This window comes from Canis aureus, chromosome 37 (genome assembly GCF_053574225.1).
Source record: "Canis aureus isolate CA01 chromosome 37, VMU_Caureus_v.1.0, whole genome shotgun sequence".
NCBI lineage: Eukaryota > Metazoa > Chordata > Mammalia > Carnivora > Canidae > Canis > Canis aureus.
The window spans coordinates 112,731-356,523 of record NC_135647.1 but is presented as its reverse complement, the minus strand read 5'-3'; the positions used below and the strand labels follow the sequence as shown (position 1 = coordinate 356,523).

General features: G+C 51.2%; 13 protein-coding genes, 3 long non-coding RNA genes and 1 pseudogene across 48 annotated transcripts; 9 read left to right on the top strand and 8 right to left on the bottom strand.

Moving 5' to 3' along the window:
- Positions 1–494: 494 nt before the first annotated feature.
- OR2H2 (olfactory receptor family 2 subfamily H member 2) lies at positions 495–1,435 on the top strand. Its single transcript, XM_077886126.1, is given in 5 exon segments — positions 495–596; positions 598–909; positions 911–1,031; positions 1,034–1,352; positions 1,354–1,435. Coding segments are annotated over 5 exon segments (936 nt in total).
- A 7,960-nt stretch (positions 1,436–9,395) lies between these two features.
- Positions 9,396–35,525, bottom strand: GABBR1 (gamma-aminobutyric acid type B receptor subunit 1). 4 transcript variants are annotated; one of them, XM_077886124.1, is made up of 24 exons: positions 35,279–35,521; positions 34,770–34,863; positions 33,971–34,174; positions 33,042–33,227; positions 31,518–31,538; positions 30,112–30,272; positions 27,132–27,266; positions 26,681–26,851; positions 25,751–25,852; positions 25,184–25,249; positions 23,948–24,139; positions 18,446–18,688; positions 17,806–17,869; positions 16,696–16,773; positions 14,815–14,965; positions 14,260–14,392; positions 13,110–13,226; positions 12,914–13,021; positions 12,478–12,571; positions 11,757–11,884; positions 11,112–11,240; positions 10,681–10,824; positions 10,201–10,415; positions 9,396–10,165 (listed from the first exon to the last, which is right to left on the bottom strand). In XM_077886124.1, the coding sequence occupies exons 2-23, from the start codon at positions 34,861–34,863 to the stop codon at positions 10,242–10,244; spliced, it is 2,895 nt and encodes a 964-aa protein (XP_077742250.1). In that variant the 5' UTR covers positions 35,279–35,521; the 3' UTR covers positions 9,396–10,165; positions 10,201–10,241. The 4 variants fall into 4 exon arrangements, 3 of the variants coding, with proteins under 3 accessions (XP_077742250.1, XP_077742249.1, XP_077742251.1); XM_077886123.1 differs by having other exon boundaries at positions 9,396–10,415; XM_077886125.1 differs by lacking the exon at positions 31,518–31,538 and having other exon boundaries at positions 9,396–10,415.
- A 126-nt stretch (positions 35,526–35,651) lies between these two features.
- LOC144306666 (uncharacterized) lies at positions 35,652–48,309 on the top strand. 3 transcript variants are annotated; one of them, XR_013373762.1, is made up of 4 exons: positions 35,652–35,802; positions 36,060–36,190; positions 47,594–47,704; positions 48,172–48,309. It is a non-coding gene; the product is annotated as an uncharacterized LOC144306666 (long non-coding RNA). The 3 variants fall into 3 exon arrangements; XR_013373763.1 differs by lacking the exons at positions 47,594–47,704; positions 48,172–48,309 and adding an exon at positions 36,821–44,774; XR_013373761.1 differs by lacking the exons at positions 47,594–47,704; positions 48,172–48,309 and adding an exon at positions 36,739–44,774.
- A 5,547-nt stretch (positions 48,310–53,856) lies between these two features.
- Positions 53,857–65,479, top strand: MOG (myelin oligodendrocyte glycoprotein). 2 transcript variants are annotated; one of them, XM_077886398.1, is made up of 8 exons: positions 53,872–54,206; positions 55,316–55,663; positions 60,661–60,774; positions 61,876–61,896; positions 62,218–62,238; positions 63,872–63,988; positions 64,214–64,234; positions 64,816–65,479. In XM_077886398.1, exons 1-8 carry the CDS (start codon positions 54,125–54,127, stop codon positions 64,827–64,829), a joined length of 738 nt encoding a protein of 245 aa, XP_077742524.1. In that variant the 5' UTR covers positions 53,872–54,124; the 3' UTR covers positions 64,830–65,479. The 2 variants fall into 2 exon arrangements, with proteins under 2 accessions (XP_077742525.1, XP_077742524.1); XM_077886399.1 differs by lacking the exon at positions 63,872–63,988 and having other exon boundaries at positions 53,857–54,206.
- Positions 65,480–65,512: 33 nt separating this feature from the next.
- ZFP57 (ZFP57 zinc finger protein) lies at positions 65,513–67,562 on the bottom strand. Its single transcript, XM_077885857.1, has 2 exons — positions 67,554–67,562; positions 65,513–66,943 (listed from the first exon to the last, which is right to left on the bottom strand). The coding sequence occupies exons 1-2, from the start codon at positions 67,560–67,562 to the stop codon at positions 65,624–65,626; spliced, it is 1,329 nt and encodes a 442-aa protein (XP_077741983.1). The 3' UTR covers positions 65,513–65,623.
- Positions 66,846–71,249, bottom strand: LOC144306811 (zinc finger protein 558-like). Of its 5 annotated transcripts, none has more exons than XM_077886402.1 (5): positions 71,063–71,208; positions 70,845–70,960; positions 68,841–69,274; positions 68,320–68,446; positions 67,788–67,921 (listed from the first exon to the last, which is right to left on the bottom strand). In XM_077886402.1, exons 3-5 carry the CDS (start codon positions 69,057–69,059, stop codon positions 67,803–67,805), a joined length of 465 nt encoding a protein of 154 aa, XP_077742528.1. In that variant the 5' UTR covers positions 69,060–69,274; positions 70,845–70,960; positions 71,063–71,208; the 3' UTR covers positions 67,788–67,802. The 5 variants fall into 5 exon arrangements, with proteins under 5 accessions (XP_077742530.1, XP_077742528.1, XP_077742529.1 ...); XM_077886403.1 differs by having other exon boundaries at positions 70,849–70,960; XM_077886404.1 differs by having other exon boundaries at positions 66,846–67,900; positions 70,845–71,249.
- An 8,469-nt stretch (positions 71,250–79,718) lies between these two features.
- On the bottom strand, positions 79,719–83,677 carry LOC144306375 (putative uncharacterized protein ZNRD1-AS1). 4 transcript variants are annotated; one of them, XR_013373435.1, is made up of 3 exons: positions 83,474–83,677; positions 80,997–81,072; positions 79,719–80,507 (listed from the first exon to the last, which is right to left on the bottom strand). XR_013373435.1 is itself a non-coding variant. In XM_077885812.1 (3 exons), the coding sequence occupies exons 1-3, from the start codon at positions 81,474–81,476 to the stop codon at positions 79,764–79,766; spliced, it is 1,044 nt and encodes a 347-aa protein (XP_077741938.1). In that variant the 5' UTR covers positions 81,477–81,705; the 3' UTR covers positions 79,719–79,763. The 4 variants fall into 4 exon arrangements, 1 of the variants encoding a protein (XP_077741938.1); XR_013373436.1 differs by lacking the exon at positions 83,474–83,677 and adding an exon at positions 82,646–83,467; XR_013373437.1 differs by lacking the exon at positions 83,474–83,677 and adding an exon at positions 82,346–82,407.
- Positions 83,316–86,692, top strand: POLR1H (RNA polymerase I subunit H). Of its 2 annotated transcripts, XM_077885814.1 has the most exons (5): positions 83,563–84,070; positions 84,155–84,255; positions 84,553–84,662; positions 85,704–85,772; positions 86,341–86,692. In XM_077885814.1, exons 1-4 carry the CDS (start codon positions 83,680–83,682, stop codon positions 85,726–85,728), a joined length of 627 nt encoding a protein of 208 aa, XP_077741940.1. In that variant the 5' UTR covers positions 83,563–83,679; the 3' UTR covers positions 85,729–85,772; positions 86,341–86,692. The 2 variants fall into 2 exon arrangements, with proteins under 2 accessions (XP_077741939.1, XP_077741940.1); XM_077885813.1 differs by lacking the exon at positions 86,341–86,692 and having other exon boundaries at positions 83,316–84,070; positions 84,990–85,774.
- An 869-nt stretch (positions 86,693–87,561) lies between these two features.
- On the top strand, positions 87,562–90,395 carry PPP1R11 (protein phosphatase 1 regulatory inhibitor subunit 11). Of its 2 annotated transcripts, XM_077885817.1 has the most exons (4): positions 87,562–87,860; positions 88,038–88,167; positions 88,678–88,786; positions 89,159–90,395. In XM_077885817.1, the coding sequence occupies exons 2-4, from the start codon at positions 88,147–88,149 to the stop codon at positions 89,359–89,361; spliced, it is 333 nt and encodes a 110-aa protein (XP_077741943.1). In that variant the 5' UTR covers positions 87,562–87,860; positions 88,038–88,146; the 3' UTR covers positions 89,362–90,395. The 2 variants fall into 2 exon arrangements, with proteins under 2 accessions (XP_077741943.1, XP_077741941.1); XM_077885815.1 differs by lacking the exon at positions 88,038–88,167 and having other exon boundaries at positions 87,564–87,860.
- RNF39 (ring finger protein 39) lies at positions 90,332–95,083 on the bottom strand. 6 transcript variants are annotated; one of them, XM_077885806.1, is made up of 4 exons: positions 94,178–94,769; positions 92,741–92,763; positions 92,444–92,639; positions 90,332–91,457 (listed from the first exon to the last, which is right to left on the bottom strand). In XM_077885806.1, exons 1-4 carry the CDS (start codon positions 94,725–94,727, stop codon positions 90,871–90,873), a joined length of 1,356 nt encoding a protein of 451 aa, XP_077741932.1. In that variant the 5' UTR covers positions 94,728–94,769; the 3' UTR covers positions 90,332–90,870. The 6 variants fall into 6 exon arrangements, with proteins under 6 accessions (XP_077741932.1, XP_077741931.1, XP_077741935.1 ...); XM_077885805.1 differs by having other exon boundaries at positions 90,332–91,460; positions 94,178–94,767; XM_077885809.1 differs by having other exon boundaries at positions 92,444–92,535; positions 94,178–94,655.
- On the top strand, positions 93,625–145,757 carry LOC144306378 (uncharacterized). Of its 3 annotated transcripts, XR_013373440.1 has the most exons (7): positions 93,625–94,761; positions 115,728–115,877; positions 117,253–121,337; positions 121,447–121,556; positions 121,936–122,349; positions 144,235–144,321; positions 145,323–145,757. It is a non-coding gene; the product is annotated as an uncharacterized LOC144306378 (long non-coding RNA). The 3 variants fall into 3 exon arrangements; XR_013373439.1 differs by having other exon boundaries at positions 117,253–121,556; positions 144,235–144,330; XR_013373438.1 differs by having other exon boundaries at positions 115,728–121,556.
- A 1,599-nt stretch (positions 145,758–147,356) lies between these two features.
- LOC144306371 (tripartite motif-containing protein 10-like) lies at positions 147,357–154,126 on the bottom strand. Of its 4 annotated transcripts, none has more exons than XM_077885801.1 (8): positions 153,870–154,126; positions 153,301–153,780; positions 152,217–152,312; positions 151,477–151,707; positions 150,916–151,034; positions 150,471–150,586; positions 149,129–149,161; positions 147,357–148,222 (listed from the first exon to the last, which is right to left on the bottom strand). In XM_077885801.1, exons 2-8 carry the CDS (start codon positions 153,718–153,720, stop codon positions 147,705–147,707), a joined length of 1,533 nt encoding a protein of 510 aa, XP_077741927.1. In that variant the 5' UTR covers positions 153,721–153,780; positions 153,870–154,126; the 3' UTR covers positions 147,357–147,704. The 4 variants fall into 4 exon arrangements, with proteins under 4 accessions (XP_077741927.1, XP_077741930.1, XP_077741928.1 ...); XM_077885804.1 differs by having other exon boundaries at positions 150,916–151,031; XM_077885802.1 differs by having other exon boundaries at positions 153,876–154,126.
- On the top strand, positions 149,686–151,417 carry LOC144306373 (uncharacterized). The gene is made up of 3 exons (XR_013373434.1): positions 149,686–149,787; positions 150,591–150,822; positions 151,166–151,417. It is a non-coding gene; the product is annotated as an uncharacterized LOC144306373 (long non-coding RNA).
- Positions 154,127–157,301: 3,175 nt separating the features above from the next.
- Positions 157,302–161,214, top strand: LOC144306444 (uncharacterized; annotated as a pseudogene). Its single transcript, XR_013373557.1, has 6 exons — positions 157,302–157,376; positions 157,536–157,765; positions 158,503–158,525; positions 159,773–159,888; positions 160,179–160,211; positions 160,714–161,214. The product of XR_013373557.1 is annotated as an uncharacterized LOC144306444 (transcript).
- Positions 161,215–183,986: 22,772 nt separating this feature from the next.
- On the bottom strand, positions 183,987–204,990 carry LOC144306711 (tripartite motif-containing protein 26). Of its 4 annotated transcripts, none has more exons than XM_077886221.1 (8): positions 204,762–204,990; positions 192,339–192,803; positions 191,587–191,682; positions 190,146–190,376; positions 186,942–186,964; positions 186,432–186,547; positions 186,199–186,231; positions 183,987–185,869 (listed from the first exon to the last, which is right to left on the bottom strand). In XM_077886221.1, the coding sequence occupies exons 2-8, from the start codon at positions 192,774–192,776 to the stop codon at positions 185,181–185,183; spliced, it is 1,626 nt and encodes a 541-aa protein (XP_077742347.1). In that variant the 5' UTR covers positions 192,777–192,803; positions 204,762–204,990; the 3' UTR covers positions 183,987–185,180. The 4 variants fall into 4 exon arrangements, with proteins under 4 accessions (XP_077742347.1, XP_077742346.1, XP_077742344.1 ...); XM_077886220.1 differs by lacking the exon at positions 204,762–204,990 and adding an exon at positions 204,453–204,637 and having other exon boundaries at positions 192,339–192,806; XM_077886218.1 differs by lacking the exon at positions 204,762–204,990 and adding an exon at positions 204,453–204,636.
- Positions 204,991–219,220: 14,230 nt separating this feature from the next.
- LOC144306339 (olfactory receptor 2H1-like) lies at positions 219,221–223,575 on the bottom strand. Of its 4 annotated transcripts, none has more exons than XR_013373403.1 (4): positions 223,059–223,348; positions 220,803–221,138; positions 220,168–220,312; positions 219,221–220,053 (listed from the first exon to the last, which is right to left on the bottom strand). XR_013373403.1 is itself a non-coding variant. In XM_077885783.1 (4 exons), the coding sequence occupies exons 1-2, from the start codon at positions 223,072–223,074 to the stop codon at positions 221,657–221,659; spliced, it is 513 nt and encodes a 170-aa protein (XP_077741909.1). In that variant the 5' UTR covers positions 223,075–223,575; the 3' UTR covers positions 219,221–220,053; positions 220,168–220,312; positions 220,803–221,656. The 4 variants fall into 4 exon arrangements, 1 of the variants encoding a protein (XP_077741909.1); XR_013373405.1 differs by having other exon boundaries at positions 220,803–221,026; positions 223,059–223,347; XM_077885783.1 differs by having other exon boundaries at positions 220,803–222,153; positions 223,059–223,575.
- Positions 223,576–224,386: 811 nt separating this feature from the next.
- On the top strand, positions 224,387–231,184 carry UBD (ubiquitin like modifier D). Its single transcript, XM_077885782.1, is given in 6 exon segments — positions 224,387–225,447; positions 226,954–227,097; positions 227,614–228,924; positions 230,199–230,463; positions 230,466–230,516; positions 230,519–231,184. Coding segments are annotated over 4 exon segments (606 nt in total). The 5' UTR covers positions 224,387–225,447; positions 226,954–227,097; positions 227,614–228,897; the 3' UTR covers positions 230,782–231,184.
- Positions 231,185–243,793: the final 12,609 nt, after the last annotated feature.

Sequence of the window (243,793 nt, the reverse complement as noted above, 5' to 3'; positions counted from 1 at the left end):
TATGAATAGCTCTCCAAAATTCATCTGACAAATAGAGAAATGATCAACTCTACAGAGATAGCTACAACCTAAAAATCCATTATAAAAATACGTTACTTTGCTGGTTTTTCCAACAAATGCATAGGGACGATACAACACTTGGAACAGCACTCAGAACACAGACGCATCCACCATGTGGTCCTGAAGTAATCAGCTCAGTACTGCATGCTTTCCAGTAGCCTCCGCTGTGCTCAGCCCATCAGCCTGAGGCCCCCGTGTCCAGCACCGCCTGTCCCCCAGCAAGTCCTGCTGCCCCCAAAGCCTGCTGGACAGCACTGCCCAGGAGGAACATGAAGGGAAGGAGGTGCAGAGTGTGGAGGTGGAGTGCCTGGTAAAGGACACGGTGGAGACAGAAAAGGAGATATGTACCTGGGGTGAGCTGACCAGTACCAGGGGAGGTTTGGGACAACAGCTCAGGACACACTGCCCTCATCCTTCCAGGCTGGGGCAGGAAAATGGGCAACCAGAACTCCCCTGGGGGCTTCCTCCTTCTGGACTTCTCTGAACACCCAGGGCTAGAGAGAATCCTTTTTGTGGTTGTCCTCACTTCCTGTTGTGTTGTTCCTCACTCTGGTGAGCAACACCCTCATCATCCTGCTGTCTGTGCGGGACCCAAGGCTCCACTCCTCGATGTACTTTTTCCTCTCCAACCTGTCCTTCTTGGACCTGCGCTTCACCACAAGCTCCGTCCCCCAGCTGCTGGTCAACCTCTGCAGCCCAAAGACCACCAGCTTCCTTGGCTGCTCTGTTCAGCTCTTCATCTTTCTGTTCCTGGGGACCACAGAGTGCATCCACCTGAACATAATGGCCTTTGACCTCTACATGGCCATATGCCAGCCTCTGCACTATACCATCATCATGCCCCCGTTGCCTGTGCCGGCAGCTGGCGTCCATGGCCTGGGCCATCAGTCTGCTGGAGTCGGTGGTCCAGACACCACCCACTCTCCACCGGCCCTTGTGTCCCCACCAGCAGGGGGATGAGTTCGTGTGTGAGGTCCCAGCTTAATCAGACTGTCTGGTGGGGACACCACCTACAACCAGATCCAGATGGCTGTCACCAGCATCCTCATCCTGCTCATGCCCATCGGCCTCATCCTGGTCTCTTACTGTGCCATTGCCCAGGCAGTGCTGAGGATTAACTCAGCCAACCGGTGGAGGAAAGCATGTGGGACCTGCTTCTCCCCTCTCGTGGTGGTCACCCTCTTCTACAGATCAGCCGTCGCTGTCTACCTCCAGCCCCAGAATGCCTATGCCCAGAAAGGGGCATAGTTCTTCTGTCTGTTCTGTGCCGTGGGCACTGCAGCAATGAACCCTCATTTACACCCTGAAAACCAAGGAGGTAAAGAGGGCTGTCAGAAGGTCGCTGGGGAAAGACAGGGATACATGGGAGAGCTGAGCCCGCTCCGTGTGCTTTCCAGTCCAGAAGCGGTCGTCAGGCTCCTGTCAGAGAAGCTCCCCACACCTGTGCCCTCACCCATCCCCCCACGCCCACGGACGGTGGCTCTGTGTGTGTGTGTGTGTACGTCTGCATTTCTGTGTGTGCCCTGCCTGCGCGACGGAGCCTGGGCTGATGAGGGATGCACATCTCCATGTGAAGCAGTCTACAAATCAGATTACTTCCTCTTTGCTCTATTTTGTCTTTAATGGTCTTTGCCTCCACCATGATGTGCCTAAATCATCTGTCATAACATGGTTCCACCCCCATTTTGATCCCTGCCACATCATTTGCTTCTCTGCCCAGCTTTTCCACTTACTTATATTTTGCATTGTCCATCCATTCATCCTCACAAAGGACAGCAGGAGGGCAGCTGAGGTCAGGCCAGCTCTGAAACCAGCCCAAGAAATGCAATTTAGACCGAAGATCCAAGCCATGCCTGCTCTCTTATGGTCTTCAAGTGTCCCAGCTCCTTAGCTTGGGAACAGAGGAGCCAAGGGAGAAAGAGGCGAGGGTCACCTGGGCACCTGCATTTCTCTCCTCCTACATCAGAGGACACCTGTGTGCCACTATATCTCTGCTCTCTACCCGATCCCCATGGGTGACTTCGGGACCTGCATTTCACTGCTCCACATCACTGGTCACCTCAGATCCAGCCTTTCTCCCTGCCCCCAACTCACAGGTCATCTCGGCCTCTCCATTCCCTCCCCCCGCCGTCCAGGGATCACCTCGGCCCTTCCATTCCTTCCTCTATTGTGCACAGGGTCACCTCGGCTCCTCCATTCCTTCCAGCAGCATCCACTGGTCACCTGGGACCCTCCATTCCTTCCCTGGCGTTCATGGGGTCATCTCTGCCTATTACTTCCCCTGTCACCTCGACCCCCCCTGCCTCCCCTAGTCTCCACTGGTCTGTTTGGCCCCTCCCCCACAGAGTCCAAGGTCACCTCGTTGCTTGCACCCCCTCTGCGCACCCAGGAGCCCCAGGTCGACCTCAGAGCCAGGGGCGCCTCTAGCAGGTGGGCTCTGGCGACCTCTGCCGTCGAACGGTGGCACTGCGCCTGGCTTCGGGGCTGGGACTTAAGACCCCCTTGGAGGTCATCATCAGTCCCACTCTCCACTCAGAGAGATGGAAATGAGGACACCGCCGTCACCGAGTGTTCGTGCCTGGCATAGGACATTCCAGGGACCATGGAACGAGCTTACCACATGCGGACTCATTGGATCCCTGTCACCAGGGAGCAGATCCTCTTTCCCAGATGCACCAGGTAAGACCCAAGTTGAAGCAGCAGCTTTGGGTCAGTGATTTGTCCCCGGGAGGCTGCCTCAGGGTCTGTGCTCTCACCCTGTCTTCTGGTTCAAAGAGGCTTCTGCCGCCAGATCAGAAGTCTCAGCCTCTCAGTAAACTCTGAGGGAATCATCCCAATCTAGAAACACACATGGAATACACATGGAATCTGAGTGTCCATGTGAGGGTGTCCTTCCTGGGAATCAGACTTCATCCAAAGAATCCCACGTGATCAAGAAACAGCAACTGCTTGGAAGAAGTCTTCTTCTAGCTCCTGGCTGTGCTCCTGGCTTTGATCCTCCACTAGTTTTCAGGCTCCCAGGAGGCAAGGACCGAAATGGTGCCAAAAACTGGCACCAAATTAATTCTATGAATGAATGAATGAATGAATGAATGAATGAATGAATGAATGAACGAATCTCTCCAAAGCATGTGTAAAGCATTCCGGGGGTCCTGACCACACAGATGCTGTCTCTCGGCTTTTTCACGGCAATGACAACACCAAATTCTCTCTGATACGTGCTGATGAAATATGAAAAAGGAAAAATCCTACTTTTATTCTAGTCCCAACACAAATGGCTTTGGCTGAAGATTGTCCCTGCATCTGCTCACAACAGCACATTGACTGTGTTCACCCCAATCTTTCCAGTCATCCATGTACTGTAATGTCAGTATCTCCTCAGCCTCCTATTAGACTATGTCCTGATCTTACTGTAGATCCCCCATCTGGTGTTAATACCCTCATCTCATCCCTACACGTCATGCGAACTCTAATCCCAGCTTTCAAGTCACTTACATGATTTATCTCATGACCACCTCTGCCCTTTCTCTCATGAGTACTTGGAAACCTCCACCTGCCCCTCAGCTCCATAAACACAGAAGCCCTAGTCGGGAGATGCAGTCAGTGGAGAATTACATGAAGGAGTCTGATTTGAGGAATAAATGATTTAACACAGGCATTAGAACTAGCGTTCTGTTCTGAATTAATTCTACATGTGAAGTTATTTACCAGAAGCTTCAGGAGAAAATCTTTTTTTAATAAATTAATTTTTTATTGGTGTTCAATTTACCAACATACAGAATAACACCCAGTGCTCATCCCGTCAAGTGTCCCCCTCAGTGCCCGTCACCCACTCAACCCCACCCCCCTCCCTCCTCCCCTTCCACCACCCCCAGTTCGTTTCCCAGAGTTAGGAGTCTTTATGTTCTGTCTCCCTTTCTGATATTTCCCACACATTTCTTCTCCCTTCCCCTATATTCCCTTTCACTATTATTTATATTCCCCAAATGAATGAGAACATACACTGTTTGTCCTTCTCCGATTGACTTACTTCACTCAGCATAATACCCTCCAGTTCCATCCACATCGAAGCAAATGGTGCGTATTTCTCGTTTCTAATGGCCGAGGAATATTCCATTGTATACATAGACCACATCTTCTTTATCCATTCATCTTTCGATGGACACCGAGGCTCCTTCCACAGTTTGGCTATCGTGGACATTGCTGCTAGAAACATCGGGGTGCAGGTGTCCCGGCGTTTCATTGCATCTGAATCTTTGGGGTAAATCCCCAACAGTGCAATTGCTGGGTCGTAGGGCAGGTCTATTTTTAACTCTTTGAGGAACCTCCACACAGTTTTCCAGAGTGGCTGCACCAGTTCACATTCCCACCAACAGCGCAAGAGGGTTCCCTTTTCTCCACATCCTCTCCAACATTTGTGGTTTCCGGCCATGTTAATTTTCCTCAGCCAATTTGAATGCCTTTAATGTCTTTTTGTTGCCTGATTGCTGAGGCTAGGACTTCCAGTACTATGTTGAACAGCAGTGGTGAGAGTGGACATCCCTGTCTTGTTCCTGATCTTAGGGGAAAGGCTCCCAGTGCTTCCCCACTGAGAATGAGATTTGCTGTGGGCTTTTCGTAGCTGGCTTTTAAGATGTCGAGGAATGTTCCCTCGATCCCTACACTCTGAAGAGTTTTGACCAGGAATGGATGCTGTATTTTGTCAAATGCTTTCTCTGCATCTAATGAGAGGATCATATGGTTCTTGGTTTTTCTCTTGCTGGTATGATGAATCACACTGATTGTTTTACGAGTGTTGAACCAGCCTTGTGTCCCGGGGATAAATCCTACTTGGTCATGGTGAATAATTTTCTTAATATGTTGTTGGACCCTATTGGCTAGTATCTTGTTGAGAATTTTTGCATCCATGTTCATCAGGGATATTGATCTGTAATTCTTTCAGGAGAAAATCTATCCTAAACTTAATTATAACCCTCAAAGTGTCCAGGGAAGAGAAGGATGGTCAGAGACATCGTTCCAGCTTAAGAAACTGAGTTTGAGGCTGTTAGCCTTAAAAGTAAGAACTGTCAGTTATTTTACCAGCACAAGTAGGTTTACTCAGGAATAAAAAAAGAATTGCAATCTGGGACCCACACAGTGCAGCAAAATGGTGGTCAAGTCCAGGGAGCACAGGAGAGGCACACTTTTCTTTTTTAAGGACAAATGGGTGAGAGAAGAAGGCTGTTATGAAGTACCCATGCATCGCAGTAGACAGGGAATCAGAAGTCTGCCGGCTTCTCACTGCCGGAGCTGCTCTGGGGGTGGGGGATGAGAAAGCTCCCTCTCTCCTGCTGGAACAGGAGACTGGTATCCATCTGCTCCATCAAGTCCCCATAAGGTCCCCTCCCTCTCTTCCACCTGTTGGGGCTGCTGCCACCAGGAGTGGTGGGGCTGAATACCCCCCCTGCGGGCCTCCCAGCTCTATGGCTCCTGTTCATAAAACAATCAAGAGGTCACAAAGTGTATGAGTGCTTGGGTGTGTGGGAACCAGAGGATTCCTCCTGGAGGTTGGAGCCACCGCAGTGGGAGCAGTTAATATGAAATATTTGCCAAATTACCGTGTGTAAAGAGCTAAGCTGTCTTATGTGTGACAATAGGAAGCTCTGATTAAGGAGTAAGGCAGAGATGTTAGGGATGCAAGTCAGCTACTGAATTGGGTAACACTGGAAAAAGGGTCCCTTACAAATGCTTGAAGCCCGTGAGATTTAGGTCCCATGAGGAGGGGCACTTATCTACCCACCTAGTATAGCACTTGAGTTGGAAGCATTTAAGGGATGGCATTGGGGAACCTCAGCGTTTCAGCTGCCTATTCAGGAATGGGCATCAGTTCCCTTCTGCGGGGTTCACTGCATCAGGAGACGTGAATGCACAGGGTCCAGCTCCCATGTACCCTCCCGTCCCTGGTGGAGTCAGGCTTCCTGTTTTGTCTGTGCAGAATTACCCCTGGAGGGGACCAGAGGACGCCACCAAAATAGGCATCGTTGGCATATGGATTATTTTGAGCCAAGGCCACTGAGGTCCAGCCATGCAGGAGGAAATGCACATCTGTGAAGGTGCCATCCTCCCTGAACTCCAAGACTCCTCACACCTTCTGTCAATGGTAAAGTCATTGACTGAATTCTGCATAACCAAGCTTACTCTGCAACCCTCGTGTACCACACCTCCCCTGACCTCGCTCCTCAACTACACTGAAGCCCAAGCCCCTTTCCCTTTGTTGACCTACAATGGTAAGCCCCCCTGTAACCCACCTCTTGGGTCACTCATCCCTGGTTTCCCAAGTGTATGCATCTTTCTCTTGTGAACCTCTCTTCTGCTTGTCAGTGAGTCATTAGTGATTCTACATGGTCCTGCTGGAGAACTTGAGATGGGTAGAGGAAACTGACCATCTTTCTTCTCCTCTACCCCTCTCCACACACACGGAGGGGGCACTCTGCCTGCTGTGGGGGCTGTCACAGTGCCCAGTCCACAAAGCCTCAGCAGGTTCCACCCCAGCAGCCGCCGATGCCAGGGCTTACCTTTCCTGAGACAGCCTCTAGCGTTTCCTTCCTTGCTCCAGGGTACCATATAAGGGGATGACATATTGGCAAAGTGATTTCTTCTGAAATCACTGCTGTTTGGCAGTGCGAGGGGGAAGCCTGTGCTCTGACTTCCCTTATGCTAATGGGCCATGAAATGCAAAGGAACAAAATTCCCTGGTCCAAAAGACTGAGTGAATAAACCAAAAGACATTAGTCCAGAGTGGCCTGAAATGACAAAGGACCGTGGGAATGTCTGTGGTTGGCAGAAAAAAAAAAAAAAAAAAACAGTGTAGGGCTGCCAGCCCTGAAGTGTCCAGGAGTAGAGGCCTAATAAGAGTCTGAATGCAGCAATGAGGCAAGACTGGGTGGTCAGCTTTGGGTGTAGACAAGCGGTATGGAGAGGGGCAATAAACCTGGCTTTGGAGAAGGCAGACCAGATGCAGCAGGTGATGTGCAGAGGCAGCTGCAACAGCATATGTGTCCCATCCCACGTGGTTTTTTTATACTGTGATGCTAATCCCAAGAGGAGGGGTCTGTGTTTCTTCCCCTGGACTTGTAAGGCCTTGTGACTGCCTGGACCAATGGGATTTGGCAGAAGTGATGCCACGGGACTTCCAAGGCTTTGCCAGGAAAAAAGACACAGGGTCACCCTAGCTGAAGCTCTCCCCTCCCATCTCTCCCAGGACACACCCGGTTAGATCCCAGCCACCGAGTCACAAGGAATCCCAGCCCACGTGGAAAGGCCACGGGAGGGCTCCACCTGACAGTCCACTGAGGTCTCATCTGACAGCCATCGCCCAACTTTAGACCTTCCCAATGACTCCGGCCCCAGCCTTCAAGCCTCCCAGTGTCTCCCCACCATCCACTGTGAGTTCCTGCCCCACAGAAACCAGGAATAAAATATGACTAGTGTCTTAAAACACTGTTTAGGGTAACGGGTTCTACAGCAGTAAATCCCAACACATGCAGCTTGACGGTGGGCTCCACTCCTTGTTGGTGCTGTGACCCTGGACAAGGGCTCCCTCTTTGAGCTGCAGTCTCCTTGCCAAAGTATATGACACCTTCCTCCTTACAAGGGCTTTCCCAAGCCTCACAGCTGAGGACCACCAAGCCCAACACTGCTGGTTTCTCTCCCACCTCTTTGCTTCTGTACTCTGGACCTTCCTTCTGTTTTTCCACAATAAGAATGTGCATCTGTGAAGCCCCCTGCCCAGAGGAATGCCCAACCCAGCAGCATCCCCAATCAAAACTTGTTTGTTGAAACGATAACAAAAGCAGCATAGCCCAGAGTGCTCCCACATGCTGTGTGTGAGTGACCAGGCAGGGAGGCCAGACCCCGGTGGGCTCCAAACCCTGCCTGGGCGAATGCTGTCTGAACGGAGGCAAGGCTGTGGTCTCACCACTGTCCCCAGAGGCCTCTGCCAGCCATCATTCAGCTGTTCCCCGACTCTGCTTGCTCAGGAAGTCTGGCTTGCCCTGGGTCACTGCAGCACTTCTGATTCTGTTTGTTATTTACACCCCACCTAAAGTGCAAATAAAGTAGGAGGTGGTGGGATCCCTGGGTGGCGCAGCGGTTTGGCGCCTGCCTTTGGCCCAGGGCGCGATCCTGGAGACCCAGGATCAAATCCCACATCGGGCTCCCAGTGCATGGAGCCTGCTTCTCCCTCTGCCTGTGTCTCTGCCTCTCTCTCTATCTGTGACTATCATGAATAAATAAATAAAATCTTTAAAAAAAAAAAAAAAGTAGGAGGTGGTAATTCTGGTGTTTGAGTTCTACCATGGGCTGGTATGCAGCTCCTGCTGCCCTTCTGAAGCCAAGTGTTCATTTTCCTCGTTGCAGGCTTCCCTATTTCCCTATTCTGCAGGCTCCTTCCCATTTCCGTGAGAATGTGCCACTGCAGGCAGAGGGTGACTCACACTGAGCCCAGTTGGCCCTAGCTGAATAATCACAGTGTACTGGTTGTCAAGCCTTGGTCTGAGCTCTCATGGAACTTCAGAAAATGGCTTCTAAACAGGATGATGAAATGACAGGACCCACTCAACCCTTCACCTCTTTTGCAAAAATATGAGAACGTCTTAAGAAAAAGAAAAAAAAAACCGGGGCTGAAGGGAAAGAGAGACGTGGAGCTGCAAAGAAACTCTTCTCTAAGAGGACACGAAGAATTGTAAGAGCAATTCTCCTTGGCCTCATTGACCATTCAATACCTTCCCCCCTGGCCAGCAGCCTCCTGCCAAACTGCTCAGATCTCAGAGTGCAGAGGGAAGCACTCAGGGCTCTCTTCCACCATCCTCAGCAGTAGCCATTTTCCTGAGGTTCTTGCTTCTTAGGAGGGAGGGTTCCCCCATCTCATCAGCCAGAGGCTCCGGGCTCCCCCTCAATCGACAGCAGTGACCATGGCTGCATGGATGAGCATGCTCCATGGGCTAAGGACCACACTGGACACCGTGCAGAGGACTGCGTGGTGACGAGCAGGATGTCTGCTGAGCAGGATGTCTGCTGCCGCCGTCACAAACGAGGCCATGGAGAAGAGGGATCCAGGAACTTGTTCCCACACCACGGTGGTTGACGCTCCAGTCATCCAACACCACTTGAGCCCATACCTTGAAGCTCACATGCCATCACTCTCTTGTCTTAGCCAAACCCATCCTGCTTTGCCCTGCATGGCCCTCAGTGGAGCCACGAGACACCTCAGCGCCCTTTCACTAACATGGAGAGCCCCAAGCCTCCCTCCTTGGACAGAAGCCCAATGTGTTCACAGTGAGGGACGAGCCACTGAGTCACACTGTTCACTGGTTTATTGAGACTAGGGGAGATCCCTCCCCAAGAGACACCTCAATGCAAAGGGGATGCCACCTTCTGCCCTGGAGTTCCCTCCGTCCATGCCAGCAGTCGAGGTGGCTTCCTGTGGTTAGGATTCTCACTTCTACTGGAAGCAGCTCCCCAAGCCTGCCCTCATTTCTTCTCTCTTAACTCCCCCCAGAAAAACACAAAACCAAAGGAAGCAGTCCTGGGAAGGAATGTGAATGTGGACCTAGGATACATGAGCACAAAGTGGGGGCGGAGCTCAAGCAGAAACCAGGTGAGGGTGTGAATCCAAGGAAAGTTCATAACAAGGTGCAGAGTGGGTGCCTGCAGCTGTTTTGGGAGAATAGGACGATGTTCCAATGCAAAGGGTGGGGGCACCCAGGTCGCATGAACACACAGCAAAGATGCAGGGACGCACATGGCTTTGCACCCATGGGGAACACCTGCCTCTGCTCCAGGGACAGTGGTGCCCCCACCACCAGGGCCACATGAGGCCACAGGACAGAGGAGAAAGCATGTGTGCACATGAGCACAGGAGGAGCATGTGAGTGAGGAGGAGCAGAGGTGGGGGCATGTGAGTGCCAGGAAAAGGCAACATCCAGGGGACAGAGCAGGTGCAGGTACAGGTGCGAGGGATGGGTCTGTGTAGGAGACCTGGAAGGGGAGGGGGGCAGGAGGGGGTGGGAGGGGCCGGTGGGGAAGCAGCAGCGCCTGGTGCGCACTGGACAGTGGATCTAGAACAGTCCAGGGCACCCAGACCACTCCAGACTATCAGAGGGGGGGCGTCCTCCCAGCCAGTCCCCTCCCCGCTCACGCCCTCACTTGTACAGCAAGTGAACCCGGCTCCCGTCACAGCTGAGCCGGTCAGGGGGCTCATGGGGTCCCCTGGGCAGGCCCCCTGAGGGGTCTGGGGGCGTCGGGGGGTGACGCCGAGGGCGCAGCTGCTGCCGAGAACGAAGCTGATGGCGCAGCTCGGACACTCGCTCCTCTTTCTGCGGAAAGAGAGGATGGAGAGGTTGAAAGGAGGTCGGGAGGGGCCTCACAGAGAGGAGTGTGGAAGCAAGGGCATGAGAAGAGAAGGGAGGGGAGAGGGGAGGGGGCGGGGGGCAGGATGGACAGAAGGAATGGAAACGAGAGCCAGGAAAGATGGAAGAGAGCCAACACAGCGAAGTGGGGGTGGCAGTTGAAGAGATCAGGGAAGAGAAACGGGGGGGGGCAGGGAGAGAAACAGGTCAGTGCACACAGCCCCCCACCAACCTCAGCAATGATCTTCTCCAGCTCCCGGTTCTCCTTCTCCAACAGTCGGGACTTCTCTTCCTCATTGTTGTTGGTCGACGACCCCGTTTTCATGGTATCCTGCGCCTCCGACTGCCACTCACCCCGGGTGATCAACCTGCGCATCTGGGGGCCAAGGTTTGGGGTGTGAGATGGGAAGGCCATGGGGTCAGTGACTAACAGGTGGTGGTCAAGAAGGACAAGCTGGGCCCCCAACAAGGAGGGTGGGGTAGGTTGGAGAGCACAGTCCCCAGATGGAGGTGAGGAGGGCAGGGAAGTTGGGGAGCACAGTCCCCAGATGGAGGGGAAGAGGGCGGGGAAGGTTGGGGAGTACAATCCCTGGATGGAGGGGAGGAGGGCGGGGAAGGTTGGGGAGCACCGTCCCTAGACCGTGGTGTGCAGCAGCGCCCCACCTTCGGCACGAACAGAACGACCAGAGTGATGTAGGAGGAGAACACTATGGCAAGAGCTGCAAAGGCGAAGGCTGCATCCTGCTGGCTGGACAGGATCATGGTGACCGGGGCAGTGATGAGGCACAGGACCTATAGGGGGACCCATGTGGGACCTCTAGACTTTCCTCCCCCAGAAGAGAGCCCATGAGAACAGGTCCTGGGGGAACTTCCCATCTGAAAACGGTCCAAACTTGAGGCCACCCTCAACTCCCAAAAGGGAAGAATCCCAAACCACGTCCCGCTCTAGGCCAACCCCTCCCTCCAGGCAGAGTTCCTGCCAATGAGCCATTGATCAAATGACCCATCGATGGATCGATGGAGGCAGGAACCCTGGGAGGAAGTTGACTCAAATCCCAGCCAGGGAGCCACATACAAGCACTGTAAGGTCTGTGTTTCTGCTTCCTCACCTGTGTAGGGGGGACACTAAGGTCTGCTTCATGGGTGGTCATGGAGAGTTAAGAAGAGTGTCTGTCGTGCGCTTTACCAACTGTAAACTGCTTTACAAACCTGAGGCATTAACAAATTCTAAAGATGCCCAGCCACTGGTCCCAGCCCTGATTCCTCCCAGGCAGCCCCCGGGGTCAGTGCTGGGTGTCCGGGGCTCACCGCCACGTTGTAGATGGCCATGCCCACAGCCCGGTGGTCATTGATCTTCTCAGTAGACACGCTCTTGGTCTCATAAGCAAGAAAGATGCCTAGCAGCAGCAGCAGCCCCTTGTAACCATAGAAAATGCCTAGAATGGAGGAAGCGGTCACCTGGGCAACTAGACCTGATGTATCCACTCACTCCCAGCACCCTCTGCATCCTCCAGAGGATGCTGCTGTTCCTGCTTACAGCTCCACAATGAAGGCTCCTCCCCAGGTGGCCTCCTGACCCCGCACACCTGTCTCCCCAACTTGTCCAAACCTCACCACTTCTCCTGGGACACAGGAAGAAGACTGTTGGGAGCAGGTATCAGCCAGACAGGGGCCCTGGCTGCATGATGTCACCTCCTCACCATCCAGGGGAGGTTTCACCCTTCCTGGCTGCCCACCAGAGCAATGTTCACAAGGCCAAATGGGACCTAACCCAGGCCCCTCACAGCCCCGGTCTCACTCTAGGGAGCCAAGTGAACGGATGGTGTCAGGCTGTCCCCACTGGCCCTTCAGCCACACACAGGCACGACCTCAGCCCTGCTCTAGACGCTCAGCTCCTCACCGAAAAAGACCAACTCTCCTGCCTTCCCAGAAAGAACTAGTGACACAGAGGTGGACACTCAAACTACCCCTTCTCTGAAGACCCTCTGTCCCCAGCCTGCCAACCCGCTCACCCCCACATTGCACACACCAAGCCAGGTGTTCATTTTCTTGGAGCTGCAGTGCTCCAGCTGGGGCAGGATGGACACATCAATATCTTCCTTTGGTTCCTCCTTGGCAAAAGTCTAAGGGAGAATCAGGGCCAAAGGGAAGACAGTGGTCACCCTCCTCGCGCCCCCTCTGCTCAGCCCCTGGCCCCCAAGTCTGCCTCTTTCCCAGGAACACCTCAGAACTGCTTGTCTGCCAGCTTTCCATGATGCCCAGGAAGTCTACACATCCTTCCTGGATCCCCACCCTGCCTTTCTCCAGCAAACCCAAAGGTTCCCGCTAGGATTCCTTACAGGAAGGGGGTGGGGGCTGCCAACAGGCACAATGCTGACAGGCACCCCTCACAAGCAGGAACCACCAGCAACAATCACCAGGGAGCCCCACTCGCCCTGACCTCGGGGCCTCCTCTCAGCTGGTACCTCAATGGTCCGGTGCAAGGGGTCTACCATCTGCCAAATGGCAAGAGTGAGGACATCCATGCCCACTAGCAAGCCCACTGTGGTGTACAGCTTCCAGGGCTCCAGGGTCTAGATAAACAGAGCATGGGTGAGTCAGGGAAGCTCCCTCGGCCCCGGAGCCAGAGCCCTCCAGGCTGGGGGTTAGGAAGCCAATCACCTTCCTCCACTCCTTCTTCTCCTCCTTCTTAGTGAAGACCGTGTGGACCCACCAGATCTTCGTGAACATGGAGCCATAGCCCAGACTGAAGCCCAGACCCAGGAGCCAGAGGCGTGCCTAGGACAGGAGAGAGCAGGGCAGGACAGTGGGGGGAGAGGCAGGCCTTCGGGAGGGACAGAGGTACAGCCAGTGGGGATGGGGGCACGGAGAGGCCAGCAAGGGGGTCCCTCTGCCTCAGGCAATGTGCTCCCATCCATTTCCTCCTCTGCTGACCAGGCGACCAGGAAAAAATCTGCTGGGGTTACCAGCCCAACCCTCTGCCCTTCAGTGTGTGGTGTGTCCACAGACCCTTACCAACACAGCCCTGCCCATCTTCCCATGCTCCTTGGCCCTTTCCTCCCCCATGCCTGGCCATACCCGGCCACACTGAGGGGCTCCCCTGATCTGCTGGCTTTTCCATCCCTGCAAGCCGCCGGAGTGAATCCTGAAAGGATCCTTTCAGTATCCTTTGATACTGAAATGCCACCCTTGTGAGGTCCAGCCACCTCCCCAGCCACTTCTTCTTCACTTGCACAGCACTTTCTGTGGACATTTCTCATACTGGCCATGGCTCACTGTGTGCCCCTCCTATGGCGCTTCCATCTCACAGGGACCTACGGCCCGTGCTGGAGTATGCATGTGTGTGTGCAAACGCCATGTGCACAGCTGCAGGGAAGGAGGAGGGGGGATGGGCAGGAGGGGGGATGTAGTTCTGTCCCCACCAGAACTACACAAATGTGACTAGCTATGGAAGCCAGCCTTTCCAGCAGCCCCAGGACCAGCTGCCTGCTGTCTGGTCCAACTCCACCTCTCCTTGCAAACCACAGCAAAGGCCCCCTGGCGGCGTGTACTCCCTGCTGTCTCCACAGCACAGACAAGCTGCCATTGTCCCAGGTTCTTTGAGCAGACTCCCTCCTATACCCCCAGTCCCTCCCCTCTTCAGTGTGAGGCCGTGGCAACCTTGGAACTGCCTGGAGAGTGGCACAGTGAGGCCTGGATCACTGGAACAGAAGGGTGGTGTCAGCAGGACAGGGACAGTTGAGAAAAGGCAGAGGGGCTCCAGGGTGGGGCCAGCCCTATCGGGCCAGGCATCTGCCCACCTCCTCCTCACCTGACACACAAAAGGAAACTGGCTTCTCCCGATGTGGTACCCATCTAGCCCCAGGGGGAAGACGGCAGCCAACGCCAGGGAGCAGCCCACAGCAGTCAGATTGTTCAAGTTGGGCTGGGAGTTCTGGATGTAACTAGGGCAGAGGCAGGAGAGGAGACAGAGAGGAGCCGAATTAACCTCTTCTCTGCAGATGCCAGCTCTTCAGTGCCCAACTTCCGGCCTTGGAAGACAGACAAAGCCGCCTGGGCCAGGGGCTGGTGGTGGATGCAGGGGCTCCACGGCAGGGGACCCCCGCCAGCACACACACTTTCAACCCCCCACTGTGTTACCTGGCCCCTAACACTTTCCTCAGCCAGCTGCTGTGGAGCTGGATTGGGACCCACATTCGGGGTCCCCCTCCAGGTGTCAGTAGTCACCGGGAGAGCGTAAGTCAGAGTGCAGACCTCTGCTCCCAGACCCAGGACTCACACAGCTCTGACCTCCGTCCCATGCTCACTGTCCTGGGGTGCGGGGGCAGGCAGACAAAACAAGGAAAGTGTCAGACAGGAAACTTACCGGACATGAGAGTTGTAGATGTTAAAGGACAGACAGACCACAGCCAGGACAATGCCCAGGCTGGAGAGGACAGAGACTGAAATGAAGAGCTTCTGTGACATGAAGCGAAATGTCTTGATGACCAGGGTCTGGTCGGCCGGGGGGGCTCCTCCTGCATGACATTAAGGGTAAGGGGCGGTTCTGGTCAGCTAGGGGGCCCTCCTGCATGGCAGTGGGGGTTCTGGTCAGCTGGGGCCCCTCTTGCATGGCAGTGGGGGGTCTGGTGAGTTGGGGCCCCTCCTGCATGGTAGTGGGGGGTCTGGTCAGCTGGAGCCCTTCCTGCATGGCACTGGGGGTTCTGGTCAGCTGGGGGACCCTCCTACATGGCAGTGAGGGGGTTCTGGTCAGCTGGGGGGCCCTCCTGCATGGCACTGGGGGTTCTGGTCAGCTGGGGGACCCTCCTGTATGGCAGTAGAGGGTCTGGTCAGCTGGGGGGGGCCCTCCTGCATGTACTGGGGGTTCTGGTCAGCTGGTGGGAGCCTCCTACATGGCAGTGGGGGATCTGGTCAGCTGGGACCCCCTCCTGCATGGCAGTGAGGGGGTTCTGGTCAGCTGGGGGGCCCTCCTGCATGGCAGTGGGGGAGTCTAGTCAGCTGGGGAGCCCTACTGCATAGCACTGAGGAGGGGACAAGGAAATGAAGAGGCAGAGAAAGGGGCAAGGACACCTGCCTCCAGCCCTGAGGACATGGGGCCCTGGCTGCTCTGAATTGGGGCCAGGACAGAGGAATGCTCCCTGCAGCTTGGGATCTCAGGAAGCAGTGGAAGGAGAGGAGAAAATGGAGCTAGAGGCTAGGATATATTAGCAAAGCTGGAGTCTGTTTCTGCTAGTGTTTGTTCTGTATTTTCTGTCTTTTTCTCAGCAAAAGAAACAGGAAGGGAAGAAGGGGATGACTCAGAGGTAAAGTTCATGAAATCTCTCAGAACTCAAATCAAAAGCTGCAAAAAGACAGTCGTGGAATCATAAAGCTAAAGAGTTCAAAGCATCCAGCCCAGTCTCCTAACCTTAAGGAAAAAAATCTGATCTGTGATTTTTTAACTCTGGCAGGGTGACATTCCCAAAGGTGTTTTCTGGTTATTATTAAAAGGAAGCCAGATTTGTCGACGAGTTCACAAAAGAAAATAAAATCTAATTTCAATTTGCTTAGCTTTAAAAAGAAAACTGTAATTTAGGCCATGTGGCATTTATAGCAGTATAGAATACTGTCCTAAATTCAAATTATAAAAAACATGTCAGAACTCTGGCAGTGCTGGAAACCACTAGCTTCCAGTGGGGTGGAGCAGCTGGCAGCTATCTCCATCCTTGAGGTGCCAAGCCATGATTCTACTAGTAGGTCCTTCCTTTTGTCCACCTGGAGGATCTGTCCCATTTCTGATTATTTAGCCCACCAGGCACACAAGGAATAATTGCTTACTTTTTGTCTTTAAAAAGCACATTTTAGGGTATGGCAATTATATGAGGTTTTGCAACATCTCATAATCTAAGCAACCAATTTTGTGGCAGAGATGAAGGGGCTACACAGGCCCAAAGTAGCTGGTTCTGATATATCAAGGTACCAGAACATCTGAGAAACCCAAAGAGCATTTCCATGGCCACCCCAGGCACCCCCACCTCCAATCCTATGACCTAAGCCATGAGCTGTTTTTACTAGTGCATTGCTACCATGTGCCTGCTCCTTCTCCAAATACACAGCTCCCCTACCCAGGTCCTAACCCCAACCCTGGCCCATCTCCCTGGCACATTTCAAACCCACGGCGCCCACCACCGTACCCTCGTGCACAGGCACAACCCTTCCCCTGGTTGTTCACAGGCAGTGAAAGAAAATGCAAACAGGACCAGCTTACCAATCCATTTGTCCGTTTTAGACCAGGAAAGGTCATCCTTGGTGCTGTCATAGTAGCCGATCTTCTTGTAGCTGCCACCTGGCAGAACAGGCAGAGGGGTGAGGAGCTGTGCTGGGCGCTAGCTTCCTGAACTGGGGCTGATTCTACCTCCACCCTGAGCCCCTGACGGACCCTGGGAGGACCTGAGGGCTCTCTTAGGCAGCCATCAGACATAAAGTAGATCCCAAGGCAATGTAATACAGAACAGCTTGTAGGGTTAGAGCCCAGTGGAGAGGGTTCCACGGGTCGGGTGTGCCATCCCCCAGCCTTGCGCCTCTCTTGGTGGTCATCTCGCACTTCGATTCTGGTGTCTAAAGCTTTCAGAGTGCCTGCTTATTCTCCCTCTCATGACAGAATCACAGGGTCTATTTTCCCAGAATCTTTCATTTAAATAAAGAGTTTAACTTTAGAACTTTATTTTCGATTGGCTTGGGTTCTGATTCCTTGGAAAGTTGCATCTGCCTTTTGGAGCCACGAGGCGAAATTCAGCCACTGCTAAGATTCCCAGTGACCAGTGACCATAACTGTTCCCTCTGAAGCCACCCCACAACCTCCAGTCTGGGTTACAGAGAGACCTGTGCCCACAGCACCCTAGGAGGCCAACAGGGGTGTGTGCACAGATTGACTCTTGGAAGCTTGGCAAATACTGAAGTGTGCTGAAGTGTAAGACCATGCAGTCTAGAAAAGCCAAACTGCCCCTAAGATGCAAAAATCAGGAATGCTTGTTTACACAACAAGAAAATTCAATAAGTTTCCTCTATAAATAGCCGGTTAGCTAGATCCGGCTGCCCTAAGTCCAAGTCCACAGGTGTGCCTCTTACAGGGCATTAGCCCTTCAAGCCCAGGCCACCAAAGGGAAGCCACTGGACAGAGACATGGCAGCTTTCACGGTGTCTGCCCCTTTCTACCTCAAGCCACACACCCTCTCCAAGCTTTCTGCTGCTATTATTACATAGACGCTTGATGAAGGGAAGGAAGCAGGGAGCCCCGGACTGACTGCAGAAGCCACCTGGGGTGGGGCCCCCCAGCCCAGCTCGGCTCCCCAACTCTGGCCCACGCCTCTGCACTCACCCTGCAGCTGCTCAATCAGAGTCCAGGCCATCCGTGAGCCGCTGGCATCAAACACCACGTGGCCCTGGGAGACGGGAACATGCGGAGGCAGGCAAAGGTGATAAAAGCAGGAACCAGAAGAGAGCATCAGGGACTCTCTGGATCCTTATGTTTTTGATGTAATTGAGCCTCTGAATGAATTCTATTTATGGCATTTGCCTGCATATAGGACATACCCCAGATGCCCATACCCTAGATTCTAGAAACATTATTCTTTTGAAAAGAAGCTTCACTCATGGGATTTGAGTGGGGAAAAATCCTCAGAGAACACCAGGAGACCTGGCTTCTGGCTATGTGACCTGAGCATGTCACCAAATCCCTCTGGGCACTAATTTCCCCACTTTGAAAGGAATAGGACATGATTTCTCAGACTATTTCTACTTCAAAATCCTATGATTCTCACTGGACTCATAAATACCTAGGGGACAGGTTGGAAGAAATGGAATATCCCTTTTCCTTCTAGTCTCTTACATGCTTTTCTCTTACAGGTCCCCCAACTCCCATCTGAGCCTATAATTGCAGGCTGATGCATGCTTGCAGGGGAAGTATGGCGTGCTCTCAGCAGGAGGACGGGGAATGTGAGGGGATTGCTGTCACTCACAGAGACACCCTCAAAGGACGAGGAGTTCATTGCGCGGTAGATTTGGTCTGTGATCGTCTGGTTGTTGTAGTTGAAGTCTTCCAGGCGCACCCCCGAACGGCCGCTCCCTCCAGATGTCTTGTTCAGGGCCAATGCCAAGGCCCAGATGGCATCATAGGCCAGCGGTGCCTCCTGGAAGCCGCCTGTCTCCTCAGGGTGTCTCTTGAGTCTCTTGGTCAGTTTCTCCACAAACTCCTGGGATGTCTGCAGAGGGAAGGACAGGGAGAAACGGCTGGCGTGGGTGAGGCATGCAGGGTGTGGCTTCTGATCCGGCAGCAGCACCTCTCATGGCACAGATGGTTTGTGTTCATGTTGTCAGATTGAGACACAGGCATTCGAAATCTGTAAATATGCCCATATCTAGACTGGAGCTGGGCTGAGCAGGGTCCAGTGGTTCAGTGTGCACAGAACCACAACTCAAGTCTACGGGACAGACGCTGTATAACAAAGGGCCAAAGAAAGTAGAGGTGGAGCCAAAGGCGATGTTCTCCAGGGTCCAGATATTCTCAGTGGGCTGGACCTGAACCACTCCAATTACAGCTGCTCCAATTACAAGACAACCTAGAGGGCGCCCCCCAAGAAACCTCCTCATCCGGCACAGCCCCCTGGAGGGATTTGAAGGCTGAGGCCCCAGAGACACCCTTCCCAACATTTGACGTTCGGAAGCCACTACTCAGACTCTCCCCTCCACCCCCACCCCCATCTTTGTTCTCCAAGAAAGCAAAAGAGAATGACAGCTCCTATAACTCTGTCATGAAATGGATCAAGAGACCTGAATTTCTATACCTGGCAATGACCTCATTTGGCTAAAAACCACAGGCAAATTGCTCGGGTTTTTGGAAATGCCTACCGTGTAATGGAGAAAATTACATCCGCCCCTTCTTACCCCCTAGAAGCCACACAAGGAAATGCTCAGTGGCCACTTGTTGGCAAGGCTGCCCACAACTCTGTTTAGATCTGGAATGTACTAACAGCCTCACACTCTTAAGGAAAGAATGAGTAGATGAAGAATAAATAAAATGTTTCTCATGCCCAGCCCACTTTTCTTTCTATTCAACTTTCTGAAACCAGGGGAGGGGGAAGTGCAAGGAACAGTCCACCTGGGACCCTGGGAATAGCTTGTGGACACAGGCCAGGGCTCCACCACCTTGAGACCCAGACCTCTGTCCATCCTCAACACCCAGTACAGTGCCCAGCCCACATGGACCAATGATAAACGTCCACTGGATCAATATTCTATATGATACCATGGTGGTAGATACACGTCATTCTACCTCTATCAAACCCTCAGAATGTACAGCACCAAGAGTAAGTCTGCGCATAAAGCAAGGAACTGGGTGCTGATGGGTCAGTGCACATGCATCCAGGGTAAGCGGTCTGGTGGGGAAGGTTGGCGATGGCGGAAGCTGTGCCTCTGCGGTGGGGAGCATATTCCTCTCAACTTTGCTGTGAATTCAAATCGCTCTAGAAATATATTTTTTAAAATGTCCATTGGGGGATGCCTGAGTGGCTCAGTGGTTGAGCATCTGCCTTTGGCTCGGGGCATGATCCCAGGGTCCTGGGATCGAGTCCCAAATCGGGCTCCCTGCATGGAGCCTGCTTCTCCCTCTGCCTAGGTCTCTGCCTCTCTCTCCATGTCTCTCATGAATAAATAAATAAAACCTTTAAAAAAATAAAAAAATAAATAAAAAAAAAACCTTTAAATAAACAAAATGTCCATTGGGCAGATAAACAGATAGATGAATGAACCCCAATTCCAAACAGTTCACCTACAGGCTGTGTAACATCAAACGAGTCACTAAACTTCTGTAGTTGGTTATTCAATTTTAACATGAGGATAATCTGCCTACCTGAAGAGTTATCATAGGAAATAGAAACATAGGTAAAATGCTGCGTTATAAAATTAAGCTACAGTTTCTCTTTGCAAATTTCCCCATCTCTCAACCTCATCTTTGTCACTGGTACTCAGATCTACAATCCATCTCAGCATTTCAAGTCCTGTATCCCCAGCTGTCTCTGAGGCATTTGTAGCTAGATGATCAATGACCTTAAATTAAAAACATCTAAGACTAAGCTCAACTTTTCTTTACTCCTCAACACTTCCTGGTAGGTGAGACTGAAGCGTTAGAATCCCTTAGACTCTTTCAAATCACCAAGGCCTCTTAATTATTCTGTTGAAATGTTTCATTAATGCTGTCAGCCCCGGGATCCCTGGGTGGCGCAGCGGTTTGGCGCCTGTCTTTGGCCCAGGGCGTGATCCTGGAGACCCGGGATCAAATCCCACATTGGGCTCCCGGTGCATGGAGCCTGCTTCTCCCTCTGCCTATGTCTCTGCCTCTCTCTCTCTCTCTCTCTCTCTCTCTCTCTGTGACTATCATAAATAAATAAAAATTTTAAAAAAATAGCAATATTTAAAAAAAAAAATGCTGTCAGCCCCTACACAGAACAGTGATCATGATGATGATGATGATGATGATAGCTAACATTTATATTTCCTTACACTGTTCCAGGCATTTTTCCACTTTTCTAAGGTGTACGTGTGTGTGTGTATATATATATATATACACACACACACACGTACTTTTCTACATGTATATATATACACATATACATGTATGTACATATACATACACACACACACACATATGTATGTATAAGGAAATAGGCACAGAAAATTGTCATCCTGGATTCAAGCCCAGGCAGCCTGGCATCAAAGTCCCTACTCCTCTAACACCTCGCACTGCCTCTGCACATAGGTAGGCCTCTCCAAGAGCACCTGCTCAGTAAACAGCTGCTAGGGTGAGGCTTTCTGAGCAATCCTTCACAAGTCTATCCAATCCTCAGTTCGAAGTCCACACTGGATCAGAAAAACATCCAGATGGAAAGGATTCATCTGCCCTGCGTGGTGCTCTCTGCACCCAGATCTTCATACTCTCTGCTGCCTCCAAGTCAGTAAACCAACATGCTTTCCCAAAAAATCTTTCCCCCTTGGGCCAGCACAGATACAGCTGCAGGTTTTCAGGCGGAAATATTACTAAGCATCTCAAGGAAAAGTGAACAACAGCAAAAATCCCACAACCCACAGAAATTAGTCAAGTAATCAAATGCAACTCGATGACCCTCATTTTATAACAGCCCGCTGGTTGTCTCTATGTGAGGGACATGGATGCCCGACTGCGACCTAAACTTTGTATCTCGAGGCAGCTTTCGATTTTGTATTGTACCAAGATTTGATGGGACCTCTATCCCAACTTGTGAGAACTGCGACAGAACCTCATTCCCAGGTGAGGCCACCTCCCAGCTGTCCCTCTAGCCCAGAGCTGCCATATTTCCTCAAAACTACTCCAACCCACTCTCCCATTCCTGGCTCCTTTCTTTTTTTTTTTTTTTTTTCCTGGCTCCTTTCTAAACCAGGGTTCCTCAATCTCTGCCCTCTTGACACTTGGATCAGAGTAAATCTTTGCTGTGGGGGAACTGCCTATACATGATAGGATGTTTAGAAGCATGCCTGGCTCACCCATTAGATGCCAGTTGTGACAACCAAAACTGTCTCTAGATATTGCCACCTCTCGTTGAAAACCACAGCTGCAGCCAATTGTCCTCAAAATGTGGTCTCAAACCAGTAGCATCAACATCCCTAGGGAACGTGCTAGAAAGAACCACTCCAGACCTACTGAATTAGAACTTCCAAAGGAAGAGCCCAGTAATCTGAGTACTAACTAACCCTCCAGAAAGGTAACGTCTGAGAACTAGTGCTCTAAACTTAGCATCATCCTTATGAAGTGAAGGCAGCTCTGCTTCCTTTCTAAATCTCCATGACTCTTGCTTCTGATTTACCTCTCCTAGTCCTGTTTGATTCATCCACGGTCTATGCCCTAGTCAGTTGTGAAGGCTGCTTCTACCCTTTGGAAAATCTTGGCTTTTCCACCAGGTGTTTTAAGCTACCAAGCAGGCATGCTCTCACCAGAAGCCCTATGGCCTCAAAGGCAGGCACCACTCTTCTCTAAAGACCAAGAGCCAGAAAGGTGACCGTCTAACTCATTCTGCTCCAAAGCCCCAGATGTCCTCTGCTTCCTGCCAGAGGCTTCCCTAATTCTCTGCTGGGGGTAGAAGTCACGACTGGCACGTCCCAGGCTCACAGTGCTGATAAGCCTTTTCACTTTGGGCACCAGTTCCTCTATTTCCTCAGGTCTCAGAGATGACTCACTACTCTGGTGCTCTACAGGGATGTGATCCTTCAGAATTTTCCCATTGTATTTTCAACCAAGATACCTTAAATATAAAGTCCCTTGGAATTTCCCAGGACAGGGTCCACAATCAGAGTCCACTTGACAATGGACACTTCCAACACAATCCACTGCTAGAACAGACTGCCTGAACCATCTTCCTCCCTTGATCAAAAGCTTCCATCAGCTGAACAGTGTTAGCCAACAAAGGCAGAGACTCTTTAGTGAGATTTCATGGTTTTCCATGGAGGATGAGAGGACAAAGTGGTTTGGAGTTAGACTAAATGAGGGTCAAGTCTGGTTTCACCACTGAGCAGTTATGGGGCCTGGGCCATGTCACTTGACCTCTCTGTGTCAGTCTCCTGGTCTACAGAATGGAAATGACAACCCCATATCAGAGCATGGCTGGAGGATCACTGAAACCATGTACCTAAACTCCTGGCTTACCACACAAAAGCAATCATTAGTACATTTTTGTTTTAATGAGATATTTGGGGCTTTACAACCATTAACTCACCCCCAGCATGCTTTCCAAAACTAGTATTCCAGACCCAGAACTACATCTGGTAATAATGAGCAGACATGCAGGCTGCCTTATAAGCTTGCTGGAGATTCCTGCATTCTTTCAGGTGTAATAATGAGCAAGAAAGGAGCCCTGACCCTCACACTCACGCCCTGCAGGGCCGCCCCAGCCTTCTCAAATCACAGGACATGTCTTCCAGCCCCAAGTCTGTCACCAATCAGCTATCTGGAAAGAACTGATTGCAAAAGTCCCTTTTACATCTAAAATTCTAAAAGAGGATCATTAAAGAAATATCAGGGGCCAAGCTAATTCAGTATCAATCAGGAGTGAATATTAAGCAACTCCAAAGGGCTCTGAAGTCACCAAAATAAATCATATTTCTGTCACTTCTGTCAAGGTGTGCTTGTGAATACGGCATCTATATTATCATTAACTCCTATCCCTCATTTGACTTCTTGCCAACCACTCCTCATTGCCATGGTAACAGCCCTTCCACTCACAGGGGCCTCGTGATCATAACTCTCCCATTTCTCTCTCGCTTCTGCTCAAGAAAGTCAGAGCAGAGGTGAAAGCCACAGGAAACACGGTGCAAACAAGCTCTGCGTGCCCTCCTGGACCTGCACGTTCCACTCCTGCCCCCACTCCCACCCCTGTAAGGCACCCTCAGTTCTGTTCCCCAGCCCAGGGGGCCAGCTTCCAGGTCCCCACCCTCACCATGTTGGAGATGCTGCGGGTGTTGGCTGGGTTCAGCATGACAATCTCAGTGGTGATGTGGCCTTCCACAGCCTCGGTCATCTCATCCACTGTGCAGTTGATGGAGGGGTCGTAGGTCTTGAACCAATTGTCAGCATACCACCCAATGAGGAACCACACATACTTCTTCCCAAAGAGCCGCTCCTTGTATACCTGAATGCAGAGGAGGAGGGCTGGGGCTTTATTTCTTTTTTTATCTTATTTCCCTTGACACTATGCAGCCTCTGGGGAATCAGAGAAGAGCAGAGAATTGGAAAGAGTAATCTACAGGTCTTGGATGGAGTTGGAGACACTCAACTACTCCTCCTACTACTAAGTTTCTACTGAGCTAGTCAGGAAATATGGGATTCAAGGGTTCCTGTAGAAACCCAAAGGGGTAGGAAGGTAAAATCTGGAGAAAGTGCATTTGTGAGAAGCCAAGAGATGGAGTCAAAGCCAATGGACAGAGACTTCATCTAAATGATTACCTCAGATCATCCACTCCAAACTGAGCACATGTGCACAAAGCCCCCCAGACAACCCAGGGACCTGAACACACGTGCACAGAGCCTCCCAGACAGCCCAGGGACCTGAGCGCGCGCACACACACACACACACACACAGCCCCTCAGACAGCCGGGGACCCGAGCACACATGCAGAGAGTCCCCCAGACAACCCAGGGACCCGAGCACATGTGCAGAGAGCCCATCAGACAGTCCAAGGACCTGAGGACACATGTGGAGAGCCCACCAGACAGCTCAGGTCCCTGAGCACATGTGTACACAGCCCGCCCAGACAGCCCAGGGACCTGAGCACATGTGCACAGAGCCCACCAGACAGCCCAGGGACCTGAACACATGTGGACAGAGCTCCCCAGACGGCCTGGGTACCTGAGCACACGTGTACAGAGAGCCTCCTGGATGGCCCAGGAGACCTGAGCACACATGCACAAAGAGCCCCCCGGAAAGTGCAGGGACTCAAGCACATGTGCACAGAGCCCCCCAGATAGCCCGGGAACCCGAGCACACATTTGGAGAGCCCCCCAGAGAGCCCAAGGACCTGACCACACGTGCCCAGAGCCCCCCAGACAGCTCAGGAACCTAAGCACACGTGCCCAGAGCCCCCCAGACAGCCCAGGGACCTGAGCACATGTGCAGAGAGCCCACCAGACAGCCAGGGGATGGAGCCGACCCTCCCTCTCCAGATTCCAACTCTACCTCACAGAACACTTTCCGGGCTTCAGTCTCATAGAAAAGTCCCACGATGATTCGGGCATCCTGGCGCTACAGATCGGAGACAAATAGAGCTCATGACAAACAAAGCAAGCACTTGCACAGCTGTGATTTTTTTGCATGAGTGCATGTTGCAGGGTTCTGCTCGAGGGGTGCTGGATTAATGCCACCTGGAATGAGGAAAATAAACTTCCCAGGAGATGGTACTATCTCCCAGAATCAGATTAGGGTGCTAATCCTATTGCAACATGTCAGTATATCAAATCAACCCTAAGTTTACACATTATTCATCAATTATATGGAATATATGACTGCATATAATGTTTATTTCCATCTCATAAATACATATATATAAAAACTTAACAAATCAACTCATGGCACACATGAAGCTTATACGATGTTATATGCTAATTATATCTCGATACAAAAAAACAAAACAAAAAAAACAAACAAACAACACCCCTGCCCCTGCCTGGCTCTCCTCTCCAACCTACCATGGGTCCCCCACCCTGGTTCCTCAGCGGCCGAGCCCACCACCCCCAACCCCTGCACCTTGAGGTTCTTGACAGGCACGGCAGGATCTGAGAAGAAGCTCTGGCGGAAAGTAATCTCAATCCCAGCCTCCTTCACTCGTTCCTCTAGGTCGTCCAGAGTCTTGGGTGGGAATGAGAAACAAATGGAGAAAACATGGGGCATGCCATGGGGTAAAGACCGGAGATGTACAGCACTCCAGAACCCCTCCCCATGTGTGTCCCTGGGTGGGGAGAGCTCCAAGGAAGGTGTCTGTGGTCTCAGGATATAGATCCTACAGAGGATCTGTGTCTTGAGAAGTCACCCCATTCAGCCCGCCCCACCACACAGTAAAAGTGGGGGAAAGACAGACAGGCTCCGGTGTGGACAGGATGGGAAAACACAGCTGCATCAGAGAAGAATCCCTGCACCACGGAGACGGTCAGGGGAGGGTTAAGGGGCCACTGAACATGAGAGTGGACAGGGTCCAAGAGTAGGAGAGAGGGCCAGCTGTCTTTTTCAGGTTCAGAGCCCTGCATCTGAACCCCACTCTGCCTCGTTGTCCACCCACCTCCCTCCCCCTCCCTTCTCCATCTCTTTTCTATTCCCACTGTTCCCACTCACACTACCACCACCCCTGAGGGTCTCTGGAATGTGCCGCCTCTCTGGGTTCCTATCACATATTCCTTCTTGCATCTCATCTCAACCCTGGGGAAAAGCTACTATAATAGAATTGGGTCAGTTGGGGTCTAATTATCTGGCAAAGAGAGCATCAAAGGGAAAAAGTGCCCTAAAACCAAACAGTTGGAAAGGACCCTAAAAACCCAGATCTGTTTGTTCCTCTGGTTGCAAAAAGACACCCACTGAACCCACTCAGAACAGGTTTGCTTTTGATAAAGAAGCAGGCTCTTCTCCCCAGAAGGCATCCTGGCCACGGCACCATGCCCTGGAGTGGGACACAGGCCCCCTTACCGATGTGAACACCTCGGTGGTCTGCTGGATGGTGGCAATCTTCCTCCAGCCCCACTTCTCAAAGAGCTTCACTCGTGTAGGGTTGTGGAGCGTGGCCGAGGGATGAGTTCGGAAGAAGGTAGGAAAGCGCTGCCGGTTGGACAGAGCTGGTGAGCTGGAACCATAGGAGAGCTAGCGGGACAAAGGCAGTACAGAACAGGCTCACCTGGAGCTTGTGCACCGTCCCCCAGGCTGCCTCCCGGCCCCCCACCCACTTCTGCCTCAAGCATCATGGCCCTGCACCCCCACCTCACCCCAGCACAGGTGCACAGTCCCCGATGGGACTCCACTTCCCGCCCACAGGGAGCAGTTAGCTGCAAGGAGGCCTGGAAAGGACCACGAGCCTTCCAAGGAGGTCCCCACAGTCTCCTCACACACAAAGTGGGAGGACCTTCTTTCCAGCCCAGCCTACCACAATGAGGTTCCACATCCTGGCAGCCTCAGCCACAAGCGTGGAGACAGAGCTGCAGCCAGGCATGAGGATGATCTTGATGGGGTCGTTGTAGAGCAGTTCATACAGGTACTTGGTAGCTTGGCCTGGGTCACACTGAATGGAGAGGGGTACAATTGGTCCTCCTGGTGCTACTCCCCACTGCAGCTACCCAGGCCCCCGTCCCACCCTGGACCCCATCTGTCTGTTTCCCCTCATGCATGAAACACCCTCCCCTCCCATCCTCCTGCCTCCTCACCTGGGTTCTCTCCTCTGCCAGAACTAGTGCACAGACCCCCTGAATCCCCTTCAGCCCCTTCCCACACATCCCTGAGCCCACCATCTTCTCACCCCAGTCCTTGTCTCCAGGTCTGTAAGTGCTAAGTATCTGTGAGTAGAAAAGAGTCTGCAGGAATGTGCATCAACCCTCCCTAGTCCTGGACAGGACAGAGTCCTAAGAACCACATGATGAAATGCCTCTCTCACCCTACAAACCCCTTCTCTCCACCTTCCATTTTTCCTAGCTCATCTCTCTCCTGGGCTGATGGTAAATAAACATGAAGAGAACAGGGAGCAAGACTGCCAGGGGGTCCGGCAGGGCGCAGTGATCTGATCCTTTCCCTCCTGCTGGGCCCTGACATTTGCTGGATCCATTAGAAGGGGGGGCGGAGACAGGGGGGAGAGACAGGTGACAGAGATGGGGGAGAATAACTAGAAGGAGGCTCACCACAAACCAGATGCTTTCAGAGTACTGATGAGAGGCAGGGAGGGGGAGGGAAGGGATGTGGGGGGCTAGCTGTGTGCGCCCCCCTGCCTGCTCCCCTCCTGCTGAAGCATGACATTTCTGGAGCTATTGGAGCCCCAAAGGAGGCAGAGAAGAAATGGAAGCTAGCGGGAGCCGGGGCAGAGGAGACAGAGGGGACCGGGGCTGGGTAGGGAGGGAAGGAGGAAGGCCCCCCCAGAGCCTTCTCACCTCCTGCCAAGGCCTGACATTTGAGACATCAGGGAAGTTGGGCCAGGAGAGCCAGGTGGGGCAGGAAGACCGAGGCTCCCATCCCCCTGCTAAGAGGTGTTTCTGAAGGCTCTTCGCCCTTCCACTCAGACTCCTGCAGGCATCTCTGCCATTCTCAGGCTCACCCTCTCTCACACTTCTAGCAGAGTACCCCAGATCTCACCTCAGCTCTCCCCAGCAGCCCCACGGAAAGGCTGACAGGACCTAGGTGGACACTGACACCGACAGGGCGACCTTGGTTTTCTCATCACCACCCCCCCCCATCCCTTCTCTCTTGCACTGGTCCCTCCGTACAGATCCCTTCCTTGGGCTTCTCACCCTCCTCCCCTCTACACTTCCTCTCAGCCTCTCTTCCGCCCTCTTCACCAAGGAACCTGACACATCCCAGTTCCCTGCTCCCCTCTCCCCTGCTGCCTCTGTTACGTTCTCTTCCACATCCTTTGGTGGAGAAGAGGGAGCGTCTGCTCCCCAGCACCTCTGGTGGGTTAGTCTGAGCCTCAGACCTGACCCTCTGCTCCTCAGACCTGACCCTCCAGCCTCAGACCTGACCCTCTGCTCCCCTTCCTGCCCTAACACCTCATTCTCCTCTGTGCCCTGCTGCTCTTCCATAGGCATCTGGGGTTAAGCTACCCACGGAATCCACCAGGACAGGATCCTCAGGACTCATTCCTGACCAGGGACTTAGAATCTGTGTTTGGAACCAAGTCCTCTGGTGATCCTCGTATACACCAAAGTTTGGGGATCCCTTCAAACTGTGAGGAGGGATCTGAAATCCCCCACCAACCCCTAGCAGTACGGTGTTCTCTTCTCTCCAAGCACCCACCTTCAACCCCGCTTCTGCCCACTCTTCCCTCACAAACATATTTCTCAGCTGTTCAAAGAATGACTACACATCCTGAGTCCACTCAGGTCCTGAATCCTCTCCTCTGTACTCCTCTCTACTCTCCCCCAGATCCCTCACGATTCTGGGGTCATACGTCAGAGAAGATAAATTTGAGGCCCCAAGTCTCAGTCCTTCCCTGTGCTACGTTCCTCCTCAAACTCCCAGTTACTCAAAGGGCACAGAGTGGGAGAGGAATCTGATGGCACCATTCTCTACTCCCCTACCCAAATTCGCTTACCTAGCCCCCCCTTCCCTGCCTCCCTTACCCTACCTCCATCTCCCTTCTCACACCTCAGAGGCCACAATGCCATAAGGAAGATAAAGTGAAGACTCAAGTTCCACAGGATGCCCAACGATGATCTCTCCTCCTCATCATCATCACTCCCTCCCCCACTGCCATCCCTCCCTGCTTTCTCTCCTGCCTGTAACCAGACTCCCCTCTATCCCCATGCAATTGTGGGGGCTCCCATGTGGATCTCTAATGCAGCTCATTTCCCAGTGCCCATGCCCACCTCCTAACCATTAGCTCTCCCCGACCACAATATGCTGTCTATCCCACAGTCCAGGAATCCTCTGCAGGGCAGGGCGCCCAGCTACCCTGTTGTTTTCTGCGATAAATAAAGAGCACTCAACTTCCCCAAAATGTTTGGTGTTCAGTCTGTTTCTTCTAGTTCCAACCTGCTGCCAAGATTCACCTTATTACCACGGTAAATGGAAAGCCCCCCACCTCTGACACCTCCTCCGTCCCCAGACCCCATTCTAGGGTCAGTTTACTCCCCAGAAGATCAGGCTCGGCTTGGACCCTAAATCCATCACCAGTTCCCCCAGCATCCCCCACCCCCACTTCCCAGCGTTCTGGGGAGCAGGAGGCTCTGCCTCCCGTCTTGACCAACCTCGTGCACCCCCAGACCCTCATCTTGACCCTCCAGCCCCTGTGACTGTCCCCAGGCTCCCGCCAGTCAGACGTGGGAGGGGTCCTTGTCGCAGTCGCAGCAGTCACTGGGACCGAGGCCCCCCGCCCCCACCCCCCGCCCACCCCCACACCCCCACCCCACCCCCGGGACTACCTTGCTGTCGTGGTGGATGAGCTTGAGCTCGTAGTCCGGCAGGATGTCCCTGCGGCTATTCACGTCCTCCAGCGCCATCTCCACCGCGGGCTGGCAGGCCTGGCCCCCCGGCCAGCCCCCGCTCATGGGAAACAGCGCCCCGATGTACACCGCTCGCCGCTCTGAGGAGGGGTGCGGGGGTACCCGCGGGTGAGGCCGCGGGACGTGGGGGGCGTGGGAGGGCCCCGCCGGGCCCACCCCCGCCGCCAGCAGCAGCAGCAGCGGCAGCGGCCACCTCGCCCGCGGACACAGGACCCCCGGACCCATGGCCCGGCGGAGGGGCGGTCTGGGGGGCGGGAGGAGCTCAGGGGGGACACTTTTCCTGGGGAGGGCTGCTGAGGCGGCGTCGAGGGGGCGCCTCCATCCTGCGCTCTGTGGGGAGGGGGCGAAGGCCCCAGGGAAGCGGGGCGGGTGGGCTTCCGACGGCCCCCAGGGCTCTGGCTCCCGCCACCGCCACCGCCACCGCGGACTCTCCTCGCGGACTGACCGACCGACCGACCGACCGGGGGGAGGAGGAGCGGGAGATGGAGGGTTGGGAGGGGGCCCTGACGTCAAAGGCGCCGCGGCAGCTGCGGGCGGGGGGAGGGGCGGGAGGGCGGCGCGACCGCGTGGGAACAGCGGTGGGAGGGGAGGGAGGGGAGGGAGGGGAGGGAAGGAGGGAGGGAGGGAGGGAGGGGACTCGCCCTCAGCCCGCCAGGCGGGGACGGGGGCCGCCCCGGGGGCGCGGGGGCCTGGGATGGAGACGCGCAGGGCGGCAGCGGGACGCGCGCCTCTGGCAGCCGCTGTGCGTGGATGGGCAAAGGGAGAAGGCGGCGGGAACCGCGGGGAGCGAGCTGGTTGGGTGGGAAGGGGGTGGCGTGAAGGGAAGCGATGGGGGCGGAGGCGGGGACCCGGGGCTGCGGAGACAGGCCTGGCTCGGGTGCCTGGAGACCCGAGAAGGGCGAGGGTGGCGGTTCGGAGGGAGCGAGGCCCTGCCAGGCTGCGGTGGGCGCGCGGGGGCCCCGGGGTGGGGGTGTCGTCAGGCGCCCCCCCAAGAGGGTGGAGGGGAAGCAGCAGCGAGGGTCAGCTCGCCCCGTCGCCCCCCACGCCTCAGCCGGGCGCCGCGATCCGGCAGAAGCGGGGTCTGGCAGGAGGCGGGGCGGAGGGCAGGGCAGCCGAGCGGGGAGTGGGGAGGGACCGCGGGCCTGCAGAAAACCCCGACAGAGGCAGAAAACCGGTAGGGAAAGGAGGGCCAGCCGCGAATGGGGTCGGGGTGGGGAAGGGGGGACAGGACCCCGCAGCTGGGGGCGCGACCCGGGGGCGCAGGGCGGACTGTGAGGGGTCAGGGCATTGCGTGCGGTGCGCGACAGGAGGGTTTCTGATCTCACCTGAGTGCGGCGTTCGGTTCACTGGCAGCAGGAAAGACGGGGATCAGAGAAGAGTTACCACTGGCGCCCAGCGCCCCGGCCAGAGCCCCAGCCCCCTCCCACATCTGTCCAAGCCGGAGAGGACCGGGGACAGCAGGAGCCCGCGTTCTGAGGGGAGGGTGCCTGGGGATAAGAGCAAGGTGGGGCTGCGGGTCAGGACCTACGGGTGTTTTTATTTCTCATAGGACAACAGAATTTGAGAGGGGAGTGCCAGCCGCTAAGACAGGGGCAGATCCTGGCTTTGTGCAGCCTAAATATTAGAAAATTCAGAGGTCTCTCTTCAAGAGAAAAAATACCAATCACAAATCCAATTGATTTTAAACTACTGCTTTGAAAATCTTTCTTTTGCATTTTTGACAAAAAGCTGTGACCATGTGAGCACATTATTAGTGCACAAGAAGAGACTCTGGGCAAATGGAGCTTAAACTCCATTAGCTTCATAGCAAATCCACCCCTGGGTAGGACCCTCAATTTCCACAATGGAGTGGTAAATTACAAGCAGAATAATTACTGTGGGGGAAAGCCAAGCCCAGGACCTTGAAAGAGTCTACAAGAGTAGGGGAAGCATGGGGCAGGCCTGCATCCCACAGAGAAGATGCAAAGGGAGAATCTGGGGGCCCAGGAAGGGGGGAATTTTGCAGACCTAAATGACAAGGTGTTGGACACAAGACGGAGTCCCTTGGTGAAGGATGGAGGATGCCTGAGAGTTATGGAAAAGGACTGTCCTCTTCCCCTCCCCCATCTCTGGGTTAGTCTCAGTGCCCTGACATTTCTGCCCCCAATTCTAAGTCTTTTTTTATTTTTTTACACTGATAGTTTTCCGTCCCAGATATTCTTTCCAATCTTAACATTTTTTTCTACATATGACATATGATTTATTTCTGAGTCTTTACAATAATCCAGTTATATAACAGATGGAGAGTAATCCATTGTAGAATAGGGTTATGCAGAGAAAGTTCTAAGTTTAAAGAAAGGGACTGAGGCTAGGGGGAACTGGAGTATTTACGCTTTAAGACAGGGACACCTGGGCGGCTCAGTGGTTTAGCACCTGCCTTCCACCCAGGGCATGATCCTGGGGTCCCACATCGGGCTCCCTGCAAGGAGCCTGCTTCTCCCTCTGCCTCTGTCTCTGTCTGTCTCTCATGAATAAAATAAAATCTTTAAAAAAAAATAAAAATAGGAAAAATAAACCTTAAGACAAGCGATGGAGGGTGAGACTCATAAAGGACAAGAGAACATCTGAAGAACCATGAGCAGGGAGGAGATATAGGAAGAGGAAGGAAGCCTTGGTGCAGATAAAGTGAACACGGGGGCTACAAAAGGGGCCTGGAAACAGCTGGGAGGGGGGAAGAGTTGGGTTTTCACCTCCCTCCCCCAGACCCCCCCCATCTTGCATAGCACCCCATCCTTTCCCGCCATCCCTTCCCACCCTCTGGCACCCTCTGCAAGCATCCTCAGTTGCAAGTAGGCAGCCATTCCCCTCACCCTGGCAGTGGGGCTTGGGAGTGCTCCACTGGCCCTGACTACAGATACTCCGGGAGCTGCCCACAAGATGGAAGTCAGGGTCACACCGGAAATCCACCCGGGCTCCATCCAGAGCGGGGAGGTCCCCACCCGTCAGGAAGACCTTCCCATTTTCCAGGGCCAAATATGACTTGGAACAGATTCGGACTGTGGAGAGAGATTGAAAAGTGAAAAGGAGAAGCACGTTGGGAAAGGCTCCTTCCCCTTAAAGAGCAGGGGCTGCAGACTGGGTTTGGGGGCCGCAAGCATACTACTCTGCAGGAAATCAGGGGTGCAAAGGATTTGCTTCTGCAGCTTCCATTCCTCCCTTAACCCTCTAAGCATTCACACATTCCTAGCAGAAGAAAGGAAAAAGCATTTCCATGGTAGGAACCCAAGATGGAGCCATAAAGCACATAGGAGGGGGTCTCTTCAAAGTCCGTGGCAGTGGACCGCTCCCTGGCTTCCAGACATGCAAAGGTGTATAACTGTAGACCCACAATCAGACTGACTTTTCTTATTATAGCTGACTTACACTACTGTTCAACTGGGTTTTGCTTCAGGAGTATATGATCTCTGCATTGGAGACAGAGGCAATCACAAGTGCCATGAAATCATTTTGAGTGTTTTTGCACAATCTGGCATTAATAATCCCAAAGAGAAGAACTCACAAGATGAATAATCAAGTTATTTTATGATAAGGTCAGTGGCCTCATGCAGGGAGGATGAGATGAAAGGTGTGGGCCGCTAACTTTACTGCCTCCAAGTGCACATAGTAAAGTCTCTCTTTACCATAGTGTTAGCTCAAGAATCATATTTGTGAATTTTGTTCCAGTGGATTTAAAGTGCTGACTTGTAAGTAATGCTAAGTTTGAGGCAGAAGGAGGGATGGTCTTTGCAAGGCTACTCACCACAGCGGCTGGGTGTGTCCATATCTGTCCAGGAGCCATTGGCCAGGCACTTTCGGACCTTGGGCCCCACCACCTCTCGCTCTCCCCGGCACACATACTCAATCTCATAGTCCACCGGCAGGAAGTTGATAGCCTTCACCTGGTCACGAGTCAGGCCCCTGTACCTGATACCCCCTTCCCAAGGCGGGTGTATGATCTGGCAACCTAAGGGGTGAGTCGGCTGGGTCAGAGAGGAGTAGCGGGGGCGCAGAGGAGCCCAGGGCGTAGTCAGTGGGCAGGTGGCGAAGGATGCTAGGAGGTGGGTGTAGTGATGGGTACAGAAACACTCTCCCCGCCCCCAAAGGACAAAAAGGCCTCAGCCAAGGGTTAGGACTGGTAAGACAGCTCACTAGTGAGGAGGGAAGGGCGCTGATCCCCTAACGGGGAAAGCTAAGAATCGGTGAAAAGCTACAATGTGCCAGTGGGCCCGGTCAAACAGGCTAAAGGAGGATTTTGAGTGCATTAGGGTGAGAGTACAGCCACCCAGGCAGCGTAGTGGGCAGGGAAGGAGGGGTGCGGTTGAGGAAACAATGGAGGGTCACGGAAAGGTGGCCTATGCGGCGATGTGGGGCAGCGCAGGGGCTGCCGGGGAACAAGTAGGCCGGGGGAGAGGTCAGGGGTACCAAAGGCGGGCCGTGCAGACGGGGTTGCCAGGCCGGGATGCTGTGTCGGGCTGACGGGACAGTGATGAGGACCAGAAAGGGGGGTACAGGAGAGGGGGAGTAGGTGGGGGTGCCCGAGGTCGCCCGTGCAGATGCACCTTCCGAGGTGGCGTTGGGGGTCTGTGCCCCGCCCGCGCCCGGGGGGCGGAGGAAGAGCGGCGCCAGCGCCAGCGGCAGGAGCAGCAGCAGCATCTGAGTGACAGGCGGCCGTGAGGACCGGACCGAGCCCCGCCGGCGCGGCCAACCGCGGGGTGGGGGGAAGGGGAGCGCCCGGCCTCCCTCGCCGGGCCTCCGAGCTCCGACCCGGCCCCCGCCCGGCCCCGGCCCGGCCCCGACCCGGCCCCCGCCCGGCCCCCACCCGGCCCCGACCCGGCCCCGACCCGGCCCGGCCCCGACCCGGCTCCGCCTGCGGACTAGACGCGCGCAGGGCGGAGGAGGCGGGGGCGGAGCTGGGCGCCGGGTGGCGGGGGGAGGAGGGAGCGCCTGTCCCCACCCTCCTCCTGCCTCCCTCGGCCCCCCACCCTCCCGGGACTCCACCTCTCACCACCTCCTCTCCCCCAGGCCCCGCGCGCCCCTCTCCGAGCGCGGCTCCCGGCCCGGCCCTTACCTCGGCGCGCCTGCCCAGCTTCCCGGCCTCCCGGCCTCCAGGCCCCAGGCCCGGCCGCTCCTCCCGCGCCCCCTCCTCTCTCCTCGGCCTCCCCCTCCTCCGGCTGCTGCACGGCCGGGGTCTCGCTCCTGTCCTGCTCCCCCAGACTCCACCCCGCTCTCTCGTTCCCGGGGCGGCGGCGGCCGCGGGAGCGGGAGCCGGGAGCTCAGGAGGCGGCGCCGGGGACCGGGGGAGGCTCCGGGCGGAGGGAGGAAGGAGGGTGAGGACAAGACAGGGCGGGGGGAGGGAGGGGGAGACCTAGGAGAGGGCGCCTCCCACAAGCCGAGCCCCGGGAGCCGCCCCGGATCCCGGCCCCGCCCTGGACCGCCCACGGCGCCGGGGGCGGGGGCGGGCGGCGGGGGCCGGCACGAGAGCTAGGTGGGGCCGGGGGTGCGGGCGCCGCGCGGAGGAGCAGGTGCTGGGCCTGGGATCCGGGGCGCAGGTGGAGCCGGACGGCCGCACGGCCCGGAGTGCCCTGCGTCGGGGTGAGAGAGAGGCGGAGGCCGGGGCGCTGGGGGAGGGAAGGGGACGGCTTGGTCAGACGGGGGCGGGGATGGGGCGGGGGTGGGGGGCCGAGAGGCTCCCGGGGAGAGGGGAAGCCCAGGGCAGGAGACTCGGACAAAGGACCGGGAGCCAGAGCCGGGAAGGCGGCACCGGAAAGAAATGGGAGCAGTAGAAGAAAACATCAGGGACAAAGACCTCCAGCGGGCTGCAACCAACCTTATCCTTCCTTCTTTCCCAGGGCCTCAGACTCAGTGTTGCTGGTGACGGCCCCGGAGTCCTGGGCACTGCAGGCAGGTGCAGGTTGCAGTTGCAGGTGCGGGCCTCAGTGAGTTCCCGGCTGTGAGGCTCTAAGCGAGGCTCTGTGCGGTGGTGAGGGCTCTGTTTATGTGTGTGTGTAGGGCTGTGTGTGTGTGTAGGGGTCTGTGTTCACGGGATCAAAGGTGTATGTGTGCATTCACAGGAAGGAAGGGTGTGTGTGTGTGTGTTCACAGGAGGGGAGGCTGCGTGTGTGTGTGTGTGTGTGTTCACAGGAGGGAAGGGTGTATGTGTGTTTGCAGCAGAGAAAGTGTGTATGTTCACAGGAGGGAAGATGTGTGTGTGTGTTCACAGGAGGGAACGGTGTGTGCGTGTGTGTTCATGGGTGTGGGTTTGGGATGCTAGAGGAGACGGGGTGTGTGTGTGGGGGTGTTTCCTTACAGGGGAACAAAGCTCTTTCTGGCTGGTCCTGGTAAAGAGGAGGGAAAACGGAAATAGTGTGAGACTGATGGGAGTGGAGGTTCTCAGCTGCCAGCCCTTTCTGTAATAAACGTCTTACAATGAATCCTTTACTGTACTGAGCTGAAATCCAAAGATGATAGGTCCTACCTACAGACATAAGTATGAAAAATCAACGTGCTTCCTTATCTGTATCATCACAGGGCAATGAAAAACAATAATCTGTGATAAAATACCAGGAGCAATATTTTACTGTGTGCGTACTGAGACCCGACTACCCTGCAGGTTGTAAGGAAGGAGGCAGATGTGTGTACCTGTCCGCAGACGCACAGGCATGGAGCTGACATGGGCATGCTGACACAAGTGCTGACTTAGTGACTCAGCTACCTCCAGCATGTTGCCATCAATGAAGTCATTTGACACAATGCTGAACAACTCTTGGTAGCAAAGTCATTTAACACAGAACTGTAATTGTATTCCTAGAAAGTTCATTGTATATTAATACCATTTTTTAAACAGTATTAATTTCTAGGCTCAGATAATTAAACACAGGTTTTCATGTACATGAATCTCCTACGGGACATTTGAGATTCTGGATGAGGGACAGTTCATCGTGCAGGCTATGCTTGGAAGAACATCTCATTGCTCTGCCTTATTCATAAATGCCAACATGGCCCCCCCATCACTGTGATTACAAAAGAAAAGCCCACAGCTTTTTAAAAATGTTCCCCAGGGAGTGGTTGAGAGCCAGTGAGCTAGGAAATGGGCAGAAGAGAAGCGGAGAGTGGGGCAGGATTTCTAACCAGTCAGAGCATCAGCCACCTGTCCTCTGAGGGACTTGCTGTGCTCTCAGCTGGGAGGACCCACCAGTGTGAGTACATAGAGTACACGTGGTATGCAGTTACCGACACCAGGATGCCACGTGCACTGCTTAGAAAAGAAGCATGCCTGGCCACCCCGTGTGCACTGCGGTGTGGTCCTGGCCCAGGGCTCAGCATGCCCTCTGCAGGGTGCTCTCTGCGGAGGCACCCTCCCAGAGCCCACAGCTGGGTTCTCCAGTCCTCCTCTTGCATTCTAGCAACTGTCTTCCCTCAAGTCCCTACTTCTAGGCTGTGCTGAGTTGCGGGGGATGGGAGGACAGATCCTCCCTCCAAAAAAGAAGTCCGCGAGTCTAAGAAACGGGAAAGTATTTTGGTGATATTTGCTGCTGTGGTGGTATTAAATCAGAAAGGGAACCACCGCCATGTCCAGCTCACAGAGTATTTGCCGGGTTCCTACACGGGAATGCATCCACTCCGAGGAACAGCTACGAAAACACGCTAAATAGAGCAACTGATGACATTAACGTGGCAAAGTGTGAGAGTTTGAGGCAGAAAAGCAGAACAGGAGATTTGTACAACTTTGATGTGTCTATGTTTAAAAGCTGGAAGAAGATACTTGAGGATGGTAGCTGTAATGGTCTCTGGGGCCATGAATCTTTGGGCTCCTGTTTTGTTGCTGTTATTCAATGTTCTCTCAAATGTCTTACAGGTGTTACCTTTGTAACTACTTCGTAGTTCTTGCTAACTGTCCTCAGCACTTTGAAAGGGATCAATCTTTGGTTCATTTTATTCCCATCCTCCCACTTCCCTTCCTGTCTTCTCCTCACCTTATGCCCAACACTGAGAGTGTAGAGCCCAGAACTTAATAGCTCACATGCCCTGAAAACATATTAACCAAAGTAGCCCAGTTAAGTGCTGGTTGGCTGAGTGCCAGGTGCTTTCGGAGGGCATCCAACTGAATTCTCGCCCAGCCACACAAAGTAGATGTAATGTCCTTAGTATGCAGCCCCCTAAACGGTGATTTGGGGAAACAAACTACAAATCAGAGGTTCCTCCCTCTCCCCCGCCCCCCCCCCCCACTTTGAAATTGACAGACCCAATATTTGAACTCAAGCCTTGTAGTCTGTTTCCAAATTCTCTCCACTGTGTTCAGAGATTTAGTCTGAAGGCCTGCCTCTGACTTGGCTTCCACCCCGAGCATCTGTCAGAGGTCAGAGAGCATCGAATAACTGGTGAGGGTGGGTATGTGAGCGGTGGGTGTGTGAGGGTGGGCACGTGAGGGTGCTTGTGTGGGGATGGGTGTGTGGGGGTGTGCACAAGGGTGAGTGCATTCGGGTGCTTGTGCGTGACAGTAGGTGCGTGAGTAGTGGGTGGGTGAGGGTGTGTGTGAGCATGGGTGCGTAAGGGTGGGTGGTCACGTCCTCTTGCATCAGGGTGGACGTCCTGTCTTCAAGAACGGCCTTCTGTCCTGCACAGCTCTTCCAATTTAGGGTCCCGTGTAGGACAAAAGCCTCAAATTCAAACATGGGGTATTTACAGGTCAGGCTTCATCCTGCAGCACCACTAAGAGTCCTGTTGACCCTCCCCTCCTGCTGGCCTGCGGGATCTCCTCGTCCTGGGCTCCGGGGACAGGCTCACAGCATTGCAGAGCCAGAAGAGGGTCAGGGCTAAGGAAGCCTTTCTGCAACAAGTCCATCCTGGGCTCCCCATGCACACTTCTAGTCCAGTTGTACATTCTTGACACTGCTGGCCTTGGGGCTTGGTGCCTAGACCGTGATAGAGTATTTCTAGGAGCCTTTACAGGCATGTATAGGGAAGCCCAGGATGGACTTGAGCAACTCAGAGAAATATAACAGCCACATCCCTAGGCCTGCTCTGGAGCCACCTCCCTACCCAGAGGATGATCTGGGTCATGGGGGAGCATGTCTCACACCTGCTGGGGCCAAGTGCCAGAATACAAAATTGACACCACCTGTTGCTCCTGGAAATGATTTCTCTTCTATAATCTCTATTATAGAAGGGAGCCCTTTATAATAAATAAATGAACACAGTGTAATGAGATGCTACTTAATCTGAACAACAGAAAGGAAAATAGTTACCTAGTTTCTCCCTCCTTGTAAAGGGTATATGAGGTCAGGTTAACAGATTTAGAAAGCATTCCGTCCTCACAGACAAATGTAGTATTTCTATTCCTGGATTCCTGGAACTACAAGAGAATTGGATTTCTAAAGACGTCACAACAAACAAGTGTTATGTTGAGTTAAATATATGTAATTACGTACCTACGAGATATGAATATTCATACCAGCCCAAGAAGGCTATGTATCTTTTTTTTTTTTCAAGAAACATATGCATCATAATGCACGTATGCATTTGGGCAGTGAGATGGTAGGGGTTTTGTCTGTTCATTTTGCTGCAACAGATTTCTCTCTCATTATGTCCAGTTCAGGAATCGATAATGATTGTTCATTTATTCAGAGCTCACTAGCACACGATCCAAATAATTCTCAGAGAAAAAAAGTCACACCACCACATTTTTCTATTAGAAACTACAGAAGGCTGAGAACTCCACTATTTGATACATGTGTACAGGGCTAACATCCGAAATAAGCACAACCCTGTCTCTGCAGTAAAATACATGATTATTTTTTAAGATTTATATTTTCATTTGAGAGAGAGAAAGCTTGAGCCAAAGGGGCAGAGGGAGAGGGAGAGGGAATCTCCAGTAGACTTTGCTGAGCGCTCCCCACATGGGACCCATCTCATGTCCCTGAGATCGAGACCTGAGCTGCTCAATCAACTTAGCCACCCAGGCACCCCAAAGCACGTGATTATTAACATTAGGTGCAGTAAATAAAGACCATAAATAGCTTCACATCTGATCATCCCACCAATGAGGTAGAAACAACATTTTTATTTCTGGAGCAGTGTGGGTTTTGGAAAAGGGTGTGTGGAACTGAGTGGACAAATACGAAAATTTATTTATGAATGGATGTTTTAGGAGCCAAGTGAACAAATCTGAGACAACACACTAGAGATTCTATTCATGGAAATACTATAAAAACACTAGGAGGATCCTCATAATGGCCCTATATGGAAATGACAGGGCAAGATGGGCCCCGCCCTATCCAGGGGCCCAGATGGAGGACTCGAATCTGAGCAGAAAGGAAAGCCTCTGCTTTCAGCGATCTAGAGCAAAGAACAGCTGCCGAGTTTTCACTCTTCTCTGTCTTTCCAAGTGTCTCTGATATTCTGAAAGTCAACATGATTCATACACCCTCAGATGCTTTCAGTATTTATTTCACTTAGATCAGCACAGAAACACATTTCCTTGTCTAACTTACAAGCAACTCACTTTACCTGCCTTAATCCTCCCAACCATGTCTCCGCTGCTATCATGGTCCATTTTCAGATGAGAAAGCTGCAGCTCAGATGCTGGACCAACCTGCCCAAACTTACCTGCTCCAGCCCCGATGTCTGGTCCTCCTCCCTCTTGCTCATGGTGCTCCCACCACACTGGCCTGATTGTGTTCTTGGAACTCACCCAGATACTTTCAGCTCAGGGAGTAACAGCCTGGACATGTGCTCTTCAGCCTGCCCATCCTAGGGCACCATCACCTCAGTAACTGCTCAAGTCACCTCCCCAAGGAAGCCTTCCCAGAATTTCTCACACTTACCCAGAGCCCACAGCACAGACTTCACCTTGAATAGCACTCTGCTCAGTGGTAATTTCTTTTTGAAGTATACAACCCTTTCTTTAATGCCTGCCTTCCTAAGCAGACCCTGAGCCCCAAGGGAGCAGGGCCCCCAAGCCAGGTGCTCACAGCCTCCCCACCGCAGCATAGTGCCTTAGAAGCTTAATGAAAGATTAAGCAACAAAACATCTTCTGACTCAACAGTCTTCACTCCGCCTTTAACTCTCCTAGTCCCAAGTCTGTTGACCTCCTGCTGGCCTCATGTTTGTCACAGATCTCTCCTAGCATTGGTGAAGTGAGGTGCCTTCTTCCACAGGCCATACCAGAGACACATTGTCCACCCATCTACATCCTGCATGAGTCCTCCAGGACATTATAGATATAGTCTCTAGCGTGCAAGTTCTCGTCCACGGGGCAGCACTAACAAAGCTCATAGCCTCTGTGCACAGCACATCACCCAGAGGATGGCCTTGGTGCTCTTCAGAAAGTGCCGTACCAGAAGCAGCCTCTCTGGTCCTATCCCAAGATCCTGCTAGGAGGTAGGGGCAAAGCTGGAGAATTTCCAGCTTGTCGAGAGCAGACATGCATCCTGCTGGATAATTACAAGTAGGAGCAGGGAGGAGACAAAGGAGGGACAGACAGGTGGACCAAGAGCCCTCAGACCTCAGGAAAAGGACTGGTGGCCCCATTGTCCCTGGTTGTTGTCAGGCAGACAGCCAGTGACGGAGCTTCCTCCTCTTTCTCCTGTGCTAGATGCCCCAATCCTAGATCTGAGGCCATGCTTGCATTCTCTCCCTTAAACCCAACCCGACTGAAGCCATGGTGGGGAAATTGTCCAATGATACGGGTAACACAGGAAGCAAGTGTCCTTGACTTCTTACCAACATCTTACCAAGGGAATTGGGGTCACATGGCTTCTACTCTTGGGGCCTTAGGAGGAATAATGCAAACTACCTGGCTGTTAATGTTGGCAGCAAAGTGTTCAGAGGGGAGGACAAAACAGCTCAAAGAGCCACAACGAGAAGGGGCTGGGCTCCTACGACCATTCCCCTTGAGGTTAACTCCTGAATGACTTCCTCCCCTGGGCATTGAGGACCGGGAGAGAACAAGAACAGTAGGATAGTCATATCTGCCATCATCGTTGTAAGACAGTTCCATGGGCAATTCTTTGATATAAAGGGAGGTAGCAAACATAGGTGAAAGGGAAGAGGACTTAAAGTAAAGCCCAAAATCCTCGAGTCCCATGTGCTGAATGTGCTTGGAGGCAGTAGCTGGTGTGAGCGAGTGGCAGACGCCCCTGCCCTATTGTGGGGACAATCCTCTGTTTGCTCACTTGCTTCCATGCTTATGAGGCTCACATGCATTAAAAGTGCTCTGTCAGCTTGAAACAGACAAATATTAGTACTTAAAATTTTGTTATGGGAGAAAAGTAGATGAAAGAGGAACGATGGCCCAGTCCTCTAAGAGAAAGTCCTCCAAGAAAAGAAGTATCTGTGTGTAATATCACAAAGATAGCAGGCACTCACGGACATGTGTGCTTGACTTCAAAACAGAAACACGGAGCTTTCCCAGTCTCACAGCCCAGAGCGAGGACACTCCCACTGTCCTCTACCTTAACCATCCAGAAAGCCCAGAGCCACAAGCCTCGTCTCTGAGCACCTCCCCAGATGCTCAGATCTGGGCTTGGCTCCTGCACCCTGTCCCAAACTGATCAGGAAGTACCCCAGAAGCCACCTCCCCAAGACATACAGAACACTGCTGAGCCTCTGTGCCCCTCACCCTCCCTCACCATCCGCATTCTTTTCTTTCTTTTTCTTTTCTATTTTTTTTTTTTTTTTAAGATTACGTTTATTTCAGAGAGCCTGTGCAAGAGCAGGGGGAAGGGCAGAAGGAGAAACAGACTCTGCTGGGCAGAGAACCCACACAGGGCTTGATCCCAGGACCTGAGCCAAAGGTAGATGCTTCATCCACTGAGCCACCTAGGCGCCCCTCCTCATTCTTAAAGTGGGGATAATAAGATATCCCTCCTGCTGTTGTAGCGAAGAGCTGACATAATCACATGTGGGAACTCTGCAAGCCCACAGAGGCTCCCCAAAACAGGTAGCTCCTTTCTGCTCCTAAATTCACTGTGGGCATAGCTCAGCTCAGACCCCTTACAGGGATCCAGAAGAGATGCCCCGGGGGCCCCTGGCTGGCTCAGTCAGAGAAGCCAGTGAGTGACTCTTGATCTCAGGGTTGTGAATTCGAGTCCCACACTGGAGGTAGAGATGATTTCAATAAATAAGCTTAAAAAAAAAAAGATATGTGCTAGCCAGGCCTCATGATGGACACAATTGGTGTGTTAAGTGTTCTTCCAGAGAGATTGCAGCTGTCCAAACAAATATGTCTCCCCTTCACGACTGTAAGTACAGCAGCAGACTGTAGTTGAGGCACATCTTCCATATTAATTCACAGAGAGCTTCCCCTATTGCTTTATTATAGCTAAAGACTACTCCACTGGATGGCTATCTCATAGTTTATTCCATCAGTCCATTTGTAATAGGCTCTTTATCCTTATGATATTTTGCAATTACAAACAACGCTGCATTGAATAACTGTAAATGTGTCATTTCCCACACATGAGGTTTACCTGTAGAATCACTTCCTGGCAGTAGAATTGAGTAAGTTGTATATGCATTTTTTTTTGTGTTGATATCACCAAACTAGAATCAAAAGGGAACTCTTTCTTTGTTTCCTTGTTTTGTTTTGTTTTGTTTTTTGAAATTCAATTTGTCAACATATAGTTTAACACCCAGGGCTCATCCCATCAAGTGCCCTCCTCAGTGCCCGTCATCCAGTTACCCCATCACCCCACCCACCTCCCCTTCTGCAACCCTTTGTTTCCCAGAGTTAGGAGTCTCTCATGATTTGTCTCCCTCTAATTTTTCCCACTCAGTTCCCCTCCTTTCCCTTATCATCCCTTTCACTATTTCTTATATTCCCTGTATCAGTGAAACCATATGATGATTGTCCTTTTCTGATTGACTTACTTCACTCAGCATGATACCCTCCAGTTCCATCCACATCGAAGCAAATGGTGGGTATTCGTCCTTTCTGATGGCTGAGTAATATTCCATTGTATACATAGACCACATCTTCCTTATCCATTCAACTGTTGGAGGACATCGAGGCTCCTTCCACAGTTTGGCTATTGTGGACATTGCTGCTATGAACATTGGGGTGCAGGTGTCCCGGCTTTTCACTACATCTCTATCTTTGGGGTAAATACACAGTACAGTTGCTGGGTTGTAGGGTAGCTCTATTTTTAACTCTTTGAGGAACCTCCACACAGTTTTCCAGAGTGACTGCACCAGTTCACATTCCCACCAACAGTGCAAGAGGGTTCCCAAAAGGGGACTCTTGAGATGCCCGGCTGGCTCAGTCCAAAGAGCATGAGACTCATGATCGAACTTATGGGTCCGAGTCCCTTTTGGGGTCTAGATACTACTTAAAAATAAGTAACCTTAAATATATACGTAATGGAGGGACTCTGACCTGAAAAAGAGAATGTTATCAAAAGGTCTGCTCAGAAAAGTGAAAACAAAAGATTCAGAATGTTTTCATACCGATGTGTTGACATTGTTGGTAAGTGGCTCCTAAGAAAATATTACTGGTTGATATCTCCCATAACTATCATTGAAAGTATGACAGGTGTGTAAAGGAAATAAAGTTGGCTCAAGGTTTTTTGTGTTTTGATTTTTGTTTTTGTGAAAAGACATGATGTCAGCCTTCATAGTCTTTACAGTCTGGTAAGGCAGTTTTAAAACTGGAATGCAGAAAGATGGCAAAATAAATCTATGCTGTTTTTATTATATAAAAAACAAAACATACATATATTTCTTATGGCCAGTAATTAAAATATCAAGTTTCTTTAGTCTGGGGTGGAATTATTCACATACTTAAGCACTCTGTGGTAACTGGTATAGGAAGTTACAATTTAAAATAGGTTTGATGGGGCCCGGGTGGCTCAGTGGTTTAGTGCCGCCTTCAGCCCAGGGCCTGATCCTGGAGTTCCGGGATCGAGTCCCACATTGGGCTCCCTGCATGGAGCCTGCTTCTCCCTTTGCCTGTGTCTCTGCCTCTCTCTCTCTCTGTCTCTATGAATAAATAAATAAAATCTTAAGAAATAAAATAGGTTTGATGGAGTTGGCAAATTGAATTTAAATTTTAAAATAAATAAATAAATAAACAAACAAACAAACTAAGTAACTAACTAACTAAAAATAATATGTTTGATGGGACGCCTCGATGGCTCAGGAGGTCAAGCATCTGCCTTCAGCTCAGGTCATGATCTTGGGGTCCTGGGATTGAGTCCTGTGTTGGGCTCCCTGCTCGGCAGTTATATGCTTCTCCCTCTGCTCCTCCCCCTGCTTTTGCGCTCTCTCTCTCTCAAATAAATAAATAAAATCTTTAAAACGTTTGATTTATAATAGGAATTGGGGCACCTGGGTGGCCTGGGTGGCTCAGTGGTTGAGCAGTAGTTGCTGTGACCGTTAGATGGCGCCAGTGACCAGCGAGCCTTCCATCCCTCCCTAAATTGAGTATTTTCCCTAAGGAGCTGCTGCTGCTTCTTTTTTTTTTTTTTTTTTTTTTAAGATTTTATTTATTCGTGAAAGACACACAGAGAGAGGCAGAGACAAGGCAGAGGGAGAAGCAGGCTCCCCGCAGGGAGCCCAATGTGGCACTCCATCCCGGAACTCCAGGATCACACCCTGAGCCAAAGGCAGAGGCTCAACCACTGAGCCATCCAGGCATCCCCCGAAGGAGCTTCCTCAAGTTGGTTGGTTTGGGACTTAAAATTAAAAAAAAAAAAAAAAAAAAAAAAAGATTATAAAGACCATATACTCACTGTCAAAATATTTCAAACAGCGTAAGAAACAAAAATGAGATCTCCCGTTTCTGGTAAGCCTGGTTTGAATGCATTAATGATGTGTGACCCTGATAACACTGACTGGGCAGAAAGCCCCACTGGACTGGTTGGGATAACCTGAACACAAAGTCACTGCACCCACGTGTACCCCCACCCACCCCAGACACACACATGTGCACACTCCACTCCACACTCACAGTCTGCAGCCCTGTATCCCCTCTGTCACTCACTAGCTGGTGAGGCCCTCATGATGGCCAGGCCCTCCTCCTACTCCCGGGAGTAGCATTAACAGGTTAACTGAGCAGGCTGGACTCTTGGGGTGTCAGCAGGTCAGTTACTGCATCAGCAGTTTCAAGAAGCATATTAAAAATCTTATACTTGAACATATTAATATAGTTACCCCCACTCTCACAAATACTTTTTCTGGGATAAAGCTGTAACTATGTTTACCTCCTTCATGGGGTGACTGACTTCGTAATACCAACCATTCCTCATGTTGCTGACCACCAAGGGCAGGTGGGAGCCAAATACCTGGCTGGCCAATATGGCTGTCAAACATTCACTCAACAAAAGTCTTTTTTGTTTAGTTCAAGTTGATTGGGCTCAAGTCTTTATTTTTATTTTTATTTTTTAAGATGTACTCATTTATTTGAGAGGGGATGGTGAGGGGCAGAGGGAGAGAGAGAGAGAATCTCAGGCCATTCTGTACTTAGGGTGGAGGCCAAATGGGACTGGATGTCAGGACCGTGAGACCAGGACCTCAACCAAAATCAAGAGTCAGAGGCTTAAACAACTGAATCACTCAAGTGCCCCTGATTTGGCTCAAGTTTTTAAACTCTGGGTCTGGGCTTCCTCATTTGCACTGAAGGATGGTGGAGCAGCCCCCAGGTGGGCGCTGTAGGAGTGCACACACACACAGACCCCACGTGGTGGGTCCCTTTCTGGGAGCAGGAAGGATAATGGTACACACGCAGGGCTTTCCAGGATACAGGAGTCCTGGAAACTGTGGAAGTGTGCAGTGAGGAAGAGGAAGAGAGGGGAGTAGACAGGGCTCCAGTGACCTACCTTTGTGCTGGCCCCTGGAAAGCAGCAAAGCCCACCCAACCATCAGGACAGCTCCTTACAGTCCAGCAGACCCCTGGGTTCCTCAGCAGCACCCAAAGTCCTTCGCCCAGAATTCAGAAACACGACTGTGCGAATGTGCGAGTGAAGAAACTAGTGTGATCTGGGCCCGGCCAAGGTATGAGAGCTGACCTCGAGGGGTTGGGTGCGCGAAGCCCTCCCACAGCCTGGAGCAGGTAGGATACAGGGGCTGGGGTCCCCACTGTCACTCATCCCTTCAGCAGGCTGGTTCTATTCTGCACCTGCCCCTGGGTCTCACTCCTCGCGCACAGACCCTGCACACAGCGCTCTTCTGTCCCCAATGGGCCACCCCAGGGCCCAGCACCGCATCCCTTAATTCATTCACCCCTCACGGGAGCCCACGAGCCGTTCACAGTTCAAGACACCAGGCTGAAATCTGCACCTGCCCTCTCCATACACCCTCCTCTAGTGAAGACGCAAGGTCCTCCGTGTGCTGGGACAGGATATCCCTGTGCCACAGCTCTAAGGATGCCACCCTTCCTCCAAACAGGTATTTCTGCGGGAAAAGGCTGGAAATGCCGGGCAGCGACAGGACAGTACACCAAAAGGTTCATCAGCGCGTCTTCCCGGCGTCGGGCAGTCACGGGGTGCTGCCCAGTGGGTGCGTGAAGTCCAGGCCGGACCGACGGGGGGCGGGGGGGCGGATCATTGCGGGCGACCTGGACCTGACCCCGCACGGCTCTCACCTGCTAGCCCGCCGCCTCCTCCCCCTGGATGCCCAACAACCAATTATCCGCGGCGGCGAGTCTGTGACGTCAGCGTTGCCGGGCAGACCAGGGGTGCTTTAGGGCCTCCACTTGCGGATCAGGCCCTGGGGTAGGAGAACTGCGAAGGTGCCAGGGGCATGGAGAAGAGGCGGACAAGACCCAAAACGGGGGGCGGGGTGGGGGGAATTTATATTGTGCTAGAAAGGACCACAGGGTTACCTAGCCTAACCTCCTGCTGAGTGTCCAGCTATGGGAAGGAAGAGCGGGAAGCCCACTCTCTCTGCCCATGGGCCCTGGGTGGGCTGCTCCAATGGAGAGAAGGTGCCTTTTTTTTTTAAATATATATATTTTTTTTATTTAGGGATGTCTGGGTGGCTCAGCGGTGGAGCGTCTGCCTTCCGCTCAGGGGGTGATCCTGGAGACCCAGAATCGAGTCCCACATCCAGCTCCCTGAATGGAGCCTCTGCCTGTTTCTCTACCTCTCTCTCTGTGTCTGTCTCATGAATAAATAAATAAAATCTTTAAAAAAATAAATCTATATTTTAAAAAGATTTTATTTATTTATTTGAGAGAGAGGCAGATACATAGGCAGAGGGAGAAGCAGGTTCCGTGCAGGGAGCCCGATGTGGGACTCCATCCCAGGACCCCAGGATCATGTCCTGAGCAGAAGGCAGCCACTCAACCACTGAGCCACCCAGGCGTCCGGAGAGAAGGTTTCTCTTCATATTGAATTGAAATCTGCCTTCCCAGGGTTGCTTGCAACACCTCTCCCACACAACAACCCATTTATCCTAAGTGCCTGATTCACCCGATTTATAACAAGCTGAGTGCTTTTCTTTAATGAAAGAGGAAACTATGGGTGAATTTCAGAATAGCGACAAGGAAGAAACAAAACTGAGGGGAAATGTTGATGGATAAAATGTAAACTTTGGTAGAACATTGTTGTCCACATTCTCCTCTATGCTTCCTCCACTGTGTGTCACTTCTGTAAGCACCCCAGTCTATGGAAAGGAACACTCCCGACTTCACTACAACACACATGCTCACAGGCCACAGTGCTTGCTTGCTGGGTTAGCTGTGCCAGGTTTGCAGTGTTGCCATTCCTTCCACCTACCTGTGAAACATCTGCTTAAATGGATATGGATTAGACCCTGTTCAGCCAGTGGATAGTCACGGAGTCTCCCGGGACTATTCAGACCAACTTAAACACAGATGCTATGGAAAGAGAGCCACAAAAGTGGAAAAGGAAACATCAAATTCCTCTTAATATTCACACTCTGAGAGGCAGTCCCAGAAGAGAAGTGCGTGCAGGTGAGGGTTAACACAGCACAGAGTGCACAGTGTGTGTGGTCACATTCACAGGGAGTCACTCCTGTAATTCTCAGCAAAGCCCTCCAGAGGTGGCTGTTAGATATACCTTGGTGCAGGGCAATCTGTCCATGTGTATTAAGATGACAAAGGCACATGCTCCTTGAACTAGCAACTTCAGCATGTAGAAGGCAGTGACCTTCATGAGTACTCGGCCAGGACACCGCTCTATACCAGAAGGAGGCCGTGTCTGGCTTCTCATGCTCTGTGTCATCGCCTGGAGATTCTCAGCCATCTTATCTTTCCATTGTGTTTTGTCAGTGGAGTCCAAAGAGATCACACTGGGGCTTGGAGGCCAGGCTCAAGCTCCATCTTGCTTTCCATGCCTCCCAGCGCCTGCAGGACTGGTTTTCAGCTGCCTCCCACTCCCCTCAGGAGACACCACCACGCTCTCTCTGTTCAGTGTTTTCCCAGAAGGGGCCCAGGCAAAGGGATAAGGAAGGGACAGACACCATACCTGTCTAGGTAAGTCTGGGGTGGTGTCTTGGACACCTGTGAAGACTGCCTTTGCCTCATGTCCCTGAAGGAATGTGATGTTGAACAGCAAAAGCAAAACTGTACCACCAACACAGATCAAGAGTGAACCCACACAAGAGAAGGAAGGCTTCTTTCCTGCTGCATAGTTACAGTTTGAAACAGGCTCTGTCGGTGAAGCACCTGCCTTTGGTTCAGGTCATGATCTCAGGGTCCAGGGATTGAGCCCAGGTCCAGCTCCGTGCTCAGCAGGCAGTCTGCTTCTCCACCCTCCCACCCCACTTCTGCTCTCTCTCTCTCTCTCTCTTTCTCTCAAATAGAATCTTTTTTAAAAAAAAGAATATAGCTGTTCGGATGCGTGGGTGACTCAGCAGTTGGGCGTCTGCCTTTGGCTCAGGGTGTGATCCTGGAGTTCCAGGATCAAGTCCCACATTGGGCTCCCTGCATGGAGTCTGCTTCTCCCTCTGCCTGTGTCTCTGCCTCTCTCTCTGTGTCTCTCGAGAATAAATAAAATATTTTTTTTTAAGAAAGAATATAGCTGCAAGGTAATCGTAATATAACTTATATGAAGGCAAGAACCTGTTTGTCTTTTTTTTTTAAGATTTATTTATTTATTTATGATAGAGAGAGAGAGAGACAGGAGGAGGGAGAAGCAGGCTCCATGCAGGGAGCCCGACGTGGGACTCAATCCCGGGACTCCAGGATCGCGCCCTGGGCCAAAGCCAGGCGCCAAACCTCTGAGCCACCCAGGGATCCCCAAGAACCTGTTTGTCTTGCTGAAACTGTTATTATCAGAGCCTAATACAAAGCTTGACACATAAGATTTTCTATGAAATATTTATTATTTTAAATTAATTAACATTTTTATTTAAGTCAGTAAAATAGACACTTAACAAAATTGAAACAACCTAAATGTTATTGGAAACTAAGTTTGAGGGGATCCCTGGGTGGCTCAGCGGTTTGGCGCCTGCCTTTGGCCCAGGGCATGATCCTGGAGACCTAGAATCGAGTCTCACATCAGTCTCCCTGCATGGAGCCTGCTTTTCCCTCTGTTCGTATCTCTGCCTCTCTCTCTCTCTCTCTCTCATAAATAAAATCTTTAAAAAGAAAAAAAAGGAAACTAATTTCGATACATTCAAGCAAAAAAAAAAATACTGTGTAGCTGTATTTAAAAAGGAGTATGTTCTTTAGGTACCAATATTGAGAGGTCTCTAAGTTAAATTATTACCATTTATGGGGTGCCCGGCTGGCTGAATCGGTGGAACACGTGACCCTTGATCTGGGGGTTGTGAGTTCAAGCCCCATGTTGGGTGTAAGGCTTACTTACAAAAAATGTATCACCATTTATGTTTTTAAAAATGCAAGGTGAGGGGAGTGCTTTCTTCTGGAGCCTCCTCTAGTGGCACATGTGTGGAAGGAGTCAGAGAAAACACATTGACTCTGGATAACTGGGAGGGAGGCTTTCAGGTGCCTTATTTTATACCTTTTGGATTTTGAAACAAAACCATATGAAAGAACTAATTTTTGGAAGCCCAAGAGCTAAATTATGTGTTAATGTGGAACTATGCGTTGTTTTTTTTTTTTTTTGAACTATGCGTTGTTAAGTGAACACAGATGGAGAACAGTGTGTCTGTTGTCCTTTGTGTAACATACATCATCTGGAGGAGCTCAGACAATGCTCTTATTGCTTAACTAGCTGCATAGCTACTACTTCCTATTACTATTTTGCAGACGGACACCAGGTCACTTAGCACACACGGTCGGTTGCTGTGCTGATGATATGCCACTCTGCCGGCCTGACCCCATGCCCTGCCTGTGACCGACATGGTGAGAGGCACAAATAAAGTGGAAATTACTGACAACCCAGGAACGCCTGGGTTCACGCCTGTGAGATCACATAGCATGATGCACAAAATCTGTTATAGGAACACTTGATCGCTGAGCAAAGTGCCCTGTCTGATGGACACAGGGCAGTGTCACCTGACCTCCATCCTTTCCATGCCCAACAGAAACCTGACACTCCTACACCCAAGTTTCTGTAAAGGGCCACAGGACTGGCTTCTTTTTTACTGGTGGCCCCTCCACTTGTTTTCATCACCTTTGCAAAGACCGGGTAGTCCTTGGGACAGCTCCCCCAGCTCCAGTGGTCCACCCCTGGAGACCTGAGGCAGGAGGAGGATGATGACAGTGGGTGCAGTAAGGGGTCCAGTGAAGATAGGAAACGTGGCTTCAAATTCCAGCCCTGCCCATCCCCCTCTGTAGTTAAGCCAGCTACTTAGGATTAAATGAATTAATGCATGTAAATCGCTTACAACAGCAACACATGGAAGCGTTCTACAAGGTGTTTTTTTTTTGCTGTTTGATTGTTGGTTTGTTTTCAGAGATGCTGTGATTCCTCCAAAGTGGCTTCAGTTGGCTAGCTCTCTCCCCTCTGCTCTCCCTACCCTGCCCCCCACCTGCCCTGACCTCCAGCTTTGACCAGTGGGCTAGTGCTGGATGATGTCAAGCATCCTTCGGCCCCAGCCTGATCAGGGAAGTGTGTGGTGCCTGACTCTACCACCTGCATGTACACGGGGGGGAAAGAGTGTCACAGGACACTTCAGGCCCACAAGGAGAGACCCCCCCATCCCGGGGAAGGCAGTCAGACAGTACAAATGCTGCCTCTCCCAACCTTGACCTGACCTTGACGTTCACCCTCACAGCCCCAGGGCAGCCTGCGCTGCAGGAAGGAATGAGCCACTCCAGGCAAGGCTGACCCATCTGTCCTCCCAGCCCCATGGGCTCATCTCAGACAAAAGCAGAAAATGTACACCTGACTCGAGTTCCTAGCCCTTGGGCGGTTCTGCCCAATGTCACAAGAAAGAATTGTTGAGATGGCTTTGGTGCAAAAAGGTGGTTTTATTAAAGCAGAGGACAAGACCTGTGGGCCGGGAGAGCCGTACCGGGGTCAGGAGGAGTGGCTCATGATATATTTTCAGGTTGGGAGAGGGTCAGGGAGAGCATAAGTCTCTAAGGAATTTTGGAAACAAGGTTTCCAGAACCCTGAGGGGACCAGCTGCTGGTTTTTTTTTTTTGTTTTTTAAGGAAGGGAAGATTTTTTTTTAAAAGATTTTATTTATTTATTCATAAGAGACACAAGCAGTCGGAGAAGCAGGCTCCCTGCAGGGAGCCCAATGCAGGACTCCATCTCAGGACCCCAGGACCACGACCCAAGCCAAAGGCAGACACTCAACTGGCCAGTACCTCTAATAAAACTTTAGTGCTGGGACCCTCCTTGTGAATAACAGAGGGCCATATGCGTGGGGGATAATCACCAACATGTGTCCGGGGGGTGGAGATAAAGGAAGTTTCTTTAAAAAAAAAAAAAAAGATTTTATTTATTATTTATTCATGATAGAGAGAGAGAGAGAAAGACGGGCAGAAGGAGAAGCAGGCTCCGTGCAGGGAGCCCAACGTGGGACTCGATCCCGGGACTCCAGGATTGCACCCTGGGCTGAAGGCAGGCGCCAAACCGCTGAGCCACCCAGGGATCCCCGATGAAGGAGTTTTCTAAAGGGATTTTGTATGTTAAAGATTCACAGGATCCTGGATATCAGGCTAATGTCAGCTAGGGTTGCCTGCTGCCCTCAGCAGAGTATTAACCTTGAGGCAGCTGAGCTCCCAGAGGAAGGTCCCTCGGCCTGTTTCGGGACTTGTCAGTGGGTTGTGGGTAGTAAGGAGAGTTTATACTTTCCCTTGGCCTTCGTTCTCCCCATCAGTGAAGGTACTGGTCTGACTGCTCAGGGATCCCTGCAGCTGAGGGCAGGACAAAGGCCTTAATTTCCAGTCTGGGTCTCCCTTTTCCCTGTGACACTGTGGAAATCAGAGCAGGACACCAAGGCTGGGAGGTGTGCCCTGTCAGTCCCCGCCTGCCCCTCAACAATCTCACCTCCGACCTCCGTGATCGTCCCTCAGATTGGTCTGAGCACTGGCAACACTCATGACTTTCCCCAGCAAATCCTCTGGGAATGGGGAGCTCACTAAGTCCCAGCCATTCAGCAGCTGGAACACAGGAGGGGAGCAAGAGGTCAGGGAGCGAGGCCTACCCCGCAGCTGGCACCAGGAAGAGAGGGGTTGGAGGAACCTCACAAGCCCAGTGAGGTGTCGTCCCAGAAGCCTCTGGAATACTGGGCAGCCCAGAGGGGGCAGGGGGCCCAGTACCAGGCAGCCTCTGCTCCATAGCTCAAGGGGGTAGGGATAGCAACTGCTGGTCACCCTCTGGGTCAGTAGCCCTTTTGTGTAAGTGCCTGGCAGTGATGACTCAGCCAGTGATGACTTCCAAGCTCAGCACAGCTGTGGCCCAGCCGAGAGGAGGCTGCCCTCCTCAACCCTCCCCTCAGGCTGTGTCAGAGGTTGGGGCCATGCACCCTGCAGGCTTCTGCCTGGCCTGACCCTGCTGCAGGGGTGCTCCTCTGTCCACAGTCACAGCTGAGATGGCAAGTCCATGGAGCTCCTCTCTGCCCAGCTGCCTTCCCCTGCTCCTCTTCCTCCTCCAGCTGTCGTGGAGTACTGCAGGTGAGATTTATCTTTACTTCTGCCTTGGGGAGACCCCAGCAACAGAAAGGCCATGTGCCTGGGCTCATGGCCTGCCACTCATCCTCCAGCTGTCTTGCCAGTGATGGGTCCAGAACACAGGTGTGCTGACAGGATTCTCCTCCTCAGAAACCTTCCTTGGCTCCCAAGGGCTTCAGAATGGGAACCAAACTCCATAATGTGGCTTTCAGTCAAGATTCCCCCTGAGCTCATTTTTTGTTTCCCGCTTTGTGGTCTCACCAACAGTGGAGATAGACTAACAACAGCTTCTGGGGGGCTGAGGTCAGGGTTGAACAGGACAGGGTATGTATGTGCTGAGCGGTGCCTGCCCCAATGGGTCCTGCCGAGTGTTGCATGGCAGCATCTCGTCGTTTGGGAGCTCTCTTCCACACGACCAAGCACTGACAAGTTTTTGTAGAGGGTCCTGCTGTCATGTGCTGGGGAGACACCGAGCGGAAAACAGGTTTCCAAGCTCAGGGAGCTGCAGCCGGGAGGCCCAGCCCTGCTCGGTCTCAGACATCCTCGCCGGTGCACAGATGTCGTGGAGCAACCAGTCTTACCTTTCCGCAGCTCTGAGTCTGGCTGACAGACATTCACCACATAGGAAAAGTTTGGGCTGAAAGCACAGAGGAAAAGAAGGAAGGAGAGTCAGCTCCAGGGTGGAACATTTTGGGAATAGGTTTTGAGTGAGGACTAAGGGCTGAGAGGCCAGGACAGGTGGTGGTGGAGGAGCGGCCCAAGCAGAGCCACCAGGGGAAAGTGGGGAGCAGCTTGGTTAAGTCCAAACATGGGGCCCCCATCCCAAGAATTGAACTGCGAGATGCCAGAGCGTGCCCCGTAATGGGACCTAAACGCTGGACTGAGGAGTCAGAGAGGCGACCAGCTGGCAGGAAGGTGAGCACCTGCCGGAATGGCGCTTCGTTCTGGGGCACTTGCGCCACCACCATAACGAGGATCTTTGAGGGAAATGGAGCTCCTCCTTGGCTCCTGAATTCCGTGGAAAAATCCGGTGCGGTTCTTCCTTCCTTGGACACACTTGTGCGCCCAGGCCCCTGTGACACTCTGTTTCTTTTCTTTGGTGTCTTGCACAGGACAGTTCAGAGTAATAGGACCAGGTCACCCACTCCGGGCTCTGGTGGGGGATGAGGCCGAGCTGCCATGTCGCATCTATCCCGGGAAGAACGCCACAGGCATGGAGGTGGGGTGGTACCGACCCCCCTTTTCCAGAGTGGTCCACCTCTACCGCAATGGCAGGGATCAGGACGCAGAGCAAGCACCTGAGTATCGGGGGCGGACCGAGCTGCTGAAGGAAAGTATGGGCGAGGGGAAGGTAACGCTCAGGATCAGCAATGTTCGGTTCTCTGACGAGGGCGGCTTCACCTGCTTCTTCCGGGATCATTCCTACCAGGAGGAGGCAGCCATGGAACTGAAAGTGGAAGGTGAGTAATGCAGGGCCCCTCTCTGAGACTGCAATCACTCTCCCCCTGAGATGACCCTGCAACCCCAACACCTCACTCTGAGAGCCCTGAGCATGTGCTGTTTCCTTGCGCAGTGGGGAGGAAGCTGGGTCAGAGGCAACCGAGAGCAGGGAGATGGCCGGACCAGTGGTGTTCCCACACCGGGTGGGTATGCCTGGAGCCTAGCATTTTAGGGCCGTGCCCCATGCTCTGAGGCACTGGGTGAGGATGCCAGCACGGGGCTTCATGCTCCTGGTTACAGGCGCACACAGACACAGTGCACCCATGGAGTCCACGACCGCGGTCCCATCAGCAGTGGGAACGCGGTGTGAATCAAGCAAAGCCAAGACGTAATTATCCGTAAGGTCGTGTGTATGCATTTGTGTAAATAAATTTGTAATGTGTACATGTGGATGTGCATACAGAGAAAAACTAAACAAATTTCTTAAAAGAAAGGAAAACCAAAATAAGAAAGATGAGAAAGAGGGTAACCCCCCCCCGAAAATAATCCATTTCTGATTGTTTTGTGCCACTAGAGGGAATGTGAATAACCTGAGAGCTGATCACAGCTCATCAGTGAGGTCTTTCTTCTTTCTGTGTCTGGCTTTGGATTGTATCCTGGTTTATTTGTGATAAACGAAGGCATTATTCCAAAGGAGTCAAAATGACCGAATCCCACTGTGATCAGTTCCTCAGCTGATGTGTTTGTGGTGTTTTATTAGACAAGGAACATCACTGAATGATGCATTCGTGGGGGCAGGGTCCAGGTAGGTTCACGAAGGAAGCAAATGTCCAAACATAGTTGCAGAAAGAAAGACGCCACCTTCATTATTTCCCCTTTGATGACTTTGTATGACGGGTGATCCTGGAACTTACTGTCTGGCTTTGCACACAATGGTCACTTCTGCGCATCTTCCTGCCAGAAGACACATTGTGTGCAAGATAACAAAGCCCCATTTCTGGAGAGGATGCCGGGGTGTGAAGATGGCTCTGTGCACGCAGCTGCTCGCGCTGGAGTTTGTACCTGCAGACTCTCCCTTGATTGGTCTGGGTCTGCCCTCAGCCCCCAGCACAGCTCCACCTTCAGAGAGAGAGAGGGAGAGAGAAGGAAGGGGGGGGAGGAAGGAAAGAAGGAAGAGAGGGAGGGAAGGAAGGAAGGAAGGAAGGAAAGAAGGAAGGAAGGAAGGAAGGAAGGAAGGAAGGAAGGAAGGAAGGAAGGAAGGAGGGAGGGAGGGAGGGAGGGAGGGAGGGAGGGAAGGAAGGAAAGAAAAGCCAACTGCCTCAGGGCACGAAGTCCTTCCCTGGGCTAACGCCCACATTCCAACCCTCTCCTCCCTCCTGGGCGTCCGCAAACCAGAGTCTAAAGCAAGAGTGTTTTACAAGCAAACAAGGCACTGCCCACTTTGCCTGGGGAGCCAGGAGTCCAGCCGAGTCGGAGGCTAGAATGTGGGGACTATTGCTGCTGCTGCTAATTACCTCCCCTCCTTCTCTAGAGTCTTTTATCTTTCTTTCCAACTTTATTTTTTTCTTGTTTTCGTGATTTTACTACTTGCTGCCTCTAATCCTTTCTTTAAACTGTTCACGATGAAGCTTAGCAGGTCACAGACGTAGAGAGACTTGCAAGGAGCCTCCAGGTCCCGCCGCCTTTCGGCCACTGTCACCTGACCTGCTCCTGTCAGCCTCTCCCCCTTCCCTGCTGAGGCAGATGCTGGGCCATGTTAGCATTTCCTCACTAAATGCACAAGAATGTGTCATGCACGGGCACCAGGGCAGGCAGAGTGCTTACCCCTGATCTCAGGTCGTGAGTTCCAGCCCCACACTGGGGGGGGGTCAAGGTAACTTGGAAAACAAACAAACAAACAAGAATGTATCACTCAAATGTAAGAAGTCTTTTAAAAAATCACAACCAGAATACTGTGATCATGTCTTTTACAATTAACAAAAGTTCCTTCAAAAAAAAAAAAAGTTCCTTCATATCATCAGTGCCCACTTTGTGTCGAAATTCCCGATTGTTTCACAAATATATACTTTTTACATTTGTTTTGTTTAGTTTGAGTGAAATCTAGACAAGAGTCATGTTGGGGTTTGCCATGGCCTGGAATCTGCTGATTCTGTTCCCATTCTGTTCCACATGGTGCCCAGACCTGTTTTTTCTTTTTTAAATTTTTATTTATTCATGATAGGCACACAGTGAGAGAGAGAGAGGCAGAGACACAGGCAGAGGGAGAAGCAGGCTCCATGCACCGGGAGCCCGACGTGGGATTCGATCCCGGATCTCCAGGATCGCGCCCTGGGCCAAAGGCAGGCGCCAAACCGCTGCGCCACCCAGGGATCCCTGTTTTTTCTTGTAAAGTAATAGAAAATTGCAACCAGGCGATCCCTGGATGGCTCAGCGGTTTAGCGCTGCCTTCGGACTGAGTCCCACATCGGGCTTCCTGCGTGGAGCCTGCTTCTTCCTCTGCCTGTGTCTTGGTCTCTCTCCCTGTGTCTCTCATGAATAAATAAATAAAATCTTAAAAAAGAAAGAAAGAAAGAAAGAAAGAAAGAAAGAAAGAAAGAAAGAAAGAAAGAAAGAAAGAAGGAAAAAGAAAATTGCAACCAGACCCAGGTTTAATTGATTTTCTCAAGCATTAATAGGTGATGCCGTAGATTCTGTGTTGCTTTCATCAGCTGGCCCCAATGGCTCCTTGTTTTCTCTTTCTGTGATCCTAGTACTTAGTGAAGGTATGCAGGTGTGTGAAGCACTGAACTATGCACCCACATTGTGGGTCACTTCTGAGAAGATGTCCGAGATTAGAATTGCCTGCATTTTCTTCTGGGGAACAAAACTCTAGGCAAGAGCCTTAATCTGGGGATCCCTGGGTGGCGCAGCGGTTTGGCGCTTGCCTTTGGCCCAGGGCGCGATCCTGGAGACCCGGGATCGAATCCCACATCGGGCTCCCGGTGCATGGAGCCTGCTTCTCCCTCTGCCTATGTCTCTGCTTCTCTCTCTCTCACTGTGTGACTATCATAAATAAATAAATAAAATTAAAAAAAAAAAAATTTCTTAAGAGCCTTAATCTGCAGCTGGAAAGGCTTTATTCCCACCTAAGAACCCTGTAGACCACTTGCTTGCTGACACCTACACCCCACCCTTGATGGCAGTATCATGACGTGGCCTTGTTACAGGACACAGGGGGAAAGTATATGAGCCCAGCCAGGCACCCAGGGATGACCCAGGTGGAGCTCACAGGCACTGGAGAGCTGGACTTTACCATGGAGGGGCAGAGCTGACAGGAGCCCTGTCAGGGGTCCCACTCCCACCCCTCAAGCATCAAACCCTGCATGTCCGACTGTCTCAACAGCCCCGCACAATGGGGTCTCAGCATTTTTGTGTGCCGCCCCTTTGGTGGACTGCTGGTTAGTGAATGCCTTCTGTCTCTCTTTTTTTTTTTTTAATTTTTTTAAACATTTTTATTTATTTATGACAGTCACAGAGAGAGAGAGAGGCAGGGACATAGGCAGAGGGAGAAGCAGGCTCCACGCACCGAGAGCCCGATGTGGGATTCGATCCCGGGTCTCCAGGATCGCGCCCTGGACCAAAGGCAGGTGCCAAACCGCTGCGCCACCCAGGGATCCCGCCTTCTGTCTCTTTTTAAGTAAACTCTGTGCTGAGTGCAGGACTTAAACTCACAACCCCAAGAGCAAGAGTGCTCTCCTGACAGAGCCAGCAGGTACCTCCTCCCCCCACAACCTGTTTTTTCATCCCTTCTCAGAAGGATGCTTTAAATAAAACATATTTGCACTGAAACACAGCTATCAAAATGTGGCAATAACAAGATAGGGAGTGTCCTTGATAATTGGTGTAATTTCAAAAAAGTGGTGAACTCACTGAGGAGGGCACTTGATGAGCACTGGGTATTATATGTTGGCAAATTGAATTTAAATTTTAAAAAATGTGATGAAAACATGTGATTGGGACACGTGGGTGGCTCAGTGGTTGAGCATCTGCCTTTGGCTCAGGTTGTGATCCCGGGGTCCTGGAATCGATTCCCACATCGGGCTCCTCACAGGGAGCCTGCCTCTCCCTCTGCCTGTGTCTCTGCCTCTCTCTCTGTCTCTCACGAATGCGTAAATAAAATATTTTTTCAAATGTGATCACCCTGAAAAAAAATAGTGATGAACTAAGTGATATTTTGAGGATTCTGTGGCAACTCTAATTAAAGATATGAAAATATCTGTGGGTTTTATTGATGACGGGGTCACAGGTTCTGTTCATGGCCTGTGCTACTAGAAATGCTAAGTGTCAGGTTAAAGATTACTGAAGATCAGCATGTATGCTTTTCCTAATTCCACACATGCTGACTTTGGTGGATGTGGAGGTGCTTGCTGACACCTTGGTGCGTCCTGGTTCAGCTTAGGGCATTGTTTTCACCATTACCCTGGCCTCTGAACGGGCCACCCTCCTCCCTCCTGCAGGGGGCAGTCAGGGGTCGGGCCGTCCTCCCCCGGACCCCTCCAGTGAGCCCATGACCTAGGGTGCCAGGTCTAAGTCTCTCAGCTGGTTCTCAGAACTCTGTCAGATGGGCCTAGTACACAGCGTTGCAAAGAACTAACCCTTCCTGGAAACAAACCTACTTTTCCTGCAAGGCTATGCTCAGTTCTGTGTCCTCCTTGTTTTTTTTTTGTTTTTTGTTTTTGTTTTTTTTAAGATTTTTATTTATTTATTTGAGAGACAGAAAGAGCAAGAGAGATCACAAGCAGGGTGAGGGGCAGAGGGAGAAGCAGACTCCCTGGCTTAGCAGGTAGCCCAAAACGGGGCTCAACCCCAGGACTCCGAGATCATGACCTGAGCCACGGTCAGATGCTTCCCCAACAGAGCCCCCCAGGCCCTGTGTCCTCTTCCCTGAATCCTGCTGATCTTGACTGGTGTGTTGAGCCCCTGGGATGGTGCTAGGCGGTGCCGGCCACTGGGGACCAGCACTGCTTCTCCCTTTCAGATCCCTTCTACTGGATCAACCCTGGAGTGCTGGTTGTGATCGCTGTCCTCCCTGTGCTCCTCCTGCAGATCGCAGTGGGCCTGGTCTACTTCTGCCTGCAGCACAGACTCAGAGGTATGGGCTGCTCAGGACCTTGCCTCTTGGAACTTGAGGGACTCATATTTAGCTTTGGGTGACTTTGGGTTCACATATCCACAATGACCAGTTTCATGTCTTCCCAAATGCTCTCATTTCTAAGACAGGAATTTCCCTGTGAGGTAGGGCTGACCAGTGAGCCTAAGGCCACTGTGGTTCAACATTCTTGTAAGCGTTTGCACCTTGAACATGGCAGAGCCCGGGCCTGAAGTCCCCATCTCTGGTCCCTGAGCTGCCCCAGCAGCTTCACAGCCTGGGATGGTGAACCTGAAGGCCAGACATGTTGGTGCCTAACGGAGGTTTCCACGAGGACACGGAGTGAATGTCCCTGCCATATGGGGGGTGTTCTCAGCTTGTTTCCTGCTTCTCTTCCATGCAACACGGAGGACTGTCCATGAAGCTCCTCTACTGCACCTGAAGATATATTCTGAGCTATGCCCTTGTATTGTCCTCCCCTGTCCCAGTCCAAGGGCATAGAGCCGCGGGGAGGGATGGGGATGCAAGGGTGTGTGGTGGGGTCTCCTCTCTCCCCTTGAATTCATCCTGGTGCCCAGTGTGGTTGTCAGTTCCCACAGCTGAGCACAAGGGCCTGTGGTGTCTGTGGCCTGGCTTGAATCCAGCTGGGGCAGGGCCTGGCATCCTCCCAGACATCCCATGGAGGGAACAGCCTCCCTCCCATACCGGAGGGGATGTTGTTCTGGGGTGACTCCCTGGGTGCAAGTAGTAGGTAGGGCAAGGCTGAGCTCCTCCCTTCCTCCTCCAGGTAGGAAGTGGCTTCAGATTCACAAAGCGAAAAAAAATAAAAATAAAAATATTCACAAAGTGACAGCCCCTGGGCAGGGATGGGTGTGAGTGGAGAACAAGGAGACCCAAGGCCAGGACCCGGGAGGTTGGTGTGGGGCACTGCCCTTCAAGTCCTCAACTCAAATACTGAGTCCACACTGTAGCAGCAGGGCTAGGGCACTCCCGAGGATGCTCCTGGGCTCCTGAGAAACTGCCTATACAAATCACAGGGCATTGGGTGCAGGAGCCCCATCAAATGCCAGCGGAAACTCTAAATGTTGCCTTTTTCTATTTTAGGAAAACTTCGAGCTGAGATAGGTGAGTGTTAGTGGCTCTCTCTCCGCCATCTGTCCCTCTGGTGTTTGGGCATCACCAATGTGGTCATTTTCTAGGACTACCTCTGCATCTACCCCCAGACCCTGTGCTTCCTCCCAAAATTCACTAGTATCTCAGACCCCTGCAGCCAGCCCTGAACTGCGGTAGGTCTCCTTCCTCTGCCTGCTGGGGCACAGAGTCCAGCAGCTCCCTTTCTGCCATGGTCACTCACAACTAGACACAGTTTAAAGTAACTTAATAACAAAGGCTCTGGGGAGGAGAGGGATCTGCCACCGAGTCCCTTTTCTGTGTGTTTTCTTTCAGAGAACCTCCACCGGACTTTTGGTAAGTGCCAGAAACCAGGTCTTCCCAGGTCAGCTGGAAATAAGAACCCTGGTTCCTCGTTCCTTTCCACTGCCTTTTTCTTTGAAAGTCAGCATCCACTGCCTCCAGGATGGGGGAGATGGCAGCAAATACTTGGGGGACAACTTCTCTGTGTCAGGCCCTATGCCAGCGGTTCCCTCTACGGGGTCTTTGTGCACGTGTCTCTTTCCAAACTTTTTTTTTAAAGATTTTATTTATTTATTCAAGAGAGAATGAGAGGCAGAGACACGGGCAGCGGGAGAAGCAGGCTCCCTGCAGGGAGCCCAGTATGGGACTAGATCCCAGATCTCCAGGATCACACCCTGGACCAAAGGCGGCGCTAAACCGCTGAGCCAAACTTTACAGACAGGAGATAAACACCCCTCCAGGCGGGCTTGATGTCTAGTTGTGGGGGTGGGGGTGGGGGTGCTTATGCATCACCGACTAAACCCACATGATAGAAGTGAGTTGTCATGAGCACTGACAGGGAACCTCACAGGGCTGACTAGGGAAGAACTGCTTGGGAGAGAGAGAGAAGACACCTCACCCCTTTAGACTGTTGCCCCTTCCAGACAGGTCCCCATCCTGCTCATTCACTGCACGGTGCCCAGTGCGTAAGGATGATGCCTGCAACACGAGGGCACCATGACCTTGTTGCATGGATGCAGCAGGAATTCTAGGATGCCACAAGGCAGGGCAGAGGTCGCTGCTCTGAGCAGCCTTCCTGGACGGGCAGTGCTCCATCCGCACATTAGGACATCTCATCAGGGTGCAGACAAGCACAGTCTTTGCAACCTACAAAGGGAGGAACCAGAGCTTTGTTTTGTAGGATTCTAATAGCAAAGGTCTTATGTCTTTCTGCATCGTGAATCTCCTGGGCGTCCTGCTGTAGCTCTAATGGAACCTTTCCCAGATTAAAATTTTTAAACCATCACATAAAACTTAACACATGGGATCCCTGGGTGGCGCAGCGGTTTAGCGCCTGCCTTTGGCCCAGGGCGCGATCCTGGAGACCCGGGATCGAATCCCACATCGGGCTTCCGGTGCATGGAGCCTGCTTCTCCCTCTGCCTGTGTCTCTGCCTCTCTCTCTTTCTCTCTCTGTGACTATCATAAATAAATAAAAAAATTAAAAAAAAAAAAAACTTAACACATAAACTTGCAAAGAAAACCATTAAATTGAAACACAGGTATCAGAATATAAACCCATCTGTAACAGAGTAACAAATGTTTCTTTAAATAATAAAAATGCACTAAATAACAATGTAGCAGCAGGTCCAATAACTTTGTCAAAATACTGACAAACATTTTGAGATTTCAGCAACAGCTCCAATGGCAATGAAAGTATCTGTGATTTCTGTTGGTGATAAAGTAACAGGTACTGCTGATGACTGTGGTTGCTTACATTTATGATAGAAGAAATGCTAAATTCAGTCAAAGCTTGGTGAAAATAAAGATGCATGTTTTTCTCATTGAGTTCATGAGCTCCCTGAACTCTGTCCACAGACCGCTGTGGTGTCCTTGGACCCCAGGTTAAGAAAACCAAGAATAACAGAGAAGGGTGGGTGGGGCTCCAGGGGGTACATGCTAATTCTGTTCTGTGGCCACCAACCCAGACCCCCACTTCCTGAGGGTGCCCTGCTGGAAGATAACGCTGTTTGTCCTGGTGCCGGTTCTTGGGCCCCTGCTTGCCTTGATCATCTGCTACAACTGGCTTCATCGAAGACTAGCAGGTGCTGTGGGGTGGGGGGCAGGACCTCCGAGTGGGGGGACCAGGTTCTGACAGGTATTTCTGTCCTCCTGTCCCCAAGGCCAGCCAACATCAGGCTCTTCAGAGTCCATGATAAGAGCTACTTGCTGAGATGGGGGGGCCCTCAGCAGAGGGGAAGGGTGGGTACGCAGGGAGGAACCTAGTCATCTTCCACCAGCCACTTATTCCCTTCTTTTTCTCTTTCCAGGGCAGTTTCTTGAGGAGCTAAGTAAGTTTTCTCTTTTTATAAGCTGAGAACAAAACAAGAAGGCAGAAGGGGGGCAGGTAGTGGAGGGACCAGAAGCTCTGAGGGGCAGGGAGCTGGAGAGTCTGGGGGTGGAGGAGCTGAAGAGCTTGTGGGGCAGGGGTGCTAGAGTCTGGGGGGAGGGAAGCTGAAGAGTCTGTGGCGGGGGGGCAGCTAGAGAGTCTTAGGTGGGGGGGAGCTGGAGAGTCTGGGGGTGGAGGAGCTGAAGCTTGTGGGGCGGGGGTGCTAGAGTTTGGGGGGAGGGAGGCTGAAGAGTCTGTGGGGGGGGCAGCTAGAGAGTCTTAGGTGCGGGGGAGCTGGAGAGCCTGGCTGGCAGAGGCTCCTCCTGTAAGGCAGAAGGGGAGGGCACTCCAATGCCCAGCCTAACCCCCACTTTGGCTGCTTCCCTTCCCACCCATCCAGCAGCTGTGTTGGGCCTCAGCTGTGAGACCAGCCCCTGAGGTGGGTGCAGAGGCAACAACACTCTCCCTGCCCAGGGCTGTTCCTCTCCAAGGATTAATGTCTTGGCAGTGACAGATGTTTCAAGTTACTTTTTCCTCCTTTAGGAAACCCCTTCTGAGTGATGCTATCTTGGCAAGGGTGGAGGACAGCCTGCTCGGTCCAAGGACTGACCTCAGGGCCTGGCACCCACCAAGTCCTACACTCACAGACCTCCTCACTACGGGGCATCCAATCTGCATTTCCAGGAATGCTCTGAATTCCAAATGGGACTGAGTTCTCTTCCCCTTTTTCACAGCCCACACCTCTCTACTCTCTTACTCTTCCACCTGGAAGCCCTCCATGGCCATGGCCAGGCAGGCACCCCTCTCTCTGATGGATACCTGTGCTGGACAGTGACACAGGCAGGAAGGTCGAGCACCTCCCCACCCCCCATTGCAAATTCCAGCATGCCAACTTCAGAGATGGTGGTTGTTTACTCTAAGATGTCAGTCCTGAGAGGTGTGAGGGCTGCAGGAGCAGGAATGGGAAGCACGGGAGCTCAGTGAGGATGGTGCTGGAGCACTGTGTGGCCCCGTGGGGAGCATCAGAACACAGGCCTGACCCCCATGTCCTGCATAGCTGGGTCCCCCAGGCTCCACCCCCTCTGGTCCTTGCTGGCCCATCTCATACCTGTCCAAGCATCCACTGTTTCCTCCAGCGATTACTACTTGATGTCTATCAGGCAAAGAAACAAGTCAGGTGATAATTATAGTAATACGAATTTCTGTGTGCACGTCTCATCCCCTTGTGTTCCTGTGTCTCCCTGGTGACCCCTACCTCTCTGCCCACCCCGTCTCCTGAGCCTGGAGGCCAGTGCGTTGGAGAAGCAAACATGAACACCTCCATTGGGTGTGCACTGAGCCCCTCATGGCCTCATTTGCTCTCTCTCCTCTGGTGCCTCCTCCCCACCCTCCCCACCCTCTCCTGGGAGCCTGGATCCGGGGGCAGATCCATCTCCTTCCCAGCCCAACTGGCAGCACCATGAAAAAAGCCGAGCCATTGACCCAGGATGGCCCAGCAGGCCTGGAGATTGCCCAGGCACGGGTCCATGGTTTTGGAGCCCCCCCAGTGGCCCATGAGGCCATCTCTATCCCTGAAGCAGACGTCGCAGACAGGGCAACGGTAGACCTTCTGCCTCCAGTGTGTCTGCTGGTGCCTGACCAGCCCTGACAATGAGCTGAAGGACTTGCCACAGCGGAAGCAGCAGCTCGGCTGCTCAGGGATGTGGGCTTTCTGGTGGCTAAAGAGATAGGCTTTCTTGCTAAAAGTCAGAGGGCAGTGAGGGCAAGAGAAGACCTTGATTCTTGAAGGCTTTGGTGGGAGGCAGTTGGACCTGGTATCCAGGCAGAGGGCTCTCATGCCGGGTGTCTGTGTCCTGGTGCCGGGCCCCAGGGTTGCACCAGCTGGTGCCCGCCATCCCACAGGGATCACCTGCTTCCTATCTATGCCTGGCTGGGTCTGAGCCATAGGACCCTTGTCTGCAATGATGGGTTCTTGGGTCTTGGTCAGCAGGGCATGGTCCACGGCCACAAGCTCCTGGCTGGCCCCCTGGCTCCAGCCAGCATGTGTCTGAGATCCAGCTCGAGGGTCTGGGGCCCTCACAATGCACTTCTGGTCTCTGGCCCCCAGCTCCTGGTCTGGGTGTATCTTCTGGTGGCGTTTCAGCTCTGACCGGTCCCGGAAGCCCTTCCCACAGAAGGGGCACGAGTGGGGCCGGTAGCCCAAGTGGACACGGCGGTGGCGGCTCAGCCCAGATGCATCACAATAGGTCTTGTCACAGAGCGGGCAGCAGAAGGGCCTCTCCCCAAGATGTATGCGCCTGTGATAGCCGAGCTCCTTGGGGTTCCGGAAGGACTTCCCGCAATGGCTGCAGCTGTTGGTCTTGTTGGGAATGTGAACAAACTGGTGGCTATGCAGGTTGGAGTGCTTGCTGAAAGTCCTGCCACAGATGTGGCAGAGAAAGGGCCTGCCAGCGCGGGATGCTGGGATCACAGGGGCCCTGTGTGGGGTCCCTGCTGGAGCAGAGGCTGCACCTGCCCCCCATCCATCAAGGGAGGCCTGAGCTCTACCAGCCCGGTCATCTCCCAGTGCCTGAGTCTCTTCCTGACATGCCTCCTGCCTGCCGCCTGCAATAGAGGAGGAAAAACCAAGGGTCAGCAGGAGAAGCCCCTGCCAGCTCTCCTTCCATCCAGGCTACGCAACCCCAACTTTCTCACGCGCCCAACCAACACCGGCTCTCTCACACTCAGACCTCTCAGGCTTGAGACAGGAATGGATTTTTGGGTTTTCAAATTAAAAGTGAATAAAAGGGGATCCCTGGGTGGCTCAGCGGTTTGGCACCTGCCTTTGGCCCAGGGAGTGATCCTGGAGTCCCGGGATCGAGTCCCACATCGGGCTCCCTGCATGGAGCCTGCTTCTCCCTCTGCCTGTGTCTCTGTCTCTCTCTCTCTCTCTGTGTCTTTCATGAAGAAATAAATAAAATCTTTTAAAAAAATACAAAATAAAATAAAAGTGAATAAAAATTTAAACTGGAATCTTTCAACAAGATCAGAGAAGAGAACTTTAGCCTATACCCACATTTCTTGAAATCCATATCTTCTCACTTCCAATATTTCACGCTCACACAGACAGCCCCAGGTGACCTCATGTGTCATACAAATGGGGACACCTCAGTGAAGGGCGGTGCCATTCATAATCTGGCTGGACTGGGAAGTACAACCTAGGGCAGGTGCTCAGCGCAGCCTGATAGCCCTCCCCTTCTGTTCTGTCACAGGACCAAGTCTCCTTTCCTTGAAGTCAGCACCAAGCTCATGTCCCTACCATTCCTGTCCTCTTGGAAGGGATGTGAGCACCCTATGTGCATGCTGACCCCTTGTCACTTGTCCTAGAGAATGCAGGTATCTATCTGGAGCCAAGGCATGCAAGTAAGCAGGTGGCCTCAAGCCCTCTTGCAGCTTCAGGTGGGACCAGGTGAGGATGTGCGGAGCCCTGGTACCAGGACAGCCTCCTCTCCCCCAGGGCGTACCTGGGCCCTTACCTGCCCCCCCGCCTTTCAATGCTCACCTGAAGGGAGGCCTTCTCCATTCAGGAGACAGAGCTGGAATTCTGCTCTCTGCTGGCTTTCTTCTTGTCCAAGTTTGATGATCAGATCTGGGTTAGATAGATTCTGAGCTGGGGGTGGATAGGACCGGAAGAGTCAAGGTCGCAGGCTTGGGCCCCTCATACCCAGTGGGGACAACAGACTACCTTCATCGGTGTCTGTGGTTTAAGAACCACAATCTGGGACATGCAGGGGCAGGGAGGAAACCCTCCTAACGAAGTTCCTGGCAACTCAGTAAATACTGGCTTGGTGAACAGGAACATTTATGAATCATTGTCATGTTATACGTGTCATCTTTGCCCTCATGATTTCATCTCTTCTCCTGTTACCCTGAGCTGACAGACCTAGATCTCTCCTAGCTGGAGGGTGCAGGAGGTATAGAGTCTGTACATGTGAGCTGATGCACCTGCCCAGGGAAGCTAGCGGTCTCAGGCCTGGGAGAGGCGCTGAGGAAGCCCCAGCCTCTTACCCACAGACATCAGGTTTCTGAAGGTCTCAGACATAACATCCTGGTACAGAACCCTCTGACTGGCATCTAGACACATCCACTCTTCCTGAGTGAAGTTCACGGCCACATCTTCAAAGGTGATTGGCTTCTGCAAGAGCAAGAGAGACTCGGGGAGTCTGTATACAAGACAGACACCCAAGCACAAGATTTACAAACCGGGAGAGAACTAAAACCATGGAAGGCAGGGAGGAATATGAAAACACAGGTGCAAAGTCTGCAATGTTATTCCATACAAAGGAAAGGAAGGACCGAGAGGCAGGAAGAGATGATGAGCATGGGGGCTGCCATTGCACCAACTTTGGGAAGTCCTTCCAGATGGGCTAGGGGTGGTGTTGGGGGTAGGGGGAGTGTGGAGGCTGAGAAAAGCCTGCAGCCGCTTATCCCAGGTGTTGTTCAGCTTGGAACAGTTCGGAACTCCACGTGACCACAGACTGCAGCAGACGAAAGGACTCGGGGTCAGGACTGGTGCTCCCTCTCCTCACCTGCACCCATGCCTTCCACCAGCTCTCTCCGTGTTTGGCTTCCCCCTGCCGGAGCAGCGCCTGCAGCAGTGCCACGGAATCCCGCTGTGCAAACACCTCCTCCTCCGTGGTGTCTGCCTCTAGCTTCATCCACCCTGGGCCCAGGCCCCAGTGACTACAGTCTGTCTCTCGGTCACTGCGCAGGCGCACCAGCTTTGCAGAGGCCTTGGGGTTTGGCATGGTTTCCCTGGACCAATGCCTCTGCTCCAAGGGGCTGCTGTTTTTCTGCTCTGCGGTCCAAATTTTCCTGTATGAGGAGTGCACTTTCCCTCAAAGCCGAGGCCCAGGGCTCAGGGACTTGTCCCCGTGGCTCAGCCACCCTGGCCCAGGGATGCCGCCTGGGGGCTACGAAGATCTGCCTTCCATTCCACTGGCTGCTGCCTGCCTCTAGAGACCTGAGGTCAGAGAGAAACAGAACAGCAGCTTTTGTCCTGGCTCAAAGAACAGCAAGAATTACTGACCCCCCCTCTCTGGGTCAGCAGGGCCCGGGAGGTAATCATTACCGACCCCACCTCATGAGACCTAAAGTGTGGCAACACTACGATGTGTTCGTGTCCAAAGCCTGGACTCCGTGCCACCGAGGACAGGAATCCCTGGGTCCCAAAGCACCCTCTGGGCAACAGCATTATTCTGCAAAGACAACAGTGCTCTGGACCTGTCACGGACCACGCCGGGCAAGCCTCTTCCTTCTGATCTGCTGTTGCCAGAAAATGTGGAAGGAGAACACTCCAAGACCCATCTAGTGCTGACAACTATGGGGTTCTGTGGATTTTTCGCGAGCGTTCCTCGTGATGGAGTAGTAAGGATCCACATACACAGTAAACAAGTAATGAGCTGGAGGCACATACTCCATAGGACCTTGGCCGCGGCCAACCCTGGGGATGCCTGGGCCCCTGGCAGCTCCAGCTCCAGGCAGACCTCGATCACCTCCTTTCTCCTTCCTCAGGGTGGTCCCTTGAACAAAGACTAAAACCCACGGACCCTGTTTCTTTCACAGTCTCCAGATTCCTGGTGAAACGGAAAATAGCAAGAAAAAGGGCATCTGACAATGGAGTTAATTGGCGAGGCGGGGTCCGTCCCTTTGTTTGTCCATCCTTCCCAGCAGGACTATTCAGTTTTCAAGTGGGGCAGCAGGCCAAGCTGCTCCCTGCTGTTCCGCAGGCCCGCTCTCCTGTTGCACAGGCTGGGGGCCTTGGTTGGGGATGGAGCTGCAGGCAGCTGCAGGTTGCCCCGGGGCCTCTCCAACAGCTTCCTAGCGCACTGCGGCCTGGAGTGGAGGAGGCTGGGAGCTCTACGGACTCAGGGACGTCCCGCCCTCCCAGAGCCTAAATCCCCCCAGGGAATGTGTCGCCATGTTCCCTCCCCAGAGAGCACCCACCTCCTCTCCAACCTGAACTACCGTCAGCAGCTTCCCACGGCAATTCTGAAAAAGGCAGAAGGCCCCCCACACCTGCAGGGCTCTGAGGACGCTGCCAGCACACCCCCTCCAGTGCCTGCACTGTGGCCTTCAGCCATGCAAAGGGCCTTAGGCTCTCGGCCCGTCAGCTGTCTGCTCGGGTCCCTTTTCAGCCCCTGCCCGGCCAGTGATCAGACCCTCTCGTCCTCAGGGTGCAGCCTCCCACAGCAGGGAGGACATGGAATAGCTCGGCGGTGCAGCGATGCAGTTCGCTCCCAGGGGATGAGCCGGAGGTGCCCCCGTCCGCCGAACAGCACCAAGGAGGCCCTGAGACCCATCTGCCCCAGAACTTCCCCTCTGCGATCTCTGCTTTCCCGGGCCCGAGTGTGGCCTGAGCGGAGGTGCCCCAAGCCACATCCCGATACCTAAGTGTTCCTCGGGGCCTGGGGGTTGGGAGCGTCCCCATGATGACGAGTGCCCTCTGCCTGCCTCAGGGTGGAGGAGACCGGGACAAACTCTCTGCATCTGCCTCCATCTGCACAAGCTCAATCCCCAGCGGCCCAACTCACCCACCGAGCAGTGAGGACGGGGCCTCCAGCCGTGGGGCGTACAGCAGGCCCGGCGCCCGCTATCCCAGCCGGCTTCTGCGCACCCTCCGCATCCCCTGTCCGTGGCCCAGAGAAGACTGCCGACCCGCCAAGGTCAAGAGGTCACCATCAAGGAAGCCAAAAAGGGAGAAACCCCGCCCCTCACCACCTACCCTCCCACCGGCAGCACCAGGTCCCACCTAGTGCCAGGATCTGGCCTTACTCCCTCTCAATTTACTCTTGAAACAAGAAGATTCAATTATTTCTGATTAAAACTCACAACTTCCAGCCACCATCCCCTAGAGCCACACTAAGCCCGCAGGCCCCAAGAGGCAGAGGCTTGTGGCATCTCTGGACAATGAGGGTAGAGGAGACAATACGCACTGTGACATCTATGCTGCAGACTGGCAGCAGAGAGGACCAGGTCAGGTGGGCTCTGCTGGCCCCAGCCACGTGCCCCACCCAGGGCAACCTCTCTCTGATTCATATACGTATAATCAGCCCAACAGATGCCACATTCATTGTTTTCCACTTAATTAGCACTTGACGTGAGAAAACAAACAAACAAACAAACAAACAAACAAAGATTTCCTTACAACCCTCGGCCCACTGACAAGTCCTGAAATAGGCAGTGACCTTTCTCTGGGAGCTCCGCTGCCTCGGTGTGGACCATGCTGAGGGCAACAGGCAACCTTAGCTGATGTTAGCCTGACATTCAGGACCTTGTGAGTCTACTTGAACATAGAGAAATTCCTTTGGAAACTTCTTTTATCTCCACCCCCAAAATATATGTTGGCAATTGTCCCCTAAAGCATAGGAGCATCTGATGTTCATCTGGAGAGTCTCATGACCGGGTTCTTACTAAACAGTAATAAGTGACCTTTCCCAACAGCAGCTGGCCCCCTCGGGGTCCTAGAAACTTTGTTTCCCAAATACCTGGGAGGTTTGTGCTCTCCCTAACCCTCTCCCAACCTGAAAGCATATAAGGAGCCACTCCTCATGACCCCAAGGCAGCTCTTCCTGCCCACGGGTCCTGTCCCCATGTAATAAAACCACCTTTTTACACCAAAGACGTCTCGGGAATTCTTTCTTGGTCCTGGGCTTTGAACCCCAACATCTCCACATCAGCACTCATCATAGTCCCTTCTGCGTTGTGATCATCTCTTTCACATGGGCACAGGGTTTCACAAGTCACAAAATACTTCTGCAAACACGGCCTCCAGTGAATCCCCACAAACATTCCTAAGGTTGGACTCGTTATTCTTTCTGTACGGGTAAGAAATAGTCCCTTGGATATGCTCTGCCTTCAGGTCTCTGCGCCAGTGTGTCAGCTGCAGGGCTGGCAGGTGCAGGGTTTGTTTGTTTGTTTATTTATTTATTTATTTATTTATTTATTTATTTATTTATTTAAAGATTTAATTTATTTATTCATGAGAAACACACAGAGAGAGAGAGAGAGAGAGAGAGAGAGGTGAGAGAGAAGCAGGCTCCATGCAGGGACCTGATGTGGGACTCAATCCCGGGACTCCAGGATCACACCCTGGGCCAACGGCAGGCGCTCAATCACTGAGCCACCCAGGGATCCCAGGTGCAGGCTTTAGACCTCAGGTTTCCCTGGGCCCCAGGCTCAGTGCTCACTGCTTCCTGCGTCATCTGTGGGCTGAGGTGGTTCCCGCAGTGTCAGAGTCAGATGCTCACTGCTGGGGAGGGGCGGGGAAAACAGTGGGCTGCAGCCTCTCCTCTTCACCAGAATAGAAGCCAGCTGGGGGATGGGCTGACATAGGTGCTTTCCATTAACCATGAGAGCTAATGAACCCGGCTCTGACCTTGCACTTGCAGGAACCTGCCTTCCTCATCCTGCTATGATCCCAGCCCTGCTTACAAATGACTTTATTTACAGAACTAGGCAGCTGGTCCTGGATTGCAGTGTGCCACTTGGATTCGACTCTCAAGTCTTGAGGATCATCAAAGAGATAGGGAATGAAAGGGCATTTGCTTGTTTACACAAGCGTTGGACCATAGGTTTGGGGAGCGGGTGGGGATGACCCAGTATTAGTCATCAACAGCACTCAGGGCAGGGCTTGGTTTGCAACAGATGCCCACCTGACTTACTAGTTTGGTAAGTTTGTCACCTGGGCCAAGAGCAGCGCCATATGCACCATGATGAGGAAAAACCAGGTGAGGCAAGTCAGGTCTGATGACATGCTGAGCAGCATTCTGAAATGTGGGGTGGGGGTGACACCAATGTGACAAGACACGAGGCAGACGTTGGGCTTTGATGGGTGTGAAGAGCTGGAGACTGGAGAGTGGTGGCAACCCTGTCCCTGGAGTCTGAGGCATCGACACAACCAAGGGCTGATGAGAAGGACAAAGGGAGAGGCCCTCCTGCTTCTGGTCGCATGACTCCAGATCTTGATGCAAACCCTCAAGCTCACCACCAGAGTGCTGAGGAGACCAAGCTCTAGAGTGCAGCAACAACCAGGGCACCATGTGGGCAGCTGTCTTTGAGGATTTAAGGGAAGCCATTTTTACAAAAGTATTTTGTAAATTGTAAAAGCCTGTGTCGGTTTCCTGGTTCTTGGTCCATAACCACTGCCCCAATTCTTCCTCATTCGTAGGCAATAAAATGGAAGACCTCTGCTCCATCATAGCAACCTACCAAGCTTGGCAAACTGCCACTGGAGGAGCCATCAAGAGGACATGCCCACCATTGACTGAGAGCAGGACCTCGGCAATCACACTCTCTCCCTGCCTCTGGGATGGACATTCTACCACCATTTCCACAGTGGGAGGTATTTCGAGGACATAATCTCCAGGGAGTAAGGACTGAATACATAACTAAAGCCAGTCAAGGCCTTTATGGAAACTTTTAAGATTCTGGCTGGCAGATGCGGACACCAGCTTGTCTCGCAAGCACCCAAGACAACTGTCCTGTGAACTTCCTTACTCATTAAACTTGCCTCGTACCTATGCGGAGTGGCACAGGCACTTTTCTTGCCTTGTCTTTTCTTGCACATTCGAGGCTAGTTTGAGATTTCACCTGAGGAAAGTCTTGAGGCTTCAAACCAACAGGCTGATGGTTTTGCCAATGGAGGTGGCCTGACCTCAGTGGCCCCTGCAGCTTTGACCCACCACCTTCCTGATGCGGTTACTGGGAGAACTCTGTTGGAAAAGCGGCTTTCGCTTGTCCCTGGGCTCCTATGAAGATGAAACACCTGACCCAAGGTGGCTTTCTGACATTCTGGCTTCATAGTGACATTTGAGGGTGGGTTAGCTGGGATTCAGCTTCTCACAACATGGGAAGGATCTGATAAGCCTTGCTTGTGACATCTAAGGATGCAACTGACCTGCCGAAATATCACATCCATAGGGCTCTCAGTTCCCTGGTCCTGGGTCACTGGTGTCTGGCCCAGCACCAGTTATTCAGAATCAATGAGGGAGGCTGTCATCATACCCACTGGGCAGAACCCAAGGCCGTTTTCATGGCTCTTACCAGCGTTCCCCTTATCACCCTTCCTATAAGTTCTGTCCCAACAGCCTAGCTATTTGGTCTGGACTTGGAAAACTAGATGACCCCAGCTGCTGACCTGACCACCTGCGTCACTCGGGGGACACTCCCAGGAGGACCCTGCTCTCTGATGAAGGGAGTCCTCCCTTCGCTGCCTGGATCCACCATCACCCTGGACCTGGCAAGACAGACTGGGCACAAAGGACGCAGGCTCTTATTGGACTCGAGACTATTGTCAATTTGACCTGTTTATCTTACAGGGTGGAGGCCCCCTAGCGAGGGGCCTTGCCCACATCTGCCCCGGGCAGACAGACATCATCGGACCTCTGACCATCCCTCAAACCTAGTGGTGGTCCTCCCCACTGCCGATGCAACTTTAGGGTAGAGCATTGTTATTCTGGTCCAATCAGCTGCTCCAAGAGTAACATGGTGGTTATGCTGCTGGCTTTCCAGGCCGTGTTCAGTTGGACAATGGTGTGCCTTTTACTGAGAAGCCCCTTGACAACGGGCTGATAGTCAAAGTAACTGTGGATCTTACGTGCTTCCTACCACTGTTCACAGGCTGAACAGCCTTCTCAAAAGTTCACTAACAGGGATTTTTAGTCTTTTCCCTCACCTCCTACTGGCCCACACACTCCCGTAAGCCAGCTTGGTCACCCCACGCTGCCACCCCTCCCCAGTATCCTCTCCTCTTGGCTACTTCCTAGTGATCAGGAGAGGAGGTATACAGATCTATTTTGGAAATCCCTGGACTTGGTGTTTCCTCCCCTCATAGCCTCATACTTGCCTCAGGCTGCTCTGTTATACCTCCTGTTGCAGCAAAATCTTGTTGCCAAAATGAGAGGGGGACAGGGCTTAGAGGTTCAAGCTTATTTCCAGCCCAGCTACTTGGAATCTCAGATTTCCTTGGTCCTAGATTATGAGGATAATGACCACATGATTGAGCACATTGCTCACAAGTCCCACGTCCCACACAGACCAGAGCAGAGTGCATAGTGGGCTTCTGTACAGTTGTAAAATGTTTTGTTCCTCCTGTTGGAACAAGGAGGGGTTTTGATTGGTGTGGTTCGGGACCACTGGCTCCGCTGGTGTTGATTACTGTGCCGAGAAGACAAGGTGCCCAGCTGGGACTCAGGGGAGCAGGTCTGTGGGAGGTGTACAGAGGGACTGTGCTCACCAGAGAGACCTTGGGCAAATGAAGAGACAGACCCCCACACTCTCAGAACAGAATGTGACATCTATAAAATATGTGTATGAATGTAAAAGAATATCTGGCTATGTTAGATGCACATCCCAGAAAGGTTGACAGATCTCTTGGCTAAATTTCTTATTCCTCTCAACAAAATTTTATGTCAATATGGGAAACTATAGATAGTTCATTCTTTATTAAGTCAGGACATATTAATTACCCTGGAATCAAGATCTGTTGATGATTAAATGAAAAAATTAATTCTACTTGATGCATGGCAGACAATACTTTTTTTTTTTTAAGATTTTATTTATTTATTCATGAGACACAGAGTGAGAGAGAGGCAGAGACACAGGCAGAAGGAGAAGCAGCCTCCATGTAGGGAGCCCGACACAGGACTCGATCCTGGGACTCCAGGATCATACCCTGGGCCTAAGGCAGGCATTAAACCACTGAGTCACCCAGGAATCCCGACAATAAGTTTTATTTTCTTCCTCTACACAACTATTCTACTCTTTGCTGTGAGGTTGCCACCAAAAATAGGATTTATGATAGATGAAGTGCAGCTTATTTACTATTTGAGTTGACAGGAGGTAACAGGTGAATTTTAGAAAGCTTTGCTATCCTGGCTTGCTGACCTGCTTGCCCTCCTCCTTGAAGGATAAATGCACTCTTGTTCACCCTTATTTTTTAAAGATTATTTATTTATTTATTTATTTATTTATTTATTTATTTATTTATGACACACACACACACACACACACAGAGACAGAGAGAGAGAGAGAGAGAGAGAGAGAGGCAGAGACACAGGCAGAGGGAGAAGCAGGCTCCATGCAGGGAGTCTCACGTGGGACTTGATTTCAGGGCTCCAGGATCACACCCTGGGCTGAAGGCGGCGCTAAACCACTGAGCCACCTGGGCTGCCCATCTTTAAAAAAAAGTTTCTCTTGGTTTATGCAACTTCAGTACGTCTGTGATGATTGTCTATCTCAATCTCTGCTACTAGACTGTAAGTTCATACAGGGCAGAGGACCTGTCTTATTCATCATTACACCCCTGTCAGCAGAGCGTGTGATCACCAAGAATCCATACATGGGCTCTGAATGTTTAGGCCTTCCACGGTCTCTATCACGTGAGCTCACCCCAGATTCACCCACCGAGATATCCTGCACCCAGAGATTTCAAACCAGCTTATAAGCATTTGGCAAAACTTGCTTTGTTATCTGCCGAAAAGTTCTACTCTTTGCTATTTTCCCTTGTCTACTAATTGACCTCTTTTCATTTGTATCTTTCTTCTGAAGTCTCAACTTGCACTGTGGGGTCCCTGCACTTCTGTTTGGGTAGGAGCTTACAGTGCCGTATGAAAGTAGGGAAAGAAAACCAGGACACTTCATGACATTATGTGGTCACTTATCCCGCTGGGATAACCGGGTGAGGGAACTCTTATCTTCAACATAGACATACTGAACCATTCCTCAAGTGGGCCAATCTGTGGCAGAGCTGGAGCCCAGAGCAAATCCCACAGCTCTGAACTCTACTGGGGGATGCCAGCGTGCCCCAGGGCTGACAAACCCGAACTCTCACTCAGCAGAGAACAGAGAAGCACTACTAACTCCTTACCCAGTGTCTCTGAGGATTTCAGCTCCCTGTCCTCCTCCTTGGGGAACCCTTTCATCCAGACTTCAGTGAAACTATTATGTGGCCAGGTGCCTTGAGAAGAAGGCATGGGGTGCCCTTGTCTGGAAGACACCAGATTAAGTTCTATTAAGGGAATAAATAAAATTATGAATTTTATTGGAGGGTGTTAAAAGAACAAATAAGTAAATAAAGATATGTTAGTATCTCAACTGAAATATAACAAAGAGAGCTTGACTATGTTTGTGCATGGACAGGATAGAAGCAGTATATTATCAGCTGTTTTTGTATTTTAGGGCAGGTTCTCTTGGACACACAGCTCTGCTTCTAGCAGGCAACAAATGTCCTCTTTCCTTCAACAAATATTTGAACGGACCCTACAGGCTTGTGGGTATGGACTACAGTGCAATGAAAATCTAAGCAGCTCCAGGACTAGGCTCATCACAGGAAGGTACCGTGCTTAGATGCCCTGGGCAAACTCTTGCACTTGTGCACCAGAAACATGTGCACCGACCAGGGGTGACTGGGGGACAGAGAATGCTGAAGTCGAGGCCATGAGGTTGATGGGCAAGTGCGCTGGCAGTCCTCCAGCTCCCAGAGCCTGGGGAGGGACGGCCAGTGAGGCTGCAGGACACCCAATGGAGCTTGCTAACCTGCAAATCAAGTGTTTCAAAGGAAAAAAAAAAAGAAAATGATCTATACGGGTTGCAGCTCAACATGGTGAATTAAAAAATACTGAGTAGAGATTAAGTTATATGCAGTCTGTTTTCATGTCCATAAATCCATAAATTGGCAGTTGCACAATTATGTCACTTAGGGATGCATACATCAATGGCAAGTGCTACAGAAAGATGATGATCCGCACATGGTCAGGACAGTGACGCCTGGAGGGATGAGGAACAGGACGGTTCGCAGGGGTGAGTACATGGCCTTTAGCTCAGCCAGGTAGCGGGACCCATACAAGTCACTATTCTTCCAACTGTACACAGACATTTTCATTTGTATGTTCATTTCACATTGAAGAGAAAAAAATAATACAGGAGCAAAGGAAAGCATTGAGTGAGTCACAATCTCAAGGCTGGGGGTGGTTACAGCATTGCTCACACTCCATGCAGGGGATGGAAGGCTAGCTGTTGGCAAGGGAGATGATGGAATCAGGTTGGACCAAACTAAGCCCTTCTTCAGACTTTTATTCTTAGCCACATGAGCTTGACACTGCCTTGCCATCACCAGTTGCGTTTATGCTAGATTTGGAGAAATGGGGCTGCTGACCTCACCAATGTGTCCAGCCTGAAAATCCTTGCAGGAAACATCGGCTTATTTTTAAGTCATCTCTATACCCAACGTGGGGCTCGAACTCAGGATCCTGAGGTCAGGAGTTGCAGGCTCCAGCATCTGAGCCGGCCAGGCTCCCCTCCAGTTATGTATGAGGCTGCTCTTTGGTCCCAGTCAACTCAAAGGGGTACCGCTACCCCATCGACCTGGGTTTCCAGGCCTCCTGCCCCTCATGCTCTGACAACACACATGGTTACAGGGCAGGGGATCCACCCCTAGGACATGGAGGTGGGAGGCCAGGGACTGCATGGGGTGAGCCTCGAGTGGGAGGCACAGCAGGTGGGGGTGAGGGCACAGGGGGAGAGCCAATAGTCTTACCCCTGAGGAAAAGCCTAGTGGATGCTGCCACCAGTGCAGTCGGGTGACCAGTAAGCTGCTGGTGCGGGGCTCCTGCATCAGGACCAGCACAGCTTGAGGAGGGGTCTCATTTCCCTTCCTGATGCTCCACTCACCGACTCTCAAGCCCACCTTCCTTGCGTGTTGGTGTCTGGAGAGACAATGTACTGAAAGTGAAACCAATACATTTCATTCTGCTTGGTGATTACAACTCTCACTCAATGCAGGAATTTGTTTCCTGAGTTATGAGTGTGGGTTGGAAAGATGTTGTTTCCATGGGCGACAGAAAGTGACACATGGAGCTGGAACCAACCTGAGCAGTCACTACTTACTGAGACAACAGCCCTTCTTGCTCAGCGGGGCCTGGTGGGGCATCCCTCCCCGCACATCACCTAGGCGGTCACTACCCTCCGGCTCAGTGGGACCTGGTAGGGCGTCACCCTTGCATAGCACCTGAGTGGCCACCACATGTATGCTACCCAAGGGCAGGGACCTCATACTGGCCACATGGCGCACACAGGACACTCTCAGGTGCAGTTGCTCACACAAACTGTGGGTTGCAGCATGTGCTGAGGGCCTGGTCAGTAGTTCCCCATAAAGCTGTGACAATAGGCGGACCTACAGAGATCTCACGTGATAGCTTCCAGGGCTGGGAGTAGGGGGAGTGGTGGAGCATCCCTTGCTCAGCATCACTGACCAGGTGGGGACCCTGGACGTCAAGACTCCGCACCAGCAAACACTAGGTAAGTAAAACCCACTCTGCCCAGCTTCACATCCAGAACTGGTGCTCCAGAATCAGATACAAACATCCATGAACTCTGGGAGAGACAAGAAGGAGTACTGCAAACAAAAGTTCACTTAAGACACGTGATTTTATTACAAACGCACTGAAACTTTACTAGTCTTTTATTTTTCCTATTTGGCTTCGCAGAAAGGGCGGCATCGTTAAGAATTTTCTTTGATGTGGTTTTATAATGGTAATGGCTTCCTCTCTATTCTTTTCCATGAGAATGTTCACTTTAATCCGACTCTGACTGCATGGTTGGAAGAGAGGGTATACGGTAACACTTTCAAACTCTTTGGTTTCTTTCTCGGCTCTTGCACACCGGTCACGTGTGGGCCTCTGGCTCCGGCCTTGTCTCAGGACTCCTTCCTGGAGCCTCTGCTCCAGGACCTCTCTTCCCTGGAGCATGCGCTGCTGGTGATCTTTGATCTGTATCTGCTCCCGCTCGCTTACCTGCTTCCTCCTCTGTGTGCCCAGGACACCACGCTCTTCTGGCAGGATCCTTGGGAACTTTGTTTCACTAGGCCGTGGTAGGTGCCGACCTGCTTTGTTCTTGAGCTCTCTGACCTGCCCCACGCGGTGTATGTGCCTCTCTATGTGCTTCAACTCCCGGTCAGGAACCAAGTAATACCGCTTCAGTTTCTCTAGGTTTTGGGTCATCCTTCCCTCCAATTTCTTTTCATGGCCTGTGTCTTGTTCTTTCATCATATCCACTATCCTCTTATTGTAATAGGACTCTGCCTTGGCAAGCCAGTAGTCGAGAGACAGAGCCTGCTCCCTGCACAGTGCTTCGTATTCCTCCTGGTACTTCTGGGTTATCAGCTGCCGTGCTGCCGTGCTATGCACACCACCTAGGTTCTGTCAAAGTGGGGCAGAGAATTTTATAATGCTTTCTTGGCATAATCACTGTGATTTTTACTCCCATCAATCCTATGTGAAACTGTGAGCTCTCAGAGCTGAATTACTGGTCACCAAAATCAACCACTAGTTTTAAAATATGTAGTGTTGGGCATTTTTCTTTTTTTTGTTGTTTAATTTTATTTATTTAACCACACACACAGAGAGGCAGAGGCACAGGCACAGGCAGAGGGAGAAGCAGGCTTCATGCAGGGAGCCTGATGTGGGACTCAATCCTGGGTCTCCAGGATCACGCCCTGGGCCCAAGGTGGTGCTAAACCGCTGAGCCACCCAGGCTGACCTAGTGTTGGGCATTTTGAACAGAATACTGTTTTGCAGGTATGGATATAGGTAAACATACCCACCAGGGAGGGGTCACCTGCACAGGGTTTTAAACCCAAGGCTACTTCTCCTAGCAGTTCCCAAGTGCACAACATGAAGATGATTTACCAGGAGTTTTTTCTCCAGTGGGGACTGTTGGTCTACGGCAATCCTAGGGTCTGGTGATGCTTTAGCCCAGGCCAAACTGTAAGATAAGAGAGCAGAGGTAGATTAGAGCGTGGGAGGCGTCAGGACATCTTCCCACACACTGACCTAACCAAACTGACTGACAAGAAGTCTGCCTCCTCCATGGGAAAGCACCGCACTACCACGGTGGAGAATCTGGGACCAGCAAGTAAACCCTTCACAGAAAGTAGAAGCGCACATCTCCCGAGGACTCAACGTGAACCAGTCTGAGTCCCGAGTCTGGGGCCGGGAAGACATAGGCGGCTCCTTGCTACTGTGCTGCCCCAGCACCTCTCCATCAGACCGCTCTGCCTCCCAGGCTCTGTCTTCGGAGAGGTTTCCTGACTCCAGGGTTCGCAGTCCATCCTCCTTCTGTAGTTTCTGGGTCCGGACCCTCTCTGCCTCTATCAGCACATATAGCATCTCTGCCTTCCAGCCTTCCGTTCTGAAATTCTCTTCTTATCTGGTCACCCTGACTCTGTGTCCCTGCCTTACACTGCCACTCATCCTTCATCCCAAATCCATGAGACCATTCCCATTGAGTCCCGTGGCTTGGCACTGGTTAGTGGTCCCTCTTCTCTTGTGGGTCAGGCTGACGGCAACACAAGTGAAGACTGCCAGCCTTTCATATGTCATCCCTAGTGTACTGTGAGTTTACCGTGAGGTCGTGTTGAAGCCCCTGGGGATGCCTGGCATTTCATCTCTGTGCCCTTCAGGCTCTTTATGGCAAGAGCGTGGGCTTTGAAGCCTGACAGGGCTGTCTGAACGCTAATCACACCACCTCTGAGGTGTGGCTCTGGGTAAGTAACAATGGGTCAGTCTCCTGGTCTATAAGATGGATGTGGGAGACAAAGGTCTGCTTCTCAATCTTATAAAAAACAAACATAAACTAGATTAAAGAGCCTGGGACAGACAGTGTAAGTCCTCAATAATTGGCAATGGTCTCTCCTCCACAGATCAAGCCCAAGTCTCTGTAAAGTCTTTCCGGACTATTCTACGTAACAGTGATTTTCCCTTCTTCTGAACACAACGTTTTTTAAACATTATTCCTAAGTCACTTGAAAACCAGCCAGGGTTTCCATGGTGATACCTGTATCATTTGTAACACTTTCATGCTGAAATTTAGACTGTAAACGGGAGGTAATCTATAATTTAGATTGACAAATACCATGTGTCTCTGTTACTGGAATGAGCCTGGTATCAGTTATTGGATCTCACTGACTTCCTGCCTATGTTCCTATCTGTCCGTGGACACCTATTCTGATATTTAACAAAGGTAACCGTCCTATTACTTTTCAGAACACAACCCAGCACGGTTTGTGTTCAGCAACAGTTTTTAGAACTCATCTTCTGGGGATCCCTGGGTGGCGCAGTGGTTTAGCGCCTGCCTTTGGCCCAGAGCGCGATCCTGGAGATCCGGGATCGAATCCCACGTCGGGCTCCCGGTGCATGGAGCCTGCTTCTCCCTCTGCCTGTGTCTCTGCCTCTCTCTCTCTCTCTCTCTGTGACTATCATAAATAAATAAAAATTAAAAAAAAAAAAAAAAAAAAAGAACTCATCTTCTGGTTCCCTTGTCGCTGGTATTCGAGCACCTTTCTCCTTTGCTCCTGAGGTGCCATGTCCACGTTTTTACTGAAACATCAGCGAGTCCTCCTGGAGGTGCAGACACCATAGTCCTAGGCCCTGTGTGGGTCTCTCGTGGCGGGTTCCACCGTGTCCTTTGTACCCCTTGAGGTCACAGCATCCTTTCCAACGGTGCCGCCCCAGCTCCACAGACACTTGGAAAGGCCCGGGCCTCACGACACCGGCCCATCGGGATCGCGCTGGACTCTGCGTGGAGCAGCGCTGCACGGTCACGGAGTCGGGAGCAGAGTCAAAGAGGTTAACAGGCTAATTTTAACGTTCGCGGTCTAAACGGCAGACCGCCCCCTTCGAGCCGGACAGAACGACGTCCTGCGGGGACAGGCGGACGGGAGCCACGGGGGCAGCGGCTCAGAAACTCCTCGTGCCCCGCAGACGGTGGTTACTGGCGAGCGGCCGCAGCTCGGCTCCCTAGCGACCGTGAGCCTTACGCTCGGGAACGGCAACCGTGCTCGTCACTCCCCGGTGACCCGCTGGGCGCGGCGGAGGGGGCCGGCCCCCAAGTCAGCCCCGGGCCTGGGCCGCCCGCCCCGCCCCGCCCCGCCCCGCCCCCGGCCCTCGCCCTCATCTCCCTGGCCCGCCTGCTCCTAGAGCATGTCCTGGGCACGTCAGGCCGGCGGGGCGGAGCTGGGCCCACTGGCTCCGGGGCGGCGCGGCGGCGTTCGGGAAGCTCAGCAACATCTCCACAAGCAACGCTCCCGAGGTTGGGTCCCAGAAAATACGTATCCCCGGACTGCGCTTCTTCCTGATGGAGTGTCCGGAGGCGCAGCGGCCATTACCCGAGCTCCTATCCCGGCGTCGGCACCTCCGTCCGTCTCCAACGGCGCTCGACCCCCGCTTTGGGGCTCTCGGGGCGCCGGGCGCCGGATTGTGACGTCACGGCCAAAGGCGCCAGCGCCGCGCACAGCAGTCGGGGCGACGTATTGTGACGTCACAACCCCACAGAAGCCGGCGAGCCGGACAGCGGTCGGGGCGCCGGATTGTGATGTTACACCCAAGGGCGCCGGCGCGGCGGACTGCGGTCTGGGCGAGGGATTGTGACGTCACGACCAATGGGCGTCTGCGCGGCGGATGCTCTAGCCCGCTCCGCTCGGCGGGTGCTCTCACCTGCCCTGGAGGACCGCACTACGCCGGCCGGTCCTCCCGCCGAGCCTCGCGCGTCCAGGGAGGAGGGCTCGGTTCGCGGCCGCCGGGGCCCCTGGACGGAACCGGAGCTGCCCACCGTCGCACCCTCTGCGCCATGGACCCCGCGCCCTCCGGCTCCAGATTCCAGTCGGACCTGGACTTCTGTCCGGACTGCGGCTCCGTCCTGCCCCTGCCCGGGGCCCAGGACGCGGTCACCTGTGTGCGCTGTGGCTTCGGCGTCCCCGTGCGGGGTGAGGAGGGGGCGGGAGCGGCCGGGTTGCGGGGGGCGGCGGGGGGTCCGGGGGTGCCCGCAGCCAGCGCTTACCGCTCCGCAGACTTCGAGGGGAAGGTGGTGAGGACCCGCATCGTGTTCAACCAGGTGGGGACGGCGGTGCCCGCGCCGGTGCAGGAGGAGCCGGAGCTCCAGGGACCCGTGGTGAGTGAGTGACCCCAGCACTGACCCACAAGGAAGGCGGGGAGACATGCAGGGTTGAGTGCTGAGGTCTGGGGTAACGGGTGTGCAGGAGGAGCCCGACCTCCAGCGACCCGTGGTGAGTGAGTGATGCCAACACTGATCCACAGGGAGAGCGGGAAGGGCTGCAGGGTTGAGTGCTGAGGTCTGGGGAAACAGAGGTCTTTGGGGCAGGGGTGCTGGGGAGAGCATGCAACGAGATTCCTGTAGGAAGCAGGGGTCATCCTGGCTTTCCCTGACCCCCCCCCCTTTGGTTGCCAGGTTGACAGGCGCTGCTCCCGATGTGGTCACGAGGGAATGGCCTACCACACCAGACAGATGCGCTCAGCTGACGAGGGGCAGACCGTCTTCTACACCTGCACCAGCTGCAGGTGTGCCCCCTCCCTGGCCCTCTGCCCTCTCCCTCTGGCCCTTAACCACACATGTCCTGTGACTTCCCTCTTGTACCCAAGAACCGGTTATTTCCTTTGGTCCTGTCCTCTTTTCAGGTAACAGGGACATTTGTGTTTTTTTTTTTTTTTTTATTTTTGAAAAAGAACATTTTTGTTAGTTTTTTTTATAGCCAGTGAAGCGAAGCTTTTAAGCTGTTTAAAGGAGTGAGAACAGAGAGAAGGCAGGTATTTCTGGGTGGTCTGCGTGTTGAATCCTGCTGCTTGTTCCAGTGCTCTTGCTTTTATGAGAATCACCTGTGATTTCAGGAACCAGAGAGACCTGAACCATTTGAGAACTCCTTGTCTTCGGTGTTCTGTACTTTCACCACGCTTATCAAGACCTAGCTTTCGGGATCCCTGGGTGGTTCAGTGGTTTAGCACCTGCCTTCGGCCCACAGCATGATGATCCTGGAGTCCTGGGATCGAGTCCCGCATCAGGCTCCCTTCATGGAGCCTGCTTATCCCTCTGCCTGTGTCTGTGCCTCTCTGTCTCTCATGAGTAAATAATTTTTTTTTTTTTTTAAGATTTTGTTTTTAAATAATCTCTATCCACTGTGGGGCTTGAACTCAACCCCAAGATAACAGTCGCAGGTTGTGCAGATTCATCCAGCCCGGTCATAGGGTAGCTCTATTTTTAACTTCTTGAGGAACCTCCACACTGTTTTCCAGAGTGGCTGCACCAGTTTGCATTCCCAGCAACAGTGCAAGAAGGTTCCCCACTTCTCCACATCCTTGCCAACATTTGTTGTTTCCTGACTTATTACTTTTAACCATTTTGATCTGTGTGAGATTTTATCTCATTGTCCTTTAGGTTTTTAGTCCAGGATTTTTAGTTGTCTTGAATTTGAAGGATTGTTTCGGGGAGCTAGTCGTCTACGATGTCATAAATAAAACTCCCTCCTTAATTTTTCACGTGAATGTTTGTCTTATACTGCTAAAACCTCTGTGCCTAAATATAATGAGTCCTTTCTTTCTCCATAGGTTCCAGGAGAAGGAAGACTCTTGATTTTCTTTCTGGGCACCTTATCAGTTCTCCCTCTTCCTTGAAAGGTGAGGGATATTGGGTTCTTAGATGCTTTGTCTATCCTGGTTGCAGTGCTTTGCTCCCATAGACAGAGATTATCATGTGGGCATTACCATTGTCCCTACAGTACACCTACTGTAGTTGAGTTTCTTTATCAAGGTTACGTTTTCCTATATAAGCCAGACATACCTGTTATTTATAATGTCTTGTTCCAAAAGGAATTTAAATGGATTTACAGAGAATATATTCTTTCAGTAAGTATATCAGCTACAAAAAATATAGTATAAATTAGTGTATGACAAGGAAAAGGGAAAAAGGAAACTACCAAAGACAAAAAATGGAGGCAGGAATGAGACTAATATAAAAAGTAATTATGGGCACCTGGGTGTCTCAGTGGATGAGTATCTGCCTTCACCTCAGGGTATGATCTCCCGGGTCTTGGGATTGAGTCCTACATCCAGCTCCCTATAGGGAGCCTGCTTCTGCCTATGTCTCTGCCTCTATTTCTGTCTCTCACATAAATAAATAAATAAATTTTTTTTTTAAGTAATTACAAGTATTCCATGACTAAATGTATTTGGTTCCTGAGTTTAGGGAAACAAAGCAGGAGCCCAGATGCTGGGAGATAAGCAGATAACGTAACCAGATGTGTCTGACGTGTGAGCTGGAACAAGGAGAAGTCTGATACTAAGGTTTACCAGTATATGCTGAACACATTGGACATTTTGAAAATTGTATTTTTTTATTGCTGTTGACATAAATGTATATTCATTGTGATAAATTCATATATGGAAAGGTAGAGTAAAAAATGACAAGGAATCCTACTTCAGAGAGATACTTTTTTTTTTTTTTTTAAATGGGCTTTACTACGAATACAAGTTGTATCTTGCTTTTTATCACATTGAACGAAATTTTGTAGTCCGGCCACAATAAACATTCAAACTTAGTTTGGAGTCAATTTTTGCCTTCCTTGGCTTGCACACTGCCCGGTCCTTTGTGTGTTCTGAGCTCTGGGACTTTCCCTGAGGTGTCTGAGCCCCGGGCGACGTAGTGGGAACTGATGGGACGGGCAGGGCGGACTTCCCTGACCACTTCTGTTAACAGGCATCGTCCAGAGTCTCCTCCCCGGTAGCTGCCGGATGCAGCCCTCACCCCTCCCGCCGCGGCTGGTGCAGGCTCCCCAAGCTTTCCCTGCAGAACCTCATGCCTGCAGCACGCACCCGGCCTCACCCGCACCTGCCAACCAGGCCCCTTTGGCCATCTCTGCCCGACAAAAAGGCAGGTGCTCCGTGGACCGCAGCTCGGCCTCTGCTGTCGGTAGCTCTTGCGGGCCACTCGGTAGGGGATTTCACCGCCACGCCCCGCAGCCTCGCTCACGTCAGCATCTCAGAGCCCGCACGTTATTCCTACACCCACGAGGCCCCCAGAGGACTGCGGGAGGCCGAGGAGGGGGAGGGGGATTCCCGGCGGCGCCTAAGGGAGCCCAGCCCTGACCTGGCGCTTGCACCTGCTGGAGCTCCGGGGCCGGTGCTCCAGTCCGGGACCAGGCGCCGCGCGGCGGGGGTCCCGGCGCCCGCACCACGCACCTGGGTAACCGCATCCCATACCCTGCGCCCAGGGGCCTGCGCCCCGCCCCCGCGGCCCTCGGGGACCGCGCTCCCGCCGGGTCTCGGGCCGCGCCTGCGCAACGTCCGCTCCCCGCAGCGTCGCCTTCTCTGCGGGCTGCGGCACCTGCTCACCGTCACGTGACGGGAGAACTAGTCCGGCGGCGCATGCGCCCGGAGACCGTCGGCGCCAGGAAGGGACGGCGACGGCGGAGTGCGTCACACCCGGAAGCGGCGAGCCGGAAGTGGAGCTGGGCAGGTTACCCCGGGGGGAAGCGGAGGCCGAGGAGGAGGGGCCGAGGCGCTGGAGGGTCCTGGCTGCTCCTCCGAATCCGATCCCGATCCCGATCCCGATCCCGATCCCGGTCGTCTTAGAGCTCGGAGGCACCGGGAAGGCCGCTTCCTGCCCCGCCGCCCTCTGCCCTCTCCGCAGCCTCAGCCATGGCCGAGGCAGGAGCCGGGCTGAGTGAGACCGTCACGGAGACCACCGTTACCGTGACAACTGAGCCCGTGAGAAAGGCGGGGGACGGTGGCGCCCGCGGCGGGGACGGGCCGGGGGCGGGGGCGGGGGCGGGGTCAGGGCTGCGGAGGGGGCGGGGGGCGGGGGGGGGCGTGCTGGGGACTCGGAGCTGGCGCGGGAGCCGAGGGGGACCCCGGGGGCAGGGGCCAGCGGTGGTTCCGTTGCAGAAGGCGCACCACAGGCTCAGAGTCGGGGCGGGGGACCCCGGGGCGCCCCCTGGGTCGGGAAGCACCTGACGGACGGCCGCCCGTGAGCGCCCCTCGAGGACACCAGGGCATGATGTGGGAGTCCGAAGAGGTGCAGCTCGGGACCGGAGTGCGCTGGGCTGCACGCCTTGTTGAGGGCCCTGGCAGGACCGGGGCGGGGGCTGGGTGCACGGGTGCGGGCGCAAGCCCGGGAGGGTCCGGGGATCCTCACAGTGAGCCGCAGGTGAAGGTTAGGTCCTGGGCGCTGAGAAAATCCTCCTCGGGCATTAGTCACACCGAGGCCGATGTGGGGAGGAGGATGGAGAGACGGAGAGGGTTGAGCTTTCCCTGGAAGATGTGCGGGGACCCTCCTAGGTTAGTTGTGTTTTCTCTGTCCACGAAGCTGGGATGGACACAGAATATGAAGCGGCAGAATTCCCCAGGGACCCGGAGGTCACACACTTGTGCGCTACCCCACCTGCGCCGGGCCCCTCTGCCACCCTGGGTGGGGCCTGATGGACTGGGGTGGGGGGTGCTGGGAGACATGACCCCCCAGGGAGGGATGAGGAAGGGACGGCCAGAGGGGACCAGATGGCTATGTCTGTCTTTCCCCACCTTCCAGGAGAACCGGAGCCTGACCATCAAACTGCGGAAACGGAAGCCAGAGAAGAAGGTAGAATGGACGAGTGACACTGTGGACAATGAGCACATGGGGCGCCGCTCATCCAAATGTGAGTGCTCACTGCCCTGCTGCCCATCCCCACCCCACTACCCAGCTCTGGGTGGGGGAGCCCAGGTGCCTCCTCTGTGCCCCCACCCCTCTTGGCCTCCCTTCTCACACCTGACCACCCTGAGGCCCCCAGCTGCTAACAGCCTTGTCACAGCCTGGGTGGTTCTCTGGCTTCGGGGACATGGATTAAGGTTATAGGGGAGACATGGAAGTGCCTGGGATTGGCAGGTTTGTGTGCCTGAGCCCCAGGGGCAGCGGGGCTAGAGAAGCTGGACCCTGGAAGGAGAAGGAGCCAGTGCTGACACCCAATAGGAGTACAACTGATTATATGTTAACTGGTGCTCCTTTCCTGGGCTCCTCCCTCCGAATCCAGGTTGCTGTATTTACGAGAAACCTCGGGCCTTTGGCGAGAGCTCCACTGAGAGTGATGAGGAGGAAGAGGAAGGCTGTGGTCATACACACTGTGTTCGGGGCCACCGCAAAGGACAGCGTCGTACAACCCCAGGACCAAGCCCCACCAGCCCTCCGCAGCCTCCTGACCCCTCCCAGCCCCCTCCAGGGCCAATGCAGCACTAAATTCCTCTCTCCCCCACCACTCCTGTGTTTGTCTGGCCCTGACTGTATTCATGTGGCTACCTGGGGACTAAACCCACATGGTTTGATCCCTCTCCAGCCCTTCTCCCTGCTCCTCTGCCTGACGGAGGGAAGATAGGAGGGTCCACAGAGATCCTGGAATTCTAACTTGCTGCTATTCCAGAGCCCAGACTTTTGGGTTCCCCCAGCCCTCGTTTCTCCTTCCAGTATTCATCCTCTGCTCTCCAGGGATTCAGGCGTCACGGTCCTCGTCTCTCCCCTTCGTTCTCACTGCCAAACTACCTGTCCTAGGATCCAATTATCGTGTGTGGCCCCTTGCATTCTTTCCTGGAGTCCCAAACGCTGAAATGGGGTTTTCAGCTGCCCCGGCTTTCACTGCCAGGGTCCCTGTCAGATTGGGGGCAGTGTTCCCCAGCTATGCCTGTTAATCCTGGCTCAGAGTTCTTCCAGTTACATATTTATATCACCCGAAGTCCTCGTCCTTACCTGTGGGATCCAAGGTCTCCCAGGAGACCTGAGGGCTCCCGGCAAGCTCCCGACCCTTCCCCTCTCCTGTCCTCCTCCCTCATGCCCTCCAGAGGAGCTGAGGGAGAGAGGTCTGTGCTTTCTCATCTTTAATGGGAGATGCAAAAGGAAACAGGTATGGCCTCTTCTCACCCTTCTCATAAGATAAAGGATTGCCAACACTTGAAGACTGGTCACTTAGAGCCAACAATCTCCTCCGTCTTCTGGCATCAGAGACCAATCCTACACAGTCCCAGGGCCCTGGGTCCCTGAGAGAGGAAAGAAAATGCAGGGAGCACAGAGAAGGGGCATGTCCCAGACAGTACCCTCATCCTCCTGCCTTCCAAAGCCCAGATGTCCAGCTCTCTGCCCTTCCCACTCCTTACTGGGATCTTGACATTTTCTAGGCCTCTGTGCCATGCACAGTTGCAGAGATGAGTCAAATCCATACCACCACTGAGATCTCATTTATTGCCACAGATGCACAAAATAAATAACCCAACATCACAAAACGTGTTTAATATGGGCCCATTTATACATATGTGGAAAGATGTGAAGCTATATACAAGGATGAGTTTGGGGGTCTGGGCCATTCCAGGTGGAGGAAAGGAGAGGTAGCACCATTTGTTCCTTACTATGAGCATGTGCAGGGGGAGCCCTAACAAGGTCCCAAAGTGGAAAAGACTATGAGCATAGGAAGCAGTCACCATGGAGTAGGGCTGGCCTATCCCCTCCTAGAGGACACAAGCCAGGCCAGAAGCCGGAGCCCTATAGCTGTGGAGGAGGACCAGGCCCATCTGGAGAGGAGGCAAGGTGGGGGCCGGGAGTAAACTGCTGCGGGTACCCATCCTGTCTACCTGGTGGCCAGGGCTGGGGTGCTGGGTAGGGATCAGGTGGGAAGGAGGGAGGGGACAGGTGGATGTGCTCCCGGGAGGAAGGGGGGCTCCCTGGCGCAGGAGGAAGCCTCCCGGTGGTGGTGGTGTGGACTCAGCCTTCGGCTGGCACAATGCGGAGTGTGGCGTGGGCGTGGCGGGTGCAGAGCAGCGGGAAAACGCGCTCCCCCAGGGGGCCCGGCCCCTGGAAGGCGAAGAGTAGGTCTAGGGAGTGGCCGTCATAGAAGGCTACGCGGCCCCGCTCCCAGTCAAGGTCTACGCGGATGCGCCGTGGCACGGGCCCTGCACCACCCAGTGGGGTGGGGTCAGGGGCGGTGAGGGCCCACAGGCGGCCGCCGCGGCCCTCCACAGCCCACACGGCCCCCGCGGGGCACAGCCCCACGCGGCCCTTGCGGCGCACTGACTCCCCGGCCGCGCCCACGGCGTAGCGGCCCTTGGCTTTATCCTCGTCCGCTTCGTCCTCCCCGGAGGAGTCTGGGCCGCAGGCGGCATCCGCGGTCTCCACCTCCCAGCAGTGCCGGCCAGCCCCAAAGCCCTGTGCGCCCAGCACGGCCGGGAGCTGATCAAAGCGCGCAGGACCATCCGGGGGCGTGGGGGTCCCCGGGGGTGCTAGTTGGACGCTGCGTCGGTCCGCGGAGACAAGTAGGCGGCGGTGTGCAGTGCCCGGGTCCAGGGTCAAATCTGCTGCACGAAGAGAGGCGGGAGAGAACAGCTTGAGGGGCTGGCCGAAGGGGTTCCTGGCAGGATGAGCCCGATAACGTGCAGCAGAGGGCCTCAGGGATGCCCCACGACAGCTCCAGAGGCGTGGAGGGCCAGAGTAGGGGAAGACAGGTGGAGGGCAGGGCCCAGTAGCGCTCAGCCAGCACTGATCAGCCACTCCAGTGGACCTGGACTGGGAGAAGGACCTCGTTGGTGGGCAGGGGGCACAGTGTGAGAGCCAAGGAGAGGTTGCCTGTGTGTGGGCTGGGAGAAGAGTGAAGCCGTCCACCTAACCGGAGGAGTAGACTGTACCCTTACTGGGTGCATCTGGGGGTGGGGGTGGGCAACTCCTCAGGAGCTGCAGGGAAGGCCCAGAGCCCTAGAAGCAGAGAGATGCAGAAGCAGCTGACCTCTACGGCTGTTTGTAAGAGTTGCGGGCCGTGGTGGACACTGTTAGAGGTGTTCCCCTCAAACAGATATGCAGCAGTCTCCCAGGGCCTCAGAATGTGAACTCAGCTGGAAAGAGGCTTTACAGAGCTCATTCAGTTAAAGTGAGGCCGTTAGGGCAGGCCCTAGTCTGATAGGACTTGTGTCTTTACAAAAAGAGGAGGTTTGGACCCCGAGACAAATGAGCATGGAGGGGAAGCAACATGAAGACGACACAGGGAGAAGGCACCCCATAGGCCCTGGAGCATCTGCAGCTCCCAGACGCCAGCAGACAGGCCCCATCAGATTTGCCCCCACAGCCCTAACGATCCAATCCCGCCAACACCTGTGTTTCCATCGTCTATGTCCAGAACTGTGGGACTGGGATCATCTGCTGTTGCAGCCCTCAGCAGGTGGTGCTCTGAGGGCTGCCCTAGGACGCCAACACGGACATGAAAGAAGTCCTGAATGTGTTAGAGGGAGAAGAGAGAGCACACCTGAACTAGACTCTCACTCAGCTGGGCCCCGCCTGCCCTCCTTACCTGCCAGTCTGTGGAGCATGTTTTTGACCACTGGATAGTCTTCGGGGAGGTCATCATCTGAGTTAGATGACTTGGGTGTTGGGACATCAAATCTGGACAGATGAGGGAGAAGGTTCAGGAAATCAGGAGACACTGTCCGCCCTGATGCCCACCCACATCTCTGGAGCAGGAAGGGGTGAGTTCCCATCCAGAAGACCTGTCCGTGAATGTGAATGTGGGCAGAGATGTGAGCCCATGGGGAGGGGATGGATGCAGTCACTGGTAGTGGAAAGGAAGGGACAGTAAAATGGAACTCACCTCCTCCACGTCTTCCTTACATCCTGGGATGGGCAGAAGAAAACATGGATGTGAGCCCTGAGCATGGTGCTGGGGGGCTCTCCCCTCTTCCCTTTCCTTGGGGAGCTGGTTCTCAGTGGCTAAGATCCCTGGCATCTCTGGCCTCTTTGTCCCCCTGTGCCTCCTTCCTCTCCATCATTGTCCACTGCCTTTGTTTCCAGCCCATTTCCCAGGGTTCTCCTTCCCCAGCCTTCTCCAGGACTTGTTTCTGCCCTCTTACCTTCCGGAGTTCTCACCTTTCCCTGCTGCCTCCCCCAGCCTCATTCTATCTTTATATACCTTCCTGAGATTGTCCCTCACCCTAGACCAAACACCTGGAGCCCCAGGGCTAAGAGTTGGTATAAAAGCCTTATAACAAAGCTGCTTCCCTTCTTGCCATAAAAGCCCAGTGGCGTTTATTGGGCCCTTTGCTTTGTGTCTGTCTACACTGGCCAAGGAGTTGGACCTGGATGTGTCCTGGGGTGCCATGGGAACAAGAATGGATGCTGCCCGCCCCCCTCCAAATAAATATCAGGCCCCCCTTCCCATCACTGTCTCTCAGGTATGACTGGAGCACACCTGCAGTGGTGAAGGGAGGAGAGGAAAGAGAATTTGCCTAATGATGCCAATTACACCTGGACTAATTAGGTCTGTGTAGACTTCAAAGTGTGGAAGCAAGACTGGAGACTGGCTAGGCTGCTGGGAAGAAGCCAGTGAGAAATCCAGGACGCCTGCGGGTCTGGCAAGGGACTGGCGCTGGTGGGTAGCTGGTGGGTGGCGGGGAGTTGGGGCGGAGAGGGGTGTGGCAAGGGGGGCCAAGGGGAGTGGAGAGGTGCAGAGATGCAGGAAGTGAGGAGTGCGGGGGCGCAGGGTGTGTGGGTCTCCCGGGCCCTGAGAGGGGGAGCCGGAGATCCAGTAACAAGTAGGGCCCAGAGCGGCTGAGGCCAGTGACCGGAGGGACCCCTGGACGCTACGGGGGAAGGAGGGTAGGGTGTGGATCTGCTTTCCCTCCATTCCATATGCACCCCCCACACCCCCCGCCGAGCCTAGGTCTGATTCTAGGCCGTCCTCCTCCTGGCCGCGGCCACCTGGGCTCCCTCCGGGTGTCCATTCCCCGCGCGTCCCCCGCATCTCCCGCGAGCCCTGGCGTTCCCAAGGTCAGCGCAGGGGCTTAGGTGCCGCCCCCTGACCTCGGGGTCAGTGGCACCTCCTTCCCCCGCTCGACCCTTCCCGGCGCCTCCCCCGGGACCTGTGGCCAGCCGCCCGCCACCCCCCCATCCTGCCTCGCCACCCCCTCTCCCCCGTCCTTTGCATTCCTCTGATCCGTTCCTTGCCTAAACTTCCAGAAGAGCCCCGCCGCCGGGAGCCCCCGCGCCTAACCCCCGCGGCGGCAGGTCACCCGCCGGGACCCCGCCTCACCTCTCCGCTCGGGTCCAGGCAGCCCATCGTGGGGATGCGGCCCCCTCGGCGCCTCGCCGCGCGCGCCCCGGGCTCCGCCAGCTTCTCGCGCAGCCCCCGGCTGATGCGCACCTCCACCGCCAGCCGCACGTTGGACCTCAGGCTGCGGCGGGGACACGGCTGGCCGCAGCAGGGGCAGGCGGGGGGTGGCGCGGGGACCCCGGCGGCGGGCGGGGCGCCCCAGCGGCGGGCCAGGCACGCGCGGCAGAAGCTGTGCTCGCACGCCAACAGCACCGGGTCCTCGAAGGGACCCCCGCACAGCGGGCACGTCGCCAGCTGCTCCAGACGCTCCACCAGCCCCGGGCCCAGCTCGGGCGCCTCCATGGGGAACGCGCGCCCGGGCGTCCGGCCTTCCGCGGCCTCCCGCGCCCTGGGCGGCCCTCGCCTGCTGCTCGCCGGCCGGACGGCCCTCGCTGCGCCCGGCGCATTCACTGCCTGACGCCCTCCGGCGCCCTCCCGAGAAAGCCTGTGTCTCCCAGCAGCTCGCTGTCCACCGCCCTCCCGGCCGCATCGGGCTTTATAGGGGGAGGAGGTCCCTGAGGCAGGTAAACATCAGGTCTTGCGCAACCCCTCACCTGCTTCTCTGGCTTCCCTGCTGAGGTTTGAAGGAGGGCGGCAGGTGGGGAATGGGGTGGAGGAGGGAGAGGACTTCTGGGGCCTGGAACCGAGGGGTAGTAGGGAGGGGAAGCTCCTGGGGCACTAGGCCTGGTGTGCGGAGGGCAGCCCCCTGTCCTCCCCTGGGCCTGCCCTGGGCCGGTGGGCAGGGTGCCCTAGCCGCTTGTGGTATGTGTGCCTGCATGGCCAGGGCGTGAGTCATCCCCAGCTGCTGGCACACCTATATCTGGAGGCTCCTGGCTCCTGTCTGCTGTTGTCGGGGTGACACTCCTGTCCATCGCCCTGCCTTACCTATTAAGGGCTGAGGAGCTCGCTCTCTGAGGCTGTGGGCAAGGGGCGGAGCAGGTGTACTCCTGCCTGGCCCAGTGGGGGCACCTCTGGCTGGCTCCCAGAGCCTCTCCTATTACTGTCTTCCCATGTCACTCTTTCTAGTCCTTTCTCTCAGTTTTTCCTGCTGTATGTTCTCATCTCTACTCTCTTTCCTTCTTCTGCCTGTTCCCAAGGGTTATCTCTTTGCAAATCTCTTGGTGAACGGCAGTGCGGAGAGCTGGCATTGCCAAGCTCACACAGCAAGGGAATAAGCAGCAGTGGAGCCCATCCCAGATCTGATCTGAGCCCTTGCTGGGACTCTACCCTACCCGTCTCATTTCAGGTCCTGGAACTCCCTTCTGCTTTCTTTCTCTCCTCATCCCCACTACCTGCACGTCCTTGACACTCAAACTGGACACCCTGATAAATCTACACAAACACGCATGTGTGTGCGTATTATCCTGGGACCAGCTTCCCAGCTTATGCTCACCAAGCAGGAGCCCGCAAACGTGACGGAAACCCAGTACATAAGACAGGCTTTCACGCTGCCATCCATACAGTAATGGTCCCCCAAAGATGTCCACAATTCATTCCTGCAACCTGGGAGTGGGTTACTAAGCTGGCAGATGGGATTCAGGTTGCTAATCAGTTGAGTTTAAAAGACAGAGATTGTTTAGGACAATCCAGATGGGTCCAGTATCAACAGAAGCATCCCTAGAACAGGAGACCAGCAGGCACAGGAGAGGCAGGATGCATCCTGAGCCTGCTGTGGGACTTAGGACTGTGGGAGGGGCAGGGCAGAGGGAAGAGGAGGTGCTGGGTTCCTGGAGGAGCCTCAGGATTGTTGCCCAGTGGTACCCACGTTGAACTCCGGAACCACGGAGGTGCTAGGTGGTGAGTGCTGGGGTTGCAACTTCCTATACAGGTTGCAGATCACCTACGCTGTAGCGGCAAATAGGAAACCACCACACGTGCTTCCCCATTTGCCCATCCCTGATCCTGTGGGACTATCTGCACTACTTTTTTCTCCCTCCTCCCGTTGCCACTGTCTCTGGACATCTGTGCCTCTCCTGGCCTTCCTGTCCATTCTCTGGAGTTCCTTTCCTGTGGATGGCTTCAGTCTCTTGTTCCATTTGAAACCTCAAGTCTGGGTCTCCTGGGATGGCTGGCACAGTCACCTATCCTCTCCAGACCCGGCATGACTGTGTCCATCTGTCATTCGAGGCTCAACCCAAACAGAACATACTTGGGGATCCCTGGATGGCTCAGCGGTTTAGTACCTGCCTTTGGCCCAGGGTGTGATCCTGGAGTCCCAGAATCGAGTCCCACATCAGGCTCCCTGCATGGAGCCTGCTTCTCCTTCTGCCTCTCTCTCTCTCTCCCTCTGTCTGTCTCTCATGAATAAATAAATAAAATCTAAAACAAAACAGAACATACTCAGGAGAGGATATCACTCAGCACCATGTCTGAGGAGTTCTCCACAAGGGCACTGACTGTCTCCTCACCCAGAGTTACTGTCCTCCTGGCAGTGTCACCACCTGAAATGATCTAGCTGTGTTTTGAGCTGCTTCTCTCCAACAAAAGGCAGTTTTACTGGAGCAGAAGGCTGGCCTTCAGGTTGCGGTCCCTGAACTTGGAATGGTGCCTGGCGCATGGCAGGTCTCGGCAAACATACATGCAGTCGTGGAATTGGCTGTCACCACGTGGGTGAAGTGAGAGGGACTTCTGACAGACTCTGCAGAGACCTTCTAGATGCTGGCCATAGTCTTACCCCTATCAGCAGATCTGCTTCCATGGCTGAGGTCAGGTTGTGCCGGGGGTGTTCATGTGGTAGGGCAGGTGGCATTTAGGGGCTCAAGAGCTCATGGTCCCATTGTCACATGCCTTCTGTCAGCAGATGCTGAGGCTTTGCTCTGCCCATGAGGTGTGGTTCCAGTGAGCTCACACCTAGCAGTTCTAGGATACATAGCACGGGGAACAGCCTTCGCAGGTGAATGCGGCCAGGATGTCTCACTTCCTAGGACTCTCTCCCTCTCACCAGAATCCTTGACAACCAGGCTAATCCCTCATTCTATCTGCAGAGAGCTGGATGGGTGGACGTGCCTGTTGGTGTGTGTTGGCTTGGCTTGGCTTGCCGGTGACGGTGACTGCACGTGCCCTTGTTTGTGCCACACTAACACCAGTGCCTCCCATGCAGTCGTGCCCACCCTTCCCAGCTGCTCCAGCCTGTTCCTGTGCACTCATGTGGAATGTGCAGTACCCACACACAAGCCAGGGAGTACTGGGAGGCTCAGCCCATCCACAGTCTGTTTCCTTCTCTTCCTGCCTCTTTCTAGTTTGTTTGTTCCTCAACCGGTCTCTGCCTCCATTTCAGTGACATCCCTGTCCTTTCTGAGAGTCCACCCATCTGCAGGAGCCTTCTAGGAGGAGAGGTCAGTACACAGCAGTGCTTGGAAGACTTTGCCTTGAGGGAGTGTGATGAGGGAGAACATCATGGAATCCACTATGACGGAATTAGGGAGCGTGATAATGCATGAAGGTGCCTCCAGCACCCTGAGACCATCATTACTGAAGGTAGAGGTGCAGTGAGCCAGGAGAGTGGGTGGAGGGTCATGTTGACAGATTGGGGGATGAGTGGGCCTGATGTCAGGAAGGCTCCCTGGAGGAGGAGACATATAAGTGAAGAGCAGGTTGGGTGGAGTGGGAAAGAAATGGAAAAGCTGAAACAAAAATTGTGAAGCCTCTTTGGGGAGAAAACCAGAATTGGGAAAAGAAAGCCCAGGCAGAAGGAAGCATGAATCAAGGAGGCCATGGTTCTTTCTCCGTTCCCACCTGCTGTGCCCCATTCCCAAGGGTTTCTTCAATCCAGGTTGGTTCTCTGAGGACTCATTTTTTCAAGAGGACTGCTGAGTATGGTATGGTTTTAACACAGCTGGCAGGCTGTGTTCGAGTGGGCAGCTTCCTGGGAGCTGCTGCGGGTGGGGACGGTGAGGATTCAGCCAGACTCTCCAAACCACCCTGACGCTCAAGGACATGAGCCTGGTTCTAGGGGCATCACACAGTCACAGCCGTCAGGGCTGAGAGCAGCACCGGGGCTGAAATTCAGATCCACGGCCTCCAGACACTGTGCACTTTCCCTGAAACGTTGGTTACTCTCTTCATTTTTTTCTTAAGATTTTATTTATTCACGAGAGACACACAGAGAGAGGTAGAGACATAGGCACAGGGAGAAGTAGGCTCCATGCAGGGAGCCCAATGTGGGACTCGATCCCAAGACCCAGGGATCATGCCCTGAGCCAAAGGCAGATGCTCAACTACTGAGTCACCCAGGCATCCTTCTTCCTCTCTTCTGAGACTTGACTTTCCATTTTCTGCCCCTCCTGGGAACATCCCTTGTCCCTGTGCCTTGAGTCCCTGCTCCTCTTCTCACTATGCCTGGATGCCTGGGTGCTGGTGGCCTCCCTCTGACTGCTGCCCCCTCAGTGTCACGGATACTTCTCGGTTCACCCTTTCAGCTGCCCTGAAGCCCTCTCTATCCATCATCCTGTCCAGCCTGCTCACTCCCCATCCCTGGCCAGTCCTGTAGGAACACAAGGAGGTGAGTGTTGTTGGCTTGTCCATTCGGCTCCTGGCTCAGCAGTGACGTACTGAGGGCCTCCTATGTGTCAGAGGACAAAGGTGGCCAAGCCAGCCACTGTCCCTTATCCCTCCAGCAAGTTAGATTCTGTTGGGAAAGACTAACCATAAGCAAGTAAACAAATAAATTAACAAGATAATTACAGACATGATAAGTGCTTTGCAGAATATCAAATGGGTGATGTAAGAGGAATTGCCTGGAGGAGGTGTGTACCACTTCTAATAGGGGGTTAGAAAACGCTTCTCGGGGGAGGTGATGTTTGAGCGGAGCCCTGGGTGCCAAGCTGGAGCCAGCAGCGGGAACAGATCTTGCTGAAGAGTACGTGCACCAAGTGTGACGCCGTTGGTGGTTCTTTTTCTTTTTTTTTTTTTTAAGATTTTATTTATTTATTCATGAGAGACACAGAGAGAAAGAGAGGCAGAGACACAGGCAGAGGGAGAAGCAGGCTCCATGCAGGGAGCTCGACATGGGACTTGATCTCGGGTCTCCAGGATCACACCTCAGGCTGCAGGCGGCGCTAAGCCGCTGCACCACCGGGGCCGCCTGCCATTGGTGGTTCTGCTCCCATAGGAGGCAAAGGTGCTAAGAGGGACAAGGCCCTGGGTTCTACTCCACGAGCAGCCATCATGTGGCCAGATCTGTGTGGTCAGAGCCCCACATAGCCCCAGCCACCCTCCTCTTCTTGCATGGTCAACAGCTCACATTCACTCTCTGTGCCTGCTTTCCCATCAGGGGACGAGCCTTCCAGAAAAGTAATTTGTTAACCTGTGCAGCACACCATGTGCAACCATTTGGTTCTGGTCCGGCTCTTACTATGGAGTGTGCAAAACCCCAGATGGGCAGGATGTCACAGGTAAAAGGGACATTTAAAAAAAATATTTTATTTATTTATTCATGAGAGACACACAGAGAGAGGCAGAGACACAGGCAGAGGGAGAAGCAGGCTCCATGCAGGGAGCCCGATGTGGGAACTGATCCCGGAATCCCGGGATCACACCCCAAGCCAAAGGCAGAAGCTCAACCGCTGAGCCACCCAGATGTCTAAAAGGGACATTAACACCAGGTAGCCCTCACACTGCAGGTTAGAAAGCAGAGGTCCCAGGTGACAGGGTATGAGCGGGGCAGCCTTTCTGGTCCTCATCCTCGAGCGCAGCAGAGCAGGTTGCCTCTGTCTCTTCCACACATATTTCCTTACACGGCTGCTCACTGACCACTTCCTGCACATCCAGAGTGAGGGCTTATCCGACAAAGAATGGAAGGAGCAAATACTGAAGTCCAGGCATGCTGATGCCGAGGTATGACACGGACAGCGAGGGAGACACTGAATGACCCCCTGCATCTCCACACTGCGCCGTGAAGCGCAGGGCGGGTGCTAGAGCCGCATCAGCTTGGCCCCGGTGGGGAGTGGACACCACGCTCATTGTCCTTGAAGTAAGGAACTGGGTGATGAGAGAGGTCACCAGGTTCTGGGTTAGTCAGAGCCGATGCTACTCTCTCCTCCTCGGACCCCGTCCTTGTCGGGCTCAGCTAGCTCATGTGCTATAGGAAGTTGGCCTCCCCTCACTTCTGCCTCTCGAATCCCACATACACACATTTAACTGGCAGAACCTGAGCCGAGAAGTTCAGTTTACTTCTCCAAACATAAGGGGAATGAAGTCAACCCGTATGTCTACAGCTGCCAGATAAAATACAGGACATCCAGTTAAACATGAATTTCAGATAAAAAATGAATAGAAATATCTCCCAAATATTGTATAGGGAATACTTGCACTAAAAATGATGCAGGGACATCTGGGTGGCTCAGCAGTTGAGCATCTGCCTTTGGCTCAGGGCCTGATCCTGGAGTCCCGGGATGGAGTCTCATATCCGGCTCCTTGCAGGGAGCCTGCTTCTCCCTCTGCCTGTGTCTCTGCCTCTCTGTGTCTCTCATGAATAAATAAATAAAATCTTTTAAAAAAATAAAAAATAAAAATGATGAGTTATTCTTCTGGGATTCAGATTTAAGTAGATGTCCTGTGTTTTTGTTTGCTGAAATCTGGCAGCCCTACAAAGATCTGGCACAGTGCTCTAGTTGAGATGGGGACACTGAGGAAGGCCTCTCGGGGAGGCAACATTGAGGAGACTTGAGAGATGAATGAAACGTCATCAGGAACAGAGAGGAAGGAAGGGTATCCAGGCCCAGGAAACAGCTTTGCAAAGATGCTGAGGACAGGAACGGTTCAGGGCAATTTAAAGAAAGCTGATGCGGGCGCCTGGGGAGCTAAGTCGGTTAAGTGCTTGCTTTCAGCTCAGGTCATCTCAGGTCAAGCCACACATGGGGCTCCCTGGTCGGCAGGGAGTCTGCCTTTGCCCCTCCTCCTGCTGGTGCTCCTGCTTGCATGTTCTCTCTCTCTCTCTCTCAAATAAATCAATTAAATCTTTTGAAAGCAAGCAAACAAGCCAAGCAAGCCAAGCAGCCAGTGTATGGTGAGCTGGAGGTCAGGGTGGTGCCAGTAGATGAAGACTCAGGCAGAGACCAGGTCATTCAGGGTCTCCAGGTAGAAGCAGTGCAATACGACGAGTTGGAATCAGGGCCCCCAGGGCTTTGAATCCAGTGGTATCCCCAGAGTTTTGTGAGTTGGTCATCCTGAAGAAAGAAACTGCTCCAGGATGACAGAGGACATTAGGTGGGAGCTGATGCAGCTAGAAAGGGGCAGGTGGGCTCAAAGCGTGTTTTGTAGATGGAAGCAATGCCATGGTCACTGGGGGTCCTGGGGGGGGGCATCAAGGATGAGTTCTAGCTCCTGGAAGGGACCAGGTTCCTGTAAAGCTCTTGAGGAGAGCTGGGCCTTGGGATGGGGTCACGAGAGAGGGGGTGAGGACAAAGTGAGACAGCCCCTGTGTGCAAGCACTCCCTCCACAGCACTTACCTGCTGGCTCCTTCTCCCCACCCTCCTCATCTGTACCCCCACCACACTTGCTTTGTTATTCTCTCTTCCAGAGTCAGAGATCAGCCAATGGGGTGCATGGAGTGTAGGAAGCCAGACAGGAGTGTTTTTTTCCTGGTTGTGGGGTCTGCAGTCTCCTAGGACCCGGTAAACCTGCCCTCTCTTCCTGGTCCTGGGGAGGGCTGAGGCAGGGGGGAGGCTGGAGAAGGAGTGGCAGATGGCAAAGCTCCTATCAGCCCAGACCCTTCATTTTACATCTTTGCCTGTTGTGACTGAACTGGTAACAAGCTGCCCAGAACAAAGGAACACACACCTTCAGAAACTGATTTCCAAGGTTTGACTCAACTCCTGTTAGCTTTGTGGCTTTAGACTGGGAACATTTGTACTTATATCAAAGACTTGTTTTCATGATCAAAGGAAATCATTTATCCAACAGATATTTAGGAAGCCCCTACTATGTGCCAGATACTGTGAGAGGGCTGGGGCTCCAAAGAGGATGAAGCTGGGTAGCCCGGGTGGATCAGAGGCTTAGTGCTGCCTTCAACCCAGGGCCTGATCCTGGAGACCCGGGATGGAGTCTCACATCGGGCTCCCTGCATGGAGCCTGCTTCTCCCTCTGCCTGTGTCTCTGCCTCTATCCCCCCTCTCTCTCCCTGTGTCTCTCCTGAATAAATAAAATCTTAAAAAAAAAAAAAAAGCAACAACAAAGAGAATGAAGCAGATGGCCTCATGAGATTTACATTCTAATGGGGAAAACAAAGAAATAAAAATGTGAAATGTATGACAGGTCCCATAAGCCACAGGAAGCTGGAAGGATGGAAGGTGGTGTAGGATAGGTTGGGCAGGGTTAGAATTTCAATAGGCAACACCTGAGCAAAGATGTGAAGAAGGTAAAGGGATTGGCCAGTTGCTTATCTGGAAGAAAAGTGGCGGATCCCTGGGTGGCGCAGCGGTTTGGCGCTTGCCTTTGGCTCAGGGCGCGATCCTGGAGACCCAGGATCGAATCCCACGTCGGGCTCCCGGTGCATGGAGCCTGCTTCTCCCTCTGCCTGTGTCTCTGCCTCTCTCTCTCTGTGTGACTATCATAAATAAATAAAAAAACTTAAAAAAAAAAAAAAGTGGTCCAGATGGAGGGCAAGGCAGAGGCAAAGTCCTGAGGCAGCACAGCTAAAGGGTGCGGTTCAGCATGAAGGCCTGGTGTCTGTGGCTGGAAAGAGGGAGTTCCTGGGAGCAGTAGGACCCTGACTGGGCAGGGGCTGCAGAGTCTCAGGGACTCTGGCTGCAGGGTTGGTGGCCTGGCATGGGATGCAGCAGTAAAAAGAGGCAGCTCCAGGATGTAGGGATGCAGGGATTCAGGGATATAGTCATGTGGGGGTGCAGGGATGTGGGAATGCAGGGATGTGGGATTGCCAGGATGTAAGTTGGAGACCTGGCAGGTGTCTTGCCTGCCGGCCCAGACGTGGGATGTGAGAACAACCGAGGGGCTTCTGGACTGCGGGGCTGATGTGAGGTTAAGCGGTGGCTGTGGGAGCTCAGCTGCTGCTCTCGGCCATGCTCTTGGCAGCCCTGTGGAGGCACCTGACGCTGTAGGCGAGGCAGGGCCCACAGGACCGGGCGAGTTCTGTGGATACGATGGTCGATAGCCTCCAGAGTTCACATTTCAGTCAGCACTCCCACGGAAGAGAACGAGAGGGCACCGCCGCGGCGCGAGGAAACCAGCCGCCCCCCTCCCCCTCCCCTCCCCTCCCCTCCCCCTCCCAGGGCGGCGGACACCAAGGAGTCGGGAGCGGGGACTAGGAGTCAGAGGCGCGGACGCCTGGGGCCGAGCAGGCGAGCCCGGGAGGGACCGAGAGGAGCCCACGGAGCTGGCGGTGAGCTGGACAAGCCCACGTACCCCTGCGTCGGGCTTTCCCTCCCGTCCCTCTTCTTCCCGGGTGACCTGGCGCCCAAACATCCCCGGCGTGCGGCTGGCATCCGGCGGGCGCACAGCCTGCCCATTAGTGCGGGAGCCGCGCCCGCGCCCCGGCGCCCTCCGCCCGCGTGTCTGAGAGAGAAGCTGGCCCGACCCGACCCCGACCCCGACTCCGACTCCGCGGCCGCCGCCCCGAGCTTCCCCCCGCACCCGGCCTGGCCTCGTGCGCCCCGCATCCCGGCGCCGCCCCCGCCCCCTGCGCCCCCCGCGCCCCCCGCGCCCCCCGGCTGGTGTGCCGCAGGACCGCCGGCGGTGGCACGTGAAGTAGAAGAGAGGGATTGTGTTTTTAGGAAGCTGGAGGTTTTTATCCAGCAGACCCGTAGGGGGTAGGCGATGAGCCAAGCTCCGAGGATGCTGAAACGGGAGGGACCGCACTCAGCCGGGCTTCCTACTGGGGGGCGCGTGAGCCCACAGCCCACACTGGCCGGGAGTCCCAGAGCGCGGAGGACCCTCTTCCGGGGGAAGTGACAAGTGTAGTCTTTAGGGAAGGGAAGTATTTCCGCGGTGGAGCAGGCCCGCAGGACAGGGCTTGAGAGGGTATTGAGGGGAGAGCCAGCCCACAGGTGTGGGAGAGCTCCAGGGAGCAGGTGCTCTGCAGGAGGACAGGGTTGTGATCCAGGAGCTGGAGTGAGCGAGAGCAGGGGCCTTCCCCAGTGTCCTGGCGGTTTCCCCGTGATGTTGGAATAGTAGGATTAAAGTGCAGTCAACAAACTTGCCCCGTGCCCGCCGAAGGCAAAGTGCTTTTACAGATGTCACCGAGGTTAATTCTAAGACCCACGTTTAAAAGAAAAAGCAGGTGCAGAAGTATTTTGTGCTATGAGCTGTGATCCATATTAAAGAAACACATGGGCAGGGTTTTGTTAGCGGGAACAAGGGGTGTCTGAAGGCAGCTCAGTGAGCTAGGGATCCCCGGCCTGGTGAGGATGGGGTCCTGACTGGGGCTGGGACTGACACCAACGTGCCATCAACCTTGCTCTCAGGCCAATCCCAGAGAGCTCCTAGTGGGAAGAAACAGTCTGATTAAACTTGTTCCAGGGGTGGTCCCGACTGTGGGGGAAGCCAGTGAGGGCTGGGCCACCGGCTGGGCCATGGGAAAGGAGAGGAGGAGAAAAGGAGTGAGTGGGAAGCACGGCTGATGGGACAGAAACTCAAACAGAAGTAATTTTTCAGGATTTGAATCAGTTATACATGCTCTTAGAAAGTCAAATAATTAGGTTAATGAGAGAAACTAGCAGCTCCACCCCCACCCTCACCACCTTGGGTCCTCCGTGGTTTTGCTTGTGGCTGTGCCTGCAAAGCTGGGAACACCAAGGTTTGTTACTGCATACTCCTGCGATCGTAGGCATCACCTGTTGATTAACTTTTATCAAAAATACAGCTTTTCTTTTTTTAAAATTTTATTTATTTATCCATGAGAGAGAGGCAGTACAGGCAGAGGGAGAAGCAGGCTCCATGCAGGGAGCCCAATGTGCGACTCAATCCCGGGACTCTGGGATCACACCCGAGCCAAAGGCAGACAGACATTCAACCACTGAGCCACTCAGGCATCCCAGCTTTCATTTTTTCACCACCATCTCTTGGTCATAAATAGGCCCCTTCACCCTCCGCACTATACTCATTTTATAGCTATTTCATGAGTGCTTGTGCACACACATTCACGCACATGTATCTCCCTCCATATGTGCACAGCTAGTTGGGTAGATGCAGAGACGTCCTGAGGTACCACGTCAGAGCAGGTTCCCGGGGACTGTGGCTGAGAGAGACTTTAATTCTGCCTGTCTGGTTTAAATTCTTTACAAATGAATGTACGTATTAATTACTTGCCCGGTAAGAAAACAAAAACGCAAAGCTAGTGCACAGGACAATAGTAAAAGATAATTATCCTTACCCACAGTTTACAGGTGCACACACGGGAAGCCCAGAGACTTAAGTAATTTGTTTGCAGTCTTGAAGCCAGGGAAGCGCAACTGGCAGAAACCAGGTTTGAATGGGCTGGAAGAGGCAGGAGGGGTTCTGGGGCAGGAAAGCCCGCCCAGGGGGTGGGGTCAGGAGCCCGGGGCGGAAGCAGCAGGGATGTGGCCTCTGGCTGGGAGTATAGTGCTCGGTGAGCGCCCCCCGAGGCAGTCTCCTGAGCTGCTCTGTGGGTGGAAAGGTCATGGCCCAGTGTCCTCAGGAGCATCCAGGAGAACTCAGGTGCCAGGCATCTGCACTGAGTCACCGGATCCCAGAAACTGATGAGATCATCACCCGAACAGGCAGGGAGCAGAGACAACAAGGCCCTTGGGTCCAGGGAGCCAAACCTGTCTGGTCAGAGGCCACTGTCACAGAACCAACCAAGAATACGTATCTAATAGGTTTTCCTCAGGCCTCAAATGAGTAGGTATGGGAGTCACTGGGAGGCTATGTACCAGGGAGGATGACAGACAAACACAACCTGGCCTGGGCAAGTGGCTGCAGTTTCTGCCCTGGGAGAATGGGGGCGTCTGGGCAGCAGAAGCCGCGAAGAGCTTGCAGTCAAGGCCACCCAGGGCAGCCAGCCCTCTCTAATCAAGACTCAGCTTCCCCAAGCCCTGGGTCACCCACCCCCTCCAGGGTCACCCGCCCCCTCTATATGGGCACCTGACCCCTCTATGTGGGCATCTGCCCCCTCCAGGACCGTGAGAACTGAGCATGAGGCTGGGGGCTGTATGGCTGGGTCAGGGGTCGAACACTTGGGACACTGACATTCTTTTGGAAAGGTTTTACATTGAACAGACAGTCGCCCCAATTCCCCACTGAGAAAGAACAGAAGAGCAGCCTCTGACCTCTGACATTCAGAAGCTGGCCCTACAACCCTGACAAGCCCAAATCCTGTCACCATGCTGGGGAGGAAGACCTTTGTCCGCCCTTCACGGTCCTACCAGCGGATCTTGAACCAAATTGGCGTGAGACAGATTAGCAGGAGAAAATCGAATTTAATAGCATAGGTATGGGGACTCTCTGCGGATATGGAAATTCCAAGGCCAATGAGGCAGCAAAAGAGGGAGGGGAGGGACCCCTGGCAGGAAGGGGAGGGAGATGTTTGCAAAACAACGGTTGCCTATTAAGCAGGTGAGAGGAATCTCTTCCGGTACAGGCTCTCCTTTCCAATGTAAATTGAGGCAGGTGGGGACGAGGAAGACGGTTTTTCCTGCATCTTCTGCATTTTGATTACTTTTAACTGAAGATAATATTCACTGCAAAGTGGCCCATCTGGGGCAGCCTGCCTCAGTCTCTGCACTGTTTTTTCCAACTCTTACTGCGATGCCACCCAGTTCTGTGTGCACTCTCTCGTTACGAACAGTAATAAACCCCACCTGTCTCTGGGGCTCTGCGGCCAGAGGACACTGGTACCACCTAGTGTTCTTTTCTTCATTCTTATCCCTGACCCAGGCTGTGTGGGTAAGGATGGTACCAAGGTACTGTCAGAGGAACAGAGGGACAGAACCAGTGACACCTTCACCCAGCAAATATTCACTGGCCACCCATGTCTGCCACACTGAAATGGATGCAGAGGAAAGGCAAATGCAGTGGGATCCCTGATTTCTTTCTTTAAAAGTTTTATTTTTTGTTCATGAGAGAGAGAGGCAGAGACACGGGCAGAGGGAGAAGCAGGCTCCATGCAGGGAGCCCGATGCAGGACTCGATCCTGGACCCCTGGATCATACCCTAAGCCAAAGGCAGACGCTCAACCACTGAGCCAACCAAGCATCCTGGGATCCCTGATTTCTAGGGAAGCTCTTAGTTGGGGGTGGGAGTGGGAAGGACACAAACAGGTGGTTATGATTCCTGGAGGTGAGCATGGGGATTGAGGTGTGCGGGCTGCTCTACACCCACGAAGGAAGTGCCTCTGTGCTGTGCGCTCTGTGACACTGATGGGATGTCAGGAGGGACTTTCTGGGGACAGTCTCACAAGAAGGAACAACAGCATGGGGAGAGGTGATGCTCATGTACAACTGAGAAAAACTGGAAGCTGGCTGGGAGCAGTTGCGCAGAGAAGTATGGAGTTTGTGGTTTATACTATAGCAAATGTAGCATCACGGAAAGCCCGTTCAAAGTTCAGTTAAGTCCTGATGTGATTGGATTAACTTTTTAAGATTTTATTTTTACTTATTTGACAGAGAGAGAGTGAGCATGAGTGAGGTGGGGGGCAGAGAGGGAGGGAGAAGCAGGCTCCCCTCTGAGCAGAGAGTCCAATGTGGCACTCAGACCCAGGACCCTGGGATCATGACCTGAGCCAAAGGCAGACATTTAACCCACTGAGCCACCCAGGTGCCCCTGATCAGATTATCTTAAAAAAAATCATTTGAGGGGGATCCCTGGGTGGCTCAGCGGTTTAGCTTCTGCCTTCGACCCGGGGCGTGATCCCAGAGTCCCGGGATTGAGTCGCACATCAGGCTCCCTGCATGGAGCCTGCTTCTCCCTCTGCCTGTTCCTCTGCCCCTCTCTGTCTCTCTCTTTGTGTGTCTCTCATGAATAAACAAAGAAAATCTATAAAAATAAAATAAAAAATCATTTGAGGGGCACCTGGGGGGGGGGTCAGTTCATTAAGGCTCTGACTCTTGATTTCAGCTCAGGTCCTGATCTCAGGGTCCTGGGATGAAGCCTTGCATTAGGCTCTGCACTCAGAGGGGAGTCTGCTTGAGATCCTCTCCTCTCTCTCTCTCTGCTCCTCTCTGCCTGCTCTCTCTTTAAAAAAAAATTAATTAATTAATTTTTAAAAGGTTTAAAAAATCAAATGATTTTTTGATTGTCTGCAACTGACTTTAAAATGCATAAGATGGGGCAGCCCTGGTGGCGCAGCAGTTTAGCGCCACCTGCAGCTCAGGGCATGATCCTGGAGACCCTGGATCGAGTCCCACGTTGGACTCTCTGCATGGAGCCTGCTTCTCCCTCTGCCTGTGTCTCTGCCTCTCTCTCTCTCTCTGCATCTCTATGAATAAATAAAAAATCTTTAAAAAATTAAAAAAAAATCATAAGATGGACTGGTGAATGGAGAAAGGGAAGGACAGGTAGGAACATGTGATACGGCAATTATGGTCAAATGGAAGTGGTCAAACCCAGGTGATAGGTTTGTGTGTGGTCACTATAAAATCCTGTCTAGTCTTCTGAGAATTTTCATAAGAAAATGCTGGGGAAAAGTGATTTTGGCTTCAGTCACAGAGGATGGACTGGGCCGGGGGATGTGGAAGGCAGCTATGATCCTGACACAGGTGAGAGCAGGCCTGCTATGGGCTGTGGCAGGAGGGATGATGGCCCTGGGCCAGATGTCTGGAGGGTGGGGTGGGTGGAGCCTGAGGTAGGGGCCCCCTCCCAGCTTGGGACCCCAAGCTTGTCACAGTGAGGAGGAAGGGGCTGAGGACAGCCCCCACACATGGGAGTGACCGTGGAGACAGATCTGGGGGCAGTGCACAAATTATGGTGGCCTGGATACTAGTCCAGTATGGCTGGTATCTTTATGAGGAGACCAACTCAGACACATAGACACAGAGTAGAAGGCTATGTGAAGGTGCAGGTGGAGACTGGCCTGATGTACCAACCAGCCTAGGAACACCCAGAATTGCAGTAAGCACCAGGAACCAGAGGAGGCAGGGAAAGGTTCCTGGCCAGACCCTTTGGAGGGAGCTACGCAAATGTCATTGCATCCAGCTTCCTCCCTTGAGGGTGTGAGCTTCTCCTGTCTCTAGCAGCTGGTTTGAAGCAGCCTTGTTGTAGCAGCCCTAGGAAACCAATACAGGTGTCCAGGGGGTCAAAACGGGATGCAGCACCACAGAAAAGTTATTAATTTTTATAACTGTTCTGTTGCACATTTCAGGGGGATCTTCTACCTTCAAGATGGCTTAAGAGATCTGATTTTTAAAAAAATTTTATTCATTTATTCATGAGAGACACACAGAGAGAAAGAAGCAGAGACACAGGCAGAGGGAGAAGCAGGCTCCATGCAGGGAGCCCGATGTGGGACTTGATCCAAGATCTCCAGGATCATACCCTGGGCCAAAGGCGGCGCTAAACTGCTAAAATTCTCACCCAAGCTGGACCGGTCTTTGACCAGCCACCCGGGCTGCCCTAAGAGATCTGATTTGGAGCATCAGTGTCCTATCCGGAGTTTCGGAATGCAGCCATTCCTAATTCAAGAGGAGGTGGTGAGGTCAGTAGAAGAGTGTCTAGGAAACTATTTGGGGGAGAGCTGGGATCTGCAGACACCACCCTGGACTGGAGAGTGTACATGTAGGCCCTTGTTCTTACCAACCACCTGACCTCCCAGTCAGGATCCTCTCCAGATCTGACAGCTTCAGGAAAGCTAATGAGTGGGCCCCGGCGGGTGCTCTGGGTGGAAGAGAGGGTGCTCAGAGTTGTTAGTAGTGGACCAGGGTGTCCCCAGATTGAAACTTGACCACTGGGCCAGGTGCTCTGGAGGAGGCTAGGGAGGAAACCACAGGAGGAAAGCCCTGCTTCTGCCTGGGCTAGTCTCAGCCTCCTGTGGGCAGTGCTCACAGGAGCTGGAGGGTGTGGGCCCTCCTCACAGGAGTAGCTGGGAAGCCTGCTTGGGGAAGCGTCCTGGAGGAGATGTGCTGAAGCCAGCCCACTGAATTTGAGTGAGATCTCTAAGGCATCACTGCTTTGTGAGAAAGAGACATGCTGGGATGGCTTCAATGTAGTAAATATTTATAGTTGACCACCCATCCTAGAGTCTGTGCCAGGGGTCAGGGATCAAGAGAGGGGACACCATCCAGGAACTTCTCCGTCTGCACTGAGGAAACTAAATCTGGTTGGTTCAAGGAACCAGCAGGATCCTGTGTTCTGTCTGACTCCCAGCGCCCAGACTAGGGCCAGCAATCCTCACCTGGGATGGGGGCGGGGGGGGGGGGCACGTTCTGCTAAACCTGAGCTCTGGGGGTGGGCTCTCCACAAGGGACCCTCACCCCTGCGGGACCCCCACCAGCCTCAGGCCCCTCCAATTCCCGGGTCTCCCACCCTCACAGGAACCCCCACCTCCGCCGGGTCCCTCTGCCTCTGCATTTACCCCACCTCCCACCAGGGTCCTGCTGTCCAGCTGCCCAGGGCACACCTTTGCCCCAGCAGGTGGGAACCTCCCAGGAGCCCTACCTTCCACAGCGCCACAGTGAATGATGAAGATTTTTGCTGTGGGTGGTGGCGAGGGTTATGACCTGAGATTACTTTTGGCATCTGAGTATGCGGAAGTAGAAAAGGTAGATGATTTGTTTGGAAAGGGGAAGGGCGTGCATTCTCACCCAAGCTGGACCAGTCTTTGAGGAGGCACAGTGTTTCCAGCACCTGGGTGAGAATGAGTCAGGTCATTCCCCATACCAACCAGCTTGGAAGGGCACACTCTGAGGGTGTTTTAATTTCTTTAAAGTGTCAACTATTTTGTTATGGAAAATGACAAACACAAAGTAGAGAGGATAATATGGTGACCTCCTGTACACTTGCTGCACCCTCCAGCAGTGGTCATCGACTCAAGACCAGTTTTGTCTTTAATAATCTCCTACTCATCCTCCTGGGTTACTTTTAAGCAAATCCCAGACATGATTTTTCATTGATAAAAACTTCAGTGTGCACACAGAAACCTCCTTTGTGCAAAGTACAGGGATCACATCTTAAAAATGCACAGTTCTTTAATACAAATGTACTGTCAATGTTCACATTTTTTTTTTAAGATTTTATTTATTTATTCATAGAGACACAGAGAGAGAGAGAGAGGCAGAGACACAGGCAGAGGGAGAAGCAGGCTCCATGCAGAGAGCCCGACGTGGGACTCCATCCAGGGTCTCCAGGATCACGCCCTGGGGCAGGTGGCACTAAACCGCTGTGCCACCGGGGCTGCCCAATGTTCACATTTCTGATTCATACTTTTAGAAATGAGATTATGATGAATTTGTTCAAACCAGGTTGAGAACCAGTCACCAGCCTCTATGTTTGGCTAATACGTCCTTTAGGTCTCTTTTAATCTATCAGGCTCCCTTTCTCCCTTTTTTCCCCAGTGGTTTATTTGATGCACAAAACTGGTCCTTCGTCCCATGAATTTTTCCCATCTGGGATTTGCTGTGTGTCTCTGGCTGTGTTAAAATCATTCTGGTAGATCCAGGACCCTGTTGCATTTCAAGTTCATTATTCTGGGCAAGGACACATGTTGTTACCTACTGTTGTATGAAACTGGAAGGCATGTCATGCTGGATCTGTGACATTATGACTGATGTTGAGTTCTGGTGTCCCCAGCCTGAACTACCCAAAGACTCCCCATTGGCTTTCCACTGTTTCCAGCAGCCATTGACAATTATTGCCTCAGTTCAATATTTCATTCTCTGATACAGAAGAACACATTGTTTCGTCCTTTCTGCATGTGTCAGCAGCATGTGTAATTTGGTCATCCTACAAAGACTTGCACCAGAATGGTAGCAGAAAGACTGAGTCTTTCTCTTCATTTACCAGTTTTCTGACAATTGACTGGGTTCCTTGACTCCTCCAAAAATGACCGGTGGGTTCATTTTTTAGTGATTATAAAGAATTGACAGAATTTTTTTTTTTTTTTTTTACATATTTGATGTGTCTCCATTACTTAGAGTCATTACCCATGTTGATTCTACAGTATCCCATCTTTGACCTCCACATTGTCTCCTGAGTGGTTTTGACCTGACTGCAGTGGCCTTCTCATAACCTGTGGTGAAAGATGTTTTCTTAAAAAAAAAAATTTTTTTTTAAATTTTTATTGATTTATGATAGTCACAGAGAGAGAGAGAGAGACACAGAGAGGCAGAGACACAGGCAGAGGGAGAAGCAGGCTCCATGCACCGGGAGCCCGACGTGGGATTCGATCCCGGGTCTCCAGGATCGTGCCCTGGGCCAAAGGCAGGCGCCAAACCACTGCGCCACCCAGGGATCCCTGAAAGATGTTTTCAAGTCGTCTTCTGTATTTCTTCTCCTGGACCTAGAATTATCTAGCTCTCCAAGGCCCTGTTTTCCTTATAGTGGGAAATAATATTTAGAAGCCCCCACCTGAGTGTAAGCATGCTTGTTCAGCATATACAGTTAGGCCAGTATTATCAGGCCTTCTTATAAACAGAGCTAAGAAACACATTTATTATTATTATTTTTTAAAGATTTTATTTATTTATTCATGAGAGACACACACAGAGAGAGAGAGAGAGAGAGAGATGCAGAGACACAGGCAGAGAGAGAAGCAGGCTCCATGCAAAGAGCCTGATGTGGGATTCGATCTCCTGTCTCCAGGATCACATTTTGGGCTGCAGGCGGCGCTAAACTGCTGCGCCACTGGAGCTGCCCTATTTTTTATTATTTTTTAAGAGAAAATACATTATGAGTTTATATTGATTTTTTCATTCAAATTTTGGGTTACTATGTTTGATTTCTTTCTTTTATGTCATAATCATAAGAGAAAACCTAATATTTCTTTTTAGGTTGAAAATCCTGGTTCCTAGTAACATCAGCATAATTACTTATTTTCTTTATCCTACTATATTTGTGTATATATGTATATGCATGTACATAAGTAATAGTTTCAGAATAATAATACTACTCTTACCAAGATGATAAATGAAAAAAAAATAAGTTTTATTTGTAATTCCTTTTGTTACTAGAATATATCCCGCTAAGAATATACAGTTAAATGACTGCAGTTTATTTATTTATGTTTAAAGATTTTATTTATTTGAGAGAGAGTGAGAGCATGAGCAGGGGTGGGATGGTGAAGGACAAAGGAAGAGGGACAAGCAGGGTGCCTGTGAGCAGGGCTGACCCAGAACCCTGACGTCCTGACCTGAGCAGAAGTCAAACACTTAACTGACCCAGGCACCGGGCACCCCTACTGCATTTAAAAATCACCTAAGGGGCAGCCCTGGTGGCACAGCAGTTTAGCGCCGCCTGCAGCCCAGGATGTGATCCTGGAGACCCGGGATCGAGTCCCACTTTGGGCTCCCTGCATGGAGCCTGCTTCTGTCTCTGCCTCAATCAATCTCTCTCTCTCTTTCTTTCTCTCTCTCTCTCTCTCTCTCTCTCTCGGTGTGTGTCTCTCATGAATAAATAAATAAATAAAATATTTAAAATAAAAAAAGTCGCTTAAACTTTTCTGTTTTTTTTTTTTTAAAGATTTTATTTATTTATTCACGAGAGACACACACACAGAGAGGCAGAGACATAGGCAGAGAGAGAAGCAGGCTCCATGCGGGGAGCCTGATGTGGGACTTGATCCCAGGTCTCCAGGATCATGCCCTGGGCCAAAGGCAGGCACTCAACCACTGAGCCACCCAGGCATCCCATCTCTGGGTGTTTAAACTACTAATTACATACACAGGTCCAATTTGTCTTGTTTTAATTTAATTTAATTTTGTAATGAGGTAAAACATTTACATGTTTCCAAACTCAAATGTGTAAGACAGGGTATGCACAGAAAAGACCAATTTCCATCTTGTTGTAGGATGACCTCCAGGATATATTAAGTGAAAAACAAAAAGGAAAACAAGGTGGGAACAGACCTAAAGGAGATGTAAACATACATACTTGTGTGCTTACACTGAGATTTATAAGTGGCAGTGTAAACGAAAGGCTAACAAAAAGTTACTCGTGGGGAGGAAAAGCAGGTGGAAGAGATGGAGGCCATCCTATAATGATACATAGATCATCTTCACTTGCAAACTGGATAGAAGATGAGGGGTGGGCCCAGCTGAGTGGCCTGGAGAGCTGGTGTCCAGGGTCGTGTGTGTCTGATAGGAAGGATGAGATCCGGATGGACCGTGGCTGCATTCTGGGTCCCACGGGGGAGGAGACAGGGCAGGCTGGGCTCCAGTCCATCTGATCCATCCATCAAGCAGGATGCAGCCGGATGCTTTGCCAGGGCAGTGTCTTCAACCATAACCAGTCTGGTCAGTCCTGTTATAAGCTGTGCTGCCATCAACAGCCTCCTGCAGAGTCTTTTCACACATTTCAGGTTTGCTTGCTTGCTTGCTTTATGTATGTATGTATGTATGTATGTGACACCGAGAGGGTGCGCTCAAGTAAAGCACCAGGTAGGAGAAGGAGACACTCCACTGAGCAGGGAGCCCTAAGGAGGGCTCATCCCCAGGACCCCGGGATCATGACCTGAGCTCCCCAGGCACCACTATTTCAGGCTTTCCTGTGGATACAGGCACACTGGGGAAAAGGACATTGAAAGAAGGAACATTTAGGGCGGGGTCAGAGATGTCAGGCCTGCCCTGGGCAGCACCGGAGTGTGATCTTTCTGGAAGCCTAGCTCCAACCCCGCAAGCTGCAGCACACCCCAAAGTGGGGGCGGCACCGGGGAGGAAGCGTATAGGAAGGTAAAGAAACAGCCCTGGGGTCAGGACCCTCTGGGGGCTCCAGAAAAAGAGCCCCCAAAAGGGATGGAGGCCCTGGCCCGTGCATGGGGTCGCTCGCGGGGGCGTCGTGGAAGGCTGCCTCCCGCGCTCGTAGTCCGGCGGACGCTGGCTCTTCTTGGACGCCCCGGGAGACCCCCGACCCCACAAGCTCAGCCAGCACCCACTTCTGGCTGCCCGCCCAGGCCTCGGGGAGGCCTCGAACTCACCAGCAGCTCCCGCCCCCGGGCCCTCGGAGCCCCGCCTCCCGGGCTGGAGGCCGGACGAGAGGCAGGGCGAGCCCCGCGCACCTTGCCGGCCCCCCGCGCGCAGCGTCTGCAGGTGCCTGTGAGCCGGTCTTGAAGGGGGTCCGGAGCCGTGTCTTCAGACTGGAGGATGAGGAGGTCCGGGTGAGCCGAGGTCACCTCCAGCGTCCTGGGGGCTGCGGGAGGTTGAGGAGGAGGGACGGCGACCCCTTGCCTCCCAGCTCCCGCTGGAAGCACCCGCACCGTGTCTTTGTCTTTGCGGTCACGCCCTCCTTGTCCCCAGAGAGGTCAGAACCCCTAAAGCTCACCGCGCACGTGCTGTCCTGCGGGTGCAGAGGGGGAGCTGAGGGGAGGTCCTGGGGAGGTGCATGCTAACACCGAAGCGGAGCTGTCTCCTCTTTCTTCCCCTTCTCCTGCAGGCCCTCATCTAAAGCGGGATTTGGGACGAATGTGAGAGATGTCAAGGCTCAGACTTTCCTCTGATGGACACTGAAGAACTCAGGCGAGGACAGCAGTTTTGGTGGTGATAACCAGAAGTGGCTCCTTACACAGTCACCATGCCCTCATCAGTAAGAATACCTGCTGTGCTCGGCTTTTCTCTGCCCTTGGCACTTTCCTGGGGCTAGGGTGTGAGTCAGTCCAGGGGCTACAAGGCAGGGAGCATGGTTGACACCTGTCCCCTGCAGACGCCAACAGCTCCTCTCTGGAGCAGAATCACTAAATTCTCATCTCAGCTTTGGCAGGCACTCTGCAGTTTCCAGCTTTGATGGAAGAAGTCCTACGTCTGTCCCTTCCATGAAGTTCATCACATGCCCGAAGTCCCTCACCTCAGCTCCCCAGAGTTGCAGGGAGCTTACTTGTCAGTAAACTGCACAGAATGACACCTACTTTGGAGGGTAGTTGTTGCGTTTTGGAATATCAGGTAGCAGGTGAGGCCCCTCGATGGAGGGCCTCCTCTGGGCCCCTGCACTCTTCTAGCACCCTGCTGCTCCAGGAGAGCCCAGGACAGTCCTGGGGAGATGTGGACGGAGAAGCGCAGGCAGGTCGCCTGCAGCCACCAGCCCTGCCTTGGCAGCACTCAGGAACCCTCCTCTGAGGGGTTCATACATCTGGTGCCTGAACGCAGGAGTCATGGCTGGGGAGTACTTTTCCTATGGGGTTCAGTTACCTCCCCACCAGCTACCCTCCACTTTTACTCCCCCCCACCTGCAACCCTCCACCAGGCAGCAGCAACCCTCAGACTTGGGAACTGGGGAGATTGGACCAGTGGCATAGATAGACCATTTGGGACCCTATGCATCACCAGGTGGGAGGAAGGGGTCATGTTCAAGTGTGGAAGGGGAGACAGAACAGCTGAGCCCATCGGCATCACAGGCTACACCACGGTAGTCCCTCTCCCACTCCCAAATCCACCCCATGCTAAAGGCTAGGGACCCCGTTGTTCAAATTCTGAACTGGAACCAGACTATTTTACAGCTGAAGTGACTGTACAGTTGCTGGATCAGATGAGATGACACAGAGTGGGATGGTAGAGCCAGACCAGGCACAGCATTGGTGCAAACAACAAAATTGAGAACAGAAGAAAACATCCTTCCCTGGAGACTCCTGGCTGGATCAGGGTCTTCTTCCATAGGCTCGCGGGAGGGGTGCAGGGAAGGGTACATGGGGGGGGGGCATCCTCTGATATTCCCAGGGAGAAAACCATCCAGCTGACTTGGCTCCGCTTAGACAAACAGCTTCTGCAGTGAAGGGAGTCCTCACAAATATGGAACCATCTTCCTGGTTGCAAACCCAGACCCATTTTTCAAAAACAATATCGGACCAAATATCTAAAGCCCAAGATGTCCCCTTCTGTTCTCCTTGATTTCTGCTTTCCTGTGAGGCTGGAAGATGGATTTCCCCGGAATGTCATTGATTTTTAATCTATTTTCCCTTTTTCTGAAGTTAGGAATGGACAGAGCTCCAGTGTGAACCAGGGAAGGAGAAGCCACTTGCTGGAGATGACATGGTCCCTGCCTGAGGGCCCCACAGGCATCTGAGCGTCCAGCCCGCTGAGCCACTTGGTCCATTCAGGGGTGCCTCTGTGGCTCTTGCAGGGGTCATGGAGGCAGAGAACGTGATGGAGAAGGAACATAGGCAAGTCCTCAGCAGAGAACCTGACCTCCACAGGGCCCTGGGGTTGTTACTGGCATGCAGGAATCAGTCTAGTGCTGTGGGGTTCCAGAAGAGTCCCCTGGCGGTAGGTGGTGACCTGGAGACAGTATTTGCCTGACCTTTGGTCCAGGTTCTCTGTAATGATGGAGTCAGGTTTTGATTGTTTCACTGAGTTTTTCTCCAGGCTCCAGGGAACAGGGGATGGGCTGTGGAGTGAAAAAACCCTTCGCCTCCAGGAAGGTGGCTGAGCTGGAGGGTGAGATGGGGGAGGGGGCGCTGTGCCAGGGAGACGGGGGTTGGGGAGATGGGAGCCAGGGCCCTGGCAGATGTGGACATGGAAATACAAGATGTGACAGAGAGGAGAGGAAAGGGGGCCCTGGAGCTGTCTGTGGGACAGGGGTCCTGCAGGAGCTGCAACACACGGGAAGCTGGTACAGAGGAGACAACTCTGCTCTTTAGCAATGAACCCACCTGCTTTCATGCTCCCCTGAGCCGACCTGGGTATCTGACTGCAGAGTCAGTGTGGGAATTTGTGGGTGAGGGTATGGAGTGTGTGCACATATGCATTGGGATGAGTGGATCTGGAGGGAAAGGATGCTCATCCTCCTGCCCAACGCTGACTTCCTGGGAGGAAACGGGAGCACCCTCAGAAGATGGGGGGTGGGGGGACCTTCCCGGCTGCTCTGTCCACCTTCCAGCTCCTCTACTGGACTGGGGAAGGACTTCCTCCGTGCTCCACCAGCTTATCGTTCACCTGTTCTCATTTTTGCCTTCAAGGACCTGAGTACTGAACACTTAACATCTACAGATCTAGGGCTCACATTTCCAGAAAGGCTTTTCAGTTTGTAACCTACTTTCACATGCATCTTTCCTTGGACATAGAGAAAACTGCAGGGACTTTGGGTGGGTTTACAGTATCCTCACAGTCCAGCAGGGCCTCTGTCTCTAGGTAGCAGGGGATGTGACAGCAGAGCTGGATTGGGAAGACAGTGTTCCTCATTGTACGATCAGTGCCCGTGTCCCCAGGCTGGGGGTACCGAGGCAGCTGACCCACTCCAGGAGCACAGCTGGATGGGGGAAAGACCCCACATGCCACGCGCACAGTGCAGGGACACAGGAACACAGCTTGAGCCACAAGACCATCGGCTCTGTGTCCCTCCCAGGCTGCATCTCCTGTACTCTGTTCGCTCCAGGGCCTTTCCCAGAGTGGTCGGTGCAATGAAGGATTGCACAGAAGGTGTTTTTGTGCTGAGTATGGCACAGGGAGGCTCACAGCTGAGTTTCTTCCACCATGAAGGCCTTGATCCTCTTCACCTTCCCTGTGCTGTTGCTGCAAGACCTCAATTCAAGGAGCTAAGCATCTGACACTTGGTTTCAGCTCAGGTTGTGATTTCAGGGTCCTGGGATCGAGCCCCTCACATCTGACCTTGAGCTCAGCACAGGGTCTGTTGGAGGTGTTCCCCCCCCCCCCCCCCCCCGCCCGCCTTTGCTCTCCTGCTCTCTCTTTCTCTCAAATCCAAGTGAAAAGAAGACCTCGGTCCAGTGAAACTGCCCCTGTGTGGAGGCATTGGCAAGCCTTGCCTACAGGTCTGAGGGCTTCCTGGCAGTGTCTGGATCTCTCAGGACGGTGGTAAGCTCGCCCGTAGGTCATGCTCTGATTATTAATGGAGCCCACGCTGGAGGTAGGGTGTGAGGGTCAGGGAGACATCTGCAGCCCAAGGGTCCTACAAGACGGTGGTGTCGTCCTAAATTAGTACTAATACCTCATGTATCATCCCAGCACCCCTTAAGAGGTATGTGATGTTTGCCACGAGTGAAAGGTGAGCACTGGAGCCTCAGAGATGAGTCCTCAAAGGTCATGCAGTAAACTCAGGAGTCTGACCTTGAGCCCAAACCTCAAAATTCCACGTTCCTTCCACTTTCCATTATGGCCTTGATTTCAACAGACATCAGATCTCAAACACAGACCTTTGTGCCCTTGGGGAACTGCCTGCTAGTGGGCACGGATGAGGGGATGGGAGCAGGGCGAGAGCGAGGAGGTACTGCCTCCCAGGCCTCTTGGAACTATGATCTGACCAGTCAGGGCAGGTCCCTGGGGGCAATGGCTGCTGTCGGATCTCCGTGGTGGACTCTGTGGTGCTTGGATTCAGCATACACGAGGGAACTTCCCATCAGGCCCACGGAGCCCTCTCCCTCTGGCTCTGGGGCTGGGATGTTCTCCATGGTTCCCCAGTGACCGGCGGGCCTAAGCGTCTTCCTCCCAGAGTTGTTGCCAGGACACTGGAGAGGACGGGAGGATGCTTCCCTATGTGCACTGCCTCTGACAGAGAAAGGGTGCCCAGAGTTGGTGGGGCAGGGTCCTGTGGAATATCCACGCAGTGGGGCACATGGCCTCCTCCAGCTGTCAACTCAGAATACTGGTAAACCCTTGATTGGCCATGGCTGGTCAAGGGCTGCTTCCTGCTACAGAGAGTCTACAGGTCTGCTGTGGACCCTGGCTCTGGGAAGGGAGAAGGAACCAAAGGACAGAGGCCTTGGAGAAGGCACAGGGAGAAAACACATGAATGGTACACAGGATTTCACATGATAACCCAGACCATAGGGAAGGAACTGGGTGGCGACACTGGGTCAGCACTTGTCGGGAGCGAGGTGGGGTCCCATGTGGATACATGTTAGTCACACAGTGGGCTGCACAGTCCAGGGCCTTGTACCAATGGAGGGTACGTTGAGAAGGCAGTTAGTTGGCTGAGCCGCACAGGCCCCGGGGCACCAGAACCCGCTTATAGCAATGCCTCTCCTGAATTCCTGAATGCAGAGCCCAGACCCCAGGAGAACCACCACCTCAGGGACGTGGCTCCCACATGTGAAGGGTTTTGTGCAATCGAGGACGATCTGGTCATTGGTCTGGGGAGATTTCCAGTGCTCCAGACAACCCCGTGGCTGACGTGGTGATATTCCTGGTCCAGCAGGCAGAGCCAGGAGGTCCCTCCAGGCAGGTGGTTCTGCAGGTGCTAGACCTGCTGGATCCCTTATTTCCCCCACAGCTCAGGGACAGTCTGTCTCCTTTGGGTTCTCTGCTCTAGGGCCCCTGCCCATTCTCTGCTCCAGGCGTCTTCCTGCTTCTTGGTGCTGTTCCCTAGATTGATTTCTGGTGGAGGCTCTGCACAAGTTTGTGTCTTAACCTCTTCCTTCCTGTGTCAAGGGGAGAGGTCAGGTCACCCTGATCAGAGCAAGGAAAGCCAGAGGCATTTGGAAATGTCACAAAAAGGGAGAGAGAAAGAGAGAATAATAGACTAAAGCATCTTAACATTTGTAGAATATTTTAGTTTATACTCATCCTAAACTGCTGGCCCCTGGAGGCAGAATTTCACGTTTATTTTTATTTGCTTTTATATTTTCAGGGAATGAGAGAAAGAGACAGAGGGTGTGTGAGCAGCAGGGGAGGGGATGGGGAGAGAGAATCCCAAACAGGCTCCATGCACAGCTCAATCCCACTGAGACCTGAGTGGCCTCAGGACTGGCCCTGAGATCATGACAAGCTTGCCAGCACCCTAAGAATTGAACTTTTAGATGGTTTTGCTTGACTGCCATGGTGATTTTAAAAATACTAGTCATGCACATGCCTTTCAGGAGGGTGGCTTGCCCCCAGGACTCCTTCCTCTCGTCTGTCTGGCCCCTGAGGACATCGGACCAGCTTCCCCAGTTTTGTTGACAAATAACTGACACACGAGGTTGTGTGAGCTCCAGGTGCTCAGCAAGGTGTGACGTGTTTTGCTGCAGGAAGACTGGGGCCCAGCCTTCACCTCCTGGCATCACCATTCCGTCGTGCTGAGAGCTTTTACCATCTAGTCCCAGCAGCAAGTTTTGAGTATACAGTAGGCACAGTTAACTGCCGGGGCCACACCCCACCAGGTCCTTGTAACTGATTTGTCTCACTCCAGGGAGTCTGCAGCTCCCAACTCGTGTTTCTTCATCTGTCCCCAGCAGCCCTGTCCTGCAGCATCTCTGTTCCTGAACACTGAGCTTGTGGTGCCACCGTCTTTGTCTTCATCTTCGTCTGAAACTTCACACAGCATCACCCCCTCAAGATGCTGGTGCGAGTGATGGGACCTCCTTTATTCAAATGGCTCAATAATATTCATATCTATCTGCACATACATACACGTGCATCTTGTTTTCTTTTTCCAACACTTCTCTACATTGTGCGGTGCTCACAGTGAGTGTAGTGCCTGCTGTCACCATACTAGGTTGCTGTATATTATTCACTCATCACCCAGGCTGTCCTCATCCCTGTGACATGTATACTGGAAATTTCTGTGTCTCCATCCCATCGTACTTTGTCAATGCCCAGACCTCCCTCCTCCCGACAACCACCAGTGTGTTCTCTGTATTTACCAATATCTGTCTGCTTCTTTGTTTTTACCACATATAAGTGGACTTGTACAGTATTTTTCCTTCTCTGATCTATTTCAGTTGATGTGACGCCTTTAGGTTCATGCGTGTTGTTGCCATGGCAAGATTTCATCTTCCAGAGGCTGAGAAACATTCCCTCACGTGTGCATCTGCCGCATTGTGCGTATTTATCTCGTTGTCTGCAGGGACGCTTGGGCTGCTTCCATGTCATGGCTGCTGTAGGCACTGCTGCGGTGAACTCAGGGCTGCATCCATCCCTTCAAACTTGTCATTTCTTTGCATAGATGCTCGGCAATAGGATGACTGGATTGTACGGCATTCCTATTGCTAACTTACTCCATCCTGGCCAGCCCAGCAGCTTGGAGGCTCCTGCAGGAGCACCGGCATCTCGGGTTTTCTTATCAATTCCATAAGCCCCTCTGTGCCTCTCGACTGGATGATTAATCTGTTTCCACTTAAAGTCTTCGGTGACAGGTAAGGGTCAGCATTCCCAACTCGTTTCCTGGAGGTTTGAAGCTTCTTTCCTGTCCTGCTTCTCCTTGTCCTGCTTCTCCGATGATTGCCCATCTTGCTGTGCTTTGCTTCCTTCCCCTTCACATTGTATGGATCTGTGGAGGTTTTGGTTTTGTTGTCACCCTGAGGCTTACGTGAAACGTCTTACAGATGTAACAGTCTGTTTCAAACTGATAACTTATTTTTGATCACATATAAAAGATACCCTTTACTCTCCTTTTTATGTGTTTTGATGTCACAATTTACCTCTTTTTATATTACGTATCCGCTGATAAGTTATTGTCTTTATGGTATTTTGAATATGTTTGTCCTCTAACAGCTGTTACCATTGGGTGGCTAACACACTGTCGTGTTATGATGCTGTGGATCTGACTGTACATCCACCTTTACCAGTGTGCTGCATGTTTTCAAATGATCTCGTTTTACTGATTTAATGTTCTTTCATTTCAGCTGATAGACCCCTTCCACAATTCACATAAGGCAGGTCTAGCAGTGGAAAGTCCTCTTAGGTCCTTTATGTCTGCTGGGGGAAACAAACCCATGACAGGAATCCACAGATCTGCATTTGTTCACGTGGCTGGTTTCAAACAGTAGTGAGCATGAGATCGTTTATACACATGTGAAAACACACGAAACTCTGTAGGGTTCGAGGTCCTATGTACACATGGCAGAGGCACAAGCATGTGGCCTTGTGCACACTGCATGCGTGATTGCGTTTGCTCCTGGAGACACAGGGAGAACAGTATAGCCTCCAATTTGTTTCTAACATTTAATTTTATTTGACAAAGACTTGAGCTAATATGGCAAAATGTTTACATTTGTGGATTTGAGGCTATGGTTACCAGGCTGCTTATTATATGATTTTCTATTCTTTTCCATACTAATGTTTTCAAAATAAAACAATTTAGTTAAAAAGGAAAAACATAAAAAATGAATAAAGAATAAAAATAAATATTCAAACTAATTCTTAAATTCTAAAATAAAAAAGTTCAAACTGCCTGGTACTCAGGAAAATATAGATAATGAGATACAAACAGTATGAGATAAAACTCTGTAGTCACCAGATTGGCATTTTTTTTTTAATTTCCAAAGGCAATAAGGATGTGGAAAAATGAGACCCTTTATTATACATTGCTGGTAAGAATGTGAGTGGTCATCACCTTGCATCAGAAACTGAAGGCAAATAATGTATAATGCAATCAACTGGTGATGAGAAAGCATGTTATAAATGTAAAAGGATTTCTTTTTTTTTTGTAAAAGGATTTCTAAAAGGTTTTCAGACTTCAGGACAAGTGAAGAATGTGGAGGAGCAGCACTGTGAAGGGAGAGCCTGTACCTGGTTTCCCTAGGAGACAAATTTTGCTTAGTTAAAAATAGGCATCAGAAACTGAAAGAAATAAAAACAGCTCTGTTGGGATCCCCGGGTGGCGCAGCGGTTTGGCGCCTGCCTTTGGCCCGGGGCGTGATCCTGGAGACCCGGGATCGAATCCCATATCGGGCTCCCGGTGCATGGAGCCTGCTTCTCCCTCTGCCTGTGTCTCTGCCTCTCTGTCTCTCTCTGTGTGACTATCATGAATAAATAAATAAAATATTAAAAAAAAAAAACAGCTCTGTTTAAAATACCTTGATGGTTAAAATGTTTGTGGGAGCTGGTAGACTGGGTGAGGTTAACATATGACCCCACTTAGAGGGAGGATAGGGTTTAAAGTCCTTGATAAAAATTAGATACATGCAAACAAGGAGCAAGGAAAAACAATCCTAAAAATAAATGTCATAAGGTCAGTTACTACATGCAATGTAACAAGGACCAAATTGCTCAAAAATGGGATCTGTAATGGGATTAAAAAACCCAACACCTGTGATGTTCCTTTTTTTCCCTGGAGAGATGCATTAGCAGAGGCACCTGGGTGGCTCAGCCAGGTAAGCGTCTGACTCTTGGTCTCAGGTTCTGAGTTCAGGCCCCATGTCAGGCTCCATGCTGGGTGTGAGATGTGCTTAATAGGTAAATTAGACAAATAGCATGAGCATAAGTCTAGCAGCTGCTGTACCCATGCAGATGGGGTGGATGGTCCCAAGGCAGGCCCACCGGGTTTCCTCTATGGGAGAGCCCACAGGCAGCCTCATCGCCCCAGCTCCAACCCAGGTGCTAGCAGGGTGGGGAGGAGGCCCAAAACACCTGGTCCTCACTTGACTTACTTACCTAAAGAGATTAGTTATTTAAAAAAAATGTTTAAAGCTTTTTTTATTTTTAAAAATCTTGAAAAGATTTTATTTATGAGACAGAAAAAGAAGGTGAGCGAGAGTGTGAGCACCAGCACACAATGGCAGGGGGAGAGGGAGAAGCAGAAACGTGGCTCATGCCACCGTCCAGACTGGCAAGTCCAGAATCTGGGGGGCAGGCCAGTAGGTGCGAGACTCTGCAGGCGGTCTGGAAGCAGACACACAGGGAGGCTCCTCTGCTGGACCCAAAGTCCACTGATTTAAATGCTAATTCACCAAAACATGTGCTCACGGCCGCACCTAGATTAGCATTGACCAGATACCTGGTACCGAAGCATGGCTAAATTGACACATGGAGATAACCAGGCCCTCACACAGGCCAGTCCAACGAGTTAAACAATCTATTTCTTCCAAGAAAAATCTATTCAAGTCTTCTGGCCATTTTTTTTTTCTTCTTCTGGCCATTTTTAATTGGTTTTGGGGTGTTGAGTTGTATAAGTTCTTTATATCTTTATATCTTTTGGATAGTAACCCTTTATGATTTAATTCATATGTGAAATTTCAGAAACAGTACAAAAGAGCAAAGGGGGAAAAAGAGGGGTAAACCCAGAAACAGACTCCTAACTCTAGAGAACACCCTAGGGTTATCAGAGGGGAGGTGGGGGATGAGAGACACAGGTGATGGGGATGAAGGAGGGCACCTGTCCTGATGAGCACCGAGTGCTGGATGGGTGCGATGAATTACCATACTGTACACCTGAAACAAATATAGTTAACTAATGAATGAAAAACTTAGGGCAGGGATCCCTGGGTGGCGCAGCGGTTTAGCGCCTGCCTTTGGCCCAGGGCACGATCCTGGAGACCCGGGATCGAATCCCACATCAGGCTCCCGGTGCATGGGGCCTGCTTCTCCCTCTGCCTATGTCTCTGCCTCTCTCTCTCTCTGTGTGACTATCATAAATAAATGAGAAAAAAAAAAAAAACTTAGGGCAGCCCAGGTGGCTCAGCGGTTTAGCGCCGCCTTCAGCCCAGGGCCTGGTCCTGGAGAACCGGAATTGAGTCCCACGTCAGGCTCCCTGCATGGAGCCTGCTTCTCCCTCTGCCTATGTGTCTGCCCCTCTCTCTCTGTGTGTCTCTCATGAATAAATAAATAAAATTTTTAAAAACAAAAACTTAATTTTAAAATAAGTTTAGAGGGATACCTGGGTGGCTCAGTGCGTGCCTTTGGCCAGGGCTTGATCCTGGGGTCCCGGGATCGAGTCCCGCGTCGGGCTCTTGGCATGGAGCCTGCTTCTCCCTCCTCCTGTGTCTCTGCCTCTCTCTCTCTTTCTCTATGTCTATCATCAATTAATCAATCTTTAAAAAAAAATAAGTTTAGGGGCACCTGGGTGGATCAGTAGCTGAGCATCTGCTTTCAGCTCAGGTCATGATCCTGGAGTCCTGGGATCAAGTCCCACATCTGGCTCCCTGCAGCTGCAACATCGGCTTGTCCATGGGTCTTGTACCTACTGGCCCCCCAGAATCTGGACTTGCCAGTCTGGATGGTGGCATGAGCCACGTTTCTGAAGCTGTTGGGTGTTTTTCCAGGGAAGTCCAACAGTCTGCCCATCCTCAGTAATGATGCTACTTGTGCAATGGCCACACACAGGCTTGCCGCTGAGGATGGACACAGACCTGTCAGAGGACGCCAGAGAGTTTGACTTTTCTCAGGCTGGAGCCTAGCACAGAGCCCTTGGTAGAGCCACACTGAGAGCCACAGACTGGAGTGCCTTTGGGAGGCAGGGGATGCGGTGGCCAGAGGGCCAGGGGTGCAGCAGCGCTGGGGAGCTGCCTTCTGAACAGAGGCTGGGGGACGTGTCTGCCCCTCTTGTGGTCTGCAGGCTTCTCTTGAGCCTGTCAGGGGCTAGAGTTCACGCGGTGAAGCCCTAACCCCATTACTTGGGAATGTAGGGCATTTGGAGATTCGGTAGCAGAGTGAGGGTTGCACCAATCTGACTGGTGTCCCCAAGAGTGAAGATCAAGACACAGGTATCAGAAGTATTCCTGCAGCAAAGGCTGAGTGTGGACGGTGGCCAGCCAAGGGGAGAGGCCCCAGAGCACACTGACCTGGGACTTCTAAGCTCCAGAATCGTGAGCAGTAAGCGTGTTAAAGCATGCAATCTGGGGCATGTGGTCACGGTAGCTCCAACAAAGTGACCTGTGGACCGAGTCCCCTGTGGCTCCAGAGGTTCTGAGTTCCTAGCTCCTCATAGGGGTGGGGGCCCCTTTTCCCTTGCGCCCTGTTCCCTTCTCTCCTGACACAGTCATGACACAGTCACGCTCGTGACTGTGGCCAAGTGTCCACTTCAGGCCCTTCTGGTGCTCTGGGTGCGGGGAGCAGGTGGGCAGAGTGCGCCAACCATCTGCACCAACACTCTCAGGACCTGTGACCCAGGGATTCCATGTCTGACTGTTTGCCAGAGGGAAATGAAAGCACATATGGTTCAGGGAGAAGGAAGGAGGATCCTGCGCTCCTGAGAATGGCTCTTCAGCACCTCTGGGTGCCAGACCCAGGTCTGGGCACTGCTGATTGCTCCTGAGGACAGCTGGACAGGCAGCCGCCAGAGTGCCCGTTACAGGGTCCTGTGATGCAGCACAAGTAAGGCAGGAAGTGGGGGATGGGAGGAGGTAGGGTCCAGCTTTTGGGAGGGCTCCACACCGCCCCCCCCCCCACGCCCTGCAGGCAGATCACCACTCAACGTCAACGCAATTCTTGCTGCTCGAATGGGATTCTGGCTAATTCTTCTCTTCTGTGCTTTCTGGATATATTGCAGTTAACACACTCATTTTTACAATTAGAAAAAACCCACAATAAATGCTACATAGAAACCACATCTTCAGTCGACTCCCGATTTCTGTGGGAGAGTGTCTGAACTGCTGCTGGTGTTTACGGGCCTCTAGGGGCCTCCGGCCTCCACCCAACCTCATTGTTAGTTCCTCTCTGCACACACTGTCTTTCCCAGTCACACAGTTCCTTTGTGACCCACACTGGCCAAGGAGGGTTGCCAGATTTGGCAAAAAGAAAGTGTGAGACACCAGTTAAACCTGAACTTCAGATGATAAATGATACAATAAGTTAAGACATACTTATTTTTAAAAAGATTTTTAAAAATCTATTTATACATGATAGACACAGGGAGACAGAGACACAAGCAGAGAGAGAAGCAGGCTCCACATAGGGAGCCCGATGTGGGACTTGATCCCAGGCCACAGGATCACTCCTTGGGCCAAAGGCAGGCGCTCCACCGCTGAGCCACCCAGGCATCCCAAGACACACTTATACTGAGAAAGTATCTGCCATTCAAGTTGAACTAAGCATCCTCTCTCTATTTTATCTGGTGACACTATAGTGATTCTTCTTCACCATCTGCTGGAATAATCGCTTCCATCTTCCCTGAATCTTTCCACTTATTTGGGGAAGCAGGTGACGTGAAGGGGCTCAGGAAGACAAGCCTGCTGGCCAATCCTGTGTTGGCTATGCCCGGGTGCTTAGATATAATGAATGCACCTTTGGACCTTAGGGGGCACCTAGTGGGCTCAGCCGGGGAAATGTGCACCTCTTGACCTCGGGGTTGTGAGTTTGAGCCCCATGTTGGGTTTAGAGATTCTGAAAAAAACTTTGGCTTTGATCAGGGGGCCCTGGTCCTGGACTCAAGTGAAAAGGTGAATGTCCAAAGGCTTGGAGGTTCTCCCCAGGAAAGAAACTCTGTTCTAGTTTATAGAACTTTTTTTTTTTTTTAAAGATTTTTATTCATGAGAGATACAGAGAGAGGCAGAGACACAGGCAGAGGAAAAAGCAGGCTCCTTAAAGGGAGCCCGATGTGGGACTCGATCTCGGAACCCTGGGATCACGCCCTGAGCCAAAGGCAGACGCTCAACGCTGAACCACCCAGGTGACCCTATAGGACATTTCAATCTTCTATGTTGAGGTAAAATTTTCTTAGTCATTTTTTATTTTTATTTTTTATTTTTTTAATAATAAATTTATTTTTTATTGGTGTTCAATTTGCCAACATACAGAATAACACCCAGTGCTCATCCCGTCAAGTGCCCCCCTCAGTGCCCTTCACCCATTCACCCCCACCCCCCACCCTCCTCCCCTTCCACCACCCCTAGTTCATTTCCCAGAGTTAGGAGTCTTTATGTTTTGTCTCCCTTTCTGATATTTCCCACCCATTTCTTCTCCCTTCCCTTATATTCCCTTTCACAATTATTTATATTCCCCAAATGAATGAGAACATACAATGTTTGTCCTTCTCCGATTGTCCTTAGTCATTTTTTAAACCTGGTGTCAAATCTTACATTTTATTGGTTTCAGGTATTGGATAATTCCAGGAGGAAGCTGGACAGCTTCTGTTCCAGACAAGAATGCATTGCTGTTTGTCTGCCTCCCTCCTTGCCCCCCCCATGGTCCCTTACCTGTTCTTTAGCTCCACAGGGACCAAAGGGCATCTTCCTGCTGATTCTGACTTATGTTCATGGTCCCTGTCACAGATCTGCAGTGGGCAAGGTGGGCACCCCACCCTGTTTCCCGAGACAGCCCTGAGCTCTGGCTGGGGAGGCACCAGACAGCTGCTGCACCTGCCTCCAGAAACCCAGTTCACATCCAGCATCGTAAAGTGCAAACCATGCCCAAAACCTAAGCCTGGAGGGATGCCACCCTGAGTCCACGGTACAGATGGGGACACAGGAGGATGTCACGCATGCAGTGGCAGTGCAAGCACCACCATTACCTTTAGGACTGAGAGAGTAAAGGTCCTCACACCATCACCCATTTCTTTGTCTCCTTGTCTCACACCCAGGTCCCTGGAGCAGAACAGTTTGTGTTGCTGTGTTAAATGAAGCCATTTGGTAGAGGGGATGGAAATCTTCAGGCTGCAGTGTTAGTGTCTATGGAGCAAAATCTACTTAAGAGGGAGAAACACAAATCTATACTTGATTTACTTCTGCTTCTAAAAGGGATGCTGAAAGGACACACAGGAAATAAAACTGCTTCCCTGTGGGGCAGGGGTGGGGCCGTGGCAGACGGGTGAATAGAGGTGGATTGGTTGCAAATTTTCTTGATGGACATCTTTATGTATTATTGAACCAAGTGAATAAGTGTATTACCCTTTAAAAATAAATTACATCATAAAGTTACAGGATATATTTTATTTTATTTTATTTTATTGGTTATATCATTTTGTTGGGAAAGAAGCTGACCTGGAAAATAGAGAGCTACTCGCTCCAAATGGCTATGACATTTCCACTTCCAGGGCTCATGGACTTGGTGCCTGACACCATCTCAGCCTCCTCACCTCCCAACCCCAGATCTGTGGAGCCACTTGTTATAATTCCTACTTTTCTGCCAGGTCTTCCCAGCTCAGCTTTTCTTCCTTCAATGTGGCATCTACGTTGCTGCCCCCCACCCTCTCCTGTCTGTGACCAGAAACTCCAGTGTCTGAAGCATCTGCTTCTCTTATTGCTGGTCTCTTCTCCGTGGGGAGCCTGGCGATCTTTGCTTGCGAACTAGGTGTTTGGTAACGTATCTGTAGGATAATTCAAGGCCTGCAATGATGTTTCTTCCTGCAAAGATTTTTGTTTTTGACAGTAGCAGTCTAAGAGTTCCTTAAACGAGCTCGGAATGAAGTTTGGGGCCTGGGACTTCATTTCTAGCTTCTAAAAATACAGCACGGGACCTCAGCAGCCTGCAGAATCAGCACACATCCCCAGACAGAAGCAACCCCACATGCCAGGCTCCCCTCCTCAGCAACCTTTCCTTTCCCAAAATTTGAATTTTCTCGATACTTTAAGAGTATTTTATCCAGATTTTTTAGTTGTCTTCACCTGCAGGAGGCATGAATTCCTCAGTGCCCCCACAGAGGTGGAAACCCTTCTGATCCAGGTTTCTGGCTTTTCAGGGCTTTGCTCTCAGAAAACCTTGTTTCCTCTGAGATGCATGGTCACATGGAGTTTCCCGGGGCAGCATGCAGCCCCCTGACCCCAGGCAGGGCCGGAGTACAGTCTTGCATCCAGAAGAGCAGAAGCAGAGTGGTCCTCCTCACCAGGCTTGAGACAAGAGGCCTTTGGGTGCACAGGGGGGCAACTGAGCTGAAGGCCAGTCTGCTTCCCAGACTCTGGCCTCAGGGCAACACCAGCAGTAGGGCCCATGATAGGTCTCAGTTTGCAGACCAGGATGTGACAGGAAATTGGAACTGGGCCAGCTCTAGAAGCCGGAAAAGGAGCCAAACAGAAAACACTTAGTGGTGCTAATGATGCATTAAAAACCTGTAAGTGAGCAAAGGTTTCCGCAGGCTTCACCTGCAGACAGAGCTGCTTCACCCATGGGTCCGGCTGTCCAGTCCAGAGTCGTGGCTAGGTGCATCCGTACGGGTGACTTCAAGGGCTGAGGGTCCACGGGGAAGGGCCGAGGCAGGTTTCCGAGACTGCCTGTCTTGTGGGATCTTCCAGGGTCACTTATGGAACCCGCTTCAGTGACCCATTCAGGGCCCTGGGGTGTGTCACTCCATCCGCAGGACCCAAATGCGCTGTGGGCGTGGACACTTGGGGGGTGGTCCCCTCAGTGGCGGAGTGGAGGGTGGCCGAGGGGCCCCGGCTGGGTGACTAGCTGTCGTTGGGTGGTCGGTGGCCGTTGGGAACGTTGGGGCGGTTGGGGCGCGGGCAGCGGGGGCGTGGGGGACGCGCTCGGGAAGGATCCGAGCGCGCACCCTCCGCGCTTGGGGGACCGAGGGTGCTTTAGAAAACAGCCGGTTTGGAAGCAATCTTGGTTATACTGCCCGGCGCTCAGCGGTTGTGGAGCCCTCCTGGAAGCCGGCAGCTGCGCGGGCAGGATGGAGAACAGCCCGGAGCGTGGGCTCCGGGGCGCGAGGCCGCAGAGCGCACTGACCAGGCGTGCATACCACTCCCCACCTGCCGCTGCACCCGGGTCACGGACCCCAAGTGTCGTGGGGGCACCGACCCCAAATGTCCTTAGGTGTGGACCCCAACTGTCTGGGGGCACAGACCCCAAGTGTCCCTGGGCGCGGATCCTGACTGTTTCGGGGGACATGGACCCCAAGTGTCCCGGGGGCACTGACCCTACCTGACCCGGGCGCGGACCCCACCCGTCCGGGGGCACACAGTCGGAGGAGGCCCTGGCTGCAGCTTGGTGCTGCTGCCAGAAGGACCCAGGGCCCCTGGCTGGTTCGGGGCAGGGGAGGGAATGGGGGGAACAGAGCCTGGGACCCTTGAGCTCAGGGGTGACTTCAAGCTCCACAAAATAAAAAAGCAAAAACATTAAAAGGATCTCCCGAGTTAGAAAATGTAAAACTAGGAGCCAACGTGAATATTTACTTGCAATGACAAATTACAAATATTAAAAAGCTGACTGCAAGCATGAAAACATCTACAAAAACATTTTCAACCCTCTGACTGCCTCTGTATTTCCCGTATATTTTTAGCATATCTTTTGATTCCATCTTTATATGGAAACATTTTTTTTTTAATTTTTACTTATTTATGATAGAGAGAGAGAGAGGCAGAGACACAGGCAGAGGGAGAAGCAGGCTCCATGCACCGGGAGCCTGATGTGGGATTCGATCCCGGGTCTCCAGGATCGCGCCCTGGGCCAAAGGCAGGCGCCAAACCGCTGCGCCACCCAGGGATCCCTGGCAACATTTTTATACACATTTTCTCTGGTGAGAATGAATAATCTGATATTTCCTCTAGCATGGTTAGCATCGGGTTTTTATTATTTTTTAAATTTTATTTATTTATTCATGAGAGACAGATTGAGAGAGAGAGAGAGAGAGAGAGGCAGAGACACAGGCGGAGGGAGAAGCAGGCTCCATGCAGGGACCCGGACATGGGACTCCATCCTGGATCTCCAGGATCATACCCTGGGCTGAAGGCGGTGCTAAACCGCCTGGGCTGCCCAACATAGGGTTTTTAAATTGAAAGTTTAGAAAAGTTAGTTTTGCAGTGATTATTGGTAATGTCGATTTCAGTATTGTTAACTTTGGGAAAACTTTTGTCAAAAGGTCCTTATGCGAGCTCTATGATTTCAGGGCATTTTGAGTTTTCCTGGGCAGTCACTAACTTTAAATTAAAATGCTAAAAGTCTGATGTGTTTATTTTTCATTCCTTGTTGTGAAAGTGTATTATGAGCTCTAGATTCTTTGTAGATGCCAGTATCATGCTAAATCAACAAGAAATTCTAAAAACTGCAATGTGCTTATAGGTTTATCCTTTTTATCAATTGGTTTTCAAGAAATCCAGGAGTGTCTTTCTCTCTAAAAATGTATCTCCTTCATTGCTGATTTTTGTTGGATCTGAACATTTTTTCCCTTTCTATTCACCTTTTGATGTCAGAATAACTCGTTGATTTCATATAGAAATATGTGAAATATAATTTTATTTTATGCTGCAGATAATTGTACATAATAATGCAAATATAAATAAATATATTCTTGGAGAAGAGGACTACCATTTTGAACAGACACAGGCTGAATCCCGCAAGTATATGAGTAGCATCCTAAATTGGCAGACATTGAGTTATTTCAAGGTCACTTTTGTGTTTTGAGATCATGTAGAAAGCTTCAGTGAATATCCTTCCGCATATGCATTAGAGGACTTAGAATATCCAAGGTGACATTTTTGGTGACAGTGTGAGATAACTTCCAAGTTACGACTGGTTTTTCTCATCACCCTTTATTGAATAACGCAGAGTTCCAGCACTGATTTGAATCCCAGCTTCACAGCATGCTGTGTGCACACACACTTGCTTGTTTTCTTCACTCCTTGTTCTATTCTTCTGTCTGTTCCTCCCTGTGGGCCCAGCTATTTTAAATGCCGCATGTTTGCAAACTGTGTTAATGTCAGGTAGGTCTTATTTTTTAGATTTTTTTGGTGGGTATTCATTATGTCTATTTTGCCAGTTGAGTTTAGCATGATTTTTAAGAACCTACTCACCGTCCAACCCCAGTCCAGTTAGTATTCGGACATGAGCAGCATGGACAGTGTGTGGGTCGCATGGGTATCATGGGCAGCATGTGGCCACGTGTGGGCAGTGTTTGGGCAGATGTGGACAGCGTGGGCTGTGAATGTGTGGAGGAACACAGGAGGCTTGGTGGGCAGCCTGGCCCCCAGCATGAGCTGTGCAGCTAGGGATCCGCTGTGTACCCAAGGCTGCTTGGGGACACCCTGGTGATAGCACTTCATCCAGGGGTAGAACTTGTCTGGAGAGGGACAGCAGGAGAGGCAGGCGGGGGAGGGACCCCATGGGGGCCTATGTGTGTCTGCACACATTATAGCACAGTTGTGAAAGTGAAGGTTCACTTTGACTTCTCGCCTCTCTCTATTTCTTTGAATTAAGTTTTCTAAATTATACTAAATGGGGGGCGCCTGGGTGGCTCAGCAGTTGAACAACTGCCTTGGGCTCAGGGCATGATCCTGGGGTCCTGGGATCAAGTTCCGCATCAGGCTCCCTGCGTGGAGCCTGCTCCTCCCTCTGCCTGTGTCTCAGCCTCTCTGTGTCTCTCATGAATAAATAAGTAAAATATTAAAAAATAAAATACTGTAAATGGCAAATTGCTTTTTAAAGGACCTGTGTGACCAGGGTGTCCAGCAGGGGGCCACATGGCTGGCCTCCTCAGCACCTGGGGGCTAGGCACAGTCACTGCAGGGTGGCGCAGGGGGGTCCTCAGCGCGGCTTCCTGACCAGGCTCTGTGGTGATGGATTGTTGACCCTGTGGGAGACACTTGCACCCCCAGATCCACTCAGCCTGCACAGCTCCCCTCACACCGGGCGTAAATGAAGTGTGATGGCACCAAAGTTCTTTCTCTGTTAGATGATAAACTATTTTAGTTATGGTTAACCTCCATTTTTTAAAGCTCTGTTATTTCTTTTCTGTTTTAGAGTATTTGTGGATCGAGACATTTAGAAATTTGCACTTAAATCAGTTTTATTCTTTCAAAAAATAGAATCACCGTGTCCTACTCAGTAATCCATCTAAATGATTATACTGTTCTGTTTCATTTTTAAATATTAATTAATTCCTGGCTTCTCTGGAATCTATTGTGCTGGGTTGTATGAGGGGTGATTTCATGTTAATTCTTTTTTCTGGTTCAGTTGTCCCCAAATCATTTCTGTAATAGTAAGTCTGTTCCACACCTATGTGCTATTTCTGCTTTGACATAAATTAACTTTTTATAGTAGCACAATATACTTTTTTACTCTAGCCCTTTGAATATTTTTTCTGTTCTTACAGATATTATGTAGTTTTGATGATTATTCCTTTTCGTTAAAAATCTAGCAGTACCTTTGCCATATAATAATTTTTTATAAACTGTAAAATGTTCCTGCTGATTACCTTTTCAGAGGCATCTTCTTATTCAATGCTTCTGAGTTTATAGAGCATTCCTTCAGTATAATTGCACTGCATTAAACTTGTTGGTTACATTAAGAATTATGACTTTTGAGGGCTCACTTACCTTCTCAACCAATAGCAGGATATATCACCGAGCACTTTTCTTTGCATTTCTGAATCAGATGTTATTTAAACCTTGTATTGAGAGTAGATATATATTTTATAAGGTTCGTTTTAAAAAATGTTTTATATTTAAACTGAATTTAGTTAACATATATTGCATTAGTTTCAGAGGTAGAGGTGAGTGAATCATCATTATAACCTGGTGCTCATCCCATCACGTGCCCTCCTTAATGCCCACCCCCAGTGACCCTATCCCCTCACCCTCCTCCCCTCCAGCAACCCTCAATTTGTTTTCTATGATTAAGTCTCTTATGGTTTGTCTCCCTCTCTGATTTTGCCTTGTTTTATTTTCCCCTTCCTTCCCCTATGTTCATGTTTTCTTTCTTTTTCTCTTTCTTTCTTTCTTTCTTTCTTTCTTTCTTTCTTTCTTTCTTTCCTTCCTTCCTTCCTTCCTTCCTTCCTTCCTTCCTTCCTTCCTTCCTTCTTTCTTTCTTTCTTTCTTTCTTTCTTTCTTTCTTTCTTTCTTTCTTTCTTTTTTAAAGATTTTATTTATTCATGAGAGACACAGAGAGAGACGCAGAGACATAGGCAGAGGGAGAAGCAGGCTCCCTGCCGGGAGCCCAATGTGGGACTTGTTCCTGGAACTTCAGGATCACGCCCTGAACCAAAGGCAGACACTTAACCTCTGAGCCACCCAGGCGTCCCTCATCCATTTTGTTTCTTAAATTCTACATATGAGTGAGATCATATGCTATGTGTCTTTCTCTGACTCACTTACTTCACTCAGCATAATACTCTCCAGTTGCATTCACATTGTTGCAAATGGCAAGATCTCATTCTTTTTAATGGGTAATATTACATTGTATGTATATGTGTGTGTGTGAGTGTGTGCGTGTACATACCACATCACACACACACACACACACACCCCACATCTTTTTTATCCATTCATCTGTCAGTGGACACTGAGGCTCCTTCCACTGTTTGGTTATTGTGGACATCGCTGCTGTGAACATTGGGGTGCAGGTGTCCCAGCGTTTTACTGCATCTGTATCTTTGGGGTAAATACCCAGTAATGCAATTGGCTGGGTCATGGGGTAGCTCTATTTTTAACTCTTTGAGGAACCTCCACATGGTTTTCCAGAGTGACTGTACAGTTCACATTCCCACCAATAGTGCAAGAAGTTTCCCCCTTCTCCACATCCTCTTCAACATTTGTTATTTCCTGTCTTGTTAATTTTCACCATTCTCACTGGTGTGAGGTGGTATCTCATTGTGTGTGTGTGTGTTTTTTAAAGATTTTATTTATTTATTCATGAAAGACAGAGAGAGAGAGAGAGAGAGAGAGAGAGGCAGAGGCACAGGCAGAGGGAGAAGCAGACTCCATGCCAGGAGCTCGATGTGGGACTCAATCTCAGGACTCAAGGATCACACCCTGGGAAAAAGGCAGACGCTTTAATAGCTGAGCCACCCAGGCATCCCTCTCATTGTGGTTTTGATTTGTATTTCCCTGATGGCAAGTCATGTGGAACATTTTCTCATGTGCCCTTTGGCCATGTGTATGTCTTTTTTTGAGAAATTTCTGTTCATGTCTTCTGCCCTCTTCTTGACAGGATTGTTTGTTTCTTGGGTATTGAGTTTGATAAGTTCTTTATAGATCTTGGATACGAGCCCTTTATCTGAGATATCATTTGCAAATATATTCTCCCATTCTGTAGGTTGTCTTATAGTTTTGTTGACTGTTTCCTTTGCTGTGCAGAAGCTTTTTATCTTGATGAAGTCCCAATAGTTCATTTTTGCTTTTGTTTCCCTTGCCTTTAGAGACGTGTCTAGCAAGAAGTTGTTGTGGCCAAGGTCACAGAGGTTGCTGCCTGTGTTTTCCTCTAGGATTTTGATGAATTCCTGTCTCACATTTAGGTCTTTCATCCATTTTGAGTCTATTTTTGTGTATGGTGTAAGCAAATGATCCAGTTCTGTTCTTCTGCATGTGGCTGTCCAAGTTTCCCAGCACATTTGTTGAAGAGACTGTACTTTTTCCAGTGGATATTCTTTCCCGCTTTGTCAAAAATGAGTTGACCATAGCATTGAGGGCCCATTTCTGAGTTCTCTATTCTGTTCCATTGATCTATGTGTCTGTTTTTGTGCCAGTGCCATACTGTCCTGGTCACCACAGCTTTGTAATATAGTTTGAAGTCAGGCATTGTGATGCCCCCATCTTTGGTTTTCTTTTTCGGCATTCCTCTGGGTATTTGAGGTCTTTCCTGGAAACATACAAATATTAGAATTGTTTGTTCCAGCTCTGTATAAAATGTCAATGGTATTTTGATAGGGATTGCACTGAATGCGTAAAATTACTTTGGGTAGCATAGACATTTACACAATATTCATTCTTCCAATCTATAAGCATTGAATGTTTTTCCATTCTTTTTCTTTTTGATAAGTCTGGCTACAGGTTTATGAATTTTGTGAATTCTTTCAGTGAACCAGCTCCAACTTTTGTTGATATATTGTGTTTTTTTAAATTTCTGTATCAGTGATTTCTGCTCTAATCCTTATTATTTCTTGTCTCCTGCTTGATTTATTTTATTTGATGTTCTTTTCCAGCTTCTTTAGATGTAAAATTAAATTGTGTTTTTGAGACTTTTCTAGTTTCTTTCTTTCTTTTTTTTTTTTTTTTTTTTTTACTTTTCTTGTTTCTTGAGAAAGGCTTGTATTGCTTTATAATTCCCTCTTCGGACCGCCTTTGCTGCATCCCAAAATTTTTGAACTGTCATGTTTCCATTTTCATTTGCTTCCATGAATTTTTTAAATTCTTCTGTAATTTTCTGGTTGACCCATTCATTCTTGATAGGATGCTCTTTAATTTCCATGTATTTATACTCTTTTCAAATATTTTCTTGTGGTTGACTTCAAGTTTCATAGCATTGTGCTCTGAAAATATGCATGGTATGATCTCAATCTTTTTATACAGGTGGAGACTTGATATATGACCTCGTAGGTGATCTGTGCTGGAGAAAGTTTCATGTGCACTCGAGAAGAATGTGTATTTTGTTGCTTTAAGTTGGAATGCTCTGAATATATCTGTGAAGTCCTTCTGGTCCAATGTGTCATTCAAAGCCCTTGTTTCCCTGTTGAGCTTCTGCTTCGATTGTCTATCCATTGCTGTGAGTGGGGTGTTATTATTATCAATGTGTTTCTTTATTTTATTTTTTTCAATGTGTTTCTTTAATTTTGTTATTTATTGGCTTTTATAGTTGGCTGCTTCCAAGTTAGGGGCATAAATATTTGCAATTGTTAGATTTTCCTGTTGGGTAGACACTTTTATTATGATATAGTGTTCTTCATCTCTTATTGCAATCTTTGGTTTAAAATCCAGTTAGATATAAGGATTGCTACTCCAGCTTTCTTTTTTTTTAAGATTGCAAATTTTATTACTTATTTATTTATTTTATTTTTTATTTATTAAAGATTTTGTTTATTTATTTGAAAGAGAGAGAGAGAGAGAGGCAGAGACACAGGCAGAGGGAGAAGCAGGCTGCAGGGAACCCAATGTGGGACTCGATCCCAGGTCTCCAGGATCAGGCCCTGGGCTGAAGGTGGTGCTAAACTGCTGAGCCACCTGGGCCGCCCAAAGATTGCACATTTAAAAAATTATATTCTTTATAAACTTTTTTTACATTTTCTAAAACAACCATACATAATATTCAAAGTTAAGGAGAAAAAAGACTTTCAAAACATGCATGTACATATTAAAAACTATTAATGGTAAAAATTATGTTTAATAGTGAATGAAGGGAGTAGGGAGAAAGTCTCTGATTTTTTTTAAAGGTCAGAGCTGAGCATTTTTTCACATAGTCATGAAAAATGAACATTATATTAACTTTCACATATGTCACATAAAATTGATAAGGACAGAGTAATGTAAGAAAAGGTATAATCAATATTTAGGCACAACAGTTTTCCAGCTTTCTTTTGATGTCCATTAGCATGGTCAATAGTCCTCCATCCCCTCATTCTCAGTCTGGAGGCATCTTTAGTTCTAAAATGAATATCTTGTAGACAGCATATAGATGGTCTTGCTTTTTTACCCAATCCGATACCCTGTGTCTTTTGACTGGAGCATTTAATCCATTTACATTCAGAGTAACTATTGAAAGATACAAATTTAGTGTCATTGTATTCCCTGTAAAGTCCCTGTTTCTGTAGATTGTCTCTGTTTCTCTCTGGTTCTAGGGTTCTCTCTTCACTTACAGGATCCTGCTTAGTATTTCTTGCAGGGCTGCTTTGGTGGTCATATATTCTTTCAGTGTCTGTCCTGGAAGCTTTTTATCTCTCCTCCTATTCTGAATGACAGCGTTTTACTGGATCAAGTATTCTTGGCTGCATGTTTATCTCATTTAGCACATTGCATCTATCATGCCAACAGTTTCTGTACTGCCAAGTCTCTGTGGATAGATCTGCTGCTAGTCTAATGTGTCTACCTTTGTAGGTTAAGCTGCTTTCAGGATTTTCTCTGTCTCTGAGATTTGCAAATTTCATTATAATATGTCATGGTGTTGACCTATTTTTGTTGATTTTGAGGGGAGTTCTCTCTATGTCTTGGACTTGAGTGCCTGTTTTCTTCCCCAGATTAAGAAAGTTCTCAGCTACAATTGTTCAAATAAACCTTCTGCCTCCTTTTCCTGCTCTTTCTCTAGGACTCCTGTAATGGGGATATTATTTAACTTTATGGAATCAGTTATTACCCTAAGTCTACCTTTGTGATCTAATAGTTTTCTTTCCCTCTTCATTTAAGCTCCATTATTTTTCATCAGTTTATCTTCTATATCACTGATTTCTCTTCTGATTTGTTCATCCTTGTTTTTATGGCCTCCCCTTGGAACTGCATATCAGTTATAGCATTTTAAATTTCAGGCTGAATAGATTTTAGTTCTTTTATCTATGCAGTAAGGGATTCTCTAGTGTCTTCTATGCTTTTTTAAGCCCAGCTAGCATCATTATAATCATTGTTTTAAATTCTAGTTCAGACATTTCACTTATATATGCACTGATTAAATCTCTGGCTATCATTTCTTCCTGTTCTTTCTTTTGGAGTGAATTCCTCCATCTTGTCATTTTGGAGGGAATAAAAAAGAAAGAAAGGAAAAATAGAAAAAAGAAATAATAAAAAATAAAAATGAAAAAAATTATAAAAAGAAAATCTAAAAGTAATATAAGATAAAATCATATACATATAGAAAGCTAGTGCCTAGGTGTGCTTTAGTCTGCTTGTTATGAGAAGCTTGTTAGAAAAAAGGTAGAAAGAAAAGACAAGGAAAATAAAAAATTAAAAACAAAATATATGCATATATATATTTTAGGAAAGCAAGTTTGTACAATTTTGATTTTTAATTCTTTTTTAAATATTTTATTTATTTATTTATTCATGAAAGACACAGAGAGGCAGAGACATAGGCAGAGGGAGAGGCAGGCTCTCTGCAATGAGCCCGATGTGGGACTCAATCCCAGATCCCGAGATCACGCTCTGAGCTGAAGGCAGATGCTCAACCGCTGAGCCACCAGGGGTCCCCTTGATTATTATTTCTAATGAGTGCATACTCATATGGCATTCATCCACTAAATATTATTTTAATGCAAAAAGGGAGGAATCCATTTTAAAAAAGAGGACTTGGGATCCCTGGGTGGCGCAGCGGTTTGTCGCCTGCCTTTGGCCCAGGGCGTGATCCTGGAGACCCGGGATCTAATCCCACATCAGGCTCCCGGTGCATGGAGCCTGCTTCTCCCTCTGCCTATGTCTCTGCCTCTCTCTCTCTGTGACTATCATAAATAAAAAAAAAAAGAGGACTTTATTTGAATATTATAAATGATATATCTGTATTATCTTTGATTATTTCATGCATTTATATTTATTACTATCTTTGCTTTATTTTTTAGCTTATAGAATGTTTGCAATTGACTTCAAACTCTTTATTAAATTTTAAACTATATAATCAGAGAGGGAAATAAACCATGAGAGACTCTTAACTCTAGGAAACAATGTGAGGGTTGCTGCAGGGGAGGGGGTGGGAGATGGGGTAAGTGGGTGATGGGCATGAAGGAGGGCAGGTGATGTGATGAGCACTGGGTGTTGTATGCAACTGATGAATTAACGAATACTACATCTCACACTAATGTTTTACTGAATGTTGGCTAATTGAATTTAAATAAAAAAAATAAATTTTAAACTATACCAAGAGGTAAGACTATGGCTTCTTGGCCTGGATCTTGTGAATCGACCTGATTCTGGTAGGCAGAAACAAGTAGCATTCTTGGCAGAGGGAAGTAGGCCATAAGGCTTGAGGGGATGTGGCCACATGGCATGTGTTCAGGAAGCTACATGTAATTCTTTTGGTTAGTGGGGAGCCTGAGGAGCAGTGGGGGGCAGCACTGGGGATGGAGATCGGGGTCAGATCCCTGACAGCTTGGACTCAGAGTTAAGGAGTTTGGGCTTATTTTGAGTAATGAGAAGTCATCTTGAAGAAAGGAATAACACAGGTCAAAGATGAAATATGGCTGAGATGTCAAGTGTTATGACAGCAGGTGTTGAGTCCAATGACAGAAATGTGGAGGTTGAGAGCAGTGGACTGCACAAAAGTAAGGTGGACAGGATGATGTTGGCCTTTCCATATTGATTTTGAGCTGCAGCTAGGGCAGTGGGAGAGAATTCGCTCTTGGTTGGAAATATGGGATTGACTGTTAGGGACAAATACCTGGTTTGGGAATTAAGATGATATCTGAAGCCTTCAGAATGGAAAATTAAGGGCAGAGTTTGGAGACAGAGAAGGGTTAAATAAGCAACCCTAAGAAGGCTTCCTTCGTGGAGGGAAAAGTGAAGAAGCAGAGGGGCAGTGTGAGAGGTACCAGGACAAGGAAGGATGGGTGGGGTGGGAAGAACGGAGTGGGGGTAGGATTTGGGGACAGTTACCTCAAGGAGGAGGAAGCCCAAGTAAAGGCCCTCTGGGGCCTTCCCAGAGATCTCCCTTCCCAGAGATCTCTGGTGACCTTGGAGGGAGAGGTCTCCAAAGAGAAGCAAGCCCATGGCTGAGCAGTGCAGGGCCCCGAGGAGAGGACGTGGAGCCCAGAAGGTGGGTTATGAGGGTGGAGAAAGAGAAGACTGGGGGAACGCCAGGTGAGGGCCATTTGTTTGCTTGTTGGAGCATTTGCATTCCAATGCTGGGCCCCTCCCTCCCACCTTCCCTTCCATCTCTGCCGTGGGTCATCCATGGTGCCCATTCTACCGAATGCTGCCGGTGACACCCAGGGGCACCCCTGTGTCCTCTGCCTCCTGTGGCTCTCTCTTCGCCTCTGCCAACCTCTGGCCCCTGACCTCAATTCATCCAGACTCTCAGGGTGAGGAAGAACTTCCCAGGTCCCCTCCCCTGACTCCAGCCTCTGTCTGTATATCTCTTCTTGACCAAAGCAATACATTTTGAGAGTTTACAAGAGGAAATGAGGCAAAAAAATGACAAAAATTAAAGAAAATACTCTTCATAAATAGCCAACAGCAACAACAAAATCTAAAAATATTTTTCTGACCTGCTGTGGGAAGAATCTAGCGAATGAAGCACACAGTCTTCCGTTTTAACTGCATGTCCTTATCTTTGGCTCACAAACGCACTTCCTAATTACCACTCCCCTCCCTTCCCTGGCAACCTTTTAGAGTCTTTGTTGGATTTTTATTGTAGTTGGTTTGGTAAAACATATTGCTGTGCTGTGCATTTGTATGTGGAATGAACAAGGTGCTGTTGTCGGACTGGTTCCATTTCTCACAGATCCACAAGGCTATGTCATTAACATCAGCCCATGTTCTGTGTCTCCCATGCTTCCATCAGCTGGTCTTCCATAGAGGCACTTGCCTCCTTGCTCACCACCCCACCCCCGCCTGTCCCAGGACTGGACTGGGCATGATCCATCTCTCTGGGGGCATGATGCCACCTTGAGCTGTCCTCCCAGCGCCTGCATGAGGGGTTCCCTGGGATGTTCTGTGGGTCACAGAGGAGCACAGACGTAGGTGCCAGCAGCGTCAGTTGAGGGGCTGAGCCCGTCCCTGGCATCAGCTGCCATGGCCCTTCCATCACAGATTCCTCCCCATGCCCTCGTGCTGGCCACTCGTTCATTGGGTGTCCAGTAATGTTTCCATGTCTCTGGTCCCAGGTGAGCTCAGGCACTCATCATGTGCATGGTAGTGCTTTGTGTGCCCTCTTCTGTGTAGTAATTATTCATGTTCTCTACAAACATTCCTCTTGGGCTCCTGTTTTCACCTGATGTGCAGACTTTCCTTTTTATTTTCTACATCTGAGTCTCTTGGTTTCAGACACTATGCTATCATCTCTCACCTGGCATTTTGCTATTAATTTTGTCCACGGTGTTTTATTTGAACCACAATATTGCCTATTGACAGGGGTTTTCAGACAGCTTTCCCTCTGCACTAGTCACAGTTTATCCTCCAACGTTGTTTTCTACTAGATTTATAGTTTGGCAGACTCCACATTTGGGTCTGTAACCCATCTCAAGCTCGCCTTCCTGCCTGGCTTCAGAGAGGGACCTGGATTTGTTCTCTCTATTGCTTCCCTCATTGTTTATCAAAAACCTGAAAACAGATTTTTTAGGATCTGAAATCATTCACTAACTCTATGGAGTTAGGGCCACAGGGACCTGTGGAAACACTGATTTGAGATCTAGAGAGAGGCCTTGCATCCTCAGGCTATGGGCTTGTGGCCACAGAGGCTCTTGCCCACCCAGCAGGACAGGGGCTTTGCCTCTCTGCTGACTCAGTCCCACTAGGCTGGCTTCACTGGCGCAAAGAGTTGCAGGGATCAGCAAACAGCTTTTAGACATAGAGAGAAAAATATCCTGAATTCAGGTGGAATAAATCCTGTTACTGTGTTATTTTTTGGTAGTTTAGACTTCAAGAAATTACCCATTTCTTCTCCCAGCCACCATCCACTCAGCGATCTTTAGGGCTGCTTAGCCCAAGCAGGATGTTTGGAGGACTCTGGTTCTAGGCAGGAACTCTGGTGTGCCCCGTTGAGCGCCACCCCCACCCCCAGGCTGACAGAATGTGTGTACGTCTCTCTAGGAAAGGCTCAACCGCAGGATCAGGAAACTCAGAAGAGAGCTGAAGGAGCTTGGATGGCTCAGGGCACAGGAGGAGGAGAAGCTGCAGGTATTGCAGGTGGATTTGCGGGTCCGGGGAAGGGCCGCCTTCGAGGGACCTCAGGGCCCAGACTCCCTACTCTGGCCTCCGTGGTCCCTGGAGGGGCCTGATGCCTGTGTGTTGGGAGAGGGTCCCGAGTGCTGGCTCAGCCTCAGAGTCTACTGGCTGTGACCTGGGCCAAGTCCTCCCTCTGATCTTCACATGGTTTAAATATGAGACGAGAGTCAGTCCTGCTCCAAACAGCTCACAGTGATGATTGAAGGGGATGGCTGAAAACCATGGGCTCTCGTTTCTGTCTGTCCCGCTCCTGAAATGAGGGGTCCCTGGGCCAGTGGTGGGAGAGTGCAGCTGAGCAGGCTGTGGCGTGGCACCTGTGGATGCTCACAAGAGCGTGGGGGTGAGGGAGCATGGGGCACCAGCATTCTCGCTGAGAACACTTGGCGGTCCAATGGCCAGGAGGAAACCATGAGTCTCTGGGAATCCCTTTTCTGGAGCTCTAGGAAGCCTGTGGGACCCACAGGCTGGAGGCCCAGCTGGAGAGCCAGCAGCAAGGTGGGAGGCCAGGCCCACTAGAGGACATGCCAGCAGAGGTAGCCACGATCCTTGGCATCTCCAGAGTCATGACACAGTTCAGCAACCTGCTCACAGAGCTGCAAGAGACCATCCAGGGGCTAAGTGTGGACACACTGAAGGTGCAGACCCCGGGGGTCCCCTCAAGTGGTAGGCGGCACCCACCGGTTGGTGTGAGAGGGATCCGTGGCAACAGCGAGCAGGGCACCACCCCTAGCTCTGGGGGACCCAGGTGGGGAGGGGTTTAGAGGTGGCAGGAAGCTGGGAACCTATCGTGATTCTTGCTCTCTGGCTCGGTCTCCTAGGATGCCAGTGACTTACTGGATAGGTAGGTGCCATCTCATTTCCCACAGGCCTGAGTTCAGGCTCTGCCACATTCTGGGGGATCATGAGAACGGATCACAAGAGTCTGCAGAATCTACCAAAGGATTTGTTTCTAGGAGCAATCCACAGAAATTAGAGGCTGATTTATAGTACCACAGAAATCCAGCCCTCAGGTGACTGACATGAGCTGTGCCAACAGTGTGAGTGAGCTTGATGGACCTCTAGATGGGGCCTAGCCCCACTGGACCGGGGCCGTGGCCTCATGAGACCTGGTTGCATCTGGGCGTGGCCCTGTGAGACCCCAGCAGAGGGCCAACAAGTTCAAGGACACTCAGAGGCGCTACCCACTGTGGTCGCGAGCACAGCCTGGAGCCAGACCATCGGATCCAAGTGTGTGATATGTCTCATGTGTGTCTACAGATTTGGGGCCAGCTGTCAGCCTCCACCTGCTGGATTGTCTCATGCATGCAGTAGGGCCACTCATGATGGCACCAACCTCATAGGTTTGAATTAATGTGTCAAATATTTAATACAGTGACCACCTACCCTGAGTTCTCTGTGTGTTTGCTTGCTCGTTCGCTGGGGCCCAGCTTCACGCCTTCACCTTGCCGTCTGGCTGATGCGGAAAATCCCATTTTCTTTATTTACACATCTGTCACAAAGAAAGAGCTGCTACAGGGAAGGGCATGCAAAGCTCAGGTGTGAAGGCACAGATATCAGGACAGGATCCTGGGGAGGAAGACCAGGAGGGGTACCTCTGCCGGGAGCACTTCAGGGAGCAGAGGTACCCCAAGGGCAGAGCGAGGCACCCAACGCTGGGTCCCTCTTCCTCTCACAGATGCCAGGTGCAGAGTTGGGTAGATTTCAGGCAGAACGACAAGAGCACAGGTGAGTATCTTCACTCACTCGGACTCGTATTTCTCAGTGTGAGAAGTTCACATTGTCCTTCTGGGTCCAGGTTGCACGTGGGGAGCATGGCCAGCATTAGCTTGTTCTCAAGGACCCAGCGCACCTGTTTCTGAATGAGGCCATGCCGCATCATGGCTAAGACCTCATAGTTGCACAAGGGTGGCTGCGTAACCTCGGCTGCGTGACCTCAGTTGCCCAGACAACCCTCACTTCCACCAAAGATGAAGACGCTGTGACCACAGGAGGCACCTCCTCCCTGTCTTGGAGTCCGGGAATGACCTCGGTGACAGGATATCTGCATGTCCTCCTTAGGGGTGGGGGGGCGGGGCCCTGGACACTACATCATTTAAAAAGACCCCCCCCTCCAGTAACGCCAGTAAAAATAAAGGAACACAATCCTTGGAAGAACCCAGGTTTGGGGGCTTCGGATGTGTATCAGCATCATACAGACATGTGTCTGTCTGTGGTTTTGAACATCCAACATTTTACGTGAAACATATTTTATGGACAATGCACACATGCCCAGAGGACGTGGTCAGCACTGGCCCCGGGAGATAACCGGGCGTGCCAGCATGTGTCTAAGCCGAGCAGACGAAGGTGAGTTGTGCGGTTAAACAGAAGGAAGGACAACCAGAAAACACTGTGTGCTGATGATAGTTGTATTGCACACGGGATTTAACATTCGACCCTGGGGCGACTGCATCCTCTCTGAATTCCAGGCAGCAGCACGAGAGCTTGTCCAAGGCTCCGGAGGGCCCCAAGGCCTCCGACCGTCCTAGTGCTTTCTTTCCTACAGCCCGTCCCCCAGATGGGTCACCAGGTCACCGGGTCACCAGGCCTGCCACCCCCACCGGGCTCTGCAACACTGCAGCCTCTCCCCTGCCTATCACCCCTTCTCGACCCCAGACAGGTAGTTTGCAAGGGGAAGTGGGGTCCAGGCCTCAGTGCACATTCCAAGGACAATGATCGCTTGCCGGGGGCTTCTGTGCCCTTACTCAAGGCTCTCCTCTCTTACTCAGAACAACACCCCCCCACCCCCCTACCCCCCCACCCTGCCATACTGGGCCCCTCCTGCTGAGCTCCCTGACCCCAGGGCTACCTCTGCCCAGCACCTGTTATGCCCCTGTCCATGACTCCCTCTGGACACCCAACACCCAACACATTTCCTTTCCGTTTTCACACCACCAGGGGCTCCCATCCTGCTTGGCTCATGGTCGCACACAATAAATGTTTCTTGAAGGTACAAGTGAGTGAACTCTCATTTTTCTGGAAGAAGACATAATGAAGATAGGTGCCTTGCCTAAGGTCACACAGTTGGTGGGCCATAGGCTGGCCCTCTGGCTCCTAACCCAGGACGCTCATCTAGTGGCTGCTCCTGCTCCACTGGGGATGGTGGTGAGGATGCTGGCAGGCCCGCATCCCTGGACCCCCAGCCGTGCCCTGGTGGGCAGACCAGGGATCACCCCAGCTGGTCCTTGTCAAGTCCTGAGTGTGCTCTGTTTCTGTCCCTGCCCCCAGGTGGCACAGGGGGTGTGAGTCTGAGTAGCCCTCCTCCGAGCCAAGTACCTGCCTCAGGTGACTGCACCTTCTCAGGGGCTCAGGGAGAAGCTGGACCCTCGGCCCCAGAGCCCGAAGAAGGGAAAGACCTTTTGGGTGAAGGACGTTGTGAAGGTATAGATGGGCTCCTGGCTGACGGCGTTGACAAAGGTCACCCAGCCCACCTCGTAGTCGAGGGTCACACGCACCTGGCGGGGCTGCTCCTGCAGGGCCAGTCTCATGGGGAAGGAGCCCAGGGCAGAGACAAAGCCCCAGGCCAGCCTCACGGCCCACACGCCTTCCTCAGGCCTCAGCTTCAGCTCCCCCTTGCGCTTCACATCCTCTCGCACCACGCCCACCGTGCAGCTGCCCCCGTGGGCCAGGTCCACCATCACCATCCATGTGTGTCTCCCCTCTGTGAAGCCGCCGTGCGCCAGGACGCAGGTCGCCCGGTCGAAACGCTGGCTGTTGTCTGGTGAGTTCTGCCATTTGTAGGAGAACTGAGCCCGTCGGTGGTCCTCAGACAGGAGGAGCTTGGGGTGTGATGTCTGCGGGTCTAGGGAAATGGGAGCTGTGCAAAAACCGAGAGGGACATGGATGCCAGGAAGCCCGTGAGCCCTGTGTCTCGCACCTGCCAGTGACTGGCAGAGTCCGGGTGGCACAGCAGGACGGGTTCACCTGGGCACCTGCTAGGCATACCGGAGCTGACTCCATCTCAGACCACCCCAAACAGTCCGGGCCATTTGCGCTCACTGTGGACTGGTGCTCACGCTGCCTGCCACGGGATGCCTTAGCTCCCCCATGTCCCACTGTCAGCTCTGGGTGGTCACCCCAGGCCATACCTGCCTACTCTGGCTTGTGGCTGCCAACACCCGTCTTCCCCCCATGTCCGACCTGAGATGCCCTCCACTCCAAACCCCATGGCTCGTTCACGGTCTGCTCCCTGCCAGCTGTCAGGCTTGTCTGCAGGTTATCCCCATTGCCTCTGTTGGGTTTTTTTTTGTTGTTTTTTTTTTTGCCTCTGTCGTTTTTAAAGTCATCGGGGTCATAACCTCAAAGGCCTCCATAAACCCCTGCATTGTGTGGCTGTTACTGTCCTTAGGCCAAGACACAAAGAAATCCACACATGCGCCCCGTCAGAGAAGCTCTTACAGCAGCGCTGGCTCCCAGAGAGGGGTCTTTGGCTGACCGTACCCTCCCATCCCTGAGAAACTCCACCTGAGGGGACTACAGTTCCCTAGGATCCCAACAGTGTGATCTAATCGCAGATCAAAGTTGCCTCCTCCAGGAAGCCCTTCCTGATGGACCCTGACCTGTTCTGACAACACCTTCACCCCGCCCATCATGTGCACATGATGGGGAGGAGGGCCTCTTGCCTGGTCAGGTGTGTATGGGTGGGGATGACACAGAGCCTGCCCCAGAGCCCTGAGAAGTTTGGATTTCTTGCTCCCGCGCACCCTGGCATAGGTAGGCTCACCTGGCTCATAGTCCAGCTCGAAGCAGAGTTTCTCTGTAAAGAGGATACAGAAAAGGATGAGACCTCCTCAGTCTTACAAAACGAAAAAACCTTTACTGATGAGAAAACTGATCCCTTGAAGGAAGGGACGGAGAGGGCAGAGCCAGGCCCTCCAGACAGGGGTTCTGGGCTTGAGCTTGTATCACTGTCCTGGGAACACCTGCAACACTCATGTCTGCTTCAGTGGCTGCCGTGCATCCCTGGGGCAGGCAGGTGGTGTCCTTGACCCCTGCTCGGCCTCAGGGATGTGCACTCTGTAACACGGAGACAGAACAAATGCTCCAGAAACTCTACCAGATGAATAGATTTCTTATCCTTCTTGGAAATAAGTCTTGGAACAAAGGTCAGCTTGGATGATAGTAAAATGACCTTCCATGCCGGACCGCGGGGGATACTTGCAGGACTGGGAGTGCATGGAGGCCTCTTCCGGGGCCACAGTTCTGTGGGTGGGCTCTTTAGAAATGACCCGGCACCATTCATGATGTCACAGTGTGTGCTGGCAGAGAGCCACTGCCTGACTCATTTCCTGGCATTCACAGCCTTTCCTACCACCAGCGGCTGTTCTAGGAAAGTGGGAAGAGCCCCTGCAGGGACCTCTCACCTGTAGCAGCAGACAGATGGTGAGAGAGAGAGAGAGAGAGAGAGAGAGAGAGAGAGAGAGAGAAGAGCGGAGGAAGGAGGGGAAGGGAAGGAGGGAGGGGGAGGGGGACGGAGGGGAGAGAGAGAGAGAGAGAGAGAGAGGAGAGAGGAGGGGCAAGGGGAGGAGGGAGGATGGGGCTTGGGGCTTGAGCTCTCCCAAGGGGAGAGGGGGAGGGAGAGGGAGAGAGCCAAGGAAAGTGAGAGAGGGAGGGGGAGGGAGAAGGACAAGGAGGAGGGGGAGGGGAGGGGAGAAGGAGGGGAAGAGACATAAGCTGCCACAAGGCCAAGAGAAATGCTGTTCCTGGTTATTAACATTGTTCATCATCAGAAATGTCATGTATTATAGGTGTATAATAGATTTTGTAGATTTTGTAAATCATTGAGAATGGCAAGTTTTGTAGATTTTGTAAATCGTTGAGAATGGCAAGTTTTGTTAATCATTAATTTTGATGTTCAATGTCAAGGGATCAGATTTATTTGTTTGATTATTTTTCATATCAGTTAAATATTTTCTGAAATCTTCGTCTTTATTCTCTCTTCACTTATCGCATGATCCTGACATCCGGATTTTATAAAGATGTAAAGGGAAGGAGGGAGTGGGAAGGGAACTAGCCCAAAGTCCCTGCAGCTTGGGCTGCTGTGCCCGGGGCACTGGACCTCTTACCCAGAAACGTCGTCACCTCCCTGCGCAGTGGCAGGACCCGCTGGGGGAAGTCCCGAATTCTCTGGCCCAGCTCCTGAGACACAGCCTCTGGCTTTCGGCACTTTCTGGTTTCACTCCTAGGGTACAGGAAGAGCAGGGTTTGGGAAGCCCCCCGCCCTTCGCAATGTCCCCAGACTCAGCTGGGCACAGAGGTCCCCGCTCCCACAGGCGGACATACTTCCTCTGGGATGGGCCCACCACCCACACCTGGTCCACTGCTGGCAGATATGGTTGGAGGGCATGAGGGGTTCAGGTGGACCATGAGCCTGGGTGTGACAATGCCATCGGCGTGTGGGCAGCGACATGTGCCAAGGTATGCGTGAGGATAGGCGTGTGGCTCACCTTATCAGAGTGCTTCTGACGCCCTAGGAGAAATGGGGGGAGCAGGAGTTCAGAGAACACAAACCTGGGGTTCCCATATGGGGTCCTGGAGTCCCAGAATTGTAGGGTTGGCAAGGCGTCCGGGATCATGGAGGCCAAGCCCTTTATTTCATGGTCCATGCAGTGAAGTGACTTGCACACCTGCTGGAGGCCAAGGCGCATCCCATGCGGGTCCCCCCACACCTCCATCCAGTGAACCACGAGTGGGCACCCCCCCACCCCATGTCACGCCGCCATTCCCAGGCCTTGCTGGGACCCTCATATCGTCCCTCCAGGGAAGGAGATGACATGCACCGGGAGAAGTGCCTGCCACTGGTGGCCCGTGATGCAGAATAGCATGCCTTGGAAATAGCTGGCAATGTTTTCAAAGTGCTACTTTGTACTGTATTTTTCCTTTGGACCCTCCCCAAACCCTGAGAGGTTGATAAGGACGGTGTCCTCCCTGTTTTATGGATGGTGGGAGGGACAGCCAGAGCCCAGGGACAGCGTGGCTGGGGGACCGTCCAGGAGGCAGGGACACGTGCGTGGAGGGGGCAGCTGGGACCGTGACGGTGCTGGAAGGGCGGGCAGGGCGGGCGGGGCTCACCATCAGCAGCTCCCTGGCGGGCCTCGCCAGCTTCTCCTCCAGCTCGGCCACCAGGGTGCTAAACCGGCAGATCTCCTCACTGACCAGGGCGTCAAAGACATCCCGTTGCTTCAGGATGTCGCCATCCAGCTTCTCCAGCTCAGCTAAAAGGACGCTCTGCTGCTCCTCCAGGAACTGACTCAGATGTGCAAACTCGAAAATCACTTTTTGTCTTTTGGTGGCCACCTGGCACTGTGGGGCAGGGTGGAGGCCAGGAGGGAGTTATGCCTCCTCCTCCCCCCTTCCTTCTGCCACCCCCCCGCCCTTGCCGGGCCCAGGTTCACGTCCTCCACGTTTCAGTGGAAAATCCGAGCCTCCAGCAGCCCCAGGTGCCCGGACAGAATGGCATCCCCTCCACCCACCAAGCTGCTTCTGGGGGCTGACTGCCCGGCGTGGCCCCAGCCCCTCTGTGGGAGCTTCCAGAAGCCTGTGGCTCAGGCCGGGAGCTGCCCAGGAGACAGTGGGGACAGCACACCTCTTGTCTTGCACGAGGTTGCTTTAGGGGCACAAACACACTACACATTACAGTGACTTGGGGAGGAGGGAGACTTGTAGTGTCTGCTTCGCTGCAATACGGAGGCCAGAGACTGGCTTGAGGTCACAAAGCTGGTTACTGTGGGAGCCCAGGCACGACCTCAGAGTGACCTCTCAGCCCCACATGCTCCGCGGGGACATGGTCCAGGGAAGGGACAGCGACCTACTAGGAGGACTTGTATCCGCTGGTTTTCTCTCGACTGGATTCTTTGAATCTCCTCTCTCTCTCTTCTCAGACACTCAAGACACTTCTGTATTTGCTCCTGGAGGGACAGAGTAGGAAACAATGGCTTGTGCATGGGGGTCTCTGCCTCTGGGGTGGACAGCCCTGAGGACGGGACCCCTGCCCACGCTGACCGTGCCAGTCCTAACGTCCTGGCAGGCTGCTCTCCCCAACTCTCTTCCTTCCAGCTTTGCTCTCTGGAAACGCTGATCCCCTGAGCCCTGAGCCGTCCCCTCCGCCCAGGCCGGCACAAGCTGCTACTCAGTTTCCCACCCGCGCCCTGCTGTCTTCACGCTGAAGACCCTAATTAGATCTGTTTGGGCCATGTTTGGAGCCTGACACGCCCTTCTCTGAAAGCACCCCAACTTTCTGACATGTCTCAGAAGGCATGCGTGCAAACAGTCCTCTCTTGTGACAAGAATCTGTCAGGTTCCAGATGGGAGGAGAGGCTTACATAATATTAAAGTGGTCAATACACTGTTTTAAAAACTGTCCACTCTAGAAGAGTCAGGATCAGGGACAGATGCATGGAGGTCCACATAGGGGCATCCAGAGATACCTGCCCTCACCGTCAAATGCTAGTGAACTAACATGTCCAGACAGACCCCACTTGTATCACAGCGCAGTGAGTACATGACTAAGAGGAGCACGTGGCTGATGATAGACACAATTGCACATTATGTTTCCCCTCCGTGATTTTGAACGCTGAAGTATCCACAAACACGAGCACACACACGCTCCCCACCCCATGACACCAAATGCACACAACTGGGTGAACGTCCATGCACACTCCCTGCTGTTTGTGCAGTCCACCCCCAGACATGACTCCAACATCCTCAGACCCCTGACCCACTGTGGTCACTCAACCATTCCACACCCTGCTGAGCTTCTGTATGTGCTGGCCATCTGTGAGCAACACGGAGAGCCCTGAGCATACATGCGGTCCCCACCCCTGGGTCGGCTGCCTGAGGAGAGGCAGGAAGGAGGGCGTGCCTGCGCCCAGGGACCCCCAGTGGCCCGTGTCCTACCCTGTAGGGCCCTGCTGCCTCGTCCAGGAAGCGCACGGTGTGGGCCTGGTGCTCCTGGGCCTCCCGGCACACCACACACAACTGCGCCTCATCGTCCTCACAGAAGAAGTAGATCTTCTCCCCATGCTCCTGGCAGACGTCCTCCTGGTCTGAGCCCAGCGTGGACACCAGCGTAAGGCGCTCAATATTCTCCACCACGCTGGCCAGCTGCCAGTTGGGCCGGAAGCCCCCCAGGCGGAAAGGCTCCTTGCATAGGGGGCAGTGGAGGGGCTCGTTGGGGTCAGGGCCCGGGATCTCACAGTAGCGGGTGAGGCAGGCCCGGCAGTAGTTGTGGCCGCAGTCAACGGTTACTGGCTCCCTTAGCGTGCCCTGGCAGATGGGGCAGCTGACTTCGTCGGCCAGGCTGCTCACAGATGCCATGGTACCACCTGGCCCGGGAGGTCCTCACGGCCAGCGTCAGTGCGTGGCTGAGGGGCAGGGCTGGGGGAGAGGATACACAAACATGTGTGCACACACCCAGGCACGAGCACGTCTTAAATGCACATGCCTGTGGTCGTGCACACACTCACACTCACACTTGCACACCAGGGTTCTTCTGTCCTCCTCCCTCAGGAACATGTGCACGCTGTCTGGGAGGGAGATGGGGCCACAGCATACCCACACGATGTGGCTACTCTCTGGGCGGCTGCGTGTGTCTTCCTGTCCATCCGTCCGTCCGCAGACATGCATTGGGAAGGACGGGGCAGTATCTCAGCCGCGCACCGTTGAGGACATGGACCTTCCTCTGGATGGGAGGGACAGTGGGTTGGGGAGCAGAGCCGCCACCCTGGCCCCCCTGCAGCTGCCGGCTGTGCGGGCAGATTGCAGGTATCAGCAGGCCCAGGGCTGGCGGGTCTGCAGGTAGGGCAGCGTGCACTCCCAGATAAGGTGCCTGTGCTCAAAGGCATGGGCAGGCGGCCACTCCATGTGGATGCTGGGTGGGGGCAGACACACACTTGCACTCAGGTCTGAGCATCCTAGCCCTGTTGTCAAACAGAAACACAACGTGAGCCCTGGATTCAGCTGAAGTTTGCTGGTAACTATATTTTACTAAATGAAGTTCATTATCATAGTTTATTTAGCCCCCCAAATTATCACATCACCATGTGCTCAGTCTAGGAATGCATCATGAAACATTTTGCATTTGTCCTAATGGTGCTATGTCTTTGAGATCTCAGCAGGAACCAGCCATGGGCCCTTGTTTGGCCCATGAAGGTCAGGTGGGGGGGTGGGGGGGTGGGTACAAAGAGGGTACACCGAACCACAGAGGTGAAGAGGTGGTGAAACCATGCAGCACTGATCGCTGGGTGCAGGACTGGGTGTTTGGCTTGTCCACAGATGCAGGGACAGGAATAGGACTGTGGCTGTGGGGTCTTCCGTGGGCATGGGGTCAGTGTGGGGAGAGCACAGGGCATGGGGACAGCATAGGGCTGGGAAGCTCAGAGACTCCTCTCCACCCTAGAGCTAGCTAGCCTCACTCTCTGGCCCTTCACATGCCTTCATCTGGAAAATGAACATCGTCCTAACTGTTCTAAAGGGTTCTTGCCAGATTGGCTGTAATAATATGAAAATACTAAGTTCTCCTAAATATGCTTATTCTACCCTTGATCTTTTGGGCTGAGTTTTCTACATTTCATTAACAGAAATCATTTGTATTATAATTTCTTGCCTTCTCCCACCTGAGGTTAAAGACTGAAATTAAAGTGCAGCGTGACCCAGCATCACCCTGTTTCTGTTTGGGGTTCAGGAGGCTGGGCCAGGCAGGTGGGGTGAGCCCCATAGGGAGGCAGAGGAGGGGCCCTGGGGCGCCTCCCATGGCAGTCTGGACTTTGCCGCCGCAGGCACAGCTCACACCTTATAATCAGAGCTCCTGGCTCCCACCTGCTCCTTGCTCTCCGAACGCTCTCCACCCCACAGTGGTCACAGGAAGTGTTCCAGGAAAATCCACTTCCCTGTGACTTCATGGCACGCTGGGGGCCATGAAGTCCACCCTAGGGACCAGAAGGACATGGAGGAGTGGCGGATGGGCTGACCAGGCCACTGCTGGGAAGTGCTAGGTAATGGGAGCCATCCTGGAGTTTGAACCTACTCAGCTGAAGTGTGGTGGTCCTGGCTCAGCTCGGGCTCGGGAAATGTTAAGAGGTAGAGCTGGGTGGCATCCCCACTGGGACTTTCCTGTTGTCTTCTCTCTCAGCTACCCATGATGTTCCCTCCATGACTCACGCCAAAGTGAATGAGTTCAGGGAGAGAGGACTTCCATGGCCAGAGGCAGAGGCCTCCCTGGACAGGCTGGGGAGGTACCATGATGCTTTCCAGCCCTTCCCGCCAGGAGACCCCTCAGGGATGCAGTAATTGCCCTCTGTGGACATGCCCTCTGCTGGCCGTGCCTCCTCCTGCCCTCCCAGATGGGGGCCCAGCCATCCTGCGAGGTCCTGCTTTGTCCATGCTGCAAGAACCAGGAGCGCCCAAAGACACCCATGGTGCCAGTGCCACTGGGCCTGCTTGGAGACACATACTATGAGGAACATGGAGAGAAGATTTACTTCTTCTGTGAGACCGACACATAGCTCCTCTGTGTGCTCTTTTGGGAGGGTCCTGACCACCATGGCCACACCAAGGGGGTCCTGGACGCAGCCATTCAGCCCTACTAGGTAAGGAGCAAGGCTTCCCCTTGGGCCTGCATGGGTGGACTGTGTGCTGTCATCCACAGTGAAGGGAATGGGCCAAGGGTCTGGATGATGGGGAGCTGGACATGGCCTTTCTGTGCTTGGGGACACCATCCCCCCAGTCCTGGCCTCCTTCTCTTTTGGAGGTTTTCTTTTTTTTTTAACTTTTTAATTTTTTTTTTAAGATTTTATTTATTTATTCATGAGAGACACACACAGAGAGAGAGGCAGAGACAGAGGCAGAGGGAAAAGCAGGCTCCATGCAGAGAGCCCAATGTGGGACTTGATCCTGGGGTTATGGGGTCATGATCTGAGCCAAAGGCAGATGCTCGACCGCTGAGCCACTCCAGCATCCCTCTTTTGGGGGTTTTCTTATCAGACTCCGGGGAAGCTTGTTTCTGGCACTTTTGCCCATTGGGAAAGATATTCTCTTCACTTCCCTACTTCTGCCCAAGGGCATCTGGGCCAAGGTTGTGGAGTCCCAGTCCCACATCACAGCTGGATGTGGTTCTTTTTTTATTTTTATTTTTATTTTATTTTTTTATTTTTTGGATGTGGTTCTGATACACCGTCCACAACCATCTTATCAGCCACCTTACAGAGCAGAGAACAGGTCTGGGAACGTGACTACTGCCAAGGCCACAGAGCCGAGGTCATGATGACATGGCTAGAGCCTGGGTCTCTCTCTCTCTCTCTCTCTCTCTCTAAGATTTATTTATTTTAGAGAGAGAGTGAACAGGAAGAGGCAGAGACAGAGAATCCCAAGCAGACTCCCCGCTAAGCTCAGAGCCCAACGTGGGCTCAATCCCATGACCTTGAGATCACAACCTGAGCCAAAATCAAGAGTCAGATGCTTAAGTGACAAAGCCACCCAGGCGCCCCTAGGACCTGGGTCTCTTGACCTGGGCCGCTGTTCCCATCCCAGTCTGTTTGCTGGGAAGCACTGCCTTCAGATGGGAAGTTCTCTGGTCTAGTCCTGATCTGAGGCCGGCCCTGAGCACTGTGGGTGAGTGCTGTGGCTCTCTGGCTCACTGCCATCTCTATTTCTGAGCCACATGGCTACCCAGGAGAGACATTGCAGTAAGAGAATCCCTGGGGCACTGACCACAGGAGTAGAGTGTGGGACCAGGAAAAGACCTCCAGCGGTCTCTGCTCCCTTCAAAGTATGCCATGCAGAAGGCAACCTTGGGGGCTGAGAGCAGTGCCATGCTCTCCGTGACAGCTCTGACCACAGCTTTCTTTTGCTTCATGGCTCCCTGATTAGTGACCTGGCTTGAGGGAAGGGTGGCCTTGGAGATGAGGAAGGCTCTGCAGATGCACGGTGGCATTGTTACATGTCTAGGTCCAATGAGAGCGGAGCCCGCATTACGGGTGAGGTTATTCTGAGACCTGTCTGCCTCCACCTCAGTACGTGAGAGAGCTGGTTACTCCCTGTCTGAATAGTGAATATATAGGTGATCTTCCTGACACCAATTTCTTACACTATGACCAGCTTCTGGCCATGTCTGTCTGTCTGTCTACCCCTTACAGACTCAGATTGATGGCAAGAAGCGGTAGGTAGCAGCAATGTTCGAGATGCTGCGGCAGGAGCTGGTGGAGCAGCAGGATGTCCTGGTGGCCCAGCTTAGGGAGCTGGAGCTGCAGATCTGGCAGGAGAGAGAGATGAATACATCTCAGAGGTCTCTGAGGAGGTCACCAGGCTCAGAGCCAAGGCCAAGGAGCTGGAGAAGTGTCAGCAGCCGGCGAGTGCCCTGCTCCAGGTGAGACTGCCTACTGAGTCATGGGCTTGGGGAGGGTTTGCACAGGAGGGGACACCCCTGAGGGCCAGAAGATGCTGGGGAAAGGCAGGAGGGGGAAGCACAGGTTGTTTCTGGTGGGAAGAAAGTAGAGCAGTTGGGTTCCTTTGGCCCAGAGAGTTTACAGACACGCAGACCCAGGAAGGATGGATGGCCTGCTCACCCACTGTATCCACGTCAAGGACTTTGGAGTCAGAGGGCCTCGGGTTTGAGTGTGGCTCTCCCAGCCGTGTGACCTTGGTGAGCCTCGTGACCCCTACCCATGGGGGTAATCATAGCATGTCCCTCACGGAGCCGTTGCAGAGATGATAAGAGGCAATCATGCCAGGTGCATAGCGTGCTCCCTGGCTCACAGACAGAACTCTGTAAACAGCATCTGTTGTGATTCTCATCATCTAGTCGTGTTTCACATCAGTCTGGCTGCTAACTCACCACCTCCCACACACCAGCGGCAGAACACATTTCCAAGAGGAGGCTAAGACAGAGAAGCCAGCTTATGTGACCTGAGCAGAGTCCCAAGCTACTGTGGGAGTAGCTCAAGAGTACTCAAGAGTCCCTCACACTGTGAGGACAGTGTGATGAATAGGAAATTAGGCAGCCACAGCTCTGCAGGAGGAGCCTGTGAGTCCCTATGTTAGTGTGCAGAGTGTGCGGTGGGAAGGACAAGTGGATGCTGAGTGCATGTTCTGTTTCTTTTGTAGGATGTCAGAGTCAACCAGAGCAGGTAGGGCCTTCTCTACAGTCCTGCCTCCTTTATGCCAGGAGTGTGCCCTCTGTCCTTGTCACCTCTGCTCCACTGAACACGGAGCCTCAAGGAGAGGGCACCCTCTTCCCTGCCCCCACAGCAAGGCAAAATCATGTTCACACACACACACACACACACACACACAGAGCCTCCACTTAAATGTTTGTGGTCTAGAGTTCACTTTTAAACGGGTTGTTTGGTGCCAGGGATACATTTCCCCCTGCCCCCAGAGGTGAAGTTATAAACAATACTCATGTTTTTAGGCTGATGCAGGAACATCTGTTTGGTTCCTGAAATTATTGGTACCTGAATCAGTGTTGAACAGCAGGCGACATGTAGCTCCGAAGGGAGGTATCCTGCAGCGGGGAGACCAGCCTGTCCTTCTGGGAGCTTTCCCAACTGGGTGACCCATTTTCCACCAGTAAGGGCAGCAGCTGGTGTGGTGATGCTGGCCCCTTGGCCTTGTCCGCCTGAAGCCCCTGGTGCCTTCTCAGTGCTCAGCTTGGTCAGACACCCCAAGGTACTGAGCCCAGGGCGCCAGGCATCTCATGTGCCTTTCAAACAGGTTTAGAAGGGCGCCTGGGTGGCTTAGCGGTTGAGCGTCTGCCTTTGGCTCAGGGCGTGATCCTGGAGTCCCAGGATCGAGTCCCACATCAGGATCCTTGTATGGGGGCAGCCCTGGTGGCTCAGCAATTTAGCGCCGCCTTCAGCCCAGGGCCTGATCCTGGAGACCTGGGATTGAGTCCCACGTGGGGCTCCCTGCGTGGAGCCTGCTTCTCCCTCTGCCTGTGTCTCTGCCTCTCTCTCTGTCTCTCTGTCTCTCACGAATAAATAAATAAAATCTTTGGGAAAAAAAAAACTGGTTTAGAGACATAGATGTGGAGGGCTCTGAGGGTCTTCTGGTTGGATAGATCCAGAAGCTGAGCCTCGGTAGGGGGCTGTGCCTGGTCACAGTCACAGTCATGCTGCAAGAGAGGGGGGCAGAGGAGCAGGAACAGAACTGCCATGCGTGTCCTCTCATCTCTTCTCTCCCCATCCCCTTCCCTAGTAGTGAACAGCACCCCATTAGAACATTAAAACCTCCATTAAAACACCCCAGGTTGTTTTTTCCAGTGACACTACACTGTCCTCTAGAGGCAAGTGGGGTCATGACCTCTGCCCCTTGCGGCCTCCACAAACCCTGACTCTAATCCTGAAAATAAGATTAGGGACCTGGTTGTCCCTAGGTATGAGACAAAGACTTTTGTGAGTCCAGAGTTCATTTCTTCTGACCTTATCAAGAAAATCCGAGATCTGCACAGGAAGGTACTCCTCCTCCCAGAGATGCTGAGGACCTTCTCAGGTAACCACCGCCTGCTACTTTCCCTTATGCCTCCCCTCCCCTGCCTTTCCAGCCTGTCCAGGTGTCTTCCCTCCTGGAGCCTCCCTTGGGGATCCGGCTCTGCTGGGAGGACTGGCACCCAGCACAGCTTCTCTACCTCAGACAATCACTGTACTGAGTGTCCAGGCGGGTCTGGCAACTGTGGCAGAAGGCACAGAGCAGGTGCCCTGTCCTCACATGGGTCCAGGGCTGCCCTGGGGCACCTGTAAGAGATAACAAGTCACACATTGCTCTGTTTCTGCTTCCCTCAGAAAACCTGGCACATCATCTGGAGACAGACTCAGGTAAATGGCTGGGGGCTCAAGGATCCATTCTGCCTTCCATCTGTTAGTTCCCAGGCAGCAAACAGAGCCGTTACATACATGGGGTCTGCAGCCTGACTGCTGGGCTCTGTTCTAGTGCTGGCAGGTGATGAGACACTGGGCAAGCCAGGAAGGCTTTCCTTCCAGTTCTCACCTCTAAAATGGAAAATGCACCAGTGCCAACCCCATAAGTAGGCACGAGAGGAATGCATGGATACATGGAAGAGCTTAGTACAGTACCTGGCACCACAGTATGTGCTGATAGTGTTCTTGCTTGCACGGATATCATTTCCTCAAAGGTATTTATGCAGTTGTTGGTTTTGTGTGTGTTCTGCCCAGCATTGTGCCAGACTCTGCGGTCTTGAACAAATATTGTCTAATTTTTAAAAAATAGCATTTACTTTGAAGTTTGTACTTAGTTAAGAAACCATTTCCACAAATAGCAGCTCATTCTGCTTCTCCGACTTAATGACTTAACATGCAGAACCACGTGGGGATCTTGTTATAACGCAGATTGAGTCAGGGGGCTGCGAAGCGGTCAGACATCCTGCGTTTCCAACACATTCCAGCCAAGCGCCTGCCGCTGGCCCCCGAGCTGCCCTTTGGGAAGCAAGCCTGGCAGCACAGCAGCAGCGCCCAATGAACAGTGGGGCTCCGAGCACCAGGTGTGCCTTCGCCTGCAGGCACATTGCTCCCCTCCCGCTCTCCTCCTCCAGGGGCCGGTCGGTGCTCCGGACCCTCAGGCCGCCAGGACGGGCCTGGGCCTCCCCAAGGACAGAGGACAGGATGTTGGCCAGGTTCACTAGAGACCAGGAGAGGCCGCACAGCCCCCTGCATTCTGAGCATGCCCTGGAGGCTTGGGGCTTCCCCGGCTGCCCCTTGGGGCACCACCAGGGACAGGTGCAGGTGCAGGTGCAGGTGGGGGAGCAGGTGCAGCCAGGGTGGGGGCTGGGCTAGGCGGCTAGGGGGCGGCACCTGAGCTGGGACCCACTTCACAGGGCCTGAAGGGCCTCGCCCCAGCTGCCTCACTCTCGCCCTGCGGTGGCCTGGGACTCCGCTGTTGCCGCTCCCTTCCCCGCAGTCTCCCCTTCTTTGAGGTCTGGGAAGCAGATTCCTGCCCACCCGAGGGGCAAAAGGGGTATGTGCAAGGGGCGCTACAGCAGAGAGCTGCCCAGCTGACCACAGGAGACCCCCGGACTGCCCAGAACACAGGCAAGACCCAGAGCCAGCACGTATTTGAAAAACAGAACAAAACAGCACTGCCAGAAAAACTTCTACACCTTCAAAAATAGTTATCCTGGGGAAGAAGAGGACTTGGCTGGGCCCGCACTGATTCCGAATGGACCGCTGGTGTGCTGACATGCGCCTGGAGATGCTTCCTCTTGATGGTGCCTGCCTCTCCCTCCAGCCCTTTCTGACATGTGGGGCCTGTTTCCTTCTTATAGAGAATCCTAATAAAGTGGGGAACCCGCTGGACTTACGCGGGTCTTGTGTCTAGTGAACGCTGAAAGCTAGTGGGACCTCTGTGACCCCAGACGGTCACCCAGTCCTGTCCCGTTTACTCAGGAACCAGACTCTACTGTTCAATGAATGACATTGGTGTTCAGGTCTAACTATCCCCTCAGAGAGTTACTAATATTACCATTATTATTATTATTGGATGATGGGGTTTGTTTTGCTTCCTGTGCACTGACTTAGTGTTTTGGACAAGCCAGCTTTATTTATTTTTTATTTTTGGGTTGAGTATGAAATAGAAAAAACAAATGAACCTCTTATGCTGTATTTCCAAGCCTCTAGAATGACTAAATTTAGGGTGAGTGGCCCAGGTACTTTAGGGGTGTGGAAATGCAGATATGGAGGCTCCTGGACAAAGTTAAATTGCCATGTATAAAAAAGAAAATGGAGGACAGCCCAGGTAGCTCAGCGGTTTAGTGCCGCCTTCAGCCCAGGGCCTGATCCTGGAGATCCAGGATCGAGTCCCACATCAGGCTCCCTGCATGGAGCCTGCTTCTCCCTCTGCCTGTGTCTCTGTCTCTGTGTGTGTGTGTGTGTTTCTCATGAATAAACAACTAAAATCTTTTTGAAAAATAAAGCTAATAAAAAAGAAAGAAAATGGAATTTAAAAGCTTATGAAGAAGGTTTAGGCATAGCCAATGCCCAAATCTGAGGACTAGAAGCTGTCTGGAGGGAAATAATCCACTTGATGGCACTGCAGGGGCAATGTGAAAATCTTTGTGTTGCAGTGTTTGTGATGTCAAACCAGTTTTTATCTCAAGCATGGGAGCCTCAGCTCCATGTACCTGGGGGTCAAGCTTTCGTAAGCATAGCTGGTGTTGGGGAATGTGAGCATGCTGAGCTGTGTCTGCCTCAGGCCAGAGGCAAGAAGAGATTCCACAAAACAGATGCAAGGCTGTTGGCTTACGTGAGGGATTGTCATCTGCTAAAGGAGCCCCAAGATCAGAGGGGTCGCTGTGAGGACCCAGGTGGGGTCTGCAGGTGGAACAGTCCAAAGCCCAGAACTGATTACAGCAGGCCACCCATGAAGGGACTGTAGCCACCGCACTGGCTCTGGTCTACACGCTTTGCTTTGCATGTGGGCGGATCTCCCATCTATGGGCAGGCCTCCTGGTTTTATTGGTGCCCTTTATTTTCCCACTCCTTCCAACTCCTGTCTTTTCCTGGACTTCCAGGGCATGGGTCATCAGGCAGCAGCAGCCCAGGCAAGGTCTTCTTGTCTTATTCATACTTTCTCCTGTCTTTCCATCTCTCTTTCCCGTCCTCCTCACCTCATGGTCACTCCCCTCTAATGTTTCCAGATGCCCTTGGTTAAGACGTATCTCTGAACATATACGTAGTACTGGACGAGCTCTGCTTCTTTCTTTTTGTGACCCATGTGTCCCATGGTTTTTTTTTTTTTAAATTTTTATTTATTTATGATAGTCACAGAGAGAGAGAGGGAGAGGCAGAGACACAGGCAGAGGGAGAAGCAGGCTCCATGCACCGGGAGCCTGACGTGGGATTCGATCCCGGGTCTCCAGGATCGCGCCCTGGGCCAAAGGCAGGCGCTAAACCACTGCGCCACCCAGGGATCCCTCCCATGGTTTTTAAGATCTAGTCATACATCTGGTGCATGGCTTCTAACTGTTGAATAGTGTTCTCCAGAACATGTCAACCACGTTTCATTGTACGTTCTTTTGACCAAGAATATCTAGGTTACCTCTTCCTGCCTATGACATTGAGCAAAATCGATGAGGAATAGCCTCATGCTTTTTCCTTATGACTCATCTAAGACAGATGCCAGGAGGGGTGGCCGGCATCTGCACACTCCATTTCCTTAAGGACCAGCAGATTTCGCCCCCAGATGGCGTATCCATCTACCCTTCCACCAGAGGGGCATGGACATTCCTGCTTCCCGACCCCTCACACCAATTGTAGATATCTTCAGACTCACTCATCTCTGCAAATCTGATGACCGTAAAGTGACTCTCATTTTTGTAAGATTTATTTATTTATTTGAGACAGAGAGAGAGACAGAGAGAGAGAGAGAGAGAGAAAGAGGAGAGTTGGGTAGGAGGAGCAGAGGGAAAAGGAGTAGCAGACTCCCCACTGAGCATGGAGCCCAATTTGGGGCTTGATCCTGTGACCCTGAGATCACAACCTGAGATCACAAACCTGAGATCACAGCCTGAACCAAAATCAAGAGTTGGCCACTCAACCAACTGAGCCACCCAGGTGCCGCATGTGATGCTTCATTAAAAAACAATTTTTGTCTTTTTCCATCTGGGAGGTTATGCATCTCTTCTCAAATTTTCTATGTCTTCTCCCCATCTTTCAGTTTTTCATCTTCCTTTCATTTCCTTCCATGAATTTCTTACATATTCTACATATTAATGTCTTACTCATTTTAGGCTTGAAAATGTCCCTCATTTATTCACTTTAACAGTGGTGTTATTCATTCGATAGAAATCCTGGATTTTGATGATAAACTTAATAAACTTTTCACTTTGTGGTTTGTGTTTTTAGGATTCCTTTCACCACCACAGGACTGTCTGTGTGTGTTTATATGTATTGTCACCAGTTCTATAGATTTACTGTTCTCATGAATATCTGGTTTATCTGGAGTGAAGAAGACACCAACTCTACTTTACTCCATGTATCAAACCAGTTCTTCTGACTCCATCTACTGTCTGGTGGTAGTGCCTCTGCTACAACGGTTCCCTGATACTGGAGGACTTGTTTCTTCTTCTTTTTTTTTTTTTTTTTTTGGAGGACTTGTTTCTGATCTTCATCCTTTGTTGACTTAGCCCAGAACCAGCGTGCTATTTTTTTTTATTCCAATGGCCTCATAGTGCAATGTGATGTCTACTAGGACTGCTCTCCCCCATGTTAGCTTCCTTCTCAAATATATCTTAGTTATGAATTTAGGCTTCCATATAAATTTAGAATCAATTTTCCAGGTTCTTTTTTTTTTTTAAATCCTGGTGCTCTTTTAACTGAAATTACATTGGCATTGATTGTGATTTTTAAATTTTATTAAATTTTATTTTTTTCACTGATTGTGATTTTATTGAATTTGAGGACAGAGGGAAATTAGTTTGGAGAAGATGGACATCACCATCCTTTCCATAAACGTGTTATCTGTCTCAGGCTGTTTACATCTCTTTTTACACCTGTAGTGGGATTTTGAGATTTTTTTCAGAGAAGAGTTTGGTAACATGACATGCCCGTCCTTGGACCAGGCAATTTTCCCTCTAGACAAACATTCACATATGCGTATGATAGTTTGGCATAGCATAGTTTAAATCTCAGAAGCAGATAACAAACTGTGTTCATGTACAGTACTATGCAACAGTAGAGTGAATGCATCATAGCTACACAGATGGATAAATTTCACCCAACCCTGTTGCTCACCCAACCCTTGCCATGGTAGCTCCTTCTGGCTGGGAGGACAGGGAGGAGCACTAAATCATGTTCCCCAAAGATGAGAATTTGATGGACTTGAGTGGTGCATTACCTTGAACACCTTTAGATAGATCTGAAATACTTTATAAGAAAAAACAAAACTTGCTCTTCATAAAATTTGTACATTTTTGGGGGAGGCTATGATAGTTATAAGGCTTGCATTGCTATTATAAACGTTCCGTTTAAAAAATCACAATACGTATTGGTTATTACAGATATGAAGGAACAATATTGATTTTACTAATCTTGTTTTCAGCAACTTTACCAAATTCTTATTAATTCTAATAGTTTATTTATTTGTAGGGTTCCTTAGAAAGTTATTATTTTATTATCTGAAAATAACAGTTTTGACTCTTTCCTTCTCATCTATATAACTCTTCTGCCATTTCGCATCCTGCTGTGAGGGCCAACGCCTCCAGCATGCTGTTGAAGGGTGACGAATAGAATAAGGTCACTAACGGTCTCTTGGTTAGACACAATGACTATAGTGGATTTCTTGATAGAGAGCCTTCATCAAACTATTTCTAGTTTTCTTGCAGTTTTTCAAATAATGTTTGAATTTTAAGCTTTATCAAATACCCCATTTCATGTTTCAATGTAATCATTGTGATTTTTCTCTATTTGACCATGGCTGTGGTCATCTCACTGTCAGAGTTTCTGATTTAGACTATCGTTGCCTTTCTGATAAATTTACATGATAACAGTGTAGTTCACTGTTGAGGTGTTTCAGAATCACATATGGACTCTTTAATCTGCCCAAGACCCTTTTGGCTGAGCCACCACCATCTACCTCAGTGCTTTGCAAACCTTACATTTAAACACTGAGAGTTTTGTTCAAATGCAAGTTCTGACTCAGAAAGTATAGGCAGGGACTTGGGATTGTGCATTTCTGAAATTCTAGGGCGATGCTGGGGCTGCAACCAGCACTCTAAGGGCTTTACATGTTCTCACCCAGCAGACCCCACTGTGCACCTTCAAATCCCAAATTTCCAAGAAATGCTTTTGATTGGTTTGGTACAGATGTTTGTACCAGATTGCAAGTCACTCATCTGTGTGTGTCTGGTGACCATTGATAAGCACCTCAGGGCCGACATTGTGGCGGACAGTTCCTGGTACAGTTCATAGGCTTTTGGCTTGGTCATTATGAGTTCAAACCCTAGTTCCCCCAGAGGCAAGGTGCTTATTATCTTTAGATCTTAGTCTCACGTGAAGAAGAGATGGAAAAGCCTGTTCTATGGGACTTCACGTGGCTTAAATGGATTAACGTGTAATATGATTCTGGAACCCAATCCTAATGTGGGGTGTATGGGTTTTCCTGACAGTGCCACCAATTTTCTGGACACCAGCTGAGTGTACTGTAATTCAACTCAATTCTGACACCATCTGCACAGAGACAGCATCAGATTTCACAGGTTAAAGGCTCAGACCCACTAGACTGCCCTCCACTTCACATGCCATCCCAAACCCAGGCTGTCACTGGTGCTTCTTACCCACTGGCTATAAACCAGAAGTTCCCACGACCCTTTCCTTGGGCTCAATTAATTTTCTAGAGTGGCTCACAGAACACAGGAAACCCGTTGACTCACTAGATTACTGATTTATTGCAAAGGATAGTAAAGGATCTGAATCAACAGCCAGACAAAGAGATACATAAGGGAGGTCTTGAACAAAGGGATTTCTGTCTTCAAAGAAGCTTGAGGACCAGTATGGTGGTATGTGGAAGCATTCTGGTTCCCCAGCTGGAAGTTCTCTGAACTCCCCCTTCTTTTGAGTTTTTATGGAAGCCTCATTACATAGACACAACTGATTAAATCATTGGCCATCAGTGATTGATTCAACTTCAAGTCCCCTCCCCAGAAATCAGGGGGGTGGGGCTGAGTGTTTCAACCCTCTAATGGTGGTTGGATCCCCTGGTAAACAGCCTTCATCCTTAGGTGCTATCCTTAGGTGCTTAGTTGCCTTGTTAACATAAACCCAGTTGTGGAGGAAGGGGCCTGTTATAAATAAGACACCTTCATGGCTCTGAAGAGATTTCAGAACCTGAGGATGAGACTGAATATTGCAATAAAAGATGGTTCTGGAAATTCCAAGGTTTTAGGAGCTGTGAGCCAGGAACTGTGGACAAAGACCAAAAGTGTATGAGAAGTATATTTTGCTCCTCTGACCGACCAAATGCATATTTCTTATAAATCACAGTAACACAATGTGTAATGGGCTTGGTACAGAGCTTGGCATTTACTACGCAGTTAATGCTGGCATTTGACAGTGGTAACAGACTTGGGAAAAACTGTTGGGATGAGACCCTCTCAGGAGGCTCAGTGAGTGGTCTGCAGAGTGGGAATCAAACTGCTCTGTACCCTTTATATGCACCAAAAGGACCTATTTATTATTATTTTTAAATTTAAATTTTATTTTTTACTTAAGTTCAATTTTGTTAATATATAGTATATTCTCAGTTTCAGGGGGTAGAGTTTATTTTTTTTATTTTTGAAAGGATAGTGTTGGATCTAAAAGTTCAATATCTTTTATGCTGTTGATGCATTTGGATAGTGATTCTTTTTTTTTTTTTTTAAGATTTCATTTATTTGAGAGTGAGAAGGCACAAGGAGGGAGACGGGCAGAGGCAGAGGGAGAAACAGACTCCCTGCTGAGCAGGGAGTCCCATGTGGAGCTCAATCCAGGACCCTGGGATCATGAACTGAGCTGAAGGCAGACACCTAACTGACTGAGCCACCCAGGTGCCTCTAGATGTTGATGAAGTTGAGTATTTTCTGAAATGGACAGACAGGCAGGTTAAGGGAAGAAGACAGGGATTAATAAGGCAGTTTGGAGATCCCAGAACTCTTCCCTCTAAGGCAGATCCCAGGGCTGCACAGTAGGTGACATCCTTTCCTTCCCTTTTCAGTGCCTCTTATGTCTTCTACTCCTCATTGTCTCCACTGCTGCCACCCAAGAAGAAGCCATGGCAATTTCCCTTGGTCTTTGAGCTTTATAATTGGTCTATTTCCATTCTTGTCCAATAACAGTTCCTCCTCCACATAACAGCTGCAGTGATTTTCTTATTAATCAATCAATTAATTAATTAATCTGTATATTTTTTATTGGAGTTCAATTTGCCAACATATAGTATAACACCCAGTGCTTATCTCATCAAATGCCCCCCTCAGTGCCCATCACCCAGACACTCCATCTCCCCGCCCAACCCCCTTTCCACTACCCCCTGTTCATTTCCCAGAGTTAGGAGTCTCTCATGCTTTGTCACCCTCTCTGATTTTTCCAACTCATTTTCTCTCCTTTCCCTTTCCCTTTCACTATGAATATTTTTTATATTCCCTGTATGAGTGAAACCATATAATGATTGTCTTCCAATTGACTTACTTCACTCAGCATAATACCCTCCAGTTCCAACCATGTCAAAGCAAATGGTGGGTATTCATTGTTTCTAATGGCTGAGTAATATTCCACTGTGTGGATAATATACATCTTCTTTATCCATTTATCTTTTGATGGACACCGAGGTTCCTTCCACAGTTTGGCTATTGTGGACATTGCTACTATAAACATTGGAGTGCAGGTGTCTCGGCTTTTCACTGCATCTGTATCTTTGGGATAAATCACCAGTAGTGCCATTGCTGGGTTGTAGGGTAGCTCTATTTTTAACTTCTTGAGGAACCTCCACTCTGTTTTCCAGAGTGGCTGTACCAATTCACATTCTCACCAACAATGGAAGAGGATTCCCCTTTCTCCACATCCTCTCCAACATTTGTTTCCTGTCTTGTTAATTTTCATCATTCTCACAGGCGAGATGGTATCTCATTGTGTTTTGATTTGTATTTCCCTGATGGCAAGTGATGTGGAGCACTTTCTCATGTGCTTGTTGGCCATGTCTATGTCTTCCTCTATGAAATTTCTGTTCATGTCTTTTGCCCATTTCATGATTGGATTGTTTCTTTGCTGTTGAGTTTAATAAGTTCTTTATAGATCTTGGATACTAGCCCTTTATCTGATCTGTCACTTGCAAATATCTTTTCCCATTCCATAGGTTGTCTTTTAGTTTTGTTGACTGTTTCTTTTGCTGTGCAGAAGCTTTTTATCTTGATTAAGCCCCAATAATTCATTTTTGCTTTTGTTTCCCTTGCCTTCATAGATGTATCTTGCAAGACTGCTGTGGCCAAGTTCAAAAAGAGTGTTGCCTGTGTTCTCCTCAGGATTTTGATGGATTCTTGTCTCACATTTAGATCTTTCATCCATTTTGAGTTTATCTTTGTGTATGGTGTAAGAGAGTGGTCCGAGTTTCATTCTTCTGCCCGTGGCTGTCCAATTTCCCCAGCACCATTTATTGAAGAGACTGTCCTTTTTCCAGTGGATAGTCTTTCCTCCTTTATCGAATATTAGTTGACCATAGAGTTGAGGTTCATTTCTGGGTTCTCTGTTCTGTTCCATTGATCTATGTGTCTGTTTTTGTGTCAGTACCACACAATCTTGCTGACCACAGCTTTGTAGTACAACCTGAAATCTGGCATTGTGATGCCCCCGGCTCTGGTTTTCTTTTTCAATATTTCCCTGGCTATTCGGGGTGTTTTCTGATTCCACACAAATCTTAAGATTATTTGTTCCAACTCCCTGAAGAAAGTCCATGGTATTTTGATTGCATTGAATGTGTAAATTGCCCTGGCTTGCATAGACAATTTCACAATATTAATTCTTCCAATCCGTGAGCATGGATTACTTTTCCACTTCTTTGTGTCTTCCTCAATTTCTTTCAGAAGGGTTCTGTAGTTTTTAGAGTATACATCCTTTACCTCTTTGGTTAGGCTTATTCCTAGGTTTCTTATACTTTTGGGTGCAATTGTAAATGGGATTGACTCCTTAGTTTCTCTTTCTTCAGTCTCATTGTTAGTGTATAGAAATGCCACTGAGTTCTGGGCATTGATTTTGTATCCTGCCACATTGCCAAATTGCTGTATGAGTTCTAGCAATCTTGGGGTGGAGTATTTGGGTTTTCTATGTACAATATCATGGCATCTGCAAAGAGGGAGAGTTTTACTTCTTTGCCAATTTGAATGCATTTTTCTCCTTTTTGTTGCCTGATTGCTGAGACTAGGACTTCTAGTACTATGTTGAACAACAGTGGTGGGAGTGGACATCCCTGTCTTGTTCCTGATCTTAGGGGAAAGGCTCTCAGTTTTTCCCCCTTGAGAATGATATTCGCTGTGGGAAATTCATAGGTGGCTTTTAAGATATTGAGGAATGTCCCCTCTATCCCTACATTCTGAAGAGTTTTGATCAGGAATGGATGCTGTATTTTGTCAAATGCTTTCTCTGCATCTATTGAGAGGATCATATGGTTCTTGTTTTTTCTCTTGTTGATGTGATCCCTCAGGTTGATTGCTTTACGAGTGTTGAACCACCTTTGCATCCCGGGAATAAATCCCTCTTGGTCATGGTGAATAGGCTTCTTAATGTACTGTTGAATCCTATTGGTTAGTATCTTGGTGAGAATTTTTGCATCTGAGTTCATCAGGGATATTGGTCTATAATTCTCTTTTTTGGTGGGGTCTTTGTCAGTTTTTGGAATTAAGATGATGTTGGCCTCATAAAACGAGTTTGGAAGTATTCCATATCAGGGGTAGAGTTCAATAATTCATCAGTTGCATGTGAAACCCAGTGGTCATCATATCCCGTGCCTTCCTTCTTGCTCATACCCCAGGTACCCCATCCCCCCAACATCTCCTCTGCAGTGACCTTCAGTATGTTTCCTGGAGTTAAGAGTCTCTCATGGTTTGTCTCCTTCTCTGCTTTCACCTTGTTTTACTTTTCCCTCTCTTCCCCTATGATCATCTGCTTTGTTTCTTAAATTCCAGGAGTGAGATCATATGATATTTGTCTCTCTCTGACTTGTTTTGCTCAGCAAAATACCCTCCAGTTCCATCCACGTCGTTGCAAACGATAAGATTTCATTGTTTTGATGGCTGAGTGATATTCCATTGCTTGCGTGCGTGCATGTGTGTGTGCGCATGTGTGTGTTTGTCACATCTTTATCCATTCATCTGCTGAAAAAAAATACCCTACTTAGGAGCAGGGTCATCGCTACTTATCAATTCTTTCTGTGACATGTAATTGAAAAGTCTGTGGTCAAGGTGAAAGATCTGGGCAAGTCCAGTACAACACTCCAACAGAGACAATCGAAGCAGCGAGCTCAGCACAGCACCACCGGTGAACGAGGGAGGGGTGCCAGAGCCAGCCCAGCTTCCCTGCATCTCTGGGGCTGGTTTGTCCTGAACTCAAAGAGCATCACAGTGTCATGGCTGGAGGGTCAGAACAGGGAATTTTAAAAAATGTATTCAAATCCACAGAACAGCAAAACAAACAAACAAATAACCAAACAAACAGAGAAGCACTGTGTGGACTACCTTTAATTTGGAACTATGTGGCATCAGCAGTGAATATTATTTTGGTACATTCTCTCATCTCTACCCCCTTTAGAAAAAGGACACAGAGCTGATTATCTCCATGATGACAATAAAGCCATTGCCGCCAGTATCATTGTTCACAGTAGTCTCTTTGTCTAGGTATCCTGAGATTGGTTGGGTGACCCCAGGAACAAAAGTAACAGTGAGCGTGCAGTCAGGTGCCTGCTGGGGACATGAGGGCTCTTGCTCTGGGCTTGATCCAACCTTGGGAAATCCTCCCCTCTGCCTATGCCTAGGACATGCAGGATCCCTCCCACCTTTGAGACCTTGTGTCTTATCTTCTATCTTCATAGCAGTCCACCCACAGGCCCACAGAGTGGGCTTCCACCCTCCATAGCATCACCGTGCTCCTCATGGGGCTGAGGTCATGCTCATGCACGTTTTCCCAGGGCCTTGGCAAGGAAATGATCTCCTACCTCTGTGCTCAGTAGAAACCATAGGCTCTAGACACAGGGAGACTCTGTTCAAATCCTGGCTCACGTTTTACTTGTATGAGTTCAGGGAGGATTACTCAATCTCCCTAAACTTTGAGTCTGCTGGTCTGAAAACAGAACCAGTGCCTCTTTGGGATTGTTGTAAGGACTGGAGGAGACAATACACGTATAAGGTAAAGCACAGGGATTCCTCTCTCTGTGGGGAGAGTGCAGCTGCTCTCTACAGTGTGCTCTGCTGTGAGTCTCCTGCAGCACCTGCATGCCACACTGCTCCTCTGGTCGCCAAGCTTGTGCAGACTTTCCCTGCATTGATCAGCTTCAGGAACACCAGCTGGGGGTTCTATGATTATCTCAATTTGATGCCCTCTACCTAGAGACACCGTCACATCCTGCAGGTAAGGGCTCAATTCCACAGGACTGCACCACTGCCAATTCGGATGCTGATTGCAAGGCCACATTATCACCTGTACTTCTGGCTGACCAGCTATAGGTCAGAGGTTCCCATGGGGGCTCCCCGGGTTCGAGTCCTACATGGAGCCTGCTTCTCCTTCTGTGTCTCTGACTCTCTGTGTGTGTGTGTCTCATGGATAAATAAAATCTTCAAAAAAAAAATAGAAACTTAAAAAACAAAAACAAATCCTTACTTAAATAATGAGGACCAAAAAGGACGAAAATTTGAAAACTATCTTTAAAATTAGACAAGGCTGGGAACAATAGTTTGGGGAGTAAACTACAGATATGAAGAACTAAAGAGTGAGAAATAGGGTTAAATGTGGTGTTTAACATCAGAGTTTAATTCACGGATGAAGATTTTACAGAGAAGTGGGGGAATTTCCTGGAATGGCAAGAGTTGAAGGAAGAATGAATCTGGGCAAGAGGTTGAGATTTTGTGGAGAGTTTACGACAAGGGGTAATAGAGACTCCTGGCTGGCTCAGCGGTTGAGCGTCTGCCTTTGGTTTAGGGCATGATCCTTAGGTCCCAGGATTGAGTCCCCACATCGGGATTCTTGCATGGAGCCTGCTTCTCCCTCTGCCTGTGTCTCTGCCTCTCTCTGTGTCTCTCATGAATAAATAAGTAAAATCTTTTTTAAAAATGTGAAGGAAACACTGTAAAACTTCTAGAAGGTAATATAGGGGAATATTCCCATGACCATGGGGGAAAATTTCTTAAGTAAGACCAGTAAGTAAGTAAATGTATAAATAGAGCACTCACCACAGAGGCATAGATCAATAAATCCCGCAGCATTAAAGTTAAGAACTTCTGATTATCAAGTGGGGCAAGAGAGTGGAAGAGTAGGGTCCTCAACTCACCTGGCCCCACAAACTTACCTAGATAGCTTTCAAAACATCCTGAACACCTATGAATTCGACCTGAGATGTAAAGAGAGAACAGCTGGAACGCTACAGAGAGAAAACTTTTTGCTTCTAAGAAGGTAGGAAGGCAGAAAAATTAAAAAAAGAACTGAAGTGGGGGAGGGGCCCCATGAGGAACTGGGCTAAAGCAGAGCGGTGGGTGAGAGCCTCTGGACAGGAAAGCCCAGTCTTGGAGAAACGGGAAATTTATTTATTTATTTATTTAGAAGCAGGAACTTTAAAAATCCACACAGTTTTTCCAGACTGAAAGTGCTTAGCAGGGAAATCAGGCAGAATCACATGAGGGGCAGTGAAGTCTCCAGATTCCCAGAGTCACTCTAAGAGGTGAGGCTCCGAGGGAAAGTTCACTGCAAATCTCCGGGTGATATCAGTAAAGGGCTGGAGCACCACAGCCCTCAGGGCATCTGGGAGAAGCCCGCCAGTTAGCCTGGCTCTGCATCAGCCTTTACCCCAGAAGCTGGCAACAGATGGGAGATGGCTCTCCCCATTCCCTTCCCAGAGGCAGTCCCTGGGAGGGCGGGGCCAGTGGTACAGGGCCTTGGATCCAAGCGCGCAGAAGCACGAACTGCTGGCGATCCTGCGCTCCCTCAGGAACAGGCGGAAGAGGGGAGGGCACAAGACAGCGAGAACTCTCGGGCCCCTGGGAGCCCTCCAGCTGTGCAGATCAGCCCCGGCCCCAGGAGCATCTAGGTCAGTGCGGACTGGGAGACTGCATCAGTTACTAGTGGAGAGCTGCTTCTAGAGCTGGAATTCTGGCCGCAGGCATTGTTGTTTTTCCTCCTTTTTTCACCGGTGCCTGGGAGAGGCAGGCTGCCAGGGAACAGAGGAGTCACCGGGGTAAATAGATCCACTGAGCCTGGCACCCGGCAGGGGGCAGGACATCTCCCCCAGGCACACACACCTGAGAATCAGCACAGGAGACCCCTACACAAGAAGACCAGCTGGAAGAACAGGGGAATAGCACGTTCTTTTTTTTTTTTTTTTAATTTTTATTTATTTATGATAGTCATACAGAGAGAGAGAGAGAGAGAGAGAGAGAGAGAGGCAGAGACATAGGCAGAGGGAGAAGCAGGCTCCATGCACCGGGAGCCCGATGTGGGATTTGATCCTAGGTCTGGAGGATCACGCCCTGGGCCAAAGGCAGGCGCCAAACCGCTGCGCCACCCAGGGATCCCGGAATAGCAAGTTCTTGACAGGCAGCACTGGAAAGCTCCAAGACTGAGGGAAATAGTATATAGAACTAGAGGGTCCCCCCTTTTTTTTTTTCATTACAACTCGGTTTTATATCAGGCTAAAATTTTCCAATCTTTTTTATCTTTTGCCACCTTAACTACAATATTTTACCAACTCTTTGTTTTTAAGTTCTTTCCTTTTTGACTTTTATATTTCTACAATTACATGTTTTAGATAGATTTTTCACTTCTGGATTCTTTTCAATGATTCAATTTAATTTTGGTAGATATACAAGATATGGGTATTTGTTTTTTGTTTTTGTTTTTTCTGCCTTGTTTGTATTACAATGGTGGAAGTTAGTACCTTCTAACACATGATCAACATACACCTAGAACCAAGTGGAACACCGTGTTGGTTCATTCTGTGAGTTTATATTCTCTCTTCCTTCCCATTCTGCCTTCCTCTTTTACCTTATGTTTTTGTGGTCAATGATGGGCTTTATAAAAATATTGCTGGTTCAAACAGTCATCAGAAACCTCCCAAGACACAAAAGTCCAGGGCCAGATGGCTTCCCTGGGGAATTCTATCAAACGTTTAAAGAAGGAACCATACCTATTCTACTAAAGCTGTTCGGAAAGATAGAAAGAGATGGAGTACTTCCAAACTCATTCTATGAGGCCAGCATCACCTTAATTCCGAAACCAAAGACCCCACCAAAAAGGAGAATTATAGGCCAATATCCCTGATGAACATGGATGCAAAAATTCTCAACAAGATACTAGCCAATAGGATCCAACAGCACATTAAGAAAATTATTCACCATGACCAAGTTGGATTTATCCCCGGGATGCAAGGCTGGTTCAACACTCATAAAGCAATCAATGTGATTGATCATATCATCAAGAGAAAAACCAAGAACCATATGATCCTGTCAATAGATGCAGAGAAAGCATTTGACAAAATACAGCATCCATTCCTGATCAAAACTCTTCAGAGTGTAGGGATAGAGGGAACATTCCTCAGCATCTTAGAAGCCATCTACGAAAAGCCCACAGCAAATATCATTCTCAATGGGGAAATACTGGGAGCCTTTCCCCTAAGATCAGGAAGAAGATAGGGATGTCTACTCTCACCACTGCTATTCAACATAGTGCTAGAAGTCCTAGCCTCAGCAATCAGGCAACAAAAAGACATTAAAGGCATTCAAATTGGCAAAGAAGAAGTCAAACTCTCCCTCTTCGCTGATGACATGATACTCTACCTAGAAAACCCAAAAGACTCCACCCCAAGATTGCTAGAGCTCACACAGCATTTTGGCAGTGTGGCAGGATACGAAATCAACGCCCAGAAGTCACTGGCATTTCTATACACTAACAATGAGACTGAAGAAAGAGAAATTAAGGAGTCAATCCCATTTACAATTGCACCCAAAAGCATAAGATACCTAGGAATAAACCTAACCAAAGAGGTAAAAGATCTATACCCTAAAAACTACAGAACACTTCTGAAAGAAATTGAGGAAGACACAAAGAGATGGAAAAATATTCCATGCTCATGGATTGGCAGAATTAATATTGTGAAAATGTCCATGCTACCCAGGGCAATTTACACATTTAATGCAATCCCTATCAAAATACCATGGACTTTCTTCAAGGAGTTGGAACAAATTATCTTAAGATTTGTGTGGAATCAGAAAAGACCCTGAATAGCCAGGGGGAATCTTAAAAAAGAAAACCATAGCTGGGGGCATCACAATGCCAGATTTCAGGTTGTACTACAAAGCTGTGGTCATCAAGACAGTGTGGTACTGGCACAAAAACAGACACGTAGATCAATGGAACAGAATAGCGAATCCAGAAGTGGACCCTCCACTTTATGGTCAACTAATATTCAACAGAGGAGGAAAGACTATCCACTGGAAGAAAGACAGCCTCTTCAATAAATGGTGCTGGGATAATTGGACATCCACATGCAGAAGAATGAAACCGGACCATTCCCTTACACCATACACAAAATAGATGAAAGATCTAAATATGATATAAGATTTCATCAAAATCCTAGAGGAGATCACAGGCAACACCCTTTTTGAACTTGACCACAGTAACTTCTTGCAAGATACATCCATGAAGGCAAGAGAAACAAAAGCAAAAATGAACTATTGGGACTTCATCAAGAGAAGAAGCTTTTTCACAGCAAAAGAAACAGTCAACAAAACTAAAAGACAACCTACAGAATGGGAGAAGATATTTGCAAATGACGTATCAGATAAAGGGCTAGTATCCAAGATCTATAAAGAACTTATTAAACTCAACAGCAGAGAAACAGCATTCCAATCATGAAATGGGCAAAAGACATGAAGAGAAATCTCACAGAGGAAGACATAGACATGGCCAACAAGCACATGAGAAAATGTTCCACATCACTGGCCATTAGGGAAATACAAATGAAAACCACAATGAGATACCACCTCACACCAGTGAGAATGGGGAAAATTAACAAGGCAGGAAACAACAAATGTTGGAGAGGATGTGGAGAAAGGGGAACCCTCTTCCACTGTTGGTGGGAAGGTGAACTGGTGCAGCCACTCTGAAAAACCATGTGGAGGTTCGTCAAGTAGTTAAAAATAGATATGCCCTATGACCCAGTAATTGCACTGCTGGGGATTTACCCCAAAGATATAGATGCAGTGAAACACCGGGACACCTGCACCCTGATGTTTATAGCAGCAATGTCCACAGTAGCCAAAAAAATAAATTTATTAAAAAATAAAGAAAACCCCAAAGACTCCACCCCAGAATAGAGAATCCAGAAGTGGACCCTCCACTTTATGGTCAACTAATATTCCACAAAGCACAAAAGAATATCCACAGGAAAAGGACAGTCCCTTCAAAAAGTGGTGCTGGGCTTGACGGGATGAGTACTTGACGGGATGAGTTTGAGTATGAGTATGTTGGCAAATTGAACACCAATAAAAATAAATTTATTATTAAAAAATTCAAAAAAAATAAAGAGCAAGTACTACAAAGGCAAAAAAATGGTGCTGGGAAAATTGGACAGCCACATATAGAAGAATGAAACTGGACCATTTTCTTATACCATACACAAAGTAAACTCAAAATGGGTGAAAGATCTAAATGTGAAACAAGAATCCATCAAAATCCTAGAGGGGAACACAGGCACCACCCTTTTTGAACTTGGCCACAGCAACTCCTTCCAAGATACATCTATGAAGGCAAAGGAAACAAAAGCAAAAATGAACTATTGGGACTTAATCAAGATAAAAAGCTTCTGCACAGCAAAAGAAACAGTCAACCAAACTAAAAGACAACCTACAGAATGGGAGAAGATATTTGCAAATAATATATCATATAAAGAACTTCTTAAACTCAGCATCCAAGAAACAAAAAAATCCATCATGCAATGAGCATAAGATATGAAGAGATGTTTCTCCAAAGAAGGAGATACACATGGTCAACAAGGACATGATAAAATGCTCCGCATCACTTCCCATAGGGAAACATAAATTAATGCACAATGAGGTACAACCTCGCATCAGTGAATGGTGAAAATTAAGAAGACAGGATACAACAAATGTTGGAGAGGATGTGGAGAAAGGGGAACCTCTTCCACTGTTGGTGGGAACGTGAACTGGTGCAGCCACTCTGGAAAACAATGTGGATGTTCCTCAAGAAGTTTAAAATATAGCTACCTTATGACCCTGCAATTGCGCTACTGGGTATTTTCCCCAAAGATACAGATGTAGTGAAACGCCGGGACACCTGCACCCCAATGTTCATAGCAGCAAGGTCCACAATAGCCAAACTGTGGAAGGAGCCTCAATGTCCTTCAACAGATGAATGGATAAAGAAGATGTGGTCTATACACAATGGAATGTTACTCAGCCATCAGAAAGGACGAATACCCACCATTTGCTTCAGTGTGGATGGAATTGGAGGGCATCATGCTGAGTGAAATAATCAGAGAAGGATAATCATCATACGGTTTCACTCATTTGAAGAATATAAGAAACAGTGAAAGGGATTATAAGTGAAAGGAGGGGACCTGAGTGTAAAAATTAGAGAGGGAGAGAAACCATGAGAGACTCCTAACTCCAGGAAACCAAGGAAAGGTTTTGGAAGGGGAGGTGTGGGGGGATGGGGTGACTGGGTTTTGGCCACTGAGGAGGGCACTTGATGGGATGAGCACTGGGTATTATACCATATGTTGGCAAATTGAATAAGTAATAAAAATTGTAAAAAAAAATTAGAAAAAACGACATCAAAAGAGAGTATAGAGAAATGTCAGAAACTGAAAAGACACTGACAAACGGCTCGGAATTCAGAGCATACAAAAACTTTAGGTCCCGATGCAAGAAAACCTCAGAGAAAACTACGGATGACTTGAGCAGGCCCTATCCAGTGAGGAATGGCAGAGTGACCCTCTTTAGCAGCCCGGGAAATGCAGATGATAACCACGGTGAGATCCGAGGACAGGCAGGGAAAAAGTACAGACACTGCAGCAGAGATGTGAATTAATGCAACTGCTTTCAAAACCAGGCTGGCACACCAGGTAAAGCTGAGAACAAACTATGCGACAGCCCAAATTTCATAGCTGGGCATATCCTCAAGATGCTCTTGCACACTCACACTGTGAGGGGTGCAGACATATATTTAGTGGCATCGTTACACTTGGAAATAATGCTACTGTGGAACAAAAGTACAAATACCACGCACATGAAGGTGTGCTCCAAGTTAGAGCTTTCTGAGGTTGTGTATTGTCTGGGAGAACACAGGGCATTGATACACCTTATGTTTTGTTAATTCAAGTATGCATGTAAAATGTTATATAAAGAAAGAGGACAGATAACTTCCAAACCAGGACAGGAGAGACAATGCAATAAAGAAAACTTAACCCAGCAAAGATAAGAAAAAAAAGAAGCACAGAAAAAGAATGATAAATAGAAATAATAAAATATCATAGAAATTTATTGAATTATCAATAACCAGAAGAAATCTAAACACAATAACTCATATTTGCCAAAAGACCAGCTTCTAGTCCAGAAAAACATCCAGCTCTGTTGTTTACAAAACAACTTAATATAACAGTGATCATGAAAGATTAAAAATACCATACTGGGCAGTTGACGGTGAAGGGAAAGTTGATGTGGCTGTATCAGTATCAGAGAAAATGTTCCTCAATGAGAGAAGTATTATTAGGTAGGGAGACAGGGACACTACATTCTGGTAAAAGGAACAATTTATCTGGAAACTAGCAATTCTAAGCTCTAACACATCTAACAATTCATGGTCAGTTACAAAAAGCACTTAATAGCAGAATTTAAAAAAAAGATTTTATTTCTTTATTCATGAGAGAGAGAGAGAGAGAAAGAGAGAGAGGCAGAGGGAGAAGCAGTCTCCCTGCAGGGAACCTGATGCAGGACCTGATCCCAGGACCCCGGGATCACAACCTGAGCTGAAGGCAGATGCTCAACCACTGAGCCACCCAGATGTCCCTTAATAGCAGAATTTAAAACATATTTCTTCCAGTCACTGCTACTCAAAGCCAAAAATAAATTGTAAGGATATAGAATATCTGAACCACAAAATAAAATTCTTCTAATGACGATAGAGCATATTTGAATAACAGAATAAAATTCATGTAATGATCATACATAGAACTTTACAGTATAGTCTTTCTTTTTAAAGATTTTATTTATTTATTTATTTATTTATTTATTTATTTATTTATTTATTTATTTAAGAGACAGAGAGAGAGGCAGAGACATGGGCAGAGGGAGAAGCAGGCTCGGTCCCAATGACTCTCCTTCCCCCCATCACCCACCGCCTGCAGCTGGTTTTCTTCCACTGACTCGACTCACCGAGAGTAGCTGGGGAGACTGTCATGGAGGGACATTTACAGAGATGCATGCAGAGTTAGGCAAGCCGGAGAGATGGAGCACCCCAGCTCCCACGCAGGCCCCAGATGGCTCAGCAGCCCCTGGCAGGGGGATCCCAGTCTCCCCACCCCGGGAGACTCAGCTCCTACTCTGTTGGGGTCCTCCATACCCAGCTGCTGTGTATTCCCTCTGCCTGGGGTGGCTGCCCGAGTGCCCAGGGCTCCGTGTCCGTTGCACTCCTGCCCCTCAGCCTCCACTGGCCCCTGTGCATCTCTGACCTCACATCTGTGGCTTCAGCCCTGACACTGAGTGCATTACCTGCGTGACTGCTCCACTCTGATGCCTGACACCCATCTCTGACCCAAGTCTGATTCTGTCACCAGGCTTCCAAACCCGTGTCCTCAATGATGCTGCTCTGTCATCTTCTGGCCCTTGCCTGAACCTCACTCTGGGAGCTGCCACCCTCTGTAGCCCCTCAGCCTGGCAGTGATCGCGTTGATTCCCCCTCAGCCCGCTCCTGCCACCATGGTCTATACTGTCACCACTCGCAGACTCACCAAGCATGTCTCTCTCCTAGACTCTGACTTCCTCATTTCTCTACACAAAAATCATTCAAAAAGCAACCATACGTTTTTTTGGTCCATTGTGCTTATTTCTGAACATTCTTCATATTTTGTATTTGCCATGCTTACTTTTATTATTTATTTATTTATAAAGATGTATTTATTTATTTGAAAGAGCACAAGTGGTGGTTGGGGGGGGGGGAGAATCTCAAGCAGACTCTCCCTCCCTCCACAGTGTGCATAACTCTGAGCATGATGTGGGGCTCAATCCCAGGACCCTGAGAGCACAAACTGAGCTGAAATCAAGGATTAGGGGTTCAACTGACCGAGCCCCCCAGGTGCCCCGCCATGCTTACTTTTGTCTGTTTTTCTTTCTGGAATAAATTCCTTGAAGAAAGGGAGCATCCCAAGTGCTAAGGATAGTACCTGGCAAATACGAGGCACACCACACTTGCTTTGAGTTGATCACTGCTCCTCTGCTTCTGCAGCTTCAGCAGCTTCTCAGCGAGGGCACTTAGAGGGAACTCTGGGGTCTATGGCACGGTCCCCAGCCCCCCCCCCCCCGCTTCCCCCCCCCCACTCTGCCATTCGTGCTGCAGGCAGTCCCTCTGCTGGTGACTCTGCTGCAGTCTTAGCCTCCCCTTCTCAGAGAAGCCCTGTCCCCGCATTGGCTTACTACCAGTCCCTGTCCTGTTTTACACCCCTGCCGGTCACTAGAATACAAAGTCTGTGCATGCAGGCACTGGTGTCCCTCATTGCTGGTGTAACCTGGAGCGTCCTGGCCTACTCAGGAGCGACACAAAGGCTGGACAGAAAACCCATCAAGAAATAACTCAGTGTTATTCTGTATGTTGGTAAATTGAACACCAATAAAAAATTAATTTATTAAAAAAAAAGAAATAACTCAGCAATGTTTCTTGGAACTGCAAGGTTGTGAATGTCTAGAACGACAGCGTCCTCTGAGTGAATTAGCCCATGTGTGGGGGAAGGCGGGGAGACACCCCCAGATATTTGGCATTTCCAAACACCAGCTGACAGGCCCCCAGCAGGAAGCTACAGGATTGGGGTTTACCAAGGGAAGTCAGGACCAGGAAACAGGAACCCCACATGGTGATTTCTGATTCACAGTAGGGCAGCAATGGAGACCTGGAAGGGTGTTGTGGGGCGGGGGGCAGGAGGCTTGGGTGGTCGGCAGGCTTGGGGGTGTCGGCAGGCTTTGGGGGTGTTGGCAGGCTTTGCGGGTGTCAGTAGGCTTCTGGGGGTGTTAGGCTTCAGGGGAGGTCAGCAGGCTTCGGGGGGGGTTGGCAGGTTTTGGGGGTGTCAGCAGACTTCTGGAAGGGTGGCAGGTTTCAAGGGGTCAGCAGGCTTCAAGGGGTGTCAGCAGGCTTCTGGAGAGTTGGTGGGCTTAGCACTGACAAGAGCACCTGACCACTGACAAGAGCTTCCTGAGGGATTTTGTTGACTGCTGAAACCTCTGGGCTTTGATTAGCAGTAAGAGCATAGGAAAGGGTCCAGGAAGGAGGAGCATATGTCATCCCCACAGGGTACATCCAGGCACAGCTTTCACAGACAGGACCTGAGGCTCCGTGGAGGACACAGGACAGGTGGAGCGGGTGCCCGCTGAGGGGCCATGGATGTGGGGCCAGAGCCTCCCGCTGCTGGACCAACGGGGGGACTGGACCCAGACCCATGCAACACAGAGAGACTCGTCAGCAAGGAAGAGCCCCAGGTAGAGGAACAGGACTTCTCTGCTCCTTCCCCTTGTCATAAACACTGGAGGTGGACTTGGCTGTACGTGTAGGTTAATTCACGTAAGAAAGTACTTAAAAAATATGATTCTACAAAATAAAAAGTTTTGAAGGAATCTGCTGAACAAGCGTGACTTTCTGTGCTAGGCTGGTGTCACAAAGTGCATGTTTTCATTGATGATCCTGCAGCGGTGTTTCATGCAACACTTTATTGTCCAGTTTATTCCGGAAGTTTGATGTGCACAAAACTCACTAAAGCAATAATGACCTGAAAGCATTCATATTTTGTTCAGATGCAAATGTTCCCTATTTAATAAGTAGGAGCTTTACAATGTACAATCCTACAATAAGTAGGATTACACAATGATCACCTTAAAATTTCAGAAATCTCATTATATAAAAAATTCTTTCCAAGAAAAGATAAAAGGCACTTTGAGAATCATGAAATTTTTCCATAAATAAAAGATCAGTAGACTATAATTTTAGGGAACAATTCACATCAATCAACAAAATAAATGTAAATTTTCAAGAATATGCTAGTGATTATTGTCTCTGAGGATTCGAGTGTCGATTAACTGTCCTCATTACATTGATAACGCGCATCTTATTTCTAATAATTGACAAGTTCTGCATATCTGTATTTAGAAAGAAAAGTAGAAAGAACAAAAGCTAAAGACGAAGAAGAATCATAAATGCGATCTTGGAGGGGCTTTCTGTAATTCTTCCTTTTCTATTTTTAAAATGGTGATTAATCAGCGCAGCTGGGATCTGGTTGGGTGGCTGACTGTATCAGAGGGCAGAACCATGGCTCTGTGCGGGGGGGTTTCCTTTGGGGTAGCCATGGCTCTGTCTTCGATGGCAGATTCTGGGTGTGCCACGGGATGCTGCTGCATCTCAGCTGCCACGCACTGTGCAGATGCTGGGTTAACTCGGGGCTGCCCAGCGGGAGGAGGCACATGGGGCTCTGGCCTGGGAGCTACACACAGGACAGCCTGTGTGCATGGGGAGGATGGTGGGCCCGGAGCCTTAGGAGGAGTGCAGGGGAGCCCCAGGCTCTGCTGCCCACAGGACCTCGCTGTAGCCAGACGAGCAGGGTCCGGTGACACATGAGTTACAATAAAACCTGAGGCCAGCTGCTCAGTCAACAAGTCTTTATTGAGCACCTATGCTGTGCCCAGCACTGCCTTAGTGCCGTGGAGGGTACAGGGCAGGAGACACGGTGTCTGCCCTCAGGGACCTTACAAAACTAGAGGCAGAAGTGGAGGGGTCTATCTATGGCTTGGGCGGCATGGAGCATCTACAAAGTGCAATGGCCAGACACACAGGGCAGGGGACGGGGGACAGGGGTGCCTGGCCTGGAATGGTGCGGATGAGGGTGGCAGGTGACCAGTGAGAGCTGGGAGCCCCTGGGCACAGTGGGCCATGCTCGCGCTGTCCCGGCGGGAAGACCCAGTGAGCTGGGGGCATCCTGCAGGCTTCCATCCCTCTCCCGGGGATGCTGACCCTGTGCACGAAGTGCAGCCACCGCACAAGCTTCCCACCCTAGAGGACCTGACCAGGGCTTCCCAGGCAGGGAGGTTCCCCTGACTGCACATTTGCTCCGGTGTGTTCAGGTCACCCATCTAGGGCAGGACAGTCTGGATTCCCTTTACTGTCTCCCCTCCCAGGGCCCCACCCTCAGGTCATTGATCAGCAGTCACAGGTTTGCTCCGAAGCCACATGCACCCCATCCCCCCCAAGACGCTCCAGGGGCTCCTGCCCCCTTAGATGTGGAATGCTGAATGTTCAACCCTTGTCTGGGAGAAGCTCGTGCCTACTCTGGACCTGGCAATCCCATGGCACTCCGGGAGGCTTGTTCAAACAGTCTGGAATCCTCAGTGGATCTCCACTGTGTTCACTTCCACATGTGTGGCTCTGAGTTAGGTGCCAGGGAGGGCAGGCAGCACAGAGGACATGGGTAGGGGCCAGGGGTGAGGACAGCAAGTGGGCCTTCTCAGGAGCAGCCAGTGGCACAGGTGCCAACACAACGCCAACCCGCCTCTTCTTCCACGCAGAGAGTGCCAAGCTGGGCCAAAGGCCATGGGTGGTAGGGACATCCTCATGGGCTTTGGGGTCACGAAGGGTGCAGGGGAGCCCCAGGAGCTGGGGGAGAGCCCGACTTAGCTGTGCAGGTGGAGTAGCACTGGGTAAGCCTTACGGGGCCGCAGCCACTGGGGGCGGATACACCTGCTCTGGGGGCACAGCCAGATGTCCTCTCCCCGTCATGATCCTGGAGCCCCCCAGAGGGGAAGCGTCATTGCTGGGTGTGGGCCGGGGCAGGTGCAGGGCTCAGGGTCGCAGTAGGAGGCGTGTCCCTGGCCACTTGAGCCACAGGAAAGGAACCAGACGCCGAGTGAAGGTTGCCGTGAAGGTGTAGATAAGTTCTTGTGACTCCGCATTGGTGAACGTCACAGTGCCCCCTTCGTAATCCAGGGCGATGCCCACCCGCCGGGGCCGTAGTGCGGGGAAGAGTTCAGCCTCGGGTTCCGTGTTGGCCCAGATGCCCGCGGAGGACAGGCGCAGCGCCCACACCCCATCTTCCGGCCGCAGGGAGACATCCCCCTTCCTCTTCACAGAGTCTCTGGCCACCCCCACCATGCAGCTCTCAAGAACCTCCTCCTCCTCCTCCTCTTCCTCCTCCTCCTCCTCATCCCCCAGCGATTCCTCATCCTCGTCTGTCTCCCAGTCGTCATAGCCATCCCCGTACCCGGCTTCCTCCTCCTCCTCCTCCTCCTCCTCTCCCTCTTCCTCCTCATCGCCCTCCTCCTCCTCCTCCGACCAGCCCTCCCTGTCCACCTCCACCTCCCAGTACACCTTGCCCCAGGTGAAGCCCTTACTGCCCAGCACACCTGGCTCGCAGTCAAATTGCTGGGGGTACAGATAGGCACTCTGGTACAGGCTGCTGTAGGTCACACACTTCCAGTCCTCGGACAGCTGCAGATACCCGCTGGCTGACTGCGGGTCCAGGGTCACACTCACTGTGGAGACAGCACGGGAAGGATGGTGTCACGGGGGGTTGGGGTGGGCCCCAGGAACCAGGCCGTCAGGCAGAGGGGACACGGTGCAGAGGGGCATCAGAGCATGAAGCAGAGGCATCTGGGCAACCTGCAGACCCAGTGGAGGGGCCCCAGGTCTGCAGCTGAGAAATCTCTGCTGCATAAGGGAAGGGTCTCCCTGGGAGCTGTGGGGGGCCATGGGGGACAGTGGCTGGGTCATGGGGGCCATAGGGCTGTGGGAAGTCATAGGGGGCTAGGGGGAGGGCGTTCTTCATCACAGGTGGATAGGGAACAGCCCTCTGCACACTCACCCGTCTTGTATTCCAAGTCTCTCAGCAGCTTCCCTGCGGAGAAGGAAAGGACAGCAATGACCCTTGAACTTGGTAAACCTACAGGCTTATGTCCTGCGTGGTCAGGGGTCATTTCTTGCAAGGCAACCCCCACCCCCGCTGAGGTCCCAGGGAGAAAGGAGAGAACTGCCAGAAGATGAAGGTGCTGATCAGGAGCCAACCCCTCCCTGGAGGGGAAGTGAGGGACACCTCACCTTGGAACTCCCTTAGGCCTCGCTGCAGGGACAGAAGCTTATCAGAGAACTCGCTGGTCTTCTTTTTAAGCACCCGAGCAATGGGTTTCCCAATCCAGAACTTCTTCCGAGGATACCTGGGAAGATGACACATGGAACCCATTACTTAGGCCTGTGAGTGTTTCTCTGGGTTCTCACGACAACTATGAAGGTGAACGCATCTGATGAGAACACAGAACAAGGCTGAGACAGTTGACCAGCCAGGACTGGCCAGGGATTTGAGCAGCCACCCCCCACCATGGCACTGGGTGTGTTGGGCCATGTGTCCACCCCCATGGGGTGGAGAACGGTCTCCTTCCAAGAGCAGGGCTCCAGTTCCCAAGGCTGTGCTGTTGCTTCACAGGAGCGAGGCTGGCTGCGGTGAACCAAAGGATGCGGACACATGTGGTACCACTGCTCTGCGTGGGTCAGGGTAGGAAGCCAGGGACACAGGCAGGGGACCGAGGTGCATGCAGAAGGGAAGCCAGTTACCTGTTCAGGAAGTCCCTGGTGTCCTACAGGGGAAGAAAGGACATGCATCAGCTGAGTGGAGTGGGGCCCTGCTCACAGGAGGTGCCCACGGGCTCTGTGCCCGGCGTAACACTGAGCACACGCACAAGTCCCTTCCTTATGGCCTGGCCAGGCACCATGGGAGGTGCCCAGAGGAGGTGCCCATGGTCCTGGAGTGCATGAAAGCCCCAGGAGCTCCGAGCTGGGCGGTGGTGTGTGTGAGTGGCTTGCCAGGTGCTGGGATGGCCACATCCTCCCCCAGGACTCACAGTGGGCACATGGCCACCAGGCCCAGGACTACATTTCCCAGATGCCCTCGGGGCAGTCTGCTGATGTCACTGAGCTCCGGCCAATGGGATATGGAAGGAAGCCCTGCTCTGACTCCTTTTTTTTTTTAATTTATTTTTTATTGGTGTTCAATTTGTCAACATATAGAATAACACCCAGTGCTCATCCCATCAAGTGCCCCCTCAGTGCCCGTCACCCAGTCACCCCCTCCCCCCACCCACCTCCTTTTCTATCACTCCTTGTTTGTTTCCCAGAGTTAGGAGTCTCTCATGTTCCGTCTCCCTTTCTGATATTTCCCACCCATTTTTTCTCCTTTCCCCTTTATTCCCTTTCACTATTTTTTATATTCCCTAAATGAATGACTGCTCTGACTCCTGTAGCTGAGGACAACACCCTTGACGGGGTGACCCAGCCTGGGGGCCACCTCACAGCCAGCCGCCTCTACTGCTCACAACCTTCAGCTGTGTCCCGGAAAGGCACAGAACTGCTCTCCTGGGGTGGCTGGGCCTGTGGGACAGCAGCCAGCAGGGGCCTGGACTGTCAGAGGAGGGGGCAAGAGGTGGGGGCCGCTTGGTCCCCTGGCAAGTGGGCCTCAGCTTAGGTCTGAAGCCACCATGCGACCCTCTGCTCACTGTGGTGCATCCCCTGGCCTGGCTCCAGAGCTTGGGATACAGCAATGAGAGGGCTGGCCAGTGTGGCGGGGACATAGATGGGGTTGGCAGCAGCAAGCACACGCATACATGGAGACACATATGTACACATGCACACATGTACACTCACACGTATGCACACACACACGTGTGCACACACAGCACTCCACTCCTGAGCCGCCAGGAGAAGCACAGGCTCAGGTGTCCAGCGGGGGGTGTCCCAAGCTGCCCTGGGAGAGTGAGATCAGGGACCCAGACAGGGGTTCAGACAGTGTGAGGAAGGCGACATGTCAGGCTCTACACAGGGAGGCCAGATGGGACGTGGGTGTTCCCTGCTCCCCGTGTCTTGAAGCCCTGGCCCAGCACATCCTTCCCTCTGTCCCTGAAAGCTGTAAACCCACAGGCAGCTTCACAGGGTGGGGCAAGAACTCAGAGCCGTGTCTCCGGGGGCATGCTGGCAAGCACCTGGGCCGTGGGGCAAGGGCCAGGAGAGTGTGTGTTGTTGGGACTGTGGAACTGTACTGGCCTTGTGAGGGTTTATGGCTGGGAGGCGCCCAGAGAGGGAGGGAGACCCATGTGGGACCGGGGGGAGGGGTCCAGTGTGGGAACCCAGAATAACCTGCAGTCACATGTATGACCCCAGCAGGAAGCAGCCTGCCCACAGCTCCTGAGGACCCCCCTGCACTCCCAGTACTCTAGGGCTGTCCTCAAACAGGCACTCGGAGCAGAGTGGCTATGGCAAGGGAGCATGCCTGGGTGTGAAAGGAGTGCCCTTGCGCAGGTCCTCCATGGCTGAGCTTGGCCCCCACGGTGGGGGACACGGGCACAGGGTGCCAATCCAGCCAGCCAGGCCTGTCCGGGGGTGGATGGTGCAGCCTGAGCTCCCAGTCCAGCTTCCTCTCCCCTCCGACCACCTCTGTCCTGCTGCCCCTCCCTCCGTCTGCCTCCCTGTGCCGTGCTGCAGGTCACTGTAGGTCGGGGTCTCTGTGACCAGGGTGTCCTCCTGCCTGAGGACAGTCACAAGACCTGTGGGAACACATCAGTGACAACGAAGAGTTCACTGTGTAGTCCCCTTGCAGCAAACCCACCAGTGCCCACACTGAGCTCGTATTGGTTCCCGTGGACAATCCCTGCCCGTTCACCACACTACGCCTGCCTCCTACCCTGCGCCTGTACCTCCACCGCCCCCCTGCACCCATCCCCCACGCCGCGCCTGTCCACCACCTTGTGCCTGCACTCCAGGGAGGTCCTCCGTCCGAGTGGCGCTGGAGGCCCTACTGGGGTGGAGGGGGTGGTTCACATGGGGATTTCAGCTCCCACAAGCATCCCTACTACACATCACAATGTGGGGGCCATGGCAAAAGGAGGGCGCGGAGGCAGTAAGTGAATGAGTCACAGTCTGATGCAAGGAACTGAGGGCACACAGTGGCATCTGGAGCAAACAGGGGAGCTAGAGGTACATTTTGGGGAAACAAGGATAAGAACAGGAGCCTATAGGCCTCACGGCCGGGCGATCAGCAATGTCTGAGGGCCCTCGAACCCTGCCCATCCCAACCCCTGAGCCAGAGTGCAGAGCAGGGGTCACAGGCCAAGGTGATCCCTTCCCATAGCTGGACAGCCTGCCCTCTGTGCATCCCTGAGGCTGCCAGCCTGGGACAGGGGTTTCCTGGTGGGGGCCCTGGGGGCTGTACTGCTGGCCTGGGAGGGAGGAAGGTCCAGCACAGCCCTCCAGAAGCTGCAGGACGGAGGAGACGAGTTGCCTTCTAGTTCAAGGCTCATCCCGTCTGAGCATCAAAGCTGTCTCCGCCAGGAAGGGTTCCATCTTTCTCTCTGAGAGTAACTGCACAGCCCTGAGAACACCCGCCCCCATGGCTGTGGCTGTCCCTCAGCAATCCCCCACCCCACAGCACAGCTGCCCCATCTCCAGAGTCAGGAGGAGCAGCTTCCCGGGGACAGTGTCTGCAGTGACCACATGAGTAGTGATGAGAGCATCCACACCTTCCCTTCCACTTTGATGGCACTTTCTAAACCCCCCAACTTTTCTCTGGTGGACCATTTGCTTTGTGAAATGACACTGTGACCATCATGGGCTCAGTCAGCCACAGAAGGACACAGGGCAGGCCAGGGGTCAGGAGAGAGACTGAGACCTGTGGGGCACTCTTTCCCCTGAGGTCCTGCACGCAGACAGCTCTGGGACAGACTCCTCCTGTGCTGGCTGCCCACTGCTGGTCCCAGGAAGGCCACTCACCTGCAGGAGCTCTGCAGCTGGCTGCTGTGCCTTGCCCTCCAGCTCAGAGATGACCAGCGCCAGCCGGGCCAGCTCCCCGACGCCCCGGCTCTTGAACTTTTCCCGCCCTTCTGTGAGCTCCTGTTCCAGCTTGGCCAGCTGCTCCAGCAGATGCCGCTCCCGCTCCTGCAGGAACTGGTGGCCTTGCTCGAACTCAGCCACCACGTACTGCCGCTGGTCCTGGAGCTTCTTCTGCAGGGGGGTGAGGGGGAGGTGATGCTCCTTCCCTGGGCCATGGCCCTGCAGGGTCTGCTGTTGGAGGGGCACAAGGCTGGCCCCACCCCACCCCTCTTCAGGGGCTAAGGGGTGGTATAGCATGCCTGGGCCAACCTGGCCTCACAGGGCGGGATCCTGACCTGACACGCATCCTACATAAGCCTGGGTGCTGCAGGGTCCCCTGACAAAGGACACACGTGCCTGACCCCTGCCCTTGGGGAAACTACCGAGAGTCCCCTCCCCCCTCTGCGGCTTCTAAACTTCCCTGTGGGTATGGGCCAGAGTCCATGACCCTGTGCTGACTCACGTTGGGCTGGAGGTATCCACACAGCATGAGGGCTCACAGGCAGTCCTCGAACCCTTGTCGTCTCCTACATGCCTTTCCCCCTTTCCCAGTCTAATCACTGATGGGCCTGACCCCCACATCCCTCTGACAGTTCCCTGATGCAGACACTCCCCTGGAAAACTGGACACACCTTCCTGACCCACCCCTACTCCAGCACATAGCGTGCAGCCTCTGCCTCCTAGTTGGTGGGGCCCTGGGTGCGGGGCTCAGCAGATACTGCATACCCAGAATGCTGCATGCCCTCATAGGCCTCCCTCGGTTCTCATCCGGGGGCCAGCATCCTCCTTCCACCACCCTGGGGCTCCCCTCCCCAATCAGGAATCCGGTCTCCCTCTGTCTCTGACAGGAAGGACTGAGCCAGGACCACCTCAGTTCCCCATAGAACAGCAGCCACTGGTGAGTTAGAGACGAGAAGGGACCTTAGCTGACATCTAGGCCACTCACTCACACATCAGATACAGAAGCCAGCCCAGGCTCAGGGCTGGCTCAGGGCGTCAGGGCTCAGCCTTCTGGCAGGGTCTCCACTGCTCAGCTTTCTGGCAGGGCCTCCACTGCTCAGCCTCTAGTGTTCAGCCTCCCAGCAGGGCCTCTAATACTCAGCCTCCTGGCAGGGCCTCTACTGCTCAGTCTCCCAGCAGGGCCTCTACCACTCAGCCTCTACTGTTCAGTCTCCCGGCAGGGCCTCTAGTACTCAGCCTCCACTGGTCAGCCTCTCAGCAGGGCCTTTATCGCTCAGCCTCCTGGCAGTGCCTCTACCGCTCAGCCTCCAGACCACTCAGCCTCCTAGCTCCTGCTCCATATGCCAACTGCCTCAGGCTTCTTCTCAACAGCCTCACTTACCAGTGCAGTCAGGATATCCGAATCTCCCTTGGCCTGAAAGCCCTGAATTTTGTCTCTGTCTCTCCTCAGGGTGCTCAGGTGGTTCAGGATTTTTTCCTGTAAGATGACAGGTAGTGGGGACAAGTGGGTGCTCTGGACCTGGGCAGGAGGTGGACATGGGCAGCAGAGAGGTCTCAGCCAGGCCATGGCTCTGGGAGGGTAGTGAGGGGCACCCCTGAGGTGGGCGGGGGGCGCAGAGCAGGCCCCGGGGTAGGGGACAGAGCAGGTCACGGGGTGGAGGGGGACAAAGCAGGCCCTGGGGTTGGGGGCAGAGTAGGCTGTGGGGGGTGGGGACAGAGCAGGTCGGGGTGGGAGAGGCAGGGACAGAGCAGGTGAGGGAAACAGAGCAGGCTGTGGATGTGGGGACAGAGCAGGTTGGGTGTGGGGGAGGGACAGAATAGGTGGGGGGACAGAGAAGGCCATGGGGGTGGGGACAGGGCAGGTCGGGGTGGGGGGAGGGATAGAGCAGGTGAGGAGGACAGAACAGGCCATGGGGGTAGGGACAGAGCAGGTCGGGGTGGGGAGAGGGTTAGAGCAGGTGAGGAGGACAGAGTAGGCCATGGGAGGGGGTACAGAGCAGGTCGAGGTATGGGGAGGGACAGAGTAGGTGAGGAGGACAGAGCAGGCCGTGGGAGGGGGGATAGAGCAGGTCGGGGTGGGGAGAGGGACAGAGCAGGTGGGGGGACAGAGCAGGCCGTGGAGGTGGGGTTTACCCGGTGGGGCTGGGCGGCCTTGTCCACGAGGACGGCCATGTGGGGCCGGTGCTCCCGAGACTCCCGGCACATGACGCACAGGAGCTTCCCATCATCCTCGCAGTAGTAGTGCAGCTTCTCGTGGTGGCGCTCGCATAGCCTGGCGTCCGGTGGCTCTCGGGCCACGTCTCCTGGTTGCCGGGTCTTGTCTACCTTGAGGCGCTCAATGTTCTCCACTAGGCTGGCCAGCTGCCACACTGGCCGGATGTTCTCCTTCTTGAATGGCTTCTTGCAGAGTGGGCAGACGGGGCGGCCCCCCGACACGGGCCGGACATCTGTGGTGCAGCCACGGCAGAATACGTGGCCACAGTCGATGGTCACTGGGTCCCGCAGGTAATCCAGGCAGATGGAGCATGTCACCTCCTCCTCTAGGCTGCGCAGCGGGGCTGATGTGGCCATGGCGCCCTCCACCCGTGGGTGCTGCTCCTGCTTGGAGACCAGACACGGAGTCAAGAATGGGATGGCGGGGGTGGCAGGTCATTTGAGCCACAGACACAACCCAGTGCCTACGAGGCTTGGCCCAAGGCGGACAGGGAGGACGGGAGCTGGCTAGCCACACCTGCACTGTTCAGAGGCACAGGGCTCAGAGAGGGTGCTCTGGCTGCCTGAGGAGCACAGCACCACCCCCATGGGGGTTGCTGGGGAAGCAGCCTTGCCCAGACCCTGTCCTCCCAGGGCCCCCGCCTTCCCAGGGCCCCCGTCCTCCCAGGGCCAGGCAGCTGCTCCGAGGTCCCAGTCACACAGGATGTGACACATGCCAACCGTCTGCCGGCAACATGTCACAACACACACACACTTGCACCATCATCACTGAGCACAGCACAGACCACACCACCAGTCATGGTGGGGGCACTATGGGCAACAGGCTTCTCTGGGTCTTGGGGCTTCAGGACCAAGGTCACTGACATCCTTAACCAAGACCAGGGCACATGGAGAGCCTTAGCTCTGGCATCGCCCCTGAGAGGCGTTTCCTTGGGCTGAGCTGTGGTTTTGGTTGCAGTCCTGTTCCACCAGCAGTAGGTGCTGGTGGTGTGCAGGGGCAGACTGTCCTAGCAGGCTCACAGAGGAAACCCTGTGGTGAGGCACCCCCGCTGCGAGGTCCAGTGCCTCAGAGGGAGGGAGGAAAGAAGCACGCATGAGAGGACACAGGATGGACTCTGGACCATGTCCCTTGGCAGCAGATCCACCTCCTGCCTGGGGTCAGGAGCCTCCATGCAGCAAATGCCACAGCTGTGCCTGCCGAATCTGCAGGACAGCAGAAACCTCGTTTATCATCCATAAAATGGGGACAGCGGTACTTACTTCATGGGTTGCTATGTGACTGAGTCTGAGATTACGGCAAGTGCAGTGCATAGGGGTGGGGAACTCTAGGACAGGTTGGGACCCCCAGTTTCCAAGTCCCATGAGAGCTCAAACTGGAACACAGCAAGGTGGGAACATACAGTGGCAGCAAGAGAGGGAGTGAGGACAGGTGGCCACCATGCCTCGGGCTCCAGCAAAGCCCTTAATGGCTGGGTACTGGGTTGACCTGGGAGGGCAGCCCGTGACGGGGTGCATGGGCCACATGCGGCTGGAATGCAGCCCCCAGAGCCACGGCTCAGCTATACTCCTGACCATACACGGGGTAAGCCATGGAGTCCCTTCCCTGCTGGGATGCAAGCAAGCAGACATGAAGCCCACAGAGAAGCAACACAGGAAATTGGGTGTAACCTCCAGATCAAGTGCAGGAGCAGAGATAACTGTTCAACAAGCTGCAACACCAGGCAGAAGCGAGGGGTCACTCCACGGCTGGTTGACAGGCACAAAGAGCCCCTATGAGGGAGTGATGGGATTTAGCTGAGATGTGAAGGTACCAGAGGGTCAGGATGGCGGCAAGGTGGTAACAAATCCTAGGAGCTGCCTGCTCCAGAAGGACCCGACCACGAGCCGTTGAATCTCAGTGTGGAAAGCAGGTGCTGCTGCTGGGGACACCTGCAGGCTTGGAGCTTGTGGCTACGGTATGTGGCCTCACCTGGCCCAGTGGCTTGCGAGCTCAGAAGCAGAGGCTACGTGTCTGTTCCTGCTGCTGGGACGGCACATGCGATCTTCAGGGCCAAGTGTCAGTGAGTGAGCAGCTCAGCCTCGGCTCCCATCCACGCCATGCCTGACCACCCTCACATACAGCAGGGGTCCTCACAGGTTCCACAGCAGGCTTAGGGCATCATGAGCCCCCTGACACTGTGCGAAAACCATCTCATGTGTTGGATACATGAGCTGTCTGGGGTTACGAGGAACGCTACTGCGCCACCCTCCCCATCACCGACGGACACTACAGCAGGAGGGTGTCGGGGGTCAGGGTAAGTCCCACGTGCCAGGTACCACCAAGCACATAATGGAGACATGCGGGGATCGCCCCAAGCAGTGACTAAGCACGCATCACTAACAGACATACAACCTGGCATCTGCCTCCCCAAACGGCACCACATGGATGACACGACAGTCAGGAGAAATAATCCTGCCAACGCTGTTTGACCCGAAGGGATCTAACCAAGACTTGAGACTTTACTTCCAAGTTATGGAAAATATGACAGATGGAGAAATGACCTGAACCACATCACGGGGAAACAATCAGATAAATTCAGAACGTGGGACGTTCCACGGACAACAGGCCTGACCTTTACAGAAGTCAATGTCATGGGGGCGCCTGGGCAGGACAGTCAGTCAAACATTTGAATCTCAGTCTGGGCTCAGGTAGTGATCTCAGGGTCCAACAATGGAGCCACATGTCAGGCTTCATGCCACGTGCTGAGTCTGCTACAGTCTCCCTCTCCCTCTGCCCTTCCCTGCCTTGCGCGCTCACTTGCTGTCCCCCCTCTCTCTCTCCCTCTCTCTCAAGTAAATAAATACATATATCTTAAAAAGCCAATGTCATGAAAAAAAATTGTTCTTGACCTAAAAAGACTAAAGAATATAACAACTAAATACAAATACCTTGCCTGGATGGTGTTTTGTTTTGTTTTAAAAGCTGTAAAAATAGTTTTGGGACAATCAGAAGAAGTCTGAGAAAAGACTGGTTACTGGACCATGTTAAGAAATGATGATTAATTTGTAACAGTGCAAACGCCCTGCTATGAATTATGAACGCCCACATTTTGCTGCAGTATTTGGGCCTGCAGACCGTTACTTCCAAGTGATGCAACAAAACAACATACAAAACATACATACCAAATTAGACCTTCTGGGGAGAGGGTCTGTGGTTTCTGTCATCCCAGGAAGGACACGTATGATGGTCTGTAACCACGGTGTTAACCATTGATCAGGAGACCGCAGCGCTTGCACGTGGCAGGGCTCCGTATGTACATCTTGCACGAGCGAATGGCTTCCGAGGACCAGCAATGCTAACCGTATGGAATAGCTGGCTTGCGCACCTGCCCTGAGCAAACGGCATGCGGTCCCACTCGGTACACAGGCTCCGGCCGAGCACACGGCACATGCTGGACACATTTGGGGCCTCAGGTGCAAACCACTGGGTCCGACACCCAGGGTCATGTCTGGACTCTGGAACCCTAAAGCCGGGTGACCAGCAGGATGTCCCTGGGGGCGGGATTCACTTAGGACACATCTTATCTGCAATGGGGGCAGGGGTGCATGACACTGGGGCATCTGGGTGCTGGGGGGGCGGAGCACGGCCAGGACATTCTGACCCCTCAGGGAGCACAGCCAGGAAGTCCTGACCCTGGGGAGAGCACAGCCAGGAGTTCCCAACCCTGGGGGGAGGCCCAGTCAGGACACCTCTACCCCTGGGGGAGCACAGCCAGGACGTCCTGACCCCAGGGGGAGCACAGTGGGGACGCAGGACTGGGATGCCCTGGCTACCCTACTACATCTCCGTAAGATGTCAGAAAGCTCAGATGAGACCATCCATATGGAGGCACTCTTTGAGCTGGACGGTGTGGCCAACATGGAGAGGGCTTCAGGGCAGGCCAGACAGTGTGCTCACCACCCACACGTTCAGAACCAGTAAAGCACTGACCGTCCCAGAAAGGCCCCCATGCCTCTGCCCCTGTATCAGTTAACATCTCTGAAACATTCTGGTTATGTCACAGGCTTCCACTGCAGGGGAACGACCCATCTGTTCCACATCTGGCTCTGGGGCAGGATGCAGATGGCCAGCGCTGGGGAAACAAGAAGGCCTACCCAGCTCCTATACCCAAATGAGAATCCTGAAACCCGAAGTCACATCAGGGGTCACCCAATGCCCCATCCCGAGTGCCCTGCTGTTCTTGGGACTCTTGTCAGTGCCTCCTCCTACTGCGGCCAGCAGACTAGCCAGGTGATGTGTGCCACTTGAGGAAGTATCTGGCAGGGTGTGGTGCCATACGCAGCTCTTGCCCAGGAGAATCACTGTCCGTTGCAAAACTAGCAGAAGGAGGAACTGCTGTTGGTATCCACACTGTATGAGCAGACACTCCTCACCCACTGTGGCCCCTGCCCAACAGCAGATGGAGCGCTTCAGAATTCCCGGCCCTGTTTTCTTGACAGCAGCTGGCATCTACCCTGGGAGGTAATATGTCTCCTTCAGCTTCTGCAACTCCTGCTGTCCAACGCTCTCGTCCTGGATGCCAGAGAGGGGACCCAGGGGACACAGGGTGCAGTGGAGACTCCACAGCCCAGTGAGGGGACCCAGGGGACATGGGGTACAGCATGAACTCCACGGCCCACAGAGGGGACCCAGGCGACACAGGGTGCAGTGTGGACTCCATGGCCCAGAGAGGGGACCCAAGGGGCCCAGAGAGAGGACCCAGGGGACACAGGGTACAGCGTGGACTCCACGGCCCAGAGAGGGGACCCAGGGCACACGGGGTACAGCAGGGACTCCATGGCCCAGAGAGGTGCCAGCATGGAGGGACCTGGAGGTACACTCTGGCCTCCAGATTGCTTCTCACAACCACATGTGTGGCTCTGAACAGGAGACCCTTCTTTCTCATCATCAGAAGGCACCTGGCTGAGCACTCTAGTCCCTGGGGAAACCCACTTAATGGGAAACAAGCCATTCTAGAAAGAAAGGTCTCTGACACCACTTACTAACCCAGAAAAGACAAGATGATGTGATGTGGGACTGGTTAGCAGACGAGGGGCTGGGGCTTGCTGATGCCGCAGGCCTGGGCCCCTGCTTATGGCTTGGCTGGGCACCCAGTGGCTGCGGGGCACTGCATTTGTGGGGTCAGGGGTGGGTGTTGCTCCCCCAGGGCCAGGCATCTGTGCTGTTCTGAAGGCCAATGAGGCCACATAAACTGTCGGCACCAGGATGCAACATGCTCTGCACAGTGGACAGCCCCATGGGGCTCTGCAGGGGCACAGGGGCAGTGACAGCAGACAGGGGGACAGGACAGGCTTCAACATGCTACAGAGGGGCTCTGAGCAGCAGGTGCCAGAGGTAAACCAAAAGGTCACGACACAGGCTAGATGCCCACCTGTGCCCACCACTGAGGATTTGGCAGCAAACAGGCGTGGTCAGTGCCTACCCTCCCAGAGCTTCTATCAGGTGATGCCACTGAAAGACCCTTTGGAAGCTGAGACCAGAGCTGACTATGGGGGTCACACAGCCCTCAAGGGGGTGCCACTCGCCTCTTCCCCCCACGGCCTAGGTCCCAGCCACAGAGGTAGGCTCTCAGCTCCCCAAACACTAGCCACATGTTCAGATGCAGTGCCCGGTGAAAACCCCTCTGATGCCTTGTGAGGCTCCAGGGGTACAGTGGAATCTCTCTCCCACCCCCAGGAGGCCCAGCCCTGGTCTGCAGCCTCATTTCCTCCTGCTGTCCACTTAGGCCTGACCCCACAGGCAAACTGAAGCCCCTCCATACCTCCAGCAGGGCCACGCTCCCTCCTACCTGAGCCCTCTGAATATGCTACTCCCTCTGCACTGAGCACCATTCCTCTTCCAGCTGGAAATACCTGCTGAAGGCCATGTCCTCTGGCAATGCTTCCCTGAGCTGATAGGCTGAGACCACATGCTCTGCCACCTGTGACACCCGAAGTACCCCACACTGCTCCTCTCTGCACCCCGAGTCCTGGCTAAGTCATGTAATCAGCTGTTGAACACCAGCTCTTTCTGTCACATTTGCACAGAGACTGTGTCTGCCTTATCCCCAGAGCCCAGCACAGCATCTGGCACAGGGGAGTGATAAACATGGGCTAAGGGAGGTAAAAACAGGACAGGACTGAGCACCTGAAGCACCCAGAGGGCTTCCTACATGTCGGCTGATCCTCGGCACGTGTCCTATCTGACACAGTGGTCAGTTACTAGGGAGAGAAGCGATTTCTCCTGCCCCCAAGCAGCACCAACGGCTAGCTGCATATCATGTCAGCCACTCTACACCTTCCTGTACCCAGGGTTTGGCCCCAGGCACATGGACGCTGGGGTGGGAGGCAGGGCTGGGTCTCAGGGAGTGGCTGCTGTGGCAAATGTCACAATGGGGATCGTCCCTGCCTCCCCTCACTCTACACCCAGGTAGGTATGCCTTCAAAACAAGTTTCTTTTCCCTGGTTTTCAGCTTCACGTGGACGGAACCCTACTGCATTTTTCTGCAGGGATGCACATCAACATCATGCTTGTGAGGTTCCTTCCTGTGACGATGAGCAGATTTTGTTCATTCTTATTGCTCTCTGACTATATCATTCTACCTCTGACATATGGGCACACCCTGGAGATCCTGCAGGTTCAGCTCCAGAACACCACAAGCCAAATGAATTTTTTTGTTTTCCAAAAAGTACATATGGAAATTGGTTCACACTATGTTGTAGTCTATGAAGCGTGCCATTGCATCAGGTCTAAAAAACAATATACATACCTTAAATAAAAAATACCTTATTGCTACAAAATGATGTCATATGAGTGTTCAGTGAATTGTCATCACAGATCACATCTCACCATGATGGCTGTGATAACAATGAAAAGGTCTGAAATATTGTGGAAATCATTGCAGAGACCCAGAGCTAGAAAAGGCTGCTGTAAAATGGCACTGATGGATGGACTTGTGGGATGCAGGGCTGCTGCGAACTCCCCTTGGTAAAATGTGCAGCATCTGCAAAGCCCAGTAAAATGAGGTATGCCTGAGGGCTGCTTCCGACAGCCACCCTGGAGCACTTCCTGTTTGGGACAATCACCCTGCTCTGGGAAGGTCTGTGTCTGTGTGCCCTGGTGCGTTCGAGCAGGTCAGGCCACCAACACTGAACCCACGCTGAGGGCACTCACACTGCTCCACAGCCCTGCTGACACCTGCTACTGTCAGCTTTTATGGTATTGCCAGTCAGGAGGACGAGAAACAGACGCTCATTGTTTGTGTGTATTGGTGTTTAATGCTATTAGAGAAGAAGAGGGATAGAAGGGAAGAGGCATGACACAGGCAGAGCGAGCGGCCTGGAGCCCTCCAGCACATAAAGGTAGGAGAGCACTGTGCTCCCTGACCCAGAAGCAAGTGCTACAAATGCTTATGCTTGGGGAGGCGTGCAACTACCTTCCATCCCTCCTTCCTCTGCTAACTCTGCTAGCTTTGGTCCGGTCCTTAGGGCCGAGCTCACCCTCACAGGTGGAGCAAGACCATGAGTCTTGTGCCTCCTGAGCCAGTGCTTGCTTCAGAGGTGAGGATATGACTCAAGTCTGCTAGTCACAAGGAGGCCTAGTTGAGATGGGGAGAAGATTCTGTGGTTTCTTGAGAATCTGCAGGAGGTGAGGTCATATGGTTTAGAGCTACAAGAGTTATTTTGCTAAGCAGAAGGCTAGCCAGTGTGAGAATGGAGCCAACCCAGAAATGAAATGGGAGAACCTGGATCCTGATGGCATCTTGTAAAACCCTGTATCGCCCCTTGAACTGTGCTATCACACAAGTTTATTATGCCCTTTATGCTCAGCCAGCTTGGACCTCTGTGTCAGCCGGGGGGGGGGGAGGGAAGGACTCCTGACTGATGTTGCACAGGAAGTAATCGAAGGTTACCAGGCTGAAACACGCAAAGAATTTGCGCAAAAAAAACAAAAACAAACAAACAAACAAAAACAGCCTATTTATCTAGACAAAGGTAGGCTCCAATGGCAGTTCCAATCTCTGGCTCCCCCAGGACAGCTGGATCTGCAGCCTGCCCTCAGCTGCCATGGCCCCTTCCATGGCTCCTGCAGGTATAGACAGAACCTTCTTCTATCCCCGGCCGTTATTCTAACCAAAGCCAAGAATGAGGATCCTGGGTTAGCACCAAAACCCAGATTTTCACCCCGCTGCAGTCAATTGTGCAGCATGGGGCTGGATCCTTGACCTTTGCTCAGCTCAATATTGCCACCAGGAAAACGCGGGCGGGAAGGGACACGTAGGCCATGCGCAGGACAGACTGAAATCGGTCTGGTGGGCACACTATGTGCAACGCAAAGTCGTGGCCATTATCAAGAGCCACCAAAGCAGAAGAAGCACAGATGAAATCTTGAGGTCAGGTATCCCCTGCTGTTTTTCGACCATGTGGCTATCAGGGAGGAAAACACCAGTTTTGCAGAGCTAGCTTTTTCGAGATCATAAAGGGAGCCTGGAACTCAACATCGACAGTAGGTGGGACAGAGATACTCTTACCATGCATTTCCCAGAGAAAGGGGGATCTAAGCAACTAGCAAGGGAGTTAAACTTTACATCAAATATAAGAAATCCATGTGCTTACATTTCAGCACCTCTGAAATGTGATCAGTATGATATCATAACTCAACTGGAAAGACATGTTTTCTATGTGGAGCATACACAGATGGACAGCATCTTAGATTTGCTGGAATGTGGCCTATCTCCTACAAAGCACCACCAGTGGTGTCCTTCTAACAGTTCTTGTCCTGTCACTCTCCTGCTTCAAAGCTCCCAGTGGTGGTCAATGCTGTGCAATCTGGCACACCGAGTCTCCCAGCCTGGCCCCCACCACAGCCTCACCCTAAAGCCGGCTACACAGAGCCAGGAAACAGCTCCTTCCTCAGGGCCCCTGCTCCCCACCCCCTGTCCCTGTACACACTCTGTTTTCAGCACCAGCTCATCTCGAAAGGCTGGAATCAGACCTGTACTGGTGAGGCCCTCCCTGTGTCCATTTCACCCTCCAGCTGACCAGCTCTCCCTGGGTGGCTCCTGCAGCTCTGCATGCATTGCAGGTCGTTGCAGTCCAACCAAGGATTTCACAGTTGACATGTTTACCCATCTCTCCCCAAACAGGAGCTGAGCCCAAGGGCCATTCCTCACCAGTCCTCTTATCTCCAGTGTCTGGCACAAAGTAGGTGGTCCTCAGTGTTTGTGAACCAGTTACCACCTGGCTCCAGAGCACCATCCTCTTCTCCATCCCTCCCCCCACTCTATGCTTCCCTTGTCCACTTCACAATCTTGCTTTTGCAGAATGTGCCCTCAGATTAGATGTTCTAGACCACAGATCGATCTTTCTTTCTTTCTTTCTTTCTTTCTTTTTTTAAGATTTTATTTATTCACGAGAGACACACAGAGAGAGAGAGAGGCAGACACAGGCAGAGGGAGAAGCAGGCTTCATGCAGGGGGCCTGACATGGGACTCGAACCCAGGTCTTCAGGATCAGGCCCTGGGCTGAAGGTGGCGTTAAACCACTGAGCCACCAGGGCTGCCCCGACCACAGACCTTTCCTAGATACCCCCCTGCCTCCCTCCACACACACTGTTTTGGGTTAAAGTTCAACATTTCATGCCTACCAGTCTGGCGAGTTGTACTTCCTCCTGGATAACAATCAAATTAAGCCTTTACTTTCCAAAGCCATTGTCTTCCTGTTCTGATCCCCAGGTCTAAGTCTGAAGTCTCCTCAGAAAACTGTTTGGACTCTGGACTTCCGCTGTGGTTTGCAATGTTTTCTGGGGTGACCAGCCCTCATCTGAGACCAGCCCATTGCTCCCATGTAGGAAACTGACATGTAAGAAGTCATCCAGTGCTCCTGGGCCTCAGTGTCCTTACCCCTTAAGGACAGAAATAACTATATCTTGTCAGGCTCATCACACTGTGTGAGGTTCATGTGAAGCCCCACAAGTGCTTTCAACAGCAAAGAGCTCTACAGACACTCATGCTAGGAAGAAATGGAGCCAACATGTAAGAGCTTCCAATCATCAAGGCTACAACTTGAGCAATGAGCAATAGCATAGAGTAATATTGGATTATCACCCAAAGTATCACATCAATACCCATGAGTATGTGCTGATAATAAAGGGCTGAATAAGTCAATCAATAAAGGACAAGAGAGACTAATCTCCATGCAAAGAATTCCAAATAATAAACATAAAAACTTGTCCTCAAGGAGAATCTAGCCCTCCTTGGGTGTGGGTTTCACAGGCACTTCTCTCCAAAGGGTAGGCATGAAAACGGGGGGTGGGGGGTGGGGGGGGGACAGAGTAACTTTACAGTGGAGACACCTGGCAAGCACTACATCAGGTGACCACCACCAGTGTCCAGTCACAGGCTGTGCTGACAGTATGTACCCTTGCTGCCATGCCAGGAGCAGGGCCACCTACCTGGGGTGGGCTTAGGAGAAGAACATCCAGGACAGAGGCATCTCACAGCCCGCATGACCAGCATTCCTCCAAACTCTCAGGATCCCCCAGAACAAGCCTCAGCGGATGAAGTGCCAAGCCAAGGGGACCACAGGAGGGCATGCTGACCCCATGGAACCTGGTAACCTGGCCGGGATCCTGACACGGAACCAGTGCCTAGCGGAAAACTCGGTGAATCCCAACAACTATGGGCAATAATCACACAACAGCAGGGGTTCGTTAGCTGTGACAGATGTCTGAAGTAAGGTAACGTGTAATACGGGATAAGGGGCTTGGGGAACTCTACTGTCCTCGCAATTCTGTCCGTAAACCCGAAGTAGAAACAGTCTACTCAGAAGGATCGCGGCACAAGACCCAGGCAGCCCGTTCTGAAGACGGTGCGGGGAGCGCACCCGGGGCTCGGCACGCAGCCCCTACAAGGCCGGGCCGCGCCGCGGGTTCCGGGAGGACCCTGGCCATCGGGGGTCACGGCCGGGGGCAGTGGGGCTCTGCAGGGTGCGCCTCCCGCGCGCTGCTCGGCCCCAGGCAGGAGGGCGCCCCCGGTACTACGCGCCCCAGCCCTGCTTGCCCCCTGAGCACGGCGGACACCTGCCGGCGCTCCGGGCGGGAAGGTCAGGGCGGGGAAGCCAGGGCGGGGAAGCCAGGGCGGGCACCCAGAACCCCAGCGCCCCGCCCCGGCCCCCGGCCCCGCGACTCACCGCACTGCCCGCTCTGGGCCGCGAGCTCCCGGCCGGGGGCGCTGCTCCCCCGCGGCAGCCAGCTGGGGTCGCGTCCCCTCGGCTCTGCCTCGCGGCTCCCCGAGGTCCGCTCCGAGATTTCTCCCGGATCCGCGTCCCGATTGGCCGAGTCCGCACGCCACCGCCCAATGGCAGCTCGAGACGGGCACTACGTCACCGATCGCCAGGCAAATCCGCGGGCCTCCGCAGGGGGCGGGGCGGCCGGGGCCGAACGGACGAATCCGCGGGCGGGCGGGGCGCGCTCCCGCGAAGGCCTAGTTGGGCCCCGGGGCCAGACCCCCAGGCTAGCGCCCCCGGCCCCCCCCGGCCCGCCCCCTGCCTGGATGGGTCCGGGTGGGCGGGGGCCTGCGGCCGACGGGGGCGCGCCAGAGGCTCCGCATGAAGTAGGGCTCCCTGCCCCCAACGTGGCCTCATTTTGCTTCCTGAACCCGGAAGGTCTTTCGCAAGCACGTACTCGCGGAGAGGGGGGTATTTGCAAAAACTCACGACCGTTTCCGAAGCGCCTGCGATGGCCGAGGAGCTTTCCCTAAAACACCCCGAAACAGGGCAGCACTATTGTGCCCATTGCACAGAAAGGAAAGCAGAGGTTGCAAGAGCTGGGCCCCACGCGCTGCGGCTCTCTCCCTCCTCGTGGCCGCACTGGGGCACTCGGGTCCCCCACCGTTGCCGTGGGGGTCTCCGGCGACCCGGCGCATCCCGGCCGCCATCCTCAGACCAGGCGCTCCCAGGCCGCGCGGGGTCGGAAGCCCGTGGGGGGGGGGGGGGGGCTGGGCGCCAGCCACTCACCTGCTCCGGGCCCTCGGGGTGGTCGGGGGTCCAGGTGCGGCGGGGGCCAGAGAGCGGGTTCGGGGTCTCGAGCCCTAGAACCCGCCGGGCCCCCGCCCCTCCTGCGGGGTGGGGCAGGAATTCGAAGCGAAAGCAGTGGCTTCAAGGGTGCAGTGGAGAGGGTGGGGCGTGCCACCGCCTTCCGCCTACACTTCGGCCGGCGTCCTCGTCCTCGTCCCCACCCCCGCCTCCACCGCCCGCCTCACCCCCAACCCCGCCCGGCTTCTCTCCCTGGCTTCCAACTCTGCGGAGGAGGGGTGGGGACCTCACCTACGGACTCGACGCCGGCGGTCTGAGCACCTGCTCTTTTACTGGTTGGTTTGGAAGCAAGCGTGTGATTCCCAGCCTGCGGATCTGATCTCTCCCTTCCCTGGAGGGTGCTTGCCCCATTCTGAGGCCATGCTGTACGTCCTGCAGCAGTCCAGGGCCTTGGCCTTGCTATCTCCCTAGCCCAGGCAGAGGCACACCAGGGCCCTGCTTATCTCTGTGAGCCACTTCTCCCTCCCCCTCCGCCTCAACCCCTCGGCCACGGAACACTGGGTCCCAGCTCCTTACTGGCTGCCCATTGGTCAGTCTCCTCAACTGGCATCTAGATGCATCTTCCTATGCCACTGTAAATCAGCTCCCCATCAGGCATCGTTCCCTTTCACTTTATTCATGCATGTGCCAAGGTTTTATATAACCCCAGTGCTCCTCCCATCGTGCCCTCCTTCATGTCCATCCCCCAGTGACCCATCTCCTGACCCCCTCCCTTACAACGACCTTCAGTTTGTTTCCTGTGATTAAGACTCTTTTAAGGTTTGTCTCCCTCTCTGATTTTATCTTATTTCATTTTTCCCTCCTTTTTCTATGATCCTGTTTTGTTTCTTATTTTCCAAATATGAGTGAAACCATATGATAGTTGTCTTTCTTCAACTGACTTATTTCATTCAGTATCATATCCTCCAGTTCCATTCATGTCCATGTAAATGGTAGGTATTCATCCTTTCTGATACCTGAGTAATATCCGTTGTATATATACCACATCTTTTTCCATTCATCTGTCAAAGGACCTTGTGGCTGCTTGCAGTTTGGCTATTATGGACATGGCTGCTATGAACGTTGCAGGTGCACCTTCAGATCATAATCACAAAATGGTGAGCCAGAGCTTGCCATCACTGGCATCTTGATTTTGGCAAAATCTCAACTGCTCATCCTGAGACTTCTGTTGGCGTATCACTGCCTCGTCTGCATGAACCACCAGCTTCCATCTTTCCTCACAGTCTCAAAGTGTCTTTATGTTTTCCTTTTATCAGTAAAGTCTTGTATTTCATATTGTAATCTTCATCTATTAGGAGTTTAACAGGCCTTTTCCAAACGATGCTGGTATTTTTATTGCAATTGCTGTTATTTTGTGAGTGTTATGGTCACAGAGCAGGCCAGCTCCGAGGGAGCATGCCCACCAGGGATCTTGTGGGCATTGTGGCAGTGTCAGTAAAATATGTATTGGGCCCCAATCCTATGCTGGATGGCCTGAAGTGCTATGGAGGTGGCCTGGGGCGGGCAGCTGAGTGCAGTGTGGTGGCTGGGCATAGCACTCCATGGTGGCTGTGTATCCAACATCTGGGCTTGTTCTGTGTGGTGCCTGGGCTGCTCATGGCAGCAGCTGCACACTGGCAGCTGGGCAGATGGCATGCACAGCTTTAATGACATTTGCCCAGAGCCCTGCACCAAGACTGTGCATGTGTGCAGCCCTGCCTCCCCCAGGTAACTCCGTGTTAATGCAGGGGGAAGAGAGGAACATGGCACCTGCCAGCTTCCTCATTTTTAAAGAAGTCCCCAAACATGCTCTGAAATCAATGTGAATGGATCCATCTTGTTTGCCCCTGAGTTTGTGTAAACTACCATTTTAATGTCATCTGTGCACGTGGGCTGCCATCTCTATGACAGTGATGGCCGCCTGTCACTCGCCCTTCAGGATTGCCCAGTGCTAAGTCAGTGGATTTTTATAGCGCCAGGCTCCATGTCCCACTGCTGTTTAAAACTCAGGGAATTGGGCCCCTCTGGCTTTTTTTTTTTTAATTTGTTTATTTATGAGAGACACACAGAGAGAGGCAGGGATGTAGGCAGAGGGAGAATCAGGCAACCTGTAAGGAACCTGATGTGTAACTCAATCCCAGGACCCTGGGATCACACCCTGAGCCAAAGGCAGGCACTCCACCACTGAGCTACCCAGGTGCCCCAACCCCTCTGGTTTTTGAAGCCAAACATTACGGGAGTTAGTTTTCCCCATATGAGCCCCCTCCTTCAAGGGCCAGTTTCTTTGCCCTTCCCGTGCCCACAGGCTGCTGGCAGCCTCCCCTGCCTTTCTCACCTTCCTAACCTTTCAGATGTGGTTTATTCTCTATATTTAGTTGTGGAGCTTGTTCTGCCAGTCTCTGGATGGCTCTCTGGTTTACTGACTTGGATGTGGTTGGTACCTACCACCTACCTGAGATGGGGTGAGCTCAGGGTCCTTCTGCTTAGGTACCTTCCCAAGCTCCACAGAATGGAATTTTGACTCGGGGTGGATCATACCCAGAGATCACTCATACCTGGTTTAATGATTTTGATTGTGAGATTTAGGTCTTCTGAGCTGATGATATATAGATGAGGTTGTGAACTTGAGTTGATGCTATAATGGATTGAGACTTTTAGGAATGTTGGGTGCACATATTTTGCATATGGAGTGGACATGAATTTTGGGGAGCCAGAGGGTAGAGTGTGGTAGGTTAAATAATGGGCTTTAAAGATATCAGTGCCCTAATCCCCAGAACCTGTGACTGTTTCCCTTTCATGACAAAAGGGACGTTGTAGATGTGATTAATTTAAGGATCTTGAGGTGAGCAGAATATCCTGGATTTCCAGGTGGGCCCTAGATATAATCACAAGCATCCTTATGAGAAGAATGAAATTTTACTGCAAAAGAGAAGAAAAGACTTGAGTGGTGTGAACATGGGAGAAGGAGCTACAAGCCAAGGAATATAGGTGGCTGCTGGAATCTGAAACAGGTGAAGAAGTGGGTGCTCCCTTCAGAACCTCTAGAAGGAATCGGCTCTACTGACATAATGATGTTAGTCCCGTAAAACTCATCCTTGTGACTTTTTAAAAATTAACTTTTGTTAAGTGGAACACAGAACGCCACATGGTGAGCTGTAGTTTATCCACAGATAAATGTCAGTAGAGGAGTTTATAACTCCTAAGTCTTGGAGGAGGTACCCAGCATGCCTCAGGGAGACACACAGGGAGGCCAAGTTAGTGAAGATGGAGAGGGAGGCAGGACCTGGAAACCTGCCTCTGTTGGGGCCATGGGTGGGGTGCTCTGGGGGTCCCTGGGCTAAGGCTGGATTTTCAAACTAAATAGAGTGCATAATGGTCTAAGTCTTACCAGGGGTACACACAGGGAAAGTCCTGGGAGACAAGGAAGACTGCTGATCACAAGGGCTGTTGGGGAAGTCATCACAGAAACTGACATTTGCTTGTGACTCTGTGGGCTGCTGTGTAGGGCATGCCCTTCCCTGCAGGCCTTGGCCAAGGAAAAAGATGCCAAGGCTGCCACACCTGGAGTAGTGGAGCTAGGCTCTTGACATTCCTTTGGACTCCTGGCCTCCAGAGATAATACATTTTGTGTTATTTTAAGCCATTAAGTTTGTGGTAACTTGTGACATCACCAGGAGGAAATTCATACAGCTGGCTCCGGTTTAACAGACACATTGCTTCCTGGGGAGAAACACCTTGCCTCCCAGGGGCTGTCTTCCACTTGGTGCTGTGAGTGAGCTTCAAAGGAAGCACTGCACCATTTTATGAAGCCACTTTCTTCTGGGTGATGGACATATGCTAAGGTCAGGGAATTCAGTGGGCATATGTCCCTTTCCACATTTCCTCTGCTATAAAGTATGTCACTTGTCAGATGTGAAGCTGCTTAGAATACCATGGTGATGGGCAAGGTGCCGTGCAAGTTTACAGTTGTAAAGCTTGTGGTCCAGTCTTAAACGGAAACTCCATGCTGGAGTGGGTATCTCTGCTGGAAGAGGTTAGCTCAGCAGACCTGAATTGTTCAAACCCTGCACATTCCCAAGAAGGACCTGTTTCCACGATTGGTCTTTGGCCAGCTCCTGGGCACCAAGCTCTTGCAGTGTCTTGACTAATGTTTTTCATGTTGTTGTATAAGGCCTAAACATATGTGTTTAATATCATAAAATTGTTATCAGCTTAATATTATTATGTGGCCTTGGCCCAGGCAAACTGGGAGAGCTCCAAGTGGCCGCACTGTAAGTCCCCCGCTCTGCTCGACCAGTGAGCACTCTAGCCAAAGTGCCCTTCCTATCAAAGGGACCAGGCACATTCCTGCTTATCCCGGAGTAGTGAGATTCAACTTCCTGACAGCCCAAGGAATTCCTCAAACAAACCAATCCCATTCTCAGGGACCATCTCAACCTCTTGATACTACAAAGTTCACCTCTCAACGGTCCCACCTGCTCACTGTTGCCAGGTGCAAACCCCCTATTGTCCCGCATGGTGTAGCACAGGGTACTTTTCCATTACATGGTCTTTGAGTGCGGTCTCACTTAACCGCACCCTCCTTTCTTCAGGAGCATGCTGACCTATGACATGACATCGATGGCCTTCTCCTGGGAGGAGCTTCACTCGACATGCTCATTCAGGACAAACACCCACAAAGGGGCTCACGAAAAAAGGGATGGTTCAATGCCCCATACATGTTACAAGATCCTGTTCACCATCTCTGTTAATCATCTCCAGGTATGCGATGTCCTAGTGGCTGTCAGGACATGTGGCTGACACCTGCCATTGAACTCATCTGTCCAGTTTCGGGGGCTACCCCATAACCCTAAGGCAGGATTCCCTCACTCACCGACAAGGTGAACAGATGATTAAAGCACATGTCGGAGGGTTTTGAGCCACACAGTACCAGTTTGTCTGGATAGTTTATATGGACATGTATGTATTCTGTGGGGAATACCTGCTTTCCCCCTGGATAGTCATTGTGTGCCTGCATGACTCACTTCCAGTGAGACCCTGGACTGCTAGCTTCGATGAGCTTCCTTGGTTGGCCACACTTCACGCGTGGTGTCACACATTGCGGCTGGAGGAATTGTGTTCCTTGGGGACCGGGAACCTGGACTTCTGATTTCCTCTGGACTTGACCCCATGTGCCTATTTCCTTAGTGGATTTTACTTTGTATACTTTTGTTATGTTAGGTACTATAATGCATGCTATGTAATAAATTGTAACTGCGAATACAACAGTTTCTTGGTTACCCATGAAGCCTGAGGGTGTGATGGGTTTCCTCTCATCCATCACAGCATCTGTCCCTAAGACAGCTAACGTGATACCCTTTGCTGAAGGAAAGGGCCAGATAGAATGAACCTGTTGTTAGGCCACTAGCTGGCTTCTCTCAGGAACGATGCTACATTGGGAGCTAAGAATTGACCTACAGGTTGAGAGCTCACCAATAGTGGAAGTTTTGCAGAGTGGATGTCTGTTTTTATTGAGCCGTGCATGACCTCTAGTCAAATCAAACTGGTTTTGTTTCTCAAACCGGACTTTTAGAGTTCAGTCATTCTCCAAGTCCGATGAAAATGTTTTCAAACAATGCAGACCAAAGTCACACTTGACAATTACAATTTTTAAAAAATCTGCTGGAGCTGAATGTGGGCCTGAAAGAGTGGAGGGATACAGCCAGGGACACACTGTGCGCCTCCCTCCTGCTGGCGCTCTTGGCCTGCACTCATCCTAAGCTGGTTCATCCAGACCTGGAGGGAGGTTTGTGCATAGACCCAAAGTCCAGCCCTGGCCTCTGCCCTAGTGACCGCTGCAATATCCACATTTGGCAATTCCACTAGGTTTCCTCTTGTGACGAATGGAGAGTGCTCATGGCTATCAGGGATGTTGGGAGGATGGCATGGTAGGAGGGAAGCAACTGGTCACAAAGAGAGTGTTCTTCTTCCTTCTTCTTCTTTCTTCTTTCTTCTTTCTTCTTCTTCCCCTTGCAAAAGATTCCAGGGTCCTCTTCCAAGATGAGTCAGGGCCGTTTTACAAACAACTAGGAATGAGGGATATGAACAAATAAAGACAACATTCTCATTTTTAAGAATCGTTTGTTTCATGGCATCACTGATTTCTCAAAACCTCTCCTTGTGGGCTCTTAGTTGTTTTTCTTTTTCCTCAGTTTCCTTCCTTTCCATCAAAGTGTCTTCTATGTTACTTACTCTTTCCTCTGCCTCATTTACCCTAGCTGTTAGAGCATCCAATTTATTTTTTTTCTCATTAAACTTTTGTTTTAATGGGTCTCAAAATTCTGTTACAGATTTTTGTCAAGTTGTTTCCATTAAAAAGTATTGATTTTAAAAACTAATAACTTAAAACTGCCACACACGCACACACACAAAAAAACAAATGGTCCACAAAACATTCTCCTTTCCTTCTGAAGGTTTTATGATGCATTGTTATCATTAACCAGTCTTTTACTATTAAACTTAAATGGCCAATTGACACAAACAGTTCTGAGACTGTTCTTCCACCACTCATTAAGACTGGGGTGGCAGGTATTGGGGATAATATTTATTTAGCCTTCTGAGCTTTCTGGGCAGACTTGGTGACTTTGCCAGCTCCAGCTGCCTTCTTGTCCACTGCTTTGATGACACCCACAGCAACCGTCTGTCTCATGTCACGAACAGCAAAATGGTCCAGAGGAGGATAGTCAGAGAAGCTCTCAACACACATAGGTTTGCCAGAAACCATATCAACAATGGCAGCATCCCCAGATTTCAAGAACTTGGGACCATCTTCCAGCTTCTTTCCAGAATGCTCAGCAAACTTGCAAGCAATGTGAGCTGTGTGACAATCCAGCACAGGTGCATATCCAGCACTGATTTGGCCTGGATGGTTCAGGATAATCACCTGAGCTGTGGAGCCAGCTGCTTCCATTGGTGGGTCATTTTTGCTGTCACCAGCCACGTTGCCACGATGAACATCTTTGACAGATATGTTCTTGACTTTGAAGCCCACATTGTCCCCAGGAAGAGCCTCACTCAAAGCTTCATGGTGCATTTCAACAGATTTTACTTCAGTTGTAACATTGACTGGAGCAAAGGTGACCACAATGCCAGGCTTAAGAACACCAGCCTCCACTCGACCCACTGGGACAGTACCAATACCACCAATTTTGTAGACGTCTTGGAGAGGCAGACGCAAGGGCTTATCAGTTGGACAAGTTGGTGGCAGAATGCAATCCAGGGCTTCAAGCAGTGTGGTTCTGCTGGCTGGCATTCCCATCTTTATGGGTGACTTTCCATCCTTTGAACCAAGGCATTTTAGCACTTGGCTCCAGCATGTTGTCACCATTCCAACCAGAAATTGGCACAAATGCTACTGTGTCGGGGTTGTAGCCAAATTTTCTTAATGTAGGTGCTGACTTCCTTAACAATTTCCTTGTATCTCTTCTGGCTGTAGGGTGGTTCAGTGGAATCCATTTTGTTAACACCAACAATTAGTTGTTTTACACCCAGTGTGTAAGCCAGAAGGGCATGCTCACGGGTCTGCCCATTCTTGGAGATACCTGCTTCAAATTCACCAACACCAGCAGCAAAAATCAGGACAGCAGTCAGCCTGAGATGTGCCTGTAATCATGTTTTTGATAAAGTCTCTGTGTCCTGGGGCATCAATGATGGTCACATAATACTTGCTGGTCTCGAATTTCCACAGGGAGATATCAATGGTGATACCACGTTCACTTTCAGCTTTCAGTTTATCCAAGACCCAGGCATACTTGAAGGAGCCTTTTCCCATCTCAGCAGCCTCCTTCTCAAATTTTTTGATAGTTCTTTTGTCGATCCCACCACATTTGTAGATCAGATGGCCAGTAGTGGTAGACTTGCCCGAATCTACGTGTCCAATGATGATGATGTTGATGTGAGTCTTTTCCTTTCCCATTTTGGTTTAGGTTTAGCGGTGGTTTTCAGGACACCTGTGTTCTGGCGGCAAACCCGTTGCCTAGAGCATCCAATTTAGACTGCATCTGTTTTATAGCATTTTTAGTTTTGGCCTGATTAGATTTAATTTCTGCACTAAGAGATTCTCTAGTGTCTTTTATGCTTTTTTGAAGCCCAGCTAGTAACTTTACAGTTGTTATCCTGAATTCTAGCTCCGTATGAATTAGATCTGTGACAGAGTATTATCTCTGGTTCTTTCTTTTGTTGTGAATTCCTCCTTCTAGTCATTTTGCCTGGAGAAGAATGGATGAATGTGTGACCAGAATAAAAAATATCAACCATGATCCAAGCAAAATACACATTAAATAAATGCAATGAGGTCAGAAATCAAAACAGAAAAGAAAAGAAAAGAAAAGAAAAGAAAAGAAAAGAAAAGAAAAGAAAAAAGAAAGAAGAGGGATCCCTGGGTGGCGCAGCGGTTTAGTGCCTGCCTTTGGCCCAGGGTGCGATCCTGGAGACCCAGGATCGAATCCCACGTTGGGCTCCCAGTGCATGGAGCCTGCTTCTCCCTCTGCCCATGTCTCTGCCTCTCTCTCTCTGTGTGTGTGACTATCATAAATAAATAAATATTTTAAAAAAAGAAAAGAAAGAAGAAAAAATGCAGGGTTGGGGAGAGAATATAATGTCACAGAGTGGATAACAGGGTGATCCACTTGGTCCTGAGTGTATTTCGATCTCTGTGTTGGAAGACACCAAATTCCAAAATTGTAAAGAAAAGAAAACATTATATATTATATAATATATATAATTGAATAGAGTGAAAGGAAGCCAAAAATCAAGTACATATCCATAAAATGTAATGTAAAAAATGAAAGTTAAAAAAAGATTTAAAGACAAAGAGTTGATAAAATAAGAAACCAGTTGAAAAGGGAAAAAAGAAAAAAAAGAAATGGAAAATTTTAGGTTGCAAGATAAATGAATCATGAGAAAATACCCTTGAATTCTATATACCATTTTCCCCCAACACTGGAGTTTTACAGTCTTGGCACTTCAAACTTGGTGGTTGCCTGTCCTTTGGTATTCTGGCAGAGGGGCCTGCTGTGCTGCTTCTCAGGTGTCTGTGCCTGGAGGAGTTTCCAGGGGCTGGGCTCCGTGTAAGCTGGGCCTCTGTGTGACTTTTGTTTGGTGAAGGCTTTTTGCACCTCTTTAGAGGATCAAAATAAAAACGGCTGCTGCCCGATCTCTAGCTGCAGAACTGGAAGATCCCAGTCCCCTATCTTCAGTAAAACCTCCGGGGTAAATGGCCTTCACTATTGAGTGTGTCAGTCTGCAGACTCCAGCTGTGTATACCCACATCCATCCTCCTTGGGGAAGGTGGAGGGGTTCTACCTTACTGCCCATTATAAGGTATAAGATCCTGTGCACACCCACTCTGGCCTTCTTTGGGGAAGTTGGATGGTCACCTGGTACCATCCTTCACAGGGCCCCTGCCCTGGGAGCTATTGTGTGGTCCCAAGTGCACCTGTTCTACACTTCCTAGGGGATGGCAGAGTGTCCTGGAGTTCCAGTCCTCTGCAGTGTTCCCAGGCAGAGAGAGTTCACCTGATTGGGCGTGGCTCACAGTCTATGGGGAACCAAGTTGAGAACCTGGGCTCACCAACCCAAACCAGTTTCCCTGCTCCTCTGCTTGGGAACTCCACCCGCTCAGGTACCCCTGTTAATTCTCTGACTTCAGATACCTTGAGACTACACTGCTCCACCTAGAATTCTATCTGTTTTACTACCTGAGCACCTTCTAGGAAAGCATATCTCTCACTGGGGCAAATTTCTAAGGGCTTCAATTTTGCCCTCCCAGTCTTTATCACTTCCTGGGAGCCAGTTTATGGAAGCTCCACCCTGCTGTTTATCTCCTGATATCTCCCCTCAGATTCAATTCTCTGTAACCCCTCCCTTGCAAAAAGTGGTCACTTTCTACTCGGAGAGTTCCAGATACTCTTGTCTTACATTTCAGGTTAAACTCATGAGTATTCAGAATGATTTGATAGTTATCTTAGCTAAATTCAAAGGATCAGATGAAACAAGGTCCCCTGCTTTTCTGCCATCTTATCACTCCAATAAACAAGTTTTGATTGGGAATGCTGCTGGGTCAGGCATTCCTCTGGGTCAGGGCTTCACGGATGCACAATCTCACTGTGGGAAGACAGAAGAAGGAAGGAAGCAGGTCGAGTACAGAAACAAGTCGGTGGGAGAGCAACCAGCAGTGTTGGGCGTGGCAGTCCTCGGCTGTGAGGCTCAGGGAAGCCCTGTAAGGAGGAAAGTGTCATGTACTCTGGCAAGGAGACTGCAGCTCAGAGAGGAAGCCCCTTATCCAGGGTCACAGCACCAACAAAGATTGGAGTCCACTGTCAAGCTGCATGTTTTGGTTTTTACTGCTGTAGAACCTGTTACTCTAAAACAGTGGCTTAAGACACTAGTCATATTTTATTCCTGGTTTCTGTGGGGCAGGAACTCACACAGTGCATGGTGGGGAGGCACTGGAAGGCTTGAAGGCTGGGGCCGGAGTCATTGGGAAGGTCTAAAGTTGGGCGATGGCTGTCAGATGAGACCTCAGTGGACTGTCAGGTGGAGCCCTCCTGTGGCCTTTCCACATGGGATGGGATTCCTGTGACTCAGTTGCTGGGATCCAATGGGGTGTGTCTTGGGACAGATGGGAAGGGAGAGCTAGCTAGGTTGACCCTGTGTCTTTTTCCTGCCATAACCTTGGAAGTCCCATAGCATCACTTCTGCCAAATCCCATTGGTCCAGGAAGTCACAAGGCCTTGCAAGTTCAAGGGGAAGAAACACAGTCCCCTAGTCTTGGGATTAGCATTACGGTATAAAAAACCATGTGGGATGGGACACATATGATTTTGCAGCTGCCTCTTCACATCACCTGCTGCATCTGGTCTGCCTTCTCCAAAGCCAGATTCACTCCCCCTCTCTGCACTGCTTGTCTACACCCCAAGCTGACCAACCACTCTTACCTCATTGCTGCATTCAGAGTCTTATTAGGCCTCTACTCCTAGACACCTCAAGGCTGGCAGCCCTACACTAGCTTTTTCTGCCAACTGTGGACCTTCCCATGATCCTTTGTCATTTCAGGCCACTCTGGACTGATGTCTTTTGGTTTATTCACTCAGGCTTTTGGACCAGGGAATTTCGTTCCTTTGCACTTTGTGGTCCATTAACATAAGGGTAGTCAGAGCACAGGTTCCCCCTCGCACAGCCAAACAGCAGTGATTTCAGAAGGCTTTGCCAATATGTCATCCCCTTATATGGTACCCTGGGCCCAGGAAGGAAACGCTAGAGGCTGTCTCAGGGAAAGTAAGCCCTGGCATCGGCAGCTGCTAGGGTGGAACCTACTGAGGCTTTGTGGACTGGGCACTGTGACACCCCCCGCAGCAGGCAGAGTGCCCCATCCATGTGTGTGGAGAAGGGTAGAGGCTTCTGGTCAGTTTCCTCTACCCATCTCAAGTTCTCCAGCAAGACCATGTAGAATCACTAATGACTCACTGACAAGCAAAAGAGAGGTTCACAAGAGAAAGATGCATACACTTGGGAAACCAGGGATGAGTGACCCAAGGGGCGGGTTATAGGGCGGCTTACCATTGTAGATCAAACAAAGGGAAAGGGGCTTGGGCTTCTACATAGTTGAGGAGTGAGGTCAGGGGAGGTGTGGTACATGAGGGTTGCAGAGTAAGCTTGGTTATGCAGAATTCAGTCAATGACTTTACCATTGACAGAAGGTGTGAGGAGTCTTGGAGTTCAGGGAGGATGGCACCTTCACAGATGTGCATTTCCTCCTGCATGGCTGGACCTCAGTGGTCTTGGCTTAAAATAATCCATACGCCAAAGATGCCTATTTTGGTGGCGTCCTCTGGTCCCCTCCAGGGGTGAGTAATTCTGCACAGACAAAACAGGAAGCCTGACTCCACCAGGGGCGGGAGGGTACAGGGGAGCTGGGCCCTGTGCATTCACATCTACTGATGCAGTGAACCCCGCAGAAGGGAACTGATGACCATTACTGAAGAGGCAGCTGAAACGCTGAGGTTTCCCAGTGCCATCCCTTATTATTTATTTATTTATTTGTTTGTTTATTTAAATTGGAGTTCAATTTGCCTACATATAGCATATCACCCAGTGCTCATCCCATCAATTGCCCACTTCAGTGCCCATCACACAGTCACCCCAACCCCCACCCACCTCCCTTTCTACTATCCATTGTTCGTTTCCCAGTTAGAAGTCTCTCATGTTCTATCATCCTCACTGATAGTTTAACTCATTTTCCCTCCTTTCCCCTTATTCTCTCTCACTATTTTTTATATCCCCTAAATGAATGAGACTATATAACATTTGTCCTTCTCCAATTGACTTATTTCACTCCACGTAATACCCTCCACTTCCATCCACGTTGAAGCAAATGGTGGGTATTTGTCATTTCTAATGGCTGAGTAATATTCCATTGTATACATAGACCACATCTTCTTTATCCATTCATCTTTCGATGGACATCAAGGCTCATTCCACAGTTTGGCTATTGTGGACATTGCTGCTATAAACATTGGGGTGCAGGTGTTCCCGCATTTCACTGCATCTGTATCTTTGGGGTAAATGCCCAGCAGTGCAATTGCTGGGTCATAGGGCAGGTCTATTTTTAACTCTTTGAGGAACCTCCACACAGTTTTCTTTTTTTATTATTGGAGTTCAATTTGCCAACATATAGCATAACACCCAGTGCTCATCCCATCAAGTGCCCCCCTCGGTGCCCATCACCCAGTCACCCCACCCCCCACCCACCTCCCTTTCTACCACCACTTGTTCATTTCCCAGAGTTAGGAGTCTTTCATGTTCTGTCTCCCTTTCTGATATTTCCCACTCATTTTTTCTCCTTTCCCCTTTATTCCCTGTCACTATTTTTTATATTTTTCAAATGAATGAGACCATATAATGTTTGTCTTTCTCTGATTGACTTATTTCACTCAGCTAATACCCTTCAGTTCCAGCCATGTCGGAACAAATGGTGGGTATTTGTCGTTTCTAATGGCTGAGTAATATTCCATTGTATACATATGTCACATTTTCTTTCTTTTTTTTGTCACATTTTCTTTATCCATTCATCTTTCAATGGACACCAAGGCTCCTTCCACAGTTTAGCTATTGTGGACATTGCTGCTAGAAACATCGGGGTGCAGGTGGCCCAGTGTTTCACTGCATCTGTATCTTTGGGGTAAATCCCCAGCAGTGCAATTGCTGGGTCGTAGGGCAGGTCTATTTTTAACTCTTTGAGGAACCTCCACACAGTTTTCCAGAGTGGCTGTACCAGTTCACATTTCCACCAACAGAGCAATAGAGTTCCCCTTTCTCCACATCCTCTCCAACATTTGTTTCCTGCCATGTTAATTTTCCCCATTCTCACTGGTGTGAGGTGGTATCTCATTGTGGTTTTGATTTGTATTTCCCTGATGGCGAGTGATGCGGAGCATTTCCTCATGTGCTTGTTGGCCATGTCTATGTCTTCCTCTGTGAGATTTCTGTTCATGTCTTTTGCCCATTTCATGATTCAATGCCATCCCTTAAATGCTTCCAACTCAAGTGCTATACTAGGTGGGTAGGTAAGTGCCCATCCTCATGGGACCTAAATCTCACAGGCTTCAAGCATTTGTAAGAGACCCTTTTTCAGCATTATCCAATTCAGTAGCTGACTTGCATCCCTAACATCTCTGCCTTCCTCCTTAATCAGAGCTTCCCATCATTATACACAAGGCAGCTTAGCTCTTTACACACGGTAATTCGGCAAATATTTCATATTAACTGCTCCCACTGTAATGGCTCCAGCCTCCAGGGGGAATCCTCTGGTTCCCACACACCCAAGCACTCATACACTTGGTGTGACCTCTTGATTGTTTTATGAACAGGAGCCATAGATCTGGGAGGCCCGCAGGGCAGGTATTCAGCCCCACCACTCCTGGTGGCAGCAGCCCTAACAGGAGGAAGAGAGGGTGGGCGGGAGGGGACCTTATGGGGACTTGATGGAGCAGATGGATACCAGTCTCCTGTTCCAGCAGGAGGGAGGGAGCTTTATCATCCCCCACCCCCAGAGCAGCTCCGGCAGTGAGAAGCCGGCAGACTTCCGATTCCCCATCTACTGCGATGCATGAATACTTCATAACAGCCTTCTTCTCTCACCCCTTTGTCCATAAAAGAAAAGTAGGCCTCTCATGTGCTCCCTGGACTTGCCCACCATTTTGCTGCACTGTGTGGGTCCCAGATTGCAATTCTTTTTTATTCCTGAGTAAACCTACTTGTGCTGGTAAAATAACTGGCAGTTCTTACTTTTAAGGCTAACATCCTCAAACTCAGTTTCTTAAGCTGAAACAATGTCTCTGACCATCCCTCTCTTCCCTGGACACTTTGAAGATTATAATTAAGTTTATGATAGATTTTCACCTGAAAGAGAAAATGAGTGAAAATATCAGTGAGGGTGACAAAACATAAGAGACACCTAACTCTGGGAAATGAACAAGGGGTAGTGGAAGGGAAGTGGGGGGGGTTGGGGTGCCTGGGTAATGGGCAATGAGGGGGCACTTGGAGGGATGAGCACTAGGTGTTATGCTATATGTTGGCAAATTGAACTCCAATAAAAATTTTTTTCAAAAAAGATTTTCACCTGAAGCTTCTGGTAGTTAACCTCACACATAGAATTAATACAGAACAAGATGGTAGTTCTAATGCCTGTGTTAAGCCATTTATTCCACAAATCATACTCCTTCATGTAATTCTTCACTGCATCCCCCCACCAGGACTTCTGTGTGTATGGGGCTGAGGGGCAGGTGGAGGTTTCCAGTGAAAGAAAGGGCAGAGGTGGTCATGAGAAAAAGAAATCATGTAAGTGACTTGAAAGCTGGGATTAGGGTTAGCATGATGTGTAGGGATCAGATGAGGGTATTAGCATGAGATGGGGGATCTACAGTAAAATCAGGACATAGTCTGAGGCTGAGGAGATACTGACATTACACACATGGATGAGTGGAAAGATTGGGGTGAACACAGAGTCAATGTGCTGTTGTGAGCAGATGCAGGGACGATGCTCAGCCAAAGCCATTTGTGTTGGGACTGGAATAAAAGTAGGATTTTCCTTTCTCATATTTCATCAACACGTATCAGAGAGAATTTGGTGTTGTCATTGCCATCAAAAAGCTGAGAGACAGCATCTGTGTGGTCAGGAGCCTTAAAATGCTTTACACCATGCTTCAGAGAGATTCATTCATTCATTCATAGAATTAATTTGGTGCCAGTTTTTGGCAGTTTTTGGTTCTTGCCTCCTGGGAGACTGAAATATAGTGGAGGATCAAAGCCAGGAGCACAGCCAGGAGCTAGAAGAAGACTTCTTCCAAGCAGTTGCTGTTTCTTGATCACGTGGGATTCTTTGGATGAAGTCTGATTCCCAGGAAGGACACCTTCACATGGACACTTGGATTCCATGTGTATTCCATGTGTATTTCTAGATTGGGATGATTCACTCACAGTTTACTGAGAGGGTGAGACTTCTGACCTGGACAGCAGAAGCACATGTTGAATCAGAAGACAGGGTGAGAGCACAGACCCCGAGGCAGCCTCCCGGGGACAAATCACTGACTCCAAGCTGCTGCTTCAACTTGGGTCTTACCTGGTGCATTGGGAAAGTGAGGATCTGCTCCCTGGTGACAGGGATCCAATGAGTCCACATGTGGTAAGCTCGTTCCATGGTCCCTGGAATGTCCTATGCCAGGCACGAACACTCGCTGACGACAGTGTCCTCATTTCCATCTCTCCTGAGTGGAGAGTGGGACTGATGATGACCTCCAAGGGTCCTTAGGTCCCAGCCCTGAAGCCAGGTGCAGTGCCACCATTCACTGGCAGAGACTGCCAGAACCCACCTGCTGGAGGCGCCCCTGGCTCTAAGGTTGACCTGGGGCTCCTGGGTGTGCAGAAGGGGTGCCCACACGAGGTGACCCCTGGACGATTGGGGGGAGGAGGGGCCAAAGTGACTAGTGGAGACTGGGGGTGGTGGGGGTGGGGCTGAGGTGACCCTGTAGATGATAGGGAAGGAGTAGACAGGCAGAGAGGTCCCCGTGAATGCCAGGGAAGGAATGGAGGGTCCTAGGTGACCAGTGGATGCTGCTGGAAGGAATGGAGGTGTAAAGGAGACCCTGTGCACAATATGGGAAGGAATGGAAAGGCCGAGGTGATCCCTGGACACCGGGGGAGAAAATGGAGAGGCTGAGATGACCTGTGGGTTGGGGGTAGGGAGAAACACCTCACCTATATCTGAGGTGACCAGTGCAGTCACTGAAATGCACTGAAATGCAGTCACATTTCACTGTGGTGCAGTGAAATGCAGGTCCCAAAGTCACCCATAGGGATCCGGCAGACAGCGGAGATATAGTGGCACACAGGTGTCCTCTGATGTAGGAGGAGAGAAATGCAGGTGCCCAGGTGACCCTCACCTCTTTCTCCCTTGGCTCCTCTGTCCCCAAGCTAAAGAGCTGGGACACATGAAGACCATAAGAGAGCAGGCATGGCTTGGATCTTCGGTCTAAATTGTATTTCTTGGGCTGGTTTCAGAGCTGGCCTGACCTCAGCTGCCCTCCTGCTGTCCTTTGTGAGGATGAATGGATGGACAATGCAAAATATAAGTAAGTGGAAAAGCTGGGCAGAGAAGCAAATGATGTGGCGGGCATCAAAATGTCATAACCATGTTATGACAGATGGTTTAGGCACATCATGGTGGAGGCAAAGACCATTAAAGACAAAATCGAGCATAGAGGAAGTAAAACGATTTGTAGACTGCTTCACATGGAGGTGTGTGTCCCTCCTCAGCTCATTTCCAGGCTCTGCTGTGCAAGTAGGGCACACACAGAAATGCACATGTACACACACACAGCTGTCGTCCATGGGTGTGGGGGGATGAGTGAGGGCACAGGTGTGGGGAGCTCCTCTGACAGGATTCTGAGGACCACAGCTGGACTGGAAAGCACACAGAGCGGGGTCAGCTCTCCCTTGTATCCCTGTCCTTCCCCAGCAACCTTCTGACAGCGCTCTTTACCTCCTTGGTTTTCAGGGTGTAAATGAGGGTTCAGTTCTGCAGTGCCCACAGCACAGAACAGACAGAAGAACTATGCCCCTTTCTGGGCATAGGCATTCTGGGGCTGGAGGTAGACAGCGACGGCTGATCTGTAGAAAAGGGTGACCACCGCGAGAGGGGAGAAGCAGGTCCCACATGCTTTTCTCCACTGATTGACTGAGTTAATCCTCAGTACTGCCCGGGCAATGGCACAGTAAGAGACCAGGATGAGGCTGGCGGGCACAAACAGGATGAGGATGCTGGTGACAGCCATCTGGATCTCGTTGTAGGTGGTGTGCCCACCAGACAGTCTGATTAGAGCTGGGACCTCACACATGAAATCATCCCCCTGCCGGTGTGGACAGAAGGGCAGGTAGAGAGTGGGTGGCGACTGGACCACTGACTCCAGAAGACCGATGGCCCAGGCCATGGACCCCAGCTGCCAGCACAACAGGCAGGGGTGGATGATGGTAATATAGCGGAGGGGCTGGCAGATGGCCATGTGGAGGTCAAAGGCCATCACAGTTAGGAGGATGCACTCTGTGGTTCCTAGGAACAGAAAGATGAAGAGCAGAGCAGAGCAGCCAAGGAAACTGGTGGTCTTTGGGCTGCAGAGGTTGACCAGCAGCTGGGGGATAGAGCTTTTGGTAAAGCAGAGGTCCAAGAAGGACAGGTTGGAGAGGAAAAAGTACATCAGGGAGTGGGACCTGGGGTCCCGCATGGACAGCAGGATGATGAGGGTGGTACCCACAAGTCAGGAGGTAGGAAATGACAACCACAAAGAGGATTCTCTCTAGCTCTGGGTGTTCTGAGAAGTCCAGAAGGAGGAAGCCCCCAGGGGAGCTCTGATTGCTCTTGATGGTAACTTTTGGAGACTTTGTGAGAGAGGATTATGCCATTGGCAGTTGGGACCAGCCATGATGGCATTACGCCATGGAAATTGGTCAGTCCTTCAAGCAGGGTCTGTGTCTCCCCCAAAAAAGCTGGTTGCCAAACAGTTACCAGTTCATCTCTGGTTGCCCACAGAGCTGCTCTGGGTGCCCTCTCCCTCTGATATAAAGAATCTGAAGCAGAGAAAGATGACATCCGTTGCCTTGGACAATACAATCAGTGAGCATGAGAGCTGATATTTGAACCTTGGTGGGCTGGCTGCAGAGGCTGTGTGCCAACCTCAGCCCACCATGTCCCTGCAGGGAAGGTGAGGCCCGAGAGGTCAGAGGCCTCTCCATGAGAATAGCCTTTGCCCTCAGGCTGGGGAGATGGTAAGCTGTCTCAGGGGCATGGAAGGATTGCATGACACCTGTCCCATGGAGAGAAAGATCTCATTAATTCTATTAAGACCCAGGGGTCCCACAGTCCACTGATGATTAGTCCCTGACTATTGTAGAGGGGCAGGGGAATATCTAGAGGAAGCATGCCAGCGTTTGCTATCACTGTGTAGGTAAGGAGCTCACCTCCGCTTCTTTCCATCAGTAGGAAGAGCCAGAAGGTCTCCTCCTTAGCCCTCCAGAGATTGCCCCAGGCTTCTAGATATTCCTCTTAAGCCTCTGATCCAACCATTTAGGATCCCACTTTTTAAAGTTCTCAATTTCCTTCTGTTCCATCGACTTCTCTCTGAGTGGGACCTGACTGCAGCAACACAGAATACAACACCCTAGGGCTGGAAGAGCCCATAGGACATTTGGTCTAATCCTCACACAACATAGCTTAGGTGTTACCATGCCATCCTCCATTGTGGTCATGAGGTTCACACTAATCCATGGCAACCTGGCCCTGGTCCAAGTCACAATGGCTCTGCGAGGTCCATGGGCCTACTCAGGAGTCATTTTTACAGTACCTGACTGTGTCATTGGAATGCGTACACTTGGTGGTTGGCAGAATCTCCACATTGGTTCTCAGGCTTGTGGAGTAAGTGATACGGTGGGAGGAGGCCAGGTAGGAGCCCTGAATCTCTACCCCATTCCCCACAAAGACAGGAAGTCCAGAGTAATATCAATACAAAGAAAATGGTAGAGATTTATGCCACTCTAAAGGATGCAGGAGATGGTTGTTCCTATCATGTCCCCTTCATTCACCACTCTGGTCACTACAACACCAGGCAGATCTTGGAGCATGACAGTGGGCCACCACAAACTCAACCAAGTAGCAGCCCCAACAGCAGCTTTCATGTCTGAGTAACATGGTTTGGGGTCCGTTAGGTGGCTCTTGGCCAATGGCAACATGTTTTTTTTCAAATACTATCAGGATGGAGGTTGGGGGCAGTTTGCATCTACATGGCGTGTATACAACTATACATTTAGGACTCTGGCATCATAATAGGGTCCAAAGGGACATGGACAGTATGTGCCCATAATACACACAGAAAAGCCTTGATTTGTCCTATTTTCTGATTTCTGAATGTGTATATTTGTACCATACCTGATTTTAAGCTGCCAGTGTGACTTTACCAAAAATGCAGATTTGGAGTGATGTTCACGGTAACACATCCCCATGCAGTATGTTGTAGTATTTTCTTTCTTTTTTTTTTTAGTATTTTCTTTTTATCACAGACACAGTAGATGTCTATAAGCATAGAAAATAATAATAGGGATCCCTGGGTGGCGCAGTGGTTTGGCGCCTGCCTTTGGCCCAGGGCGCGATCCTGGAGACCCAGGATCGAATCCCACATCAGGCTCCCGGTATATGGAGCCTGCTTCTCCCTCTGCCTGTGTCTCTGCCTCTCTCTCTCTCTGTGACTATCATACATAAATAAAAAAAAAAAAAAAAAATAATAATAATATAGCTTTTCCCATTAGCGGCCTGAGGTGATCTCTGAAAATGGTTCAGTAGTCCCTTGACCCAGAAAACCCTACAAAATCACGCCAATCAAGAGGTTCACTTTATGAACACACATGAAACTGCCCAGGCCATGAAGACCATGCATATCTGAAAGCCAGCCCAGTACCTGAGGCGTGTCACTGCAGAAACAATGTGTGCCACTCCGTGGCTACCACGGCGGAGGCTGGGAGGTGTGCCCAGGCAAAACAGTGGGGCTGCACGCAGGCAATGAAAGTGGGTAAATGACACCTGTGAGCAACAATATGGTGACTATGCCAGCCTGGTGGCCCAAAAAGAGTGATGAAACTTTACTGCACATGCTTAAAAATGCAGAGGGTAATGCTGAGCTGAAGGGTTTAGATGTAGATTCTCTGGTCACTGAGCACATCCAGGTGAACAAAGCCCCCACAATATGGCCCAGAACTTACCAGGTTCATGGTTGGATTCACCCACATGTGAGTTCTCCCTGCTGTACTGAGATGATCCCTACTGAGAAAGAGCAGATTGTTCTTAAACCAAAAGTCTAGGTTGCACAGAAGAGAAAGATATCCCAGAAGAAACTGAAGAAATAAGAACTTATGGCCTGAGAGTAAATTCTACATAAAATAAATGCAAATAAAAGTAAAAAAATCATAAGAGATAGTAAAGTAACAAGGAAGTGATCAGTTTTAAATATTTATTATCTCTGCTTTTAATATAAATTACTATAAGTTTATATTAACTTATTTTTAATAATGGCTGTCATTTAACAACCGGTTTGCAAAATGCCTGAAAATCTACGTCAGCTCTCATGAGACTATATGAGGCAGCTCCAGCATCCTCTGGACATGGCCTTCTGGACCTTCCAGAAATCATCACATTGTTCCATCATGTTGATGACATCTTGTTAATCAAGCAGGATGAGATAGGATTGGTGAGACAAATGTGCTCCAGAGGGTGGGAGATGAACCCTATGAAGATTCAAGGCCCTCCACATCACTGATGTTTCTAGAGGGCCCGTGGTCTGGTTCATGCCAGGACATCCAGGTAAAGTAAAGGACAAATTATCACTTGTTATAAATCTTGAGGAATAAAGACAGTGTCATTGTGACATAAGGACAGACACATAGATCAATGGAACATAATGGAAAATCCAGAAATACGTATAAGTATTTCCAAATTGTCCTTTGAGAGTGGATGAATTTTTTTTTCCAACCATCAATAAGGGAAAAGTCACAGTAGTTTTTTGAGTGACTTTGGTTCACATTTCTGAAGCAATTTTCTAGATGTCACAGCAGTTTTAGAAACTCTTTCCTGAGCACCATGAAGGAAACTTGTCTCCTTCAGGGAGGTCTCAGCTCCAGGAGAGCTTCGGGGGGGGGGGGCAGTGATCAGCCCAAGGCTGCCCATCAGCTAGGGAGACTCCAGTAAGGCTTCAGGGGGGCAGTGACCATCCCAAGATGGCCCCTCAGCAAAGCAGCCACATTGGGAGGTATGTGTGTATCTGGGACATTTGTGTTATGTCCTGGTGAGATCTGCATGACTTTTTACCTCGGCTGGTTCCCTGAATTTGTCAAAGGGCAAACAGAAAACATTTATTGTGACACAGAAGAAAAGAAAGTCTGATTGGCAGTGTGTGAAGAAGTGGGGAGGAGGTCAGGTCCTGGGATGACATCCGAAATGTGGTCAGAAAGAAGGCATAAGGACTGCCCTTGGCCTGCCTTGGCATGGATGGGAATGACCCAGAGGAAGGGAGGAGGGGGAAGAGAGGGAGTGAGGTCCCGGACTCAGATTCCTTGAAAGGACAGTGTTTATCGGAATCCAGATCCTGTCTGGATAGGGAACCCCCTGGATCAGGTTTTCCTGGGAACATCCCCTGCTGGCCCCTGCTGGCCCTGAAGTGTCCCAGTGCTGGAAATCCCCACCCACTGAGGCCAGTGTGACAGTGGACTGGGGCTGCTGCCCTCCACCCCCAGGCTGTGCCTAGTGGGCTCACAGGCTCTCTGCTGGCCACTGCCCAGCACCCAGGGATGCTCCTGCCCACGTATGGAGATGGAGCTCTCCTGCTCCTTCGTCACAGGCTCCATGCAAGTTCTGCTGTCTTTTGTCTCTCCTCCTCATCTGATGTGCACCCTTCCTGTAATGCCAGGGTGAGCACGCCCGGCACACCCCCTTTCCCTTCCACTGGGAGAGGATTAGTAGGAGGACAAGCAAGCAGAGGTTTGCATTTGAAGACCTGCTCACCAGCTTTGGCTAACGTGAGTGTGGGTGTGACCACAGCTGGCTTCTAAGTGGGGATACTGATATTTACCTCATGAGAAGCCTAGAGCACTCAAGGTTACATTTACCAATATCTTGTGCAGTTCCCAAAATACAATAAGTACTCATTGTTATTTTCCATTTTTGGTTATTCACTTACTTATACAGTTATTTGTTTAGTTCATTCATGCATTTGGTAGATATTAAGCAGACAGCAGACCCAGGAAGTGCTGGAGACCCACGTAAATCACAACACAGTCCTTTAAAAAAAAAAAAACAATTTATTTCTCACAGTCTGGAGGCTGAGAAGTCCAGATCAAGTGCCAGCAGATTCTGTGGCTGGTGAGGACCTGCTTCCTGGTTTACAGATGGTTGTCCTCTTGGATTCTCATACGACAGAAAGAAAGCTACCTAGCTCTCTGGCCTCTTCTTCCAAAGGTACCAATCCCATTCATGAGGACTCTACCCTCATGACCTAATCACCGTCCTGATGCCCGAGATTCCTATTGTTTAAGGGGGGTGAGAGACAAGTAAGCAGAGGATCTGTCTGGTGGAGAAACTTGCTCTGAGGAAGGGAGCTAGGGAAGGCTTCCTGGAGGAGGGGCTGCTTACATCTTGTACCCCTGTAAGTCCTTGACACAGTGGATAGACCTGGAAGGAGATGCATGCTCCCTGACCTGGCAACAGACAGCGGTATGTCAGGCACATGCGGGGAACTCTGAACTGAACCCGGAACTGTGCAGATCTGCAGCTCAAGTCTGGGCTGTGGGCTTCTGAGGAACGTCGTCCCCAGGCTCTCTCTGCAGGAGCTGAGGTTCCCTGCCTCCCTGAGAAAGGGGGCATCAGCCCCAAGATGGTGTAGATTGCCAAGGTGGGGACCTGCAGATGGGAAGGATGAAAAAGTGATTTAATGCCAAGCAGCGCTAGACACCCATGTTCTGCTTTACCTTCCAGAAATGAGGCAAAGGGCTAAGAAGGTCACAGATGTGGATGAAATACGGAGGTGAGGAGTCTGGGTCTGGAAGCTTCCCTGTCTCTTCTTTCTGCTGCAGCTTGCTCCCAGCCACCCTCAACCCAAGTACCCTGCTCGGTTACTGGTGATGCTTCAGAACCCGCAGATCCTATTGGATGTGGGGTGCAGGGCCACTGCTGAGATCCAAGACCACAGGGTGGTTCTTTCCCACTCACAGCGGGTGACGGGAGCCGCAAGAGGCCTGAAGGGACACGGACAGGGCCCACCACTTCCAAGTCCATCAGGCACTCTGCTTGCTGCACACCCATCTTGTGGGTTTGCAAAGTGTGTTCACCCCACAGAAGACATTTAAATGATAATTTCCCCAAGTTTACCCCTACGTAAGCAGAGCTCCAAATAGAAGACTGTGATTTATGTTAAGTTCTGTGAATTACTGGATTGGGTCTTGGATCACATGAGCCTATACGGGCACTTCTATAAACCCAAGTGCTCCAGGACTGAAAGTCCTGCAGGAACATGGGATCATTTGACATGTATCTGTGGTGAATGTACCGTAAATGGTCACTAAGAACAGAGCAAAAGAGATGATAACTTAGCATTTTAATGGGATTTTCACTGTGAAAAAATTGGGAGCACCTTTAATAAAATGCTCTCTTGAGAATGGGTTTTGCGGGTCTGTCCTGAGAGTTCGGGAGAGGGCACTAATTCCTTTGGAACGTGAGGAAGATCAGAGTAGTTGAGGAAACTCCCCAGGGCACACAGCCTGTGCCCTCCCCCAAACCTCCAGAGCCAGGGAGGAAGCAGCAGCATGGATATGTAGGAAGTGTCCACCCATCAAGGTGGGGAAACAGAGTCACCCGGGGTGAGAGCCAATGTGTACTGTCCTACAGGGAAGGGGGACTCAGCACTTGACTGTTGGCCTGGGATGGTCCCAAGTACTGGACTTGGTCTGCAGGTTCTGGAACAGGATAGGAAGAGCCCTAGAGAGCTCAGGACCCAGGGGCATAAGGTCCTTTGTAAAGAACATTTCATAAACAGGAGGGTGGATGGATTCGCTGATGGGGATGTCTTTGATCAGAAAGTATTCTTTGTTTACTGACTCTGCCCTAGCAAAAGTGAAAGAAAAAGCAAAAGTGAAAGAAAATTCATGAGATCATAGGAGAACAAAGGGCAGAGGCAGGGGCTTTCCAACCGAGCTTGTACATAAGTGGACACAAGTCCCCTTCCTTCCTCAGCCTCCTGCTTCTGTTCCCTGCATCACACACATGGCATCCAGTACTTCCTGCCTCCATGTGAGTGGGGGCTTGAAGGTGGTGAGGGGGAGAGGGAAGCACCTGCCTGGGGTGAGGTGTAGTGTCAGGGTCTACAGGGGCTGGAGCCCTGGGGCAGGCTTGTGGGGGAACCTCCAGGGGGCAGGGGTGATGTCAGGGGTCCACGGGGGCTGGGGGGGGCAGAGCGGCTGGGAAGGCACCTGAAGGGGACAGCATAGGCACTGATATCTACAGAAGGGGGAAGGAAGGTTCTGGGACTAGAAGCCTGTCATTGGGCTCCCCCTTGTCTTCTGTCAGACCTGACTGGCCACTGTTAGGGGACATGGTAGGATGTGGGAGTGAGCTTTGCCTTCAGAGGGCCGGCAGAACTTGAAACTATGGAAATATTGTCCAGAGCCCTTTACCTTCTTCTGTTTAGGGGACCCCGGGCTTGTCACCTTCCTCCTCCCACAGGTTTACAAAACTCATTTACTGTCATTGTTAATAAGCTGATCCACGACCCTATAAGGAGTCTGTACCATGTGCCAAGGGCTGGAATCAGGGCCATGCTGGGCACAGAGGGGCCCATGTCCAGTGAGGAAAGGTCTGTGCTGTCCAGAGAGGGAAGTTCTGATGGAAGTGGCAGGGAGGGCCTCCCAGGCTCTCCTGGGACAACGCAGCGGTCTGCTCACCCAGCGTCAGATTATGGAGGGAAGACTTCCCTCTGGCCCTGCCTTCTGGGAGTAGACCCTGCTCTGCCTACAGGAGGACATTGTGCTCGGCAGTAGGTGGATACCAAGACAAGGTACAGAGTCACGCTGCACACAGCATTGCCGTCACATGTGAGGGACATGGAGAAAGAAACCAGGAATGCAGCACCATCGTGTCCTGGCTGGGGCCTCCTTCTACCATAGTCGTGGAGGGCAGTGAGGAGTGTCCCACACTGCCAAGTCTTGGGAATTCTCTTTGGGGGTTGTTTTTAGCAGCCTGTATATAACTTTGGATGCATTATAGTCGTGTTTAGTTTTCAACATTTGACAGACTTTATCTGGACAAGAGGCAGGCAAATAATGTGAGAAATCACCAATGACATTGGATGAATGAGAGGTAAGGCTATAAAGGAATAAGACTGATCTTCTTGTGTCACAAGCTTGAAATTCTGGGAGTGGAGGGCCAAAGAAGGGTGGGCCACATCTTGTAAGGAGCTGAGGGGCAGGCAGGCAGGAGGATGGGGCTGGCCAAGGGGGGACAGTGCTGTGACAGGTGGCGGGCACTCCAGGCACCTGATTCCAGGTCTTTTGTCCATGATTGCCCAGGTGACAGTCCATTCTGAGGAAGGCACATCAACGACCTTCACTGTTAATGAGAGGGACAGAGTGAAGAAGGTCAGTGAACATGTCTGGACTAAGACCAAGGTTGCCGTGCAGTACCAGGTACTTCTGCTGGGCTCCAAGACTCTAAATCCCCAGAGGAAACTGTCATCATCTGGCATTGACAAGGAGATGACCATCCACCTCACTCTGAAGGTGGTGAAACCCAGTGATGAGGAGTTGCCCTTGGTTCTGGTGGAGTCAGATGATGAAGGGAGAGGCACCTCTTCCAGGTGCAAAAGTCCAGCTCATTGGCCCAGGTAAAATGATAATAGAGACTAAGACCACTATAATGCCTAAGAAACAGATTGTGACTTGCAATGGCAAGAGGCTGGGAGATGGGAGGATCATGGTGGATTATGGCATCAGAAGGGGCAACGAACTCTTCTTGACAGCCCACCACATTGGGGGTGGGCCCGCCAGGGATGGCTCATGTAAGGAGCAGAAGAGCTTACTGCTAGCTCTTATTCCATCCACATCCTGTGATGATTTCCCCAAAGGAACGAGGAAGATAAATAGCAAAGTTTAGGGGTGAAGTGGGGAGGGAGACCGCACAATACTTTCTAACTCCATGATTCTTTGATCTTACATAATTGACCAGGTGTATATTGTGTATATTACTAGAAATGGAAAATAACGTTTTAGGTATAGTAGAGATGGCATCAAAGCCAGCTTGCAATGTAATCCTTTCCTGGTTCCCTCTGATTAATAGAAAAATTCCTAGTTCTTCTGTCCAACAAGATAGTAAGTTTTACATTAGGATCCATGCTCCCCTAATTTCTGTTTCCACCAATATATTAATATCACTCAATATGTCGAACCAAATTGAATTTCTACTTACAGAGGACAATGAGATGATTTATCATGAGGTGAATTAATTCCTCTGATATGATTACAGTCTAATTAATAAAGAACTTAGAAATTCAATTGAACTACCTTCTCTGTCTTCATTTACAGCTGCTTGGTATGAAATGAAACCTGGCACTGGGTGCCATCTTATTCTCTATGCCCCACACGGAATTCAACTGTTTTTCTTTCTGGGGATGAGGATGGGCTTAGAAAGAGATTCTCCCTGGGGACCCAGAGATGTGTCTCCAGTGGGGGGTGCTTCTTGGGGAGGTGTGCTTCTGGACCAGTCTCTGTCTTGCCTGCATTGGGGTCGAGCAGGTCTTCCCTGGGTTGGGGGTATCTATTTGAGTGGGGGCTTCGGGTTGGTCTCCACGTTGACTCCCAAGGCTCTGCCCAAGATCTGGCAGACAGAACTTTTCCTTGCCTGTGTCCTGCACAGATGTCTGCTCCTCTGTGGGGAACTTGGGTCCCTTCCTCCATTTTCCCGCCCTCACTCCTCTGTCTCATTGTCCTTCTTGTACCTCATGAGTGGCCACCAACATGTTTTCTGCACCGCCTAAGACATGTCTGTGTCCCTTTGTTCTTTAAACTTGCCCCAGAACTGCCTCAATCAGATGAGTTTCCCAGCTTAACCCCACTCAGCCCAATCCACACTTAGGGGAGTTCCTTGTTACACTTTGGGGTCAAGTGCTCTTGCTGGACACTAGTGACTTGATTAGGTGGGCATTAAGTTGGATTGATTTCCTGAAATGAGCAAACTCCTCCATTTTTTTGGATGGGGTTTCCTACAGGGTAGAGTCCATGATTTCTCTGTCAGTTTGGGGGTCTCCTGAGGCCAGACACCATAGGGTTCTTCATGGTGTGTGCCATCAGCCTGGGAGAGAGTGAACATTAATTGTCCTGTCATCCATGATCTTACCAGCATGTGGACTCTTCAGGGGTGGTCACAGCACCCCCTGAGGATGGGGGAAGGTCCTTTCCAAATCTTGCCTTCTCTCTTCATCAGCTTAAGAGAAAGCCCCGAGGCCACTTCCCCTTCCCCAAATCTGTGTAGAGGATACGGGAATTCACCCTCAAAATCAGGAACATTTCCTGAGGGACGCACAGGACCTCCCCAGTGACCTTGGGCTCCTGAGGATGGATCTTTCAGATTCTCACAGGGAAATGGGCAGGCTGAAGGTTCACTGCTTTCCCAAGGGACATTCTCATCCTTGGGCCCTCACTAGCACTTTTTCCCTCCTCTGCATTCTCACTGTCCAGCATGCCCTGTCCCTAGACTCCCCAGGAGCTTCCTGGCTGTCCTTTTCACTTCCTTGTTCCTGAGGGTGTAGATAAGCAGGTTGAGTGCCGGGGTGACCACGATGTAGAAGAGTGAAATGAGCTTGCCCTGGCCCTGGTCATAACGCTGTGTGGGCTGCAGGTAAGTGTAGATGGCCAAGCCATAGAAGAGGCAGACGGTGGGATCCTCACTTGTCCATTACCTTCCTGCAGCCGCCCCCAACAAGATGCTCCAGACAGCGCGGGCCACGGGGCCATAGGAGGCCAGGATGATGGCGGACAGCAGGGCGCTCACAGAGGCCGGGTGGCCAGCAGTGTGGTCTTCGCCCCCGAGTTGGCCAGACTACTCAGCCACTAGGCTCTGTCCAGCGCGTGACAACAGGGGAGGCGAGGCGAGCGGGGGCATGATGCAGTGAGTGGACCACGGCTGCCATGTGGTCCAGCGCCATTGCCGCCAGCAGGAGGCACACAGTGGATCCCACAGCTGGGCCAGGCCGGCGCGCAGCAGTCACAGCTCCAGGCCACAGAGGCCAGCCAGCAGCGCAGGCGCCACGCTCGTGGTGAAGCCCGTGTTCACCTGTGCCAGGTGGCACAGGAAGTAGTACATGGGTGTGTGCAGGTGCGGTAGTGCGCCGCCAGCAGCATGAGGCTCAAGTTGCGGGCCAGCGTCAAGAGGTAGCAGAGCAGGATGAGGGTGAAGAAGGGTGGGCTGCAGCACGGGCCAGTTGGAGAAATCCAGCAGGAGGAAGCGCTCCTCCGTGCTGTGTGGTTGGCCTGTGAGAGAGGAAACTCCCAGAGTGTTTGGAAGGATGCAGAGTAAAGGGTGACTTTAGCTCCTGCAAGCGAAGGAGATCCCGGGGCACAAGGGTCACGTGGGGGATGGGTGGGCGTGCGGGACAGGATGGGTGTGCAGGAGCGGCATGCAGGCATGTGCCTTGCTATCTCGTTTACACATTTGAGTCCTGACTTGAGGAAGCTAGTCAGTCCTACCTTAGCTGATGTATTTAGCAAATTCTGTGGTGCCGGTGGGGGGGGGGGTGAGAAAGAATCTCCACTTTGTAGATGAGCAAACTTAGACTCAGAAAGGGGAGATTGTCCCAAGGTCACAGCTAGTGAGTGGCCTGTGGGACACGCAGTCAGGCCTGTCTTATTCCCAAATCTGCTTTTTGGGCTGCTTCCCGGGTTCTGATTGTATTCCTAGGAGCCAGAGTAGAAAACTGAGATTCAGATATTTGAAGACAGATTTCCCCCTGAGCCTCTCTCCCCATCTTGGAAAGGGTGCAGTGCCTAAGAATAAGTGCAATACCCCAGGCTTGGTAGAACCAACACTTGGTAGATTAGAGCTATCCCTCACCTTCTTTGTTTCAGGGACCATACTTCTGTGAGTATAACCTTTAGATGCTGACTACTCAGTGCTAATCTGTGGGGAATCCCTCTTCCTGGCTGCTGCCGATGTCCATGCCGGTCCTGCTTCTACCTGCTGTGATGGTCATGATCCAGGGGTCTTATTTTTAATAAAATAATTTTCATTGCTGTTCAATTTACCAACATACAGAATAACACCCAGTGCTCATCCAGTCAAGTGTCCCCCTCAGTGCCCATCACCCAGTCACCCCCACCCCCCGCCCTCCTCCCCTTCCACCACCCCCAGTTCGTTTCCCAGAGTTAGGGGTCTTTATGTTCTGTCTCCCGTCTCTGATATTTCCCACACATTTCTTCTCCATTCCCCTATATTCCCTTTCACTATTATTTATATTCCTCAAATGAATGAGAACATACGCTGTTTGTCCTTCTCCAATTGACTTACTTCACTCAGCATAATACCCTCCAGTTCTATCCACGTTGAAGCAAATTATGGGTATTTGTCGTTTCTAATGGCTGAGGAATATTCCATTGTATACATAAACCACATCTTCTTTATCCATTCATCTTTCGATGGACACTGAGGCTCCTTCCACAGTTTGGCTATTGTGGACATTGCTGCTAGAAACATCGGGGAGCAGGTGTCCCGGCGTTTCATTGCATCTGAATCTTTGGGATAAATCCCCAACAGTGCAACTGCTGGGTCGAAGGGCAGGTCTACTTTTAACTCTTTGAGGAACCTCCACACAGTTTTCCAGAGTGGCTGCACCAGTTCACATTCCCACCAACAGTGCAGGAGGGTTCCCTTTTCTCCGCATCCTCTCCAACATTTGTGGTTTCCGGCCATGTTAATTTTCCCCATTCTCACTGGTGTGAGGCGGTATCTCATTGTGATTTTGATTGTATTTCCCTGATGGCAAGTGATGCAGAGCATTTTCTCATATGCATGTTGGCCATGTCTATGTCTTCCTCTGTGAGATTTCTCTTCATGTCTTTTGCCCATTTCATGATTGGATTGTTTGTTTCTTTGGTGTTGAGTTTAAGAAGTTCTTTATACATTTTGGAAACTAGCACTTTATCGGATACATCATTTGCAAATATCTTCTCCCATTCTGTAGGTTGTCTTTTAGTTTTGTTGACTGTATCCTTTGCTGTGCAAAAGCTTCTTATCTTGATGAAGTCCCAATAGTTCATTTTTGGTTTGGTTTCTCTTGCCTTCGTGGATGTATCTTGCAAGAAGTTAGTGTGGCCAAGTTCAAAAAGGGTGTTGCCTGTGTTCTCCTCTAGGATTTTTTTTTAATTTATCTATGATAGTCATACAGAGAGAGAGAGAGAGGCAGAGACACAGGCAGAGGGAGAAGCAGGCTACATGCACTGGGAGCCCGACGTGGGATTCGATCCCGGGTCTCCAGGATCGCGGCCTGGGCCAAAGGCAGGCGCCAAACCGCTGCGCCACCCAGGGATCCCTCCTCTAGGATTTTGATGGCATCTAGTCTCACATTTAGATCTTTCATCCATTTTGAGTTTATCTTTGTGTATGGTGAAAGAGAGTGGTCTAGTTTCATTCTTCTGCATGTGGATGTCCAATTTTCCCAGCACCATTTATTGAAGGGGCTGTCTTTCTTCCAATGGATAGTCTTTCCTCCTTTATTGAATATTAGTTGGCCATAAAGTGGAGGGTCCACTTCTGGATTCTCTATTCTGTTCCATTGATCTATGTGTCTGTTTTTGTGCCAGTACCACCGGTCTTGATGACCACAGCTTTGTAGTACAACCTGAAATCTGGCATTGTGATGCCCCCAGATAAGGTTTTCTTTTTTAAAATTCCCCTGGCTATTTGGGGTCTTTTCTGATTCCACACAAATCTTAAAATAATTTGTTCTAACTCTCTGAAGAAAGTCCATGGTATTTTGATAGGGATTGCATTAAACGTGTAAATTGCCCTGGGTAACATTGACATTTTCACAATATTAATTCTGCCAATCCATGAGCATGGAATATTTTTCCATCTCTTTGTGTCTTCCTCAATTTCTTTCAGAAGTGTTCTATAGTTTTTAGGGTATAGATCCTTAACCTCTTTGGTGAGGTTTATTCCTAGGTATCTTATGCTTTTGGGTGCAATTGTAAATGGGATTGACTCCTTAATTTCTCTTTCTTCAGCCTCATTGTTAGTGTATAGAAATGCCATTGATTTCTGGGCATTGATTTTGTATCCTGCCACACTACCAAATTGCTGTATGAGTTCTAGCAATCTTAAGGTGGAGGCTTCTGGGTTTTCTATGTAGAGTATCATGTCATCGGCGAAGAGGGAGAGTTTGACTTCTTCTTTGCCAATTTGAATGCCTTTAATGTCTTTTTGTTGCCTGATTGCTGAGGCTAGGACTTCCAATACTATCTTTAATAGCAGTGGTGAGAGTGGACATCCCTGTCTTGTTCCTGATGTTAGGGGAAAGGCTCCCAGTGCTTCCCCATTGAGAATGATATTTGCTGTGGGCTTTTCTTAGATGGCTTTTAAGATGTCGAGGAAAGTTCCCTCTGTCCCTACACTCTGAAGAGTTTTGATCAGGAATGGATGCTGTATTTTGTCAAATGCTTTCTCTGCATCTAATGAGAGGATCATATGGTTCTTGGTTTTTCTCTTGCTGATATGATGAATCACATTGATTGTTTTACGAGTGTTGAAGCAGCCTTGTGTCTCAGGGATAAATCCTACTTGGTCGTGGTGAATAATTTTCTTAATGTGTTGTTGGATCCTATTAGCTAGTATCTTGTTGAGAATTTTTGCATCCATGTTCATCAGGGATATTGGTCTGTAATTCTCCTTTTTGGTGGGGTCTTTGGTTTTGGAATTAGGGTGATGCTGGCCTCATAGAATGAATTTGGAAATACTCCATCTCTTTCTATCTTTCCGAACAGCTTTAGTAGAATAGGTATAATTTCTCCTTAAACGTTTGATAGAATTCCCCTGGGAAGCCATCTGGCCCTGGCCTCTTGTGTCTTGGGAGGTTTTTGATGACTGCTTCAATTTCCTCCCTGGTTATTGGCCTGTTAAGGTTTTCTATTTCTTCCTGTTCCAGTTTTGGTAGTTTGTGGCTTTCCAGGAATGCGTCCATTTCTTCTAGATTGCCTAATTTATTGGTGTATAGCTGTTCATAATATGTTTTTAAAATCGTTTGTATTTCCTTGGTGTTGGTAGTGATCTCTCCTTTCTCATTCATGATTTTATTAATTTGAGTCTCCTCTCTCTTCTTTTTAACAAGGTTGGATAATGGTTTATCTATCTTATTAATTCTTTCAAAGAACCAACTCCTGGTTCTGTTGATCTGCTCCACAGTTCTTCTGGTCTTGATTTCGTTGAGTTCTGCTCGAATTTTAATTAACTCTCTTCTTCTGCTGGGTGTGGGGTCAATCTGCTGTTTTTTCTCTAGCTCCTTTATGTGTAAGGTTAGCTTTTGTATTTGAGTTCTTTTCAGTTTTTGAATAGATGCTTGTATTGCGATGTATTTCCCCCTTAGGACTGCTTTTGCTGCATCCCAAAGATTTTGAACGGTTGTATCTTCATTCTCATTATTTTCCATGAATCTTTTTAATTCTTCCTTAATTTCCTGATTGACCCTTTCATCTTTTAGCAGGATGGTGCTTAACCTCCACGTGTTTGAGGTCCTTCCAAACTTCTTGTTGTGCTTTAGTTCTAATTTCAAGGCATTATGGTCTGAGAATATGCAGGGGACGATCCCAATCTTTTGGTATTGGTTCAGACCCGATTTGTGACCCAGTATGTGGTCTGTTCTGGAGAAAGTTCCATGTGCACTGGAGAAGAATGTGTATTCAGTTGAGTTTGGATGTAAAGTTCTGTAGATATCTGTGAAATCCATCTGGTCCAGTGTATCATTTAAAGCTCTCATTTCTTTGGAGATGTTGTGCTTAGAAGACCTATCGAGGGTAGAAAGAGCTAGATTGAAGTCACCAAGTATAAGTGTATTATTATCTAAGTATTTCTTCACTTTGGTTATTAATTGGTTTAAATATTTGGCAGCTCTCACATTCGGGGCATATATATTGAGGATTGTTAAGTCCTCTTGTTGGATAGATCCTTTAAGTATGAGATAGTGTCCCTCCTCATCTCTAACTACAGTCTTCGGGGTAAATTTTAGTTTATCTGATATAAGGATGGCTACCCCTGCTCTTTTTTGAGGGCCATTTGAATGGTAAATGGTTCTCCAACCTTTTATTTTCAGGTTGTAGGTGTCATTCTGTTTCAAATGAGTCTCTTGTAGACAGCAAATAGATGGGTCCTGCTTTTTTATGCAGTCTGAAACCCTGCGCCTTTTGATGGGGTCATTAAGTCTGTTCACGTTCAGAGTTACTATGGAGAGATCTGAGTTTAGTGTCATTATGATATCTATTCAGTTCTTGTTTTTGTGGATTGTTCCACTGGACTTCTTCTTAAAGGGGAATTTTAAGAGTCCCCCTTAAAATTTCTTGCAGAGCTGGATTGGAGGTCACATATTCTTTCAGTTCCTGCCTGTCTTGGAAGCTCTTTATCTCTCCTTCCATTTTGAATGAGAGCCTTGCTGGATAAAGTATTCTTGGTTGCATGTTCTTCTCATTTAGGACCCTGAATATATCCTGCCAGCCCTTTCTGGCCTGCCAGGTCTCTGTGGAGAGGTCTGCTGTTATCCTAATATTCCTCCCCATAAAAGTCAGGGCTTTCTTGTCTCTTGTTGCTTTAAGGATCTTCTCTTTGTCCTTGGAATTTGCAAGCTTCACTATTAAATGTCGAGGTGTTGAATGGTTTTTATTGATTTTAGGGGGGGGATATCTCTATTTCCTGGATCTGAATGCCTGTTTCCCTTCCCAGATTAGGAAAGTTTTCAGCTAGGGTTTGTTCAAATACATATTCTGGCCCTCTGTCACTTTCGGCGCCCTTGGGAACACCAATTAAAGGTAGGTTTTTCTTCCTCAGGCCGTCGTTTATTTCCCTTAATCTGTCTTCATGGTCTTTTAATTGTCTGTCTCTTTTTTCCTCAGTTTCCTTCTTTGGCATCAACTTGTCTTCTATGTCACTCACTCGTTCTTCCACCTCGTTAACCCTCGTCGTTAGCACTTCTAGTTTGGATTGCATCTCATTCAATTGATTTTTAATTTCTGCCTGATTGGATCTAAATTCTGCAGTCATGAAGTCTCTTGAGTCCTTTATGCTTTTTTCTAGAGCCACCAGTAGCTGTATAATAGTGCTTCTGAACTGGCTTTCTGACATTGAATTGAAATCCAGATTTTGTAATTCTGTGGGAGGGAGGACTGTTTCTGATTCTTTCTTTTGAGGTGAGGTTTTCCTTCTAGTCATTTTGCTCAGTGCAGAGTGGCCAAAAACAAGTTGTATTGGGAAAAGGAGAAAAAGAGAGGAGAGAAAGAAGGAAAGAAAAGAGAAAAAGAAAAAAGGAAGAAAAAAAAAAGAAAAAGAGAAGATAAAGAGAAAGAAAAAGAAAGAAAGGTGAAAAAAAGGGTGGGGGAAGCAATCAGAAATCAAAAAGAAAGAGAAAAAAAAAGAAGAAGAAAAAAAAAACCATGGCGGAGTATCTTCTGATTCTGTGTACTTTAAGTCTCTTGACTTCCCCTGGAACTTGTCCGTCTAGCTGGTGTTCTGGGGGAGGGGCCTGTTGTGCTGATTTTCAGGTGTTAGCACTCGGGGGAGCTGCTCTGCCCCTGCCTGGTGCAGGGCTCAGTGGGGGTTGTTTACCCCGTGAGGCCGCAGGAGGAACAACCGTAGTGGCGGCGGCAGCTCTGGAAACCTGGATTCAGCTCCCGCAGGAACTACTCCGTCTGCAGGGCCTGGAGGCGCTGGGGCGGGGCCGCTGATCTGCTCAGCTCGGGGCAGGAGCGTCCCCGCTGTCCTAAGCTCTCCCGGCCTCAGCCTGTCCCGGGGGAGGCCGGATCCTGGGCTGTGTCCCGGCGCCCTGTGCTCCGGAGCCTGCGCTGGTGGATTCGCGCTCCCGCCCCGCAGCCCCCTCCGCGGAGCCGCCCCCGAGGCCCCCGAGCTGCTCCGGGTCCCGCCATGCGCGCGGCAGCCCCTAGGGAGCTCGGCTCACTCTCCCGGGGCGCAGGTGCCTGTTAGTGTCCCCGGGAGCCCGAGGGCATCCCCGCCCTCCTGGGTCCTGCTCCACCTCCCTGGAGCCCCTTTCCGCCCGGGAAGGTTGGTGCAGCTCCTGTTTCTCCGGGACGGGGCTTTCCTGTCCTGGGGACACTCACCCCCGGCCTTAGCCCGGCTCCTCGCGGGCCCCTCCCCCTTGAAGGCCTTTTGTTTATTTCTTCCCCCCCCCCCCCCCCCCCCCCGTCTTCCTACCTTGATAGAAGCGCGAACTCTTCTCACTGTAGCATTCCAGCTGGTCTCTCTTTAAATCTCAGGCCGAATTTGTAGATTTTCAGGATAATTTGAAGGTTATCTAGGTAATTTGGTGGGGACAGGTGATTTGGGGACCCTACTCTTCCGCCGTCTTGCCCCTCCTCTCTGATCCATGGGTCTTGACACCTGGAGTCGTCTAGCAGAATGCTGAGCTAGAAGCCAGGAGCCCTGGGTCCCCCATAGCAGAATTGCTTTCGGCCAGTCTGGTTATTTGATATGGAGAAGTCACTGCATTTCCCTCACTTCTGTGTTTCTATGTGTAAAAGGAGGAGTCTGAATGAGATGACCTCCCTGGCTCCTGGCTCACCCTCCAGCTCTAATTGCAATAAATATTTGTCAAATGAATGAAAAGGCGACAGGACACGGAAGCCTTTTAATCCTGAAGAGTGATGCTGAGTCACATTTCCTAATGGCACAGAAACTATATAGTTGACATGTTGACCAAGCATCACAGAGAAATCTTGCTACTGTATGTTTCCTGACAGGTGGCATGAAATAGATTACCTTTATATTCATTATTCTGAATTCAAAAATCATAATCCCTTTTTTTTTTTATTTTTCAGGGCAAAACTCTTTTCCCCTCAAAGAACATCATGCTTATATGGTTCTCTCAGTTTATCCTTGTTAGGCAGAACAGGGGTTCATGTGATTAAGAACAAGGGTCAAGGCGTCCGACTGCCTGAGTTCCAGTCATGGCTCTGTCATTTCCTAGATGAGCAACCCTGGGCATGTTGCTTAACCTCTCTGTGGGCCAGCTTCCTCACTTGGAAGTAGAATTGCTTAAGTGGGTTGAGCACCCAAAGCTCTTAGAACAGTGGCTGACACAGAGTAGGTGTTCAGTAAATGCTGACTCTTATCATCCCAATTTCACACATCAGGAGCGGTTTTCAGAGAGGTGCTACATCAGGCAGTGGCAGAACCAGTGTGTGAGTTTGTGTCTCTTTTCATTTAACTTTGGGATTTATTCACTGGAAAGTGAGGCAAGTAGTCCTATTTTAGAGAGTAAGGTAGGTGGGTAGTAGAGGTTAAATAACTTGGCCAAGATCACACTGTTTGTAAATGCTTATTGGGATTTCAACCCAAATCTCGCTAATTCTGAGAACCTTGCTTTTTATTTTTTTTTATAAGCCAGGCTCTAATATACTAGGCTGTGGAGGATAAAAGCACGTACAAATCCTGATCTTGCTTTCTAGATGATTCTGTAGCATTGGGGTCATACTGCAGATGAATATAAGCCAGAGCTGACATTTGGGCTAATGGCCCAGTGGTGCTAGAGATGTTGTCCTAAAAAGTCAAGTTTTCTAATTCTGTGATCATGTAGACACACACCCATTCAGCCAGGCAAGCCCTGAACAGTTCCCCTCCAAGCATGCCAAACCCTGCAGACAGGCACATGATAATAATATCACAAAAACAATACCTGTGCACCCATTCCCAGATACCTACTCAGATACATATGTACACAGACACAGCCCCCCATAATTCCCCTGAAGCATCCAGAAGGCAAAGCTCCTGTAAAAATGTTCTAGAATGTGCCCCCAAACCTCACTAGGTATTCTAGGATGTGCCTGCATCTGCAAGACCTTTTTTCCTACCTTCATGTCTGAGTCTCTGGCACTAATGCTCAGCCCTTCAGTTTCCAGATGCTGAGCTGGTCTGTTGTTTCTACTCTGGATTCTCTGGGTTTGAAATAGTGGCAGGAGGGATGAGAGACAGAGAATGAGTTCCTGAGGCCAGAGCCAGGTCCTTAAGGAACAGGACACAGGATGGGAGCCCTCTTGCTTGTCAGCAGATGCATGAACACAATGTGTCTGGACAAGAAGCCACCCGAGAGCGGAGGAGCCTTGAGATGCAGACAGAGGTGGCAGTGTCGATTCTCGGACAGCCTGGCAATGGGGGTCCAGGCAGGGGTGGGACCTGAGTCTCAAAGTGGTAGCAGATTAGCATCAGCTGCAGCTGGCAGCAGAAATAGCCTTCCCGATTCCAAAGGGACAGCAGTTGTAGAACAGGGATGCTGATGAGCCGCTCACTAGAGAGGAAGCAGGGGAATCCACTCTCCCTGTTGTTGAGAGGATGGGGCCCTAGGGGAGTACCTTAATTAGCACCTGTGTGGAGTTGTCCGGGGAAGAGTCCCCCAGGGCAGGGAGGGGAACATTCTGGAGGGAGAGGCCCATGATGGTGATGTGTCCCTGGCTGTATGGAGGCCTCAGGTAGCACCAGGCTTCCTCCACGTCACTAGTATTCCTAGCATTTAGATGGTTTAGGGTTTGGTTCTGGGATTGAGAGACATTGGGCAGCTCCAGAACCTGTGACTCTCAGGGTCAGCATGAAAACAGGGAGAAAGCCCTTGTCTGTGGAAGAGGTTTGAGGTCTGGTGGCGTTATCCTCAGTGCTGACCCTCCTGTCATTGGCCTTCCCTGCCACCCCTTCTGGTGGTGGTCACTGCCTTTGCTTTGTCCCTGACTCAGCCCATCTCGCCGGACGGCCCATCCTGGTTCTTGGTAGATCAGCATCCACACAGATGATGTGCTCCCTCCTGGCAGATCCTCCCCGGCAGGTGTCGGGAAGTTTGTCAAGGTCCCCAAGGCCACCTGTCTCCACTGCTCTCTTGAGCGTGGGTTCCCTGGTCTGTCACGATAGTTACTGCTCTGCACACATCCTGCCTCTCCCCCCCTTCTTGTCCTCTCTTGGCCAAATCATTATCCTATCTGAATAAAATCCTAACCCTTTCCCTGTATTTGTTCAGCTGACTGTGGTTGGAGAGAAGGCCAGAACCATCTGAGAAGTTTCATTTTGCCTTCATGAGTATTCACTTTATTTGTAATTCTTCCAGCTTTATTGAGACATGTTACATGGTGTAACTTTAAGGTGTTCAGCGTTCTGATTGATACACGTTATACTGTGAAGTGATCAGCACACTGAACTTCGTGAACACACCCTTCACTTCCCATGATTACCATGGTGTTGTTGCTATGGTGAGAACATTCAAAGTCCACCCTTGTATCAGCTGTGAATCACGATACAGTATTGTTAACTGTACTCACCATGAGGTACATCGGATCCGCAGAACTTACTGTAACTGGAAGTTTAGAATCTCTGACCAATATCCCCCCATGTCCCCCACTCCTCAGCTCTGACAGCCACCATTTTACCTTGTTTCTATGTGCCTAATGCTTTCAGATTCCACATTCAAAAGGCATCATGCAGTATTTGTCTTTCTCCACCTGACAAGGCCCTCAAGGTTCATCCATGGTATCACAGATGGATTCCCTGTTTCATGGTGGAGAGCATCCCACTGCATTTTCCTTATCCACGTATCCATCCGTGAACACCCCAAATGGTTTCCACATCTTGTGAGCAATGCTGCAGTGAACACAGCCTGCAGACATCTCTTTGAGAGAGTATTTTCATCTCCTTTGGGTATATCCCCCAAAGAGGAATTGCAGGATCACATGGTAGCTTTTCATCTTTTGAAGGACCTCCGTGCTGTTCTCTGTAGTGGCCGAACTGGTTCACATTCCCATCAACAGTGCGTAACGGCTCCCTTTCCCCCACATTCCTATCAACACTTGTTGTCTCCTGTCTTTTTGATAATAACCATTCTAAGAGATGTGAGGTTTTGTCTCATTGTGGTTTTGATTAGCATTTC

What these genes read in the sequence shown, in the direction of transcription:
- GABBR1 (XM_077886123.1), bottom strand. Translation starts at nt 34,863, where the DNA reads ATGCTGCTGCTGCTCCTGCCGCTGGCGCTGGCGCCGCTCTTCCTCCGC. An exon ending in TGCCTGTCAAGAACCTCAAG is followed by an intron (nt 25,250 to 25,750) that starts GTGCAGGGGTTG and finishes TCCGATCTGTAG; the next exon opens with CGCCAGGATGCCCGAATCAT. An exon ending in ATCTACAACTCTCATGTCCG is followed by an intron (nt 14,393 to 14,814) that starts GTAAGTTTCCTG and finishes CCTCTGCCCTAG; the next exon opens with TTACATCCAGAACTCCCAGC.
- MOG (XM_077886398.1), top strand. Translation starts at nt 54,125, where the DNA reads ATGGCAAGTCCATGGAGCTCCTCTCTGCCCAGCTGCCTTCCCCTGCTC. An exon ending in AAAACTTCGAGCTGAGATAG is followed by an intron (nt 61,897 to 62,217) that starts GTGAGTGTTAGT and finishes GTTTTCTTTCAG; the next exon opens with AGAACCTCCACCGGACTTTT. An exon ending in GCTTCATCGAAGACTAGCAG is followed by an intron (nt 63,989 to 64,213) that starts GTGCTGTGGGGT and finishes TTCTCTTTCCAG; the next exon opens with GGCAGTTTCTTGAGGAGCTA.
- LOC144306811 (XM_077886400.1), bottom strand. Translation starts at nt 69,059, where the DNA reads ATGCCAAACCCCAAGGCCTCTGCAAAGCTGGTGCGCCTGCGCAGTGAC. An exon ending in GGTGGAAGGCATGGGTGCAG is followed by an intron (nt 68,447 to 68,840) that starts GTGAGGAGAGGG and finishes TTGCTCTTGCAG; the next exon opens with AAGCCAATCACCTTTGAAGA. An exon ending in CAGAAACCTGATGTCTGTGG is followed by an intron (nt 67,922 to 68,319) that starts GTAAGAGGCTGG and finishes ATCCACCCCCAG; the next exon opens with CTCAGAATCTATCTAACCCA.
- LOC144306375 (XM_077885812.1), bottom strand. Translation starts at nt 81,476, where the DNA reads ATGCTATATGTGCTGATAGAGGCAGAGAGGGTCCGGACCCAGAAACTA. An exon ending in ACGTTGAGTCCTCGGGAGAT is followed by an intron (nt 81,073 to 81,252) that starts GTGCGCTTCTAC and finishes CTTATCTTACAG; the next exon opens with TTTGGCCTGGGCTAAAGCAT. An exon ending in CACTGGAGAAAAAACTCCTG is followed by an intron (nt 80,508 to 80,996) that starts GTAAATCATCTT and finishes CCACTTTGACAG; the next exon opens with AACCTAGGTGGTGTGCATAG.
- POLR1H (XM_077885813.1), top strand. Translation starts at nt 83,680, where the DNA reads ATGTTACACCCAAGGGCGCCGGCGCGGCGGACTGCGGTCTGGGCGAGG. An exon ending in CGGAGCTCCAGGGACCCGTG is followed by an intron (nt 84,256 to 84,552) that starts GTGAGTGAGTGA and finishes TTTGGTTGCCAG; the next exon opens with GTTGACAGGCGCTGCTCCCG. An exon ending in TACACCTGCACCAGCTGCAG is followed by an intron (nt 84,663 to 84,989) that starts GTGTGCCCCCTC and finishes CTGTGATTTCAG; the next exon opens with GAACCAGAGAGACCTGAACC.
- PPP1R11 (XM_077885815.1), top strand. Translation starts at nt 87,792, where the DNA reads ATGGCCGAGGCAGGAGCCGGGCTGAGTGAGACCGTCACGGAGACCACC. An exon ending in TTACCGTGACAACTGAGCCC is followed by an intron (nt 87,861 to 88,677) that starts GTGAGAAAGGCG and finishes CCCACCTTCCAG; the next exon opens with GAGAACCGGAGCCTGACCAT. An exon ending in GGGGCGCCGCTCATCCAAAT is followed by an intron (nt 88,787 to 89,158) that starts GTGAGTGCTCAC and finishes CTCCGAATCCAG; the next exon opens with GTTGCTGTATTTACGAGAAA.
- RNF39 (XM_077885805.1), bottom strand. Translation starts at nt 94,727, where the DNA reads ATGCGGCCGGGAGGGCGGTGGACAGCGAGCTGCTGGGAGACACAGGCT. An exon ending in GCCTGGACCCGAGCGGAGAG is followed by an intron (nt 92,764 to 94,177) that starts GTGAGGCGGGGT and finishes TGCCCATCCCAG; the next exon opens with GATGTAAGGAAGACGTGGAG. An exon ending in GTAAGGAAGACGTGGAGGAG is followed by an intron (nt 92,640 to 92,740) that starts GTGAGTTCCATT and finishes ATTCACGGACAG; the next exon opens with GTCTTCTGGATGGGAACTCA.
- LOC144306371 (XM_077885801.1), bottom strand. Translation starts at nt 153,720, where the DNA reads ATGGCATCTGTGAGCAGCCTGGCCGACGAAGTCAGCTGCCCCATCTGC. An exon ending in AGCGGATACAAGTCCTCCTA is followed by an intron (nt 151,708 to 152,216) that starts GTAGGTCGCTGT and finishes CCTGCCCCACAG; the next exon opens with TGCCAGGTGGCCACCAAAAG. An exon ending in GGAGGTGACGACGTTTCTGG is followed by an intron (nt 149,162 to 150,470) that starts GTAAGAGGTCCA and finishes TCCTCTTTACAG; the next exon opens with AGAAACTCTGCTTCGAGCTG.
- LOC144306711 (XM_077886221.1), bottom strand. Translation starts at nt 192,776, where the DNA reads ATGGCCACATCAGCCCCGCTGCGCAGCCTAGAGGAGGAGGTGACATGC. An exon ending in CAGCTGCAGAGCTCCTGCAG is followed by an intron (nt 186,965 to 190,145) that starts GTGAGTGGCCTT and finishes CTTCCCCTGTAG; the next exon opens with GACACCAGGGACTTCCTGAA. An exon ending in ACCAGGGACTTCCTGAACAG is followed by an intron (nt 186,548 to 186,941) that starts GTAACTGGCTTC and finishes TCATCTTCCCAG; the next exon opens with GTATCCTCGGAAGAAGTTCT.